The 288,358-nt window shown below is 34.2% G+C and overlaps 14 protein-coding genes across 41 annotated transcripts; 8 read left to right on the plus strand and 6 right to left on the minus strand.

Moving 5' to 3' along the window:
• Nucleotides 1-7,630: 7,630 nt before the first annotated feature.
• Nucleotides 7,631-13,331, minus strand: LOC127157112 (aminopeptidase N-like). The gene is made up of 20 exons (XM_051100357.1): nt 12,789-13,331; nt 12,560-12,702; nt 12,147-12,283; nt 11,909-12,035; nt 11,636-11,790; nt 11,396-11,509; nt 11,167-11,311; nt 11,003-11,067; nt 10,847-10,912; nt 10,585-10,757; nt 10,335-10,411; nt 9,765-9,898; nt 9,576-9,631; nt 9,344-9,491; nt 9,176-9,264; nt 8,974-9,084; nt 8,508-8,675; nt 8,285-8,425; nt 8,104-8,185; nt 7,631-8,002 (listed from the first exon to the last, which is right to left on the minus strand). Exons 1-20 carry the CDS (start codon nt 13,313-13,315, stop codon nt 7,847-7,849), a joined length of 2,814 nt encoding a protein of 937 aa, XP_050956314.1. The 5' UTR covers nt 13,316-13,331; the 3' UTR covers nt 7,631-7,846.
• A 4,657-nt stretch (nt 13,332-17,988) lies between these two features.
• ap3s2 (adaptor related protein complex 3 subunit sigma 2) lies at nt 17,989-25,567 on the minus strand. Its single transcript, XM_051099015.1, has 6 exons — nt 25,403-25,567; nt 24,649-24,740; nt 24,400-24,511; nt 24,051-24,122; nt 21,705-21,812; nt 17,989-18,469 (listed from the first exon to the last, which is right to left on the minus strand). Exons 1-6 carry the CDS (start codon nt 25,469-25,471, stop codon nt 18,344-18,346), a joined length of 579 nt encoding a protein of 192 aa, XP_050954972.1. The 5' UTR covers nt 25,472-25,567; the 3' UTR covers nt 17,989-18,343.
• Nucleotides 25,568-25,809: 242 nt separating this feature from the next.
• wu:fa25f02 (uncharacterized protein C11orf24) lies at nt 25,810-35,974 on the plus strand. 5 transcript variants are annotated; one of them, XM_051100113.1, is made up of 5 exons: nt 25,810-26,062; nt 26,581-26,771; nt 27,237-27,431; nt 32,998-33,132; nt 34,513-35,974. In XM_051100113.1, the coding sequence occupies exons 3-5, from the start codon at nt 27,290-27,292 to the stop codon at nt 35,313-35,315; spliced, it is 1,080 nt and encodes a 359-aa protein (XP_050956070.1). In that variant the 5' UTR covers nt 25,810-26,062; nt 26,581-26,771; nt 27,237-27,289; the 3' UTR covers nt 35,316-35,974. The 5 variants fall into 5 exon arrangements, with proteins under 5 accessions (XP_050956070.1, XP_050956071.1, XP_050956068.1 ...); XM_051100114.1 differs by having other exon boundaries at nt 26,581-26,648; XM_051100111.1 differs by having other exon boundaries at nt 26,625-26,771.
• A 7,214-nt stretch (nt 35,975-43,188) lies between these two features.
• On the plus strand, nt 43,189-122,765 carry lrp5 (low density lipoprotein receptor-related protein 5). Its single transcript, XM_051099595.1, has 24 exons — nt 43,189-43,404; nt 54,650-54,850; nt 56,911-57,130; nt 64,784-64,981; nt 68,831-69,027; nt 71,711-71,842; nt 74,521-74,917; nt 75,008-75,179; nt 97,079-97,295; nt 99,158-99,447; nt 102,001-102,227; nt 103,896-104,080; nt 104,202-104,525; nt 106,353-106,549; nt 107,933-108,135; nt 112,144-112,334; nt 114,731-114,940; nt 116,293-116,418; nt 116,552-116,788; nt 118,406-118,516; nt 118,599-118,832; nt 118,935-119,077; nt 119,274-119,371; nt 121,078-122,765. Exons 1-24 carry the CDS (start codon nt 43,323-43,325, stop codon nt 121,337-121,339), a joined length of 4,854 nt encoding a protein of 1,617 aa, XP_050955552.1. The 5' UTR covers nt 43,189-43,322; the 3' UTR covers nt 121,340-122,765.
• A 6,704-nt stretch (nt 122,766-129,469) lies between these two features.
• ppp6r3 (protein phosphatase 6, regulatory subunit 3) lies at nt 129,470-148,698 on the plus strand. 16 transcript variants are annotated; one of them, XM_051099680.1, is made up of 26 exons: nt 130,002-130,204; nt 133,932-134,110; nt 134,208-134,441; nt 134,527-134,713; nt 134,788-134,925; nt 135,148-135,213; nt 136,379-136,491; nt 136,627-136,740; nt 136,822-136,951; nt 137,248-137,400; nt 139,872-140,030; nt 140,116-140,180; nt 140,297-140,412; nt 140,485-140,570; nt 141,063-141,149; nt 141,375-141,472; nt 141,829-141,883; nt 141,986-142,116; nt 142,200-142,321; nt 142,422-142,602; nt 145,225-145,322; nt 145,402-145,585; nt 145,917-145,934; nt 147,061-147,171; nt 148,378-148,464; nt 148,557-148,692. In XM_051099680.1, exons 3-26 carry the CDS (start codon nt 134,215-134,217, stop codon nt 148,606-148,608), a joined length of 2,778 nt encoding a protein of 925 aa, XP_050955637.1. In that variant the 5' UTR covers nt 130,002-130,204; nt 133,932-134,110; nt 134,208-134,214; the 3' UTR covers nt 148,609-148,692. The 16 variants fall into 16 exon arrangements, with proteins under 16 accessions (XP_050955633.1, XP_050955635.1, XP_050955637.1 ...); XM_051099681.1 differs by having other exon boundaries at nt 142,203-142,321; XM_051099684.1 differs by having other exon boundaries at nt 141,393-141,472.
• A 15,788-nt stretch (nt 148,699-164,486) lies between these two features.
• On the plus strand, nt 164,487-166,790 carry si:ch211-107e6.5 (uncharacterized). Its single transcript, XM_051099866.1, has 3 exons — nt 164,487-164,672; nt 166,050-166,210; nt 166,402-166,790. The coding sequence occupies exons 1-3, from the start codon at nt 164,640-164,642 to the stop codon at nt 166,781-166,783; spliced, it is 576 nt and encodes a 191-aa protein (XP_050955823.1). The 5' UTR covers nt 164,487-164,639; the 3' UTR covers nt 166,784-166,790.
• An 861-nt stretch (nt 166,791-167,651) lies between these two features.
• On the plus strand, nt 167,652-173,962 carry gal (galanin/GMAP prepropeptide). 2 transcript variants are annotated; one of them, XM_051099867.1, is made up of 7 exons: nt 167,652-167,739; nt 167,827-167,907; nt 169,755-169,809; nt 170,097-170,168; nt 171,531-171,617; nt 171,833-171,904; nt 173,688-173,962. In XM_051099867.1, exons 2-7 carry the CDS (start codon nt 167,827-167,829, stop codon nt 173,747-173,749), a joined length of 429 nt encoding a protein of 142 aa, XP_050955824.1. In that variant the 5' UTR covers nt 167,652-167,739; the 3' UTR covers nt 173,750-173,962. The 2 variants fall into 2 exon arrangements, with proteins under 2 accessions (XP_050955824.1, XP_050955825.1); XM_051099868.1 differs by lacking the exon at nt 170,097-170,168 and having other exon boundaries at nt 167,657-167,739.
• Nucleotides 173,963-174,027: 65 nt separating this feature from the next.
• Nucleotides 174,028-177,155, minus strand: zgc:110339 (uncharacterized protein LOC550490 homolog). The gene is made up of 6 exons (XM_051099861.1): nt 176,833-177,155; nt 176,679-176,730; nt 174,868-175,055; nt 174,607-174,762; nt 174,418-174,528; nt 174,028-174,339 (listed from the first exon to the last, which is right to left on the minus strand). Exons 1-6 carry the CDS (start codon nt 176,977-176,979, stop codon nt 174,226-174,228), a joined length of 768 nt encoding a protein of 255 aa, XP_050955818.1. The 5' UTR covers nt 176,980-177,155; the 3' UTR covers nt 174,028-174,225.
• Nucleotides 176,916-187,370, plus strand: tesmin (testis expressed metallothionein like protein). 3 transcript variants are annotated; one of them, XM_051099856.1, is made up of 12 exons: nt 176,916-177,054; nt 178,779-179,148; nt 179,255-179,353; nt 179,441-179,515; nt 180,691-180,868; nt 181,286-181,395; nt 182,841-182,914; nt 182,998-183,057; nt 183,220-183,322; nt 183,415-183,552; nt 183,629-183,747; nt 186,432-187,370. In XM_051099856.1, the coding sequence occupies exons 2-12, from the start codon at nt 178,798-178,800 to the stop codon at nt 186,625-186,627; spliced, it is 1,503 nt and encodes a 500-aa protein (XP_050955813.1). In that variant the 5' UTR covers nt 176,916-177,054; nt 178,779-178,797; the 3' UTR covers nt 186,628-187,370. The 3 variants fall into 3 exon arrangements, with proteins under 3 accessions (XP_050955813.1, XP_050955814.1, XP_050955812.1); XM_051099857.1 differs by lacking the exon at nt 176,916-177,054 and adding an exon at nt 177,130-177,235; XM_051099855.1 differs by lacking the exon at nt 176,916-177,054 and adding an exon at nt 177,273-177,410.
• A 1,350-nt stretch (nt 187,371-188,720) lies between these two features.
• LOC127156797 (spexin prohormone 2-like) lies at nt 188,721-190,168 on the plus strand. Of its 2 annotated transcripts, none has more exons than XM_051099869.1 (5): nt 188,721-189,333; nt 189,415-189,489; nt 189,571-189,625; nt 189,766-189,843; nt 189,926-190,168. In XM_051099869.1, the coding sequence occupies exons 1-5, from the start codon at nt 189,331-189,333 to the stop codon at nt 190,000-190,002; spliced, it is 288 nt and encodes a 95-aa protein (XP_050955826.1). In that variant the 5' UTR covers nt 188,721-189,330; the 3' UTR covers nt 190,003-190,168. The 2 variants fall into 2 exon arrangements, with proteins under 2 accessions (XP_050955826.1, XP_050955827.1); XM_051099870.1 differs by having other exon boundaries at nt 189,766-189,826; nt 189,926-190,026.
• A 4,987-nt stretch (nt 190,169-195,155) lies between these two features.
• On the plus strand, nt 195,156-198,776 carry LOC127156798 (cytochrome c oxidase subunit 8B, mitochondrial). Its single transcript, XM_051099872.1, has 2 exons — nt 195,156-195,398; nt 198,532-198,776. The coding sequence occupies exons 1-2, from the start codon at nt 195,288-195,290 to the stop codon at nt 198,640-198,642; spliced, it is 222 nt and encodes a 73-aa protein (XP_050955829.1). The 5' UTR covers nt 195,156-195,287; the 3' UTR covers nt 198,643-198,776.
• Nucleotides 198,777-199,563: 787 nt separating this feature from the next.
• On the minus strand, nt 199,564-204,893 carry psmd13 (proteasome 26S subunit, non-ATPase 13). The gene is made up of 13 exons (XM_051099858.1): nt 204,704-204,893; nt 204,134-204,212; nt 204,017-204,051; nt 203,587-203,642; nt 203,438-203,481; nt 203,272-203,358; nt 202,894-203,065; nt 202,649-202,728; nt 202,386-202,511; nt 201,466-201,528; nt 201,223-201,303; nt 199,868-199,984; nt 199,564-199,781 (listed from the first exon to the last, which is right to left on the minus strand). Exons 1-13 carry the CDS (start codon nt 204,802-204,804, stop codon nt 199,686-199,688), a joined length of 1,137 nt encoding a protein of 378 aa, XP_050955815.1. The 5' UTR covers nt 204,805-204,893; the 3' UTR covers nt 199,564-199,685.
• Nucleotides 204,894-206,859: 1,966 nt separating this feature from the next.
• ric8a (RIC8 guanine nucleotide exchange factor A) lies at nt 206,860-222,131 on the minus strand. Of its 4 annotated transcripts, none has more exons than XM_051099849.1 (11): nt 221,904-222,131; nt 219,764-219,811; nt 219,498-219,515; nt 214,675-215,301; nt 212,654-212,748; nt 212,237-212,387; nt 209,756-209,851; nt 209,529-209,694; nt 208,025-208,169; nt 207,824-207,943; nt 206,860-207,725 (listed from the first exon to the last, which is right to left on the minus strand). In XM_051099849.1, exons 1-11 carry the CDS (start codon nt 221,991-221,993, stop codon nt 207,590-207,592), a joined length of 1,692 nt encoding a protein of 563 aa, XP_050955806.1. In that variant the 5' UTR covers nt 221,994-222,131; the 3' UTR covers nt 206,860-207,589. The 4 variants fall into 4 exon arrangements, with proteins under 4 accessions (XP_050955806.1, XP_050955808.1, XP_050955807.1 ...); XM_051099851.1 differs by having other exon boundaries at nt 209,529-209,673; nt 221,904-222,127; XM_051099850.1 differs by lacking the exon at nt 219,498-219,515 and having other exon boundaries at nt 221,904-222,129.
• A 9,700-nt stretch (nt 222,132-231,831) lies between these two features.
• ehf (ets homologous factor) lies at nt 231,832-241,203 on the minus strand. Of its 2 annotated transcripts, none has more exons than XM_051099860.1 (9): nt 241,016-241,203; nt 238,100-238,208; nt 236,063-236,311; nt 234,681-234,737; nt 234,438-234,494; nt 234,198-234,266; nt 232,865-232,894; nt 232,457-232,652; nt 231,832-232,371 (listed from the first exon to the last, which is right to left on the minus strand). In XM_051099860.1, exons 2-9 carry the CDS (start codon nt 238,197-238,199, stop codon nt 232,272-232,274), a joined length of 858 nt encoding a protein of 285 aa, XP_050955817.1. In that variant the 5' UTR covers nt 238,200-238,208; nt 241,016-241,203; the 3' UTR covers nt 231,832-232,271. The 2 variants fall into 2 exon arrangements, with proteins under 2 accessions (XP_050955817.1, XP_050955816.1); XM_051099859.1 differs by having other exon boundaries at nt 234,438-234,497.
• Between the last annotated feature and the right edge of the window lie 47,155 nt (nt 241,204-288,358).

Raw genomic sequence — 288,358 nt, forward strand, 5'->3', positions numbered from 1 at the left:
GACATTTGGGTGTGCGCCTCAAAAATAATAAGCGTTTATTGTGATGTAACTTGTTTTATTTGTGTCCGAAAAACCATTGTCAACTAAGTTACCCACTAGAAAACCCCACATCAAAAAGGAATGTTTTTTCCCATTCTCGCATAACTTGCACAATATGATGATATTTCCTCTAGAAGCACGTGGATGAAACACTAGAAGTTATGTTCTCTCTTTTTCCCTAATATTGGTTGAACTAGCAAACCTGTGTCAAAAGTGGATAAATTGAATGTTAACAGTGTTAAACAAGTATTATTGCTGCAAATTTTAACAAGACAATTTAATTAAAACTTATGTTTTGTTTATGAAAATATAATTCTAAACATATGTTCAAGGCTTCCATGTTGAGTTTAGGCCCAAAACACTAAAAATGTCTAAAAAAAAAACTAAGTTACCTGTCAGCTGTTACCCAATAAAAGTAACATGATGGACAGTAGCAAAGATAGATGGTATATATAGGATATATACCTTTATATATAGGACTTTATACAATATAGATTGTTTCAAAGCAGCTATGTAAGGTCATGTTTGGGTTTTTGGGAAAAAGGAAAACTTTTTTCAAATTCAAATTCTAAATGTGCCCCTAATTATAGAATGACCCATGAATAAACAAATGTATACATATTTTGTAGATTTAAACAAAATATTAGTCATCAGTGCAGACCACCTGTGGGATCTGTCGTGTTTCTTTTGATTTTGAATCAGATGCCCCACTCAGACTCCTCAGAATCACACACTATGGCAGGTCAAAGAACATGTAAATGAATTGTTGTAAAAACATTCAAGCTAAATTAAATTTGCTGACATAAACCTGCACTACAAAAAAGATAATGTCCTTACAAGCATCAGTCTGTGTAACTGCTGGTACAGACACTTAACTGCTGACATAACTGTTAAAAGATAACTAAATAACACTGCCATACAACTATACTCTTTAAGCAAAAAAAAAATAAAACAAATACAGTTTAACCTTGGTTTAGATAAATTACCCCATGTTTACCAGGAGCAAAGTACAAGATTATAGTAACAAATGAATTGTAAAAACAGCACTCTCTGTGGTCATCAGGTTGGACTTTAAAGTTGGCATTCCAAAAGCTGTAAAATAAATGATGGAAATAATACAAAGATTTGGCCTTTGGAATATGTTTGTTTTTTATGGTGGAAAATTGTCCCAGGGATGCTGTTTATTATCTAGATTTGTATCTAAAAATATAGCCAATAATACAAGATGAACCATTCATTTGAAAATGCATAATGATTATCAGTCTTTAAAGTATCCCACCCTATTCAAATAACCCGATTCAAAACCGGTTCAACAAACTCACCTTAGCAATCTCAAAGCTTTAATATTATCAAATTTCATTTGCCATGTCATAAACTATTTGTAACAGGCCAAAATATCATTTTGTAAAAATGCCAAAATATCATCATTTCCTGAATGCAGTGTCCCTCAGCAGTGATTTCCCCTTTCTATAAAAAAAAAAATACTGATTAACATTTAACATGAAATGTAGAGAAATAAATGACAAGATCATGTGCCACAATTTGTGTTTTTGAAATAAGATATTTTAAGGAATCAAGTTCATACTTAACTCCAAAATACAATGTAACCATAAGATATTTACCATCATTAAGAACACTTAATTCATGGTCCAGATCTGTTAAGTAATTAATAAAACCCATTAAAAAATAAGACATTGCTAATTTTTAATGACAGAGTAACATTTATTTTTAATTATTAATGTGTAACATTAGTAGTTGGTCTGCTGGCATAAAAGACACATGTTAGTACAGTATTGTGGAATCTTGTTATAGCACAGACACGAAATAACACTATAATTAAAATTGTAAACGCTTTATCTACAAACCAAAGTCTGAAGTTAAAAAGGTACATTGTAAATGAATGTACGCAGTAGTGTGCTTTAGACTTAATGTCCTGAATGTTTTTCAACAGAACATTTCTGTTGACTAAAGCATTTATTCGTAACCACAGCATTCTATTTTATAAGCTATCATACTGCATTTATTCAGCATTAAATTGACACACTCACCCCATTAACCAGATCCTTCAACCTATTCTAGTTGAGTGAAAATTTGTGTATACAAAACATGATACAATTAAACAAATATTTTTTTTAATTATTATTATAAGTAATATTCTATTTTATTTTTAAATTTTTTTTTTTTTTTTTGAAATTACAAACACAATCCTAAGTTATACAAGAAAAACTACCTGACCCAATCTGACCTCAAAAGAACTGTTAAACACTGCATTTCAGTGTCAAAGTACAGAGTACAGTAAAGTACCATTTCTATGGTCTTTAAATGTTGTGGATGGATGTAGCTTCAATTCTCTGATGTTTTGACTTTTCCTCATATTATTCCCTTCTGTGTTGTCAAACATTATTGATTGCCTCGACTCCAAATGTTAGCATTTTAGGATTTTCCTCTTTGATATATCCAAAAGATGTGTTCAGTGATAAAAAGTTAAAAATTAGCATGTATGTGTCACAGGAAGCTATTTAAAAATGTTCTGTTGGACATACAACAAAAGAGTGACTTACTTGCTCTGTTAATGTAAACCCACCTCCGATATTTCCATTATGTACTGCAGCTCCACTTGGGTGAGTAAGTTTTCAAAACCATCCCACCCATGACAACTTCCTGGAGAATGTAATGAGCCTGGAATAAACAACAAAAACTGCAAACCTTTATTTTTCAACTTAATACAATAATGACGTATAAATAAACAGCAAAGCCTGAGTAATAAAACATTTTCCAATTTGATACTTTAAATATTTTAACATTTTATCACTGGCCTCCTCTTAAATGAAAAGTATCAGTTCAGAAAATCATTTGGTCCTGCATCTGATCACCTTGGTTTTGCAGAACTGTATGTTTTAATGTATTAAAAGAACTGCTTCATATGAATCATTTGTTAATGAATCAAATGGAAATTGCAATTCATCGGAAAATCAGCACATTTACACAGCTCAGCTGACCGTATCAGAGCATTGAACTGAGACTGAACCGTAACTCTAAAAATACACACAAGCACAAGACTACTGATGCGCATTATCAAACATGCTACACATGGCATACTCAGAAACAAAGTTGTAAAGCCATACATAGTCATTTCCGAGTAATTTCTTCCACTCATAAAACATTATTATTTATTAGATAACTAACAAATACAGTGTAGTGCATATTTATATCATGAATGGATTTTACAGTGGTGCTATAATCAAACAAGCAATTACCAGAAAGAGAATACTGACTTACTGTACATATAACCTTTCCCTTATATGCTAGATTGAATTATGTTTCCCTTTATTTACTCATGTTATGACTGTCATACTGCTTAAAATCCCACTTAAACATTGATGTTGCCTAACTCACTTTTCCCTCAGTATTTCATGTTAGTTTGCTGCTGTTAGTTACCATCCCTGATTAGCTAACCTGTGTTAGTAGGCAGTGGAATATGTTTGTTGGTTTAAATAAAGTTTATGTTGGTTAATATAGGTAAACTTAAACTAGTTAATGTTTTCACCATTATGATGGCGATCCGGAAGACCATCAGAAAAAAAGTACCAGAACCCTTCTGATGTGAAAACCAACACTGCTGGTAACATTACAAGTGAAACACTGGAAATATGTTTGTTTTGCATAAAATAAAAATAATATACTAACTTTTTTGGTAAATTATTGGTACGTCATCTTGAGAGAAGCAAGCTCGCATCTTTAACGAGTCAAAACACGCCCAGATATGTTATAGACTGACTCGGGGTGAACATGGTATTTTGTACATTCACACACGGTCCTAGGGACTCCAGATGGTAAAGCAGTGTGTCCATATGACTGATAAGCACATATCTTGAATGGGCTAAAATCAGCCAGTCATTCAGATAATTTAGAATGTGCTTACCGCTCGCTCTGAGAGGGTAAAACGCTGCATCTATGCACTTTGAGAATGTGTGCGGGGCTAAAGCCAGCCCAAATGGGAGAACTAAATACTATTATGCAGTGCCTTCGAATGGGAATCTCTGGAAGCATCTGTGATGTATCACAATGTAAATATGGAAGTATGCATCCTTCAGATCTATGAATGCAAACCTTTCCCTGTGACGAATTTGTGCCAGGATTTGCTTCAGGATTTTCAATCTGAATACACACTTTTGAAGCGCTTGGTTGATGGGCCTCAGGTCAAATATTGGATGGAGTCCCCCATCTCTTGGGCACCACAAAATAGCAGCTGTAAAACCGGCTCTGGTGCTCACTCAGAGGGACCTGTTTTTATCACTCCTTTTGTTAGCAGATTAAGAACTTCCTGTTTCAGAACCGGGGCATTTTAAGGCAACATCAGGGACGGAACCACACCTTTGAAATGGGGTGAACTGCATCTGAACTGGAGAGAATACCTGTGTTGTATTATGTGCAACAGCCAATGTGAAATGCTTGCAATATCTCTCCACATGTCATAGCAGCTGTATGCATTGACTGGCACCTTGCCCCAGCAAGGTTGAACGCGCTGGTGGGAAAATGACGTGGAGGGAAAGTTTGCTGATGCTCACGCACCACTGGAGGCAGCGAGGGGCTGTTGGCCCAATGACACTGGGTTGCCATAACAGGCACAGATCGTGGCTCCACACTGCTCTGAGGCAGGGCAAACAATGCAGTATCTACAGTATGAGGAGGAAACAGCTCTTTTTAAGAGTATGTTTGTGTTTTTATTGCACAAACAAACAGAACATTGCCTCCCATGAGCTCTCTCCTCCTCTTGATAGGACACAGGTTGAAGACTTGGCAGCCAAAGGCAGCTTACTAGCCTCTTCAGTCCATGGTGTCTCTTCCCGGATCCCAGTCACTGCTTAAGGTGAACATCCGGGCAAGTTGTTTTAGATGCTCTCTGTGCAGAACATGGTGCAGACAAGGAGTGTGATCTAAGAGCCTGCTGGAACATGTGCTGTGGCAGTAGATAACAAATAGCTTTTGCTCATTTTTAAACCTGAGTCACCAAAGAGGCCGGAGAGAGAAATTGGTGCATTTAGGAGTGTTTTGCGGTCGAAGTCCTTCAGGTCAGCTAGGGTTAACCATAGGTGCCTGTGAAGCCCATGGATCGGCTGATGGCCTGGGCCGAGCACTTAGTCAAAGCCACTAATAGGCAAGCCTGCTACCATTAGCTGAAAAAGCATAATGGCTAAAGCTAACACTTCCGGTCTCGCAGTACATAGGAAAGGAGACCAGACGTCGTTTTTTTTTTTTTTTTATGGATGTCATTGTAGGAGAGGCTGTACTATACTGAATAAACTGTTTGAAACGGCTTATCATTTAATGAATCGACAGCCTATATGCTAATCTTCAACATGTTTTACACTAAACAATACTTTTGGATTGAACTGTTTTTAGAGTTTACCGTGAAAAAAAATGCTGTTTTATTAAAAGTCACTGACTTTTTGCGACAGGTAAGATTTAGCTTATGGCACTTCTCATTCATTCCTCGGGTATCTGTAAAGGGCAACTGAGTGTCACACAACTCTGACTGAAATCCAGTGACGTTAAGGCTGTAATGTGATTGGTTATTAAGGGAAACATGATCCAAGTTAGCGGTTACAATTTCTCCAATAGTAAGAAATAAAGACCCTCTCATCTCCTTATAAGATAATCTCAGCGCAAAGTCTGTCATTGTATGCAGGTCTTTCATGGCTTCCACTGAGATGCTGCCCCTGTCCATGGCTTGCAGGAGCTTAGACTGAAAGACCTGCACCACTGTTATCACATGTAGACCGGTAGGTCTGCGCAGTGCCAGCACTCACAGTCAGAAAAGGTCTTATGCCTATCTGGCGGCCTCTGAGAACCCAGTAGGCTTGTCTTAACTCAGCAAAAACTCTTTCAGGACCTGTGTGCATCAGACAGTTATCAAAATCTTAGATTAACAGTTTTGCTATGGAATGTTCTGGTGCCAGCACATTACGGTGAAATGCATCCTCTGGTTGTTACAGCATTACGTAATCTACCAACAACTGTAATCAGGCCCAGATCAGGGTCTAATGTTGGAGCAAGGGACTTTAATCAGCTGTTCCCTGGGAGCAGAAGTTATAGCCCCTATAAGGATCCTGGCTTACATGAGGTATTTCTTCAATGCCATCTGCTGGTGAAAGATGACTATGCCCCAGAGGTGGATAGTCAAGCACATTATCCTCCAAGCTTGTTCTCCCTCATAGTGATCTCTGGATGTAGCCATAGCTGATGTCCCGATCTGGCTCGAAGGACCAATTTGTGGGATATACCACAGAGCATGCATAAGTCATGCATATTGATAGCTGAGGAGGTGTTGTTGCATGTTGGTGTGTAACTCCTAGGCAGTATTACTCTTTGTAGGTTAGGAAGCTATTCTTCCTAAACCTGCCATCCTGAGCGGAGGTGAGCTGGTAGAGGTTCATCCCAGCTTTCAACCCTCTTCCGTAGTGTTTGAATCATGAATTTTGCTCATCTAGTAACTGGATAGTTACTAGATGGACAGTTCTCATCGAGGTTTCACCCTCTGTGTATGTAACCTAAAGTCTATTGTGAACATTGCCACATCAAGCCATGTGTTGACTCAGTTTGTGAATCAGTTTTACTTGCTGACAACCACAGTTCACAGCCCTCTGATTTCGCTTCGGTGGGTAGATGAGCAATTACATCAAGAACATTGCTAGCCCACTGCCTTATCACAAACACTCACCAGACAGACTCAACTACCTCTTCATTCCCCAACTACCGGACAGACTCAACTACGTCTTCATTACCTCAGATGTTGAGATGCAATCTCTTTTTATGTCTCTCCAGAGAAAGCAGACCAGTGGCTGGTCTTCAGGTAGCAGACTGATCTTGTGAACATGGCTCATATGATTGAATGTGGACCATTCTTAGTCCAGCAGTGGTGGACTAAGAATGGTCCACCAAGAATGGTCATTCAGGTTCAGCTGCTCGTGGCTGAAGTGCCCTTTCGGTCCTAACTAGGTGCCCCTGGGTGTTATTTATTGCATATTGTGTGCTGCTGTCTCTCCTTATAACGTGCCTGAACTGTCAGTTGATCAGCAAGATCACAGCTCATCACAGTTCTCACATCTGTGTTCTGTGTTCTCACACCCTTCCAAGTTCATTCTTTCAAGGTAGCCTGGCAAGACCAGTCCTTCACGAGAACATAAGTAAGTTCTTTGCATTCTCAGAACTGAGAAACAGCCAATAACTTAAATCACTATTGTGATCGCTATTGGCAACCATCTGGAAAACTGTTGGTTATGTCTGATATGAAGTTCCGAAATTCCAAAAAATTTAAAACTGTTACTTTTGATAGGTTTTGAGATAAGGCTATTTACTCACTGGTTGTTTAAATGACAACATTAAAGATGCATATTCACAATATAACAAATAATAAACTACAAAGAAATTATGATGAATAAAAATACTGGTTATTGTTTACCATCTGTAGGATACTGTAAAATAGTACCAAAGTTGAAAAATACAGATAAAAATAGTGGTTATTGTTTACCATCTGTAGGATACTGTAAAATAGTACCAAAGTTGAAAAATACAGAAAAATACAAATTAGTTCATGGATTGAGGTTTTTATTTTCATTGGACAAAATATTAAAGAAAGATATTTGTATGCCATACATCATCACAGGAAGAAAGCAGCTCTGGAAATATTGGGATTTACAATATCATCAATAATAAATAATAATTTTCTTTAATGCTCATCAAAGCAAAACAATGTTCCGGTGTTCCTCTCCTCCTCAGAGCGGACAAATTACAGCATGGGCATCTTTCAGCGTCGTGATGGATTATTGAACCATTCTAGGACTGCTTGTTTGTTCTTTTCGACCCATTTGATATTGGCCTGAGTCCTCTCGATGGATTGTTCAAGGGCTAGGGTTCCTGAACCGAAACCTATGTGAGCGTTGTCATTCTTGAACTGTAGCAGCTGCATTTTTAAAACAGGGAAGCAGATTAAGAAACATTCATATGCATATCTGGTGTACAAGATGTCAAATAAATAAAGCAGTCCTAGAGAAGACCACATACCTGTTCCAATTCAAACGGAGTTGAGAATCTCTTTGTGACGCCATTGATCAGATTGGAGAAAGAGAACGATCCACCTCCATACCTAAATGTAAAGTTACAGAAGTGAATATGTAGTTATAGAAAACTGTCTATCTGTATTTCTAAGCAAATAATAACACAGTCCACCGGTATTTTTTCTTACTGATTGAAAATGTACTCCCAGTTGGCTCTAACAAAATCCCAGGCCAGCGGTTGGCCGACCACATTGCTTGCAATGCTGGTGATGGTAGAGGTGGCATCTTGTTTCCGAATTTTGTTTGGATCCAAAGTGTATTCGAGATACCTACAACATAAATCAAAGCACATGTATTTAGCTATAAACAATGAGAGTTGTATGCATTTGTCAGCAGTAATCCGCAGCTCACCTGTTCAGTAACCAGGGCTCTGTGGCACATGCCATAGCAGCTCTCAGTTTATCTTTCTCTGAGGCAACAGTGGCCTTTTCAAACTCCTGCCAAGCAAAGTCCCACTCCTTCTCACCACCTGCAGCAATGGCACTGCAGTACACTGCCGACCTCAAGTTGGCCTTAATACTAAAGCAGTGAGAAAATTAATAATAAAAGTTAAATGGTAATCTATTAATTTGAGATAATAAGCCTACAATCTACAAAAGTACAAAATACCACAAGGACTCATGAAACAAGTTTATCTAATGCAGTATTATTCAGACATTTTAAGTGCAACTAAAATATCCAAATACTCTTTGGGGCAACTTTAAACATCAGTAACATGTATAATAATAACAATGATCTGATAAAACTAAACAATAAATAATCTGCATCAGGAAACATCCTCATATACTCTCTAAAATTTCTATTGAGTGAAACTCACGGGTTGACAGTTGGATTGTCCATCCACTTTTGGAACCATGTTGTGACTAGAGTTGTACATTCTTCAAGGCCAGTGCTGCAGGCAACTCTGAGTGCATTTACTTGGTTATATCTGCAGATACAAAGACATGAACACAATGATTAGATGCTTGAGAGCAAAATCTGAGCATTTATTGTTGCTACTGTATATTTACGTGACTTACTGGTCAGTATGTCCCGGAGGCACATCCTCCCAATTTGTAAGTGTTGTGAAGTGATCAAACAAATTTTTCACCTGATTTCCAACATAGGTCTGCAGGTATGAAATAATGTGATGTTAGTATTCAAGCCCAGGTGACTTGACATTATGAAATATTCAGAGACAAACTTGCCTGCATGGGGCCGTACACCTCTGTGCGATCAAACATGAGGTAAAAGTAGTCCAGGTTATTGAGAGCAGACTCCCATGGCATGAACTCAGTTTCAGAGGCTAGGAACAGTGTGGTTCTTAGAGCCAATGTTGTTTCAACAATTCCTGCTCTGTAAAGGGAAAAGATGCTTTTTAGCATTTTGACTAAATGGAAATTACAGTCGTAACTTTGAAGAATGAAGTTGAGGTCTTACTTGGCCAGGTTGAAAGCATCATCAATTATCTGTGCCCGGTTAATAACTGGAACGCTCTAAATGAAATTAAATTAAAAAGACTACTGTCAGTAATTTTGCAGAATGAAAAGAAATCCTAACAATCCAAATCTTGCTATTAGTATCTTTAACAATATTCCCTTCTATTTTAATAAATGTTATTCTTCTTACCTGTCTTGAAGTCTGGAGTACATTAAGTAGGCGTTGCCAGTTTTCATTATCATAGTTAACCCTGTAGTATCCTGTCACATTGATGTTGGCCAAAACCCACTCATCACCACTTGTTTTCATTTGATCCGAGAGTTCTAAATTAAAAATGTAGAGTGGAAATACATGGAATTGTTAAAACAAATACAGTAGTGTCCTTTGTTAGCATTCAGTGATTTTTGTTAATATAATTACAAGCACAGTTCACCAACACATAAAAAAATCTGTCATCATTTACTCATCATAATGGCATCATATGCTTTCAGAAGATTTGGAATATGGTATACAAATAGTATGGAGTAATTTGTTTTGCTTTTTTGGGCTTAAAAGCCCCAGGTGTCCATTTATTGTCATTTTATGGAGTGGAACAATTTGAGCATTCTGCCAGACTCCTTTGGAGTTCCACATTAGAAACAAAGTCATAAGGATTTGGAACAATTTGAAAATGTAATGACAGAATTGTCATTTTTAGAAGAGCACTTCCACCGTAAATATAACTGTGAATGTTATTGTCACTGTCATCTTTAAACTCACCAGTTTTCTGTAGCAGCCAATATTGGGGTTGTGCTGCATTTTTCTTTGTCCATGAAATTGGTACAAACCACTCATAACTGAAAAATGAAGAATATTGTGATTATAGTAATTCCACATTTTAACAGAACTGATGTAATTGGGAACAATTTACTGTGCATATATTTAGTCTGCCTCCATCCAATCAACCACCATCCAATCAATCACCAAGTATTAGGTGGTTTGTGAAAAATTGTACTACTTTTTGACATACTTAAATTCTGATGGCCTGTCTGGTTTAGTTTCAGGGTCCAGGAGGAAGTGCTCCTGTGTGATCTGGCCAGTTGTAGTGTTAATAGTGACCACAGGAAAGCCCATTTGTAGAATCCAGCGGTCCATAATGTCTTGGACAGGTTTAGGAAGACTGGTGCCGGTGTTGTCCACAGCCTAAAATATTTCAGATATGAGCACTTGTATTACATGCCAACAAATCAGATAATGGCATGGCTGAACAGCATTGTTTAAATGCAACATACCCTTTGAAGATGCTCCCAAAGGTCTGTGTACACAGTATTGTCGAATTTGAAATGATCCAGATAAGTCTGTTGAAACAAGTTGGTTGTGAATGAAAACATTCTCCATATTAAATTATAATTTTACAGTACAAGGAATAATGTACAAAAAGTTCTTACCTGGAGGCCTTGAGTAAACACTGCCTCAGTCAGGAAAGTCGATAACATCCTAAGTACTGATGCCCCCCTAGAGGAAAAGACTCAACATTACCAGACAAACCAAATGTAGTCTGTATGTTCTTCATTATTATACATAGTCAACATAGCAAACAGTTCCCACACTACCTTACTGTAGGCGATTGTATCAAACAGTTCACTAATTTGCTCTGGTGTTAGAACCTCCTCTTCTTTAGATGACAGAGGGTGAGACGTGGCCAGAGCGTCTATCGCGAAAACTTGGTGCACATCATTAAGAACGATGAGATCTTTCTGTAGGATTAAAATAGAAGAGTCAATTATGATTTCATCTCCTTTACCATTTATTTCTGTTTTTTTTTTGCTTCAAACACTCACAATGTTCCAATTTGGCTCAGCTTCATCAGCCCCAAGATATTCTACATAAGTTGCAAAACCTTCATTGAGCCACAGATCATTCCACCACCTGAGAGTCACAAGGTTTCCAAACCACTAAAAAAGAAAAAGATGAAGGTTATAAACGAGGTTGTAAACTGTACTGTTGTGAAGTTAAAAGTAACTTCTGTAAGGCATTTTCCATTGAGGGTTCAAATTATAAAGAAGGACTCCAGATTATACCTGATGGGCAAGTTCATGGGCGATAACAGTAACGACTCTCTCTTTGTTTCCATTTGAGGATATTTCTTTATCATACAGCAGAGACGTCTCTCTGTATGTGATTAAGCCCCAGTTTTCCATTGCACCAGCGCTGAAGTCTGGCAGAGCGATTTGATCTGTGCAATATTTTGAAGAATAAGTAAAACATCTAAGAAGGTATCAACCTAATCTTACTTAAATTGTCATTTTGATAAAAAAAAAAAAAAAAAAAACAGTTGAATCATAGGTTCTTACCTGATTTGGGCAGAGGATAGGGGACATTGTAATACTTCTCAAAGAATTTGAGAATTGGTCCAGTCACATTGAGCGCATACTGCCCTTGTCCTGCATTTATGGCTTCTTGACGGGCAAAAATTCGAACCTGTTTGTATAAATTATAGAATGGAGTGTTTTAGTAGATAACAACATGCTGTTTTCTAATCTTCACTAAATTAGGTAGGGTTTAAGACAGTAGGTTTCAAGTATAAGTTACCTGCAGATTGTCAATGTTTTGTTCAATGTAGCCAAAATCGCTGACAATAAATGCCAACAAATATGTTGACATTACTTCTGTTGGTGCAAATGTTGTTCTGGTTACAAGAACGCCATCCACTATGATGTCAACCTTGTCTGAAAGTCAAAAAGAGACATTGACTGATGAAACATTAAATGTGTAAAAGTGTAGCAAAGTCAGGTTCTAGTGAATCGATTCATCTTGAACCTTGTTTTCTCAATCATATTTATCCTTAAAAAGTTTGATTCACTCTGGTGAATCAGTTTGTAATGGTAATTTATTTAAATTAACTGGTTCACATAAATCATTCATGAACTCAAATCCCTTGACAAGCTACACTTGCAAAGCAGTTTCCCAACACTGCTCCTGTACAGAATAAAGTGTTAATTTACCTATCACAACACCATTGGAGAGGGCTACAGTTGCTGGATCATGGTAAAGAGTGATGTGGAATACTGCTTTCATTGCAGGTTCATCAAAGCAAGGGAATGCCTTCCTGGCATCTGTTGCCTGCATCTGGGTTGTGGCGACCACTCTAAAAAAGAACAAGGAGATTTAACTATATATGAAAGGCCTTTTGTAGAATACAAAGAGTTTTGTATAGTACAAAAAAACTCTTACTTCTTGACTCCATTCTCATAGTATTCACTTCTGTAGAAGCCTCCCAAGTCATCCGCAAGCTCGCCTATAAATTCTGTGTAGAGCTTGTAGTTTTCCCCAGCAATTAATTTCTCTTTCAGATGAATCGCCATATACTGCTTTTCAGGGTGCATCACAATTGATGCAATGGCAGGAGCTGGCTTGCTTCCAAGTGCTGTCAAGAGGGGTAGCTTTGTCATGTTCAGCTTATTGGAGTGAATGAGGATGAGGTCTGTCTCATTCACACATCTGAAGACCACGCTGGACATCCCTGTGAAGATGTAGAGTCCAGTTGAATCTGGCTGGAGTCTTGGCCATAGAGTGATATCATAGGTTTGTGGACTAAGAGTCTGAGGAAGGCGCCACTGGTCCCATGGTTCATTGGATGGTTCTGTTGTTGGAAGTGATGCTATTGGTGCCGGGAGAGCGGTGATTGTGGATAGCGCTACAGCCGCTAACACAATCCCTACTATCCCGACGGTTTTGCTGATGTAGAAACCCTTTCCCATGCTTCAGCGGTGCCAGAATGAGATGAGTGAAACTGACATCTGCACCACGTTTTATTTAAGGCATGGCAGGATTCTCCTCCCACATGAATTAATGGTTAATTCATTAACACAGCTCAGAGGGCATCTGGAGGGTACATCTAGAACCTCTGGGTTTCAGAGAGTCTTTGATATCTGTGTTATCAAACCGTATAAACTGTTTGTAATCACATAGTATCTCCAGGACAGCAAGTCTTGTGAGGTGTCCTGGTACACCCATGTGAAAATAAAGTGTACTTGAGTGCTCTAAAAAAAATGCTTAAATACAACATTTGTAGTACACTCTTAATAAATAAAATTGTAAAAATTCTACACTATAAATACACTAGTTAAAAAGTATACTTCTACTTAAGTAGTACTTTAGTGCAATTGCGAAAGTATACTAAATACCACTGATATTTAAATTGATTTTTAGTACATAGCAGTAAAGTGTACTACTGCAAAAGAGTTTTATTAGTGTATTTCTTAAAAATATGTTTTGAATACTTTAAAAAAAATAGTTCAAGTACACTTTTAGATAGTTATCCTAAGTTTAAATTGAATTAATTTTATTTAAAATATATTAGTAATGTAATGGTTAAAATTACATTTTCCCAAATGTGCTACTTAAGCACACTTAATATAAATACACTAATTAGCAGTAAGGCTTAAATTTTATTTAAGTGTACTAAGATAAATTTATCTTAAGTTTAAATTAAATTGATTTTATTTAAAAAATAATAGTATTCCCAAGATGCTTATTTGAAGTTTACTAAATATACTGAATTGTATTGTAATATATTTCTAAAAGGTATACTAGAAGTACTTTTGTATTACATATATGCTTAGTTATACTTCTAAGATATATGCTAAACACAAGCATACTTTTAATGTATTTATAAAAAGTATACTAGAAATACTTTTGTAATAAATATATGCTTACTTACAATTTTAAGGAATATACTAAACACAAGCGTACTTCTAAATATTTTCCTAAAAAGTATAGTAGAAATACTATGTTAATAAATATATTCTTAGTTACACTTTTAAGGAATATACTAAACACAAGCATAATTTTAGTGACCTTTTAGTGTATTTACATAAAACATACTGTTACTCTTACTTAAAGTATATTTTATGTGTACTTTGTGTAAGAAAATAAAATGATTGTATAATGTACGTTATAACATCATATAGTCATAAAGCAAATGCACACCTATAGAGGTGCCAGTTAGGAGAACAAACTTAGAGAAGAATTATAACTGCACACTCACTTAAGTATTTTATTTTATTATCATAATAAAAGAAAATACTTAAGTGAGTGTGCAGCCATAATTCCTCTTTAATGTATATTATAACCATGTGTAGGCCTACTGCAATACATTTTAAATATTTAGGTATTAATAATTTTAATATTTGGAAAAGAATGATATTTTGAAAAACATTTTTAACATTTACAATATACAAATGTTTGTCAACTATTATTAAGCACTGCAATAGGCTACTTAAAATATGTTGTAAAATATGTTGTTCAGTTTTACTTAAAAGGTTCTACTTTGGTTGATTAGTCTGTTGTCCATTACATTATACATTAATTTACTTGCGTTTACTTGTGTTTAAATTCAAACAACACGCTGACTAAACCTGATTGGTTCCAGAGCCATTGAACAGCTCTGATTGGTTCGTATGATAATGAGCTCGCACCAGATAGCTTCGTAGTTCGTATATCAAATATGATGTGCGTGCAAATGTCCCTTGAATGTGAATATAAGTATAAATTTAAACAGTATTATATAGAGCGATCGTGTCTTTTTAGGGCACTTGGAGGAAACCATGCAATTCATATGCTTTTGTATTTGAGGATGTTTGTAGTAATACAAATATACCATAAACATACTTGTATTTCAAATGCATTTTTTATACATTAAAAAATACATTTATACATTAAATTTTTTTTCACCATGTGTGGTGTGTGAAGGGATTGTTGTATGTCACAAAAAGTGTTTTTGAAGAAAGTGATGCTGTTTTGTTTGTTTGTGCATTACATACCATACCTGTGCTGCATTGTTGTATCTGTGGTAATAGGGTAATATCCTTTCAATTTATTGGTGTTTACATTTACATGAATTACATTTACTGTTATTTTAATTATGTCTAACTTTCAAGTAGTTTATTAATGATCGAAAGCAACAGCTTTATGAAGTGAGGTGTAATTTCAGAATCTGTTGTACCAATTTTAACAGTAAGAATACTTTTACCATAAAGTACTTAAAGTGTATTTATTATTGCTTTGTATATATTTATATATTATTTGTATATTTTATATAATTAATACGTGTATTTTAATGTATAATTTAAAGGTTTATGAAATATGTTTCAATTGTATTAAAAGTGGTAACAAAATACATTTTTAAAATATTGCTAAGAGTATGTTAAAAGCATATTTTAGTTCATCTTCATGGTGTCTCAAAATAGCACAGTTGAGTACACTTAGATGATCTTAAGTTTATTTTAAGTACTAAAGAGCAATTTTTGGTATATTAAGTACAAAATTAGTGCGTGAAAATAGAGCACTTTATGTACATTAGGGAAGTGCACTAAGTGTACTTAAATAAAATGTATTTTAGTGCACATTTTTTTCACATGGGACCTAACAAAAATTGTAACTGAGGTGTCCTGGTACGTACCAAAAGTGATGCAAGGAAAGACAACTAGTGAACCAGAATCATGGTCACTGGCACTCAAGGCTCACTAATTGATGTAAAAGAGTGTAAGCTAACCTGTTTGGCCTGATCACACAAAAACGCCTATTGTAGCTCTGCTGGCCGTGATAGAAAGGTGTCAGAACACAGGTGTCAGAATGCCCACGATGACACCAGTCCACTGGTTGAAAGTGCCTACAATGAACGTGTGAGCATCAGAACTGAGCAATGGAAAAAGGTTGCCTGACAAACAATGTTTTTTTTCTAGATCAGGTGGTTGGCCGGATGAGTGCATGTTGTTTACCTGGGGAAGCGATGGCACTTGGAAAAGGCCGGCCAGCAGTGTTGTGATCTGGGCAAAGTTCTGCTGGAAAACCTTGGGTCCTGGCATTAATGTGGATGTTATTTTGACAATTACCACCTACCTACAGATACCCCTTTTCCACCAAGGCAGATCGAGTGCTGGTTCGGAGCCAGAGCTTTGTTTCAAATCGGTTCTTTGTCTTTTGACACCCAAAGCACTAGCTCAGAAATGATATTCCGCAGTGCCTGAAAATAACTTCTATCAACTTAACCAACGTGACCACCTGCTTGCACAGGGCAACTATTTTCAGGTGCTAGTGTAATATCATTGCGCCTGCTGCACCCATGGTACAGCAGCAAAATTCCTTGATTATTATGCCGGAACGAGAGTATAGTTAATAGCCAAATTGGTCTAGAAAATCGCAACTTTTTATTTTCCATCAGTCTTAGTACCCAATTTGACTACAGAAGAGTCAAGTTTTAAATAGGAAAAATATTGAAACTCTTTGGTCATTTTTGAGCAAGATGGTAACGTTCCAATCTGATTCAATGATCTGTGCTAAGCTATGCTAAAAGTGCTACCGCCAGAGCCAGAGATCAGCTGAATGGATTCGAAAACGGTAAAACTCAACTGTTTAACTCTAGGGGAGTTGGAAAATGAGCCTATTTTCAAACAAGTGAAATGTTCCTTTCAGGACCTTTTCCGATCCTGCCCCACTCTCTCTCCCACTTTGTCTCCTCTACACTGTCCTATCCTAATAAAAGTAAAAAAAAAAATAAATACCACTCTTTGTGGTTATCAAGCTAGACGTTGAAATTGGACATTCCAAAAACTATAAAATAGAAGATCGAAGATTTACAAAGATTTGGCCTTTGGAATATGTTTGTTTTTATGGTGGAACATTGTACGAGGGTTGACATTTATTATTTAGATTTATATCTAAGAAATTATAGCCAATAACACAAGATGGATCATTCATTCTTTTGTAAATGCATAATGATTATCAGTCTTTATAGTATACCACCCTCATCATATTAACGCGTAACAGCTATAAACGAGGTGTTCAACAAAGTCACCAGGCTCCATAAAACTTAGCTTATCAATCTCAAAGATTTTATATTATCATTTTTTATTTGCCATGTCTTATTTTTAACAGGCCAAGATATAATTTTTTAATTCTTGAATACCATTTTGTATATCCTCATTAAATCAAAAGGCTTCCAGTACCTCAGCAGTGATATTCTGCATCTTCAGAAGGGAGTTCAGAGGTCATCTAAAGGTTCTGGACCTTTGAGAGACCTCTACCTTCAAAGATAACGAATAGTATCAGAGAGTTCTAGATACACTATCATTTTTTAGTTGCGCAACCATGATTTGTCAAAAAAATTGTTGACATACTGTCACATTAGACATTTAGAACTGGTGATGTTGCAGATTCTTTGCAATAAACTATCATTTTCTTGACAATAAAATTTTAAAGATTTTACAGGAGCAAATAAGATCAAATATCAGGTTTTTTGATTTGTAAATGTGGAGAAGTTAAGGAATCTAGCTCACACTTAACACAATGTAACCATAAAATATATACAACCATGATGAACCTGTTATTCCAGATCTGTTATGTAATTAATAAAACCCTTAAAAAGTAAAACTTGAATTTGGACAAAAACATTTTTAATGACAGATAAACATTTAATATAAATTATTAATGTGTAACATTAGTAGTTGGTCTGTTGGCATAAATGACACATGTTAGTACAGTAATTTTGCTACATCACAGACAAAATACAAAACAACACTATAATCAAAATGGGAAACGTCTGTATACAAACCAAAGTCTAAAATTAAAAAGGTACATTGTTAATGATTGGACGCAGTAGTGTGTTTCAGACTTTTAAAAGTCCTCGGGTGATGGTCAGTCGTAAGTCCAAAAATGGCAAAGATCTACAGTATCTATGGCAATGAATGTCAATAACAACAAAAAACACAACGATCAGACATGCAAACTCAAAATGGAGAGAGACTGGGCACTTTGATATTGATGTCCCCGATATTGATGTTACGGGGTATTTCAGGAAGGTTCATATTTTTCACAGCAGAAACAGCTCGTGCTGGTGCCGCAGACAGACCACCCTGTCAAAAACACACACACACACACATACAAATTATATTATCTCTATTAATATATTTCTTTTATAATAAAAACATTTTCATTTTATAAAGAAAGATCCAGGATTTACTATATAAATAAAGTTCATTTATTGTCCATCCTTTGCAATGTTCTCAATGTTTTTAAATCTAAAATATTTATTTATAACCATAAAATTCTATTTGATACCTGTCATACTGCATTTATTCAGCATTAAATTGACACAATCGGTTCATTAACCAGATCCTTTGACCTAATCTGATACATCCAGTGAAAACTTTAAGGATACAAATACAGTGGAGTTTATCCACTATCCCGTTTCTATGGTCTTTTAATCAAACATTGTGAATGGATATTACTTTGATTCTCTTGGATTTGTTTTATTGACTTATGTAACATTTCCCTATTTTATTTCCTGCCATGTTTACATAATCTAGTGTTGTCAAACATTACTGATCACCCCGACTCCAGATAAAATATCAGAACAGTGATTGTGAATCACTGATATCGACCCAAACAGCTTTCATTATTATATGAGATAAATTTATGCCTTTCATCTTTGATACTTCTAAAAGATTTGCATAAAAAAGACAGTGATACTAAACAAGACTAATGCAAAATTTCTTTTGAGATATCGTTCATGTTTTTCCCAAACATTCCCAAGGCTCTGTGTCAGCCATGTAGTTAAAAATGTGTACAATAACATTTAACCTGATTTAAAAAAAAAAAAAAAAGTTGTTTAAATTAGCACGTACAGTGCCTTGCAAAAGTATTTTACCCCTTCATTTGTTTTTTCACGTCTTGCTATTTTGCAGCATTGTTTAACTGCTTTAAATTACTTTTTTCTCACATCAATTTACACTTTACAGACAAAGCAAAAAAGAGCTTTGTGACAACTTTGCAAATTTGTACATTGCATAAGTATTCATACCCTTAACTCAGTATTTAGTTGAAGCAACTTTACAGCCTCAAGTCTTTTTGTGTACTCTGCGACAAGCTTTGCACATCAGCATTTGGCAATTATCTGCCATTCTTCGCCTTGCTTCTTCTCCTCTCAAGCTCTGTCAGCTTGGATGGGGGCTGGCAGATATTTTCAGGTGTCTCCAGAAATATTTGATTGCATTCCAGCCAATGCCGTGGCTGGGCCACTCAAAAACATTCACGGAGTTGTCTATAAGCCACTCTTGCTGTGTGCTTAGAGTCCTTGTCCTGTTGGAAGGTGAACCCTCTGCCCTCTCTTAGGTTCTGAATTCTCTGGACTGGGTTTTCATTAAGGCTATCTCAATATTTTGGTGCACTGAGCTTTCCTTCTACTCTGACGAGTCCCTCAGTGCCTGCTGCTGCATGAGGCTGCTGCCAGCACACTTTACTTTTGGGATGGTATTCTGTGGTGATGAGCAGTGATTTCCTTTCCTTGGTTTCCTTCAAACATGATGTTTGGAAATGAGATTCATCAGACCAAAGAATCTAGTTTCTCACAGTCTGAGGGTCCTTTAGGTTTTTTTTTTTTTTTTCAAAATTCCAGGTGGGTTTTCTTGTGTCTTCACTGAGGAGAGGATTGAGTTTAGCCAGTGATGTTTGTCTTTCTGTAAGTTTCTTCTGAATCTGCATATATGACCATCAGTTTCTTGGTCACCAGTATAACCAAGACCCTTCTCAATCAATTGCTTAGTTTGACCAGGAGGTGAAGAAGATTTTCATTGACCTTCATTCAATATAATATATAGAATTATACCTATTCATAAGAGAAAACTATTCTACTATTATCTACTAGTTATTATCTAATTGTGTGCAGTGAGCTGCTAATTAACCATTTTAAAGCTTGAAAAACACAGAGACATGGAAAGAACCTGATCAGGAGCTAGAAATACATGACAGCTATTGATCAACCTTCAGGAACTTATATATGGTAAAAAGCCTTGTACCAAAATACAGCAGTGCATATATGGTACGCTGTGCACAGCTGTAGGAGTATATATATGAGTGAAAAACATGTTCTGGAGTTACCTTTGCAAACGTAACTTGACTTTGTTGCCTGCTCAATAAAGTCTTACTGGCTTCAAAACCTCTTTAGAGCAATTTATTTTGAACAAGGAAAATTCTACAACAGAGGCCAGCTCTAGGAAGAGTCCTAGTTGTTTCAAGCATCTTCCATTATGTACACTGCCATCCAAAAGACTGGAAACGCCCTAAAAAAAAGTGGGGTTTTGGCCAATATTGGCATGAATGCTTTTTAATTTGTGATAATTTTGCACTGATAAGGGACACCACAAACTATGAAAACATACTTTATTACATAAACAGTTTATACATAGAAAAAACTTAAATTTTCAATTCATCAAAATATCCACCATTAGCAGCTATTACAGCGCTGCATAATCTAGGCCTAAATTCATTGTATTCTAAACTTAATTGGCAATCAATTGTTGAAGCTATTAAGGTGTGCTGACCCAAAAATATTTTAAAAACCTGGGCCAAGTTTAAACCAGTAACCAGGCATCACAGCTGGCAAAGGGTCATGTCTGACTTTGACATGTATATATTGCCATTATTATGTAATCAAAATGAATTATTATTGCTGGTTTTCAATGATAATGTCAAGTTACTTTAATGTATTTGCACCAAAAAATGATGAGGATTTTTGCTGATATCGTCCAAAACCACACTTTGCCAGGGGTGTTTCCAAACTTTTGGAGGGCAGTGTATAATGGAGGCTGCATGCTTCTGTGAACCTTCAATGCAGCAGAATTTTTTCTGAACTCTTCCCCAGATCTGTACCTTGACGTGAGCCTGTTTCTGAGCTCTACAGGCAGTTATTTTGACCTCAGGGCTTAGTTTTTGCTCCGATATGCATTTTCAGATGTTAGACCAACATCTTTCCAAATCATACCCATTCAAGTGAATTTGCCACAGTTTAACTCCACTCTAAGTGTAGCAACATCTACAAGCAATATGAGTGCTCCTGAGCTATATTTCAAGTGTCCCAGATAAGTGTATGAATACTTATGCAATGAAATCATTTCAGTTTTTCATTTCTAATAATTTTGACTGCAACATAACAAAACATGAAAAAATGAATACTTTTGCAAGGCACTGTATGTGTAACAGTGAACTATTTAAAAATGTCCCTTCCTGTTTGGGTTGAGGCACAGCAATGAATGTAAAAAATGTTTGAGTAAACTGGAGTGACTTCTGGTTACTCTGTTAATGTGAACTCACCTCCGATTTTTCCATTCTGTTTTGCAGCTCCACTTGGGCGACTATTTCATTCATGTTTGTTTCCAAAACCATCCCACCCATGACAACTTCCTGGAGAATGTAATGAACCTGAAATAAACAACAAAAACTTCAAACCTTCAACCTGTAATTTTATTTATAACTTAATACAAAAACAACTAGGCATTTGTGTTTCATTAGGGTATATTATAGTAAATATATAAAATATTTACACATTTTATCACTGGTGTCCTCTTAAATGAGAAGTACCAGTTCAGAAAATCATTTGGTCCTGAATCAGATCACACTGGTTTTGCAGAATGGTTTTCGATTCACTAAAATAACCTGTTAGTGAATCTAAGCTTTCTGGTTGCGATGTATATTTTGATTAACTAAAAGAACTAGTTCATAAGCGACGCTTGTTTGTAAATCAAACTACACTAAATACACTGTATGTTTTTGATTCATTAAAAAGAACTGGTTCATAGGAGTCACTTGTTCAGGAATCCAGTTATACATGTTTAACTGTATATTTTAATGTACTAAAAGAACTGCTTCAGAGGAAGCATTTGTTTGTGAATCAGTTGCAGTTCAGCAGAAAATCAATACGCAAACAGCTCAGCTGACCGAATCAGAGCACTAAACTGAGGCTGGACCATAACCCTAAAAATACACAAAAGCACAAGACTACTGATGTGCATTATCCAACATGTTACATATGACATACTTAGAACTAAATATGACGAGTTACCGTAAAGCCATACATAGTCATTTCAAAGTAATTCATTCAACTCATAAAACATTATTGATTAGATAACTAACAAAGGTAGTGTAGTGCACAGTCCTATCATGAACCGATTTTACAGTGGTGCCGTAATCAAATTATCAGAAAGAGAATAATGACCTACACAAAACCTTTCCTAACTTTTCTTTCATATTCATTATATTACATTATATTCCAAGTTAAAGTGGTTAAAGTTTTTCAGTAATTTTGTTGTGTGTGTTTGACTTTTTTCTTATGTCTGTATAGTTCTTATTCATTTTTAGTTATTTTAGTACCTAAAGTAGTTCTGTCAAATGATTAATCGCATCCAAAATAGAAGTCTTTGTTTACATAATATGTGTTTGTACCGTATATATTAATTATGTATGCAGTAATACACACAAATGCATGTATATATTTAAGAAAAATGATATGTTTATATATTAAATATACTATAGACTACCGCTTAAAGTTTGGGATCAGTAAGACTTGTAATGTTTTTTAAAGAAGTCTCTTATGCTCATTAAGACTGCATTTATTTAATCAAAAATGCATTAATACTGCAAAATTTTATTACAATATAAAATAATGGTTTTTATTTTAATATACTTTAAAATATAATTTATTCCTCTGATGCAAAGCTGAATTTTCAATCAGCTGTTACTCCAGTCTTAAGTGTCACATGATCCTTCAGAAATCATTCTAATATACTGATTTATTTTCAGTGCTGGAAGCAATTGTGTTGCTTAATATTTCTATATTTGTAACGTGTGATATTTTTTTAGGGTTCTTTGATGAACAGCATTTATTTAAAATAGAAATCCTTTCTAACAATATACGCTGCTGTTCAAAAGTTTGGGGTCAGTAAAAATTTATTCTGTCTTTTTTGAAAGAAATGAATACTTTTATTCACCAAGGATGTGTTAAATTAATAAAAAGTGACAGCATAGATTTGCATTGTTAGAAAAGATTTATATTTTGAATAAATGCTGTTATTTTTAACTTTTAACTTAAGAATGGTTTCTGAAGGATCATGTGACACTTAAGACTGGAGTAACAGCTGATGAAAATTAAGCTTTGCATCACAGGAATAAATTATATTTTAAAGTATATTAAAATAAAAACCATCATTTTATATTGTAATAACATTTTGCAGTATTATAGTTTTTTCTGTATTTTTGATCAAATAAATGCAGTCTTGATGAGCATAAGAGACTTCTTTAAAAAACATTACAAGTCTTACTGATCCCAAACTTTTGAGTGGTAGTGTATATAGAGTATAATATTAATTATATGAATATATATATATGTAAATAGTAAATATTGTCAAAATATATAGTTTATGTGTGTATTTATATGTACATAAAAAATATACACAGTACACACACACATAGTAATCGTTTGACAGCACTAACGTCAAGATTAATTACATTTTTCTAAATTAAATTTATTGCCTTCACAACTAGCTGAAAAAAAGTTACTTTTTAAATGTTTTAAGTTAACTTTTATTTCAAGTACAAAAAACATTTTTTTAATGGTTTTAGTTTTCATTTAAGTTAACATTAATAACTCTGCTGAAAACTGACCTTATCCATGTGAAAGATTAAGTCCAGTTCACACACATTCTCAAAGCATTTGTCCAGGGTTTCCACAAAGACCTGCATGACAAAATTATAGACAATTGTGAATAACATGTTCTTTCAGAGAGATTTTTAAAAGACTCAAGTAACGTTTCAGCTTACACACACACAAAAGAAGCAAATTAACTAATCATGCAAAAAAGTACTATAGCATTACAATGGTATCAAATGGCAGTACTATGGCACTCCAATACACACCATACTAAATGAACAGTACTTATAGGTATTAGAAACATTGTCTACCCCCTTGTGGCTGTAGGCCAGAACTACAGCATGTAAATTTCAAGATGTTCACCTGTATGAGATCTAGAATCCCCAGCTCGCTCTCTGATGAGTCCACACAAAACACAAAGTACAGGGTGGCATAGTGTCTATAGATCAGCTTGTAGTCAGAACCTCCAATCAAACTAAAATTAAAGAGCAAAACAGTCAACAGCTTCTGAGATTCCATCTTTGTACAGTCCTATATAGAGAGATATATGATTGATAATCATAACAGTAAGCCTTTATGTGTAACATAATCATGCAGGAGCACATCTGTCACCTTCCACCCTCCAGAAAATTGCAGACATTGTCATCTCTTTTGGACACCAGATGAAAGGTCTCCCTAATGATCTGTTGTTGCATGTCTTCTGCCTGTGAAAGAAACATAAGTTGAGGTAAATTAATTTGACCTTTTATTTACCCATTACATATCAAAATATAAAGAGGAGCGAATGAAACACTAGTGGTTTAACATTTAAAAACATATAAAAATGACTATTATGAAAACAATATACCCTGATAGCACACGTACATCAGAGACGTGTATTTGACATTTGCAAGATGTATTTTTTAGAGTGTTTGCTCATCTGCAGTATGTCTATAGGACGTTTCCTATCAGATGTCAAATAGACGTCTATTAGATGTCTTTAAGACGTTTATGATTTAGAATGTATGTAAAACTGACATCTTACAGACGCAGATGCTTTCCAGATCAAGAGATCTTTATTAGACATCTTGCAGATGTACGTCTGCTATCTGGGATAGTTATTACATTTATATGGATGAGTTAATAAACGTATAATAAGCAATAAACAAAATGAGGAAGCTGAGAAAACAATCAGACGAAAATAAAAATATATCCAAAAGATGATATTATCCTCAAATAATTTATCTGAAGGTAATGCTTTATGTTCAACTATGAAATACTGAATAAATCACAATTAATTAGATTAATCTGCTCTTAGTGTCTTCAATAGTAAGAATGGCAATTGCTGCCAAATGCAGTTTGAGTGTCTTTTATGCGCTTAACTTACAAAATATTGGTAGAATCTGATGAGCCTGGGTTTCCCATGGTTGTTGAAAATGAGAATAGCCTTGATCATCCTTGTCGTTTAGCTATTTTTATGTGGTTACTCGTTGTTGAGGTTTTTTAGCTAAGCTTCAGCTTGTCAATAAAAAAACGACTCTAGGTACTTCCGTGTTCTATTATAAAAGTCCTTACAAATAAAATTACCGATGTGAAAAACGACTAGACTGTGTGTACGGTATTTTTAAATACATAAAAAAAAAACATCTGACGTACAATCCCATTATGTATTTCCCCGTTTACAAACTGTGACTACCGTGATAATATTTGTAATGATTTTATATCATTAAACCTCCACTTTATGAGCTGAGGACTTTTATTTTGCCGTGTTTACGGACCGCTGCGTGACCCGGAAGTCCTGCATTTACTCTTGTCGCATCACTTGTGTGTCGTGTCTGTCAGCTAGCTGCTACTTACATAAACAACCCGAATTAAAATATGAAACATTTGACAGGAGAGTGACAATAAACACGTGTTGCACGAGGAATGAGACGGTGTTCATTTGCTTACGCTTGTAAACTGCAGTAAAGAAAAGTGTTTTGGAAACGCTGCTGTTTCGTTTTACACAAACTGAATTTTTTGCTAAAAGGACGCATTGTATTTGTTGGTAAGTGCATTCTTGTGAGCTTTTTTATGTTTGCTTTAAGAATTATGTTTTGCTTTAATAGTTAAGACCGTTTTTGTATTATAATTTTATTGTGGCCATTCAAGTGCATGTTTAATTAAGTCAGTTTGTAATTAGTGTAATTAATATTTATATTTTACGTCATTTATATAGTAGCGTGTGTCTCTAAGAAAATAGACCTAGATGTGAGTTAGAAAACACATGTTTAGTTGTAAACAACAAACAATAGTGGTGTTTGTAATCACACGCCTCTTAACTGACCTACATTACTGTAGTTATGAGTTAGTTAAGAAGTTAGTAACCATAATAAAAAGCTCAGATAAGAATTTGTGGTTGTGTTTGTGACAGCATTCATTTATTAATTCAAGTTAATATTAATAATGGCTATCATGTGTGTCTTAACCTATTTTAGATTAAGAAAATTAAATGCAATAATGCATTGCCATTCTTTGCTGATAGTGCTATGGGAGTGATTTAATCCTGATTTTTTTCTTCTACAGCTGCAAACTGTTTTTTTTTTTTTCTTTTCTGTGTTTAATTCTAGCTCAGGACGCTGCTTCATCTCTTAGTGAGTTTTCATTCCTTTGTTCAAACATCGATGGAAGTCATATGATCCCGTACATCCTGGAACGGGTTTAGTGAGCCCTTCAGTTCTGTTTGCAGTGACGGCTGTAACCAGGCGTTCGGAGGGGTGTGGCAGACATTTATGTGCTTCGCCCAAGATTATTTATTCACTTTACAAACTTCCTTATAGCCAACAAAGCCTGTGTAAATGGAGGTTCAACTCAAGTTCAAAGCACATTTCTTAGCATTACATAATTTTAAAATGGGAGCTTTTAATGTGAAAAAGAATATAAAATGTAACTTTATATAATGCTTACATGTTTTTAGCACTTATGGTCTAGTCTTTAGTTGAATTGGGATTGTGCTGTTTTGCAGGTAGACCAGATGAAATTTAGTGTAGTGTTTTGGAATTTGTACTAGATGGCGCAATTGAATCACATTTATGTTCATTCCCTTTTCCTTCTCTGAGACATTTGATCTAAGTTTGATCAATTGATCTATTTATCTGTCTATCGTATTTTAAAATCAGTATGTTTGAGTTGAGTTGCAAATGTATATTGTTTATAAATTGTTGCTTTTATATATCTTACAGATGTTGGGGATGTGACCCTTTCTCAAATTATTGTCTCAGCCACTCATGTGATCATGACTGTTCATCCTGTCCTGGTCCTGCTGCCCATTCTGGGGCTACTTGTGCTTCCGTGTGCACCTACGCATTTGTCGAACAATGAAAGGATAGTGGCTAATGTGACTGTGGAAAAACCGGAGAATTGTAGCCTGAAATATTGTAAGTCTATCTTTACTGCACCCCAAATATCCTTTTGATTAAAACTGATAATTTTTTTATCAGTTTAATATTTCTAAAAAATGTTGTTGGATTTCAGTAACATATTGAGATAAAGGTAACAACAAAGAATCGTTAGGTTTAAATCAGTGTGATTCTGATTCTGATCAGTATTGTTATTTATTAATTTAGGAAATTTCAGGAAATCAAAGGTTGCTATTCTGACAGAAGTTGTGTAAAAACACCATTTTCTTATATACACTACCTGCCAAAAGTTTTTGAACAGTAAGATTTTAATGGGTTTTTAAAGAAGTCTGCTCATCAAGCCTGCATTTATTTGATCCAAAGTACAGCAAAAAGTATATTTTTACTATTTAAAATAACTGTTTTCTATTTGAATGTATTTTAAAATGTAGTTTATTCCTGTGATTTCAAAGCTGAATTTTTAGCATCATTACTTCAGTCACATGATCCTTCAGAAATCATTCTAATTTTCTGATTTGCTGCTCAAAAAACATTTATTATTATTATTATTATGCTTAAAACATTTGAGTATAATTTTTCAGGTTTCTTTGAACAGAAAGCTTAGAAGAACAGCATTTATCTGAAATAGAAAACTTTTGTAACATTATAAATGTCTTTACCATCACTTTTGATCAATTTAAAGCATCCTTAATTAAAATAAAATAAAAGTCTTAATTTCTATCATTTCTTCCCCCATTTCTCCAAAAAAAAAAAAAAAAAAAAAAATTATACTGACTCCAAGCTTTTGAATGCTATAATGTATAATATTACAAAAGCTTTTATTTCAGATAAATGCTGTTCTTTGGATCTTTCTATTAATCAAAGAATCTTGATAAAAATGTGCTCGGCTGCTTTAAATATTCATAATAATAATAAAAAAAATGTTTCTTGACCAGAAAATCAGCAAATTATCATGATTTCTGAAAGATTATGTTGACACTGAAGACAGGAGTAATGATGCTAAGAATTTTTCTTTCATTACTGGAATAAATTACTTTTTAATATATATTTAAATAGAAACAGTTTTTTAAATTAGTAAAAATATTTTGAAATTTTACTGTTTTTGTTGTACTTTGGATCAAATAAATGCAGGCTTGGAGGAGAAGAGAATTCTTCAAAATATATTAAAAAACTTTTGACTGGAAGTGTGTGTATATTTATATTTACTAATAGGTTTTATTTAATTTTGTAATTTAATGTCACGCTTTTTAACACAAAGAAACTATTTAAAAAATATTTTTATATTCATATAATATATAATGCAATAAGTGTATAATAATAGATGGAAACAGTTTTTTTTTGGTTGCACAAAATGTTTTATATTCATATAATATATAATGCAATACATGTATAACATTAGATATTGGAAGATGACATATTTTTTTTTGTTTTTCAGACGAAACGTTATCTAAGATCTTGATAACTTTACCTTTGCGTTACATTTACATCAGCAGAATTAGTGATAACAATATTCAATTTGTTAGAGAAAACAATGTTTTAAAGGGCTAGTTCACCCAAAAATAAACATGTTGTCATAATTTACTCGTCCTCATGTCGTTCAGAACCTGGAAGACTTTTGACTTTAATTGTATGGACAAAAAAAAAAAAAAACACTAAGACATTGCTCAAAGTGTTTTGAAACCCATTTCAAAAAGAAATGAATCTGGATAAATGATGACAAAATGTTAATTTTTCAATAAACAGTCCCTTTAAGTTGGTAAAATGATGCATCTACATGATCAGCTAAGCTCTTGACAGTTCCATCAACTGGCCCGAAACTCTCAAATGGACCATCCTTATTGTTGATCCCTGCATATATAAGACGAAAAGGAAGATGAACACATTTGGTTGATTCTTTTCCACTAATTCTGAGAGTTAAACCAGCCTGTTTTCTTTTTCTTTATTTTTTTGAGGGCTTGAGAATGAAATGCAATCTGTGTGCTACCTTCAGAGATAAAACGTGGTACCTGTGCAATATCATATTTTTTAAAAAAGTAAAGCCATATGTTGTGTTTTGTTTTTTATACATCACGTTTTCCCCTTGAAGGACGTGCATTTTCAAAGAAGGCCATGTGTTTCGCATTTAAGATGAAAGGGAGGCCTGGGCTGGCTGTTCTGCTTATGCGCCAGGCGCTGCTTCAGCGGGCCATACCCTTCTACAGTCTTCGTCAAGACATGCTCTTTTTTTAATTAAATCACTTTCGTTTCCCCCCTCTCGCTTTGACCACACACGTTGTACTTGTACATCTCGCCACCTCTGTAAACACGCAGACAGCCGAAATGACCCCGAGGCGTGCTGGCTTTGTGTTCGGGGGTTAGAGCGGCTGGCCCTACCCCCGCCCCATAACACACACACGTACGTTGCCGGTATTGAGTTTCCATCACGGTAACCGTACAGTGATCGAAAGCAAGGTCAGAATCACCGCCGCCATCTGGAAGTCTGAAATGTTTGGAATGATGGCGAGCTATAAATACATAAGCATTCCACATTCCACTGCAGGGAACGGTGTGTTTTCGACACGTCAAAGACCAAACGTACTTCAGGCCAACCTGTGGTGATTTGAAAAATCAGGCCAGGTCCTCTACTATTTCACACCGCTCTTTTTGCGCCTTTGGTTTCATGCGTTTTCTGCTCTAAACAGCTGGAGAAGTGTTTAAAAGGGAAAAAATGCACGCGATGCAGCTGGCCTCTCGATTTAGTGTGTCAACGCTGACCAAGAGATGATTCAACCAGGGGTTTTCACCTCACGGAGGTTGATTATTGATTCACCTGGAGCTTTTAAACGCTGGATTGTCCAAATAGGGAAATGGGGGCATTTTGGACTATTCTGTAATGCCAGCGCAAGCAAATTCTTTATAGCCCCGTTGGTCCTGCCGTACTGCAGCCACCTGGTTAAGTAATCAGGGGAAGTGGGAATAAGGGAAAGAGTGGAGACGGATGTGGAGGTTGAGGTGTGCTGTACCTAACGCACACATGGCTGCTGGGAGGGGATCAAAGAGAGGTGCGGCGAGGCCTGTTTTTCCTCCCAGACGTGGCTCGTTCCCGAAGACTGCAGAGCTCAGGATATGCAGTTTGACATCCAGTAATGAGCATTCGGGGAACGTCTTTGTCCCAATGAAAACAACCCGAGGTTGATGAGTCACAGATTGCACTGTGCATTTTATTTCATATTTTAGAGCAAGCTGTAAAATATATTTCGCCTTGACACTCTAAAAACAATTTTAGAAACTTGGGTTTGGGTTATTTGTTCTCTTAAATTTGGGATGTGGTTGCACAAAGTGTCCATTTTTGCAATTTAATGTATTATGGATTGGAATTTTTGAATCTTTTTGTATTATATGTCCAGATTGATGTAATATTGGTGAAATATATGTTTTTACCTTGAATTTTTCATTTCTTGTGAATATACACTACCAGTCAAAAGTTTTTGAACAGTAAGATTTAGATTTTAGATGTCTGCCTGCATTTATTTTATCCAAAATACAGCAAAAGCAGTAATATTGTGAAATATTTTTATTATTTAAAATAACTGCTTTCTGTTTGAATGTATTTTAAAATGTAATTTATTGTCACATGATCCTTCAGAAATGGTTCTAATATGCTAGTTTGCTATTCAAGAAACATTTTATTATCATTATTATTATTATCAATATTTAAAGCAATTGAGTACTGCTTTTTTCCAGGATTTTTTGATGAATAGAAAGATCCAAAAATCAGCATTTATCTGAAATAAAATACTTTTATGTAGCAGGGATGCTTTAAATTGATCAAAAGTGATGATAAAGACATTTATAATATTACAAAAGATTTCTATTTCAGATAAATGCTGTTCTTCTGAACTTTCTGTTCATCAAAGAAACCTGAAAAAAAAAATTCAACATCATAATAAATGTTTTTTGAGCTGCAAATCAGAATATTAGAATGATTTCGGAAGGATCATGTGACTGGAGTAATGATGCTAAAAATTCAGCTTTGAAATCACAAGAAAAAATTGCATTTTAAAATGTATTCAAATAGAAAACAGCTGTTTCAAAAAAGTAAAAATATTTCCAAAATTTACTGTTTTTGCTGTACTTCAGATTAAATAAATGCAGGCTTCAGGAGCAGAAGAGACTTCTTAAAAAAAAAAAAAATTTAAAAATCTTTAAAAAAAACTTTTGACTGGTAGTCTATTTGAATTTGATTTGCTTTGTTGTGTAACTTTCCTGTTTTGTTTTATTAAATTATTATTTAATAAGCTGTTTTATTATTTTTTTAAATTAGTAATTCAGAACTTCAGAATTCATAAAAGTCATTCGTGAATCAGATTACACTGGTTGTCATTTTAGCTCACCACATTCAATTCGGTCTGCAACTCAAATTCACAATGCTTTTAAAGGATTAGTTCACTTCCAGAATAAAAATTTCCTGATAATTTACTTACCCATATGTCATCCGAGATGTTCATGTCTTTCTTTCTTTGGTCAAAAAGAAATTAAAGTTTTTGAGGAAAACATTCCAAGATTTTTCTCTGTATAGTGGACTTCTTTGGGGATTAATGGGTTGAAGGTCCAAATTGCAGTTTTAGTGCAGCTCTACACAAGGAATAAGAGTCTTGTCTAGCGAAACGATCAGTCATTTTCTTTTTTTTTTCATGCATTTTTGTAGATAGGACAGTTGGGAGATGACAGGAAAACAGTGGGAGGAGAGAGGGGAGCAGGGTCGGCAAAGGACCTCGAGACGGGTATCGAACTTGGGTCACCGTGAGCGCAGTAGCGCTGTATGTCGACGCACTAACCACAAGGCTATTGGCGCCGACCGATCAGTCATTTTCTAAACAAAATAAATATTTCTATACTTTTTAAGCACAAATACACGTCTTGCATTAGCTCGACTTTCACGCATTACCGACCCAGTGTTTACAAAGCAAACGTGCAAAGAAAATAAAATGCCCATCACAAAAAAGGTAAAACAACGATGATTTTGATGTTTGAGGCAAATATGTGAGTTTTTGGCCTACCCCACCTTTTTAAACCGGAATACACAGGCGAAAAACTAACCGCATGTGACCTTTCCCGTGAAGTTGCAGACTCGCATCATAGAGCTAGTGCAAGATGAGCATTTGTGGTTAAAAAGTATGGAATTTTTTTATTTATTTATTTATTTTACAAAATAACAAATCGTTTTGATAGATGAGACCCTTATTCCTCAGCTTGAAACATTTCCTTTGAAGCTGCTTTGAAACTGCATTTTAGACCTTCAACAGGTTTGCTCCCATTGAAGTCCACTATATAGAGAAAAGTCCATGTTTTCTCAAAACTTCATTTCTTTTCGACTAAAGAAAGAAAGACATGAACATCTTAGAAGACGTAGGGAGTAAGTAAATTATCAGGAAGTTTTTGTTTGCCGAGGCACTGATTCTGAACAAAAAAAAAACAAAAAACTGCCTACTCGGCAATTTATTTTGTTTTGAAGTCCATCAAAATTGACTGCAAACAAGGTTTATTTCAAGTAACAATCTTTAAAGAGAATGTTCTCTTGATTCTTTTGTTCTTCATTTTTCAGGTCCTCAAAATGAATCCTGTTCGAGGGCTTTTCTTAAAGAAAATGTGTGTTTTCTGATCAGCTGCTTAAATAAAACCCAGAACGCTTGTGAAAATGTAAACGACCTGTCAGCGGAACTAAGCGTGAAGACAAATGGTAATATATTTTCTTGGTTTGGTAATGTTTTCTTAACTTATATTAACGAATGAACCTTATTGTAAAGTGTTACCTGTACATTTAATTGTGTGACATTAGTACAATAACATGTTCCAGCAGGGCTCTATGTTTACTTTTCTTTTTAGGAGCACTTGTGCTCCCAACTTAAAAAATTTAGGAGCACAGTCAAAATTTTAATCAATAGTCAGAAAATCTGATTATTAAAATCTAGCATTCCCATTACGAGGTGATATTTGACTCCTTAAAGTGAATTAAAGGGGAATTTTGTTTTTACCTTTGTAATGGCATTTATAATGGCAAGTTTATTAAAAGTTTGTCATATTTTATGTCTTTTTTTTAAATTATATTTATAAGTTTTTTAAATGTCTAATTAAAACAACAGACTAAGAACAAGTAGAATAAGTTACCAATCAAATGAAATCAGTATTAACAAAATTAATTTGTACTACAGAGATGGCAGAGTAGAATACAAAAGTGGCTTGTAGGTGCATTTCATGTTTAATGAGGCTCAGAGGTGGCATGAGTGCAATCAAATTCATAAATTCATGTTGAGATTAATGTTTTAAATAAAATTTTGAATATAAAAATATTAAATGATTTAAATAACTTAAAAATACTTTAAAAATGAAACTAAAACTGCCAGTAGGTGGTGGGAAGTCACTGATTTAATTACTGAATCATTCATTCATTTGATTTGTTCGAACGCCTGATTCATTCAGGAATAAAGCAAATGACTGTCTTTATGAATGTGAAATTGAATCATTGACTTGCTAGATTTGTTTAAAAACGCACGTTCATTCATAAACGAAACTGCTGTGCTTGAATGGAGATGTGCAGCGGCTCAGTTGTGACTGTTTTAAGCTATTTTTGACAACGGAATAGAGCAAAATCAAGCAATAGTGTTATGGTCAGACGATTTAAGTCACTTCATATTAACTTGTTTATTTAACTATTGTATTAAATCAATATCTCATTTACAAATACATTTACAAATATTGTCACTCATCTTAGTTCATCGCAATCTCACAAAGTTCCATTATAATCAATGAAGCTCTCTACACTACAGAATCAATCTCTTATGGCTGCTAACACTGGCTTATGACACTCTCTCTACACTTTGTTTATGAAAGGATTCGTGAGATATGTCTGTGATACATTACTCGACATCTCAAAAACAGCGGAATCACAAATATGCTGATCGGGCCAGTCGCACTGGTGCTACAAAATGTTTTGGTTTTTTTCATATTCGCACGCAGTAGTTTTTAGTCACAAATGCAACTGAAATGGTTGCACTGTAGAGCCCTGTTCAGAAAACCAGCCAAATGTCACCATTTACCAACCCAAACTCTATTTTTGCAGACTCCATCCATGCGGGCAAAAATCAGACTGATAAATCGCCACTTCCTAATGAGTCTTCTGGCACCACCCCTTCAATTACTGTCACACAACCGTCACCAACTAAACCTAACGTCCGGACCACTAGGACTTCCAGTACCACAAAACCGACCACTTTACCAGACAGCTCTACGACTATAGCGGCCACTGACCTGCAGACAACTCCAACAGTGAAAGCCAACAAAACTGATGCAGTGCCAGAACTAGCGATCACCACAACACCAGCCATGACATCCACCACCACAACTACACCTAAACCAACCACAACCAGCCCTAAACCCTCTTCAACAACTACCAGCACAACAACCACCTCCACGACAGCTGCACAAACTACAATTCCAAAACAGCCTTCTTCACCTTCACCATCAGGGACCAATACATCCGCCAGCATCTCACCATCAGTGCCTACAACACCTTCTCCATCCACTCCTTCCGTAAAACCAATCCAAACATCTCCAGCATCATCAGAAGAGAAGCAGCAATCACCGACCACGCCAAAAACCTCATTGAGCCCCTCAGTAGTGGCATCTACACTGCCCAAGGACATTCCCAAAAGGGACCAAGCCATGATTGAGGTGGCCGGAGACCCTTTGACCAGCCACCTGTTGAACACAAGCTCCTTGTTAGCCGTTCTTCTGTTTGGCCTCCTCTTCTTCATGGTCACGGTGGCGCTGTTTCTCAAACAAGCGTACGAGAGCTATAAAAGGAAGGACTACACTCAGGTCGACTATCTCATCAATGGAATGTACTCCGATTCGGGGGTCTGACCTGGATTGCGTGGTTAACATTTCAGTATATTTCCGTTTTCAAAGGTTGGTAGCAGATTGACTTTGGTTTGAGACCCCTTGGTAGCACTCAAACGTTCAAAAGCCCCGTACGACTTCTAGAGGTGAGAATCCAGCTGGTGCTCGAGTGGGTTGGTATGATGTGTATCTTTTGTTTCTATGCAGATTTAGCTTCCACATAATTCTTGGCACATGGGGCTGAAGCCTTAGTATTAACTTAGCCCTCAACCTTCGTTCAACGAATGTCATTATATGGGATTCATAGTGCAATACTTGGAAATGTTCTGTCTAATCTGTCATGTCCAGTGTTTCATCTGCGGCTGATGAGTTGGCTGCAATAATTGCCTTTTTATGTTTGTCGGAACGGTTCAGGAACATTCAAAAAGTTGTTTATGAATTAATGCCTTTTTGTTTTTGTATGTGTGTGAGGAATAAATGCCAAACCAGGAATTGTGGCACAGAAGCACATTATTGTAAAGCCAAGGGAATAACTCAGCCATTGTGTATTTAGTGTCTGGAACAAAGAACAGATCAGAGGAAGGGATGAAGTATGACAGTTTGATATGTGCCAAATTGATTTTGTAAGTCTTAAAAGCTGCACTGTTAAAAAGATATATAATAAAGAAAAAACTTACTTTGCACTTTGTCTTATTTTATTGTGTGTGAAGTATCTGTCTCTACTAGATGTTTACTGAGCTTTGATCGATGCTAGGCTGACGCAGAATCTCTGCAACTGATTTCCACAAAAATTTGAACTTTCATCAGCATGGAGCTTCTATGTGTTTCACTTCTTCTAGATATAGTTCACCCTCCAAAATAAGATGGTCAGCATTTAACCATCAAGTTAAGAAATGTGGCATTGCTCTGAGAAAACTAAAATGAAACATTTAGGAGCAATGAGAAATGTACGACCTCATATGCTATACAACAGCCAATATATGTGACCTTGGACCACAAAACTAGTCAAAGTTTACATTTTTTGAAATTGAGAGATGCAACTATCTGAGGGTGCAAAAAAACCCCTGAGAAAATCGCTTTTAAATTTGTTCAAATGAAGTTTTTAGCAATGCATATCACTAATCAAAAATTAGGTTTTGATATATTTACGGTAGGAAATTTACAAAATATCTTAATGGAACATGATCTTTACTTAATATCCTAATAATTTTTGGCATAGAAGAAAAATCAATAATTTACAATACAAAAAATACTGGCTATTTGGCTATTGCTACAAATATACTCGTGCTACTTACAACTGGTTTTGTGGTCCAGGGTCACATATTTGTGAAATGTTTCAGTGTTTTTTTAATACCATTATTCATTGACTGCATTAAAACAATATTGTTTGTTAATATGTGTCGACATACAAAGTCTTGAACAACCAATCCAGTGAAGCAAAAGTATCCACCTTATGTTTAAAAGCAGAAGCAAGCCAGTTTTACAAATGGTAATCAATACGCCAAAAAAACATGATTACTACACTTTTACAATAATAAAACCATGGTTTATTTTGTGAGGGTTCGTAGAAAAATAGTGAGAAGAGTAACAACATGCAGTAAAGGGTAAAACTATGCACGACAAACCACTTTGTTCATAATTAACATAACACATTAAAATAATATGGTAAGACACAAGTTAGCAGTATCACGCCACAAAACAAGCTTCCACTTCACTGGTTTGAATCCTATCTCACGGGTAGGTCTTTCAGGGTGGCCAGGGGAGGGGAGGTATTCAAAGCACATCATCTGTTCACTGGGGTTCCTCAGGGATCAGTTCTTGGACCTCTCCTCTTCTCCATATACACTACATCCCTTGAACCCATCATACAGGCACATGGCTTCTCCTACCATTGCACACAGCTCTATCTTTCATTTCAACCAGATGATCCAGTGGTAGCTCCACGGATCTCAGGGCTGCCTGGTGGACATCTCGGCGTGGATGAAAGAACATCACCTACAGCTCAACCCGGCAAAGACTGAGCTCCTTGTCTTCCCTGCCACTCTGACTCTACAGCATGATTTCACCATCCTGTTAGGTTCATCAACAAATTACCCAATCAAGTTCAGCCAGAAATCTTGGTGTAATCTTTGATGACCAGCTAACTTTCGAAGACCATATAACTAAAACTGCTAGATCTTGCAGGTTTGCATTGCACAACATCAGAAAGATCAGGCCTTTTCTAACGGGGCATGCTGCAGAACTTCTTGTCCAGGCACTGGTCATTTCTAGGCTGGACTACTGCAATGCTCTTTTAGCCTGTCTTCCTTCACAGTCAAACTTCTACAAATGATTCAGAATGCAACAGCACAACTGGTCTTCAACGAGCCCAAAGCCCCCGCCTGCCTCCACTCACTGCTACGAATCTACACTCCCTCCAGAAGTCTGAGATCCACTAGTGAGCGACGCCTCGTTGTACCATCACAAAGAGGCACAAAATCACTTTCCAGAACATTCTCTTTCACCGTTCCTAGCTGGTGGAATGATCTTCCCAACCCCTCCGGAATGCCGACTCCCTGACATCTTTCAATCGACTGCTGAAAACTCGTCTCTTTCGATACTATTTGACTTAAAAAAAAGAAAAAAAGAAAAAAAGAGCACTTCCTATGTCGTTTTGCCTCTTTAGGATAAATCGCTTGATGTATTCCCCACTTATAAGTCGCTTTGAATAAAAGTGTCTGCTAAATGAATAAATGTAATGTAAATGTAAGTCCAGATACGCTTATAATAACTGGATCTGGCAACACGGAGGCTACAGGCCTAGTTATTATTATTAGGCCTAGGCTATTATTATTATCTTAACTAGAAAATCGATTTTTGTGAATCGATGTGAATCACTAAAAGACTAATTCGCGATTCAAATATAAAATGTTTTTTTCACCCACCCCTAATTCTTATCAGCCACTGAGCAATTTCTTTTAATATTTTGATGCTTTTAATATCTTAATGCTTTTAGCTGGTCCACTCAGCTCTTTTTAACACATTTTACCATGTTTACCATGGTAAAATGGTAAAATTTGTTACATTTTACCATGTTTACCATGGTAAAATGGTAAAATTTGTTACTCCAAATTAGCACAGAAAATTTTTAAAAACCAAGCTGAAAAGGATGCATAAGTTCAAGGGGTCCATCGCCTTGCTTTTGGAGCCAACGGCCCCCAGGTTTCCCATGGTTTCAAAGTGTTTTATGAGTAGTGCGTATCAATCAGCCTTTGGAGTAAACAAGATGCCACACATAAACAAGCCACATCTGTCAGCCAATAATTGCACCTTGGAAACGTGCGATGCACATTGTCTAATTTTAAAAGTCTGGAAGTTTAACGAGTTGAAGGGAAGGTGTGCCGACACCTTTACAACAAGCTCACCAGGGGACGGTTTTGTTTTGGCGGGAAACACAACAAGGGTTATGTGAAATGTGGATTTTATTAGAGAAGCACAGGAGTATGGAGTCTGTTGTTATCTTCTGCAAGCAGTTGTGCAAGTAGTTGCTGACCTGATCTGGCCTAAAAAAAAGAATTCCACAACCTATGATTACCACATTTCTTGTCGAGTGCTGCATTTCTGTAATTTCCAAAGGAATTGTCTCAAGCCTCGAAATTTCCCAATCTCTCACTTTCTTTTGGCATTTCATGTCCTAGATTTTTACTTCGTGCCAAAAGAGAAACAACGCAGACAAATTTCCAATAAAAACGTTAAGCTCGCTCTCCAAACAAAACAGTGGGCCTCTCATTTGTTTTGATGGTTTGGTATTAATACAAGCTATTAGCCAGTTATTTGCTACATCTTTCAGCAAATTATCTGTGTTCTCCTTGGTTGTGTAACTAAGTGGCAGACACATATTTCACCGTGACTATGAAATCCTGACTATGAATTTCCAGTGAGAGTAGGTAGCAAGCAACAGGGTTAGTGCAAAGCACATTGACATGATGCCTCTATAAACCCTTTGTTTTAAGAGGACTTGTTCCAGATGGCATCTGTTACACGCGAAATATGTCTTGCATTAAGTCTTGGATGCATTAATACAAAGTCTAATATTTAAAAGTAACAACGGGCAGTGGAGAAAGTGATTTTTTTTATTTGCGCGCGGTGCTTGGCGGATCAAAGAGAACGCCGAGAGCTATATTGCACAGGTGACTGTAAAGGCAGGTTTCATTACAGCATATTTCTCTAGGCCCGGGAATTACTGCCTGCTCCGCTCACACGCACTACCGCGCACATATGCTTTCACTTTGGACTTGGAGTTGGTTGCAGAACTTTACCATTCAGCCCAACGAGCGATTTCAGTCCGCCAGGGGTTCGGTTTGATCCTTGATGTTTACAGCACCTCAGGACTTATGAAAGAGGCCGAAATGAATTTGCATCATTGTATTTTACTTTTTTATAACGTGAGCTTTCATACGAGCGTGAAGAAACATAACAGGCTAGCAACTAACAGGAGAAACGGTGCCAAGCTTGGCATGTTTAAGCTGATGTTTTCTGAAGTACAAAGAATAACTGATCTGTCATTCACTTACAAAGCAGCTTTAATGCATTTTAAAGTTTTTATGTCTCCGTACAAAAAGCGAAATGAGATCTTATTAATATCTCAGCTGTTTCTCAGATTGTTCTCCTGAGAAAAATATTGCGGAAGAAACTAATGTGAATATGTATCATAAGGTTTCAGAACTCATGAGAATCTACAATCAGAGAACTCAAATGTGTCTCATCAAGTTCTTCCAAGACCAAATGAGATCTCTTTAAAATCCTAATAATTTCTCCTGCTTTTCAGATTGTTCTCCTGAGAAAATGACTCCAAAAGGCACTAATCTCAAATTTGTCTCCTAATGTTTCAGAACTCACATTTGAGAATCTGCAATCAGAGAACTTAAACATGTCTCATCAAGTTCTCCCAAGAACAAACAAGATCTCTTTAATATCTCAGTAATTTCTCCTGCTTTTCAGATGGTTCTCCTGGGAAAAATGACTCAAAAAGACACTAGTCTCACGTTTCTATAAAACGTTTCATATCTCTTATTTGAGAAAGTGCCATCTGAGAACTCAAATATGTCTCAGTGAGTTCTTTCAAGATCAAATGAGGTCTCTTTAATATCTCAATCATTTCTTCTGCTTTTTGGATTGTTCTCCTGAGAAAAAGACTCCAGAAAACACTATCAAACGTTTCATATCTCTTATTTGGGAAACTGCCATCAGAGAACTCAAATATGTCTCAATGAGTTCTTTCAAGACCTAATGAGATCTCTTTAATATGTAATGTCATCTACTTTTACTTAAAACATACTTGAGAAGACACTAGTCTCAAATTTGTCTCCTAATGTGTCAGAACTCCTGTTTGACTTGTGCACTCAAATGTCTCATCAAGTTCTCCCAAGACCAAAGGAGATCTCTTTAATATCTCAATCCTTTCTCCTGAGAAAAATTATTTCAAAAGACACTAATCTCAAGTTTGTCTCCTGATGTTTCAGAACTCGTATTTAAAAATCTGCCATCAGAGAACTCAAAAATGTCTCATTAAGTTATTCTGAGACCAAGTAAGATCTCTTTAATATCACAATCATTTCTCATGCTTTTCAAATTGTTCTCCTGAGAAAAAGACACCAGAAAACACTAATCCCACATATATTTCCTAATAAGTCAGAACTCATGTTTGACTGAGAAGACACTAGTCTCAAATTTGTCTCCCTGAGAAGACACTAGAGTTCATTTGACATTGTGCAATCAGAGAACTCAAATGTCTCAAGTTCTCCTAAGACCAAAGACTTCTTTAATATCTCAATAATTTCTCCTGCTTTTCAGATGGTTCTCCTGAAACAAAAATGACACCAAAAGACACTAATCTCAAATTTGTCTCCTATTGTTTCAGAACTCATATTTAAGAATCTGCCATCAGTGAACTCAAATTTATCAAGTCGTATCAAGTACTTTCAAGACCAAATGAGATATCTTTAATATTTCTCTTTAGAAAAAGATTCCAGAAAACACCAAATCTCACTTTTGTATCAAAATGTTTCAGGACTCATTTGAAAATCTGCAGTCTGAGAAATCAATTCGTTCTACTAAAAAAGGACACAAGTTTACTAATTTGATGTCTCCTAATATGTCCGAACTTATATATTGGGGAAATCAAATATGTCTCATCAAGTTCTCCCGAGATCAAATTAGATCGCATTAAAACCTCATAATTTCTTCTGCTTTTCAGATTGTTTTCCTGACAAAAAAAGACTCTAGAAAACACTAGTCTCACATTTGTATCATAATGTTTAAAAACTCATATTTGACAATCTGCCACCAGAGAACTTAACTTTTACAACTCTATATTCTTATTGCATTTAAAACAATTGAATCATGTTAGTATCTTTTTGCTTTTCTGTTGCTTCTACTGAAAATTCTCTAAAGTACCAGAATATAAAGCTTCAAAAAAGTATATAAGTGTGAAAACATGTCTTAGTGGAAGTCAGTGATCTCTTTATTTTCTCAATTGTTTCTCTTGCTTTTCAGATTGTTTTCCTGAGAAAAAGACCCTAGAAAACACTAATCACACATTTGTCTCCTAATGTTTCATATTTGACAATCTGCAATCAGAGAACTCAAATTTCTCTTATTAAGTTCTCTTAACACCAAATTTTCCAGCTCTTTACTCTTACTGCATATTAACAACTGAATCATGTTGATCTCTTTTTACTTTTCCGAAGGATTTTTATTATTATTATTAAACAATGGTTTCTTCTCCTGAAAATCCCCTGAAGTACCAAAATATAAAGCTGCATAAGCTCTAATATGAAAGTGGAAGTCTCAGTGCACGACTGTCTTAGTGTTAACCATAAATTACATATAGAACATAACATCACTTCCATTGACACAGCTTTGAATTTCCGCCTTTTATTTTTGAAAACAAAAAACAGAAATGACATTTTCAGAAAGATCATGTATTGTTCCTCACCCTTCACTAGGCCGCTATACCATAGTGAACCTATAGTGGGCTCCCTTTATCAGGTCCCAGTACAAAAGATCCTATTGTCCTCCCCTGTTGACAACCCAGGCTATAGTATATATAGACAGTCCTATGATTTTAAACATCACAATTAGTCATTGTGCACATATTAAAACGTAATAATAAAAAGTGAAATGCACAGATTAAGCACATTCTCAAAGATTTCAAATATGTCAGAATTCATTCTAACAATTCTGTCCTGCTCTGTTTACATTACCAGGCCAAGTTGTCACACTTTTTATTCCAGTGAACAGTTGGTTTATTTCTCTTTAGACACAAACCTAATGTCTTGGCTACACAAAAGCAATTAGACTTTTTGAACATTACTTGTCGACGTTGGTTGTCAATAAATCTTATAATGTTAATATTCCAGCCTGTTTGAGTGATTAAAATCTGTTTGTTACTGTAAAGTGTGCTGATAACAACATTGGCTGCCCACATGACTAAAGTTCATCAAGATTGGCCTTTCCAGCAACTGTAGCCAATAATAACATAAGGAGTACAGTGATACACACATAAACATAAAACACCATGGTGGTAACACACATAACACCTTCATAAAGCAGTAACATTACCTAAAAACAAAACACACACACACACACACACACACACACAAAAGATATATACAATTTTGTCAATATTTTCCTGTAAATGTATATGCATACTGCATTGTTTAAAAGAAATCAAATTTATTTTGCGATAATAACCGGCTGACTGTTCATCTATCCTCGCACTTATCTATTTTACAGTAGCATTTTACTTTTCAAATGTACTGATTGTGCGTCTCTACTACTGTTCCAATGGACTGGCGAGGCGAACGCGCCACAGCGCCGCACAATCCCACTTGATGACGTCGATCGGTTTCCGCTGTCAGTCATTCCCCTCCTCGTGCCTCCTCTACTATCGCTAGAAGAGTCGCTCGGGCGAAAAAAGTCCGACTGATCGACCTACGGACTACAAACTTTCTCCTAACACCAATACCTCGAAGAAATGGAGCTGGGATTATGGAATTAAAGCGAGGAGCGCTTGCGATGGAGATTTTATTGCTGGAACTGCTGCTTTGTTGTAGTCTGACGGTGGTTCGCGGTGAGTAAAATAGTTTTTGTGGAGTTTTTCCTACGGCTCTGAGGTGTTGAAGTCATTATATCACCGCGAACAATGTGATACAAAGTAAAACGTAGGCTACGAGCGCGAAACAAAGTCGCGCACGGTTTCGCGTAACTTTTGCTTGTTTGTTTTTGTTTCGCACGACAAATATTGACATATTTTTAAATGCAACTGTAGTTTTGAGAGGAAACTTTAGTGAGTTGAGTCTGCGTAAAGTTTGAACGAGTCTACGAGTCTACAGTGGGTTTGTTAACCGAGATGTGCACTTATAGAAGTTGAGTTGAGGCTTTAAAACTAAAATCAACTTTTTGCGATGCCTGCTGGAAGTATTTGACATGTTTGGTTGAGTTTTTAAGCTTACAGGACTTGTAAACTGCTCTGGTTGTGTGTTATGGAGGCCTCGGTGGTGTCGGATGTCAAACAGCGTGAAAAAGAGTGCGAAAATGATTAAATTGACTCTTAAAACTATCTTAAAAACGGCTGTTTCAAGCGAATTGTGTTACTGGTAATTTATCGGATAGACTAACGTTGCAATTTCAACGAAAACACTATTGAAGTTTATTAGGAGCAAAACATAAAGACTGGAAGCCAGCTCAAAGACTCAGTATAAAGAGAGTTAGATTTTCTTGGTAACTAACTTTCATAGTCAAAACAATCATTACTAGTCCTTAACAGGTAATTAGTTTGAAAGTTAGAAAGCTGTGATTAACAGTTAGTAAACGTCTATATGAGTAGTTTGTTATTTTTTAGATTAAAATTTAAATGAATGTTATGTATAAATGTTACGTCTGTCATTAACTAGTCACAATTTCTAGCTTTCCACTAAATTACCTAGTTCATATAAAATAAACCTGCAGAGTAATACATGAGTTCCTAACATTATAGTCTTACTGTATCACAAGGTAATAAACGCTAAATATGACCCTTGACCACAAAACCAGTCATAAGATTCAGTTTTTTGAAATTGAGATTTATACATCATCTGAAAGCTGATGTATGAAGAAGCTTTCCATTGATGTATGGTTTGTTATGACAGGACAATATTTAGCTGAAAAATCAAAATATTAAGAAAATCACCTTTAAAGTTGTCTAAATAAAATTCTTAGCAGTGCATATCACTAATCAAAAATTAAGTTTTGAGATATTTACGATAGGAAAATTACAAAATATCTTCATGGAACATGATCTTTACTTAACGTCCTAATGATTTTTTAACTCCATAGAAGAAAAATCAATAATTTTTACCCATACAATGTATTGTTGGCTATTGCTACAAATATATCCTTGCTGCTTAAGACTGTTTTTGTGGTCCAGGGACAAAATGCATAAAAAAAGCTAAATGCTTTTTCATTTGTTATGAAGCATTAAACTATATGTGTGTGTGTGTATATATATATATATATATATATATATATGTCACCTACATGTATGTAGAGCAAAAAAGTATAAATTTAAAAATCCATTTGATAACCTTGGAAACAAATGACTAATACCTTAGTGTTATAGAGAAGCATTGCTAAAAACTTTCCTGTGATAGTTGCTGGTGAGAAATTGGCGTTGAAACAAGCCTGTGCTTAAATATTTATAGTTTTAGCACCATGTACTCATTTTTGGTTTACTGGGATGTTTCTATTCACGCCTAGAGAGCGAGAGAGGGTTGAGCTCTGGTTTGGTGTTATTTCTGGGGCAAGGAAGTAGAACCGTGTGAATAGTTTAATTCAGATGGATTGAGTCGTATTATGTGCCTTACCTTATATTTGTTTAACTCATAGCTCATATCTATTCATAACTTTGCTCCTAACCAACCAAGTCCTTTTTGTATACCACCAAACTTTACTGCATAAATAATCCTTAAAATGATTAGTTTCTTTTAGACTAGTTTTCTAACCCATTTCAACTAACTTTGTGTATATATTGCTAAAGGTGATTCGTGTGTATTAGACTAGTCTTGTAATCCTTTCCAAGCTTTATTGCATAAAGACTATGTAAAGACAGTTAGAAATGCTTAATTTGAATGTACATGAACGTGTTCTATTAAGCATTTTGTTATTTAACTCATATTAAAAGTTGTTTGAACGATGTGAGTCCTGTAAAAAAATAAAGGTTCCAGTTAGATCCAAAAAGGTTTTACAGCTTGATTCTGTTGGAAATCCTTTAATAAGTTCCGCAACAAACAATTTAATTCTCTCATGCCGTAGTAAACCTTTTATAAATGGATGCTTTAGAGAACCTGTTATCCAAATTGAAAAGCTGTAATATGATGAACTTGCTGGTGGTGCAAAGAACAATTGAAGAACCTTAAGTTTTAACAGTGAGGGAACAAAACCTACTACTTCTTGCCTGAAATGTTCTGATTTTGGCATTATGAGGTGCTTCAATTATTGCAGGCCTGCATCATTTGTATGCAGCTGCTGTTGCGTTATTACAAGCTATTATATTGCAATTTTGAGAACAGACTGTCATGTTATTTTTCTTTGGCGCTTGGGCTCGGCGTTCTTAAATTTTTCTAGAGAAAAACCTTATTTATTCAGGTCACGTCAATAGTGAGTGGCTCATTTGTTGACATGTCGCTATGTAAGGTTGGAAGTGTCTGCCAGCAAGCATCGCTGCAAATGTCAGAGCTTCGTCTCTGGAGTTTTTCTAGTACAAATTTAATAAGTTGTAACCCAGTGTTTTTTTTTGTTTTTTGTTTTTTTCAAAAAACTTTTTTTCGTTTTTGTGTATTCGAAGACAAATGTGATGGAGTAAAATCTGTTTCATGTAATGCTAATTTAACATAAGTGAACAACAAAAGGCTTGTTGAATTTTAGCATAACAAAAACCACGAAACTTTTTGATGCTATTGTAAAGCTCCTACTGCCAATGTCAATCACTCCTTAAGCTAATTAAACAAGTTTGCATTTGAATGAAAGGATTTTTTTTTAATGAATGTAACAACCAGTCTCTATTTTTGTCCTACTAGAGGTCTTGCAGGACTTTAGTGTGTTTTAAATTATTTCAGATAGGTAGATAGATATTTAGGTGTGAATTATTTTATTGGGATCATAAGAAGATGTCAGAGAGTTCATGGTTAAAAAAAAAACGTTTGCATACTTGTGTGTTTTCTTTAACACAATCTCTGGCTTTACTGTATGGTCTCTTGCTGATAAGGGTTGGAGGAAGTGAGCGACCGGTTTTGATCGTAATCAGGCAGATCAGGTAGGTAAAAGGAGATTGAGGACAGAGGAAGAGAAAGAAAACAGAGATAGTGAATGAGCTGAGGAGCTTTTCATTTGAAGCTCTTTTACCCACTTTCCAGGACTCTTCACGTGCTCGTAGACCTCTAGCCTCCTTTGTGCTCCTCCCTTCTGAAGACGGTTAATTCTGGTGACAAGCTCAGACTCCTTCAGCTGTTTCTTTGTGCTGTTCCTCTACAAAGGAGGAGCCCGGTGGGCCCAGGTGCTCTGAACTCCCCCTCCTGGCACTACAAAAGTCGGAGAAGAGCGGAAGTTCCTAAGTCATATGGGTGCTCGGGTATAAACTGAAAATGAGTTCTCCTAGGGACGCGTGTTTAGGGAGATTAGCCATCTTCACGCTGTGGCTGAAATTTATTGCGGGACTTTGACTGATTTTGTTTCCTCTAGTAAGCCGCAGTGTTTAAATGTCCATTGAAACAAGGCTCGCTTTGCTTTTGTCCTCTGGATCTCTGGCACGTTGCCTCTAAAACCATTACAAAGTTGCTGGAGTTCATCTGTTTTCCCTTTTCTTTCTCGTAGTGAGATCAGATGTGCTCTGTAAGAAAGATTTGTGTCCAGAGAAGTTGTGAACTTGTAGAAACGTCTTTCAGGAGCCTTTGAGTGGCTTCTAATTTTGTTTCTATACAGTAAAACCTCTGAAATATGCAAAAAAGGGTGAACTATAAAAAGTAAAGTTTGCCAAAACAATTTTTGAGTTGTATCTATCTGTCTGTCTATCTGTCTGTCTATCTGTCTGTCTATCTGTCTGTCTATCTGTCTGTCTATCTGTCTGTCTATCTGTCTGTCTATCTGTCTATCTGTCTGTCTGTCTGTCTGTCTGTCTGTCTGAGGTAAAGAATAATGTTATATAGAATCTTTCTGTTTGTCTGTCTCTCTGTAATTTCCTATCTGTCTCTACCTATATATATCTATCTGTCTGAGGTAAAAATAAAGGTTATAAAGTTAAATCTAAAAGTAAAGTTTGCCAAAACAATTTTTGAGTTGTCTGTCTGTCTGTCTATCTGTCTATCTGTCTATTTGTCTGTTTGTCTATTTGTCTATTTGTCTATCTGTCTATCTGTCTATCTATCTATCTGTCTATCTGTCTGCCAGTCTGTCTGCCAGTCTGTCTGCCTGCCTGTCTGTCTGCCTGTCTGTCTGTCTGAGGTAAAGATTAATGTTATATAGGATCTTTCTGTTTGTCTGTCTCTCTGTAATTTCCTGTCTATCTCTACCTATATATATTTATCTATCTGTCTGAGGTAAAAATTAAGGTTATAAAGTTAAATCTCTGTGTCTGTCTGTTTGTCTGGCTGTGCATGTCTGAGGTAAAGTTTGTCTGAGGATATAAAGTTAAATGTCTGTCTGTCTGTCTGTGTGTCTGTCCTCTAAGTCTGTTTATCTTTCTGTCTTTCTCTTGGTCTGTCTATTATCTGTCTATCTGTCGGTGATAAAAATTGAGGTTAAAAAGTTAAATATCTATCTGTCTGTATGTTTTCCTGTCTGTCCTTCTGAGTCTATCTGTCTGTCTCTGTAATTTTCTGTCTATCTGTCTCTCTACCTATATTTATGTCTGTCTGTCTGATGTAAAATTAAGGTTATAAAGTTAAATCTCTGTGTCCATCTGTCTGTCTTTGTCTGTGTCTGTCTGAGGTAAAAATTGTCTGAGGTTGTAAAGTTAAATATCTGTCCGTCTGTCTATTTTCCTGTCTGTCCTTCTGAGTCTGTCTGTCTGTCTTTTTGTCTTTCTCTCGGTCTGTCTATTATCTATCTATCTGTCTGTCTGTGGTAAAAATTGAGGTTATAAAGTTTAAATATCTGTCTGTCTATTTTCCTGTCTGTCTGTCCTTCTGAGTCTATCTATCTGTCTGTCTGTCTGTCTGTCTGTCTGTCTTTCTGTCTCTGTAAGGTTATAAAGTTAAATCTGTGTGTGTGTGTGTCTGTCTGTCTGTCTTTCTGTCTGTGCCTAAGGTAAAAATTGTCTGTGGTTATAAAGTTAAATATCTGTCTGTCTGTGTGTCTGTCCTTCTGAGTCTGTCTCTCTATCTTTCTGTCTCTGTTTGTTTGTCTATCTATCTGTCTGAGGTAAAAATTGAGGTTATGAAGTTAAATATCCGTCTGTCTATTTTCCTGTCTGTCTGTCCTTCTGAGTCTGTCTGTCAGTCAGTCCTCTCTGTCTCTCTACTGGGGATGTCAATGATTAATCGACAATCAATTAACACTATCGATGGTCGATTAAGCAGTTTAATTTTGGGGTGGGTGCGGCTGATGTGCAAAACGTGTGTAAGCGGCTGTGAGTAACTGTGGCGGGGCTGGATCTTTTACAAAAATAATCCACTAATGTACAAATTACGCTTTTAATGGGATCCAAACTTTAAAAGTACATTAAAATAACATAAACATAAAAAAGTACATAGAAACAATCCATAGTCCTTTAACACTGGATGCAATGGAAATTTAGTAACACTTGTCATTATATTCACATAAAAATGTTTCATTATATGAGCAGCAGTATGTTTTGCCATAACACTGCTGGTGGCAGCAGTTCACTGACCATGTGGAACAGCGGCAGCCCGCCGTACTTAAGTTACGCTTAGGATCATTTTATTTTAAATGCTGATCATGTCAATTACAAACATTGCGATTGTGTTTTAAATACAACAACGAGCACCATAAAGCTATTTAAAAAGGTGCATTTATATATGAAACAGCCAACAAAGTAAAATGATCCCAAACGGAACTACTGCACGCTCTTTTAATTTTATCAAATGATCATAATCGCATCGATTCATTTTGCAATCCTGCTACTAGCCTTTTATTTTGACAAAAAAATGCCTTTCGTTCATGTGAGGGAGCTGGTGTTTTGAGTGGGATTTGCACATCTGTCATGCCGGTGCCACTGCAATAGATGCATTTTGCAGTATTAAGGTTAACGATTTATCATTTAATTTATTCATTTAAACAATGATCGATCATGGGAATTATTGAAAATTGACATCCCTACTCTCTACCTATCTATATATCTGTCTGTCAAATGTAAAAATTAAGGTTATAAAGTTAAATATCTGTCTGTTTGTCCGTTCTGAGTCTGACTGTATGAGGTTATAAAGTATCTGTCTGGCTGTCTTCCTGTCTGTCTGTGTGTCTGACTGTCTGAGGTAAATCTCAAAGCTGAATAAATAAGCTTTCCATTGATGTATGGTTTGTTAGGATAGGACAATATTTGGAAATTTACAAAATATCTTCATGGAACATGATCTTTACTTAATATTCAGAAAAGAAAAGTAGATAATTTTGACCCATACAAAGTATTTTTTCGGCTATTGCTACAATTATACCCGCGCTACTTAAGACAGGTTTTGTGGTCCAGGGTCACATATATTTATAGTAAGTAAGGTACACCCTTCTAAGATTCTAATTTTCTTAAAGTATAATCTAGCTATCCATCAGCTAATGTGTTTGTTTTCACTAACTGAAATGACCTGTAGTGAGTAATCTTGGCTGTTTGGGTAGGAGATCATGCTGGGGGGGCTGGTCGTGGTTCTTCAGCATCATGCTGGTGGTGGTGGTGTTTTTTTCTTGCACATTTGGGCCACAGAGGTCTGTGTGATCTCATAAAACAGTGCAGCTGTTGGGACGAGGTTATCTTTTTAATCCCCACTGCTCTGTGCTCGCCGGGGAAGGAGGTGTCACAGTCCTCCCAGGCTCTGCTGGACCATTCCAAAGGCTTTTCTGTGCAGATGGAAGCATATGCTGCAATTATGCCGTCTAAATGACGTACATTGCCAATAGTCCCACCAAACTGTGTAATATGTATATCCTTGAAGAAACTAGCTGATAAGAAGAAAGAATAGACCTGCATCTCCTTTTCACAGAGATTCAAGTACACCTCTGTCTTTGATGTAGTTGGAAAGCTGGAAGAAAGGAGTGAAAGAGGTGAACAAAATGATTGAAGAAACAATCTGTGGGCCGGGCAGAATGAGGACGGACAATTGTTATTTGATGTCTGGGGTCTGTTGTTGCTTACAGCATGTGTACTTCACGCCTCTGTCACTGTTTAGTAGACGGAGTGCTGTGTTTGTATGAAGTGTATACAACTGTAAATCATCATATAGTTGCGTTTACACTTGCCAAATAATTGCAAGACACTTCCTGTGGTCATAGCTGGGCATTTAGTTCGCAATATCTGTATGTTGTTTTGGACTTGTGGTCTGTAAGGATAGAAGTATATATAAATCTGGCTTCTCAGCATGTTGTGGGAATTACTAAATATGCATATGTGTGTGCTGTGCAGGAAGCCACTGATATTTAAATAACGTGACTAGCTAAAACTGAGCATCTGGTGTAAATCTCCTCTTCCTTTTTCCTTTTGTGAGCTCAAAGTTAGATTTTTCTAATCAAAAGTGTATAGTTCATTTTATTTGGGTTCAGCCTTTTAAACTATTTTAACTGGGGCTTTTAGTACATTTTTGTTAAAATAAATGTTAATGTATTTTAAATAAAGGAACACATTTGTGACCCTGAATCATAAAACCAATCGTAAGTAGCACCGGTATATTTGTAGCAATTGCCAAAAAGACATTGTATGGGGTCAAAATTATCGATTTTTTTCTTTTATGCCAAAAATCATTAGGATGTTAAGTAAAGATCATCTTCCATGAAGATATGTTGTAAATTTACTACTGTAAAAATATCAAAGCTTAATTTTTAATTAGTAGTATGCATTGCTAAAAAGTTAATTTGGATGGAATTATTTTTTTTGGGTTAGAGATTTTTTTTTTTTTTAGTTTGTTTTTATGAACTTTTTATAATTTTGTGATAATACAATTTTAATAATTTCAATAGCATGGCTATAAAACAAGCTGTATTGACTTCTGAATCAACTTTTTTTATCAGCCAAAATTATGTAAAGGCTTAAATTGTTTATCTGTTATGTTTGGTGTCACACTTTCAATCTATCAGTGGCGTATTTAGAAGGGCCTTGTTATGTTATCCCAGCTGGCAAGTGATTCATAAAGTTAAATGTGATGACTCTAAGATGTTGAAGATCTGTGGTGGTTCGCTAGCACCTTTTTTTTCAGCAGAGGAGCTTTACAGGACACTTACATGCTGGTTTTCCTTCCTGGTGGTTGCTGATAAAATAACCCCCTAAGCCAAAAATTGCTGCGGTGTTTGCTTTCAGATAACACCAAATCACATATCATGGACTGTTTAGTCTCGCAAGACTGCTTGCTTACCGGCCTGGGCAGAAAGCTGAGATCACGTGATGGAAAATGCCACTTTAGCACTGTTGAAATCTCAAAATAAGGCAATCATTGCTATTACTTTTGCTCATGCTTTAGATTGGCTTCTAAGCAAACCTCTAATCACGGTATTAAACTTTGGCGCGCAACTCATCCCACAAAGTTTGTACTACAGACATGAATGATATCTGAAATCATGTGGTTTGTTTAAAAGAGGTGTGCTGTTAGTTTTCTAAATGATCAGAGTGCTCAACTGCAATGTTGAGTAACTAAATACCGGAAGTGGTGCATTCCACAGATGAGAATCCATGAAACGCTATGACTGCATGATATATTAAACCTATTTAAAAATCATAATGAAGCATAACGATATTGTGAATTCACAAGCGCCACGATTCAGTCAAATATATGCAATGCGTGTTTAATATATGTGCTTTAATTATTTACACGTGTGTGGGCTACATGGCGTTCATGGGTCCGTTCACAGTAAATGCTGCTCCAGACAAACTTTTACATGTTTGGAGTGTCACAAACTTCATCTCTGCTTATTGTTGTGAGTTTGGATTTATTATAACATTCGTCTGGGAATGCAACATGCATCATTTCATCAGATTTGTATTTTGTAAGATAAATCGTTTATAATCATATGCACCAGAGAATTAATCAGTGTCTTTGTCAATATGCTAACTGTTAATGATTTCAAAGTAAAAGCTTAAACCTTCACTCTGAGTTATACGTTTTGATGTCCGCATATTCAAGAAAATACTGTGGCTGTAGAATTTCTGTCATAAATCTCCAAATATTACAAATTAAGTAGACATTTGAATTAAATGTTTAGTCGTTATTAAAAAAGGGTTAGATTGCGCAGTAAAGTGTAAAAACAATTGTCAGGCCGTTGGCAACCTCTGTAGTCATTTACTATAATGTGTAATGTACATTAGCTCTATTGTTTATAATACGTTATGTATTTTAACAGGTTTGTTTGATAAAACCATATGATTACTTGCTTTTAGGGCTGCCACTAACGATTACTTTGGTAACCGAATAAACTGTCGATTATTCTACCGATGAATCGAATAATCGGATAGTATAAAATATATATATATATATATATATATATATATATATATATATATATATATATATATATATATATATAATTGAGGGATCATTCCAGCCCTACTTGCTTTTGATATTTTTAACTAATTATTATTACCTCATGTATTTTAAGTAATTTTAAAGGCTATTGCTACAAAAAGTTATTAAAATGATATGATTACTCAATTAATTGTCAGAATAATCATCCGATTACTCGATTATCAAAATAATCATTAGTGATTGCCTTAATAATGATAATAATATAGTTAATCAAGTAGTTGCTTCAGTGCTTTTAACAATATAAAATACTCCATAATGCAAAAAAAAAGACAACCTGAAAATGGACAATTTTATACTGTTACTAAAAAGTTTGTGTAGCAGCATTTTCTGTGAATGAAATGCACTTACGTAACCTACACGCTTGTAAATTATTAAAATGCATTTATTAAACCTGCATCGCATATATTTATGTAATCGAATTGTAGTGTTTATGAATTCTTAATAGCGTTATGCTTTATTATGATTTTTAAATGTGCTTAATATGTGGAATGCGTCCTTTTTCAGTGTTTTGCTGATTACTCGGCACAGGCAAAATGCAATCGAGGATTTTTTAAAATCGAATACTCAAATAGAATTGAGGAATCGTTGCAGCCCTACTTGCTTTTGATACTTTTTAACTAATTATTATTATTACCTCATGTATTTTAAGTAAATTTAAAGGCTATTGCTACAAAAAAAATGTTATTAAAATGATATGATTACTCATCCGATTACTCGATTATCAATATAATAATAAGTGACTGCCTTAATAATAATAATAATAATAATAATAATAATGATAATGATAATCATCTAGCTGCTTAAATGCTACTAACAATATAAAATACTTTATAAAGGGAAAAAAAAGGCAACGTGAAGATGGACAGTTTTAGATTGATACTAAAAAATAAAAAAGTATAAACTATCAATCAGATGACAGAAGGCATGTAGTAGATTGTGTACAACAGGTTTTTCAGCAAAGTTATGATAATTTTGATAATTTAGAGGCCTTTGAAATTTGCTTACCAAATATGACACAGTAGGCTTTGTATGGTTAATATTTACCTATGAGGAGTTTACCATCTTATTAATAGCATCACTGCGAATAACAGAAGCCCGCAGTTGCTTATCGATGGTGACATGGTTTTTAGTAAAGTGGCATGCTGGTAAACCACAGCAGGATGTCCCAACCCTCAGCACTTTCGCCATAGTCATTGTGTCTGCATCTAATGACATCATATGTCCTTTTCCCCCTCCCTCACCCCCTGGAAGTTATTGACTGCGATGTGAGTGGCACTTGCTGGCACATGCGGATGGCCGCGAGGTGCCAACTGGCGGTCCCTGTGGAGATGTCTGGGTGCCAAAATGAAGGGCAGACATTTCCGTTGTTTCCTCTGCTATTCATTCCCTAGAGAGCGTCACATGTGCCTCTCATTTAGCATGATGAGTTCATGAAAAACACTGATTATTTAGAGACAAGGAGCCTGGGTTGCAGCAGACGGACGGAGTGGATTACAAAGCATGTTTTATAATGCCAGATTCCTTGGTAGCAGAAATGCAGAGTCATAATTTGTAAAATGAATGTGAAATCTTGTCCGTTTTTGGTCACATCTGAATTTGTGCCTCCAGGTTCTCCCTTGCTGCTCTTCGCCAACCGGAGGGATGTCCGGCTGGTGGACGCAGAGGCGGGCCGGACGGAGTCCGCCGTGGTTGTCAGTGATCTTGAGGATGCAGCCGCAGTGGACTTTCTCTTCTCGGAGGGCCTGATATTCTGGACGGACGTCAGTGAAGAGGCTATCAAACAGACCTACTACAATGTTTCTACTATCTGTAAGATCAGCATTTTGTGGTTTGGAATTACTGTCAAGGAAATTACAGTGGATGGCAAACTAGATTTTCTGTTTGTGGAATAGTTGATCTAAAAATGAAAATGATGTCATTATTTACTCACCTGTGTGATTTTATTGCTATAACCACAACTAGAAATGGCTGATATTATAATTCTATGCTATTTCTCTATAAATAAAACACGGAAGGATGCATTAATTTGATCAAAATACAGTAAAAAAAAAAAAAAAATTGATTCATCTGATAACAGCTGAATTTTCAGCAGTCAGTACTCCAGTTTTCACTGTCACATGATCTGTCATGATCTACAGTTGCGGTCAAAATTTAACATACAACTTGTAGTATCTACAAAATGTTAATTATTTTAGCAAGAGGGATCATACAAAATGCTTGTTGTTTTTACTGAACTGAATGAGATATTGCACATAAAATATGTTTACATATAGTCCACAAAAGAAAATAAAAGTTGAATTTATAAAAATGACCCCGTTCAAAAGTTTTCATACACTTGATTCTTAATACTGTGCTGTTACCTGAATGAACCACAGTTGTTGGTTGGATTCTTTGGTTTTCCAGCATATTTTGTGTATTTGAAACTTTTCCAACAATGACTGTATGATTTTGAGATCCATCTTTTCACACTGAGGACAACTGAAGGACTTGTATGCAACTATTACAGAAAGTACAAACGCTCACTGATGCTACAGGAGGAAACACAGTGCATTTAAAGATTAACGTAAATTTAACTTATTTTGTTTTCTGGGAAACATGTAAGTATCTTCTGTAGCTTCTGAAGGGCAGTACCAAATGAAAAAAAAAACATGATATTTAGGCAAAATAAGTAAAATGTACATGTTCATTCTGTTCAAAACTTTTCATCTCTGGCTCTTAATGTATCATTTTTCCTTCTGGAGCATCAGTTTGAAGTCCCTCAGTTGTCCTCATTGTGAAAAGATGAATCTCAAAATCATACAGACATTGTTGGAAAGGCTTCAAATATGCAAAAGATGTTGGAAAACCAAAGAATTTGTGGGACCTGGAGGATTTTTCTGATGAAGAGTGAGCATAGATGAACTGTTCAGGACAAACTCAGAAGGGACTCATGAACAACTATCGCATAACAAAAAAAAAAAAAAAAAAAACAGCTGTGGATCATTTAGGTAACAGCCCAGTATTTAATGAAGTGTATGTAAACTTTTGACCAGAGTCATTTTTATAAATTCAACTATTTTTTTCTTGTGGGAAAATAATGCACTATATGCAAACATCTTTTAAATATATCGTATTCAGGTCAGTACTAAATGAAAAATAACATGCATTTTGTATGATCCCTCTTATTTTGGTAAAATAATTAACATTTTGCAGATACTAGAAAAATTTTGGCCATAACTGTATATATTTGTGATTCTGTGGTCAGCATTTTTTGATGAATAGAAAAAAGAACAGGATTTGTTGAATTATATTTTGTAACATTATTATAAAAGTCAAAGCCACTGTTGATTTATGTAGTGCATCCTTGCTAAAAAAAAAAAAAAAAAAAAAAAAAAATCTGTAAAAAAAAAAAACAAAAGTTCACTGACTCCACACTCTTGAATAGAAATGTGTGTCTAAAAATAATTAAAAATAATAATAAGTGGTAGATATTTGCTATTGTTCAAAGTTAGCACTACAAGATGAGAAAAGTAATCTAAAAATGGAGAAAATGAAATCATGAAATATTTAGCTGCTGATTTTATATATTTTATTAATGTTGACAAATAGACTGATAAAAATGATTGTTAAGCAACTATTGGTGAATAACCGCAATAGTCTTGATATCAATTCATTATTCAAAATATGCATATAATTGGTTACGAGATGCCGTTTGGCATCATTTCTCAGTCGTGTAGGACTTTATTCTAATATTAATTCATTTTTGTGGGCAGCAACCCTGCTGTAGCACAACAAAAATGTATCATTATCAAGAGGCAGAATGAAACATTTGAGGAATGCTTAAACTGATAATACTGGTGTGGAACTGAAAGGAGACCTTGTTTTTCCAGCTATGAAGGAGGCCACACTGGGCAAAGGGCAGACGGTGGTGGTATCAGGTCTGGATTCTCCCGACGGCTTAGCCTGCGACTGGCTCGGACGCAAACTCTACTGGACCGACTCTGAGACAAACCGCATCGAAGTGGCCAACTTGGACGGCACCTCTCGCAAGGTGCTCTTCTGGCAAGATCTCGACCAGCCCAGGGCGATAGCGCTAAACCCTGCTCATAGGTGAGTCCCTTCCTCTCTGCTGTCATTTCCTCTTTCTCTCGTCCCCATCCTCCATTCAGTGGGTGGTCTTCACATGCGTCCTTCCTCCCTTAACCCCCAACGTTCATTAATGCGTGGCCTGGTTGTTTATTTATAGGCCATTCAAACTTCCCACCCCCCCAAAAGGGATGCAATGTAGCATTCAGGCTGTTTCCTGTTGTTGTGTGGTGTGTAGATCCTGCATGACAAACCCTCGCTCTTTTGGTGCTGTGTGTCCAGCTCGGACTAGATTCCACTTGTGTGTCCGCTCCGACTTTGCTGGCGAGTCGGCGTGTTTATATGCAACATGTAACTTGAGTTCTGAGAGATCGCTCTCACTCACAGTACTTAAGCCCTGGCATAGCTTGTACGCACGTACTTGGCTTGAGACATGTTAGGTAATGTGAGTCAATGTCTGTGTTGTGTCTTAGTTGCAGAATTGTAACCGTTTTAAGAATTATATCAGCAAATTTAGTTTAAAGTCTTTTTTTTTTTTTTTTTTTTTTTTTTTTTTTTAGCAGAACAGTTCACTTCTGTTATTGTAGTAATAATAATAATGTAACAATAGAATTTTAAATATTGAATTACAGTTTTTATATAAACGCTGTTATTTCTGTAAAGAAATACATATTTACATATATATCAAATTTAATAGATTACTTAATTTTTATTTAAATTAAATGCAATTAAATATGTAGTATTAAAATAATCAAAATTTGAATTTAAATATAAAAATATATGTAATATATTGTATATGTGTATTTAAATGTGTGTGTATGTGTGTATATGTGTATATGTATATATATATATATGTATAGATAGATAGATAGATAGATAGATAGATACAAGTATGTAATCACTAAATAAAAACTAAATATGTATTATTAAATTTAATATTAAATAATTTTAATTCAATGTTTTTAAAAATAATTTCTAAATAAATTACTTTATTTTTTTATATGTGCTTTATATATATGCTACCAGTCAAAAGTTTAAAATATTTTTACTATTTAAAATAGCTGTTTTTTAAATATATTTTAAAATGTAATTCATTTTTGTGATTTCAAGGCTGAATTTTTAAAATTCTGCTTCACTGCTCAAAAAAACATTTATTATACTATTTTGACAGCTGAGTCAAATGTTTAATTTTCAGTTTTCTTTGAACAGAAAGTCCAGAAGAACAGCATTTATAAATCTTTATAGAAATCTTTTGTGACATTATAAATGTCTTTCTAATCATCAAGGAATCCTGAAAAAATGTACTCAGCTGTTTTAAATATTGACAATAATAATAATGAATGTTTCTTGAAAAGTAAATCAGCATATTAGAACGATTTCTGGAGGATCATGTGACATTGAAGCCTGGAGTAATGATGCTGAAAATTAACAAACAGGTTAAACATAAATATAAATTAATTGTATAGTAAATATAGTTAAAATGATTAAATTACAAAATCAATCACTAAACAAAAACTAAATATATGTATTTTATACATATATATTTATGTGTTCAATGTCAATTCACATTTTATGTGAATAATATATAAAAAAGTCTATATTTAATTTGAATAAACTTTAAGATTTATAATGTTATTCAACCTTTCTTTATTGATTGCATTATACATAAAGTGATTGTAAATTCAGCATTCACTGTAAGACAAGTGAACAAAAACATCTAGGTTAAAAAAGCTAAATGCACTGCTGCTGAACTGTGGACATTTTTATCGTCCACTTTGTTGGGAGCACAAGGCTTGTAGCTCATTCTGTATTTATGACACCCAGGAGCTGGGACATTTTCCCCAGAATGCATTTCGCTTTGTGCGGTGTATGATGAAGACATTAAAAATGGAGCCAGACACTGTTCCTGGCCTGTAGCCTAAAGAAACACATCCATACCGCATGCTTTTTTTCAAAACATTAGCTGCCTGTTTTGTGAAGTTCATTGCGTTTGGACGAAATTGTCAGACCGAGAGATCCGTTCTCCAGCGCGCAGATCCTGTTACACTGCAATCCCAAAAAGTTAAACGTCTGGCATTTTTGAGCAGACATACTTAATATAAGCTTCATGCGCTTTTATTTTCTTATTGTCACCGCCTGAGAGCTTTGAGTTGAGATTTACCGTGGTGATCCAAGACCTCTGTCGGGCCCCTGCTTCAGATCACAGAAAGGGGGGGCTCTGCTTTTTACAACCCCCTCAGAGTGAGAGCAACCGCATGCAGGGGCCCCTGAATTATGTTTGTCTGTTCTCAAGACACGTTCATTGTTTTCACATTCTCCAAAAGAGGCTTGGGAGGAGTGAAAAGATGAATTACCATCAGATGAAAAGAATGGCTCTTTTTTATTTATTGCCGTCGTGTTAAGTTTGCTGACTCTTCTTGAATTTTAAAGTATGAGCAAAAGAAATACAGTTTTTATAGCCAGACAGGCATGGCACATCCAAATATCTGACAGAAGTGTTTTATTTGCAGTTATATAGCGAAGAGATACCTGGTATTTAACGTTTGGAGACGTTCTGCCGTCTTCTGTAGACATTCCACAATCTCCTTTCATTGGGTGGCTCCAGTTGATGTTCTCTGTTGCGTGGCCAAGCGTCAGGTTTATATCTGTGTATAACACAGACAAAATCACAACAAACTCGCTCGCACGCACTCCAGAGATGTCGACGCTGGCTGTTTGTCTCCACTGACGTCTTTGCATGAGTTTCTCTTTAATGTGATATCTAGTTTTGGTAGCAGCAAGAACACGAGGCAGGTTCATTGTTTTCTAGCATTGTTAAGCTACTTTTCCTTCTTAAAGAGCAGGTCATGTTTTGTTTGTGTTGTGTGCTAATATTGTGTTGGGGATTAAATGCATCTAAGATCAAAAAGCATTGTAATTTTCTTAGAATATACATTTAATATTAGAATCATTTCATTCAAAGCAGTTCTGAGCTTAAAGGAGAAGTCCACTTCCAGAACAAAAATTGACAGATAATGTACTCACCTCTTGTTATCCAAGATGTTCATGTCTTTCTTTCTTCAGCTGTAAAGAAATTGTTTTTTTGAGGGAAATATTTCAGGATTTTTCTCAATATATTGGGCTGATATGGTGCCCCGATTTTGAACTTCCAAAATGCAGTTTAAATGCGGCTTCAAACGATCCTAAATGCGGTTGTAAACGATCCTAGCTGAGGAAGAAGGGTCTTATCTAGCGAAACGATCGGTTATTTTCATTAAAAAATATAATTTAAATACTTTTTAATCTCAAACGCTCCTCTTGTCTTGCTCTGCCTGAACTCTGTGTATTCTGGTTCAAGACAGTTAGGGTATGTTGAAAAACCCCAATCGTATTTTCTCCGTCAACTTCAAAAATCGTTTTAAAATCATCCTACATCACTGCAGAAGTACCGACACAGTCTTTGCAAAGTGAACATGCAAAGAAGATCAAATTTTGCTGGTAAAAACGTTCTGTTGGTCAACATGATGAATTATTGTGACCAAATTTAACCTGTGGGGAAAGATGGGTTTCTATTTAACACAAAAAATGAACAAAAATGGTCAATTTTAGGCTTGAGCCACTTAATTTCTCCTATTTGATATGTGTAGATGTGGTGATTGAAAGGGATTGTTCATGCAAAAGATGAAAATTCTGTCATTAATTATTCTCTGTCATGTCATTCCAAACCTGTAAGACCTTCATCGTCAGAACACAAATAAAGATGTTTTTGGTGAAATCCAAAAACTTTCTGACCCTGCATAGACCGCAACACAAGTGACACGTTCAAGGCCCAGAAAGATAGTAAGGACATTGTTAGTCGTTAAACACAAAGTTGTTTTTGTTTTCTTTGCGCTTCTTGTAGCTTCAATAAATTGCGGTTGAACCACTGATGTCACATGGACTTTAATGATCTCCTTACTACCTTTCTGGCCCTTGAACGTGTCACTTGCGTTGCTGTCTATGCAGGCTCTTGGATTTCATCAAAAATATCTTAATTTGTGTTCTTAACAAAAACGAGACCTTACGGGTTTGGAACCCGGCAGAATTTTCACTTTTGGATAAACTGTGTCTTTAAAGGCTATACATTTAAACTTCCCAGAGAAGTTTCTTTGACGGTTGGTCAATTAGAGTATTCTGACTCATCCCTTGCTAATAAGCTGCTAAATTTGAAGTCAAAGTCCCAGTTATGAACCTCGCTACATAGTGACATTCGAAGAGTTATTGTCCTTGTTACGGCCTTCTGCAAAACCATTGTTGAACCGTCTCTTTGTTCTGTCAGCCATCAGATTTCAGCAGCGGTGCAATGCTAAAGTTCCTAATTGAGAAAAATACAGCACAACCGTTAGAGCTACAGGCAGGCTAATAGGATGCATCTCAGGGGAGGAAGGGCTGGTTGAGTTTTCATGCTTGGTCTCCCTGCTGGCATGAGATTTGATAAGTGTTTCCGTTGGCGACACGCTTGCTGTCGTAGCTTGTGCGCTACAAGTAATCACGGATTCTCTGGGCGAATGCTTTCCTTTGTGTTTTTTTTGCTGCTTGTCAGGTGGTTTTTTTTTTTCCTTTTTTTGTCTTCATTCCACTTGCTGTTTTTTGTGTTGATTAGACAGCTAGATGGCATTTTGACACATTGTGGATAAAGTTTAGCTGCATTGCTGTAATATAATTTTTCAGTTTCTTCATGTTCCCTCACAAATAGGCTAATAGGCTATACGTGACCTACAAAAACAGCTAGACTCATACACATGACGCTTTACAGCATGAACAGGGCATTGTTCTGGTTAAGGAAAGCATAAAACAACATGACCATGTCTGATAAAGGCAGTCCATACCATTTAGCAGTTCACTGATATGTCGTCAAAAAATTTTTGAACAGTTCCTAAACTGTGCTTCAGTCACAACATTTTAAGCATGCTCATTTGAGCTACCCTGTGTGCCTTTACCTGTGACAGTAGTGGTGTTTGTAAAGAAATAGTTTATCATTTACTCACACTTATCTCTTTTTTTAAAGAGGTGCACAAATATATTTAGCATAGTGTTATTGCTGCTGTATTTTATTTATTGAAAATAAATAGTAATGGAACTTTCAGGCTGCGACTATGAGGAGAAAAATAACATGACATGGAAGAAATTTAAGCTGCTATGCATTGAACATCGCTATGTTTTGTGACTTGGAAATTGAATGCTCATTCAGTCAGGTATGATGTCAAACCAAAGGTTCAGTGGCAAACACCATTGGTCATTGTTCATAAATATTGCTGTGCTTGGTTGTTTAGGTGCATAATAATAATAATAATAATAATAATAATAAGCATATTAAGTAGTATTATTATATTATTAATGTAATTATTGTGAAAAAAAATTAAAATATTTCTATTTTAATATTTCATGTGTGGAGCAGCATATAGGGCCCTATGAAATTTATGATTTTTTTCTAAACTCTGTTTTAATGGTTAAATGAAAAAATGAATCAAAAAGCATGTCTGATTAATTGAAACCATGGAACACAATTCAACATCAATTTATTAAAAGTTTAACAAGTTATATTTTTAAGGCCCTATAAAATGTTTTTTATTTTCTCAAATGTAGTTTTATTTAGAAAATTCTGTGTTTTCCATTCATTTTCTGTATTCCATTTTAATGATTTCATAAAATTTTCATAATCACAAACGTCTGTATTTAATTGATTTTATGTATAAAAAAATTAGGCTCTCAAACGATTAATCGCATTCAAAATAAAAGTTTGAGTATGCCTAATATATGTGTGTGTACTGTGTGGAATTATTAGGTATATATAAATACAAACACATTAATGTTTATATTTCAGAAATATTTACAAGTATTTGTATTTTGTATAATTTTTATATAATTTATACTAGCATTTATTCATTATATAAATACATTTTGTACATAAATAAAATATTTCTCATAAATATATACAGTAATTTGTGTGTATTTATATATATAAAATAATTACACACAGTACACACACATATATTAGGCAAACTCAAACTTTTAATTTGTATGTGATTTATCGTGATTAATCATTTGACAGCCCAAAAAAATATAATTAAGGAATATTTACCAGAATTAGTGCTGGGCAGTGATTAATCCTGATTAATTGCATCCCAAATAAAAGTTTGTGTACATTAATATATAAATACTATATATATATATATATATATATATATATATATATATATATATATATATATATATATATATATATATATATATATATATATATATATATATATATATATATATATATATATATATATATATATATATATATATATATATAAACATTTTTCTTAAATATAAACATGCATGTGTGTTTATATATACATAATAAATATACAAGGTACACACACATACATTATCTACACAAAACTTTTATTTTGTATGCGATTAATCGTAATTAATCTTTGCCCAACACTAGTTTTATTAATAATTTTATTTTTAGTTGTATTACTATCATTACATTAAGTAATATATTTCTGTCACAGTTTCTCCAAGTTAAACCGAACTTTTATTTTGACATGTTGATGTGAAGACCGTTTCTGTTTGTATATGATATGACAATAAATTTTCTTACAAGAAACAGTAAAATGCTCATGAATTGACTGTTCTAGAGATTATGTTCATGTGTTCATGTACTCATAAATTGAGGCGGCAGAGGCTGAAAACAAAGCTTAAGTATGTGGTTCATAAACGGATCTACCCTATTCATTCATGTAGAGATGCAGAACATGCAGGATTCATATTTAAATAGAATTTTTTTGGCTTAATGCTCACAGACACTAGTCTATATCACTTTTCGATTTAAGTGTACTGACCTACTTTTGACTTATTCATCCAAATTTAGCAAATTCCATGACATTCCGCGTTATACAGTAAATTCCTTTTTTTAATATCTGGATTCCGTGATTCAGTCCGTGTTTTCCACATCGCTGAAATCATAGGGCCATAAAACAACAAATCATGAGCTGTTTGTGTGTAAATAAACACAGTGCCATGATTCATTCTGAAACACGCAACACATATATTTAAGTATTTGTTTATTTGAGATCTGATAATCTGGCAAAGCCATATCACAATTTTGGGTTTTGTATAAATTAATCATGCATGCAGCTCTGTGAAATATTTGATATTTTTAGGATAGTATGGCTAATTTCCATGTTCCATGCTTTCCATGCTAATTGGAATTGACTGCTAGTATTTCCTGAACAAATCAAAAGGCTTTTTGCCAACAAAGAAGTTTGGAGTTGTTAAGCTTGTGTTTTGCTTTGGTTGCTGTGTTGTGTTTCTCTCATATGATGTGTTTCAAGCGAGACGGGCTCTGGCAAATATAACGCTGATATGGTTTGCTTTGAAAACAGGCTGCTCTTGAAACGTTTGTTTAGTCTAACTCCAAATCCATGTTGCCTAACCTTGAGCAACTTCCAGTCAATACGTAAACCCTCGCAATGTCCCACTGTACTTGAGTTTGTTTGTTCTTTGTTAGCGGTTGCATGCTATACTTCATGCAAACAGGGATGTGAAAACTATATATTTTCATCGTCTAGTGGGCTGTCTGAATGTCTGGTTGACTAGTCTTCACTTTGTTTTCTCTCGGATAATGGAAACCAGCTGACTGACGTCTGTTTTATTTCTTCTCAGGTACATGTATTGGACTGACTGGGGGGAGGAGCCTAGAATAGAAAGGGCGGGAATGGATGGCAGCAGTCGACAAATCATTGTCCAGAAGCAAATCTACTGGCCCAACGGATTGACCATCGACCTCGAGGAGCAGAAACTCTACTGGGCGGATGCCAAGCTCAGCTTCATCCACAGGGCCAACTTGGATGGAACGGCTCGGTCAGTTTCCTCAATCTTTCACACTTATTCTCAATTCATCTCCTTGTATTTCTTTCCCTTTACCATCCGGATTGAAGCCCAATGGTATGGAGTCTGCGGCCCAATCCAAACACTCCCTGCACGTAGGCCCGGTTTGAAACCCCCTCCCTACTTCCGCCCACTCTTAACTTGAGATGACCTCCGTGCCATATACCACTGTAACCTGATCCCGCCTGGCATTATGGGTATGATTCGGGCCCCCAAGCCAAAGGGTTACATTTCCTTTTGTGTATGTAGGATTTCGTAGCAACTTCAATAAAGAAAGGTATGTCGGACCCTCTGCTATGTTAAGATTTGCATTGCTAGTCGATCTGCAGGAGTCGTATGGTCTGACTAGGGCTGTAGTCTAGCAGACGTCACTGAAGGAGGAACCTGACCTATATCTAGAGACAAGAATATCATAGAGACGTATGTGATAATTGATTCCTTCATTGTTTTAAAGTAGCCTGCTCAGTCTTACATAATAAAAAATAAAGGGACCGTTCACCCAAAAATGAACATTTTGTCATCATTTACTCACCCTCATGTCATTCCAAACCTTTTTTTCTTCTGTTGAACTTTAAAGAATATATTTTGAAGAACGCTGTAATCATTTTTCACTCACTTCCTAAGTATATCTTTCCCTACTGTGGAAGTCAGTGGGGACCAACAACCGTCTTGGTTCTTAAAAATTCTTCCAAATATTATCTTTTTTGTTCAACATAGAGAAATGTGTACAGGATTGGAACAACATGAGGGTGAGCAAATGATGACAGTTTTCATTTTTGGGTGAACTGTTCCTTTTAAGAGTCATTCCTAGTAGTTTAAATTCCTATCAGTTTACAGTGATGTCATTTTTAATTTTGGTTAAGAAAATGTAATTTTTAAATTTTAATAATCACCACGTCCTACCATTCTTATAATTGCCAGTCTAAAAAAAATGAATTTTTAATTGGTTAAATTAATAGCTTCTTCATGGATTTGTCAAAAATCCAAATGAATGAAAATGTTAAATTTACAACTAAATTTATACATTTTTAATTTTAAAAAATTACAATTTCAATATAAATAATAGGTTAAAATGTGTATAATAATTTAAACGATTAAAAGATTTAAAAAAATATTTTTTCTAAATTGATGTTGTCAATCAGAAAAGTTTAAATTATTTAATTATTTATTTTAAATGATTTCATTTATAGTTGTTTCTTCATTTTCATGTCATATCCTCAATCTTCAATACAAAAAAATAGATTTTTGTTTTTTTCTGTTTATTGCTTGTTTTTCCACAAAGTTTTAATGTTCACTCTCGAGTAATAATTATATAAAATTGTATCATATTAATAAATAATAGATTAATTTTTCGTATTTGACGTTGCCATTTAAAAAAAGTTTTATTTAAGTTATTTTAAAATGATTTAATTGATAGCTTGTTCCTTCTTTTTCAAGTCGTCATCCTCAGTCATCAAAATATTTAGATTTAGGGTTTTTTCTGTTTACTCTCAAGTAATAATTTACTTTGTTTCGTTGTTCTTTGCTCACATTTGTTGTGCAACCTCAAAAATAACAGAGCATCTAGTGTAATTCTGTCAAAGGTCTTTTTGACTGAATCAGACGTGAGTAATAGCAGTTGTCGTACAGCTGTGGATCAGTGGTGCGTGCTTTATTCCAGCCTCCTAACGACACTTGTGGCGTTAAGCAATTAATTTCGGGCTCCACTGTCCCCACACAGAATTGGCTAAAGAATAGACGCTTTGTAGGGATTCTGCTCAATGTCACATCCTACTGTAAATTTGTTAGTGCTTCTCTTGAAACGTTTACACTCGGTTGTGTTTAAAATAATAAAGCCGTTTGGACACCTTTGTTTAATAGCCTTTTCAGTTTGCTGGCTTCAAACGGCTCCATCATTACCAAGAGTGTGTCAAAAGCTGTGAAAAATCTGTTTGTAATTACCTTTCCAGAGTGTTGACCCCCCCCCACACACCACCCTTCCCCCATTCCGCTGTTCGTCACACGCTATTAAAAATCGGGAGGGTGAACAACATGTCAAGTCTAACTCTTCCATGCACGCTCACGCACACCGACTCCCCCGACCTAACCAGGAAAAATTTATCCCCTCTCAACCCACTACGGCTCGGTGATTGATGAGCGACGCTTCTCCGAATGCTGCGGCACTATGGTTCTTGACACTTGCTGCTTTGATCCGCTCCTGTTTATTTATGTCCGGTGGTTCAGAAAGCCGCTGTTCGGCCGGACAAACGCGACACGCGGCGCTCCGATGGACTCCGAGGGAACTTCACTTAATAAGGGCAGCTGTGCCGTTAAAGAACGGGATGACTCCCTACTAACGACCAAAACAGATGCGGACTTACAGGTCGATGACAGCCTGATTTGTTTAATTCCCCCCTCTTCTTGGAAAAGAAGTCCTACGGGCCCCCCAAAGGGAGGGGGGTGGTTCGGTTTCGCATGAGCTCCAGATTTCCTGAAGGGTCTAAAAAAGACCTCAGTCCTCAGTTGATGTTGTTGGCTTGTTGTTGTGGTCTTAAATTCCCTTTCTATATGCCTTTTGGAAAGGGTAATACCTGTAGGCCTCTTATGTCTTTGAAATTAAGACATGTAGGACAACCAGAGTCCCTATCTTACATTTACTAAAATTATTTCCCATATAAAGAATTCCGAATGGATTCATAAAGCAAGCTGGCTTGGAATGTCTGTTCCCTGCTGAAAGTCTACAGACATTCCAAGCAGGTCCAGCCTGGTCTATATCCATCAGTGCTCGTCTAACTGGTGAATTTTTGGTTGACCAGCATAGTTATGAACACACAGTCCTCATAGTTTTTTTTTTTTTATTTTAATTAATCTAATGCAAATTCTAGTACTGGGCACTGATTAATTGTGATTAATCGCATTAAAAAAATGTTTTTGTGTACATAATGTGTGTGTACTCTGTGTACTTACGTATATATATATATATATATATGTGTATATATATATATATATGTATATATATATGTATACATATGTATATATATATATATATATATTTATACATATGTATGTATGTATATATTTATACATATGTATGTATGTATATATGTATGTATATATATATATATATATATATATATATACATATATATACATATGTATGTATGTATGTATGTATGTGTATATATATATATGTATATATATATATATATATATATATATATATATATATATAATATGTATATATATATATATAATATGTATATATATAATATGTATGTGTGTGTTTATGTGTGCGTGTATGTGTGTGTGTTTATGTGTGTGTGTGTGTGTGTGTGTATATATATATATATATATATATATATATATATATATATATATATATATATATATATATATATAATATGTGTATATGTATATATGTATGTGTATGTGTGTATATGTGTGTATATGTGTGTATATATGTATGTACATACTTTCTTGGTTATATCTAAGTATGTGAGTTGTTACTTATTTTTTAAAATTAATTTTCCCATTAACGCCATTATATCGTTCATTCAGACTGATTCATAAACACAAGAGGTGGGATTTATCGCATGAACCAGTCACATCTGATCATAACAAGTCATATCCAATCATATCGCGATGGAGGCATTGCCTTTCACGTGACTTTCCCCAATTCATTCTCAATTACCCCCCCCCCACCAAACTCTCTGTATGCTTTAGGGGGTCTGTTAAAAGTCAATGGGCTCAGGGGAGGCGAGAGAGAATTTTTCAGCTGTCATGCATCACTTGTGTTGGTCATTTAGGTGGGGTGTGTATTTACATATGTGTTGACGTTTACAGGGAGGCCGTTGTGGAGGGTTCCCTCACTCACCCATTCGCCCTCACACTTTATGAAGAGACGCTCTACTGGACAGACTGGCAGACCCGATCCATCCACGCCTGCAACAAACATACCGGAGAGAAGCGGAGAGAAATTCTCAATGGCATTTACTCGCCGATGGACATCCAGGTGCTGGGCCAAGAGCGGCAGCCCAACAGTGAGTCTCCACATCTCAGAAACTCACAATACTAGTTGATAGATGAGTTTTTGTCAAACCAGAACAAAATGCACATTTTTATCCCAGGACCCATGAGGTTTAAGTGCTGTTCTGAAGCTCTAATACACATCAAATTTTCACAATTCATGTTTGTGAAGGAGCAGTAATGTCCAATGTTGGACTCAGGTCAGGTTCCCTCAAGAGGTCCTTCACATTTCATGTTTAATTTTTTAGGTCGTTCTTTCAGCACTTACTGTACTGTCTTTTTGTAAAAGTGTCGGCCTTTTGGCCCATGCAGCAATCTGGGGAGAATAGTTCTCAGGGAATGAAATTTTTCAAGTGTCCTGCATTCCACTCTGAACAAATAAACACAGTTCCTCAGTGGAGACGGGGAACAGTCCCAGCACGATCCCACCCCCACCTTAGTCTGTGTGTGTGTGTGTGTATGTGTGTGTGTGGGTGTGGATTGCTCTGAAACATTTAACAGCCTGCAAAGACCCCACTAGGCAAGTGTTTGTTGTGTTGGAGGTAAGATAATAAAGAAAGGATGAAACCGCCATCATGCAAACAAACAATGAAGATCTAGACCAGTGATTTCAACCAGGGTGGTTCAAGCAGGTTCCAGTGGGCACTTGAAAAAAAAAACTGTTAAACCTAAATATATAATTATGGATAAAAGGACCTGTAAAATATACCTGCAAGCTGCAAGCAGCGATTACCAGGGTTCAAGCGCTTTAAGACATTTAAGCACATATGAAAAAGACGTAATTTAGCAAGCTTGTAACCACCTAAATCGATTATTTTAAAAAGCATTTTTGGCAAATCCAGGTAATTTAACATAGAAATATTATGTTTTTTAACAAAGATTTCTGGAATGAGAAGGTCTATCATATGATATGAATATCACGTGACGTACAATCGTTTACGCCCTTGAAAATTAGATATTGCCCCCTATTGGCTGATTTCTTTCAAATTTCTCTCAGACTTTTGGGGCAGTAAGTCGAACAGGCCCACTGAGTTTCGCTTCAGTCGGCCTCGGTTAACCTTGTCTAACAGGTGCACAAAACAGCCAATGGCAGCCATGTTTTTTGAGATACACTAATGTACTCATAGACACTTGTGGCACTTTGTACGGAGACTGTGCACACCAATTTTCGTGTTAAAAGGACAAATGGTTGCGCAGTTATAGCCATTTTTATATATTTTTTTTCCCCTCAAATAGCACTACAAAGCGATCAAGCTCCACAGTTTTTTAGGTTTTTTAAAAATGCGAAATACCCCAAAATTTGCCAGGCTCACGATCGAATCTGATGCATGCGTTTTGTCCAGCATGAGCCAAGGATTTCAATGACACAGACATGAGCCTGCGACTGACAGTTTTGGAGTTGTGAGCAATTTCATACTTTTGTTCACTGTAGCGCCCCATCTTTTACTACCATCACTCCAAGTTTCAAGTCTCTACGACTTACAGTTTGGTCTGCACAATCAGTTTTAAGTGGAGATCCCTGATCCGTGACCATTCTAACAATTGCAATAATGTTTCAGCGCTACATGCTTGAACCCCTAAATATTCATAAAACTGCTGATGGAATATGTGACAATTGTTCAGTTTGTTATTTAAATAAAATTATAATGTATAAAACTACTTTTTTTTTTAATTAATATTAATTTAATTGTGATTAGTTTGTGAGGATGACACGTAGCATTTTTTATCAGTAATAATAATTAGCATTATTGATATTTTAAATGTATATAGTTAATTATATATTTTTAAATATATGTATGTGTGTAAAGTTGCATTAGTCAAGCATTATACTTTGTCCTAAAAAATGTGCCTGTATTGGTATTTTGTGAATTTCCTTGTGTGTCCTTGGACTGTGGACCAGTCATCAGTCAGTGTGCTGGGCAGACATCACATCTGCGAGCAGCACGGACAAGAGGGGGGTAACAAGTGTCAGGTCAGGGCCGTCTATGTTTTCCTGATGGAGCAGATGCGTTTTCTGAGAGGCTGCGACGAGCAGTGCGTGACCTGGTGGAAATGGAAAAACCTGTTACAGGAAATAAAATGTTTTGCTGCCACCTGCTTTTGTTCAAGGGTTGCAGTTTTGTTTGGGAACTAAGCAATGTTGTTTTGTTACCTCATTTCTAATTTCAAAAGTTCATGGCCGTTTGGTGCCAAATAACGTATCATGTGAGTGAAATCTCAAGAGTTATGCAAAAATAACACTTTATTAATTCAAGTAAAAGTAAAGTAAAATCACACATTAGATTTCTTTATTATTTCAATATCTTCTAGACATAATTGTTAATAATAAAGGTCAAATTTAGACTTACTGTCAGATTTGCCTCGATTGATATCTAAATTAAGCACAACATTTCTAAGACACACCAAACCTAAATCTGTTAAGTCTCCTGAGCAATAAAAGAGCAACCTTTTAAGCCGGGTTAATGCATTCAAGCCTATTTATACACCAGACCTGTGTTTACAAATATTATTCAATGCTTTGACTCATTAATCACCCTACCTGATGAACTTTCTCAAATTAAGGTGAGAATATGGTGAAACATTCACACACACTGTATGTTCTGGTCATATTTTAACCAGGAGGTCACTGCTCTTTGCAGTAATGTCTAATAAACAACAGTTTTATAGCTTTCCTCTTTCCCTGTCATTGCTCCACAGTTCAAACTCCATGCAGTGAAAGAAACGGAGGCTGTTCCCACCTGTGTCTCCTCTCCCCCATGCCGCCCTTCTATAGCTGTGCCTGTCCAACAGGGGTTAAACTCAAAGAGGATGGAAAGACTTGTCGACCAGGTAAAAAAACATGTTGATTTAGATAAATGGATAGATGGATAGATATGGCTGCTTTTTTATGAAGAGGATGGAGTGGTTTTGTTGCATTTATAATTTTATTATGATGTCCCTGCTCTCGAGCGTAAAATTAGATTTTTATGAACTGTGGCCTTTCATGGTCTGGTTTTGGTATGAGGATTGGCGTACTGTGCATCTATAAAACATTTTCTTGCCGTCCCGCACAGAAGACCATGACAGAGACTAATGTTTGACAGATGGTGATTCATTTGGGTTTACAATTTAGTCAAAATCACTCTCCTCTGATTCAGCAATCATGAATCATAACCTTATTTCATAACAGCTGACACATTTCACTCCTTTTTCTCCATTGTCATAAGAGTTTTAGCCTAGATGAAGAGCCGGTAGACCTAGTTTGGGAGCTTTGGTGGTTCCATGTTAAGGTTGACTTTTAGGTCAGTCCAAGGTTTGTGCGTTTGGGTCCAGTTCGGGAAACCATTTGTTTGAATTACTCAAGGGTTTGTATACATTCCCTCATCTCCAGACTCCTTAAGGAATCTCCCTATGCTTGTTGTAGACTGTTGGTGAAGTCATAGCGAGATCCTTGGAAATACCAGGGAATTTTAAAATGACATTTCCAGGTCTGGAAAAGTCTTTGCATTAGATAAATTCTTGGAAGTCATGAAAATGATCTGTTTGGATCTTTTAAAGGCTTTTTTTCCTCATTGAAATGGCTAATAAATTTCTCTGAACAATTATTTGGCTGTTTGGTCAGAATTTGTAAAAACATTTTAGTAAAATGTAACTTTTTGTTAAAAAGTCTCTGAAATTCATTTTTATATTTCTTTTGAGTTTTTGTAAATAATGATATTATATTTTTGTTTTAGAATTTTAGAGTTAGCAGACTTATTTTTCCTGTAAATTGTATAAAACTGCTAAAAATGTTTTAAAAATGCATTCATTTAAGCATGCTGTAGCAGTGATTCATATATCAACCACAAAAATTAGATATTTTATTTTTAATTTAATACAGTTTTTGCTATTATTGGTTGCACCACATGACGAGTGGTTGCTCCAGATGGATTTTAGCATAACATTCCCAAAATGGTAGTTTCTTGATGGTCACACCATGATGTTTCATAAAATGGACCTCTTCGGACAAAGTTTGTATATTATGATGGAAATATAAATACAAATGTTTTGCAATTTTATACAGGATTTCAAAACACTTTGACAGTCATGCCAAATAGTGTAGAAAATGAATCTGAATACATTTAGTGTAATTTCAAAGATGTTTCCAAAACAGCAGTTATGTCTGGACGGTCGCAGCACATGATATTTTGGCACTGTAAATAACAGAAAAATGACCAAATAATGATTTTTTTTTTTTTTTTTTTTTTTTTTTTTGGAAAAGTTAAAGTGAGAACATATATGTGAGATATACTTCTTATATATGGCATCTTTTTTATGCAAAAAACTATTTTTAGCTGGAAAAAAAATGCAATTGTACAGTTATCCTTTTATTCCTAATGAGGACGTACATTAAGCATTAGGCACTACTCTAAAATCAGGCTTCACCCCCTGGCTTGCTCAAGGTTTTTTTCCCAGCCTCACCAGAACAGACTTGTCCATTGTATCTGTGCACCCAGCCTGTTAATGACAGACTGCTCTTTTATTAGAAAAAAAAATACATTCACCCCTTCCCAAGTCGCTCTGCCTTTCTACTTGAATTTATAACTCCTTCAAATTTGAGGCAGTGTATTCCCAGGCCAGGAAACAATGATAGGTATTCTTTAGGCCTCCATTCCAGTGGCGCAATTGAAACATGGAGCAGTTCAGTGTTGCATTAGCCGAGGACAGGGGAGGTTGTCTGGCCAAATGAAACATATTCCCACTGACCTCAGGATTAAGCAACTCTCCTGAAAAGTTGACAACTAATCAGAGCAAACAATAGCCTATTGTACTGGACTTTGATTAGCGACTAGGCAAGGGCACGGCTGGGTCCAGTAGGACAAAGGATTAGCATGAGCAAACGTCCACACCTCGTACTTGTTTAGCTTGGTTGGCTAAATTGAAGGCATTTGTTTTGGTTTTGTCAGACGTCCACTCGCTTTGATAACATGCAAGGCAGAACGAAGGACAAATTAAAACCAAAAAAAGCCAGAGAAACCCTAGAGGAGCTGTTTTTTCCTCTTCTTATTGGTGTCAGCACTGATGGATGTCACTACTTATTGGGTGCCGTGGACCGCAGCTGGTGTTGTGGGTACTGGAGCGTGCTTGGTTACAAAGAGAGATTAAATAAGGACAAGGTTGGACCTAATTGCTTCCACAGATTGGGTCTAGACAGATTCTACTGCTGGTATTTAAACCTGGCATGCGGTTTTTGTAATGGAGCAACGCGATCTCGCAGTGCACCGTCTGCAGGGACAACTCTCCAATTCATGCTACTAATTGCTACTGTCAGACTTGGTTTTCTTTGACGAGCTGAGTCTGTGCCTTAGGCACGGTAATAGTCTTAATACACACATTTGTATACTTTCTGCGAGAGTTACTGCAGTCCTAATTGAAGTAGACAGTACAGGTCAAAGGCCATGGCATCTCTAGTACTTGATGAATCTTTTGCAGGATAGACAAAAGAGCAGATGTTCAGCTGCTGAAGCAAATCTCAATCTTATTCCCAGGAGCGGAACAGGTGCTTCTACTGGCTCGCCGTACTGACCTTCGGCGGATATCCCTGGATTTACCTGACTTCACGGACATCGTCTTGCAAGTCAGTGACATCCGTCACGCAATCGCCATCGACTATGACCCGGTGGAAGGATACGTCTACTGGACGGATGATGAGGTGAGGGCCATCCGCCGTGCTCGAATCGATGGAAGCGATGCCCAGACTTTGGTCACAAACGAGGTAAACCATCCTGATGGAATTGCGGTGGACTGGGTTGCACGTAATCTCTACTGGACGGACACCGGCACCGATCGCATCGAGGTGACTAGACTCAACGGCACTTCTCGACGCATCCTCATATCTGAGAACTTGGACGAGCCACGAGCCATCGTGTTGGATCCCATAAATGGGTAAGGAAGTACTTGAATTTCTAAGATCTCCAAACTGAATCTTAATGAATTAGCTTTGTAATGTACCTTGCTCTTGTTTCTCTTATGCAGATACATCTACTGGACTGACTGGGGCGAGATGCCCAAAATCGAACGAGCGAACCTGGATGGCACGGATAGGGTTGTGCTGCTCAACACCTCCCTTGGTTGGCCCAATGGTTTGGCCATTGACTACGTCGCAGGAAAGCTTTACTGGGGCGATGCCAAAACGGACAAAATTGAAGTGAGTCAGCTAACATTTGACTTTAAAGTTGTCACCTTGTTTGCTCATTAGGTTTCCTTTTACCAGAAGCATATATGAGTAGCAGTGAAATTTTATGGTGTTCCATGCTCGACAATAGCTGAATTGAGACTTGAGCTTTGGTGCTGATTGAATGGTCTGAGTATGTGGAGTAATGAGAGGGGACCTGAGGACTGCTGGAGAGTCCAAGGGCAAATTCCTTGTCGAAAGTGAGCAGCGAGTCCTTCAAGTACTTTCCCTAAAGTGATCAGCATATGTACACTTTGCTAATGGGCTTTTGGAAGGGCATTTCTTGAAAGGATCCAATTGTTTTTTCAAAACAGACATTTGAATAGCGCCCCCTTCCTACAGTGAGCAGAATTGCAGTTTGAAGAGTGTATTGAGTGCACATTCTTCATTGGCATTGAAGTTCATCAAGCTGTTTTTTAATGTGAAGTGTTTCTGGAATCTGATGCTGATTGTGTAATCTAAAAAAAAGAAAATAATAATAGTGACTCTAGACATCCGGTCAGTTCCCGTACTTTTTGTTTTTGTTTGAAGACCCACGGTTATGAAACCTTAAGTGCATCTGAAAGAATTTCTTGTGTAAGGTTTCATATTTAGATGGATTATTTTCTGTTTTAGCCTTCTAACTCTTGCCTCAGCCCAAATGTCTTGATTTATTCTGTCGTAATTTCTCTCCGTCTGTTTTTGTTTCCTCAGTGTCTGTTCTTTTGTGGCACAGGCTTCGCGGTCTGGGCGTTTTCGTGGTTTTGCCATTGTGTAATTAGTCAGCTACCTGTAGGCACAGGTCCCTGGGTGTCATAATACAGAGGTTTTTCATTCAGTCAGTATGCCTGAAAGCCTGTCGTGTAAACACAAAAGAAGCTAAGGAAACATCCCCCTCTTATTTTCTCGCGCTCGTTTGCTTTTCTTCTCACGCTGACTCTCAACAACCTTTCCAAACATGGCTTTCTCAATATCTTTGTGTACTTTGACTAATAGTCTCTGATATGTAGACAGAAATTCTGCTACTCTGTGAAGAAAATATACGTGTATAGATATTTAGTAGTTTGTTAGTTAAGGTCATAGTGCATTGACTGATATAAACCAACTGGAAAAATGTTGTACGTTGTGGCTCAAACTAGAACTGCATAACAATACACTCAGTCACGTGTTGTCTAGGTTCATAAACCTGTTAACCTAGGTGTGTGGCATGTTTAGGTAAGCGCTTTCAAACTGTGCATTCAAAGGGTAGGCTTTATTTATTGATGCACTGAACTCCCGGCGAGTTTGCGGACAGTCTCAGCCAGCAAAATGCCATCACAACTAACCTGTTTGTAACCCAGGGCTTTTTTTAATCTGCCAGGTTCCCTGCTGTGGTGTTTAAAGAGAAGGGGCAGTAGGACAGGCGGGCCAAGGGTGAACAGCAGGGCAAGGGTGGCCTAAAAACCACTAGGACTCAGCGCGAGTCCCTGTTTGTGTGCACTGTGCTTTACTCTCTCTTTGAGATGCAGAGGTGTTTTTTGTGGCCGTCAAAGGGAGGAGCGAGGTGGTGTTTTCCTGTGTTAAAGCCGGGCTGAATGAGTTGAGGATTAGGGCACTCCTGCTGACAGATCGAGCTCGGTAAAAGGCCAGATGCTCATTGAAGTCCACGTGCAACACCTTCTAGAATAATCCTCCCCCAAACATCCCAATGGAGTGCTGCTACTCTCTTTTAAAGCTGTGTTACTTTGCAATTGTATTTTCGCTCATAACAAAACAAGTTTTAGCGGAAACATCGTATAATTGACTGACGTGTTCTCACATATTTCTCAACGTAGGTTTTGTAAACCATCTCCCTGAAACTTATTTCTCAGAGGTTTCTCTGAGGTTCATACCTGAGGAGTTTTAATGAAGAGCTAAGCTATATTTCATTGAGTTACAACCTTGTGTCTGATGTTTCTCCCTAAAATTTAGGCCTGCTCCCTAATAGTCGACTAACCGTTAGACGAGAAGAGGCTTGGTCGACCAAAATTTTATTAGTCACTCACTCGTAGAAAAAAAACTTCCACAGGAAATGGCGAAATCATTCAGTCTGTGACAGACATATCGATAACTGTGGTTAAACATGGTCTATGTAGTAATACAGTACATCGGGCAGGACATCTAAACATCCGCCTATCATTCATCAACCTCAAATATGACTTTTCATTGAAATATGTATATAGTATCAACCACTCAGTCTAATGTCTAGCTAGAACAATGTGTGCTATTCAAGTTTGTGTGGAGTGTGGAAGCTGAATAGTAGCTTGCTCACTGCATGACAGATGAAGGTGCTGGTGCGGTCACTTGCTCTTAAAATACTCCGTCATTTTTGGTCATACAGATAAAAGTAATGCATCTTTCAAATCTGTAAACTCTATGTACGCTCAGAATAACTGCGAAACGTTGTGCTTTTGTAAAATAATGAAAGCAAACAGGATGCGCTTTCTGCCATCTCGGTCTCTGTGAACTTGAGTGTGAATCTTTGAAACTCTGTGTATACATTACTTGCCTTACAGACATGTATTACATATATAGAAAAAGAGTGAAATGTCTACTTTTAAATGAACCCATTCATATGAAACATGTTTACAGGCGCATCACTACTGTGGAGATGACAAGTTAGTGTTGTCATTCATTTTATAAGCCAAAATGAAAGAAAGCACTAGTTTGTCAACAAATTATGAAAGCGTTAGTGCAGCGTCCTTTCTGTTTTGCCCTGATACATTCATAATTATTATATCTGCCGGCAAGCTTTTTCTGCGTGTGCTTGAACGCTTGTTAGGCCACACAGGCAATTAAATGCTCATTATTATGATTTATATGGTTTATTAATAAATGTTCGACTAATAGTCGACTAATGCTTAAAATGAACAACTACTAGTCGCCCAGAAAAATCTTCGAGGGCAGCCCTGCTGAAATTCCTTGGGAGGAATTCAAATAGACACTGATAAGATGAAGCTGTAAAATGAACCTAGATAGCATAGCTTAGATAATTTACGTTGCTCAGATGCACTGTTGCGAAGTTCAAGATGCGCAAAAAGTATTCCTGTAGCTTTGTAACATCACGGTTGAATCACTGATGTCACATGGACTATTTTATCAATGCCCTTGCTACCTTCTGGGCCTTGAACGTGTCAGTTGCATTGCAGTCTAGGCAGGGTCAGAAAGCTCTCGGATTTTATCAAAAATATCTTAAGTTGCATTGTGAAGATAAACAAAGTTCTTGCGTGTTTAAAACTACATGAGGGTGAGTAATAAATGACAGAATATTCATTTTGGGGGAAACTGTCCCTTTACATGTTTTTTTGTTAAGGTAACTCCAAAAAAATGAAAACTATAGAGACAGTTTGGCAGATCTGTTCAGCAGACTTCATTCATTTGCTCTCCATTTAATTGCATTTCCATGTAGGAGAAACAATTGAGATATTAAAGACCTCATTTGTGATTTTTCTGTTCCTTTGGAAGTGTTTTGAAGGGATATTCGGGACACTCTTTCTCCTGTCGCCCGTCTGAGGAGGGAAGCCCTGTGGTCATGTGTTCAGAGCTGACCCCCTGCCTACTCCAGAACAAAAGCTGCACAGAATAGAAGCGAAATCTCGCGGAGGTCCTCCTCTATCCACGCACACCACCCCACCCCTGCACCAGATGCACTTTTTGGGTGGCTGCGCCACATTCCCCAGCCTCCCAGCAGCTGACAAGTGTGTTCTGTTCTCTTTTCTCACAAGAGTTCTTCAGATTCACCTTAATGGAGGCGGAGGCCATTCTTTAGCTGGCCCACTTACCCTCTGAAAGGAAGAAAAGCCCTTGAAGTGCTAATCGGCGGAGTTGCAGCACGGCCCGACCATCAGTAATTTCTCATTAAAGATTTTCTTTTTTGCATACTGATGCTCGCTTACCTCATTTCAGCTGCCCTTTTTGTTTTGAAAAGGCCGATTCTGGACTGCCTCCGAACAGAGTCACATTTACATGTTACTGTTTGCCTTTTTTTCACCCGCTTGGTTCCTTTTGGTTGATGGTGGGTGTGAGGGAGGGCGGCTCTTTTTTAGGAGCTGAAAACAACATTAAGTTTTAAATGAGGAGTTTTGAAAAGTGCCTTCTGGCATTTGGAATGTGGCTGCTCACTGCCTGAATGGTTATAAATAGAGAAATGGAGGCTTTCGGGCCCTCCTCCCTCCCTCTTGCCTTCTTGCTTTTTTTCCCCCCTTTAACACGGCTGGTGATAGGCCTTGTCTGAAAGGGCTTTTTTTTTTTAACCTTTCTCCTTGAAAAGTTGAATTGCATTTGAGGCTGAGGACATTTCCATTGTTAATTTTTCATGTTTGTGAAAGGACCATGTAGCAGTTTCACCAGCCTGTTTTTGACACATGATTTTTAGATTTGACAAAGTTTTTACTTCTAGTATATGGCTGTCATATATTTTTATAGGGATAATTAATAAATTAATAATTCGCCCAAAATTGAATATTCTGTAATTTACCCTTATTTTGTTCTCTTTTGTCTTGTTTTTCCTTCGTTTATTTTATTTTTCTGAAATAATGGTAATATTACATTATTATAATATTATAATATTACATATTACATTAAGACATTATTAAAAAACTTTTTCTTTCTTCAGTCAAAAAGAAATTAAGGTTTCTGCGAAAAAACATTCCAGGATTTTTCTCCATATAGTGGACTTCAATGGGGATCAGTGGTTTGAAGGTCCAAATTGCAGTTTCAGTGCAGCTTCAAGAGATTCTACATGACCCCAGTTGAGGAAGTCGGCTAATATCTAATTTAGAGGTTAGTTACAGTGTAATGTGTTTATTAAGCATTTCTCTAAAATTTCCAAACTCATTACATTTGATATTAAGGTTTTATCATGGTAGACACCGATTTAACTGCGGTGACACACATGAAATAAAACCACTTCTCACCTCTCAAGAAACAAGTACATGGTCTTTTCAATGAAATACCAATGGTTATATAAGCTAAATATGCATTCTTTAGAACAATTTGTTTACCATATTCTTCATTCTTTCAAGCACACATATTTATTTCTTTAAATAATTTTAGATTGATCTTTATTAGGGCTACTACAGTGATTCAGTCAAGAGCAGTGAGTGATTTTCTGTCTGTCTTTTGTTGTTGACAAAAATTATTCGTCAACTAAAATTAACACTTGTTAGAGCGAAAAACTCCATCTAATTTTCTCCTCCAACTTCAAAATGGTCCGACATCATTTTACCATTTTTTTGTAAGGAGCATTTGACTTTCTTTGCACGTTCGCTTTGTAAACACTTGGTTGGTACTTCCGCCTACGTCACGCATGTCCTTTCCAATGTGACTACGTAATGTGTAAAGTTGTGGACGCAGAGCTAGTGCAAGACAAGGATTTATTGTTAAGTTTTTTTTGTTTTTTGTTTTAATTTATTTATTTATTTTTTTTAAATTGACCAATCATTTTGCTAGATAAGACCCTAATTTCTCAGCTGGGATTGTGTAGAGCCCTGTGAAGCTGCACTGAAACTGCAATTTGAACCTTCAACCTGTTGGTCCCCATTGAAGTCCACTATGTGGAAAAAAAATCCTGGAATGTTTTCAAAGCTTGTTTCAAAGGCTGCGCATTTGTCTCAATAATTTGTTAACAAATCAGAACGATTCAATTCTTGAGTTCACTTCACTCAGTGATCTAGTTGTCCAGATTATTGGTAAGTAATGATCTAAATATTGATCTGTTTCTCACACAAAGCTATTGTTTGACTTGATAGGACTTGGTCTGAAGCTTAAAAGTGTCCAGTTATGCATAAAAAAGCAACCCACATAGTCTACAGAATTTTTGGACGTCTTTTCACTGCATAGATGTTTCCATTTGTGGTCAACCACCTGACATGTCCTCACCTTCATGATACAGAGCTCCAACTGGTGTTTCAGGTTCGCAGCCTGTTCTCTTAAATGGCCAAAAGATCGTTTTGAATGCGTGCCAAGAACATCCCCTTTCATCTCAGGTCCCGTACATCTGAAAAGGAGGCTTGATTATTGGCACTTGCACTGGAAGTTTTTTTCCTTAAACAGTATGGGAATTGTGAGGCTTTCATTTCTGTCGCTCTCGCCGTGTGTTTTCGCCTCTCTTCCGAACAGTCAAACTCACCCCCTTCTTCACCCCGCCCCTTTGAACCCTTTAGAAGTCGCCGCAGACCCCCTCAATTCACCCCCTCGGTGTAGAGATGTTTAAGATAACTCATTTGACTGATGTGCCGTCTCTGGTGTAGAAAGTCCCCTGCTTTGTGGGGCAATTATGTAGATTCTGCTTTCACAGAGTCTTTTGTGACCCTGATTGCGAAGTGCCATGGGTGCCCTTTGGGTTCCCATAAAGACAAATATGTAGAACAGAGTGAAGCAGAACTTGCGCAAAACAGGAGGGCTTTTTTAGGGTCGTCTCAAGCAGAGATGCGAATATTGGTGAGGAAAACAGTTTGTACGCTGGTTTGAATAGGACATCATAGGGTAGTTTTTATATATAGCATGAAAATGCTAAATATATGATGTATACCAGTCAGCCCTTTGCATTTGATTTTACTTCTGTTCTGTATTGTGTCCATTTCACATTCCTTAATAGCTACATTCTTCACTTTTTCCCCTTCCCTAAAAGTCTTAATTTTCCCGTCAATAAAGCCATTTGACTACAATGAATCCTGAAGTGCATTTTGATGGCCCTTCAGTATGGCAACACCGTGACAATGAAAGCAATAGCTTGAAAGAGGGCTTTATTTGCGGCGGAACGATGTGAGGTGGCTGAGGGCTCATCTGCTGATGGATGCTGGCAAAAAAACATAAGTGTGAAGAAGATCAATAATGCTTCTCTAAAGTCCCCCCAAAGCGCTTGCACCAATGGCCCTGGCACATTGTGGCGACGGGAGCCGTGAAACTTGATTTGCGCAGGGTTTTTCCAGCGAGGGGCCTCTCGCTAAAACATTGGCCATGCTAATGATAGCTCCTTTGTCTGTGAGTTAGCGGCACATCCAAGGCCCATCAGAGCGAGGGCTGTTTTGATTTGGACGGTAGTGGTAGAATAAGCTGCTTTGAAGAGGCTGCGAGCTTCAAATGCAGCTCCGCTTACATGCGGTTCGTACAGGTGATGGATGTCCCACACAAGTCTGGCAGACATCCAGAGAACTTCCTTCCTAGGCAGGAAGGAGGCATAGGATGGTACATTTGAATAGTATACTACGTAAAATTCAGTTCTAGATCTTTGACTCTCTTTTTCAATTTAAGACCTGGAAAGCCCTTGAAAATAGCAATATTCCTGAAGGGGTACTTGGAAAAAAAAATATTTTCATGCAAAATTGACACAATTAAATTTATTTATTTATTAATTTATTTATTTTTTTGCCTGTTTCAGTTAATGTCATAAAACTATCGGGCTAAACCAGTGGTAGTACTGAAAGTGGCTGAAGACGCAAAAAGAGGAACGGATGAATCAGATCAGTTGAGTGAGTCATTTAAGCTGGAACTGCTCCGATTGATTCAAACTCCTGACTTGGAGTCTTGAGCGGTTCACTAGCAAAAAACAGACCAAATTGAATGAATTTCAGTATCGCTTGTTGTGATTTTTAAAAACCATTGCAACATGATTCATTTCAAAGTGCTCCAATTTGATCGCATATCGTGAATCATTTCAGAATCAGAAAGAGCTTTATTTTCAAGTGTGTTTGTCTTGGTGGTAGGAGCTTCCAGTACAGAAAGTACAAACATAGTGCAGACATGCATAACATTAAGGTAATAAAACACTAATATTAGAGAGAATTCATTTCATGCAGATTTCATTTAGATCAGGACTTCAGAGTGGGTTCGAGAATCATGTGACTTAAATCGGAACTTTGCGCATAGCGAATCAATTGTTTTAGGTCGGAACCTCAAGCCACGTATCGTGAATCATTTTTATATCGGAACTATGCGTATCGTGAATCATTTGATTCAAATCAGAACTTTGGAAGTCGTATCACAAATCATTTAAATTTAGATCGAAACTTCATAGCAGATTCTTGAATCATTCCGCGAGTTGAATGGTTCGTGATTTGCGAACCGTGCTCAGAGTCCTGATCTGAAATGATGTTTGCGAGTCATTATTCAAATTTGGACTTTGAAACGTGCATCGCGAATCATTTTATTTAGATTGGAATCATTTGAATCATTTGATTCAGATCAGGACTTCGAAGCTGGTTTGCAAATCTTTTTTTTTCTGATTTTTTTTTTTTTTGTTTGTTTTTTTGTTTTTTTTACTGTTCCTCAAACAGTAGAAAACATCAAACCATAAGTGAGATTTCGGATTTAAGTCTTTAAAAATCTAAAAAGTAGTGCTTGAAGTGTATAAACCACTAGTTTTTCTAAAGTGACATCGTTTAACAGCGACACCAGGAGGTAAAGTTACAGCGGGAATCCGTGCCTTTCTTGCCTACCCTGAGCCCATTGAGTTTTAACAGACCCCATAAAGTGAGCAGTGAGTTTGGTGGGGGGTAATTGAGAATGAATGGGAGAAAGTCATGTGAGAGTCAACGCCTCCATCGGAATATGAATGGATATGACTTATGTTCGGCTGTGATTGCTTCATGCAATAAATCCCACCTCCTGTGTTTGTGGATGTTCACGAATCAGTCTGAATGAGCAATATAATGGCATTAATGGCAAGACTAATTTATAAAAGTAAACATTACACACTTTTAGATGTAACCTCTTTGTTATGTCAATATGTATACACATACATAGTATGTGTTATTCTGGAATATTGGACAGAAAAACTGTAACATGTAGCCAGTGCCCATGACGTAGGTATGGTGACTGGTCTCTGCTCTAGTTTTCTCACTAGAATTCGCTCAAATGCAACAGAATTGCAAGTTTGCGCCTCTGTGCGGGCCAAATCCAGCCAGTGGTAGTCCAAGCCAAACAGCACTATAGTTAATTGCCTGGTAACAGTTTGTTGCTGTTGCTGGCTGTTTCACCATGAGGTCTTAAACTTTGATGTTCCAGGCTCCAAGGATACACGGTTTCACTTGAATTATAGGGGTATAAAAGACACCTGACTTTCGTAATATTTTCCATCTCCTGTGGCCAGCACTGTGTGCTCCATCCAGCAATTCTTTCACTCATGCAGTTTTTTGGTAATTTTGTTTGAGAAAACAAATACGCTCAAATGTACGAATTTTACAGGCCAGCAGGGCTTTGACGGACTGCAGAAATGCTCGAAATTGCTCTTATATGTGATGGATTAGAAGAATGAATAGATGGTTGCGTGTGCAACCAAAGTGTTTTATGTGTGCTTAAGTAATGGTTGCATTTTAAAAGGCCATCAAGTTGGTTTCCCTTGAAAAAGAACCATTAGCATTTGTTTAGTTTTATAATTTTGTGACATCCATACTTCTCACCATACATCACCTTGTAGACCTCCACAGTGGTTTCCACTCCTTGAAGAAAATAATAGGACACCAAATCCAAAATCTTTCTTTTCTGCTAGAAACAATATACCCTCCACTCTACAATATGCCTTTTCCAATATTATTTCAGAAAAAACACAATTAATTCAAATTCAATTCAAGTTTTTTGTTACTTTAGAATATTTAGTATTTAGTATTATATTTAGTATTTTTAGACACAGCAGAGCAAGTTAATGTGATTTTTTTTTTTTTGAAACACTGGGCAATAACAATAGGTAGTGGAAGCTATAGATTACAGTTTGTAAACTTTTAAATATAGACATTTTTCTTAAACACATCAGTTCACTTTAGAAGGCCTTTGTTATCCCCCCTAAGCTGTGTGGAGCACTTTTATGATGTATGAATGCACTTTATTGGACATCAAAATCTCAACACCTATTCACTACCATTATAAAGCTTGGAAGAGCCAGGATGTGTTTTAAAGGAGAAGTCTACTTCCAAAACAAAGATTCACATAATGCACTTACCCCCCTTGTCTTTCTTTCTTCAGTCGTAAAGATGAAGATATGTTTTTTGAGGAAAACATTTCAGGATTTTTCTCCATATAATGGACTGCTATGGTGCCCAGATTTTGAACTTCAAAAATGCAGTTTAAATGCGACTTCAAACCATCCCAAATGCTGTTGTAAACGAGCCCAGCCGAGGAAGAAGGGTCTTCAGAAACATTCAGTTATTTTCATTAAAAAAAAAATACAATTTAAATACTTTTTAATCTCAAATGCTTTTCTTGTTTTGCTCTCCCTGAACTCTGTGTATTCTGGCTCAAGACAGTTAGGGTGTGTCGAAAAACTCCAATTGTATTTTCTCCCTCAACTTCAAAAATCATTTCAAAATCATCCTACATCGCTGCAGAAGTACCGACACAGTCTTTGCAAACTAAACATGCAAAGAAGATCAAACACCCTTAACAAAAAAGGTAAAACAGCGATATAGGACAATTTTGAAGTTGAGGGAGAACATGAGATGGGAGTTTTTCGACATACCCTAACTGTCATGAACCGGAACAAAAACAGTCCAGGCAGAGTAAGACAAGATGACTTTAAAAAGTATATAAATCGTATTATTTTAATGAAAATAACCGATCGTTCCGCTAGATAAGACCTTTCTATCTCGGCTGGGATCGTTTACAACTGCATTTGGGGTCGTTTGAAGCTGCTTTTAAACTGCATTTTGGAAGTTCAAAATTGGGGCACCATAGCAGTCCATTATATGGAGAAAAATGCTGAAATGTTTTCCCCAAAAAACATAATTTCTTTACGACTGAAGAAAGAAAGACATGAACATCTTGGATGACAAGGGGGTGAGTACATTATATGTGGATCTTTGTTTTGGAAATGGACTTCTCCTTTAATGAAACTCTGATTGTCATCTGAATTTAATTAAATCTGTGTGGAATTTTTATTACCTCTTACTATTATCATATTTTTGTAACTGAATTGTATTTTTTAATTTAGTTTAACTGATCAGATTACTTGTAAACATTATAAAGCCTTTTTTCAAAGCTTTCATACAACACTGTATATCTATCAGTTGTCATATCAATTACAAAATGCTGTTTATTATCACTTATCGGGTGCTTCATGCTTTCACAAGCGGATTTTCTTTATCTCTTTCTCTCACATTACAAGTGAGACTTATGAAAGTGTAGCGTCTGGCACCCTCGGCCTGGTTTCACTCAGCAGTCCTAGTCGTTCCTGTCCTGTAGCTCAGTTATTGCCACCACAATCCATCTCATTTCCTGAGGGATGTTTGCCACTGTCCCACATCTGTCAGCGGGAGGGTGGTGAAGGGGAAAGACAACCAGCTCTCCGCTCCTGTTCTGGAGATGTTTGCAGATTATTAACGTAATACAGCAGCGGTTGTCCCAGTTTTTTTTGTAACAGTGTTGTGGTAAGCAGACTCTGCTGTCTGCTCGCAATGCATCCCATATGTACCCCACAGAAAACGCATTGTTTCTGAATTTACAGCCAATTGAGACACCATTTCAACTTGTAGCTTTCTGGTCAGGTTAGACAAACCTTTGGCTGTCCCAGGCGGAACAGCATACTACTGTAGACAGATCAGCATGGGAAGATTTAAAGTTTACGTGAGTCAAGGAACATTACGAGTCCATTGCTTTCAGTCAGGGTGGTGCATCACAGGAGTTTCTGAACATATTCCCGTAGATTCATAAGATTACGGTTGAACCGCTGATGTCACATGGACTTTTTTTTAACGATGTCCTTATTAACTTTCTGGGCCTTGAATGTGTCACTTGTGTTGCTGTCTATGCAGGGTCAGAAAGCTTATGGATTTCATCAAAAATATATGTGTTCCAAACATGAACGAAGGTCTTACGGGTTTGGAACGACATGAGGGTGAATAATGAATGACAGAATTTTCATTTTAAAGACTGGCTGATCTTCAAAACACAAATGTTATTTTATTTTATTTTTTAATATTTTTAATAAAACCTGAGAGATGTCTGTCCATCTATTAACAGTCTAGGTAATGTATCAAGCGGTCTAATCCAGCCTTGGGAAGAAATATGACAATCACTTTATATGATGAAACACTGTGTTTTTTTTAAGTTTATAAACTCAGGAATTGTATGATGGATTATGGATAAATTTTTTATTGTGTATGATTTTAATATGAGTAGTAAATTATTAGTATTGAATAGTAGAACTATTTTTAGAATAGTATTATACTTAGCAATAGTATATAAATGTTACAATTGTTCGTTAATAGACACTACCAGTCAAAAGTTTTTGAACAGTATATTTTTTTTTTTTTTTTTTTTTTTTTTGAAGAATTCTCTTCTGCTCACCAAGCCTGCATTTATTTTATTCAAAGTACAGAAAAAAAGTACTATTGTGAAATATTTGTACTATTTAAAATGTATTTTTATTTGAATATATTTTAAAATGCAATTTTAAATTACATGTGATCAAAGCAAAATTTTCAGCATCATTACTCCAGTCTTTAGTGTCACATGATCCTTCAGAAATCATTCTAATATGCTGATTTGCTGTTTAAGAAACATTTATTATTATTAATAATATTTAAAACTGTTGAGTCCATTTTTCAGGATTTTTTGATTAATAGAAAGATCCAAAGATCAGCATTTATCTTAAATAAAAAAAATATATATATATTTTTTTTTTTAGTACACTATACAACTCAAAAGCTTGGAGTCAGTATAATATTTTATTTATTTTTTCAGGGGGAAAGAAATTATAGAAATTAATACTTTAATTTATCAAGGATGCTTTATGATAAAGACATTTATAATGTTACAGAAAATTTCTGTTTCAGATAAATGCTGTTGTTCTGAACTTTCTTTTCATCAAAGAAACCTGAAAAGAGTTCTACTCCACTGTTTTCAACATAATAATAATAATACTAATAATAATAAATGTTTATTGGAGCAGCAAATCAGAATATTTGAATGATTTCTGAATGATCATGTGACCGGAATAACAATGCTGAAAATTTAGCTTTGAAATCACAGAAAAAAAAATTACATTTTAAAATATATTCAAATAGAAAACAGTTACTTTAAATAGTAAAAATATTAAAAAAATTTTAGATTTTGCTGCAGATCACATAAATGCAGGCTTGGTGAGCTTTAAAAAAAAAATCTTACTGTTTAAAAACTTTTGACTGGTTTCACAACTTTATTGTGTAAAGAGAACATTATTAATTTTTGTTTGTTTTTGGTGCTTCATTGCTGTCCTATTAATATAATCCTAAATGTAGCATGTATGGTGGTTTAGGTAAGATGAATACTTTCCTCTCAACTGTCTGACCTTCTCATCTTACTGCTCTTTGTCAAAACATAAGAGCTCCACTCCCCGAGTCTGGGTGTGTGAGGTTTTTTTTTTTTTTTTTTTTTTCTCCTCTCCCAAAAGAAGCGTTGGGCGTCTCAAAAAATGTCAGATATCCACCGGATGTTGATGTATTTACTTATGTTGGCCTGTTTATGAATCAAGTAAACAGGATGCAAGCATTTTTTGCGAAGCTGGTCTACGTGTCTCCTTAAATCCAAAGACGGTGCCAGCAATTCCAAGGCATTACGCCCAAATGGAAAGCGTCACAAACACAAAGAAATGTTAATTGACATAGTAACTTAATTTAAATTTCTGTTTACATTCTGTTTTTTGTTTTTGTCTTCAGACCTTTAGAACAGCTTATTTAGAACATAATTTTCTCTCAAAAAGGTCAAAAATGGTCTCAAATGTGGTTCTTATAATAAATATCAGAGGCAGAGTGTTTAACAAGCTGATTTCTGTTGTATGCTGTCAGTTCAGGCCATGGGAATGATAACTTCCCTCTCAGGGCTCCAGTAGCCCGTGGGAGCCGTCAGCGAGCGGATGACCTGCAGGAACACGAGTCAATATTTTTGCAATTTCACAACCGTCAAGTCGCATCTTTCATTCACTATTTGATCCGCCAGAGCTTCTCGTCGGGAACTTTCTCAGCGCTCGTCTCCTATCAAAGCTAGAGGAAGTGCAGACACAGCGCCTAGGAGAACGGCGAAGCATGAGGATTTGGACTCTTGGGTTAAAAAAAAAAAAAAAAAAAAAAAGAGAGAGGCAGATCATTCTGTTTGAATTAAGGCTGTGCTGTTCTTGGCCTACACAAGCAAACAACAGATAAAAAGATAATATCATCCACAGCTGAGTCGGCCTGTCAGAAGTGCCGGCCAAACCTCAGGTGAAATCGTATGATGTTTCAAAGCTCACGCAGAAAGGGGAGGCTATTTTGCAGGATTTTATTCTTGACTGGGTAATTGAAAAAATCTGGCAGGTGACTCCTTAGGGTTTGGCATCCAAGTGGAGATGTGTATATTCCGTGTTACAAGATTTCACATGCGCCGTCCAATCGTTCTGACAAGTGAACACACTTTTAATCCCATAGACAACAAAGACAGGCACATTTTCTCAATTGATATGTTTAATTGCGTAGTTTTAGATTAATTATCTCTATTAATAAGTATATACTTACAATTTTATGTGGTTTTTTTCTATTAATACAGTTTGCAAGCTCTCCTGCTAAATATTTTGGCATAGAGTGCAACTTTTTGTACTTGAGTGTCTTTGCATTACAAGAAGCGATCCTGATGCGCTAAGCAACCTTTATGAGTTTAGCATTTCTGTATTATACATCGAAATGTTTTTTTGATGAGCTCAGCCTTCATTTGGTTCTGTTGTGTCCTTCTCTTTTTCTCAATAGCTCTGTGTTTTCAGAGGCCATGCTGTCACCTCGTTTGCCTTCGTATTGAATTTGCTTGGCACCCTGGTGCCAGGACACTTTTTACAATCTGGCTTTGAAGAAAAAAAAAACAGTCTTGACTTTTTGTCGTTATTGATGAGACTTTTTGGGGGTGCTTTGTTGTGTACTTTTTATGTTTTCCTCATCTAAATTAGGGTTCGCACTCTGTATTCTCAGCGCATAATTCTCGTGAAAAAAGGCCAGTCAAAGAGGAAAAAAGACACACCCTTCTTTCAATTTCGATGGCCATGTCTAATTGTCTCTCTAAAAAATGAATAGCATTTTTGTAAGCGAGAAGAAAGACTCCTGCTGACAGGAGGACCTTCAAAGTGCACGTTTTTGCGGTATAATTTAATAGCCAGGCTTTGAATTTAGCTGTTTGAAAAAAGTCATTTGTTTTATTTTTAAGTTATTTTGTTAAATATTTTATAATTATTAATTATTCTAAATATTAAGTTTGGGATTGGTAGGATTTATTTATTTATTTATTTTTTCAGTCTCTGACTGCATTAATTTGATTTTAAAAAATAAATTTGTTTTAAAATAATCATTTTCTATTTGAATATAACTTAAAATAGAATTTATTCCCGTGATTGCAAAGCTGAATTTTCAGCATCATTACTCCAGTTTTCAGTGTCGTATGATCTTTCATTCATTGTAATGTGCTGATTTTGCTGCTGAAGAAACATTTCTGCTTAGCCATGTTAAAAAAAGCTGTGCTGGTTTTTTTAAATTTAAATTTTTCTCATATGTATGTATGTTTACACATACACTAGTCAAAAGTTTTTTAATTAAAATTTTTTGTTTTTTTTTTTTTGTTTTTTTTTAACATCAGGCTTGCATTTATTTATACAGCCAAAAGAGTAAACCGAAGTACAGAAAAAACAGTAAAATTTATAAATATTTTTACTATTTAAAATAACTGTTTTCTGTTTTAATATGTTTTAAAATTTAATTTATTCCTGTGATTTCAAAGCTGAATTTTTAGCATAATTACTCCAGTCACATGATCCTTCAGAAACCATTCTTATATTCTGATTTGGTTCTCAAAAAATGCTTTTTATTATTATTATGTTTAAAAACAGCAGAGTAGAATTTTTTTTCAGGTTTCTTTGATAAATAGAAAGTGATGAAGAAGAACACCATTTATCTGAAATAGAAATCTTTTGTTACATTATAAATGTCTTATCACTTTTGATCAATTTAAAGCATCCTTGCTAAATAAAAGTATTAATTTCTATCATTTATTTCCTAAAAAAATGACTTTTGAGTGGTATAGTGTGTAATGTTATAAAAGCTTTTTATTTCAGATAAATGCTGATCTTTGGATCTTTCTGTTCACCAAACCATCCTGAAAAAAAGTACTTAACTGTTTTAAATATTGATAATAATTAAAAAAAAATGTTTCTTGAACAGCAAATCAGCATATTGGAATGATTTCTGAAGGATCAGGTTAGATCACAGGAATAAATTAAATTTTAAAATATATTCAAATAGAAGTTAGTTATTTTAATAGTTATTTTAAATAGTAAAAGTATTTCAGAATTGTACTGTTTTTGCTGTACTTTAGATCAAATAAATGCAGGCTTGGTGAGCAGAAGTGACTTCTTGAAAAACATTAAAAATCTTACCGTTCAGAAACTTTTGACTGGTAGCGTATGTAATAATTTTCTGTAAAAATAGTAATAATTTGGTTAATTCAATATTTAGCATATTGATATAATAACTAATAATCTAAAGAACCGTTTTAATTTAGCTACTTCATTCCTGTTAGCTACACCGCAGGCACTATTAGCTTCTCTGTACGTCTTCTATATACTACTAGTTTTTAGCATTGTATCTAAACTCTCAGTCTTCAGTTCCCCCATCGTCTGCTTTTGTGTGTTTGGGTGACCTCCGGAGACCTTCCTGTGTTTGCTGGGGTCTAAAGGGGGGTTCGGCAGCTGGCCGCTCCTTAAACACACACAGCCTCTGTGTGTACTGGCAGCCATGCGTTTCTATGGGCCTCACCTTCCCCCCGTCAGTTTCCTCTCATTTCACTCTCCCATCCCCCTTTAAACACTCCAGAAATCCTCCAGAAACTTTGCTGGGGTTCTACATTGATCAGCTGCAAATTTGATCTCTTGAACAAACATATATGTTGGTTTTTCAAGAGATCAGCGAATTCGTTTTGTAGCACTCCACCCTTTCCCTTTCACTCAACTCCCGCTGAAACGAGCAAGCTAGTTTGATTCCGTAGAACGGGATTTGAGGAATGCTGCTGGGATGCAGTGGTGGAGTGGACAGGAGGGGTCAGTGCAGGAGAAACAATGTCCAACATTTGCAGAAAAGGGGAAACAGATGTCGGCAAGGTATGCCATCCAATAAAACTCCTGATTACACAAGTGGAAAGAATTCCTATTTCACTTAAAGGCGGGAAAATTGGGCCAAACCTAACTTTTTTTTTATTTTTTCGTTCTGAAGCTTGAGAAAACAATATGTTTAAAACCATGTAAAACATAAGATACAGAGTTAGTTTTTTTAAAAAATGTTAAAACAGTAGAATGAAGTCGGTAGAAGTAAATTTTGCTTAATTAAGCTGCATTTATTTGATCAAAAATGCAGGAAAAATGGTAAAAATGTAAAAAAAACATTCTAATTTAGAACAACTCTTTTCTGTTGTAATAGCTTTTAAAATATAGTTTATTCCTGGGATGGCAAGCTGAATTTTCAGCAGCCATTACTCCAGTCTTCAGTGTCACATGAGCTTTTATTCATTCTAATATGATGATTTGGTGTTGAAAACAGTTGTGCTGCTTAATATTTGTCTCACCCCAGACTAAATGATAGTATGTGTCTTAAAGTAATTTTTAAATTGGTTCATTTGTAGAGTACCACACAAGATGCATGACAGGCCTCCAGGAAGGTCCATGCATGTGTTTTGTGTCTCCACTCTGCATTGGTGCCATAGAAACACCATTTTGTCACGTCATGTGTCAACGGCTTTGTGAAGGAGGTGGGAAAAACCAAACACTTTTGTAGTCTGGGGCCCCTCCTCCGTTGAAAACCCTGTCGTGGCCTTTTCAGAAGACAGAAGGCAGCTTGAAATTCATGTTCATATCACCTCCTTAGAAAAAAAAGCATTGTGGTGATACTGTGGAATAGCGATGGTGTCCGATATTTGTTTTTTTTTTTTTTTTGTAAGTTCTGGCCTATCTCATCATGCTTTTGCATTGCTGTAGGCCTCTAACCTTTCTCCAGGGTTGAGAAAAGTCTGCATCCCGCTGGAAGGCGCCCGGTTGAAACCCTCGAGACGTCTATGTGTTAGGAGGAGTGTAAGAAAAATGCACCATTGTGGTTTCAGCCCACTGTCTGTGTCTGTTAGCATTCCTCCAGAGTGTCAGCGCCTCCGCTGTCTCAAACTGTGAGGAAAGAGGAGGCTTTCACAACAACTTTAACTTCCCTTCCCATCTCTTTCCTCTCTCCAAGTACTAAAACACCACAATCCATCCACAAGACCACCTTCACTGTTAAAGACATCGTCTAACTGTGTTTAAAATGCAATACTAGTGTAGTGGAAACTGCATGCGTAGTATATGTACCATTTTTGCAAAAAAAAAAAAAGTAGTACAAGTCTGGGTTAAAAAAAAAAAAAAAAAAAAAAAAAAATGACTTTTCATTTTTTAATTGATTCTCATTTTTCTGAATCAATTTTGATTCTTAAATCACAAGAATTAATTAGCCTAGTCTGTTTTCAGTTAGTGAACGGAACATTGTAGTGCAACTCCCATCCAATTAATCGCAATAAGCTTTGTGTTTTGTTACTTTTGATATGAAACAAAGTCTTGGATTTCAAATTCTGTTCATTTTATTTCAGTCCTTAAACAATAAGTGCCATTTTGGCAATGTTTAATGTGGAGTGACAGATCGCTGTGACGCCTCGGTTCAAGAGAAACTTATCGAAAAACGCATCCTGTCTCATGTAATCACTCAATCAGTGTTTCAACCGCACAAAGACGTCAGTATAAAAGCTTGTAAACAATGTGTAACATAACGTCACGTCTACCTCAGAAAAAACAGATTTGGTGAACATAAACTCATTGGTCAGCTAGAAAGATAAACTCTAGAGAGGAGCATTTTGCTAAATATATCCAGCATATAGGCCTTTGCAATATATTGAAATTATCGAAACATCGCAAATGTACATATGCTTGCAATATTTGGGGTTATGGACAAAATACAAAGAAAATCTCTCACTGCTTTTGCCTAAAAGCTTTTGTAGCTTAAATAAGAATCAGTGCATGTTGAATTCAGAGAGTGAAGACTAAGCACTGTTTTATTTTCCCTTTTTTTTTTTTTTTTTTTTTTTATTCAGCTCCTAGACTGTTGTTAAAATGATTACATATGTTGAAGTGACATTTTGCATCCATGTATCATCTTGAAAATTAATAACATTATTTTGTAGTTCATCAAGTCTAAAACAGTACATAATAATATAATTCTTATTTATTTTTATTTTGAATATAAATTTATATATATATATATATATATGTATATATGTATATGTATGTATATATGTATATATGTGTATATATATATATATATATATATATATATATATATGTGTATATGTGTATATATATATATGTGTGTGTGTAATGTTATTTTTTATTATTCACACATTTGATGTAAAATGTTATTTTTATTATTCACACATTTGATGTAGCAACGATTACTCGCTTCCAATTTTTTTTTTTTTTTTCTCACATAATGTGTGTAATATGTGGATATATTTAAGAAAAATTTTTGGTTTATATATTAAATATATTTATATAGAATATTTAATTATATAAATAAAAATATATACATGTAAATACATGTAAATATTTTCGAAATAGATACTGTATGTGTTTATTTATATATGCATTCATATACACAATACACACATGTAGTATGTAAATAAAAACTTTTATTTTGGACATGATTAATCATTGCACAACACTAATTTCATGTTTATTTAGGGAGTATATTCTGATATTTGTTATAGTGAATGAGATGGTATGCAATATGACATGAAAACTTGTGATTCTGCTTGACCTCAGTATTTATTTATTTCAGAAATATCTCACAAATACATGTAATTAACATTTTGAATCCAGTTTTGTTTAAAAATGTCTTGTTAAATGTTGAGAAGTCAAATATATATATATGTATATATGTATATGTGTATATATATATGTATATATGTATATGTGTGTATGTATATATATATATATATATATATATATGTATGTATGTATGTGTATGTGTGTGTGTATATATATATATATATATATATATATATATATATATATATATATATATATATATATATATATATATATATTTGCTTATTTATTTTATGCTTGACACTTTAATGGAAGCGTGTACTTAATGCATTTAGTTCTGCTCTGAATTGAATATTTTTTGGCAAAGTAGTAGGTTATCAGGGTTTGGCACAGTATACAAACTGAATTCTGCTAAAATACTGCAGAGTATGGTCGCCTACTTCCAACACAGCCTTTGCATTCTCAGAGGTGGCAAAAATACCATCTTCCCTCCCAACCCCCCACAAAATTCCACCATAGTGGCAAAATGACTGAGAAAGGAAGGTGCTAATTTAAAATAATGTGCACTTATTTCTTTTCCATCTCTCTTTTTGCTTTCTTTGCTGAGACTGAGAGTCGGCCACTCCGCAGGCCTTCATTACAGAAATAAATCAGGTGGACACCCCTCCCTGGCAGCCGCTGGCAGCCGCCCCAATCCCAACCCCATCCACCGGTCCTCACAGGAAGAACTCTGGGTTGGGAAAGACGGCGCACAGGAAGTCTTTGTTCGCAGAGCTACTTTACCCAGGAACAATATGCTGCATTAATACGCCCGTCACTCAATCTTGACCTGCTCGTTTGAGCGTTTATAATCTCATTCATCATTCAGGGAGAAGACACGATAGAGTAAACTGTCATGGGTTTCATTCGGCAAACAAAGACATCTGGCTGCAGGCGGTTTTAAAATAGTAAAAAAAAAAAGCCTTCTGCATTTCTTAGTGTCTGATTGCACAGGTATAGGATGTCAAAAACTCCCAACAGCTTTTGCAACATAAAAAGCATGGATGCTTTCCAGTAATGACTTCATGATGAGTGCATTACATGTATTAGAAAATATATATGCCATAAAATGCAACGCTTTTATCTCAGTAAATTGTTGTTTTCTAGTATTGGAAGCCTTTATAATAAGCCCAGATAGAGCTGGTAGCTTTCGAGGTTTTTCGTTGCAGTTTTTCCAGAATGTATTTGATTAGGTGGGTAGCGTTTACTGCAACTGACACCCGTTCGCTAAATGTGAAAAATGGAAAGCCGTCTATTTTGAGAAGTAGTAATGTCAGGACGGTTTCCAGAAACGGTAATTGCAACCTTTTCAGAAACAAACCCAATTCCCAGCAACCCACTTGGTTTCAACCTCCCATCTGTCACTTTCTCTTGCTTTCTCCTTCTCTTTTTTTTTTTAAGATTCAGGCATGTCCTGGCTCCACTCCCTATATCAGTTTGCGTTATTTTCTTCCCTGTAATGCAACCCTTGTGACTGGAATCTTATTTTGTCACGTTCACTGAAATAGGAATGATTGTGTAGGCTTTCTTTAGTGAAAAAACACTGAACGTAGAGATTCAAAGAGTCATGCTCAAGCTTGCGTACTCTGTAATGACTTAAAATAGCTACTCTTTTGGCAGTTACATATTTGGTCGGGGATTTTTTTTTCCACAATTGGGAAATCCTAGCTGGTTTGGATTAGGATACTGCAATTATGGCAGTTCAAATATCTGAGTATTTGGAGATCTGTCCAATGGTGCATGTGGTGTACAGCTGTTTGGCGAACGTAAACAGATCCAGGCTGATTTGTTTCGTTTGTTTCCTGTTTTCTGCTGTTAATTGAAATGGTTTGATCTGACCACCTACAACTGTCAGTTTTCTTAAAGAGATAGTTCAGTTCAAAACAAAAGTGTTGTTAACTGCTCATCCTGATATATTGTATGACTTTTCTTTTTTTCTGTGGAACGCAAAAGATGTTCACACTGCTCTTTTCCTTACAGTAAAAGTGAATGGACATAACTAATTTTTTTTTTTTGTTCACAGGTCATTAATGTGGATGGCACTAATAGGATGACTATTCTAGAGGACAAACTACCTCATATTTTTGGTTTTACACTGCTGGGGGAGTATATCTACTGGACGGATTGGCAGCGGAGGAGCATAGAAAGAGTTCACATCACTAACTCCACACGTGAGGTCATCGTCGAGCAGCTTCCTGACCTCATGGGTCTCAAAGCCACAAAAGTCTCAGAGACCTTTGGTAAAATCTTTTACTTTTAATTCTATTCTGACTTTAAAAGGTTTAATGGTCCTCCTGAAAGGTACATTGAAAAACTGAGCAATGATATATGCGGCACTGTGTAGTTATTTGGATTACATAATCAGATTCCTAAAATTAGGTAATCAGATTATATTACATTCTCATAACCAGATTTCTTTTTTAGTTACTGTTTTTATTAATTACACAATTGCATATGATATATAGCTGTGAAATGCAATGTCTTTATCATATCTAGTGACCTTCACTAATTGTTGATTTTCAATTTAGACCAGAAATGTCAAACCTGGAACACCTTTAAATTATTATTAAAAAATTACTTTAAGCACCCCTGAAGTCTTACTAATTTACATACTAAAATAATATATGATTATTATTATATTTTTACATATTTTATCAAAAAAATATTTATTTGATAGTATTTGATATTATTTCTAGTATTTTGAGATTGAGATTTGTAAATGTCTATATGTAAATAAAATTCATTTATATTTCAATAATTGAATGTTGATGCTATACTTGGAATGTTTAAAAATAAATATACTAAAACCGTTTAAAACAATATTCATTAATTGAAAAAGTTTAAATAAAATGAAATATAAATACTAGATAACTTTATTAGAAAAAAGGAGAAATGGACTTTGGAATGTTTTATTTGAATTACTAAAATAACTAAAACTGTAATTAAAATAAATTAAAGCCAGAAATATAAAATCTCAAAATAAAAGCGAATTAAGCGCATTAATACTGTAATAGTTTGAGTAATACTAAAATAATACTCATAAATAAGAAGCATAATAAATATAATGAATTTTAATTATTTACTAATGAAAATATTTTTATATTTATGTGTAATATTTAATTTATAAATAGATTAATTTATTGAAAAAATATTTTATCAAAAAGTATTTATTTGATGTTTTATACTTAATTTCTTTTTAGTTTATATCTAAATATAATCCATATATATTTCAATAAGTTATTCATACTTATGAAAAAAGTATTTTTTTAATTATAATAAAATTGACAATTATTGTAAAGCGCTACCGTTTATTTTTTAAATATTGATGTCATTTTTAGAACGTTTATAATAATTAATTAAAAAAGATAAATACATTTATTTCTTAATAAATTGCCGTTGTTAACTTTTACTAAAACTATCAAAAACAATATTCGTATAGAATGTTTATATTTTTTTTTCTTAATAAAAATATTTTTATATTTGTGTATATAAATATATAATTCATATATATCAAGTCATACTTAATAATAATACATTTGTTTATCTTTTTAAATATTTATTTTATACTTTATGTAGAATGTTTATAATAATCAACTAAAAGAAATTAAAAATAATTGTATTTATAAATACCAGTATTGTCATTAACTTATACTAAACAATTAAAAACTATTCATTAGTTGAAAAAAGTTTAAATAAATTGAAAAAAAAATATTAGATAACTTTATTAGAAAAAATAGAAATGGGCTTTGGAACATTTTATTTGAATGACTAAAATAACTAATTCGTTTTTAAATTAAAATAGTTTAAAGCTAGAAATATGAAAGCACAAAACAAAAGCCAACTCATTAATAAATACTATAATAATATATAATTAATACTAAAATAACATTGATAAAAAAAAATCATAAATAAAATGGATTTTGTATTATTTGCTAATAAAAATGTTTATTTATGTGTAGTATTTAATTTATAAGTATAGATTGATTTATTACAAAATGGTTTCTGCCTCAAAACTAACAGGAGGAATTCAAATAGCAATACTATATGTGAGATCAATGCACATCCATGAAGCTAATCAATAGATCTCCATTTGTGTGTTCAGGTACTAACGGCTGTGCGGAAAACAATGGCGGCTGCAGTCACCTGTGTTTCCATCGGCCTCAAGGTCTAAGCTGCGCCTGCCCCATGGGCTTGGAGTTACTGAGTGACCTGCGCACCTGTGTGGTTCCAGAAGCTTTCTTGCTCTTCACCAATCGTGCTGACATACGCAGCATCTCTCTGGGCACCAACAGCAACGACGTGCCCATCCCGCTCACGGGGGTAAAGGAGGTCTCCGCACTGGACTTTGACGTTTTGGAAAATAGGATCTACTGGACCGATGTCATCACCAAGGTACGGGTTACTTTTGTGTCCATCATGTTTGAACTTGGTAATTCAGTGTGTCTGAATAAAGAACAATGTGGCGGTGAGTAATTGTGACATTTTGACCAAAAGTAAACCAAAGATTATGAAAAGTTTAGCTGTCGATTTTTACCTCCGCACTGGAGGATGATAAAACGATGCCATCAGCTTCTAACCCAAAGCAGCTGTTGGGCTCAGATTTAAAACGTCAGTAGGAAAGAAGTCCAAGATGTTTCACCTCAGAAGATCTAAAGCAGCCTGTCTTTTTCAGTTCTGTGGCAGTTATGTTTGTATTGTAGTTTTAAGATAACATTATCTTGAACTGTAAAACTATAAGAGTGGTTATAAGAAGATATTTAGAAGAATTGTGATGGTGAACACAAATCCACAAGCTAAACCAGTACTAACTAGCATAAACCATCTAGGACTGTAAATTCTAAGTTGTTCTAAGAAGCTACTGAGACAAGAAAGCAATTGGAAAAAAATGTTATAAATCTTTGTTACAAAGCAGCATTAACAGCGTCGGGGTAACACATTACAAGTAACGTGCGTTATGTAATCAGATTACTTTTTTAATTTACAAGAAAATATCTGAGTTACTTTTCCAAATAAGTAACGCTAGTTACTTTGTTTTTCCATTTATTGACTGCCTCTGCTGTACAGACGTGAATTTGCTTTTCCTGTAGTCTGAGGGTATTCATTATTCATTTCACTTTTGGTGTTTTTACATGTGTTTTTTTTTTTGTTTTTTTTTTATATTAAAAACAAACAAGCAAGTCTAGCCTAGATGAGAAAGTGTAATGCAAAAGTAACAATGTATTACTTTCCATAAATCTATAAAAAGTAGCTAAGTTACATAATTAGTTTTTTAGAGAGTAATCAAAATGCAGCATTGAAATGGATTACTTTTAAAAGTAAATTTACCTAACACTGAGCTTGCTTATTATTTATTTATTTATTTATTTATTTATTTATTTATTTTATTATTATATTTTTTTTTACTAACATTGTGGATTTAAGGCATTTTCCTCAAGAGAATAATGCATTAAATAATGCAATTTTATATATATATATATATATATATATATATATATATATATATATATATATATATAATATTATATATATATATATATATATATATATATATATATATATATATATATATATATATATAGATAGATAGATAGATAGATAGATAGATAGATAGATAGATAGATATAATTATTATATTATATTATATTTTTTATTCAATTATATATATTTTTTCATAAATCTAAAATATTAATATTATTTTTAAATATAAGTAACGTAATAATCAAATAATTAGCAGTTTATTAATTGATAATCAAAACATTTATTAATCAGTGATTTAATAAATATTATGTATAATTATCCTGCTAAATGAATAAATATTCACTACCAGTCACTGTTTTTGAACAGTAAAATCTTCAATGTTTTCTTTTAAAGAAGTCTCTTCTGCTCACCAAGCCTGCATTTATTTGATCCAAAGTACAGCAAAAACAGTAACATTTTGAAATATTTTTACTATTTAAAATAACTGTTTTCTATTTGAGTATATTTAAAAATGTAATTTATTCCTGTGATTTCAAAGCTGATTTTTTTTTAGCATCATTACTCCAGTCACATGATCCTTTAGAAATCATTCTGATTTGCTGCTCAAAAAATATTATTATTATTATGTTAAAAACAGCTGACTAGAATTTTCAGGTTTCTTTGAGGAATTGAAAATTCAGAAGAGCAACATCTATATGAAATATAATGTTTTTTTTGTAACATTATAAACTTTTGGTCAAGTTAAAGCATCCTTGCTAAATAAAAGTATTAATTTCTATCATTTCTTTCCCCAAAAATTAATAAAACAAAACTAACTAAAGCTTTTTAAAGGTATAGTGTATAATGTTACAAAAGCTTTTTATTTTAGATAAATGCTGATCAATGGATATTTCAATTCTTCAAAGAATCCTGAAAAAAATGTACTCAACTGTTTTAAATATTGATAATAATAATAATAATAATGTTTCTTAAGCAGCAAATCAGAATATTAGAAAGATTTCTGAAGGATCAGATTCAAGATGCTGAAAATCCAGCTTTGAAATCACAGAAATGAATTTATTTTTAAAATATATTCAAATAGAAAGCAGTTATTTTAAATAGTACAAATATGTCAGAATTGTACAGTTTTTGCTGTACTTTGGATCAAATAAATGCAGGCTTGATGAGCAGAAGAGACTTCTTTCAAAAATATTTAAAATCTTACTGTTCAAAAGCTTTTAGTGTAAATGTCAATAATTATATATTATATAACATCATGTCATTTTATATATATATATATATATATATATATATTATATAACATATTAAAATGACTAATAAAATAATTTTAGCATTAACTTCGTTTAACTTCAGTCTTAAATAGCCTTATGGGCTTTTTTTGAACTTTGTGGCAGTTGCACAATTTTATGTGTGTGTTTATGCGTGTGTGTTTATGTACTCACTTCCTTAATTACTTTCCTTATTTAGACTATAAGCAGAGCCTTCATGAATGGCAGTTCAGTTGAACCAGTCATTGAGTTTGGCCTGGACTATCCTGAGGGAATGGCTGTGGACTGGATGGGTCGAAACCTCTACTGGGCTGATACCGGCACCAACCGCATTGAAGTGGCCCGTCTGGATGGCCAGTACCGACAAGTACTGGTCTGCAAAGACCTGGATAACCCTCGCTCTCTTGCCCTGGATCCTGCCAACGGGTAGGAACACTAGCTTAAAAGTCTATCGTCTGACTTTTAAATTCATTGCATTTCACTTTAACCGTGTTGCACGTGTCCATGTTCACGCATCCGCTTGTGTTTTGGTTAACTGTAGGCTTCCCACATTGTAGCCCTCTGGAAGTATGCTAATCGATTACCACTAGTGAAATATCTGATTTAACAGCCTCCTACTCAAACACAGACACGCTCGTCCGTATTACAGCGTTTCCTCGGGGCATCAAGTTGTATGTGTGGCAGAAGACAAGTGCCAACATGCCGCGGCCCCTGCATGTGGCTCAGAGGAGTGAAGTCATGTCCTCCAGCGCCCAGCAGGCATTCCTGTGGCTTCTGAGGCACGACTGCCTCTATTAGCCAATGCATTCTTCAGCATTGTCTCTTCTTACCTTAACACTGAGAGGTGTTGACTCAGTTGACTCTTAGCCCAGTGGTGTATTGAGTGGGCTGAGAAATTGGTTAGGTGTGCTTTTCACCGCTTGTTTACTCGATGGAGGAGGGGGAGTAACATTTGCTTTGTTTAACCCTGATAACTCAGCCTGGCTATTCCTTTAAGTTTGACCTGTCATACAAGCTTTTGCTTTTTGCTGTAGCTAGACTAAACATTTATTAGTTCCTAGTTTTTGTTCTATATTTATTTATAAATTAAATTTATATTACTGTTATTTTTATATATTATATATGAATAGATATTAATCAATTTAGTAAAAAAATTTTTTATTAATGATTATTAATTAAATGTTTATTCAATTAAATGCTTGTTTTAATAATTTAATATTTAATTATATAGGAAATAAAAATGATTTATTGAATTTGTTGTAACTCGACATTTATTTACTCACTGCATTTTATAAAGTACTTTATTTATAAATATAGATATTAATATTTGTATATTTGAATATTAATATTAAAATATTTACAATTAATGTATGTTAGATCATAAAATAATGACCAAATTATATAGCAAATAAAATGATTAATAAATCAATAGTACATTATTTATTGTATTATTTTCTTTATTGTATCTGAATTAAACATTCATGTCATTCATTCATTTTTTTGTATTTTTATACATTAACTTAAATAAATTTTAAATATTATATATAAATTAATATTAGTAATTTCAGTATCAAATAAAGACTATCAACTTTTTTTCTATTTATTAGTGATTATCAATTGAATGTTTTAATGTATGAATAATAAATAGAAATATATATGAATTATATAGCAAATAAAAATGACTTTAATAGCAGCTAGATTAAACATTAAATTATTTGTTCATTGTATTTTATAAAATAGTTCATTTTAAACAATCAATAATAAATATTGTTTTTAAATGTTGTTTAAATAAATATTGATAACTTAAGTATTTAATGACTTTTTGTAAATGTTATGCTTATTTATCAAATATTTATTCATGTAAATAATGATAAAACAAATTATTTATGATTTTTTTTTTTTTTTAGTAAGAATGTCTTTAATTTATAGAATGTGTTTCTTTGGTTTAATAAAGAAAGAGTTTTCGTGTTAATATCAACTTGCCCAGGCACAACAGATGAAAATAAGTAATTTAGCTCATATTGTCAGTGTAATGACAGGTGAAGTTCATTCTACTTTTGTTAGCTATGCCAAGTAAATTATTTTGGTTTTCAGGTACATGTACTGGACCGAATGGGGAGGTCGACCCAGGATAGCTCGAGCTCACATGGACGGCAGTAACATTGTGACTTTGGTGGACAAAGTGGGTCGAGCCAACGGACTCACAATTGACTTCATCGACCAGCGACTCTTTTGGACAGACCTGGACACCTGCATGATTGAGTCTACAAACATGCAAGGTGACAAATCATAGATTTTTAAAAACCCCACTGCCAGCATTAATGCCTCTTAAATCATAGAGACAATATTAGACCCTTCAACCTTCTTTAATAAACTAAAAGCATTGTTTATCATCCTCAGGTTTGCAGAGAGAGATAGTGGCTGACGATCTTCCTCATCCTTTTGGCTTGACCCAGTATCGCGATTACATCTACTGGACCGACTGGAACCTGCGCAGCATCGAGCGGGCGGACAAACGCAGTGGCTTGAACCGAACGGTGGTACAAGGACACCTGGAGTATGTTATGGACATCCTGGTTTTCCACTCCTCCAGACAAGATGGTGCCAACGAGTGTTCGCAGAACAACGGCAACTGCGCCCATCTCTGCCTGGCGTCACCCTCTGGAGCCCAGTGCCGCTGCGCTTCCCACTACACCCTGGAGGCAAACGGACGCAACTGCAGCTGTGAGTTTTGGCGTAGAGCAGTGTTGTCAAACTCAGTTCCTGGAGGGCCAGAGCCCTGCAGAGGTTACATGCAACCCCAAGTAAACACACCTGATCCAACTAATCAAGTCCTTCAGGCTTAATTGAAAACTGCATAGTATGTGTGTCGGAGTAGGGTTGAAACAAACACTGCGGGGCTGCGGCCCTCCAGGAGCTGAGTTTGGCACCCCTGGTGTAGAGGGTTTTAGAAAGGAAATGTAAGGTGTTCAGAGTTGCTACATTTTGGTACCTTTGTTTCTCCTATGGCTTACAATTATTTTAGGGTTCAACAGTTACAAAGAAAAAGTTTTAAAGTTTTTCTCCCGTTAGGAGCAGAGATAATTGAGATTTTATTTGGCCTGCCAATATTTGATTATTATTATTATTATTATTATTATTATTATTATTATTATTATTATTATTATTGTTGTTGTTGTTATTTACAAAACAATTATTTACAAAAAAATTGATTATAAATATTTCAATATAAAAATTCAAACAGGGAATTTTAATTCAGATTTTAACAATAAGGACAATATTAGTAAATAACTAATTAATAATAGTAATAATGAATCAATAATAATATTATTTATTATAATAATGTTGGTATTATTATAGTTATAAAATATTCAGAAGTGCAGATTTTTACAATTTTAATTATACATTTAATTGCATTATTATAATTCTAACTATAAATTTTAGTCAGGTTTATTAAGGACAATATTATTAAATAAATGTTATTATTATTATTATTATTATTATCTTTTCAGATATGTAGTGCTAATAATAATAAAAATTATATCAAATGTTTATATGTAGTATATGTATAATTGTTGTTGTTGTTGTTGTTGTTGTTATTATTAATTAATAATTAATTAATAATAATATCAATATTATTATTATTGTTGTTGTTGTTGTTGTTAATAATTTATTTACAATTATTGCAATAGTATAATCCTAACAGTGAATTTTAATCAGGGTTCAACAGTAAGGACTTAAATATTATTAACATTTAAACATTTTAAATAATAATAATAATAATAATAATAATAATAATGATGATAATAATAATAACAATAATAATAATTGTTATTATTATTATTATTATTATTGTGTGTGTGTGTTTTACATATATGTATTATTTACATTTATATATAAACAAATATCATAAATATTATTACTACTGTTGTATAAACATATATTGAATGTTTATACTTTATACAACTACTACTAATGATGATAATAATACTGATTATTATTACCATTATTCTGTATTATTATTCTTATTGCTAAAGCCTGATTAAAATGCACAGTTTGGAGATTTTAGCAGTCATCGGGGTAAAGTAATCTATGGTCTCCCAGCCATTAAGTTCATTGGGTTTTACCGACATTAAAGTGAGTCATGGGTTTTAAGATGCAGTTGGCAGATTGAAACGGCATTAGAAAACAATGGCTCCCGGCCATGCAAAACTCAGTCATATGCATTTAATTCCTTATAAGCTTAAAAATTACAGAACTTGGATTAAACAAGCACGCCAGGGAGCACGGTGAGAGCATTTGGCCAAGAGTGCAGAGGTCTTGGCAACGCTAATGTGTTTCGACTTGTGTTTTTACTCCCTCTTGTTTCTTCATTCTTTCATGGCCTGGAGGGAAAGGTTGATTGCGTTCAGCTCGTATGATTGCATTTAGCTGACCTTCACCTTCTGATCAGAGGAATGGAGCTGGTTTTGAAATGTCCATTGTTGACCTGTGCTCCTGTAGCTTAGTTTGGATCCCTCATTCTCGCAATCCTCTTGTTTTGCTCCACAGCGCCCTCTAGCTTCCTGCTCTTCAGCCAGAAGAGCTCCATCAGTCGAATGGTCCTGGGAGAACAGAGTCCAGACATGATTCTACCCATCCATGTTATGAAGAACTTGCGCGCCATCAGCTTCGACCCTCTGGAACGCCTCGTCTACTGGGTGGATGGTCGACAAAACATCCGCAGGGCCCGAGACGATGGCAGTCAGGTGAATGTTCCGTTAAACTATGTTGATGTTACTTGATCATAATAGTATACTCACTGTATCTATTATTAAATGTTCATACTGTATTTATTATTTAATTTAATATTATTTGAAGAAGTTATAATTTATTATTATTATTATTATTATTATTATTATTATTATTATTATTATTATTATTATTTATTATTATTATTATTATTATTGTCAGCTTGAAAATAACTATTATTAATATTAATAAACTTATAGTATTATATTACTTATATTAATGATAATAATAATATTTTTGTATTATCATTATCATCTTGATGATAAAATTATTATTAGTAATAATTATATAGTGTATATAATATATTACTTATTGTATTAATAATGCAAAAAAGTATTATTACTATCATCTTAATAACTATTATTTAATATTATTAATAGTATTATTGAGATTACCATCTTGATAATAACTTATTATTATTAATATTATTAATATTATAGTATTATGTAAAAAGTGTTATTATTTTTATCATCTTTAATAACTTATTAATAATATTATACCATTATATTACGTATTATATTAATAATTATTAATTAAAATTATTATTTTTAATAAATATTTCTTAATATCTGATCCACTTTTTCAGTATCATCTTGATAGTAACCATTATTATTATTATTAATACTATGAATAATATTATAGTGTATTATTATATTAATGCAAAAAAAATTGTTATTGTTACTATTAGTGTTGTTGTTGTTGTTGTCATTATCATCATCTTGAAAATAATAATAATTATTATTATTATTAATAATAATAATATAGTATTATTACTTATTACATTAATACCAAATTATTGTATTATTATTATTATTATTATTATTATAGTATTATTACTTATTACATTAATACCAAATTATTATTATTATTATTAATATTATGATTATTATTATTATTATTATCATCTTGATAATAACTATTGTTACTGTTAATATTATTAAAACTGTTATAGTATGGTATTACTTGTATTAATTGTTTAAACATTATTATTAATTAATTTATATATATATTTTTTAAATATTTAAATATTTCTTAATATCTGATTCACTGTCATTATCTTGATAATAGCTATTTTTATTATTAATATTATTAAGAATACTGTAGTATTATACTACTTATTATAATAATGCAGAATTAATTATTATTATTATTATTATTAATAATTTATTTGAATAAATATTTTTTAAATATTAGAAATATAAATATTTCTTAATATCTTATCCATTTTTTTTCCCAATGAATTAGTTTCACATTATTTCCAATAAATTATGTGATATGATAAATTAATTGTTATTAATTTGGTTAAATATTCTGAATTTTAATTGTTCTGAATTATCCAGGCGTCCACAGTGATGACCCCGACCAACCTCCACCCGAAGCAGCCTCATGACTTGAGTCTGGACCCCTACAGTCGCACCGTCTACTGGACCTGCGAGACCACCAACACCATCAACATCCATCGCATGGACGGCCACGTGATCGGGGAGGTCCTGAAGGATGACGTGGACAAGCCACGCGCTATCGTGGTGAACGCTGAGAAAGGGTACGATTATTAATTACCAAATAAAACATAGGGCATGCCATTATCATTACAACCTTTGTTAAATTTAACTGCTCATCATGTCCAAAACCCCAGGGCCAGATTTTATTATTCAGCTTCGGTTTGGCTCCGTTCCATAAACATAACAACACCTTATCAAATGTTTATTGATATATGGCCGGCAGAGTTGAAATTACAACATAGAACGGGATGACTAATGACGGGGCCCTTCGCCGTTTCTTTCGCATTGTAGGAAAACTCTTGATTCCATCCAGGCCTCTCCAATAGCCAAATGTGTGGAACAGATGGCCCTCTGTGGTCCCCGTGCCGCGGCGCTCGCTAGCGGGTCGACCATACGCAGGCGTTGGCTGCATGCACTGTAATTGTGTGTCCCATTGTTAGTGTGACCGTCATCAGTGGCTTTTCTATTTACGTCTCACCCTCACAGCCTCGTCTGGGTTGGGTGGAGGGGACTTCTCCCATAAAAGTGGCAGGACAGACACACTTTGGCACAAAAACCGGCATATCTTAAGATCAAGTTCATTGCATTCCCTAATCTGTCCATTATGATTATGCTGCTTTGGTTATGAGATGGGTAAATAGAATCAGCTTGATTTGCTATGCCTGTTACAGTCTTTAGTATTATTTATAGATTTTTATAGTATTTATTAATATTTTACATTAGCTTTTTTTTATTTTAGTTCCCGTTTGTTCCCATCATGTGCTTTGGTCGTGTTTTATTGGTTTTAGTATTTTAGAACTTATTTCAGTTAAATAATTTTATTTGCTAGTCCTTCTTAAATGTTTTATTTATTTTTATTTCAGAAATTTTTAGTTCTTTTAACTTATTGCAGTTAAAGACAACATTTCTATTTTATTCCACTTCTACATATTTTAAGATTAAAGTTTTCATCTAATGTTTTATTTAATTTTAACTTTTTCAGTCACTACAACGTATTTGAGGTTTTACTTTAACATAATTCACTTTGAGCTTTATTTTAGTTCTAATTTTAGTAATTGTTATTTGTTTTGGTCATTTTATTAGTTTTAGTATTTTAGTACTATGAATTATTTCATTTAAATTATTTTATTTTGTACTTTTTTTTTTTTTTTGCTTTTATTTATTTTTATTTCAGTTTTAGTAATCTTAGTACTGTAACTTATTGCCGTTAAATAAAAAAGGCAACATTTCTGTTTTATTAAATTTCTATATATTTTAGGTTTTAAGGTTTTCATCTAATATTTTATTTTATTTTAACTTTTTTAATCACTAAAAAGTATTTGAAGTTTTACTTTTACGTAATTCACTTTGAGCTTTATTTTAGTTCCCATTTTAGTAATTATGTGCTTTTGTCATTTTATTAGTTTTAATATTTTAGTATTTAAACTTATGTTGTTTAAATTATTTTATTTTCTAGTCATTTTTTATATTTAGCTTTTTATTTCAGTTTTAGTCATTTTAGTACTGTAACTTATTGCAGTTAAATAAAAAAGGCAACATTTGTTTTATTCCATTTCTACATATTTTACGTTTTAAGGTTTTCATCTAATATTTTATTTTAACTTTATCAATTTCTGAAAGATATTTTAAGTTTCACTTTTACGTAATTCACTTTGAGCTTTTAGCTCTCATTTTATCATTTGCTTTGTTCATATTTTATTAGTTTTAGTATTTTAGTACTTCAACTTATTTCAGTTAAATTATTTTATGTTCTAGTCATTTTTTTTTTATATTTCTGTTTAGCTTTTATTTATTTTTATTTCAGTTTTAGTAATTTTAGTACTGTAACTTACTGCAGTTAAAAAAAAAGGCAACATTTATATTTTATTCAATTTCTACATTAAGTTTGAGGCTTTCTTCTAATATTTTATTTTAACTTTCAATTTCCAAATATTATTTTAAGTTTTAATTTGACATAATTAACTTTGAGCTTTTTTAATTTTAGTTCCTGTTTTAGTAATTTTATGGTCTTTGATCATATCTTATTCATTTTAGTTTTTGTATTTTAGTACTTCAACTTATTTCAGTTAAATTATTTTATTTTCATCTTTTTTTGTATTTCTAGTTAGCTTTTATTTTTTAGCTCAATGTTGGTAATTTTAGTACTTTAACTTGTTGCAGTTAAATAAAGTCAACATTTCTATTTTATTCTATTTCTACATATTTTAAGTTTAAGGTTTTCACCAAATATTTTATTTATTTCAACTTTTTCAATTACCAAAAAATATTTTGTTTTACTTTTACATAATTACCTTTGAGCTTTTTTGTTTTAATTCCCATTTTAATAATTTCATGTGCTTTGGTCGTAATTGTTTTTTAGTTTTAGTTTTAGTATTTTAGTACTTCAACTTATTTCAGTTAAGTTCTTTTATTTTATAGTAATTTTTTAAATATTTCTATTTAGCTTTTATTTATTTTATTTCAGTTTTAGTAATATTAATACCTTAATTATTTCTGTTTACTTATATTCCATTTCTACATGTTTATGTTTACGTTTTTTTTTTTTTTTTTTTTCTAATTTTTAATTTTAACTTTTTCAGTTACCAAAAATTATTAAAATGGTTTTAGATAATTCAGAGAGTCTAAAAATTATGGATTTAAAGGGTTAGTTCACCCAAAAAATGAAAATTCTTTCATTATTTACTCACCCGCATGTCGTTCCAAACCCGGAACACATTTGTTCATCTTTGGAACACAAATTAAGATATTTTTGATGAAATCTGAGAGCTTTCTTAAAACAAAAAATGACTTTGTTTACAAAGACTGATACGGAAGAGAAGAAATTGTTGAATAAAGTCATTCTTTTTGTTTTCTTTGTGCACAAAAAATATTCTCATAGCTTTATAAAATTACGGTTGAACCACTGATGTCACATATAACTATTTTAACAATTTTCTTACCAGCTTTCTGGGTTTTGAATGTGGTAGTTGCATTACTGTTTATGCAGGGTCAGAAAACTCTCGGATTTCATCAAAAATATTTTATTTTGTGTTTTGAAGATGAATGAAGGTCTAACGGGGTTGGAACGATATGAGTAATGAATAACAGAGCTTTCTTTTTTTTTAACCTATTCCTTTAAAGAAATTTCAATGTGATTTTGTTTTTTATTCACACGGTATCAGCTTTTCATTCTGTGCGGCAGATTTGTTCCGGTCAAGATCTTGCGTTGACCCTCTCTAAAAGATAGCCTCAAAATGTCATAAAATTGAAGCATTGCATTACCTAGTTTTTCAGATCGTTCGGGATCAAACCATCTTCAAAGATGTTCGCATAAGGATCTGTTTAACATCGCAGGTGGGAAATTTAATACGCAATATGCTACATTCCCCACGCCAAAGTCAGACGCTGGCAGACGTTTAGCGAGTATATAACACTCCATAGTGCTCTGACTCAGAAAAGGCGTCTTCAGATCCATCAGCCAAACCAATTTTGGGGTTTCTTCTGTTCCCATCTTAGCACTGGAAATGCATCTCATATAATGTAGATCCCCCAAACGTTTCCCAAAGGATGTAACTGTTTTTAAGTGGTTTGCTTTGTTGTTGTGATAGCATATCTAATTTTTTAAAGACATTCAAGTACTGTATTGTACGATATCAATATCGGCGTTCTGTTTTTTTAAGCCCAGCTAAATTGCTAACAGATGCAAACTTGTGGGTTTCCCAGACAGCATCTGAAAACAAAGGAGCAGCGCACCTTTGAGAGTTATCACAGACTGGTCTAGACATAATATTAGGGCTAAAGGGCTTTTGGGATGTGTGAAGATATACACCAGTTCTCCCACACAGTCAAAATAACACGGACACATCAAAGCAGTTCCCTCTATTCAACAAATGAATGTTTATCCATTCCTACAGATCATGTGTTTGCTATGCAATGCAATAACATCAAATACTACAAACGCTTTTATTGAACGTAAAAAAAATGTTGAAAGATGTTTATTTAATCCAATTAAAGTCACTTTTCTTTATTAGGAAATGGTATGTAACTTCCAACCCATTTTTTTCCCACAGGTACATGTACTTCACTACTGTCCAGGATCGCTCGGCTAAAATTGAAGGTGCATCTTTGGATGGGACGGAGCGTGAATCCCTGTTCACGACCGGTTTGATCCGCCCTGTAGCATTGGCTTTGGACAACAAGCTGGGCAAACTGTTTTGGGTGGACGCGGACCTGAAACGGATTGAGAGCAGTGACCTATCTGGTAAATACTGCTGCAAATTTAATGTTATGGCCAATATTTATCTATCTATCTATCTATCTATCTATCTATCTATCTGTCTGTCTATCTGTCTATCTATCTATCTATCTATCTATCTATCTGTCTATCTATCTATCTGTCTATCTATCTATCTATCTGTCTAATCTATCTAATCTATCACAATACATTTATTAAGAAATTGCTTAAATCCACTAATAACTAATATTGTACAAATTAGTGTCGTTATTATTGTAACTAAAACCAAAACCTTTAAAATCATTTTCAATAAAATAAAATACCATAAAATAAAATGATAAAAAGTAAAATAAAATAAAATATTGTATTATATTGGACCAAACTTAAAAACGTAAATAAACATTAGAAATGTCGCTTTGGCAGCTAATCGAAATAAGTTGAAGTACTAACATTACTAAAACTAAAATTAAAAAAATATATAGATATAGATATAGCTATAGCGATAGATAGATATAGATATAGATATAGATATAGATATAGATATAGATATAGATATAGATATAGATAGACATAACAGCTAAAATCCACAGAAAAAATTGTACAAATCAGTGTTGTTATTGTAACTTAAACTAACAAAATAAAATAAAATAAAATAAAATACAATTAAAAAAAAAAAAATGCATAACAATTTGAAATATCACTTTGGCTAACCAAAATAATTTTAAGTTGAAGTATTAACATTACTAAAACTAAGATTAAAATAAAAAAAAGCTTTTAAAAACTAAAGCTTAAAAAAAGTTCATAAAATAAAACAAAAAATAGAATAAAATGAAATACAATAAAATAAAAGGATCAAACTCAAAAACATGCATGTGAATTAGAAATGTCACTTTGGCAGTTAACCAAAGTAAGTTTAAGTTGAAGTACTAACATTACTAAAATTGAGAGAGAAAAAAAATACAGCTAAAATCCACTGAAAACTAATATTGTACAAATCAGTGTTGTTATTGCAACTAAAACTAAAGCTTAAAAAAAAAAAAAAACATTTTCATGAAATAAAATAAAATATTGGACCAAACTTCAGAACATATTTCACAATTAGAAATGTCACTTTGGCAGCTAACTGAAATAAGTTGAAGTTGAAGTACTAACATTCCTAAAACAAAAATTGTAATAAAAGCTAAATATTTCCAAAAAAAAAAAAAAAAATAAGAAACCTTTATTAAATGGCAAAAGCACAATACAATTACTAAAATAAAAATTAAAATATATTTTATATATGGTAATTAATGTGATTTTCATGTTATGGCCAATATCGAAACATCTGTTTTGTCTAAGTAAAATAAAAACTAAAATCACTAGATTAAAATGTACAGTATGAAAAATGGATATAAATATAAATATTTTATAAGTCTAAACTAATATTGTACAAATTAGTGTTGTTATTGTTACTAAAAATACATTTTTAAAAAAACATTTTCATTAATATTTCAAAATAAAAAATGGCAATGGAAATGGTAACAGCATAACACAATTACTAAAACTTAAAAATTAAAATATAAAAATAAAAGATAATTCAAAATATTAATAAATACTGTAATGGTTTATAAATAATAGTAAAATAACAATATATAGTGCATAACCTAATTATCAGTCTAACAATTTGAGTGAAAATGAGTTGAAATGACTGAAAATGAAATGTTCCCATACATCTCAATGTTAGTCATTTATTTTGAAGACCAATTTTGATGTCAGAGCTTTGCCAGAAAGATTAAGTTTTTTCCCTTGTCACGTAGCCATGTCACTAAATCTCATGTTCAGAATGTTTTTGTTTCCTGTCTTGTATTGTATCACCCGTGGGCAAATTGATTGCAATCGGTTCTGCAGTATTCTGGAAAACCATGTAAAATGAGGACAACTTTCTGACCTCTTCAATGAGATTTGATCTTCTAAACATGTCAAATGGCAGAGCTATGGAAACCAAACAAATACAGGCAGAGAGCGCAGGCCAGCCACCGTCTATATATTATCAATACAGTCTAGTCTAAACTAATCAAAACAGCATGGTCTGTGATGTCTTAACCTGGTGTATACATTGACAAAGCTCTAATGAAGAATTTGATAGACTGTAACTTAACTCTTCAGAGGGTTATTCAAGTGCCTTCATCACAGAAAATCACTCTATCGCTTTATTATTGCCAATAAGCTGCCAAAAAGCAAAGTCTCTCCAGATGCTGGGCTCTAGTGTTTGATGTTAGCATAAGACAGATGATCACACCTTAAGCCATGGCTAATCTGCTTACGCAACTGAACCGTCCTCTGCAGCCAAATGACCAACACAAAGGCCGAAAAGATGCGATTTATAACGTGACAGTGGAAAAACCTGAATTATGACTCTGAGGATCTCTTTGTTTGCTTCCCAGGGGCCAATCGTATCGTTCTCCAGGACTCCAACATCCTTCAGCCCGTCGGTCTGACCGTGTTAGGCGATCACCTGTACTGGATCGACAAACAGCAGCAGATGATTGAATGCGTGGACAAGCTGACCGGAGAAAAGAGGACCCGCATTCAGGGGCGACTCCAGTACCTGACCGGCATCCATGCGGTGGAGTACATGGAACCAGAGGAGTTTGGTAATATATTTATATATGTCTTATATTTAAAAACAAAAAACACAATAGCTTCATTCCAAAAACCTTGTGAGCTACCTGTATAAATGTAATGTAATGTAATGTAATGTAATGTAATAGAATAGAATGTAATAGAATAGAATAGAATAGAATAGAATAGAATAGAATAGAATAGAATAGAATATATAGATTGTCATTTATATTGGAATTTATTACATTATTTACTTTTTTATTATATTATTTACTGTATGGATGGCAGAACAGAACTGTCTATATAATATAATATAACAATGTAACCTAATATTATATAATATAAATTGTTATAAAATAAATATAAATTATTGTAATTTATTTTAGAATTTATTATATTTTTTACTTTATGGATGGCAGAACAGAAGAGTCTTCTGTCACTTACTATATAATATAATATAATATAATTTATATTAGAAATATATTATTTACTTTATGGATTGCAGAACAGAAATGTCTTCTGTCACTTACTATATAATATAAATTATTATAAAATAAATGTAAATTATTATAATTTATATTATAATTTATTATATTTACTTTATGGATGGCAGAACAGAAAGTTATTTTGTCACTTTATAATAATAAAATAATCTAACATAATATGACAATATTATAGAAATTATTATAATATAAATACATTTTTAGCATTTATATGAGAATTTATTATATTAAATAACGTTTATTATTTACTTTATGGATGGCAGGATCAGTGTCGTCTGTCACTTACTATACTATATAATATAATGATCTACCATAGTACAATAATATAAGTATCTGATTAATATATTAATTAAATTACATTTGAAGTCAATTATTATAACCTTAATTAGAATTTATTATATTTATTTTATGGATGGCAGAACAGAAAAAGTCTTCTGTCTACTATACTATAATGATCTATTATATAAATGATTATATTAAAAACTATTAATGTTTTTTTTTAATTAATGCGATTATAAGGTTTAGTATTATATTTAAACTAAACTATTATTTGAACTAAATTATATTTAAGCATGTATTTAAGATACTAAAATTAAACGTTACATATAATCTTGCTTCCAAAAAATGTATGATTTGCTTCTCTTTTCTTAACACCTATAGAAAGCACCCAGTTTGTTCTTTAACTACCTATTTGAATTCTCAAACTAGTCAGCAACATCTGAACGAATTTCCATTGGTAGTTGAGTGTTTTAAACCAGCATTTAACCTTGTTTGAGTTACACAAATCATATGTTGTCAAAATCGTTTTATATAGTTAAAGAGCATGTGACCTCAGAGTCCTGTGATTAGAGAGTATAATTGTCCTTTAATCTTCCTAACAGCATCCCACCCTTGCTCCCGTGACAACGGAGGTTGCTCCCATATCTGCATCGCTAAAGGCGACGGGACGCCACGTTGCTCGTGTCCCATGCACCTGGTGCTGCTTCAAAATCTGCTCAGCTGTGGAGGTACATTTTTACATGTGTATATATATATATATATATATATATAGACGCACATATCCGTGGCATGAAATCAAAAATGCACTAATCAGATTTGATGCATCTGCGCTGATCACAAATTTACCCACAACCCCCTCAGAGCCTCCCACCTGCTCTAGCGAGCAGTTCACCTGCGCTACTGGCGAGATCGACTGCATCCCCATGGCGTGGCGCTGCGACGGCATCGCCGAGTGCGCAGACCACAGCGACGAGATGAACTGTCCCATCTGCTCCGAACTCCAGTTCCAGTGCGACAAAGGCCAATGCGTGGACTCTCAACTGCGCTGCAACGGCGAGCCCGACTGCGCGGACGGCTCTGATGAACAGGATTGCGACAGTACGTCCAACCATTACGCAGTTTGAACCTGCTGATTTACCAGAATTTCCACCTGTGACTGATTCTGTAAAAACACGATATTGAGAGGCACATTTTTGGCCTATTCATATTTGAACTGGGTTTTAATAAACATTTAACATGTCAGATTGCTGCTGCTTAGATGTCATGGCTAAAAGAGCATGACAAGCCAGACAAGCAGCTCTCTTTTTCAACAGGATGTGCAAATACTAGAAACTTAGGGGATTTGTCTCCAAGTGATGATTTGCTTACATGTAGCTGCCAACAGAAAGAGCAGCTCTTTATTTAAACTACTTTGACTTTCAAACAGCATTTTTAGTCTCTTGAAAATCCTTACGCCATTGTTTTGGCAGGCAACCGAAGTGTAGTTGACCATATTGTGTAATGTTCCTCGTGCCAAATGTGGTGAAATGCTGTCATCTCATCCTTTCTGTGAACCAATAATGCATTATTAGGGGCCGTTCACATGTCGCAGCTAAAAATGTGTGGAAAAACGTTTTTTTTCCAACATTTTCTCCTACTTTCCAAAGCGCTCTGTAGCTTGCACTCCCGTGGCGTCTGCCTTTGCTAAGCAACCATGACCTACGCTCTCAATAAAGACGCGGAGGTTTCAGCAAAGGACAGACAGATTTCCAGCACTAAAAATCACTTGCTGTAGCTCTGCTACTAAATTTATTTAAATATGGCTATCCCTGTACAGCTACGATTAGCTGTTTCTCCATCTTGGCTGAGCTTACAATGTTGTTATGGGAAAGGATGAAGCTAATTGGTTGGTTCTTGTCACATGACCCGCGGTGCGCTTGCGGCATTCTTAAAAGTTGAGATGTTTTTATCTCGATGCGGCACAGACGCGCTCATTACAAAATGGTCAACAATATATTTGTTGTTTGAATCAGTAAAAATGATTCTGAATCATTTACTGATTCAGTCTGACTCAGCTGATTTAAATCAGGGGTGTCAAACTCCTGGAGGGCTGCAGCCCTGTACACTGTAAAAAATAAAAAACACAATTTGTTGAGTCAGCTTAAAATAATTTGTCACCCTGCTGCCTTAAAATTTTAAGTTCAGTCAACTAAAATAAGTTTATTCAACTTGAAACGTTAAGTTGTACTAAGTAACAACTTAGATATTTGTGTTTGCTAAACTTTACAGATGTTTAAGTAACCCAGCTGCCTTAAAATTTTAAGTTGATTCAACTCAAATATCTAAGTTGTCACTTAGTATAATTTAACATTTCAAGTTGAATAAACTTTTTTTTGAGATGACTGAACTTAAAATTTTAAGGCAGCCAGGTTACAAATTATTTTAAGTTGACTCAACAAATTATTTTTACAGTGTAGAGTTTGTTCCAACCTTGCTCCAGCACACATACTAAGCAGTTTTCAATTAAGCCTGAATGACTTGATTAGTTGGATCAGGTGTGTTTAATTAGGGTTGCATCTAAACCAGGACCAGACCTTGACACCCCTGGTTTAAATGATTCACTTGAACCACATTTTATTTTGTCTGGGGTTTATATGAAAGTGTGTAGGTATACATACGTTTTGTAAACTGGTTGTTGTCAATCACTGATCTGTCCTCTCGCTTTTGTCCCATTAGCAATTTGCATGCCTAACCAGTTCCGTTGTGGCAACAACCAGTGTATTCTGAAGAAACAGCAGTGTGACTCCTTCGCAGATTGCGCTGACAAATCTGACGAGCTTTTCTGTGGTACGTTTACCATACCAATAAAAAAGCACAAGGTGTTTGACCATGCATTCCACATATTTATTCCTGATTGGCTCATTTACAGATTTCCCTTCGCCTCCAAATGACATTCCGCGTCACACCAGCACCATCGGCCCTGTTATTGGCATCATCCTCTCTGTCTTTGTGATGGGAGGCATGTGTTTTGTTTGTCAGAGAGTCGTGTGTCGGCATTACAAGGGCCCCAATGGAGGCTTTCCACACGAGTACATCAGCGGGACCCCTCACGTGCCCCTCAACTTCATCGCACCCACGAATTCACAGCACGGTACTTTTACAGGTAAAGGTCTGCTGTTTAATAACTGCTGCAGTCTCATAAGGTGAATAATGTGTCTGCCTGTGAGTCTTTTGTGTGTGATGAGTCTGACTCGCTGTGTCGCAGGTATTTCCTGTGGGAAGTCCATGATGAGCTCAGTGAGTCTCATGGGAAGCAGTAGCAGTGGGGCACCTCTTTACGACAGGAACCATGTGACGGGAGCATCATCCAGCAGCTCTTCCAGCACCAAAGGAGCTTTTTACCCTCAGGTACTGTACTGATTATCACTTTATTGTTATTGTTTATTGTTCCATTCTATGTAGGAAAAAACGTTTTTGTATTTTAGGTTAAATGCTCATTCATACATTTTATATTGTCTGGTGTGTTATGGTTTATGTCATATAACTGAAAATTGTTTTGTTTTTTTTGTTTTTTGTTTTTTGTTTTTTTTTACTTTGTGTATAGATGCTCAACCCTCCTCCATCACCAGCAACAGATCGTTCACTTTACAACGCAGAAGTGTTTTATTCGTCCAACAGCCCATCGACAACCAGGTCTTACAGGTGTGTATTAATCCAGAGATCCTGGATAATTGGACGAATGGATGAATGGATGAATGAAGGAATGAATGAATGAATGAAATATCTGCTATGGTAGGGTAGTTATGCTGATAGGTAGGTAGATAGGTACATATGAATGTATAAAAAAGCTTATATCTGGAATGGTAGGGTATATATGCTGGTAGGTAGATATCTCAAGTATCTGGTATGGTAGATATTTTGATATGCATTTGGGTAGACAACTCAAATATCTGGTTTGGTAGGGTTGATATGCTGCTAAATGGGAAGGTAGATACTCAAGTATCTACTATGGTGGTGTAGATGTTTTAAAAGCTAGGTAGATAGCTCAAATATCTGGTAAATATATGGTAGGGTAGATATGCTGATAGATGGATGGATAGATAAAATGTCTGGAATGATAAGGTATGCTGGTAGATAGGTAGATAGTCAGGTAGATAGCTCAAATTTCTGGTATGGTTGATATTCTGGTATTTAGGTAGGTAGGTAGCTCAAACATCTAGTATGGTAGGGTAGATAAGCTGAGAGCAGGGTAGCTAGATGGCTTAGATATCTAGTATGGTGGGGTAGATATGATATTAGATATGTAGATAGTCAGGTAAATAGCTTAAATATCTGGTATGGTAGCGATGATATAGCAGGTAGGTAGCTCAAATTTCTGGAATGATAGGGTAGATATGTTGGTAGGTAGATGATAAATGGCTCAAATATCTGGAATGGTAGGGTAGGTAGGCTGAGAGGTGGGTAGATAATTAGGTAGATAGCCAAAATGTCTGGAATGGTAAGGTAGATATGCTGATAGACAGGAAGGTAGGTGGATGGCTCAGATATCTAGTACGGTGGGGTAGATATGCTACTAGATAGGTAGATAGTCAGGAAGATAGCTCAACTATCTAGTATGGTAGGGTAGAGAGGCTGAGAGGTGGGTAGATAAATAGCTCAAATATCTGGTCTGGTCGGTTTAATACGCTATTCGTTTGGTAGGTAGGTAGGTAGGTAGGTTGCTCAAATATCTGGAATGAGAAGGTAGATATGCTAATAGGTAGATAGATATTTACATAGATACCTCAAATATCTGAAATAGTAGGGTAGATATGCTGGTTGGTAGGTAGGTAGTTGGGTAGATAGCCAAAAATATTAGAATGATAGGGTAGATATGCTGAGAGGTGGGCAGATAGTTAGGTACATAGCTCAAATATCTGGGATGGTAAGGTAGATATGCTGATAGGCAGGTAAGTAGATGGTTCAAATATATAGAAAGGAAGGGTAGGTATGCTGGTAGGTAGGTAGGTAGTTGGGTAGACAGCTCAAATATCTGGAATAGTAGGATTGGTTTGCCAGTAGGGAAATAGGCAGGTAAATATCTTTAAACATCTAAAGTGGTAGAGTAGACATGCGCATAAGCTCACTGGTAGGTAGTTGGGTAGATAGCTCAAATATCTGGAATGGTAGAGAAGGTATGCTGGTAGGTAAGAAGGCAGGCAGATAGCTTAAATATCTAGATTGGTAGACGTGCTGATAGGTAGAAAGGTAGGTAGTTGGGTAGATAGCTGAAATATCTGGTATGATAGGATATATATGCTGATTTATGGGTGGATGGTTGAATGCTTGCATAGATAATGGACGGGTGCATAGACAGGTCAAATATCTCAAGCTCAAGTTCCTGATGCCTGAATGTTTGCCCTCCACAGGCCGTATATGATGCGAGGGGTCGCGCCCCCCACCACCCCCTGCAGCACAGACGTGTGTGACAGCGACTACACCACCAGCCGCTGGAAAAGCAACAAGTACTACATGGACCTCAATTCAGACTCTGACCCCTACCCTCCACCCCCCACTCCGCGCAGCCAGTACATGTCAGCGGAGGAGAGCTGCCCGCCCTCGCCCTCCACCGAACGCAGCTACTTCCACCTGTGCCCCCCAACCCCCTCGCCCTGCACGGACTCCTCATGACACCCGGCAACCGGCCACGCTTTGTAAATAGTTTTAAATAGTTTTAAAAGAAGAAACAAAGATTTTATTTTATTTTCCACACGCTTTGTTCAAGAAACATTTCAGCTTCTCGGGGAGGAACGGGAAACGCTTTTCCAGATATTTTCATCCTGAAATAAATGTACAGAGGTCGTGCCAGGACAGTGCTTGCACGAGTGAATTGTATTATGATATTTTTTTAATAAGTGCACCCCCCTTTCGATATGTCAGAATATGAACATATTGTTTCAAGATGGTTATAATTTAATCATCTTTTTAAAAAGGAGTTTAATTGCAAACCAAATCATCAAAATAACACCAAAATCATCCGCTGCGGTTGTTGTACATATGTGTAATTAAGTAAATAATTAATTTTTTTCGTAATGGCCACGAGGTGTTGTTTTGATTATGTTCTATGTGAATATGATACGATTCCAAGCATATGTTTGGTTTGTCCTGTTTACCAAAAGTGTGTTTGCTGCTATTGTACATACATCTTTTACTGTAAATAATGACAAATGAAAACAGCCAGCTAAAATGTTGTTTATATAAAGAGAACTGACCATAGACCATTGTAAAATTGTTATTAATCTCTCATAGCAAAAGAGCTTCGGTTGTGTATAGTCATATCTGAATATACATGTGAAACGCCATTACTTTGAAGGAGATATTGTCTTGTTTAGACTTCCGTTTTAAAGGGGCAGTTTGACTAAAAATGAAAATCTTGTCACTTCAAAACCTGCGTGACTTGTTTTTTTATGTAAAACATTAAAGGAGATATTTATCAGAATGTCCAAGCTGCACTTTTCCATAGTGAAAGTGAATGGGGAACAGTTTAAAAACTAGTTAAAGACTGAAATTATGCTGGCTACCATTCACTTTCATTATACGACAAAGAGCAGCTTGGACATTCTGATAAGTATCTCATTTTGTGTCCTACAAAAGAAAGAAGGTCATATAGGTTTGGGATGACATGAGGGTGAGTAAATGATGACAAAATGTTCATATATTAGTGAACCGTCCCTTTAAAGAAGCAGAAAGTCACCTGCTTTGTAGTGAACTACATGGATTTTGTCATATCTCATGGACTGAACTCATTGTAGGTGTTTTGTAAAAACTAAAAATAGTAATTATAGTAATAATAATACAGTAAAACTAAGCTATGATTTGAACACAAGGATATGTGGTTAATTTTACCACGGTAGTGTGGTAACAAACTGTTTTTTTTAACGCAATTTAAGTCTGATTTATTTCCACACCCTTTTTTGGTAAATTTGAAGAATCAAACTGTTTTTCCCTGTTTGAAATGCTAAAAAGAGTAGATTTGTTTTTCAGGTTTTAACGTTTTTTGTAGCACACATTGAAATGCCATGTATGTCTGATCAAAACGATCTTGATTTTTTTTTTTCTTCTTGCCAAATTGAGCACTTATGGAAATTAGACGTGCGTAAAACCTAGAATCATAGATGTAGAAAAAGATACAAAATGAGTTCTCATTTTAACTCAGACTGATTACATTAGTTGTGTTTTTAAAGTTCTCAAAAAGACAGAACAATGTATTTAAAGGCAAATGAACTGAAAGACCACTTTAATAGATGATGCATATTATGTTTCAAGCTATTGATTTCATTACATTGCCCTCAAGGTAACATACTGTTTATTGTGAATGTGACTGAATGAGTTTATTTGGATTTTTATACCACTTTGGCAGGTCAGTGGTTTGACTGAATCTGTCGAGATCGTACCATCCACTCATACCGAAGAGTTTTTGCTCTTCTGTGCACCACCAGTGTCTTTGTTTTGTGTACAAAAATGCCTCATATAATGCACACTTGTGACAATTTTTGTATCAAAAGCATTTTTATATATAATAAAGGTTCTATTTTAAGAAATGTAATATCATTGTCTTCTTTTAACATTATGGCGCCTTTTTCCTGAACACGGAAGTCTCGCCTGACTGGAATGATGCTTTACATTTCCGGTCTGTAGTGTTTCTAGTCAAATTAACGTATTTTCCGTTAAACCTCTGAAAATTTCAGATAGGCATACGGACGGAAAGCAAGCGTGTTATTTCCGACAGGCCAAACAATCCCATATTTACAGTGAACGATGAGCACTGGGGCTTCAATGAAACAATCAGGGTTGCCAACTCCCTTTCAGGCTCTGTCTCACGCTGTCACTCTTCCCATGTAAATATCACACCAAACTGGCAACCCTGCTTGCGATTTTAAACAAAGTTTCAGCTTTCACATGTTGGTTAATTTTCGTAAGGGTTAATGTGGTTTTCTTGTATTTAACCCTCAGGTATTGCTTACTTATAATGTGACCGTACAGCTTAACTATTTTTCAGTTAAATAAATGTATTTTAGAAATCTATATTTTAGTTCAATAATTTGTAATATTTTAAGGAGATCAGTTAGTACTGAATACTATTTGTCCAATAATGACTTACAAAATTGTTATTTAAATAAATTTAAAAGGGAATATATATATAAAGTTTTGTAAATTTGTATATTATTTTCTAAAAAAAAAAAAAAAAAAAAAAAAAAAAAAAGAATAATATAGACAGATAGATGGATAGATACAAATAGACAGACAAAACTAATTTGCCCTATTTTATTTATTTTGATCCATTTATTTATTATTTTATAGAATTTTTGTAATTACAATATTTGTGTAGCAGTAATGACAAATGTAATGATAAATATAATAATATATATACAAATATAATAATATAATAATATATATAGATATATAGATATATATTATTCTTTATATTTTTATTATTTTATAGATTTAATTTAATTAAAATATCTGTGTAACAGCAATAGATTAATAATTAATTTTACTAAATATAATAATCTATATAATAATATAATAAATTTATTAATTTGACCTATTTTATTTATTTATTATTTTATAGATTTATTTAGAGTGAAAAATGACATTAGCATTAAATACATACATATATATATATATATATATATATAATTTTATGTTTCTATTACGTATATTACAATTAGTGTATTATTTAAGGTTAAATAGAGAAAAGGGTTTGTTTTAAATTCAAGTTTAAGACCAAGTATAAAATGGTGCTTAAAAAAAGCATTCAGTTGCATTTTTATCCCCTTATATGTACAGTATATACATATAAATAGATATGGAATCGAGATCGCCACCACCCGCCCCCCAATCCAACCCCCAACTCCAAAACAAATTAAAAAAAAAAAAAAAATCTCACTCCAAGCTGACCTTAAAAGTTGGCAACCCTGAAAATAATTGTTAATTGAATTGAGCAAGGTGCGTCTCAGTCCAGTGGTAACCCAACAAACAGAACCGGGAATGCAGAAACACTCTGGATCACTCTAAACACAGCGTTATGAAATGTTATTGTTGAATGTGACATTGCTTTGGTGGAACTGCATGTTACGGTAATAAAATAAATGTGTGTTTGATCATTGCCAGAACGTCCGGTCGGGATTTCAGGCGTTTTGTGTTCTGCTGCCCTCATGTGGAAAAAAATGAACTAAAAATGTATTATAAATGAGGTTAGTATGGCCCTCCTCAACACTCATATTAATACTTACTCCTGTATTCAGTGCTAATGTCATTTTTCACTCTAAATAAATCTATAAAATAATAAATAAATAAAACAGGTCAACTTAATAAATTTATTATATTTATTATATAGATTCTTATATTTAATAAAATTAATTATTAATCTATTGCTGTTGCACAGATATTTTAATTAAATTAAATCGATAAAATAATAAAGAAATACACTTAAATAAATAAAGTCAAATAAATATATTTATCAAATATTTTTATATTTATAAATCAAATAATGAGAAATAATTAGTATCAAAATGAGAAATAATAGTATATATATATACATTTGTATATAAAAATAAAATAGGATATATATTATTATATTTGTCATTAAATTTGTCAGTACTGCTACATAAATATTTTAATTATAAAAATTCTATAATAAATAAATGGACCGAAATAAATAAAATAGGGCAAATTAGTTTTGTCTGTCTGTCTATCTATCTATCTATCTATCTATCTATCTATCTATCTATCTATATTATGCTTTTTTTTTTACAAAATTAATATACAAGTTTACAAAACTTTATATATATATTCTATTTTAAATTTATTTAAATAACAATTTTGTAAATATATTTATTAAATATTTGTATATTTCTATATCAAATAATGAAAAATAATTAAAATAGGCTTTTTATATAATAAAATAATAAATAGAATGAAATAAATAATTAGGTCAAATGAATTTATAAATGTATTTATCAAATATTTTTATATATCAAATAATAATAATAATGAGAAATAATCAAAATAGGCTTCTTTTATATATATAAATAAATACTAATTTAAATGTAATTACTTTTACAGTTACACTTAATTATTTATTTGATTGATTTTATTTCTTTAGTATTTCTTGTAGCCATATTCATGTATTTAATGTTCAAGAGAGATGATAGATCATAGATGTTAGAAAATAAAGTAAATAGGTTTTATTAATTTAAACAAATAATTTTAACATTTCACAATTTCTCATTACTGTCACACAAAAATATTTTAATTCAGAACAAAAACAGTTCTGTTATTCATAAATACTAATGTAAATAATATATATTTTTTCACTTCACATTTATATTCTTTCATTTAATTTGGGGCTAAATATAATCTAGACATTTTGACAAATATTCACTCCGGTAATGCATTATAATTAATGCAGTTAATTACTTTTTAATGAGTTTTTGCCTGCATTTATTAAAAATCAAATTATACTGCAGAACACACCGTGTTTCGATTAAATCACATCAGTGAGTAGTACACTGAAAATAACTTCATAATGTATCCATCATTTTATCACTCTATTACAAGTGTCACTTCAGAGATGCCAGTGCTATAAAAATGGGGCCCAATGCTTGTATACAGCAGTTGGGAACTACATGTACATTCTCCTTTCTCATTTTTCATCTTAAAGTCCTGTCTTCAGTACTTGACATAAGTGAACACATGTTGTGAGGCTCCTGTCTGGGCTGAAGGGGGAGGGGAGATGATGTCGACACCCCTCCATGTACCCATCTGTCTGTCTTTGTTTATGATCCGTGTAGTAGAGGAGCTAAAAACATGTCTCGGAAAAAAAGGCACGTGAGAACATGCTTCTACATGTCATGAGAGAAAGACCAGCAGCGGCCTGGATCTTCTGATTATATGTTAAAAAAAAAAGTGTAAAAAAATTAAAATAAAATCTACAAATGTAAAAAGGTTAGGAGATTAACTTGCTATGAACAGATAAACTACTTTTTATTATTTAATTGTTTTTACGAGTGTTTATTCTATATTAAATTTAATAATAAATTAATTAAAATAATCTATATAATTTCTTTAATTTAGCCCTTAATAAATAAAACTAAAATAATATATTAAATTTAAATAGAAATATTTAAAGCTAATACTATTTAAATCTAATACTTAAAGCTAATACAAAATATAAAAAATACTATTAATATATAAATAATTAAAAAATGACACTGATTGAAGCCTAGTGTACACTAAAAAATGGCTTTTTATTTAATTAATTAAATATATAATTTCTTTAATTATTAATTTTTTTCATTTCTTTAAATGTCACTTTTGTAAATGTTACATTTACTAGCATTTTTTTTTTCAGTGTATAATTCTAAAACTAAAATAAATATATTAAATTTAAATAGAAATATGAAAAAATAACAAAAGCCCATTAAAATGAATAAAAACAAAATAACAAAAGATAATCAAAATATAGAAAATACTAGTAATACTATACAAATGATTTGGTGTATGCTAAAAAAAAAACCTCTATTATTATTATTATTATTATTATTTTACTGATTATGTTTATTCTATATTTATTTTAATATTAAATTAATTACATCTACATTATTTCTTATATTTTTTAATACATATTATTTTTACTGATCAGCGAATATGCACAGCAAACCACTTCCCTTAAAAAATGTATAAAAATAAATTTTATTAAGTTAAAATGTATTTATTTATTAAAAGAATAAATTAAGTTTAAATTGACATACAGTTTACTTTTTTTGGAAGTTGTAAATGAAAGAAAGATGATTTGAGTTTTACAAGAAAATACTATTTTAGTTTTTCTACTTAATTTAATGTTTTTTTTTTTTTGTCACTTTTGTAAATTTAAAATTTGTTTTTCAGTGTATAATTATAAAACTAAAATATATGTGTTAAATTTAAATGGAAATGTTTAAAAATAATAATGATAAAAATAACGAAAGTCCATTAAAATTAATAAAACAAACAAAAATATAAACAGGAAAATAATAAAAGGTGGTTCAAAATATAAAAAAATTAATACTATATAAATAACTCTAAAATGACACTGATTGAAGCCAAGTGTACACTACAAAAACTACTTATTATTTAAATATGTTCACTGATTATGTTTATTCTATATTTACTGTAATACTGAATTAATTACATCTATATAATTTCTTAAATTTTTTATACTTATTATTTATATTAATCAGCAAAGCAAGCCACTTCCCTTATATACAAATTGTTTAAGTTGTAAACGAAACATATATTATTAGTTTTACAACACATGTAAAATTTACTAGCAATTAATTTTAATTTTTATTTATTTATATTTTATTTTTTCAGTGTATAATTATAAAAGTAAAATAAATATATTAAATTTAAATAGAAATATTTAAAAAAATAATAATAAAATAACAAAAGCCTATTAAAATGAATAAAACTTAAAATAAAATAAAAAAAAAACTGATTAAAAAAAATACAAAATCTAATAATAAAAGCTAGTTCAAAACATAAAAAATACTAGTAATACTATATAAAGAACTCTAAAATGACATGGACTGAAGCCCAGTGAAAAAAATGGTGGTGGAAAATTTTTCACTCTAGTAAAAATTGCTAGTAAATTTCACAAATAATTACAAAGAAATGGGATGTAACACATTGAATTGTTGAACCTCAAATGTTGAAATATAAAAATCATTTTCACAGTGTATATAATCACCATGCAAAGCAGTCTATGATTAATGACCCCAATTATATAATTCCCTTGTATGAACATGCGATTCTTTGTGCAGAGCTTCATGTTTCATTCCTTCGAGTGTTGTTCATCTAAAAGAGCCTGACAGTACATGCAGCAAATATATGAAGAGAACAAAAATCTGGACCATAAGCGTGATAACTGATGAAAGATGACATGAGAAACATCTTTTGCACGGCCCCAGAAGCCCACAACACATCCTAACATTTAGTTTACACACTTATCATGACATGATCTTTGATTAGCAGAGGCAGGATTTTGTTAGACAATCATAAGCACATGTTTGATTTATTTATTTATTTTTTTTTACAGAGCAAAACCTCTTCGGTAAAATCATGGTTTTTGTCATCGAAACCCACATGGCACTCTGTAATCAGAAACACGGAGGAATCGTAGGGTTAATTTACCACACATGAAAAAAATTAAATCTGGCTGCTTTTACTCTGCACAATGAATCCATTGCAGATTTTGTTGTGCTTATAGAAAATGCAGCACAGAATAAATCTCGCATGTCTGTAATGCAGCCGTCATCAGCTGTAACAGATCAGTTCCACAGCCTGACGCTGTAGATTTATGCATCACATTTAACATAAGGGTCACACGTCAGATCCTATTTGGCATGCTACACTAAACCCGTAATTGCCTGTCTGCATTAACGACAGGCTATAGAGCACAGAGATTGGGGCCCTGGACCTCTTGACCCATATTTTATCAATGGGTGCAAGAAATTTAAACACTTAAACACAAAATAAAAAGCTCTAGGTTGTGTTTCTGTGTGTGTGTATATATATATACATCCACATATGCTTATTTTATACCATATGGCTTAATGTGAATTACCGTTTTACGTAATCAATTTTATGTTTTCAATGCTTTCTTGAGGCTAACTGGATGCTCCATTCAACAATATGTGGTTCATGCACTCGTCGCTGATTGGATCACCGGCTTGTCAATCACCGTGACGTCTTATTGTTGCTAGGGCGTTGCAAGCAACGAGCCGGTTAAGGCAATTCTGTAAGCGACACTGTGAACGGGCTGCTTTGTGCAACATTGTGAAGAAACTATCACCGCTTTATCTTTATATTTTGGATATGTTGAAATTTAAGAAATCCGTTCAAGAGATAAGCTCTCACGAAGAAGGTAAGATAAAGCAATATGTGCGTTTTGATATCTCCGTACTTTTAGTTTTGAAATCGGGAGTTGATTGACACTTTCGTGATCCAATCAGACGAGCGATTTTAAATCCAGCTAAATCCTATTGGCTGTAACTGCTGTGGGTGTGTCTACTGAATTCGCTTCACCTTAATATTGCTTCTAAAATGTGGAATTATGACATTTGCTTGATTTCAGTTAAAAACGTACGGTTGTAAAGACAATCTCCGTTTTCGTGGCATTTCTAAATCGAAGATTTACGTCGCACAGGCCGAGATTAGCAAACACGACCAGCTGTGATTGACACCTGCGGTAGCCAATCAGCGCTCAGCAGCGGATTTTGATCGACAGCTCCTCTACCTCAGGTGGGGGTTGGGGTTGTTGAAGTTGATAACGCCGCCATCTTGAAAAGTGAACTCTGATGGTCTCTCTTTTCGCGCCTGTCACAATCTGTTATAAACACCTCATTCTATCATACCTCGCCCCGTTTTTTCTTTTTTATTCCGGTGACCGTTTTATCCAAAGGTTCGCCAGTCTTCATGCCGGGCTTTGGCAGTATTCCGCTTTCGTAATCGGTACGTATTTGTGTTGTGTGTGTGTCTGTGTTAGCTTAGCTTTAGCTAGTTACCACTTCTCTGTTTTGCCGAGTCAGAACAGGGTATATTTTCAGCCTTTTCTATCTTTTAACTAAATAATTCTAACATTTAACGCGACTACGACACATTTAAACCAACTCAGACTGTATGAACGCATCAAATCTGTAATATTACGCCGGACGGAAGCTCAGTGTCGGCTAATGCCGGGGCCTGACGTGCCGAAAAACTTCAGAAAGTGAGACACAAAGGCTTTTTGTCAAAACTTAGTGAGCTGTTTATCTAGACAACGCTTTTTGATAAATGTAAGTGCATATGAAGGTTGTATTAGAATGTTCGAACGCGATTAGGGAGCTCCAAAATGCTGTCTAGGTAGGCAGTCTAGTGGGGATTGAGACACAGCCAAAACACTAACAGAAAGCACGTCTGGAAATGTTAAATGTGTTTTTAAGATCATGTTTTGAAATGAGTACTGCTTTTAAATATTTACATGAAAGTGGTATTAATTTGTTTCATAAGGATCATCAAAGGTTAGGTTAAAATGAGGTGTAAAATATGATGTTTCTATTAGAATATCTAATTTTACACAGTCCTAAATCTCTGTAGAGTTGTTTACTGATGTACTGATCTCAAATTTGTCTGTTTCCCTTATTTTGGCCCATCCGTAGAAACACCACTAAAATCTTATGGTTGTTTATTTCTAGACTTGTGTGATGTGATTGCATGTGAAAGCTCATAGAAAACTCACTCTTGTAAACAGTCTAGTTGGTTTGACATGGCGGCACATTTTTATGGTCCACTCAGGCAGATCATCTTTGCAGGCTTGATTTTTGAGTGCAACCGGAGCAACTTGTGGTGGTGGCGGTGTTGTTGTGGCCTCTGGGATGCTGGAGAGGTTTGGCAAGACTTTTTATAGCCCCTGAGAGGGAGTCACGAGGACTTGGGGCTCAGAGTTACTCAAGCGGAATGGTACAGGTGATCTAGTGTAGCACATTGTTCTTCGACCTTTTACATTAGATAAAGTCTGCCAAAGTGAACCTGGAAAGACTTGGACTGTCTTGAAAAGCTGTGTGAGGAAGGAAGAAACCGGTAAATCACGGTTTAGTAATAGTTGACATTCAAAGCAAGTGTCAAGATGTTCTTCACAACCAAGTTATGTTGACATTGAGTCACCGAGTCGTTTTCAGTGCAGATGTAATTTCCAGACGTTGATGGATGAAAAAGAATACGCATGCTTGCATGCATTCTTTATCCGGTCGGAGAGGATTATTGGCCAAAAGTATGTTGTATTTCTGTTATACATCAGTGTTATGCAGTTTTGATATAAATATAAGTCTCAGTCTCAGCTACAGAATAGAACCTGTGGTGTCCGTGTTGTTTGATGCATGCATATAATTATAGATGTCCTATTTGGCTCACTGCTACATGTTAATTTAAAACGCAATGTGCTATGCACGCGTCACCGATGACTAGTGAGTTCAGAAACGGAGGATGTGCTGCGGATAGTCATCCACTTTGATGGACTGTTTTCCTTGTTTTTTTTTTTTTTTTTTTTTTCCCAGAAAATTATGTACTCTACTACTGTTCAAAAGATTTGAGTTGGCAAGATTTGTTTTTTTTTTTATATATATATATATATATATATATATAAAATGTATTTGAAAGAAGCCTCTTATGCTCACCAAGGCAGAATTTTAATTTGATCAGTAATACAGTAAAAACTGTAATACTGTGAAATATTTTTCAGTTTAAAATATGTCTGACCCTTGATCCTCATTTTTGTATGTAGGTTATTAATATTTTGTATGCACTACATTTATGTCAGTTAAAAGTTTTTGAACAGTATAATTTTTTTTTTTTAAAGAAGTCTCTTCTGCTCACCAAGCCTGTTTATATAATTCAGAGTACAGCAAAAACAGTAAAATTTTGAAATATTTTTATTTCAATAACTTTTCTATTTGAATCTATTTTAAAATGTAATTTATTCCTGATCAAATCTAAATTTTCAGCATCTTAAGAAATAATTTGTTCTAATATGCTGATTTGTTGTTCAAGAAACTTTAACATTTTAAATTTAAAACAGTTGTCCCTTTTTTTTCCCCTCCAGGATTCTTTGAATGTATCCAAAGTCAGCATTTATCTGAAAGTCAGTAATTTTTTTTTGGAAAGAAATTATATAAATTAATACATTTATTTAGCAAGGATGCTTTAAATTGATAAATTATCATAATTCATGACATTTATGTTACAAAAGATTTCTATTTCAGTTAAATGCTGTTCTTCTTCATCAAAGAAACCTGAAAAAATCCACTCTGCTGTTTTCAACATAATAATGAAAGTGTTTTGAGCCGCAAATCAGGTTATTAGAATAATTTCTGAAGTATTGTGACTGCATTAATGATGCTAAAAAATCAGCTTAGAAATCACAGGAATAAATTACATTTTAAAATATATTCAAATAGAAAGCAATTATTTTAAATAGTAAAAATATATCAAATTTACTGTTTTTGCTTTACTTTAGATCAAATAAATGCAGGCTTGGTGAGCAGGAAAAAAAAATTCTTGCTGTTAAAACAAAACAAAAAAAAAAAAAAAAAACATTTTGACTAGTGTATACACCTGGACTTGCCTGTATCATTTTTTTAGGTCTATTACTGCTTATGTTTTTAATTCAGTGGAGCTTTAAATTTTTGAATTGAAATATCAACGTGCTTGCTATTTTAAATCTGACATTGAACTTGAACTCTTAGGAGGAATTTTGGGTTGTTTGTCATTGTTTTTAAAATTCTCTAAATTGACGGAAAGCATGTGTGCTCTAGAATGGAAGTAGGCCGATGTCAAAGCTCTTTCGGGTGAGCCTAGCCCAACCCCCTTGGTCTATTAATAAGCTTTCCTTCCTCTTAGCCATTCATGAAAGTCAAGATGGCTGCTTGCCAGCTTTGTAACCTTTCACCTCAGGGGTGTGTGTCCATCCACCTTGTAGACTGGAAAAATCGTCTCTTGGCTATCCTTAATAATGCATAGCTGTGTGTTGATGTCTCCAATTATAATAATTTGATGCCAGAGGTGTCAGATGGACATTTGGATTCAACCTGATATAATTGAGCCTCTTATGTTAGAAAATTATGTGTACTTTCCTTGTAAGGAAAATGAACAAAAGGAAACTGAAACCGCAATTGCGAAGTCAGAACCACAATCATGTGGGGATAGAGTTGATAGTGGTTACAGAGCGATCAGAGGAGTTGGTCTGGTGAGAGTGCAACTCTATTTATTGTGTTGCTAGGTAGTCAATGTCATAACAAGGAACTTGTTTGGTTTTCTTGGTTTTCCTTTAAACTTCATCTGTTTTTCCCACAAACAAAACTACCGTTTGATTTGTCACTGTAAACTAGTGCATTGTTTCTGTATTAAATCAGGCTCTATTCATAGAATAGATTCAACCTTTGTTTAAGTAATGTCTGCTTGAAAACCAGGCAAGCTGGAAAAGGGTCTCTTGTTATTGTTAGCATCGTGTTTTTTTTGTAATATGTATTCATTTTTAATGTCGTGACAGTTTAGAGATAGTAATCATCAGAAATGGGCATGTCCGTTTATGGATGTGATTAATCTTTGATTGCTTGGGTTAGAGGAGAGATAAAATTGTTTGTTCTTTAGCAATGCCTGATATGTTAACCATAACCCTCTTTTTCCTGTCTGCTATCTGTTGCAGGTGTGTGTTGAGTGTTTTTGCTGTGGCAGACGACATTTCTGCTGCATGTGTCCTTTATTTAAGGGTCTGTCCAGTTTCTACCGCCTGTGGTGCCTGTAATGGGCCAGAAGTCCCAAAGAGCACAAGCATTATTTTATTTTTAATCAGAGTTTTTACCCTCTGGTCTCTGCTACACTCAGGTGAGCCTTTTCATAATTAGTCACGTTTTAAATGTAGCATCTTCACGGACATAATGCAAAAAATAAGCAACCCCCTTCCTATTTATTGATTCCTCAGCAGCACCATGTTTTGGAAGTTTGATCTGCACACAACGTCCCACATTGACACGCTCCTGGAGAAGGATGACGTTACGCTGACAGAGGTGATGGACGAAGAGGACGTCCTACAGGAGTGCAAGGCTCAGAACCACAAGCTCGTGGACTTCCTGGTGAGGCCACAGTGCATGGAGGATCTCGTGGGCTACATCACTCAGGAGCCCAATGACGATGTGGAGGAGAAGATCAAATATAAGTAAGAATAACATGTTTGATGCTTGCTTGACAAAAACATATTGACTGTTAGCTTATGTTGGATGTCTGCTCTTTTTTGTTTAAAGGTATCCCAACATATCCTGTGAACTCCTGACCTCAGATGTTAGCCAGATCAATGACAGGCTGGGTGAAGATGAAAGTTTACTGATGAAACTCTACAGCTTCCTACAGAATGAGCCTCCCCTCAATCCGCTGCTGGCCAGTTTCTTCAGCAAGGTTTTGAGCATCCTCATTGGGAGGAAACCAGAGCAGGTACGTGATTAGACATACTGGTTTTTATTCATATGGATGTGCGAAGATGAACTAAATTTCCTGTTTGCATCTAGATTGTGGAGTTCCTCAGGAAGAGGGAAGACTTTGTGGATCTGATGATCAAACATATAGGGACCTCGGCTATAATGGACCTCCTGCTCAGGATGCTCACCTGCATTGAGCCACAGCAGCTTAGACAAGATGTATTAAATGTGAGTTTTGTCATACTTACAAGAACGGGTTTTCATGATGTTGAGCCTCTTCTGTTGGGGTAAAATGCGGTTTGGTTTTGTGCATGCACAGATTTTCATTTTGTAGATATGGATGTTTTTCACTTGAATACAGCAGGAAATTCATCACGGATTAGGCATTTAATCCACTCACTGTCATCGTAATACCACCTCACAGTTTCCTTTTGATCTCGTCTTTTGCAGTGGCTAAATGAAGAGAAGGTTATACAGCGGCTGGTTGACATGGTACAACCATCACAAGATGAGGATGTAAGTGTAACGTCCAATAAACCAATGTAATACAAAAATTATAATTTATATATATGGGGAAAACAAGCCATCATTTCATTTCCATATTTTATTTATTTATTTGCACTGAAATGAATTTTATTTCAAGAAAAATTATTATTATTATTTTTTTTAAAAAGTACATTTGTAGATGTATACTTTTTGTCCTTCATATTTAAAGTTTGGGCACTGCTAATCTAAATGATGATAATCTAATAATAATTTCTATCATTTTTCTTGTTTTTTTTTTTTTTTTTACATATTAAGTGATGAAGCTAGTGAAAATGATGGGATTAGTAGTACAAAAAAAAAGGAAAAATAGATTTGTTTTTCAGTTGGAGGGAAGAAATGGGCAAAACAAGCCATTGAATGATATATTTATTTCTAATTGATCTAATTTATTTTATTTATTTATTTTTGCATTGAAATGGGGGAAAAAATGAATTTTATTTAAAGAAAAATAAATAAATTATTTTATTTTATTTTTAAGTACATTTGTAAATGTTTGGGCACCGCTAATCTAAATGATGATAATCTAGTAATAATTTCTGTCATTTTAATTTTTATTTATTCTTTTTTTGTGATTGAACTGTGAGTTTTGTGATTGAAGCTAGAGAAAATGTTGGGATTGAAAGTAAAAAAAAAAATTGTAAATGTAATTGGTAATTAGTTTTTCAAAGTTGGAGGGGGAAAAAATGGGAAAACGAGCCATTGAATGATATAATTATTTCTAATTAACTTCTCATTTTCACTATTTATTTTTTTTTTTTGCATTGAAATGGAAAAAAAGTGAATTTTATTTAAAGAATTTTATTTTATTTAATTTTTAAATTTTTTTTTTAAAAATAAAATACAAAGTACATTTGTAAATGTTTACTTTTTGTCCTTCATATTAAAAGTTTGAGCACCGCTAATCTAAATGATGATGATCTAATCATTTCTATCATTTTAATTTTAATTAATGTTTTTTATTCATGTATTTATTTTTTAGTTTTGTGGTGAAGCTAGTGAAAATGTTTGGATTGAGTAAAAAAAAACAAAAAAAAAACAACTGAATTGCATGTCTGACCGGCGCTTATTGTTAAGTCCTGATGACCCATCTCTGCTTGCTAGCTACGTAACAGCAATGCTTGTTCCCTCCACATAGAGACACTCAAACGCGTCCCAGTCGCTCTGTGAGATCATTCGGCTGAGCAGAGATCAAATGTTCCAGGTACAGGGCTGCTCGGAGCCTGACCCCCTGCTGGCCACACTGGAGAAGTGAGTTAGTCCATGTCAATACAGTTCTTTCTAGTGACTTTAGAAAGTGGCATTTTTGGAGGGATTAAGGTTGAGCTCTAGTTTCAGGCACGCTAATGCTGTAATACTGAATGGACTGTTTGTCTTCCTATTCAGACAAGAGACAGTAGAGCAGTTGCTGTCAAACATCTTTGACAAAGAGAAGAATGAGTCTGCCATAGTCAGTGTGATCCAGATTCTTCTAACCCTCTTTGAGACACGGAGACCAGCGTCAGTGCATTTTATTATTATAGTTTTTTCAGCCGCCTTGGGTGCTCACGCATATCTGAATAACATCCTTTTTTCTTTCAGATTTGAAGGCCATCTGGAGATTTGCCCCCCTGGAATGAACCATCCTTCGTTCTCTGTCAATCAGAGTATTCTAGATGCCGTCAGACCCAGGCTGAAAGATTTTCACCAGCTTTTGCTCGAGCCCCCAAAGGTGAAAACATTGTGTTGGCTAAACTTTGGCATTTTATATCAGCTGACCTCACATAGGCTGTAATCTCCAAATTCCTAATTACATTAAGCTTTGGACAACAACAGCACTTTGTGCCTGTGCAAATATAACTTGGCAGAATCTTGTCCTTTTAAAGAGCAGCTTGTTTTGCACTCACAGCCATATGTGTTTGATTAATATTGTGTGTATAGTAGTTGTATGCTATGTAGAATTCAAATCAACACCCTGGCTCATTTTTGCTGGTTTATTTATCTATTTTTATTTTTTAATTTTATTAGAAAACTGTCTTGAATACCACATGGGGAGTGTTGGATCCACCGGTGGGAAATACTCGTCTAAATGTGGTGCGACTAGTGACCAGCCTTTTACAGACCAACACGCATATCATCAACCAGGAGCTCATTGCCCTCAACACATTGGGAGTCATACTAGTGAGTGATTGAGATGCAATTAAGAGTTCTGTGACGTGTATTTGCAGTTAGAAAAGCTAGTTGTTAGCAATATTCTTAAACACACTACTGTTCAGGAACGGGTAAATTATGTAAAAATTTGTAAAAAAATATATTGTGCTCACAGAGGCTGCATTTATTTGACGAATAAACGAGTAAAACAGTGTGAAATATTAATACAGTTTTAACTAGCTGTTTACCATTTTTATGTATTTTAAAGTGAGATTTATTTTTGTGATGGCAAAGCTGAATTTTCAGCAGTCATTACTGCGGTCTTCAGTCACATGATCCTTCAGAAACGACATTTTTTTTTTGTTTTTTTTTTTAATATTAGTGCTGTCAATCAATTTAAAAAAAAATGAACTAATCCTTGAATACAAATGACAATTTTTTTTTTTTTCTTTTTTTAGTCTGAAGTCGTGATTATTCCCCCCCAACATTAAAGTTTTTAAATATACTTTTATGTTGCAATCATTTCGCATTTTTGTATTCAAAGTACTTAAATTTGACTTTCAAATTTACGACCTGGAAAACCCTTGAAAATAGTAATATTCATTTAATTTAGATCAGGACTTTGGAGCGGGTTTGAAAATTATCTGACTTGGATCAGAACTTTGCATATCCCGAATCCTTTGATTTGTATCGTAACTTTGTGGATTGCAAATCATTTGATTTAGATTGGAACTTCAGAGTGAGTCTGTGAATCATCTGTGAATCCTTTTGCAAAATCATTTGATTCAGATCAAAACTGAGCTCTTCTCTTTTTGTTTTTAAGTTGTCGTGACTGCATACCCTACTTTGCATCGGCTTCACTTTATTTTTGCAGTTTTGTTTTATTGGCATATATTTATTAATCTATTTATCTTTAAGAATTTGAAAGACATTGATATGTTAGATCTCTGTTTGAAGTCCTTGAAAGTCAAAGAGTAGTGCCTAAAGTCCTGGATTTTTAAATTCTACAGTATCTGTACAAACCCTGTTTTAAAGTTTGTTTAATGGCTTTTTTTGTTTAGCAAATATCACTGATACAAATAGTAATGATGTCTCTAGGGAATTCTTTTTTTTCCTAATATTTAATTTAACTATTCAGCATTACAGTATAATTGACCCTTCGCAAATAGGCGATCTGACCAATCATAACACTAAATCTGCCATTCTGTCCGACAAACATATCAGACCGGAGAGTGGATTATCTTCGGTGGACTTAAATGTAAACACAGTGTGTGTATTGATATCTTTCCACAGTTGAAATGAAATGCTTTCTGATGTTCTTTCATGTTTTTTTTTGTGCTTTAAGTAAAGAAGAAAAAACAATTGGTTCACGTGTCATTGATCTAATAAGGCAATACACTGATCTGTCACGACACACTGAAGAGTCACAAAACGTTTTTTGTTTGAATATTTTAAAGACAACATTTTAAAGCCGAGACTTTGTTTCATACCAGAAATAACCTGCTCTGTCTTGTCTGTCGATGTGTTGTTAGTTTCCTCTTTGCTCCACTCTGTATTTTTCACTGCGTTAGAACATGAATGTGTAGTGTGGGAGCGACATTGTTTGTCAGGGATGGCAACAGTAACTAAGGACAGTGAGTTTTGGGTCAGTTAAGAGCTATCAATATTAACATTTATTAGATTTAAAAAAAAGTTCACTTCCAGAATTTTTTTTTTTTTACAGATAATGTACTCGCCCCCTTGTCATCCAAGATGTTCATGTCTTTCTTTCTTCAGTCATAAATGAATTGTTTTTTGAGGAAAGCATTTCAGGATTTTTCTCCATATAGTGGACATCTATGGTGCACTGAGTTTGAACTTCCAAAATTCAGTTTAAATGCAGCTTCAAACAATCCTAGCCGAGGAAGAAGGGTCTTACCTAGCGAAACGATTGATTATTTATTTATTTTAATTACTATATATATACTTTTTAACTTCAAACGCTCGTCTTGCTCTGCCTGACCTCAGTTTTTTTCTAGTTGTCCAATATGTTGAAAAACAACCATGTAATTTTCTCCCTCGACTTCAAAATCGTCCTACATGGCTGTTTCACCTTTTTTGTTAAGGGTGTTTGATCTTTGCATGTTTAAATTGCAAACACTGGGATGGTACTTCTGCAGCAATGTAAGATGATTTTTAAAATGACTTTTGAAGTTGAGGGAGAAAACAAGATCGTTTATAAGAAGTTTTTCGACATAGCATAACTGTCTTGAACTGGGAAAAAAACATTTATGCAGAACAAGACAAGACGAGCGTTCAAAGTTAAAAAGTAATAAGCTACCTTGCTTTATACTAACTACATAGATGTTTTTCTGATTAGTCACACTGAAACTTCAGAAGCTCATTATGTTTTGGAACGCAGCTATTGTCAAAAGATTTAAGACAGGAAGGATGCATGTATAAAATGATCTGTGCTCAAATGCCATAAATGTTCTAAAATAATTTGTCTCTTTTGTCTAAAGGACATGTACTTCAAATACTTATGGAATAATTTCCTACACACGCAAGTAGAAATCTGTACGGCGATGATCTTAGCGATGCCTTCAACCCAAAGTGAATCTCCTGAAATCAACAGAGAAAATGACCAAGAGCCCATAAGAGAAAACATCCTTATCAAACATGTGAGTCTATCATCCCATCCACTCACTCACACTTTGAAACACAAGCTGTTTGCCTCACACATCAACGTTTAATGTGTTCCCACAGCTCTTTCAGAAGTGCCAGTTAATACAAAGAATTCTTGATGCCTGGGGATCAAATGAAAAGGAGCAGTAAGTAACTCATAAATCTAATCGCTTGCTTGTGGACAAGAGGAACCGTCCTGTTTACACATCTGTGGTTTTGTCTGGAGAGGTCTTTACTGAATCCTCCATCTCTCTTTCTTTAGGACCGAGGGTGGGAGGCGGAGAGGTTACATGGGTCACCTGACCAGAATAGCAAACTCTATAGTCCACAACAGCGACAAGGGCCCCAATGGGGCGCAAATTCAGCAGCTCATCTCAGGTTCGTTTTAACACGCATACCTTTTTCAGACTTGTTTCAAAGCAGTTTTCACTTACATTTGCTCACTTGCAGAGCTTCCAGAGGAGGATAGGGAACGATGGGAAGCGTTTACTTCAGGACAGCTAGCAGATACAAACAAGAAAAACACTGTAGACTTAGTAAGTGTGCTCTGTTTTATTCACTCACTTCTTTTAAGATGCTTATAAAAGTATATGTGACCCTGGACCACAAACCCCGTAAGTAGCACAGTTGTATTTGTAGCAGAAGCCAACAACAACAATTTTTCTTTTATGCCAAAAATCATTAGGATGTTAAGTAAAGATCATGTTCCATGAAGATATTTTGTAAATTTTCTACTGTAAATATATCAAAACATAGTGTTTGATTAGTAATATGCATTGCTAAGAACTTCATTTAGACAACTTTAAAGGGTTTAGTTTGTTTTGTTTTGTTTTTTTTGCACTTTCAGATTTTCAAATAGTTGTGTATCGGCCAAATATTGTCCTATCCTAACAAACCATACATCAATGGAAAGCTTATTTATTTTATAAAATTGACCCTTATGACTGGTTTTATGGTCCAGGGTCACACATGACATCAAAACTAAGTTTTTTTTTTTTTTTTTTTTTTTTCCCCACCTCCATTCTCAGGTTAACACACACCATATACACTCATCCAGCGATGATGAGGTAGATTTCAAAGACAGCGGGTTTCATCAGGACTCCTCCCTACAGCAAGTAAGTCTGTGCCTAGATGTGCTCTCAAAAGCTGCTATTTAATTAATATTTGTATGCTAATGATAATGGTAATGCTAAATATACATATTTAATAAATATACTTTTATTTAAACTGCATTTGTAATGGTTTAGCGCTTTTTGATGCAAGACGCTTAAGCTGTTTTGAAATGAAGCTTCTTTGTAGTGTCAAGACTATATCATTATCGTTGGTCCTGGGTTTGCCAGGCCTTTTCTGATTATCAGATGCAACAAATGACGTCCAATTTTATTGAGCAGTTTGGCTTCAATGACGAAGAGTTTGCCGACCAGGATGATGTCGGGGAGTAAGTACCCATCGTGCATGACGCTTTTCAGATTTGCCGCCATTTTTGCTGGTTACAAATCAGTTGGGGAGGGTTTAGCATTATTAGTGGGGGCTTTGGTTGATTTTTAGGGTTGAGTTGCTTTTCAATTAACTCACAAAGCCTGTTTTGGGGGCTGTGTATGTGTTAAATCATGGATCAAACTGTGTAGATTACATCTGATCACTTAAATGTCTCCGTTCTGATTATTGATTGGTGTGGTGTACATGGTGACCTTAATACGTTTGAATGGGTGTCAGTAATGCTGTGGGTGATGGGTGCTGCTCATTGTCTTAAGGGTTTAACCATACTAAAATCTGTTTTTTTAAATCTTGCAGTATTCCTTTTGATAGAATATCAGACATCAATTTTTCCTTGAATACAAATGAAAGTGTAAGTATGTGAGAGATTTAATCAAATTAATGTGTATTATTAGTTGAATTTAGTGAAAAGCTTATGATGTGTTTTCATAGTTTGTTCCTGCTGTGCTCATAGGCAAACATGGCACTCTTTGAGGCCTGCTGTAAGGAGAAGATCCAGCAGTTCGAAGATGCCGGATCAGACGAGGAAGATATCTGGGATGAGAAGGATGTCACTTTTGCTCCGGAAGCTCAGAGACGCCCCAGGTATTGTAATCTTTGAAACACACCGAAAAGCGTTTTCTCATCACACCCGTGTGTTGAATCTCCATGGTTTTCTTCCTACGCAGAAGTTCAGGAAGTACAGATAGCGAGGAGAGTACTGACTCTGAGGAGGAGGATGGGAAGCGAGACCCGTTTGAGTCTACCAACGCCACTGCTGATGACAGAATGGAAGTGGACTCTGGGGATGGTGAGAAAAGAAATTATCAGCTGTCTTATCTATTGCCATTTAGTCTTTAGTTGAAGGTCAAGGTTCACACATTCTTTTTCTGTGTCTTGCTTCGGTTCAGGACCCGTATGGACGGCAAATTTTGATGATATACCTATGGACACGGGCAGCTCCACGGCTCCCAGCGCACCTGTGACAAACTCACCGGCTGCAGTGCCTGAACCTGCAGGCTGGAATTCTCCGAACGCAGCTGGAGATGGAGAGACGGGCTGGGCCGACTTCTCAAGTTTCACACCTGTCAGGTACATTCACATGACACATAAATGCATCTTTATCATGGCTTGATTTTATTTATATAAAAAAAATGTATTTAAATTCATGAAATAAATTGACGTGCGTGTGTAATATTTAAAGATTTTAACTATATATATTAATGTACTATATTTATATTTATAATTTGTTTATTAAGAAGTACGGTATAAACATAATTTATATGAATGTATGTATCATTTTTATTTAACAAAATATATAATTCAATATATAACTATACTATTTTATAAATATATATTTTTAATAACTTGTAACAAAATATGTAATTAACTACTATATTTTGTAAATGTTTATAATAAACTCTTTTATATAATTACAGTACAAATGTAAATGGCATAATATATATAAATTCATGTATAATTAACAAAATATATCCAAATAACTACTATATTTTGTAAATGTTTATAATAAACTATTTTTTATAATTGGAGTACAAATAGAAATAAATGGGATATGTGTGTATATGTATGTATATGTATAATATTTATAAATTTAATGCATTATATAATCAAATATGTTACTTCTATGTTATAAATAGATTTATAATATATTTTATATGTAATTACAGTACAAATATAAATTTTATATATGTAATTTTTTACATAGATAAAATGAAATATAATTAAATGAATAACTTCTGTGTGTGTATGTGTATATATTCATTCCTATTTGTACAGTACAAATTCAAATGCTATTTATACACGCTGACCACAATTATAATTGCAACACTTATGTTTTTGCCCCCATTTTTCATGAGCTGAACTCAAAGATGTAAGACTTTTTCTATGTACACAAAAGGCCTATTTCTCTCAAATATTGTTCACAAATCTGTCTAAATCTGTGTTAGTGAGCACTTCTCCTTTGCCAAGATAATCTATCCACCTCACAGGTGTGGCATGTCAAGATGCTGATTAGACAGCATGATTATTGCACAGGTGTGCCTTAGACTTGCCACAATAAAAGGCCACTCGAAAATGTGCAGTGCAACACATCTCCTTCGCATAGAGTTGATCAGGTTGTTGATTGTGGCCTAGAACTGGAACATGCTGTCGTATATATGCCAATCCAGAGCATCCCAAACATGCTCAATGGGTGACATGTCCGGTGAGTATGCTGGCCATGCAAGAACTGGGATGTTTTCAGCTTCCAGGAATTATGTACAGATCCTTGCAACATGGGGCCGTGCATTATCATGCTGCAACGTGAGGTGATGGTCGTGGATAAATTGCACAACGAGTCTCAGGATCTCGTCACGGTATCTTTGTGCATTCAGAATGCCATCAATAAAATGCACCTGTGTTCGTTGTCCGTAACATACGTCCGCCCATACCATAACCCCACAGCCACCATGGGCCACTTGATCCACAACGTTGACATCTCCAAAGTGCCAGATGCAATCGAATGTGAGCATTTGCCCACTCAGGTCGGTTATGACGACAAACTCCCCGATGAGGATGACGAGCATGCAGATGAGCTTCCCTGAGACTGTTTCTGATGGTTTGTGCAGAAATTCTTTGGTTATGCAAACCGATTGTTGCAGCAGCTGTCCGGGTGACGATCTTGGAGGTGAAGATGCTGGATGTGGAGGTCCTGGGCTGGTGTGGTTACACGTGGTCTGCGGTTGTGAGGCTGGTGGGATGTAGTGCCAAATTCTCTAAACCGCCTTTGGAGATGGCTTATGGCAGAGAAATGAACATTCAATTCACGGGCAACAGCTCTGGTGGACATTCCTGCAGTCAACGTGCCAATTGCACGCTCCTTCAAAAGTTGTGACATCTGTGGCATTGTGCTGTGTGATAAAACTGCACATTTTAGAGTGGCCTTTTATTGTGGCCAGCCTAAGGCACACCTGTGCAATAGTCATTGTCTAATCAGCATTTTGATATGCCACACCTGTGAGGTGGATAGATTATCTTGGCAAAGGAGAAGTGCTCACTAACACAGATTTAGACAGATTTTTTTATAAACTACTGTATTACAAATATTTATAATTAATAAAATATATTTTATAATTACAGTACAAATATGAATGTTATATTTATTTTTATCTATCTATCTATCTATCTATCTATATATATATATATATATATATATATATATATATATATATATATATATATATATATATATGTGTATATATATGTGTATATGTGTGTGTGTATATATAGACACACACACACACAATTAAATATTTTATGCATATAAAATACGTATACATATAAATTGTTTGTATGTGTATAAAATTACAGTACATATACAAATGTTATTTGTTATATTTTCTCATTTAAAAGAAAAACCTGTTTAATAAATGATTTAACTTCTGTATTGGTGATACCTGCCTTCATTCTTGGTATGTTTGAAGTATACAGTCTTTACATTTTTACATTTAATTTGGACATTCATTGTAAAAATGTTTGATTACAGATTTTAAGTGCAAGTAATTGCATAAAAAGTTTCAATAGTATGTAAATAAAATCTTAATGCACATTTCATTATAGAAATGGATTAGACCTGCACTACTGATGAACAAAGTGCAGCATTGAAAAAGTAAATGTGGAAAATTCATTAGATGTTCGTTTTTCTCCTTTATTTAGCCCCAAGGATCCTTTGAGGAGCAATTCCCCAGTAGCCATGGAGACCAGCATAGAAACAGTGGACCCTCTGGGAGTCAACGCGCCCATGCAGCAAGAAAGTAAGAATGGACCTTTTTACCATTCCTTTTGTCCATATGTGAACACACAGTGATTAGAATAAAGCTATCTTATTGTTAGACACAGATCAGTGGCTACCCAATGAGACCACCCCGACTTCCCCTAGAGGGAAGGTAGGGGACGGCTCAGACCCCGAGGAAGAGCCCGTCAGTGACCGCATCACAGAAACGGTCACCAACGGCTCGATGAAGGAGACGGTCAGCCTTACTGTAGACGCCAAAACTGAAACTGCTGTTTTCAAGAGGTGAGTCCTGCAGGTTTCTCACACACACACACACAGTTGCCTCGCATCACTTCCTCTTCTCCCCTTATGAGACACAAGCTTCACTTCACTCTGCATGTCGACCTGATCTTTCCTTGTCACGTATCCTCCTCCTCCTCCTGCTGCACCTAGAGCCAGCCAGGCCCTGGACCGCCCACCGTGTCTCTTTTAAACGGGGGCTGTTAAGATGCAGAGCTTTGTAACATCTGTTTTGTCTGTTTGAGAACGAAAAAAAAGAACAATCTGTCCTTCTTGAACTGCAACTCTTACAACATGAGCTTCCTCTCTCTCTTTGGCGTGCGTGTGGCTTCAGAGTGTTGAAATCGTATCGGTATGTACAGCCAATCAGGGGGCGTGTCTTGTTTTGTTTGGTTTTTCCCATGTCAGCCACTGCGTTTTGATTTGTAACCATGTTTTGTTTGTTCGTTGGTATGTTTGTTTTCTTTTGAACAGTAATGTATCCATCACCATTTGCATGTTAATATCAGATGTGCTGGTTGTTAACGGCATGAGTTGCCCTATGCATCCTTAGGTGTAGCTCATTCTGATCCCAAAATATTTAAAGAAGTCCACTTCCAAAACAAAGATTCACATATAATGTACTCACCCCCTTGTCATCCAAGATGTTCATGTCTTTTTTTCTTCAGTCATAAAGAAATTGTATTTTGAGGAAAACATTTCTGCATTTTTCTTCATATAATGGACTGATATGGTGCCCCTATTTTGAACTTCCAAAAGGCAGTTTAAATGCGGCTTCAAACGATATGAAGAAAAATGCTGAAATGTTTTCCTCCAAAAACATAATTTCTTTACGACTGAAGAAAGAAAGACATGAACATCTTGGATGACAAGGGGGTGAGTACATTATATGTAATTTTTTGTTCTGGAAGTGGAGTTCTCCTTTAAGCCCATATGTTTTCTTAGTCTTTTAACACTCAAGGTGAAGATTCTTATTAACTTCTGCAGTTTGGACCCAAGGCTAAATAAATGAGTAAAACCTGGGAACTTTGTGTAAATCAGTCTGATAAAGGAGGATGCATCTCTGTAGGCCTTCCCTAGTCTAGAAATCTGGCATGAGACTTTACAGGAGGTTGTAATTAATGAAATGACTGTGTTTGTGCTGATGCCACCCTAAAGGTAAAGTTGGCTGGCATGCGATCACTTTGAAACTGCACCATCATTTCACATTCACGTACTAAACAAGCTCGTCGTCTAAACCAGTTGTTGTGTGGTTCTGTCACTCCCGTCTCTGTACGTCGTTACGCTCACATCTTACTTGTCCACCAAACCCCATTTCAGAACTTTTTTTTTTTTTTTTTGGTTTTGTTTTGCCCCGTTGCTTTTAATGTGGTCCGTTTCATTCTGCATGTTTGTCCAGGGATTTAAAATGGGGTTTTATGCTTTAAGAGCTGCAATGAAAGCTCTTTAAAATGCTGTCCTGTCTGATCGTCCTGTAGTGAGGAAGAGAAACGATCTACCTCTGAAGACGCATCTGCAAAGTTGTTTGTTGCAGAGAGTGGGGAAGTGGAGAAAAGCAATTGTCCTCCTAGCAACTGTCAGAAACCAGGGTAAGAGAATTTATTTAGCATTTGAAGTTTTAATAAAATTAATCATTTTCTATTAGTAGAGTCTAGGGAACAGAGTTGTTGTTAAGTAAAACTGAATAAAAACATTTGTTAATGGAATTATATGTATATATGTGTGTTTATGTATATATGTATGCATTTTTTTTTTTTTTTATCCTGCTGAACATAGAAGCACAATTATTTCGTTATTAATCAAAAGCGTGCCGTTCTTTCGTGATAATATTCACCCGAATTATATAATAAATAAGGAATAATAAATAAATAAGTAAATTTTATTTTATATAAGATCATTTAATTAGAGATGCATTTGATTCTTAATTTAATGAAACCATTAAAATGGAATCCAGAAAAATAATGGAAAATGTAATTTGGTAAATCCATTTTTTTTTTTTTTTTTTTTTTTTTTTTTAAACCAGAAAAATTTCAATACACAACACTGTGTTTCTGAAAAAAGAAAAAAGATCCTTTACTTTTTAAAAACTATTTAAAATGTAAATGCACAACACAGTATTTTTGGGGAATTTTTTTTTTCTTTCTTATAAAATCAATTAGATAAAATCAATTGGAGATGCTTATGTTTATTAAAATTTAACGAAACCCTCAAAATGAAATCCAGAAAATAATGAAAAAAACAGAATTTGTTAAAAATAAAACTCGAGAAACTATTTACCAGAAAAATGTAAATACACAACACGGTATGTCTGAGAACTTTTCTTTTTTTTTTTTTTTTTTTTTTTTTTTTTTTTTTTAGAATCATTTAGAGATTCTTATGTTTATTAAAATTCAATGAAGCCATTAAAATGGAAAACAGAATTTGGTAAAAATAAAACTGAATTTGAGAACAAAAAAAAAAAAAACTTATTTCATATTTCAAAAATGTAATTTTTGTTAAACTTTGTTAAACTTGTAAAAAAATGCTGTTAAATTGTGTAGGTTTTGTCATTTAGATGATTAGATATGCTTTTTGATTATTATTATTATTATTATTTATTTTTTATGTGTCCATTTAAAAATTTAAATGGGGAAAAAAAATATTTTAAATGTTTTAAGTTTTTAAATCTTTCTATTTTTTTTCTCCCCCGATTTTTTTTTTTTTGTTTTTATTTTTATTTTTATTTTTATTTTTATTTTTTATTTAACTGTCATTTAACCAACAATTTTTTTTTATTTTATTTTTTTCCCCTTCAGTCTAAAGCACTTAGAAGAAAAAGCAAAAGCCACTTGCAAAGCTCTAAATGGTCCTCTTGAGGATTCGGCCGCTATGGACGAAGCCAAGTGAGTTCTGCGCCCTCCACCTTTTCCCATTTCCTCTAGTTTAGTGTTGCATCCACCCGTGACATCAATCCCCTCCCCTGTTCCCCAACCAGATCAGAGCAACGCACGGCCAACCCCGAGGCAGCAGTGAACGGTCCGGCATGATGAGAGTAGCGCTGTCAGTCAGCTCCTGCCACGCGCACACCCCTCCTCCAGGACCACCCGGAGAGGCCAGTGCCAGACTGGAGCGCCCCCAGAAACAACCACCACCGCTGCTGCTGTCTCTTACTCCAGCACTGCACTGACGCCACCAGATCAGGACCAGCAATATTCATATTAGACAGTTGTACAGAAAATTTGAACTGTTATGAAGAGAAACATACTCTAATGATTTTTTTTTTTTTTTTTTTTTTTTTTTTTTTTTTGCATTCGTTTATATACTATTGTTCTTATGAGGTGATCTGTCTGACATCTTGCCACTTAAAAGTGAATAGTAATGTTGCTATAGTTAAAAATGATTGTATGAATAAAAAAAAAATATTTTATAAAAGACAAATGTATACAGAAACAGAGGATTGATAAAACCGAAATTGGAACGTTAATGTGTGACCAAAACATAAGCTGTCTTTTTGATAGGATTTTCTTCTCTCTTGCACACAAATCTGCTATTTAATTTCCAAGTAAAAGCAACAGCTACCACACAAATCTTAAATTGGCAACTTATGTCGGTCTCTTTTATTTTTAAGCTTAGGGGAAGCTGATTTGAGATATTCAGAAATGATTTATTTTGCCACCGGTGTTATTTGTAAATGTTTCTTGTATCCTTTCAACATGAGCAAGATTTGGACAAAAGAAACACTTTTTGGTATAGTTTTTAACTTAATTTATTCTCAAAGAGATGGGATGTTATGTACACGCCCCCCTTTATGAAATTCAAATCTGGAGTGAATGGACAGATGGGTTTCCATTTGCATGTAGCTAGTAAGAGTGGTTCTTACCTACGGGCCTGCATTCAGAACAGCCCAACTTTTATAACTGTTATCCTCTCCAAACAAGTCAACCTTTCTACCTGAAGAGTGATGGGAATGCAACATATTCCTGGTAATGCTACAGTGATCATGCATCGACTTTTTTCTTTTTGTAATAAAACGCTATCTGTGCCAGCAAGAAGGAAAAGGTTCTGTCTGTGAATCACACGTATTTCTGAATGAGAATCGATCGTGTTGGTGATCTGGGCAAGGCCTGACCTACTTCAATCCAGGTCTGTTACATGCATCACTATGCTGGAAAATTATTTGCGTTGTTTTCTGGGTTAAGAAGAGACTAAACAGCTTGACTGTTTAGAAACTTCAGTTTTGCAGGTCAGTACACAGTGCATTTTGCTTTGAAGCCAACAGGTGGCAGTGAAGTCATGGCAAAATAGAACGAGAGTACTTGAAATAGACTTTTAATTCTTCTATTTCTTAACTTCCCTGCTGAAAAAAAAAACAAAACAATAGAAACCATCATAGAATTTGTAATAGGTTTTACTGGATTTAATGGAAATTAATGCTCCATGTGGGCCTCTACTGGTAATTTGTCCCCCATTAAATCGTAATTGAATGTGTCCCAAATCACTACAGGAAACCCTTTTTAATGGTTGATGGTTTGTAATGGAAACCATAAGAACGGCAGGGTTATTTCAGTTTTTAGGTTGTAAGTTATGTAACATCGAGAACAGTCATTAATATACCGATTGTTTTACATGTTCCAAACTTTTTGGGTAAAACGTCCTTCTAAGGATCCGCTATGAAAGACATTCACATCCCGTTTTGGCGCCACAAACCTTTTCTCTCAGGTTAGACGCCATTTTCATTTGCACTGCAGACGTCTGAGGTAATTTTCAATTTTAAAACTTAGTTTTGTCAGCTAAACAAGTATGTCTTTTTTGAAAATGATCCATGGTTTTACTACAAATTTGACAAGGTTTCTATAGTTAAACCATGGTAGTCACAAATTGAACATGGTTTTTGATACATCATGGTTTAACCATGGTATTGTAGTAAAACTGAGGGTAATCAATATGACAAAAACATGGTTACTACACTTTTACTGTAATAAAACCATTGTTTTCATAAGGGTTTTTTTATAAAAACATTACAGTAGTCGTAATTATAGCAAAATATGCGAGTTTCGTTTGGTTCGGTGGTATTGTTTACATATGCTACACAATATAGTTACATTTAGCTGATTATTGCTGTTGAAAAATTGTCAATTATTGTCATATTTTGGGCTGCACTAATGAGTCGGACCTGGAAAAACATTTGGAGTAGGCTATAGATTGCCAAATGTTATAACAAATCAAGAAGAAGAATCTTGACAACATTTGTGTTTGTTTTTATCATTTCCAGTCAGGTGGGTAAAATACTAGGCTAATAAATGTTTCTAACATAGAAGGTTTGCACTTACGTCACGATTTGGTCAGTTACCCGGATGTAAACAACAGCATGGATTGCACGGTTAATGTACTACTGAATACATTGTTCTGCAAATTTATGCTGTCTAAATTACGGAGAAAAGTGTGGAAGGTGCTCAATCATATAGAGAAGGACTTATTAATCAGCAAAGGGCGCAATATTTTGACAAACTAAAGTTAATAGGTGGTAAAGATACATATAAGCAGTGTTAATTAAGATATTAGCCTAATATTTCACCTACCTGACCAGAAATGATAAGAACAAACACATGTTCTTCAGACAGTTTTTTGCACTCTTCTCCTTGATTGAAGTTTTAGCGGTCTATATAGTACTCCGAATGTTTTTCCTGGTCAGATCGATTAGTACAGCCCACAACAATAATTGACCATTTTTAGCAGCAACAATTTCAAACCAGTTTTGTTCAGTTCAGTGGCATTGTTTACATCCAGCGCCGCCAATATGGCCGATTGATGATGCGTTGTGAAAACACTATAAATGCACTGTACTTAAATCCCTCTGAACCTCGTTTTCAAGGTTTCCTGTCAAACAACTAGATATGGCGGTATCAGTACTAAGCTTTAGAGGTTTAGAGGTAGTAACAAACTGTCAGTAGCTAGTACTACTGACTAAACAAGTCAGTTTTAGGTCGTGAATAATAAATCAGCGCATAAAATCATCTAACATTATTATCCATCGCTTGCAGTGTTGATTATAATAGGAGCGATTTAGTTGAATCACTGCATCTTAAATGAGTCAAATCAGGTTTGCTGGTCTCATCTGGTCTCACAGACCGGTTAGGCTGAGAATTTGTTATTAGTTTTCCAGTTTTGCTCTCGTTCTCACCGGCTCATTACTAGCGGCACCCACCATGACCTGAATAGAGTGAGTATAATTAGAGAAACACCTAAAATGTGCAGATCTAAAGAGCTGAAGAGCAAGACTAACATAAATCAATGAAATTGCTATTGCTAAAAAACATCAATAGCAAAGGAAACCAGACTGCTAATGTTGGATTTAGATCCACCAATTGTCAGAATGCAGGTTTTGATCCAAGCTTTTGATAAGTAGTTTGGATAGATGGATAGATAGATAGATAGACTGTCTAGTAAACATTCATCTGACCATCTTTAAACAGGTCATGGCCTGCTTTTTTATTGTAATGACTGCATTGCAAGCATTATGAAAATGCTGCTAAAATAAGATGGATCACAGGATTCACTTTTACAAGGCTTGTTAAAACATAATGTTCAATGAGCCTTGCAAAATGTTGCCATTTATGCTTTAAAGCAGATGCTTACTCATCAAAGAGACTTCTTAAACCAAAATATGTCTGACTTTTTGCTGTCAGCTTACTGAAGTGCGACTGAAATGTTCCACAACATGCATCAAACACCATCAGAAAGTTCGTTTTTTTTTGTAGCTATACTGACTTTCCTGCTCCTATAGAGCACAGATATGAAAGGGACTTACAGTGAGATGCAGCGCTGATATCGCTGAAGACACATTTATTTGCTTTCAGCAGTGAGCTTCTGTCTGTCATCAGCTCAGCGCTGAAGGAGGGTGAGAGGAGCTCTTTGATGTGTGTAAAAGAGAGAGAGGAAGTCACACCTTCACATTCCTGAATGACACCTATAATATGGATAATCTGGTGTGGATAAAACTAAAGATCTGAATTCACAAAATGGCCGAATCACAGTGGCTTGCAAAAATACTTTTTCCCCCACATCAGTCTACACTCCATACACCATAATGTCAAAGCAAACAATCAAACCAAAAATGGGTATGATTTGGAAAGACATGCATGCCTCAATAAAAGGTCTAGCAGCTAAAAATGCACATCAGAGCAAAGACCAAGCCCTGAGGTAGAAAAAAAAAATCTGCCTATAGAGCTCAGAAACAGGATTGTGTCAAGCCACACATCTGGGGAAGAGTTTAGAAAAAAAATGTTCTGCATTGAAGGTTCACAGAATCACGTTGTCTCCGTTACCCCTAATGGAAGAAGTTGGAAACAACTAGGACTCTTCCTAGAGCTGGGCCTCCGGCCCAAACTGAGCAATTGATGGAGAAGGGGCTTGGTTATACTGGTGACCAAGAAGCTGACGGTCACTTTAGTTGAGCACCATGATCGTACATGGAGATAGGAGAAACCTACAGAAGGACAAACATCACTGCAACACTCCACCAATCTGGGCTTTATGCTGGTGTGGTCAAACTCAATCCTCTCCTCAGTGAAGACACATGAAACACACTTGGAATTTGCAGAAAAGCACCTAAAGGTCCCTCAGACTGTGAGAAACAAGATTTTCTGGTCTGATGAACCTCAATTCCAAGCATCAAGTTTGAAGGAAACCAAGCACTGATCATCACCTGCACAGTGTCATCCCAACAGTAAAGTGTGGTGGTATCAGCCTCAAGCTGTGGGGCTGTTTTTTCAGGAGCAGTGACTGTGGGACTCGTCAGAGTAGAAAGAAAGCTCAACATAGCAAAATATTGAAATAGCCTTAATGAAAACCCAGTTCAGAGCATTCAGAACTTCAGACTTGGCGGAAGGTTCACCTTCTAACAGGACAGTGACCCTAAGCACACAACAAGAGTGGATTATAGACAACTCCTCTGAATGTCCTTGAGTGGCCCAGCCACAACCTGGGCTTAAATGCAATCAAACATTTCTGGAGGAACCAGAAAATGTGCATCTGCCCCCATCCAACCTGACAGAGCTTGAGAGGTGAAGAGGTGAGGAGAAGAATGGCAGATAATTGCCAAATACAGATGTGCAAAACTTGTCACATCATACCCAAAAAGACTTGAGGCTGTAAAGGTGCTTCAGCTAAATACTGAGTTAAGGGTATGAATACTTATGCAATGAATTTATTTCAGTTTTTTATTTTTAATAAATTGGCCAAATTGGGTCAAACCTGTGTTTGTCATTATGGTGTATGGAGTGGTGTATCTATCTATCTATCTATCTATCTGTCTATCTATCTATCTATCACGTGTTTATACTGATTTTTCCAAAAATTAAGTGCTGATGAAAAGCAAAGAAGGTGTCCGTTTTATTTCGAACAAAAAAAAAGTAATTTCCATCAGAAAATAAATAGTCATATCCTATAGAAATAGCTCCGGTAAGAATATGCTAGTCTCGTGAGAACCACGTTTTGTTTACAGCAAAGAAAAAACAGTTTCCACTTGGCTTATATTGAAATCCTTCAACATTTTTCTTTACAAATCCTCGTTTTGTACTTCGAATTTGTGGCCGGTGTTTTGTTTGGCTCTCCGTTCTGCACCTACATCCTACGTCATCCACTGGAACGCCGCTATCTCGTGAACATGCATACGACAGTTAGCGGAAGCTAGAGATTATGCTTTATAAAGTTTTAAATATAGATAATTTTCTTACACAAACTCATTGATTCACTTCAGAAGGCCTTTATTAACCCCCTGGAGCTGTGTGGAGTACTTTCATGATGGATGGATGCACTTTATTAGACTTTAAAATCTCAACATCCATTCACTGCCATAATAAAGCTTGAAAAAGTCAGGGCATTTGTTAATATAACTCGAATTCAATTCAACTGAAAGAAGAAAGTCATATACACCAAGTATGGTTCGAGGGTGAATAAATCATGCTGCGATTTTCACTATCTCCTTAATGTGTTATTGAAATTATTGCTTTTTTCCATTAGGACAAAACATTTATGTGTTAGACATTGTCAGCAGAGAAATTAAATAAACTAGTGATGGTGTGTTTTAGGTTAGTCCACAGAGGCAAAAGAAACAGCCACTTACTGTCTGTGAAAGGAAAAACCACGATTTTATCAGTGAGTGACATTAAAAAAACAAAGCTGTAAAATAAATGGGACATCGTGAAAGCGTTGTAGGAACAATACATGATATAAATCACCATGGCATTGCTGCCGCACAGAAGTGTATGAGACTCGCAGCGTTTTCTCAGCGTATGTTGGAATAGCACATCACAGGCTAAGATAAACGTGTTAGAGAGTGTGTCAGCTATTATGCCCTATCTTTCCAAATAACCCATAATTGCAGTGTGACACTATAATGTTTTGAAATTGCTAATGTTATGCTCTTTTATTACTAAGGTAGTAAATAACTGATGAATCAAGTGTAATTTGCACATGTCAATGGATTTTGCTAATATTCTTCATGTCTTCTATCAGGGTTCAGTGTGTGGAGTGGAGATAATTACCTTTGAGACTACCTTTAAACTCAATTCTTTGGCCAAAATTAGACACACTCATTATTTTGTAAGAAAAAGGAGTGTGTACAGTAGCTGGCTTGAGGTAGTTTCATAAAATATGTAAAAAAAAAAAAAATATATATATATATATATATATATATATATATATACATATATATATATATATTTTTTTTTTTTCTGTCTCACTGAGCTCATTTCTGTTAATTCGAAATGCAACATTGACCTTTACTCTTTGAAACTCAATTTAAAACAGCACTGAAGTTTCAGCTACATTGGTAAAGACTGTTATGTCGATGCTGACAGGAGACAGACACACTTTGGGTATTCGCTCAGAATTACTGTCTGACAAAACACAATAAAGCTTTCATTAAAGTCCAGAACAAGAGGTTTAAGACACAGGCTGTTTGTCATGCAAGTACATTGTCCTGATTCAATGACAATGCTTGAATCTTCATATAGGCTACTTCCTTTGGCCACATATGGTTTGTTTCTGACAAATAAGACCAATTTACACTCTAAATCTTCTAGTTGATTCTAAGCATTTGTGTTGTTATTTATTTTGCATGTTTCTGAATTTTCCATTTGTATAGAAAGTATTACAGTTCATAATGTACAAAATAGACTTTTAATAGTCATGATTGAACAGTCATACTACTGTAGTATTTTAAACTGTCAAATTGCAAGAAAAGCATCAAGCTTGATTTCACACGTTCTTTCGTTCTGAAATATGTCAGTCTGGTTCATTACCCAGCGTAAGTTGTGACGGACGTCATGGAAACTTGACGTTTATTATTTCAAAGAAATAAATACTATTATTTAGCAGAGACACAGTAAATCCAACAGAAACTTCTTTCAAAAACATTAAAACATTTTTCCAACTTATCGGTGGGAAGTCACTCATAAAATATATTTATATTTGGAAAATATTTAATATAATACATTAATTTTATAAAATGTTGTACAAGATATATATTCACAATATTTTGTGTCTGTGTCTGTGTGTGTGTGTGTGTGTATACATATACATATATAGAGTACTGTGCAAAAGTTTTAGGCCACTAGTATTTTCATCAGCTAAGAAATGGTTTAAAGTCAGTCTTTTGCTGTAGTGTGTCAGTAGGAAATATCAGTTTACATTTCTAAACATTGATTTTGCCATTAATTATAATAATCTGTGACAACAGGAGCACAGGCTGTTGTCAGACTCCTTGTGCAAACAGAGATGTGATCTCTCCATCATTCAGTCCAGTCTGTCTTAAGAAACAGAAAAAACGGAGACAGACTAAATCCAGACGAACTGTGGCAACATCTCCAAGATGCTTTAAGAGACCTACACCTACAAAGCTACAGTACTGTTAACATTTTTAGGCAGTTAGGCACATAAAATGAGGATGCTGTCAAAAACAATGTCATAAATAGATTTTCTTTATCAATGAACTTCTATTAACTAAAATAAATAAGCATTTGATGTGACCATCCTTTGCGTTTAAAGCAGCTTTTGCCCTATGTGCACTTGTGCAGCGTTTTTCAGGTAGCTTTGCAGGTAGGTTATTTGAAACATCTTGGAGATGTTGAAACAGTTCTTCTGGATTTAGTCTGTCTCAGTTTTTCTGTTTCTTCATGTCATTTCAGAGACAGACTGGATGATGGTGAGATCAGATCTCTGTGTGGAGCACTGGCTGTTGCCAGACTGCCTGTGCAAACAAAAATCTCACTACATTATTACAATTAATGGCAAACAGAATGTTTGGAAATGTAAACCGATATTTTTTCCTGACACACTACAGCAACAGATAGACATAACTTACTTTAAACCATTTTTTAGCTGGTGAAAATACTAGTGGCCTAAAACTTTTGCACAGTACTGTATATATGTATACATATACAAAACCATTTTTTTAAATTCAGCTTTATACATCATCTGAAAGCTGAATACAACTATTTGAATTTATAGAATCTGAGAGTGCTAAAAAATCTAAATATTGAAAAAATTACATTTAAAGTTGTCCAAATGAAGCTCTTATTAATGCATATTACTAATCAAAAATTAAGTTTTGATATATTTACAGTAGGAATTTTACAAAATATCTTCATGAAACATGATCTAATTTCCTAATGATTTTTGGCATAAAAGAAAAATCAATCATTTTGACCCATAAAATGTATTTTTGGCTATTGCTACAAATATACCCCAGCGACTGGTTTTGTGGTCCAGGGTCACATATATGAGTGTGTGTATGTATATGCATGTATGTATTGTTATATGTGTGTGTGTGTGTGTAATGCATATATTGTATATAAACATAGTTTGTCATTTACAAAATGTATTTTAATGTATTTATTTTGTATATGTATTATAATGTATACATTTGAATTAAAAAATGTATATATAGAAAATAATATATTATTATATAATATTTTGTATATATAAACATTTTATTATTTACAAATGTATTTTGAATATATGTAATATATGCTATAATGAATTATATTAAATATAATAAAATAAATAAAATACATATATATATTTTACCATTTAAAATACATTTTATATATACAATATTTTAAGAATGAAATACAATAAATACATTTAACAATATATTTGAAATATTTGAAATATTTAACAACAAAATATAATATATAACCATATGAAATAAAAAGAATATATATATATATATATTACCATTCACAATCATTTTAAAAATGTTTAATAGACACTATAAGTAATTATATAAAATATAATATAATTGTACATTTTAAAACTATATATAGCATACAACAGATTGTATATATAAACATTTTACATCCACTATAAATAATTATGTAAAATATATTATTTTTTAAAATATACACAGACACACATAGTATTGTATTATATAATATATGTTGTATGTATAAACATTCACATTTTTTTAAATATATTCTTAAAATATTTAATATAAGATAAAAGAAATAAAATAGATATAAAATAAATATATATATATATATATATATATATATATATCAACATAAAATATAATATATAATAGTAAACATATGAACATATGAACATATACAAAAAAATATTGAGAAAATCACCTTTAAATTTGTCCAAATGAAGTTCTTAGCAATGCATATCACTAATCAAAAATTACATTTTGATATATTTGTGGCAACAATGTATTGTTTGCAAACACTACAAATATACCCATGCTACTTCCGTCCAGGGTGCTACTTATGAGGTTCAGAATTTTACTTTTTTTTTTTTTTAAATAGTCTGGTTTTGTGACCCACTGACCTATGTGACCCAGTTGTATCCATTGGAAATGAAACGTTGACCTTGGAAACTAATTGCAAATGATCTGAATGGAGAGAAATTGACACCCTGATCTTTCCTGTGTCTTTTTATTATAATCAATTTAATCATAATCTGTAAAAGATTTATTTTCAGTTTGTCATGTAAATCTTCAAAACTTAGACTCTTTTTTAATAGTTCTACGCCGTCTCTTCGTGCTAAATTTGAAGCAAAAAATAAATAAATAAATATATATATATATATATATATATATATATATATACACATATATATATATATATATATATATATATATACATACATATATATATATATATATATAGTCTGAGTTCTCCTCAGCTATCCTTAAAGTCACATCAACCTGTTTCCTGAATCACACCAGAAATCGTAAGCATCCACTGAGGTGAAATCCAGTTTTTCAATACACATTTCAAATCCCTAATCCCACTCCATTATTCAAATAGCTTTCACACAAGGATTGTCACCAATCTACCATTGAAATGCTAATACGGTGTTATGTAGCATCCGCAAAAAGATGCACACTTCTGGGAAGCAGAGTGAAATGGAGCTTTGAGGTAATGTCTCCCACCGTGTTCTTAGAGACGTCACCTGTGTTCCTGTGCTGTTTTTCTCCTCTGACAATGGGAGGGTACATTCACCTAGCCCTCCTGATCTTAAGCCTCATCCTGCCTTATAACAGACCTAATCATTGATATTTTGTGATGTGGCCCATTTCCTTTGATGGCAGCGTCGGTGGAGATTGCTCTAAAAGCACTAAAAGTCAGCAGGCTTTAGCTTGTTATAGCAGGAGTGTGCAAGAGGAGCTCAGATTGTGTGCTAGTGTGACCTGACATGCTGGAAAGTTTCTGCTCGTCATGATGTCTCCTGGCTGAAGAAAGTATATGTCCAAAAAATGTCCCTTATTAACCGCATCAAAAGGTATCATCAAGCCGATTACAAGATTCAAAAGTTAAATTTGATGCCTGAAATGTCAATAGAAAAAATGTTGTATTAAACTTTTTTTATATATATAAAAAAAAACATATTCCCAGCATATGGCAAAAAAAGACATCATTATGCAAATTTTCTGGTATTAAAAATAAAGGAAATTTATAAAAATTAAAGAGACATTTCATTACATCATTACACCATTTGGTGACAAAATTAAAACAAAATGAACAAGAAATATCTTTTAAAAACAAAAAACATATTTAAATATTTATAAAATATATATAAAAATATTTACATTTAAAGCTAAAAAATATTTTTGTTATTCAAAAATATCTCATAATTTCATAATAGTTACATTTTGGTGACATTAAAATTAAATACAAATTAACAATAAATATCTTTTAACAACAAAAAAGAAATATTTAGAGATTTCTAATATATATAAAAATAATTATTCAAATTTAAAACTAAAAATATTTTTGTCCATCAGAAACATCTTTTATATTTTTATAATAATAATAATTTTAATTTTATAATAATACCATTTTGGTGACATTAAAATTAAACAAAAATTAACAATACATATATTTTAGCAACAGCAACAACAACAAAACAAATATTTGGATATTTTAAAAAATATAAAAATAAATATTTACATTTAAAACTAAAAAATATTTTTGTTCGTCAAAAATATCTCATAATTTTATAAAAATACAATTTTGGGGAAGTTAAAATTGAATTGAAAAAGAATTGTTTAGATATTTCTAAAATATCTAAAAATAAATATTTAAATTTAAAACAAAAAACTTTTTGTTCATCAAAAATATCTCATAATTGTATAAAAAATACCATTTTGGTGACATTAAAATTGAATAAAAATGAACAATAAATATCTTAATATATAGTAACAAGAAAAAAATGAATACAAAATTTGAATAAAAATAAAATGTAATTAATTTAATTTAATTAATTTTAAAAAAAAATGTAAATATTTTTAGAAATTAGGTTTTTGTTAATTTGGGATAAAAATAATTCATAATGTAAATTTATATTTAGATACTTGTTTACCATTTTTTAAATTAAAGCTAACATAATAAAACAATGTGTATCATGTAAGCAGCATGTAAATAAAGTATTTAAATATATACAAATATTTATCAATTATGAATTTACAATAATTGCAGAGAAGTTTTATATATTATTTATATATAATTTAAAAACATTTAAATATTTATTTAAATATTAATTCATTTTTATTTCATTTATTTTTATTATCAAAAAATTATTAATTTGACAAAAAAATGAATAAATAAATAAAGTGTTTGTTAATTTTGGTTTGAAAAAAATTGAGATATTTGTTTACAAATTTTCTGAAATTAAAGCTAACATCATAAAACAATGTGTACTATATAAGCAGCATGTAAATGAAACATTTAAATATATACAAATATTTATAAATTATGAATTTACAATAATTGCAGAGAAGTGTTATATATTATTTATATATAATTTAAAAAAAAAACATTTAAATGTTTATTTAAATATTAATTAATTTTGTGTACCATATAAGCAGCATGTAAATTAAATATTTAAATATGTACAAATATTTATCAATTATGAAATTACAATAAAAAAATCAACCATACTTTTAAACAGACTAGATGATCCGAGAGCGAAAAAGTCTAAACTGTCTATATTGCTTGTTATTCGTCCCATATTGCATAAATATGAGTATTCATGCTGCAGTTCTCTTGAGTAGTCCACCTGATCTGTACCATCTCAAAAAAAAAAAAAAAAGACAATATGTACAGACTATTTACACAGAGACTCTTTACTTAAACTGCCATATCTCACTGCTAACAAAATTGTACAGCTGATTATGTTACGTTTCATACAAGAGTCTTTTCTTGACCCTGTATACAGTATAACCTAATCAAAGCAACCTAATCAAATTGGAGTCAGACCAATTTGGCACAAATGAATGTCTAAATTATTTGTCTTCAAGGGCAAGAGCGGCATAACCACATAAAAGTGCTTTTTTTCTTTTTGTCTAAACAAAAGTTATTATTAATGCAGTTTTTCATGAACAGTTCACAGCTTTCACTTGATCTACAAGATGTTGATTGATGGACTGGAGTGGTGTGGATTGCTTCTGGATTATTATGATGTTTTTATCAATTGTTTGGACTCTCATTTTGACGGCACCCATTCACTGCAGAGGATCCGTTGTTGAGCAAGTGATGCAATGCTAAATTTCTCCACATCTGTTCAAATAAACAAACTCATCTGCATCTTGGACCAAAAACACACCTTGAGCTTATTTTTGGGTGAAATATTCCTACCTGACTGTTCCAAAATAGAATTTTGGAAAAAACCTTTCAGTAAACAGTTCCTAAAAGAACCATTTTTTTCTTAGTGCAAAGAGCATTTTAATAATCTAAAGAACCTTTTGTGGAATGGAAAGGTTCAGTGGATGGTAGAAGTTCTTCAAAGAGCCACAGATGCCAATAAAGAAGCTTGTAATTTCATCCAGTCCCTCCAGCTAAAAACAATGAGAGTGACACGCAGGCAGAGCGTATCTTCAGTTCCAGTGGAAATGCGGCATGCGTATATGTTCAGCAGAGGTGAGAAACGGACAGCTGTGTGAAACTACCATATCCATCAAAAGTGACAATAATGTTAAATGACGCAAAAGGAGGAAATGCTCTGCCAGTTAATAGACTCTAAAATAAACTTATTTTACTAAAATAAAAAGCGTTTATGGTACCCGCCAGGTTGGTCTCCCTAGAGACACATCTAAACACGCATAAAAGGAGCAAATATGTGGCAAGAATAGTGAGTTTGTTTGTTTTTGCTCGTTCGAAACTGCTAACCGTGAATGAAAGACTGATGTTCATTGTATTCTGAAATGATCCTGGACGTAAATCACTGTAGGTACAGGGAGTTTTCCTCAGAAAAGAAAAGAAAGTCCACCACAAATCGGATATGTAGGTGAGTCAGTTGTGATCTTCGAGACATCATGCGTCATAATGAGTCAAATCAGGGCTTTCTTTGATGTGATCTCATCGTAAACTCAAAGGACAAAGAGACACATGATTGTAATTAATGGCTGTAAAATGCTAGAACGCTTATTTAGGACACCCATTAAAAGTAAACACTTTGAATAAATGGGAAAAAATGTCTGAAATTGATATACTGATCACACTATGAGAAGCCTGAACAACTAACCACTCTAAAGAAACAGGTTAAGTTGCAAAAAACAAGTTTAGTTCCATGGACTTGAATGATGAATGAGCAATCCAGAGAACATTATAATAAATTACAGTATCTTCAACACGGAAGTAAGCTAATGGGCGAGACTTCTGGTTCATTAGTCACTATAAAGAAATAACGAAAAGAAATATAGCGCTTAAAGGCATTTAAGCACATATGAGAAAATACATTATGTAGCAAGCCTTTTTTTGCAAATACAGGTAATTTACCATAGAAATATTATGTTTTGTAATGTTCATGACTGTTATAGTGCCATCTGTGGCATCTGCAAATACAGGTAATTTACCATAGAAATATTATGTTTTGTAATGTTCATGACTGTTATAGTGCCAAACTTTTCATGCTTGTTTAAAATCACCTATCGCATGTGCTCAGGTTTTGTGAAGTTTTGAGTTTTCCTTTAGGCTTTATAGGATTTTGGGTCAATTCGGACAGGCTCCTTTCCTAAACGACCCCGTTATAGCTTCCCAAAGGTTAAATTTCAACATTTTTAGATAATTATTGACCTAGACAATCCAGATAATTGTACTGCAGTGTTTTTCTCTAGACTGAGCAAAAAACATAGGACTTCGCAAAAGTAGGTTTTTGACATCATCTCAATCTTGACATCGGTGGTTCTAGAGGCAAAGTTGTCCAGAATATGACTATCGTGTTATGTATGTGCTACGATGCGCAAATGTTTATGTCCTTAAAAACGATTTCTTTCAAATTTCTTAGACTTTGGGGGCCATGAGTCTAACACTGAGTTTCGTTCCGATTGGCCTCCGTTAACCATGTCTAATAGGTGCTCAAATTTCATTGGCCAATGCTGGACAATTTTTTTGAGATACGCAAATGTCCTTACAGACACTGGTGGCACTTCGGACCAAGACTGTGCACAGCAATTTTCATGTTGATAGGACAAGTGGTTTCGCAGGTATAGCCATTTTTATGTTTTTTCCTTCTTATAGCGCCACCGCAGTTTTTGTCCTGCGAGCTCAGATTGAGCTCTGACGTAAGTGTTCTGAGTTTGGAGTTCAGGAGTTATAGGCATTTTACAAAAAAGTGGCCCTGCCACCTTTGAACGTTTTGACGTCCATTTGCGACAGTGAGTCAAAAGTTTGATTTTTTTAATAATTATTGATATTCGCTCTCCAGAGAATCTTTCTGCACTGGTTTGGTTCCGATCAGGTGAAAAAACCTAAAGCTAGTTTGCAAAAGTAGGTTTCGCAAAAAATTGAAATACCTGAAAATCGATTGAATTTATCCGGCGTGGGCCAAGGATTCCAACAGCATAAGACACTTGAGCCTGTGACCGACGGTTGAGGAGTTGTGAGCGATTCCATACTTTCGATCACTGTAGCTCCCCCGTAAGGCCGATTAGGGCGAGCCTTGGTGACGTTGTCGGCGGTGTGAGTACTACCATCCCTCCATGTTTTAAGTCTCTACGAATTACGGTTTGGTCTGCACGATCAGTTTTACGTGGATGTCGCTGATCCATGCCCATTCTGACAATTACAATAGGGTTTCAGCACTATGCGCTTAAACGCCTAATAACAACCTGCACTAAAGGTGCAGTGCAGTGTCTTCATTATTAGATAACACATTAAAAATAATACAGTAAGACAATATCAAACAGCAAGGAGCTGTTTTGTACAACTTAAAATAGCTGGAGGCCGATGAGATCGGAAACCACACCCATAAAATGTACAAATGGCCACGCCCACTCTTACAGGAAAAATAAGGTGGATAGTTAAAAAATGTCTTTACATTTTAGGAAGGAGTTTCTGGTAAGGTAATAGTTATCAAACAATGTTTCAATAAGTCCAAAAACAGATTAAAAATTTGGGTTTGGGTTGAGTTCAGTTGACGCAAAGTGGACGCTTACGTGAGAACGTCGTGTTCCGCGAAGTGGTAACCATAGCAACAGCAGGCAGATGATTTTAAGTTTATATGTTCCGGGATCGTTTGTCAAACTGGCGATTTGTTTTTTTGTCTCTTAACAGATACACAGAACACACAAATGCAGCAGAGGACAGACTTGAAGGGACTTGAGGTAGTTACTGGGTTTTGGTTAATTCCACTAAGGCTTTATTTTAGTTCACTTCTTGACCGTCTTCGTTTGAATTTGAGGGGACCGTCTGAAGTAACGTTAGTTGAGGGTGCGAAGTATGTATGGGTTCAACAGCGTTCAAAAGATTCAGTAACGACGACGTTTTCCAAACGTTTGCTCGCATTTTCGTAGATGTTTTGGTAAACGGAAGTCGAGTAACCATAACAAATGTTACGTCTTATTTCAAACTGTAAGTCGATTAATCATGACAAACGTTATTGTAATTATGCACCATCTTAATATATTAACATACACTGCTGTTCAGAAGTTGGGATCAGTAGGGTTTTTAATATTTCTCAAAGAAATACTTTTAAATGCTGTTCTTTCAAACTTTTATTCATAAAAAAAAATAATAATAATAGTAAAAAAATAGCCTAAGCGTTTTTTAAAATTTATTTCCATGCTAATTCATTAATATTATCCACTTAATATAATATTTAATATTTAAAAACAACATTGCGTTTTTTTATTGTTTTTTTAAAGAAGTCTCTTATGCTCATCAAGGCTTATTTGATAAAAATGCAACATTGTGAGATAATATTGCAGTTTAAAATAGCTCTTTTTAATGTGTATATATGGTGTAAATTGTAATTTTCAGCATCATTACTCCAGTCTTCAGTGTCACATGATCCTTCAGAAATCATTCTAATATGCTGATTTATTATCAGTGTTGGAAACAATTGTGCTGCTTAATATTTTTTGGAACCTGTGATACTTTAAGGTTAAAATGTCGCTAGATGTAAACAACACTGGTCCAGAAGCGCTTCCTTTTTTTTTTTTTTTTTTTGTAATTTATTGATTTATTTTATATTACATATACAAATACATCTTAAAGGTGCTAATGTAACATTTTCATCCAGTCAAATGTTATGTTGGTTGCATTTTTTTGTGATGTTTGTGTAAAGTAAAAAAAAAAAAAAAGAAACAGGAAGTGCATCGGGACCAGTATGTTTACATCTGGCGAAAGTTTGGGGTCAGTATTATTATTATTATTATTTTATCTGTCAGCTTAGCATGACAGAAAGAAATTCTATTTTAAAAGTATATTAAAACAGAAAACAGTTATTTTAAGTTGTAATAATATTTCACAATATTACAGTTTTTTCTGTATTTTTGATCAAATAAATGCAGCCTTAGTGAGCATAAGAGACATTTAAAAACCATTAAAAATCTTGAAGAACCATTAAAAATGGTCTAAAATTTATAGCATTTAACCTTCTTTGAATGTAACCGTTGAATTCCCTAAAAGCCATTTTATCATTTGCACAGTGGCTGAAATTATATGACAAATGGAATGATATTAAAATGTTTGTCTCATAGGTCAATGAGACGACACCTGCCATGAACGTAAAGTTAGTAAAGCCAGAGAAATCCTGCTGTCCTGCTCACTGCCGTTCTCGAGCAGTTTTCAGATTACTCATTAATGTGCGTGAAACATCAAAACCGGATTTAAACCAGGAACATCTTGCAAATGACAACAGGTAGGCATCTTTTTCTTTTTCTTTCTTCTTTTTTCAATTAGTATTGATCTAATGCAGAATATATTACACAATCTCATTTTGTATCTGCAAAAGTGGTTTTCTAAATTAAAATATGACACCACAGCTGTATTAACTGATTCCTTAAAAAGAAAGATGATGAATTGTATGCCCCCTTGTTTCATTTCATCAAGGACTTCATTGCCAGCAGCCTCCGTCATCCATCCAATTGGTGAGGGACATCATCAGAAGACATGTCGTGGAGACACTCAAAAACGCAGCTCTCAAGACACTGAGAAGGAGATGGAGGACAACGTCATACAGACTCAACATATGGAAATAGACAATGAGGAATCTGAGAGTCCTTTCCATCAGAGGGAACAAAGCCTTTGGAGAAGAGCTATCAGAATTCTATTCATCTTGTTCATTATTTTGGGAATAATTGTTATTTTCATGATTGCCAGCCAGTATGATTATCTGGAGTGGGAAAGAATCATAAGGTCACTAGGTCTTAACAAATGCATGAACGGCTTTGTAAAACTGCGCTTTGCTGGAATGTACAATCCGCCCGTATGAACAATAATGCCTTCAGCACTCAATAAAGCATTTCAAAATGTCCTTGGTTTCTCTGTATTATTTCTATGTATTTGCATGTGTTAAAATGTCAGTAAAAATGGATCAATAACAAGGAAACTCTTGTAAAGGGCGACTTGAGCAGGTGCAAAGGTCATTGCAGTTATCAATACACATTAACCTCTGGAGCTCTTAACGGCAGAATTACTGAGAAGATGAAAAAAAGTGAGGACTTTTTTTAAAAAAAGGTACGGCTTGCTTATGTTACAAGGAGTAACCTGTGACACAAATATGTGCATTTGTGAATAAGTTCATAAAAAGCCTGAAATAAAATTATACAAATATTTTATTACAATATATATATATATATATATATATATATATATATATATATATATATATATATATATATACTACAAAAGATTCATCCTTTTTTATTTCTCACACATTCACAAAAAATTGCAAAATAACCTAATTGAAATGTATTAATTTTCTGATCAACAATAACATTATTTCTTGAATCCTTTAAAAGCATGCATGTGGTACATTTCAAGAACATTTGAAGTAAAATAATATTTCTGTTACTGTAAAATCTGTGAGCTTATGCTGAACTAGGAATGTCAAACTGGAAAATGTAAAATCCATAATATAATTTCCTCACATAGATCTGACAGGTGTTCGTTGGGACTTTTTTTTTTATGACTGCAATAATCAATAACACTATAATCAACTGATCTCATGGACGTAAACAGACTCAATCGTTGCTAATTTGCTCTGGCGTCATTGATGAAGAGCCTGACGATGTCACCTTTTGACGTAAGTACGTCAGAGGTGAGACATTCCCTTTCAATAAAAGGCGCCGGGTCCCTGGAGCATCAGAGGACCAGGAGCAAGAAGCAGCAGCAGGAATATTAGCCTACTCGTGTTTGTACTCTCCAAAGACCAAACTGATACTCAGGGTAAGTTCTCAGACTCCTTCTTTCTGTTTTCTTCTGATTATGCATGTTCTGTATATTTCATAATGCTTTACTGATGTTGTTTTTCAGATGCACAGGTGTGTCGGTGGTGTTTGTGTGTCTCTTATTGTGTGCGCGTTTCTTACGGAAACACTCGGAATGGTGATTGCGGTAAGTTACTTTGATTCAAAATTATTAATTTCATCATTTAATAATGTATGTTTTAATGGAGATTAAATCAGAAAAGTTGAAACAGTGATTTCGTAAAGATATAGAAACTGTTCTGTGTAACAACACTCCACTGAAACACCTTGTAATACATTATATATGGTTTTACTGCAAATAAAACCCAAACTTTAAACCATGGTAACCACAAATTAACTATGGTTTTGCTACACTAATCATAGTTTAACCATGGAATTTGTAGTATTTATAGAAATGGTAATAAATATGCCAAAAAACACTTTTAATATAACGAAATAATTTAGTTTTCGTAAGGCAGTGCAGACCGGGGCTACTTGTCACAATTTTTACCAAAATAAATTGTTTTCATAGTCGCATAATCTCTTTTTTTCAGTTTTAACACGTAACTTAAAGTCTTTGTTATTAATATTTATTATTTACACTGAACAAATGCACGTTGACTTCTGTGACAACATGCCCCGATAACTAGACATGCTGGCACAACTGGACATGCCATTAAATAGAATATTATAGGAAAAAAATAAAATGGCATAAATGTAAAATGTAACGTAAAGTAGTTGTGGAAAAACAAATATTGTAATTTAATGAACGTTATACATTTAAAACAGCTAAAACACGTGACAACTTGCCCCGAAGTTGTTGAAAATACACGTTTTGATAAACTTTGAACTATTAATTAAAATATGCATATATAGCTAAAATTGATTATATGAAGCTGTTGTTTATATTAAGCTCTATGATATTATGATTTTGAATCATTAGCTATACAAAACTTCTGCTAAAGAAAACATTTGTGTGTGTGTGTAATTTGAGTTCTTATTCAAAACCGTCTATTTTACTAAGATATGAGGTTTGTTACAACTAGACCTGGTTATCCTTACACTGTAAAAATGTTTGTAGTTTTTGCACTCTAAAAATGCTACAGTAAAAATGTGTTAGAACTGTTAATATTTTAACGTAACTTAAAGTCTTTGATATAAATATATAATATTTCCTCCGTTGTTGCTTAAGAAAAAGAAAAGAATGCACGTTGAATTTGTGACAACATGACCCAATAAATAGAAATGTTGTCGCGCTTTATGGAGTAAGTTGTCACAACTGGACTTGGCATTAAATAGAGTATTGTTGGGTTTTCGGAAAAAATATTAAATAGCATAAATGTAAAAGGTAACGTAAAATAGTTGTGGTAAAACAAATACTTAATTTGATAACCTGTATACATTTAAAACAACTAAAACATGTGACAACTTGCCCCGAGAAGTGTTATAAATACCAGTTTTAAGAACACACTTAGTTAAAAATCTGCATAAAGGCTAAAATATGAACATATTTGAAGTAAGCTCTATGATATTAGGATTTTCAAACATCATACAATGATATTGCTGGAGAAAGAGTTTTTTGTGTAATTTGAGTTCTGATTGGAAAGTTACTAAGAATATGAGGTTTGTGGCAACTAGCCCCGGTTATCCCTACACTGTAAAAATGTTTGTAGCTTTTGCAGAAAAAACTCTAAAAATGCTACAGTAAAAATGTGTCAGAACTGCAAATAGTTTAACATTGCACTATATGTAATTTTACAATAAAATATCATCAAATTGATGGTTTCTATAAGTAAAAACTAGTTCAACCAGACTGGTATATTAACATCATATCACCTAATGAAATATGCAGCTATCAGTTCTAAAATAAAGGGACCTGTATGTCATCCTGTAATATCTGAAGTTTTACAGTGAATATCTGGCAACCACCATAATTTACAAAGATTTTTTTACAGTAGCTTTCTATATTTATATACTACATATTCTATAAAACAGGCAAAAGAGAAGAGAGGATGGACCCTCAACAGTGCTGGGTATCTACTCGGTCCTCGTGAGTTCCACATTACATTTTTTTCGGTCTTCTCCAATATTACCACCCTCTATCTTTCCCCATAGCTGTTTATTAAAAACAGTTGCGTATAATTTATGTAACTGTTTTAACATATACATTCTTCATTTATTTGGCTTTACTCTTGCTTTGAGCTCACAGGTCTGCTTTTTAAACCTTGGACTCTTTAGTTTGTCTGTACCATCCGCTGTCTATGATGAAATGTGTTGGGGTGCACTGATGTTGAGCTCACCTGTGTAGGTCAGTTACATAAGCTCCCTGTGTTTCAGGTCGTATTGATCACCTTATACAGATTAAGGATACTCCCAGTGCAAGGGGGAGAGAAGATCTGCTTGGTCAATGTAAGATAGCACCTGCAGGTTATTGAAGTCAGAGGAGAAATTGCTCTGTGGCGTTTCGCTCTTTGTGTTGTTTTGCATAGCTGGTGAAACTTCCATTCGGCGTGAATTAAAGACAGATCTTTTCACCTATACTGGAAAGATCAGTCATTGCTATTATGCTGTTTGAGGGCATAATTTAGCTACATATTCTGTGTGCAAATGCATGAAGTATTCTTCATAAACTTTCAAAAAATCAAATCAATTTTTCTTACTAACCCATTTAGCAGCAGGTTTCTTTCTGAATATATAAGATGTTTTCCTTGCGTTACATAGTATATTAAAGGTGAGTTCACTCTTTTTACATCCTCTATCTTTCGCTTTACTCTTTTTCTCTGTTTGCCCACTTGCTGTGAGCTTTTGCTGTAAGTTTCGCTGTTCTTTAGGTGCCCTTGTGAAAAAGGAGTACACTTCAGAATACTTATAAAATGAGCACTTAAGTGCAAACTAAATTTAGTGTTTTCAAACACTTAATTGCAATTTGTTTGCAATTAAATGGAATTTATTAGTTTAAATTGATATTGAATGCAGTTAGATGAACTTAAAAGTGCTTTTTGACCCACTATAAGTACAGCTTTAGATGTAATTTTTTAAATTACTTCTATTTTCTGTTGAAATATGGTTAAAGTGTGGTGTAAAATGAAGTGACAAGCATTTATGGTAAATTAAAATATACTTTAATGTAATTCTATTGAAACGTTTGTCATGTATTAAGATATATTTGTAAGTAATTTAAAATAAATTAATTTTAAGTGTAGTATAAAAAGCACTAGTTAAAATTATAATTAAGTACTCTACATGTGCGTTAGTCAACACATGAAAATAAATGTACTTTTTAAAAACATTACAAAATATTATTAAAACATGATTTGAAATGTACTTTTAGGTGCAACTTTAAATTTGGCATTATTACATGCAATTTTTAAAAGTGTACTTAAGTGTGTTAAGAAACATAGTCATAAAAATGGACTTAAGTGGACTTAAATAATATCTGCAAATACAGATTTGAAGTACACTACAAATGTGCATTAAATACAATTTAGCGCGCTTCGTTTTCACAAGGGTGTATGAGTGTGTGCTTCGCATTGGAACAAAAACGCAATTTCCATGACTCAAATCCTGCAGGTTGCTCTACTGAATCTGTCCCGAAAAACAGAAACCAAACAAAAAAAGATATTCCTCGGATAATGACTTGTCGCATTAGGAACATATGTGTGCCACAGGCAGGTCTATGAATCTCAGCCGGGGCGTCAGGGTCTGGTCGTGGTGCGCAGCGGGCTGTTCAAATGATCAGTGTGATTATGTGTGCTTTTGCTTTGTGATCAGATGCCATAGACAGCCACAGGAGCCTTAGCGACAAGCACGGACTGGCAGGCAAGAGAGAAATGCCCATAGAGGAAGATTTTAAGACAGGTAAGAAACATGCACCGCCTGTAGGGACCCAAAACGGATTTGTTTTTAATTAAGATCGTTATTCTATATGGTGTATTAGGCTCTCGAAAGGCTGGGAAGTGGATTATGTTATGCATTAATCGTTAATGTACTTCTTTCACACATGTTGTAATAAGGCTTTGTAAGTAAAATAATAAATGATAATGAGCCCATACAATCTTGTTTCTGCTTTTTAGCAGCTCTGAGGATATCAGATGAGGATATTGTCCACACTATCATAGACTTTATTTCCTATCTCAAATTAAAAGGTAAGTGCAGTTGTTATAAATATATAAATATACAGTTGAAGTCAAAAGTTTAGATACACCTTGCATGTTCATTTTTTTAGTACTGTCCTGAAATATGTTTAACATAACAGATGTTTACTTATAGTCCACAAGAGGAAATAGTTGACTTTATAAAAATGATGCTGTTCGAAAGTTTACATACGCTTTATTCTTAATAATGTGTTGTTGCCTGAATGATCCACAGCTGTGTTTTTATTTAGTGATAGTTGTTCATGAGTCCCTTGTTTGTCCTGAACCATTCAACTGCCCGCTGTTCTTCAGAAAAATCCTTCAGGCCCCACAAATTCTTTGTTTTTTTTTTTTTTTAGCATTTTTGTGTGCTTGAACCCTTTCCAACAATGACTGTATTATTTTGATATCCATCTTTTCACACTGAGGACAACTGAGGGACTCATATGTAACTATTACAGTAGGTTCAAAAGCTTACTGATGCCTCAGAAGAAAAAAAACAATGCATTAAGAGATGGGGGGTGAAAACTTTTGGAATTTGAATATCAGGATAAATGTAACTTATTTTTTCTTCTGGGAAACATGTGGGTAAGTATCTACTGTAGCTTCTGAAAGGCCGTACTAAATGAAAAAATATGATATTTAGGCAAAATAAGAAAAATGTACACATCCTAATGTGGTTCAAAAGTGTTCACCCCCTGCCTTTAATGCATTGTGTTTCCTTCTGAAGCATCAGTGAGTGTTTGAACCTTCTGTAACAGTTGCATGTGAGTCCCTCAGTTGTCCTCAGTGTGAAAAGATGGATCTCAAAATCATAATGCCATTGTTGGAAAGGGTTCAAATACACAAAATGCTAAAATTGCTGGTATGATTCTTTAGGTTCTTCATGAAGTGTCCGCAATATACTTTGGTTAAAATTCCTCAATGGTCGTGTAAAACAACACGCTTTTTGCCTTATCAAGACCGATTTCAGTGCTTGTCTCTTTAAATGCTAATGAGCTTTGCTCTCCCTGCCCCTCACAGTGTATTCGGTAGCGCTTTACTATCAAAAACTAAACTAATTGACTGCGTCCTCAGTGGCTCTCATATTGGGAGAAAATGAAGACTCTTATGTCTTTACATCCAACTACAAAATGCCTGGTTTGCTTACGAGACATTGTTGTCGCTGCACCCGCTCAAGCATGGAGAAAATGGTGGACAAGCGTACAACTGGCAAAAATATGCGAATACAGGGCAGTCCATTCGCGGTTGTGGGCGGGACTTGATCAGTATGATGTCATACTGCTCAGAAAAGCAAAACGGCTTGATAATTGAGACAGTTTAGGTTTTGTGGGTATTAAAAAAAGCAGTGAATGGATTTTTATCATTGTTAAGATACATTTATATGCAAACACCATCTAAAAGTAAATTTAAAAAAGTAAAGATTTTACTGAAACACTCTTTACCTCCAAGTCTTCAAATCTCACTCAAACATGAAGAAGGGAACACCTAAAAAGAACACCTTATTTTGTTGTTGTGTTGGCCTATTGAAATTCATGATTCATTCATTCCTGTCAGTCCATCTTAAATTCTCCACCAGTTCATTTCAGACCAAATCAAAGGCAGTTTCATATATTTAGAATTCAACTCTACTTTCACTACTAGCTGACACCATCAAATTCGTCACATTATTAATAGACACATAAAGGACAAGAAATGTCTGAAGGTTTTACGCGAATAAGACCTTCTTGTTCACCCAATATAATTTGACTGCATGGAAGTGTTCTAATTTTCACATTTGTACTTCATTCTGCAGAAATTGGAGCTCTTGACAGTCTGCCTTCCTCTCTCACATCAGAGGAAATAAGTCAAGCTTAATTTTGACTGAATCCAGCACCGACACACCGTGACCTCCACCGCGCCCGACTGAACTCGCTCTCAGAGGCTGCATTTACGTTCAACGTCTTCTCCACCGCACTGTTCCCGACAAGCTAAACTGTCAATATTACCACGCAACTTTAATCTGTCACAATCACTTGACGGCTGATGTGGAGATGGATTCAAAAAATAAAACTCATAAATGGCATTCGACTCACCTTATTGTCTGTCTTATTATCTTTTATTTTATATTCATAGAAAAGGCAATACCCATGACAGACTATTACTTCTTTATTTCCAAAGTATAAACACACCCCAATTCAATTCTCCTAAGATCTAAGGTTATTTCACTATTTCACTTCATGGTCAGGACATACAGGTGGAAACATGAATAATTAATACGGCAGGCTGTTCTTCTGATCTCAGCTTCTCAGCGGTCATCTGGCACTTGGTCAGTGTGGCAGACAATGTGGACATCACCAGGGTAAGCTTTTCCCAGTGTAATCCACGAATCCTCCATGATGTTGCTCCGTTAATTCAGAAATGACGGATAATACTGATGATATGCTCTCCTCTGGGCTCAAAGGTGCCTTTAAAATGATAGAAAACGGGTTAAAGCGAAGTCATTTTTATCAAGAAAATTAATAAACTGGCTCATTCAGGCTCACCGTTGGTCCTCCCATATCAGTACGCACCCAACCTGGGTGAAGGGCGACGCATAAGATCTTCTCAGCTTCCAGATCGGTAGCCAAACACCTTGTAACCATATTCAAGGCACTCTTGAATATGTAAAAATCAAAGTTAAGTATGCAGAAGTTTAGGATATTGCTCACAAAGCAACTGAATGGGTGTTTTACCTTGGATGCTCTGTATGCGTAACTCTTGTAGCTCGCACCCTCGCCCCAGTTGAGCTGCACAGATCCCAGTACGGATGACACATTGATCACTGCAGCTTTCTGGATTCCCATGTTGCTGCCTTCAGCTGCCGCCCTTTTCAACAACGGCAGGAAAGCCTGAAAAACATCACAGGGTTTTGATTTAAACAAACAGATACTGAAAATTAAAATACTGTTTTGTAGAACAATGCTTACAGACGGTGATTAATCCAGTCGTATTACCTTGGTCACAAAAAGAGGAGCCACTGTGTTACTCTCATAGCTTTTCATCATGGCATCTCGAGTGACCGTGTCCAGTTCAGACGTCATGTTAATCGCCGCGTTATTAATTAAGCAGTTCAAGCCATTAGCGCCCACAATGGATTCCACTGAATGAGCTGCTGCATCCACACTGCTGTCACTGGTGACATCTGAAATGTTAAAGACGGAGTGATTTGTGAACTAGTTTGTATCCAATTCATTAAATAGAACCAACTCAAATCAAACATCTTTAATGGCTTATTTATCTACACACAAGAAATAAATAGCCAATGGAATAGTTCACAAAAGAGCATAACTATAAAAATGTTTATTCACTATACAACTGTCTATTATTTCTTGAGGACCAGAGTTAGGATTGTTAACTGAAACTATTAAAAATCGTTTTAAGCCATTGAAATAAAGCTTGGAATTAACCAAGAATATGGCAAGTAATTTAAAGAAGTACGTTCAGGTTTAAACTTGAGCTTAATAATAAAAAAACCTTGGGAAAAAACCCAGAAAACTAAAAATAAATTAAATAAATGTAAAAGTATTAAAAAAATAATAAAGTATAAAAAATAAAAGTATATGGCAAGTAACTTAAATAATACATTCAGGTTTAAACTTGAGATTAATAAAAAAACCCTTGGGGAAAAAAATAAATTAATAAATAAAATGAAAGTTAAAAAAAGGAGGGAAAAAAAACAAGTATATAGCAAGTAACTTAAATAAATATGTTCAGGTTTAAACTTCAGATTAATAATAAAAAAAAAAACCTGGGGTACAAAAAAAATATATGTAAAAAAAAAAAAAAAGTATATGGCAAGTAACTTAAGTAATATGTTCAGGTTTAAACTTGAGCTTAATAATAATTAAAAAAAAAAAAACACTTGTAAAAAACTAAAAAACTAAAAAAATAAAAAAAAAAAAAAAGAAGTAGAAGAAGAAGAAGTTTATGGCAAGTAAATAAAAAAATACATTCAGGTTTAAACTTGACAATAAAAAAGAACCCTTGGGAAAAAAACTAAGAAAAAAAAAACACAGTATATGACAAGTAACTTATAATAAATATGTTCAGATAAACTTGAGCTTAATAGTTAAAAAAACGAAACAAACCAAAACAAACAAAAAACCTAGAAATAGAAAAAAAACTAAACTGCACATAAAATTACTTAAACTGAAAACTGAACATATAAAAATGAAAATATATATTAAAAAAAAGCTCATTTAAAATATTAATATATACTATAACAGTATATAAATAATACAAAAATAACACTGTTCACTATTTGGAAACTATTTTTAAAAAACCTTGATATTCCTATAATTTCCAGAAATATTTGAATCCTATAGATAATAACTGTATAGATATAATGATTTACCAGGGAATATATAAAGCTTTTGTGGAAATGAAACGGTATATGTCAAAAAGAATCACATTTCTTTGTGTTTTATCTCCACCTACTGGACATATACAAGAATTGCTCTCCACTAGTAATATTTCAGTATGCTTTATTTATGAATTATAGTGGAGGTTAGGTGGTATTTAAAAAACATCGTTTTAATTATTAAATAATAATAATAATACATTTTTGTTTCTTTTTTTTGTTAAAAAATCATTGAAATATATATAAATGAAGTGAAATATTCAAACAAAGAAAGTAGTCGGTGAACTAAATACAAACATAATTCTAAGACACATATCGTCTTGATGCATACGTGGAATATTTAATAATTTACTTCGCTTAATAATTCACGTATTTTGTTAAGTGTCACGTGACAATCTAACTCACCTAGAGGCAAAACATGAACGTTTGGATGCGATTTGGCAAGTTCTTGCAGTTCCTGACAATGACAGCAAACCATAATCGTTAAGCCTCGTTAAGCAACTTGCTCAGTTATTTGCATTGTGCATAACTGCTGTCGTGCACTGTAACAATGGCCTACCTTTGCAGCGGCTGGATTCCGAGCGGTTGCAATGATCTTTTGGGGTCTGTTCGGCGTATCGAGCAGCTGTCGGACCATTTGCAGTCCGAGACCTCTGCTTGCCCCCGTGATGAGCACCGAGTGACACTTGGAAAACTTGATCTTCATCTTCAAGACCTAAGGGAGCACTCCAATCGCGCTCTTTTAAAGTGCTTTACAACTTCAAGTCCATCCGGAGGCGGGGTTAGTTGCATAAGCGTCCAACCTTCAAACATTAACCAGTTCATATGGATAATGCATTAGAAATGAGACGAGGTGGTACTAGCGCTGCTAAATTCTCTTGGTCTAATAATGTTGTGTAAACATGCAGCGTTAAATCACCTAAATATATTGTTTACAAAGCGGATATGTAAAATAAAACAACGTACGTACATACGTAAAAAAACGGATGCGCGCGACGTCTCGTGGTTTTTAAATCCTGTTAGTTTCGCGCGTTTTTACAGTATCTGTAACGTCGTAAAACATCCCAAACTCTTCTCAGATAACATAATCTTGTCATTTTAAACGGTCCAAAGATCAATTACGCACTTAGTTATCTGGTAAGTTTATTATAGTGTCCGCAGATTTGATATTAACGTTATATTAAAGTCTTGAGGTGGACGAATGATTAGCTAACTTAAATCGCTAGCATAACAAGCTCTCCTCAAAGTAGATAAACAAAACATCTTATTAAAATACTTTGTTATCTATGTATATTTTATTTTAGATTTTTTATATCCTTTTCACTACACAAAATGAATATATTAACAATGGAATAGTTTACTGAAGAGAATAACTAGAAAAATTTATATTCAGCATAACTTTACATTGATTAGTCAGGACCAGTGTTGATTACTAAAAATAATAAATATTACAAATAATTCGAATAAAAGTAATTGTAAATGAAACAAAATATAACAGTTTTTGGACAGTAAGACTATCATAGTTTTTTTTTTTTCTTCTAATCACCTAGCCTGCATTTATTTACTCCAAAGTACAGCAAAAACAGTATAATTCTAAAACATTTGTACTGTTTAAAATAACTGTTGTCTATTTGAATATATTTTAAAATGTATTTTATCCCTGTGATTTCAAAGCTTAATTTTTAGCATCATTACTCCAGTCACACGATCCCTCAGAAATCATTCTAATACTCTTATTTGCAGCTCAAAAATATTTATTATTATTATTATTATGTTGAAAACAGCTGAGTAGATTTTTTTCCTGGTTTCTTTGATGAATATAAAGTTCAGAAGAACAGCATTTATCTGAAATAGAAATCTTTTGTAACATTATACACATCTTTGTCATCACTTTTGATCAATTTGAAGCATTTTTGCTAAATAAAAGTTACATTTCTATAATTTCCCAAACAAAAAAACACAAAAATATATACTGACTCCAAGCTTTTGAATGGTATAGTGTATAATATTACAAAAGCGTTTTATTTCAGATAAATGCTGATCTTTGGATCTTTCTATTCATCAAAGAATCCCGAAAAAAGTGTACTCAACTGTTTTAAATATTGATAATAATAATAAATGTTTCTTGAACAACAAATCAGCATATTAGAATGATTCTGACAGATCATGTGACACTGAAGACTGAAGTAATGATGCTGAAATTTTAGCTTTGATCACAGGAATAAATTACATTTTAAAATATATTCAAATAGAAAGCAGTTATTTAAATAGTAAAAATATTTCACAATATTAGTTTCACAATATTTTTGATCAAATAAAGAGACTTCTTTAAAAATTATTAAAAACCCTACTGTTCAAAAACTTTTGACTGGTATTGTATAACATTTAATAAAAAATGACAAAAGAACAGAATGACTAAAATGTACATTAAAATGAAGACTGTTTTATGACATACATAATCTGTAGATTAACATTGTTTTCTCTTATATTCCTGTGTGTTTCCAGTGCCATCTAGAGTAGGAGAATGAATGAGTCGGAGGACCAAGAGTACAGCTACAGAAGAGACTCATCTGAAGGGTCTGTTGTTCCCTTGCACGACACCCATGGAAGTCCAAGAATGGCAAACCTCATCAGTCATGGGATGCATTCAGAACCTGGATACTCCAGGATGGAAGAACCCCTGCGGGAGGGCGACTACACCACATACAGGATTCTGCATCCGCTAACATGTGATCCTTTGCCTCCAGTAGCACACTTTAGCTCAGCATCCTATCCTGAATACTTACTAGCTCAGTCTAGCCATTATCAGCATGTAATAGGCCAACCGTACAGCGCCTGGCCATCCCAGGAGGCTTTTCATTATGGCATGTCATCAGTGAGTGTGCACAAATTGAAAGTATTTACTATGTGAAATCTGAAATCTCATTCATGTCTTCAACTCAATAAATAAGTACGACCTTGCTGATTTCTTTCTCCCGCAGGGAGATTTCTGTCGAGCTGCTACCAGTATGAGCTCTGAAGGTGCAGATGTTTACAGTCTGGAGGGTTATTCTACACATCAAGGATTCAGACATCATGATGTAATATGCAATCTGAAGATGTTGTGTTATGTATGTGAACCTTGGCTTTAAAGGGACTTAATGGATTCTTCATATATAATCTTTTAGGGAGATCTGCCTCATGCTCTTCTTGTCTCATCTCATGACCAGAAACTTCCAGCTGAGACAACAAGTATTTGTCAGGTATTATCTTTCTCAAATGCCCTGCATATATATATATATATATATATATATATATATATATGTATATACAGTTGAGGTCAAAAGTTTACATACACCATAAATAAAGAGGGATGATACAAAATGCATGTTATTTTTTTAGTACTGACCTGAATAAGATATTTTTCAAAAAGATACATATATTCCACAAAAGAAAATAATAGTTTATTTTATTGAATTTATAAAAATGTTCAAAAATTTACATACACTTAATTCCTAATACTGTGTTGTTACCTGAATGATCCACCCCCCTTTTTTTATTTATTTAGTCACAGTTGTTTATGAGTGCCTTGTTTGTACTGAACAGTTAAACTGCCTGCTGTTCTTCAGAAAAATCCTTCAGGTCCCACAAATTCTTTGGCCTGGGGCGGGGTGAAAACTTTTGAACAGAATAAAGATGTGTACATTTTTCTTATTTTGCCTAAATATCTTTTTTTTATTTAGTACTGCCCTTCAGAAACTACAGAAGATACTTAGGCCTACATGTTTCCCAGAAGAGAAAAGTTAAATTTACCCTGATTCCAAAAGTTTTCACCCCCACCTTTTTCCTTTTGGAGCACCAATGAGGGTTTGAACCTTCTGTAATAGTTGCATATGAGTCCCTCAGTTGTCCTCAGTGTGAAAAGATGGATCTCAAAATCATACAGTCATTGTTGGAAAGGGTTCAAATACACAAAAATGCTGGAAAAACAAAGAATGTGTGGGTTTTCTGAAGAACAACGAACAGTTTAACTGTTCAGGACAAACAAGGGACTCTTGAACAACTATCACTAAAAAAAAAAAAAAAACATAACTGTAGATCATTCAAGTAACAACACAGTATTAAGAATCAAGCATTTATAAATTTATAAACGGTCATTTTTAGAAATTCAACTATTATTTTATCTTGTGGACTATATGTAAACATCTTTAATGTGAAATATCTTATTCAGGTCAGTACTAAATAAAAAAATACTGTGCATTTTGTATTATCCCTCTTTTTTTGGTAAAATTATTGACATTTTGCAGATTCTGCAAGGTGTATGTAAACTTCTAACCTCAACTGTATAATTATCACACACTCAAACACAGTTGAATTCGTAATTAATGGACAATTAATAGCCACTCCATAAATGATGAAGCTGTCCATCTTCTTTAAGATGTTACAGCCAGTGCAGGTTGTGTGTGATGTGACCGGTGGAGGGCAGGTCATTGTGCTAAACCAAAGCAGTCCCGATCAGATTCCTCACTCTCTGATGACGGTTGTCAACACAGAGTCTCTGCCAAAGCAGTCTGACCAGAGCTGCTCTACTGAGGACCACTCACCCACTGGAGAAGGTGAAATGATTATGCTTAAATACACTTGACCGATTATAAAGTGTAGACCTTTTAATTGATTTGAAAGTCATGTCATGCATTTTTGATCATTTATTTTTCCCCTGAGGTCTTTGTGTAATGCTCAATAAGGTTTTTTTACTGCCAAAACCATGATAATTTAGTGTTTCATGGCCATTTTGTATGCTTTCCATGCTCATTAGGGTTGAACAGACCTTATTTGTTGCTGTGCCTTTTAGTCATCTATATAAATAGTAATTTTTCAAGCATAAAATAAACTCAAGCATTTTTGAAAGCTAAAGGCAATATTAATGTATTACTACATTAATAAACACACTTGCTAGATTTTTTTTTATTCTGATATAGACTGCTAGTTTAGTAGTTGAATGTACTGTTGAAGTATTTGAATGTCCTATCCAGCATCGGATGCCAGACATTCAGGGAAAATCGTGTCCACTGAGCTGCCTCAGATCCACAAGACATCTGCAGGTGTCACATTCAACCTCACCCCAGGACCTTATGCTTCACAGGTAGATTTATTTGGAAAACATGGAGTAAATGGTTAGCATGTATCGTATAGCAGATATAGGCCTATACTTACATAATGCGTTTGCTATACATTGCCTCTCCCAAAAAATTGCTTAAAGGGAACCCTGGGTATTAAGACTTGTATAGCTTAATATAAGGTAAATTATGTCTCTTACTGAAACGTGTAGTAGAAAACCCATGAAAGATTTACGTTATTTAAAAAATCCACATTGTTTTATACATATTTTGATTACATGAAATGGTTGCACTCTGTGAGCTACTGGCACTGTCTGTTGCTATTTTAGCACAACACAACTCGTAAAATAAAATACTGATACGATGACCTCAGCTGCTGAAAGAGCTTACAGATGGCGATAGATATAAGCATATGCTTAAACCAAATGTCATACCAATGATTTTTTCCCCACAAGGAGTCTAAACGCACCTGGACATCGATCGAAATCCACACTGAGAAACTCCTTAAGTGGCTGCTCCATCATGACAAGCGTTTGCATGTTTATATCCTGCCAGGATGGCATCTAGCGTTTCTTGTCTCTGCCGTTTGTAAGCCTTTTCAGTAGCTGTGGTCTACTAAAAGCCTCAAAGGCATCAAGGCTAAAGTGATTCATGGCGAAATAATGGTGCCCCCCATAGTCCAAAATATGTATAAAATAATGTGAATTTTTTAAATAAAGTAAATCTTTCATGGGTTTTCTACTACATATTTTAGTAAGAGGCATCATTTATGTTATATTAAGCTGCACAAGTCTTAATACCTGGGATTCCCTTAAAAATTTTAAACACAATTAAGATTTTTAGAATCGTGACATTTATTATACAGAATGAAATAAAATAATAGAAGATATTAAATATTTGTAATTTGATTAGCAGATAATTTAAAGGCAAAATTAGAGTTTATCCTTTCAGAGGTGTTTTCAATCAATGGGATGATAATCAGATGTCAGTAAGTGTTTTGTTTGTATTTAAATAACAGGGAACTATCAAAGTCTGAAATGGTTACAAAACCATCTCTAAACAGTTTGCACTCCTCAAATTCACAGTCAAGAAGAATGAAGGAAATTCAAGACCATTGTAATAGTCTGTGAGGTCACAAAGGAACCCAGAGTAACTTCTAGGCAACTAAAGCAACTACAGCATCTGGGCTTGCCATCATCGATGAAACAATAAATTCTGAATTATACCAGCAAATTCTAAAAATTCTGTCCTAGAACCAAATCTTAAGAGACAGTGGATCATGCAAGAAGACAGCGACCCCAAGTAGTTGTTCTGACAGTGAATGTTTAAACAAGAACAAAGTTAATGTTTTGGAATGGCCGAGTCTGGACCTTAATCCAAATTGAAATGTTGTGGAAGAACCTGATGTTAAAATCAATTTTAAATTAATAAATTAAATTTTTACCTCTTTTTTTTTTTTTTTTTTTTTTAGCTTCACCAGGAGCTTTGCCCTACTCAGGTTGTAAAACAGGATGAGGAGGAGGGACAGACCAAAGGACGTAGACGGTATAAGTGTCTTCATTCTTGACAATCGATGAGATTTTTGTAAAACAGTTTAAATGATGGCATAACTGTTGTTTGTTTATTAGTGTGAAGTGGGAGAAATCAAAGCGACCCTGCAACTGCACAAAATCTCAGTGTCTGAAACTGTAAGTCTTTCATTTGGTCAGATGTAACCTCTACTGAGTCATGGTTGCGTTACCCAACAACTTCATTTGCTTTGGTTATGATGACTGATGCTTCTATACAAAAATAGCTGCTATGTCCCAACCATTGTAAAATCAGCTATAACCAAACAATTTCTTTGGCAGTTATTGTGAATGTTTTGCGAACGGAGATGTCTGCAACAACTGCAAATGCTTAAACTGCTTCAATAATACTGAACATGACTTGGAGAGATCCGAGGCTATAAAGGTCAACCACATCACACAAAATAAACCAATTTATTAAACTGACTACATGCAGCTAACAACCTTACTATGTTCCACACATTTATTGCTCTTTAGACCTGTCTGGACAGGAATCCAGGGGCCTTTCGGCCTAAGATTGGCAGTAGGAAACAGGGGAATGTGAGGGGATGTCACACCAAAGGCTGCAACTGCAAGCGCTCAGGATGTCTGAAGAACTACTGCGAGTGTTATGAGGTAAGCTGACCTGATGTGTAGTATATTTTCAGTTGTGTATTTATTTGGAGCCACTCTATACTGCATTTTCACACAGGCCAAAATCATGTGCACTTCAACCTGTAAGTGTGTGGGCTGTCGAAACTATGAGGAAAGCCCTACGAAGAAGAGCTCTGAGCAGGACAGGCCTGACCCCAGCATCTACTACCCAACCAGGTACATAGTACACCATTGTATAACTGTAATCATGTAAAAATAGTAAAATAATAAATAAGTTTGTTTTCATTTTTGTTTAAATAAAATTAAAATCAAAACACTAGGAAATGTAGGCTTGTCTTGTCAAAAACAAGCAAATTACATAAGCAAGTGCGCATACATGACCAAAAAAAAATGTGCTGGGTAAATAAGTTCAGACCGCTCATTTGCGTGCCGACATGGCTGACAGCTATTAATGTTAGCTTGACTAACTGTAATGCTGTATAAGAAATCCATTCGAGCTGAACACATACATCTAGGCTACATGCTGCTGGTATCTGCATCAACAGTGCATATACTTGACAGCAACCCACCAAAATAAAAGCTGACTGATTTGAAGTTTTAAAATGTTAAAAGGGAAAAAAAAGGGAAAAGTAAATATTAGCAGTGTATTTTATAATTGCACTATAAAATAAGTGCATTTTTATTTAATGCTTATTTTAAAATATGTTAGTTATTATCAAACTTTACTTATTATTTTATTATTTTATTTAAAAAAGTCAAGTTCAAAGAATACATTTATTACTTATATAAAATATGAATGTGTATCTTAGTAGATTTTTAATGTTTTTTAAAGATAGATTTGATCAAAACTACAGAAAAAAAATTATATTGTGAAATATTATTACAATTTAAAATAACAGTTTTCTATATTAAAATACTGTAAAATGTAATTTAATGTGTTGCAAAGCTTAATTTTCATCATCCATTACTCCAATCTTTAATGTCACATGATCCTTCAGAAATCATTCTGATTTATTCACAATATGCTTATTTATTATCAATGTTGGAAAAAGCTTTTGCTGCTTAATATTTTTTTTGGAACCTGTGATAATTTTTTCAGGATTCATTACTGAATAAGAAGTAACAAAGAACAGCATTTATTCAAAATTGAAATATTTTCTAACAACATAAGCCTTTACCATCACTTTTTATTAATTTAACACATCCTTGCTAAAAAATGAATTAATTTAAAAAAAAAAAAAAAAAAAAAAAAAGTACCAACCCCAACACTTGATTTATTTTTTTTAAATAAACACTGTTTTTCTTTTTTATTTCTTTTCTTTTATTTTTTTATTTTTTATTAATCAAAGAATCCTGAAAAAAGTATCACAGGTTCCAAAAAAAAAAATTAAACGGCAAAAACTGTTTCCATTATTGATTATTAATCAGCATATTAGAATGATTTCTGGGATTTCAGAATAAATTGTGTTTTAAAGTATATTAAAATAGTACACGATTATTTTAAATTGCAGTAATATTTAATAATATTACAGTTTTTTTATGTATTTAATAATAATACTGTTTTTTGATCAAATAAATGCAACTTTGATGAGTAAGCAAGATTTGTTTTTAATAAGATAAAAATATAAATATAAAAAATGATATAAAAATGATAATAAAATGTATAAAAACGAGAGTTCTTTAAAAAAAACTATAAATCTTTCGGATCGGTAGTGTATATATGTGTATATGTGTGTGTGTGTGTATATATATATATATATATATATATATATGTGTGTGTGTGTGTGTACTGCGAAGCAAGCTGACTGCTGATTTGTTTTTTTTCATGATTCTTTGATGTATAGAAAGTTAACTGAACAGCATTTATTTGAATTTTTTTTGTAGCATTATAAATGTCTTTATCATTTTAACGCATCCTTGTTGAAAAAAAGTTTTTTTTTTTTCTTTCTTTCTTTCTTTCTTTCTTTCCTTTTTAAATCATACTTACCCCAAACCTATGAATGGTAGTGTATCATCTTTTAAAAAATATGTATCAAGCAACTGTTTTCTATAATAATAATAATAATATTTTTTATAGCATCTTTAAATGTTACTTCTCAAAGCACTTTACATAATCAGATAAAACATTAAAATACACCATATAAAAATTACAAATAAAAAAAAAGAACCATGCATTCAAAAAAGTTTAAAAATAAAATAATATAAAATAAATATAAAAGTAAAAGCTAAAAGAGATTAGTTTTCTTCATAGATAATTATAAGAAATGTTTCTTGAGCAGCAAATCAGCAAAATAAAATGATTTCTGAAGGATCATGTGACATTGAAGATTGAACTAATGATGCTGAAAATTCAGCTTTACCATCATCTAATTAAACTATTTAAAGTACATTAAAACAGAAAACAGTTATTTTAAATTGTGATAATATTTTGTAATATTCTTGTTACAGTATACATATATATACCTCACTTCCTCTACATTGTGTCACAATGTGGTCTTTTAGTAGGCATTTCCCTCCCACCTGCAGTTCCTCCGCACAGGCCGTGTGACACCGCAAGCACATATGCAATTAGAGTCACTCACAGGAATAAGGGGAACCGTCAGCGATGTCATATCGATTATGTTTTGAGCGTAAAAATAAGGGTCCAAGTCATTCAAGGTTGTTCCTGAGTAGATCATGTGAATCAAGAGGCCTTCAGTGTCACTTTGAAGACTGATTGGACATGGATTTCTATAAACTGATAGCCCACATTTATGGTCTCACTGTAAACGAGCCCAGCGAGATTGAGGTTACAGGCTACTGCTTGTGTCGTGCTTCGTTGGTTGTTTTTCAAATGGTAGTAAATGAGAGCAGTAGGGTTTTGTTATTCCTTTGGTCACCGAGGGTGTCTCTGTTGATAGGAGTCCTCTGGCGTGCATCACGCCCGATGTAGTGGAAGCCACATGCGGCTGTCTCCTCGCCCAGGCTGAAGAGGCCGAGAAGGAAGGGTACACTTCGGCTCACGCTGAGAGAATGATTTTGGAGGAGTTCGGCCAGTGCCTGACGCAGATCGTCCGATCGATGTTCAAATCCACCAGCGTGCAATTCAATGAGTAGCTGGGGAACAAATGCTCAGTGTTGTGATTGATCCAGATGTGCCTTAAATTGGTTACCAACAAGTGTTTTTGTTTTCATTTACTTCAAATGTGATGAAAAGAGATGCGCTAAAAATTCTAATCCTCACGACTTTAATAGCACATTTTATTTATAGTTTATATCGTTTTAGATATTTAGTTATTTAATTATAACTCAATTTTTTTTACTGTTATTTATTATATATATTTCCTTTAATTTCCACCTCTTCACTTCTTTGTGATTTTAACTGAGCGTTTTATTTAAATTTAGGTATATTATCCAAACACTATTTTTTCTTATTTCAATTATTCCAGCTATTTTTTTATTTATAGTTTGTTGACAATTTTATATCCTCTCTAGTTAAAAAAAGCTAAATCTTTGACAAAACCTTGATTTGAAACTATTTGAAGAGGAGCAGTGTTTACTTGTTTTTCCTACATTCCCTGTTGTTTGTTCTGGAATGTTTTGTTTTGTTCGGGAACTCGATCTCGGTTCTGTCATGTTCTCAGTGCAGTTATTTTCCTGCATTACAAGTCGATTACAGCTGCTTTTTTTCTGTTATGGAGCCGTCACTGTGTTTATGCTTCAGTGACCTTTTTTCTGTCAGTATTATATTTATTTATTTATTTATTTATTTAAATATAAAAATGGTATGTTATTTAAAAATGATTACAATTTAATTTTTATAATATATATTTTTACATTCATTTCTTTTATTTATTCATTCCCAGCACTTCATTTGAAAATGATTTCAATTGAAAATGTTATTTATATTAATATATTTTAAATATAAATGTTATTTAAATATTATTTAATTGTTTATTTTGATTCATTCTCACCCCTTCACATGCTCATGATTTATGCTCGTGTTTTATATTAGATATAAGATATTATTATACATAATTACATTTATAGTTATATAAATACTACATATATTAGTGATTTATTCCCACCCCTTCACATGCTCATGATTTATATTTAATATATTTTTATTTATATTTAAATGTCATATATATATATATATATATATATATATAGTGTTTTATACTAGATTTTAGAAACTATTATATATAATTATATTTTAATTATAATTATAATTATAAAAATATTATATATAATATTACATATATATATATATATATATATATATATATAGATAGATAGATAGATAGATAGATATAGACACTGTATAACACTATATATTTATTAGTGTTTTTTCTGTCAATGTCATATTTATTTAAAGACAAATGATCACGATTTATATTTAATATATTTATATTTATTTATATTTAAATATATCACATATATTAGTGTTTTACAGTAGATATTAGAAATTATTACATAAAATTACATTTATAGTTATATAGTGTTTTTTCTATGTCAGTGTCATGTTTATTTAAAGATAAATGGTTTGATATTTATTTATTTTTATTTTCTTGCATTTATTTTCATTTATTCCCAATGCTTCACATGCTCATGATTTATATTTAATATATTTATATTTATATGTAAATGTCATATATATTAGTATTTTATATTAGATATTATAAATTATTATAATTACATTAATATATATTTTTGTTTTTTCTGTTTTCTATGTCAGTCATATTTTTTTTTAAAGAAAAATGTTTGATATTTTTTATTCATTTATTTTTTTATTTATTTTCATTTATTCCCACCCCTTCACAAGCTCATGATTTATATTTAATATATGTTTATTTTTATTTATATTTAAATATATCATATATATTAGTTTTATATCATATGTTAGAAATTATTATATATAATTACATGTATATGCATATTAGTGTTTTTTCTATGTCAGTGTCCTATTTATTTAAAGATAAATGGTTTGATATTTTGTATTTATTTTTTTACATTTTCATTCATTGATGGTTCCACCACTCCACATTCGCATAAAACATTTTGTATATTTTTATTAATATAATTTATTTATTGTAGTTTGTCAAGAATATCTGATTTTTAAAAAGGCAAAAATCTTTGACAAAACTTTGCTTGTAAACTTTTTTTTTTTTTAACCTGTTGCTTGTTCAGGAATGTTTTTTGCTTTTCTGAAACTTGATCTTTTTTCTTGCGTCCGGATGTTTCTGTCAGGTTCTCAGTGTAGTCATTTCCGCAGATTATTTCATGTTTTTCTGTAATGGAGCTGTCATTGTGTTTATACATCAGTTACTTTTTTTTCTGTGCTAGTGTTATATGAATTGACTGACATCCTGCTTTTTTTTAATTTTTAAATTTCTTTAATTTTTTAACACCTACCACCTAATCGACGAAATCTGCCAGTCTTATACCCACTTTAATTAACAAAAAGGACAATATGACCACCTTTATGCAAGCAACTCATTCAAGCCGTTTCGGATTCACGGTTGAGACACGTTAAGAAAAACGCAAGTGTTTTTCCTGATGTGTAGAATTTGAGACACAGCTGTAGGGAAAACCTCAGTGTATTGATTTTACATTATGGCAGATGCTCTTGACGTCAGGCTTTTGTGCAGGTTAATATAGAGAGCGTTCCCATGATAGGACAAGTGATGTCTCACGCAGGGGGTTGTATCGAACCTCAGGTCCTGTTGTTAAAGAAGGACATAAATAGAGGAGTAGAGAACTGGACCGTTCAGATTTGTTTAGATCTTCCGATCAAAACCGATTCTTGATCCAACAAAAATGGTAAATATGCATATACGTATTTTTATGTGCATACATTAGCATAGAATAACAGCTCATTTGTCATCTATTTTCTCTTTGTAGATAACAAGAATGTGGATTTTATGGACCTGCACAGTGATATTTTTACTGGTGAGAGAGTGTCATTGCATTCAAAAGGTACGTTTTGTAGTATTTATTTATTATAATTATTTATGCTGTTTCTTTATACTTATTTACTGTTTATGTTTTTGAAAACAGACTACGTTATCTAAGAACTGGGGACCACAGTCAATGCTTTACCTGAAGGGAAAACGTGAGTGTTGTCTGGCTTCCCTAATACTGTTGAAGTAATCAAATCGATCGCCTGTTAATGTTGTTCCTGAGAAACTGTTGTGCAAATATTAGTACCCAGATTTTGATTTCTCACCATATTTGGATTGAATTTCCCCCCAGATGGAAGACGGTTTGTTCCGGACATTGATGACATTATTTCAAGTTCAGGGTTGAAAAGCTGGTACGCAGTTCTCAAAGGTGTGGATCAATAGTTCTGTAATGTGCAAAGTGATTGGAGATGCTACAGATAAATGAAGTAATCTTGTGTGTTTTCTTGAAGGGTTTCAGAAACTGAAGTCGCTGAATGCAAGAAAACAATCAGGGTGGTTCACAACGCAGAACTTTGTTATCCGTTAATGGAAGTGAAAGGTTAACCTGGCTAACAGGGTACGTTCTCAGAACTTGGCTAACGTTCTTGCAAGGTTCTCTCAAAGTTTTAACAAACACTCTTCCAGTAACATTTACATGTTCATAGCAAAATTGTTATTTGTACATTGTTAATGCGCAGTTTTCCTGAAACATTTTAGTTTTTTTTTAAACATTGCAAGCTCTTTCTTGTTTCAGATGGTTCAGAGAACCCATAATGTTTTCAAAATTATACATTCTAACATTCAACTTAACCAAGAGAACAGTCAGAAATATTTTTTTCATAACTTAATGGGAACGTTAGCAAAACTTGGAATGTATTTTTGTTAGCTGGGTCTGTACAGTGTGCCATATTTTGTAATGTTTGATTCAAAATAAATCTATTTATGTCAAATATGTGGGGAATTTTTTTGTCTGCTGTTTAAAGGGTTCATCAAAAATGGAAATTAATTACTCACCCTCATGTTGTTACAAACTCGTAAGGCCTTTGTTCATCTTCGGAACACAAATTAAGATATTTTTGATCAAATCCGAGAGCTTTCTGACCCTGCATAGACAACAAAGCAACTACCACATTTAAGGGCTAGAAAGGTAGTAAGGACATTGTTAAAATAGTCCATGTGACATCCATGTCCATGTGAAAACCGTTCTCTCCCGTAGAGGACTCAAAAAGCCCGCGCTCTTACTGTAACTCAGCAGCTGGGTTGTTTCGTCAGAGACAGGCTCAGCAACCCAGCGGTTGGGTAGAAAAAAAATAACCCAGCGTTAAAAATGACCCAGCAACTTAGTTACAAAAAAAAACTACCCAGCACCTGGGTAAAAATATATATATTTTTAAAAAACCCCAATAAAATTACCCAATAAGTTGAACCCAGCATTTGGGTTAAAAATAAGAAAAAAGAAATAACCCAGTACCTGGGTAAAAATATTAAATATAACCCAATAAAATGACCCAACAATCTGAACCAACATTTGGGTTAAAAAAATAATAACCCAGTACCTGGGTAAAAATATTAAAAATAACCCAATAAAATAACCCAACAATTTGAACCAGCATTTAAGTTAAAAAAAATAAAAAAAACTGAGCACCTGGGTAAAAATATAAAAAAATATCCCAATAAAATGATGCGACAATCTGAACCAACATTTGGGTTAAAAAAAATAATAACCCAGTACCTGGGTAAAAGTATTAAAAAATAACCCAACAATATGAGCCAGTATTTGGGTTAAAAAAACATATATAACCCAGCACCTGGGTAAAAATATTAAAAAATAACCCAATAAAATGACCCAACGGACTGAACCCAGCATTTGGGTTAAAAAATGAATTTATTAGAGTGTAGTTACATTGCTGTCTATACAGGGACAAAAAAAAAAAAATCCTCTCGGATTTCATCAAGAAAATCTTAATTTGTGTTCTGAAGATGAAAAAAGATCTTACGGGTTTGGGACGAAGAGACAGTTTTGAACTGTCTCTTTAAATTTTGAGATTAAAATATTTGGACAGTGCTTTAAAATCTTTGTAAAGGAATTAACAGTTGAGATGGTATGTGCTCTGATAGTGTTATTAGTCATGTTTTTTTTATAAATAAAACTTATAAATCAAACTTTGGTTTGATGTGTTAGCAGATAACATTCATACTGAAGCTGACTTGTATCATATGTGGTTATTTAATGCATCCACATTAGTTTCAGTTGCTTTACACTTACACTTTCCTTAATAAACAGAGGTCATTGTATGTACATCTATAGATATAAATTCATGCGTGGCAGCTGAGATACTTCAGATGACCTTACATACCGCCGAATCGCAGCCAAAGTCCAACAGCTGCAAAAGGAGAGATCAGATCATGTGAGCCAGACGTGTTGCCTGCTCAGAGAGCAATGGCTCCTTTCACTGCCTCACATGTGCTTCAGTGTGTACAATGAAAATACTATGGAAGATATTCTCTCACAGTATGTGTTCTGTTTAACACTGCTGATTAATTTATAAGCTATGCAAAGCAAGTAAGTTAATATTTCTCAGTCTCTGTCACCATGCTGTTAGCCAGTTTCACTTTCTCAGGGTCACATAACTTTGCAGCAAGCCATTCTGAATATGTTTGTGTTGTTGTATTTGTATGGAAGTACTGGTAAGATATATGCTCTGGTAAAGCTGAGGCACTTTAAAATGATCAATTATTGCTTGATTGTGTACACAGTGGCAGGAAAGTGAACTTACAGGATGCAAATAACCAGTTATGATTACAAACTAATGCATTAAAACATCACAAAATTCATTAAATCTATTACAAATATTTGCTTGCATTTTAGTTTGATGAACTGTGTGAGTATAATATTTATTCAGTATGTTAAAACACATTACTGTACAAATGTTTGGAGTCTGTAACATTTCTTTTATTTTTATTTTCAACCAAAGTATCTTATGCTCACAAAGGCTACATTTATTTGATCAAAAATGCAGTAAAAATAGTAATACTGTACATTTTAATGCTATTTCAAAGAACTATTTTAATATATTTTAAAATGTAATTTATTCCTGTGATGGTAAATCAGAATTTTTAGCTTCCACATTCTTTCAGAAATCATTCTATTATGCTAATTTGACGGTAATAAACATTCCCTATTATTATCAGTGTTGAAAACTATGGCGGGGTTTTAGTGGTCAAAATATATTTTTTTTAATAAAGTCAAAATATTTTGAGAATAAAGTCGAAATTGCAAAAATAATGTCAAAATTATAAAAATAAAGTCTAAATATTTCAATAATAAAGTCGAAATTACGAGAATGAAGTAAAATATTTTGAGAATGAAGTCAAAATTGTGTGAATTAAGTCATAGCAATTATGAGATTAAAGTTATAATATTTTGAGAGTATTGTCTATATTGCGCATTCCTACTCTCAAAATGCAAAAAAAAAAAACAAAAAAAACCTTGAATTGATACGATTTAATTCTTGCAATTTTGCTTTATTCATGAAATATTTGACTTTATTCTGGTCATTTTGACTTTATTCTCAAAATATGTTGACTTTATTTTCGTAATTTTGACATCATCTTCAAAAAATTTTGATTGTATTATCACAATGTAGACTATAATCTTGAAATATCCTAATTTATTCTGGTAATTTTGACTTTATTCTCAAAATATTTCAACTTCATTCTTGTAATCTTGACTTTTTTTCCTCAAAATATTTTGACTTTTATTTTTGTAATTTCGACTTTATTCTCGAAATATTCAAATTTATTCTCAAAATATTTGCCTTTATTCTCGTAATTTTGACTTTTTATTCTCGTAATTTCAATTTTATTCTCAAAATATTTTGACTTCATTCTTGAAATATTTTGATTTTGTTCTCAAAATATTTCAACTTTATTCTTAAAATATTTAGACTATATTCTGGTAATTTTGACTTTATTCTCAAAATATTTCAACTTCATTCTTGTAATATTTCAACTTTTTTCCTCAAAATATTTTGACTTTATTCTCTTGAAATATTTCAAACTTTATTCTCAAAATATTTCAACTTTATTATCGTAATTTTGGCTTTATTCTCAAAATATTTCAACTTTATTCTCAAAATATTTCAACTTTATTCTCAAAATATTTCAACTTTATTCTCAAAATATTTCAACTTTATTCTCAAAATATTTTGATTTTATTCTCGAAATATTTCAACTTTATTCTTAAAATATTTCAACTTTATTCATAAAATATTTAGACTTTATTCTCATATATTTTGACTTTATTCTCAAAATATTAAAATTTTATTCTTAAAATATATTTCGTAATTTCTTTATTCTCAAAATATTTCAACTTTATTCTTAAAATATTTAGACTATATTCTGGTAATTTTGACTTTATTCTCAAAATATTTCAACTTCATTCTTGTAATCTTGACTTTTTTTCCTCAAAATATTTTGACTTTATTCTTGAAATATTTTAACTTTATTCTCGTAATTTTAATTTTATTCTCAAAATATTTGGCTTTATTCTCGTAATTTTGACTTTATTCTCAAAATATTTTGACTTTATTCTCGTAATTTCAGTTTTATTCTCAAAATATTTTGACTTCATTCTTGAAATATTTTGATTTTGTTCTCGAAATATTTCAACTTTATTCTTAAAATATTTCAACTTTATTCATAAAATATTTAGACTATATTCTCATAATTTTGACTTTATTCTCGTAATTAAAATTTTATTCTCTAAATATTTCGACTTCATTCTCTAAATATTTCAACTTTATTCTCAAAATATTTAGACTATATTCTTGTAATTTTGACTTGTCAAAACACTTTGACTTTATTCTCATAATTTCGACTTTATTGTCTAAATATTTTGATTTTATTCTTAAAATATTTCAACTTTATTCTCAAAATATTTCAACATTATTCTCTTATGGCTATTAAATAAATATATATATATATATATATATATATATTACAATTTTAATCTCAAAATCTTTTTTACGTGCCACTAAAACGCTGTCGTAGAAAACAGTGGTAATATTTTTTTTCAGTATTTGATGAATATAAAGTTCCCCTACCTTGCTCAATAAAAAAAAACTTTTCTTTTAAAAAACGGTAAAATATGATGGGAATATTGCTTATATATCAATAGCTCCATCTTCTGGTACATTACTGGTGAGGCAGAAGAAACTAAACAAGTGGTTGTGGTTAACCAATGTGAACAGTTCCTTGCTGAACAAGTTCAAAAGTACACTTCCACTTTCAACAGTACATATGTTAAGTCTGCGTACATTTTGAAGTGCAGGCAGCCATTCGATGAGAGCAAGAAAATCGATTGCATTGATAATAGTACAATACAAATAAACACTGAAATGTAACATTAATGTAAACAAAATGAAAATAAAAAAGTTTGGGTACATGAAATAGAATGCATTTTGTGCCTTGTCATTTTTGTGGTTCAGTGCTTCCGTTATAGAGGTTTTTACAAAAGCCTATAAATTTTAAGACCTTGGGTGGTTGCAGCCATATGACTACAGGCACCAAAAAACGCTCTCTATCTTGGTGCGTCTTCACGCAAACAGGAGCGGACAGCCAATTAAACAGAGCGAGCTTATCACACGCGCAGCGGATTGGCAAACACGCATTGCTTTTTCTTTTTTCCCTCACCCTGACCTTAAATAGGACTTGGCAGGTGGACAAGAAATTGCAGCTCTCGCTTTCCCTGTGGGGCGCTTTCCAGACCATTAGAACCGGGCGCGACTGGAGCATTTATTTCAGCGTTTGGATATATCCAACAACAGGACGATGTCAGGCTTGAACCGCTCTTTCAACCTGCTGAGGGGTGTGATGAAACATCAAATCATACCTAAAGCTAATATTTCAGCCAAACCAGCCAAACATGTGCTGTCCGCTGCGGTGAGTATGAGTTGACTTTCACGCGACTACTTGCTGCGCACTTTGACCGGACTGACGGCGCGCACAAGTGTGTGACCGCCTGTGAAATTTAAAATGCATTTACATTTAATACCTAAAACTGTTGAAGTATGTTAACAACACCTGTATATAAATAATATCAGAACTAGTATAATTAAAAGTGACACGGGACAAATTCCGATAACGCCATTGATCGTTTATGCGCACTCACGTACAGTGTGGAAATGGCGCGTGGTTCTGTTTTCAGTCATGTCATTTTCGTAGCCATAAAAATAATAAAAAAGTATTTTAGAGTCTTTAATTAATGTGTTTAATATGCTTCGTGCTCTGTCTGGAAAACTGCCAATTTTATGACCTTGTCGGACAAATGAAGTCGCCCTGTGTTGGGAAATCCAGTTTAAGATGGTCGCTATGTTTCATTTGATGGTCATCGAACTAAAATGTTTTAAACACTTGTTTATTGCTGGTTCACAAGCCTGGACCAGATAAAAAAAAACTTTGACCAGCTATAATCAAGTTATTATGTCCCAAAACATTTACATTTACAAATAACGTTACCTTAGATGTACTTTATTTTCTATAAACCTGGACCAGCTAAAAACAACCGAGACCGGCTATAATCAAGCTGTCTCAAAACACGTATACCAAAATATAAATAAAGTGCGCACACACCCAAACCCAAAACAGGGCACAGGTGCAGGACAAAAAAAAAACATAAATTAACAAAGAACACAAACGTAATGTCCGCACACTGGTGCTGCTCCATAGAAAAATATTTATTTGCGACCAGTGGGTCTTCGTCAGGAACACAACAGATGACCTCAGATATATTTTATTTTCCGTAAACCTACACCAGCTGAAAAACAGCTTAACAAGCTATAAACCAGCCACTTTGTCCCAAAACACAAATACCTCAGACGTTTTTTATTTTCCATAAATCTGGACCAGGTAAAAACAGCTTAGACAAGCTATAAACCAGCTACTATGTCCCAAAACACAAATACCTCAGACGTTTTTTATTTTCCATAAATCTGGACCAGGTAAAAACAGCTTAACAAGCTATAAACCAGCCACTTTGTCCCAAAACACAAATACCTCAGACGTTTTTTATTTTCCATAAAACACAAAAACAGCTTAACAAGCTATAAACCAGCCACGTTTTTTATTTTCCATAAATCTGGACCAGGTAAAAACAGCTTAGACAAGCTATAAACCAGCTACTATGTCCCAAAACACAAATACCTCAGATATATTATCTTTTCAGTAAACCCAGACCAGCTAAAAACAACTTAGACTGGCTATAATCATGCTACTATGTCCCAAAACACATACCTGAGATATATTTTCTTTTCCATAACTGGACCAGCTAAAAACAGCTTAGACCAGCTATAAACCAGCTATGTGTCGCAAAACACAAATGCCTCAGACGCATTTTATTTTCCATGAACCTGGACCAGCAAAAAACAGCTTAGACCAGCTATAAACCAACTACTGTATCCTAAAATACAAAAACCCCAGACGTATTTTATTTTCCGTAAACCTGGACCAGCTAAAAACTGCTTAGACTGGCTATAAACCAGCTACTATGTCCCAAAACACAAATACCTAAGATATATGTAATTTTCCCCAAACCTGGACTAGCTAAAAACAGCTTAGACCAGCTATAAACCAGCTATGTGTCGCAAAACACAAATACCTCAGACATATTTTATTTTCCATGAACCTGGACCAGCAAAAAACTGTTTAGACCAGCTATAAACCAGCTACTATGTCCTAAAATACAAAAACCCCAGACGTATTTTATTTTCCGTAAACCTGGACCAGCTAAAAACTGCTTAGACAAGCTATAAACCAGCTACTATGTCCCAAAACACAAATACCTCAGATATATTATCTTTTCAGTAAACCCGGACCAGCTAAAAACAACTTAGACCGGCTATAATCAAGCTACTATGTCCCAAAACACATACCTGAGATATATTTTCTTTTCCATAAACTGGACCAGCTAAAAACAGCTTAGATCAGCTATAAACCAGCTACTATGTCCCATAACACAAATACCTCAGATATATGTAATTTTCCACAAACCTGGACTAGCTAAAAACAGCTTAGACCAGGTATAAACCAGCTACTGTGTCTCAAAACACAAATACCTCAGATGTATCTTATTTTCAATAAACCTGGACCAGCTAAAAAACAGCTTAGATCAGCTATAAACCAGCTGTGTCGAAAACACAAATACCTCAGACGTACTTTATTTTCCATGAACCTGGACCAGCAAAAAAACAGCTTAGACCAGCTATAAACCAGCTACTATGTTCTAAAATACAAAAACCCCAGACATATTTTATTTTCCGTAAACCTGGACCAGCTAAAAACTGCTTAGACTGGCTATAAACCAGCTACTATGTCCCATAACACAAATACCTCAGATATATGTAATTTTCCACAAACCTGGACTAGCTAAAAACAGCTTAGACCAGCTATAAACCAGCTACTGTGTCTCAAAACAACAAATACCTAAGATGTATCTTATTTTCAATAAACCTGGACTAGCTAAAAAACAGCTTAGACCAGCTATAAACACAAATACCTCAGATATATTTTTTCCACAAACTTAGACCAGCTAAAAAACTGCTTAGACCAACTATAAACCAACTACTACATCAGATTAATTTGATTTTCCTAAACCTGGACCAGCTAAAACAGCTTAAACCACCTATAAACCAGCTACTATGTCCCAAAGCACAGATACCTCAAATTAATTTGATTTTCCAGAAACCTGGACCAGCTAAAACAGCTTATACCAGCTATTATGTCCCAAAACTCAAATATCTCAGACTTATTTCCCATAAATCTGGACCAGCGAGAAACATCTTAGACTGGCTGTAAACCACCTACTATGTCCCAAAGCACAAATACCTCAAATGTCATTTATTTTCCATCTGGGATAGTTTACACTGCTACGTTTTGCCCAGATAAAAATCGCATCATAGTCTCTGAGGGAAAAGGCACCAAAAATATAGCCAGTTTGAGTTGAATGCCTGGGAAAATAAATAAAATCTAGACAAATATAGTTCCGCATCTGATGACTGTCTCTACGTTCTCAATGCAGGAGCAAACCTTTGTAATGGTGACCATGTTCGCGACCGTCCTCGGCCCCTCTGGATGGGTCCTGGCAAATTTGGAGAAGTACAAGAAACGTCCTGGTGGTGGAGCTGCATAAGAACCATCCGTCTCCGAGCATTCCTCCTTACGAAGACTATTTAACCTTGTTAAAAATGTTTTAATAAATGAATGTACTTGAATGCCTCAACTGGTGGCTCTGGTCTGTATCAAATAAAATACTTTCTATTTTAAGTTGCGTTCTATGTGCAACACGTGCGCTTTACAGTTGTTAAATGATGACTAGTTAATGTAACTGAAGCTAAAAAGAAGTTTACCCCACTATGATGGCTTTGTTTCTTTAAAGCCCAAAAATGTGAAAAGGGTCCATTATTTAAAAAATTATAAAGATGTCCTTGAATTTACTGTGGAGTGCAGATGAGTGATATGGATTCAATATTTGAAATGTTAAAACAAGATCAGATTTTGTATATAGAAAACCAAGGGTGAAGGAAAAACATCTTGTCTATTCTCTGTAGTGTATGATGATTTTTGCAGTTTTTTTTTTTTACAGCAGTGCTCTATTGTTTCAGTGCAGGATGTGGGCAGGGTAGGAGTGGGAGGAACTGCGTTTCAAATTAGATTTTGGAGTTCGCCAAGGTCACGTGCTCCTAAATGTTATGAAGCAAACTACTGCATATTTACGGTTTCACTTTAACAGTGCTGTTCTAAAGAGTCAAAACAGATCAATAATGAACAGACATCTTATATATATCAATATATTGATAAGAAATGCATGTGATTGTGGTTCAGATGAGTTGAGAAAAAACCTTTAAACAAACAGACTGAAACAGGGATAGTCCACCCAAAAAGTAAGCCCTGTCATCATATACTCACCGTTATGTTGTTCCAAAACTGTAATTATTATTTTTTCTGTGGAACACAAAAGATATCTTAAGGAACTTTTGTAGGTGTAGAATTTAAATTTTTGGGTCAACTGTTTCTTTTGTATTGCATATAAAAAAAAAAAATTGAAGAGTGATTGTGAAAACAAGTTGCTTTAATGACATAATGAAGATACTGACACGTATCACAAAGAACCGAGACTCTGGGAGAATGCATTGTAAGGGAACATTCGGATGGGACAGAAGCGTGAACGACTTTTTAAGTGAGGATGTCCTGAGCCTGGTGTTCCACCAACATGGCCATGTTCTTAACATCCCCACACCAGAAGTCCAGACGATCCTTCATGCCCTTAATCTGTGGAGATGGAAAAAAACACTTAGTGTTGGCCAAAGAGAAAACGTGTGTATATGTATATACTGTGTTCATTGGGTTGGACGTACCTGCTGCACGTCCAGTACTCTGGGCTGAACCCAGGTCATGTGAACTTTCTTTTCCACCTCGTCGATGCTTCCCTTGATCAGTCCCACAGACAGAGCTTTCATCACCAACAGCTCCACCTAAGGGAAAGAATAAGGATAAAACCATCTCCCAGACACAGATTAAGTCTAGTCCTGGATTAAATACACCTCTATGCTGACTGAAAACACTTCATTACGGTTTGAAGAGTAAACATCTTAGCTAGTAAGACACACCATAAACAACAAGAAATATAAAAGATTGCAAAATTTATGTTTATTATTTTAAATATATTTAATGCTCTCTTTTCATACACTACTGGTCAAAAGTTTTTTGAACAGTAATATTTATAAAGTCTCATTTGCTCACCAAGCCTGCATTTATTTGATCCAAAGTACAGTAAAAATGTTAATTATTTTTACTACTTAAAATAACTGATTTCTATTTAATGTATTTTGAAATGTAATTTTTTTCTGTGATTTCAATGCTGAATTTTTAGCATCATACTCCAGTCACATGTTCCTTCAGAAATCATTCTAATATTCTGATTTGCTGCTCAAAAAACATTTATTATTATTATTATTATTATTATATTATTATTATGTTGAAAACAGCCAAGTACAATTTTCTCAGGTTTCTTTGATGAATAGAAAGTTCAGAAGAACAGCAATTATCTAAAATAGAAATCGTTTGTAACTTTTGATCAAAGTATATATATATATATATATATAAAAAAAAAAAAGAATTTCTATATTTTCTCAAAAAAAATAATATAATGGTATAGTGTATAATGTTACAAAAGCTTTTTATTTCAGATAGATGCTGATCTTTGGGTCTTTCTGTTCACCAAAGAATCCTGAAAAAAACAAAATTTTAAATATAATAATAACAAATGTTTCTTGAACAGCAAATCATCATATTAGAATGATTTTGGAAGGATCATGTGACACTGAAGACTGGAGTAATGATGCTTAAAAATTTAGCTTTGGAATCACAGGAATAAATGACATTTTTAAAAATATTCAAATAGAAAGCAGTTATTTTAAATTGTAAAAGTATTTTACAATTTTAATCATTTTGCTGTATTTGGGATCAAATAAATGCAGGCTTGGTGAGCAGAAGAGACTTCTTTAAAACATTACAAATCTTACTGTTCAAAAACTGGTAGTGTATATTAATAAATCATTATTAAGTTATTTTTACAACTATAATATAAATATAATTTATTAGTATACTATTGAACACTCTTTGCTCGTATATTAATAAATTAATAATACATTTGTTTTATTTTTTATTTTTTTAAACCATTTTATTCTGTTTCAAGAATGAAAGGACAAACCTCATTCACTTGGATTTTTGCACTCTGTGCAATTTCCTGGAACGTCAGCTGCCTGTGATTGGCTGGCCGTGTGAAAGTCATCTATGAAGACAATCAATCATTAACTGTTTTAGTTTTGTGACAACAATGACTCTTCCTGTGCAACCTTAGTTAGCATATTATTATTTACTTAACAAAAAAAACAACATATAGATTTGGAGTCTATTACTAGCTTATTACATTTTTAATAAATAGCATTTATACCTCCATAACACAGAGTAACTGGATCTTCTGCATGAGTTTGGCCTCTTGAGCTGCAAGATCAGGCTTTGAGGAGAGAAAAACAAAAATTCATGCAGATTTGCATAGGAACAAATATTGAATTTGAAAAACACTTGGAGTTTCATTTCCCAGATATAAATTTCCTGATAATTTACTCACTCCCATGTCATGTTCTTTCTTACTTCAGTCGGTTTTTGAGGAAAACATTCCAGGATTTTTCTCCATTTAGTGGACTTTAATGAGGATCAGTGGATTGAAAGTCCAAACTGCAGTTTCAAAGCAGCTTCAAAGGACTCTACACAATCCCAGCCAAGGAATAAGGGTCTTATCAAGCAAAACAATGTCATTTTCTAAAAAATAAATAAATAAATAAAAAATAAATAAAAATTTAAATACTTTTTTACCACAAATGCTCGTCTTGCACTAACTCTGCATCCATGACTTCACACATTATGTAATCACGTTAGAAAGGTCATGCGTGATGTACACAAAGTAAAATTGAGTTTTTGAACTGAAGTACACAGACAAAGAACTAATCATGTGTGAACTTTCCAACGTGATTACATAATGCATGAAGTCGCAGATGCAAATCACAGAGCTAGTGCAAGATGAGCATTTGTGGTTAACAAGTATATCAATTTGTATATATTTTTTCAGAAAATGACCAATTGTTGTGCTAGATAAGACCCTTATTCCTCATATGGGATCATGTAGAGCCCTTTGAAGCTGCTTTGAAACTGCAATCTGGACATTCAACTCGTTGATCCCCATTTAAATCCACTATAAAAATCCATTCAAAAACCTTCATTTCAACAAAGAAAGACATAAACATCTTGGATGACATGGGGGTGTGTAATTTAAATTCAGAAATGAACTACTCCTTTAATAACTCATTTGCTCACCTGTTGACCCCACGCGGTCTTCAAAGCTTGGAATTTCTCAACATTGCCTGCATTAAACGCATAGAGTGTGTCAATCAGCCACTGTTTATCTGTGTTTCTCAGCGACTCCAGAACTGGGTGCATCAGCTGTAAACATCAAATAATGTTGTTAGCGCACACAAATCTATCAGGAGAAGCCAGTGAAGGAGACACATAGCAGAGAAATTAACTTCAAAATTAAACTATAACAATAAATAAATCACACAGGTACAACAAGCACTTACCAGTTCTCCAAAGTTGTACACTCCCTCTCCAAGTAGGCCGGCCAGGCCTAATGTGAAAGCTCTTTCTTGCTGCTCTGCTTCTGTTGTGGGATAAAGTGACACAACATCACAACATCAGCTTTTTTTCAAAATTTCACCTGAAATTATTCTTACACAACTGTTTTTGGTAGAGCCAACACTAGAGGGCGCTGTTTTCCCATGTATATTGTCTAATGTAAACATAATCTAGCAGTCAGAATATTTACCTGGCAAGTCTTTTGCCTCCACACAACCCAAGTACCGCAGGGCATCCTTGTAGTACAAAGCGTGGTTCCCAATGATACGGTAATATTTGCTCGACAGATCGTAAAACCGTCCGTGCACTGACGTCACACCGGGGAGATTGTTCAGCATCTCTTCCACTTCCTCTATTAATTTCTGCAAATTGATTACACAGGAATACATGAATTACAATCTCAAATATAAACAATATAATTTAGCAAAATTCAGGTGGCATTTCACATTTTGACAAATTCCAAATCATGTCATCCTATTGAAACGACTGGATTTCATTCATGAAAATTTGCTATGCAGTGATTAACGTGACTACAACCTAAGAACAGAATAGTATGCAAATAAATGACCTTTGTCGCTGGAAGGTCATTGATGTCGAGCTTGAGGCTGCCAATTGAGGTTTTGCAGAGGATGACGGCCTCTTCGCTGGCTTTGACCTGAATGAGTAAAATAACAAACAATTATTTCAACGTCAGGTGATGCTGTAAATTCAAACACAGGAGAACAACTTGCTACCTTCTCCCTTGTTTTCTCAAGAAAGGTGATGGCTGTATTTGGATCTGTTGAAAAACAAGAGGCGTTATTAACATTACAATATAAAGTTGGCTTTTTTCGTTCACTATAAGCTTTGTGAAAGAAAACAAAAAAAACCCACAAAGCTGTACCTGGCATTTGTCTCGCAACATGAAGGATGATTTCTACTAAGGACAATGGGTTGATTCTGTGAAGAAAAAAGATAAATTAATTTTCAAATTTAATTAATAGCTTTCCAGAAGTACAGGAGCATCACAATGTGCACTAGTCGGCATTTAAAAGCATATCAGAATTGTCTCTTTTCTGTATGCACGGCGTGAGAAAGTACAGGGTTGCCAGATCTTGCTAAAATAAAAACAAGGCCACTATAATTCAAATGCTTTATTTTGGAAATTAGACCTACCAAAACATTGCAACTCTTTAACAACTCTTTAAATTAGATTGCTTTATGAGCCAAGATCAAAGATGCTTAATAAGCACTGCTTATAAAAAACGGACATGGCAACACTTCAAAAGTGTGCTTCTTTTGCATGGGTAAATGTCATCCGAAATGCCTCTTACCTGTGTTCAAAATCACTGATGAAGTTTTCATAGAGCTGAGGAAAAGAAATAAAGACTTTTACAAGGTTTCACATCACATTTCTGAAATGCAAAATGAATTCTGATCTCATACTGTACCTGAATGAGACCGTCCCCTTTGGAGAAATAGGGGTCCTGTACAAAGACTGTCAACTTCAGAGTCAACTGATGCCACAATCTGTCAAAAGAGAAAAAAATATATAACTATAATGAATCTGTTCCATCTACGTATCTACTTTTCTATCTATCTATCTATGGGCTAATATTTTAAGTCAGTCAAATAGTTCAAAGACTAATCTGATAGTTTTAAAACGTTTAAATGAATAAAGCCTTACATTACATTAAGAAAAGGTTTACTACATTACTTTGTAAACCCTCAATACGTCTGATATAACATGTAACACCTAAAAACAACAACACTAGTACAGACATCTCACTTCAGCAATGACTTGCTACCCGCATAAACACGCTACAGCTCATTTTACAATAACTGCAACAACAAATATAAAACCAATACACAAATAAAGTACGAGCACAGTCTTTAAACACACTCCAAGTTGACCAAGTATAATATATGAAATTGTATAATAAAAATAAGTCGCCTTTAGCTTAGCATGCTAAATGACTCAGCTAGCCCACATTCACACACTGAACACACATCATGCATACTTTCTGTTGTACAGATCCTCCAGTGAGTGCCACTCCGAGGCCATCTCAGGCGTCGGACTCTTGCTTTGCTGTTGTTTGAGGTATCCGATGACATCTTTCATCTTGAATGTAGATGTTTGAGTGTCTGAGGGAGAAGAATGAAGCTCTCGCTGCTGTCACGAATTAATCTACACCAATAAACTGAATGGATGCTGAGGAGAACAGCACGCTACCGCCACATAGTGGAGTGGAGACAGGGCTGCCTAAGAACAAAATACTACCAATGAAAAATTCTGTCATCACCCTTAGTCAGTCGTTCCTAACCCCTAAGACTTTCGTTTATCTTTGGAAGATATTTTTGATAAAAAACGAGTGCTTTCTGACCCTCCATAGACAGCAAGGAAACTACGTTTTGAACTACGTTTACGTATGGACATCGTTAAAAATAGTCCATGTGACTAGTGGTTCAACCTTAATTTTACGAAGGCACGATAAATTATGTTTTGTACACAAAGAATAGAAAAATAACTTTTTTCAACGATTTCTTCTTAAACAGCAGCTATGGAGTGTTTTCACAACGCATCATAAGTCGGTCATATTGGCGGCACTGAATGTAAACAATGCCACTGAGCTAAACAAAACTCACGTTTTGCTAATTATTGCTGCTGAAAATGATGAATTATTGTCAAGTTTTGGGCTGTACTAATCAGTCAGACCAGGAAAAACTTTGGGACTGCCAAAAGTTCTAACAAATTAGGGAGAAGAGTGTAAAAAACTGTCTGAGGAACAAAAGGCGTTTGTGGTTGCCCAAACTGAAACAGGATTTCCAGGGCAAGAATCTTGACAACATTCGTGTTTGTTCTTATCATGTCCAGTCAAGTAGGTGAAATATTAGGCTAATATCTTACGTACGCACCTAAAGATATCATACGTATCTTTACCACTTGTTAACTTTAGTTTGTCAAACTATTGCGTCCTTTCCTGCTTTCTAAGTCATTCTCTATATGATTTAGCAGCTTCCACACATTTTTTCCATGGTTTAGACAGCATAAACTAGCAGAACAATGTATTCAGTAGTACATTAACCATGCAATCCATGCTGTTATTTACATCCAAGTATCGCCAGTATGGCCGCGCATCCAAATAATTGACCAATTTGTGATGTAAGTGCAAAGTCTCTCCTTTACTAGCTTTTAAGTGGTTCTATTCATTCCAAGGATAAATGCATGTTAGTAAAAGTATCAGTTTTCACTTTCTTTGTCTTTTCGGTGGTCATAGTATATTAAATCTATACAGAAAATATAGACTTATCAGACCAGGCGACTTTTGTATTGACCGATTTTAGTAAACGTGTGAACTGTACACTGTAAAAAATAAAAAAAACACAATTTGTTGAGTCAGCTTAAAATAATTTGCTATCCTGCTGCCTTAAAATTTTAAGTTCAGTCAACTAAAATAAGTTTAGTCAGCTTGAAATGTTAAGTTGTACTAAGTAACAACTTAGATATTTGTGTTTGCTAAACTTAACAGATGGGTAAGTAACCCAGCTGCCTTAAAATTTTAAGTTGATTCAGCTGGAATATCTAAGTTGTCACTTAGTATAATTTAACATTTCAAGTTGAAAAAACTGAAATTGTTGACTGAAATTAAAATTTTAAGGCAGCCAGGTTATAAATTATTTTAAGTTGACTCAACAAATTGTTTTTTACAGTGTAACCTCTCATTTTGCTCTTAGCTGACAGGAGTGGTGTTCTTCTGTTGTAGCTCATCTACTTATAGGTTTGATGTGTTGTGCATTCAGAGATACACGTACAGCATATTGGTTTATATAAGTGGTTATTTGAGTTAGTTGTTGTTCTATTAGCTCAAATCAGTCTGGCCATTCTCCTCTGACCTCTGGAATCAACAAGGCATTTTCGCCCACAGAACTGCCGCTCACTGAATATTTTCTCTTTCTCAGACCATTGTTTGTAAACCCTAGAGATGTTTGTGCTTGAAAATCCCAGGAGATCAGCAGTTTCTCAAGTACTCAGACCAGAAATGCGTTTTCCAAAAGCAACTATGGTCACAAGTTCCACTGTTACCAATAGAGTTAAATGGAACTTGTGACTAACTTGTGAACATAAAGTTGTATTAACAAAAGGTAGGTGTATAAACATCTCAAATGAGAGACAATGACAAATTCGGGTCTTTTATTATCATCTCACAATAAATTTCTTTAAACACAATGTGATACAAATTATACAACATTCCCTTTAGTCTTTCACACATAACTACACGGGCCACCAATAACAATATACTGTACAGCAATTCATCCTTTACCACACAGAACAGAGGAAAAGTTGATCACAGGAGGCTTTATATGCTCCTGGGTAAAACCAAAAAATGCTAAACTCTTGTCGTTCCGCATAAAATATCACATCTCATAAACTATATATTTATTTTAACTTAAACTTTTCCGCTCAGCTCAACTCAGCTCATCCTAAAATCGAATTAATAAATAAATAAATACCAAGACTTTGTCCCTGTCATCACTCAGTGTCAAATTTGTTTTGTTCTCAGACCACATTCTAAATATAAATTAAAATCTGTTATGTATAATAACTTGGAGTTCCATTAAACAAATCCTGCTATATTAATAAACTAGTGCTGTGCAACCAAACCGTGTTTTCATTGTCTCTGTACAGAAAATATTACCTAACAACAGGCCAACACAATAAACCTCAAATGAAACGAAATAACATTCAGCAGGTGTCTTCCTTTGGAGTAAAAACAAAGCATTTGAATCTTAATGTGTCAAACAATTCAATTCTTTTATATGATTTACCATAAACGTTTGTTTTTTAATCAAATTAAATAAGCAACCCTATCCGTCCTGTTAAAAGACTCAAAACTCAGTCAGGAGGATTAGTTTGTGTCACTGTCGCTGTCAGAATTATTGGATTCTCCGAACTGTTGGCTGGCTAAATATTGAAGCTCATGTGGCTCCAATGAAGTCATTTTACCATCAGCTCCGATCTTCATTGGCTGGATCACCTGCTCCCTGAAAGTAAACCATGTTTGCTGTTAATTAGTTGACGTCATACTATTTTGAATCAACAGTAACAGAACATTTTGGGCTTCCTGTAGTTGATTTATTACCTGGAGAGTTTATCGAACATGTTGACCAGTTTCATAGCTTCATATTCTTTTTGTTCTTCAGTCATTCCCTCCATAGGGTTGGGCTGCTCCTCTTCCACACGGCCAGTCACTGGATTGATGCTGTACAATACAAAAAAATCAAATATTTAATTTTTTTTTCTAACTTACAGATGGCTTTTGCGGTTTCTGATAATGACGTACTGAGGTTTTGCCTCTCTGTACTCCTCGGTATCGCTGTCCTCGTCTTCTGAGTAATGTCCAGGGTCTCGGCCGCCTCTCATCAGTCCCCGAGCGGCCAGCAGCCCTGCTGCATTACCATAACCTGTATACTTGATAAACCTGGAAACTAATAGACGGAAAATAATCGATTATTATAAAAGATTATTTTGTCTAAATTTATATATATATTACTGTTCAAAAGTGAGCTCAATATAATGTAAATAATGTCTTGTACTGAAATATGTAATAGAAAACCTATGAAAGGTTTACGTTATTTAAAAAAAATCCACATTGTACATATTTTGGACTATGGAGGGAGTGCCATTATTTTGATTACGTCAATGGTTGAGCTGTTGGTTGAGCTACTGCAAGACAACTCGGAATACACAACTCAAGAAGCGGTGTAACTCTTCACTGCTTTTCCTAGTGATAAGAAGTGGAGAAATGAATTGGAAGATGCCTGTGGACAAATAAAACTTCCTAAAAACCAGCGTCTTTGTTCTCTTCACTTTAGCCCTGATGCTTTTAAGGCTTTTAGCAGACCACAGCTACTGAAAGAGCTTACAAACAGCAGAGACAAGAAACGCTAGATGCCATCCTGGCAGGATGTAAACATGCAGACGCTTGTCATGATGCTGTAATTTCTCTTACCCATGGGTGTATAGACTCCTTGTGGGGAAAATTTGATGGTATGGCATTTGGTTTAAGTTTACACTTATATCCATCGCCACCTGTAAGTTCTCTCAGTAGTTGTGGTAATTGTGTTAGTATTTTATTTTACAAGTTGTTTTGGGGTGAAAACAGCAACAGGTAGCGCCAGTAGCTCACAGAGTGCAACCATTTCACATCATTGAAATAATGGTACCCCCCCACTGTCCAAAATATGTATAAAACATATATAAACGTAATATAGCATAAATCTTTCATGGGGTTTCCACTACATATTTCAGGGTTGCCCAAATGCTACTCAAAGCCCTAGCCCAAAACTAGCCCAATTGCATTTTGGAGGGGCTCACCCAGTAAAAATTGCATTCCAGGGGTTAAATATATGTTTTTTTGTGGAGTTCCCCTTTTAAAATTTGCATTTCAGAAGCTAAATATCACGTTATTTGGGTTGCTTAATAATTCAGTGTTCCCTTTAATTCATAGTTTGTATTTTCCAAGATTTAGTAAAGAAATCTATCAAAGAAATTAGGGATGCACGATATTATCGGACCAATATCGAAATTGGCCGATAATGGCTGTAAATGTAAATATCAGCATCGGCCCGATATGAAAAATTATGACAATAATAAAATGAAATGACAATAAAATGTCTTGCCGATAAGAGGAATAACTCATATGTGCTCAGGGTGTGCTAGCGATTAGATCACGTCAGCAGTGTGGCTTATTCTTGAAGCAAAGTTGTGCCTGAATGATGATTAGATTCACTGTTTTTGCTGCATTTAATCTGATTTTTTTACAATGATTTTGGAATGTCACGTACCACTCTCCTTGCACAGAACAAACAGGAACTCAGCCGCACAGTGCTTGACATCCGTGTCTATGTGTGTCATTAGACGCACTAGTTTGTTTCGTAAAGCGTTCCCAACCTCAGGTCTGTTTTTGACGTCTCGTAATGGTGGAAGCACCTGCGTAGACACAAACGTACACTTTCATTACCAAAAAGATAACGACCCTCAACTTCACAATCAAGTTTATATCCAATCTCACCTTCATTCGTAAAAACTTCCTGGTCTCTCTGTGAATGCGAGCGCTCTCCGTTAGCAGATTTAACGAGGGCAGCAGGGTTTCCTTCAGCTTGTTTCCCTGGAAATACAACATCAACAGGTGGAGACGGTGAGCAGTTAAATTGTTGTACTTTGGAGCTCCAGCTGTGTCCCAGTGTAGAAATCCCTCAAAGCGTTCCCATCACACCCAGCACAAAAACAATAACAACACAGCCAGCACAAACAGGTCCAGAGCAGCTCCCAGAAAAGAAAGAACAAAAATAACTTAATTGCAGGTGTTTCACCTCAACCTAACCAGGTACAACACTGCAAAATTCAAGTCCAATTTTATTTGTATAGTGCTTTTTACAATACACATTGTTTCAAAGAAGATTTACAGAAAAACATAGTCAACGTTTATAATAAAAACAAATTAAGAGGGATCATACAAAATGTATGTTATTGTTTATTTATTACTGACCTGAATAAGATATGTCACATAAAAGATGTTTACATATAGTGCACAAGAGAAAAAAATAGTTGAATGTATAAAAATGACCTGGTTCAAAAGTTTACATCCTCTTGATGCTTAATATTGTGTTGTTACCTGAATTATCCAAAGCTGTGTTTTTTTTTGTTTAGTGATAGTTTTTTATGAATCCCTTGTTTGTCCTGAACAGTAAAACTTCCTGCTGTTCTTCAGAAAGATCCATCAGGTCCCACAAATTCTTTGGTTTTCCAGCATTGTTGTGATTGTTGTGTATTTGAACCCTTTCCAACAATGACTGTATGATTTTGAGATCCATCTTTTCACACTGAGGACAACTGAGGGACTCATATGCAACTATTACAGAAGGTTCAAACACTCACTGATGCTTCAGAAGGAAACACATGCATTAAGAGTGAGGGTGAAAACTTGGAATTTGGAATTTGACGATCAGGGTAAATTGAACCTTATTTTGTCTTCTGGAAAACATGTAAATATCTTCTGTAGTCTCTGAAGGGCAGTACTAAATTAAAAAAATATAATATTTGTGTAAATATTTCAAAAATATAATAACAAGTGTTTGTAAACTTTTGAACAAAGTCATTTTTATAAATTCATCTACTATTTTCTCTTGTGGACTACATGTAAACATCTTTTATGTGAAATATCTTATTCAGGTCAGTACTAAATAACAATAACATGCATTTTGTATTATCCCTCCTATTTTGGTTAAATAATTAACATTTTTAAAGATTCTGAAAGGAGGATGCAAACTTTTGACCTCAACTGTAGCAGATTAGAGCAATGATATAAACAAGACATGATGAAAGCAGTTTAGATTATATATAGTTTAGATATAGTACAACTTGCTTTACATAAGTGTACTATATGTGGATAAAGTTTGACTTAATTATATAATTGTTTATAGAGAGCTATTTGTAAAGATAATTAGAAAAAAAGAATCTCATTGGTTCAAAATTACACTTATTTTATATAAATGAGTGTGATTTTGGACCAATGAGATTTCAATGTGAGTGGGGCTGCCCACAACTGGAAGAATTTTGAATGTTCTCATTACTGGCGTATTATTATCATGTCTGGTGACGAATATCAAACTGCTTTTAATGTCTTTTAACCTTTTTAAAGGGGATATCAGATGCAAAATTCACTTTAACATGGTGTTTACACACAAATGTCTTATCAGTGTGGTTGCACAACCACCCTACAATGATAAATATCCATTTACTGCTTTTTTTAATTCCCAAAAAACTAAACAGTCTCAATTTTTAAGCCGTTGTGGCCACTGACGGACTGTCCCACATTAGCATATTTCCTCCCTTAGCCAGTTGTACGCTATCCGGCATTTTCTCCGCACTACAACGTCTCGTAAGTAATGCAGGTGTTTTGTAGTTCTATGTAAAAGTGAACATAGGAGTCTTTATTTTCTCTCGACATGAGAGCCACTGAGAATGCCAGGACTGCCAGTTTTTCATAACAAAACCTGCCCAACTGCTTCTCAAAACTAGCCCCAAATTAGCCCAATTGTGTTTCGAGGGGAGCCCCCATTAAAAAAAAAGTGTTCCGGGGGATAAAAACACACGTTTTTTGTCTGGGCTCCCCTAGTAAATTCGCATTTCAGGGGCTAAATATGATGTTATTGGGGTCGCTTCAACCCGCGGACATGGCAACACTCGAGAACGCGTTGGATTTGTTTTGTTTTTGATGGCTGTGCATCACCAAATACACAAAAAATATAAGAGAGGGATGGAGTGAGCAGTAGCTCATTATCACTTAAAGAGCCATGCACCGAAACAGCTTGCTGTGAACAGGTCTCTTTTTGACAAGGTAAAAAGGGTGTTGTTTTACATGACCACTGAAGAATTTTAACCAAATTATATTGCAGACATTTCACAAAGACCCTAAACAATCATACCAACTTGTGGAAATGGGCATCTGATGTCCCCTTTAAAGGATGTAAAGAAGTATTCGGTTGCTCACCCGGTCAAGTCTTTTCTCCATAAACTCTAGCAGCACCTTGACGGCATCCATGTTGACGCCCATGTACTCGATAGAGCCCTGGTGGACTTTAGGCATCAGTAAGACGTCGAGACACGGAAGTGGCAGGTTCCCCAGAAGGTTGACCGTGTGGCTGTAAAACAAATTCACATCAAATTCGCTTTCCTTTTACAAATCAACTAATTAATTAGGACTGAGCTCCCTGTGGAGCTGCTCTAATTTGTTACCAAACTCTATAAATCAGATCAAGACACACGGTGAGAATCTGTGCCAGTGTGTCAGTCTCAAACAACTTTACATGATTCAGTTGTGCGATATAATGCATTACTGAGAAACTGTATCCTTTCTTCCATAAGCCTCTCTGCATCTGCATCTTTGCCCTGCTGTGTGTGTGCACACCTGTGCATCTCCTCTGTGCGCTCCTCTCCCTCTGAGGTGCTCATGATGCAGTGTCTCAGAATGGCACCCAGGTGTCTGTAAGTGGCTGCTTCCTCCTACAACACACACACACACACACACACACACACACACCAGACAACGCAAGTCCCATGAAACCACATTAGATCTGCATCACTAATTAAACACTGTTATTTACACTGAGAGAACAGATCTAATTGCTGCGGGTGTGTAATGCTTATACAGCAAGATGTGAGAATGAAATTGACACGCCTTTGTGGAATTAGGAGAAAATAAGAAAATTAAAAATAGCTTGTTTTCTTATCACAATATTAAGAGGCAGACAACATAAAATAACACATTTATCCTGCAGCAAGGAAGGCACAATCACCAAATATCAATATTGGCTATCTATCTATCTATCAATCTATCCATGTATCGTTCTATCTACCGTTCTATCATTCCATCATTTTATCCATCATTCTATCTATTGTTATATCTATCTACCCATCTATCTAACTATCTATCTTTCTATCTATCTATCACTCTATCTATCCATCGTTCTATCTATCTATCTATCTATTCTTCGTTCTATCCATCATTCTATCTATTGTTATCTATATCGTTCTATCATTCTATCCATCTATCTATCATTCTATTAATCTGTCGTTCTATCTATCCATTGTTCTATCTGTCTCTGTACACATCTACCCATCATTCCGTCTATCTATCCATCGTTCTAACGCTCTGTCTATCGTTCTATCACTCTATCATTCCATCGTTCTATCGCTCTATCATTCCATCTATCCATCCATCGTTCTAAAGCTCTATCTATCATCTATCTATCTATCAAATCAATCATTCAATCAATCAATCAATCTATCGTTCAATCAATCAATCAATCAATCAATCAATCAATCAATCAATCATCTATCTATCTATCTATCTATCTATCTATCTATCTATCTATCCATCTATCTATCTATCTATCTATCGATCAAATCAATCAATCATCTATCTATCTATCTATCTATCTATCTATCTATCTATCAAATCATTCAATCATTCTATCTATCAATCGTTCAATCGTTCAATCAATCAATCAATCATCTATCTATCTATCTATCTATCTATTTATCTATCTATCTATCTATCTATCTATCTATCTATCAAATCATTCAATCAATCTATCTATCGTTCAATCAATCAATCAATCAATCATCTTTCTATCTATCTATCTGGGGATATAATATGGCAGAAAATGTTCTTTACAGTTTTCATGAGGTTCACCAATTGAACTTAGCCAAAAATTGTATTCCTGCATATAATCAGGGGACTAAAATTCAGGAAACAGCAGCGCTGTCGCTGTTTGACTATAAAATATTGCATGACACAATTAAAGGATTAGTTTATTTCCAGAATAAAAATTTGCTGATAATTTACTCACTCCCATGTCATCCAAGATGTTCATGTCTTTCTTTCTTCAGTCGAAATGATATGAACGTTTCTGAGGACACTCCAGGATTTTTCTCCATATAGTGGACTTCAATGGGAGACAACGAGTTGAAAAAAAGTAGGGTAGAGCGAAAAAATCCATCTTATTTTCTGCAACTTCAAAATCATCTGACAGCACTGTTTTACCTTTTTTGGTAAAGGGAGTTTGACTTTCTTTGCATGTTTGCTTTGTAAACACTGGGTCGGTACTTCTGCTACTGCAAGATGAGCATTTGTGATTAAAAAGTATATACTTTTTTTTTTTTCGCTAGATAAAACCCTTTTTCATTGGCTGGAATCATGTACAGCCCTTTGAAGCTGCATTGAAACTGCAATTTGGACGTTCAACCTGTTGGCTCCCAGTGAAGTCCACTATATGGAGAAAAATCCTGAAATGTTTTCTTCAAAAACCTTAATTAATTTTCGAATGAGGGAAGAAAGACATGAACATCTTGGATGACATGGGGGTGATCAGGAAATTTTTATTCTGGAAGTGAACTAATCCTTTAAATGTGGTGGCACAGTCTTACCTCATCTACCCCACGGCGGCTAGAATCAAAGGTGACATTAAAGAGGATCTTCAGGATCTCCATGGCTCGCTCTGTCTCCTGCCTCCCCAGCGGGGGCAGTTCCGAGCAGCCGTCAAAGCCTGCACGTGCCACCTCATATGTGTCGGGCCAGCAGAGGCCGAGGGTGGCATCCAGAGCTTCCGACAGCAGACTAACACCCCGGAGCTCACGTGCCAACTGGGCTCTTACATCCACGCGTAGGGCAGTGATCAGAAATGTTAGACGCAGGTCAAAGAATCGCACGTCGTGGTTCCACTGTGGCTCACGGCACTGTTTCAGCCTTTCAGCCAATCCCACAATCAGCTGGAGTTCTGCCCCCGCCTCCTGAGCTGCCTCGCTGTTGAACACGATGTTGCACAAGCACTTCAGGGCCTCCACAATCACTTCCAGGTCCGGGATTTCAGGCGTGATGCCCTCACCCTGACCAAGGCCAGCATGCCGGATCAGGATCTGCATGGCGTGGCGGGTGGCAAAGGGAGCCAGGCTCTTCTTGTCACGGGACAGGATGCGGATGGTTTCCAAGCAGGCCAGCTGACAGGACGGCTGGAGGTCTCTCTCCAGGAAGCCCAACACTAACTCGCCCAGACGCTGAGAGATGAGAGACAAATACAGTGAACAGCAGCATACATCTACAACATCACCTTACGGGCCAGCGGTTCTCAACTGGTTTTGCTTTAAAATCTAGATTTTACAGTGGACACTATCAATTTTTTCTTTTTTTTTTTTTTTACTACTTAAATACCCTTTAAACAAAAAAATAAAAATGCATAAAAATTATATTAAAAAATTATAATATAAAAAATAAAAATTATAAATACATACCATTGACTACCATTTGAAGGTCAGTTCATATATTTCAGATCAAAAATACAAATATAAAATACATAGAGATATAAAAAGACAATTAAAAAATACAAATATAGAACATATAAATATATTTTAAAACTGCCTTACATAAATGCGTAAATTACAAAAATACATGTTAAAATTTACAATACAAATAAAAAATTACGTCTCTGTATGAACCTATCAAAACAGACCTATTGAGAAACCCACCATTTGAGAAACACTGTTACAGGCGAGGTGAGAGAACCTCATGGTTGTTACTGATTCATGTGATTCAATGTGGTTAAAAACGTTCAGCTTTCAATTCATGTTTTGAAACATACTTGAAACCTGTTTATGCTAGAGTAGAAGCATAAGAAGAAGCACAACATTATGTCCATTTTTTCCCAAGGCAATTTAATGAATCACTTTGGGTGTTGTAGAAATAGACACCTGGAGTTCCTGAAAGGGTTCATTTATTATTGTTAGAGTGGATAGCTCGCTATATACACAGGTGGATGACTGACAACTCCTCAAATTCTCCCTGACCCTGTTTCACTGCCAAGTCCTCCAACTGTCTCACTGTAGAATTTACAGTTACTAAATTGGAGTCCAACTGTGACACGTCCTTACATAACCGAGTCAAGCAATGAACAAAACGAGATCTCTCTGAAACCCATCTGTGACATCACACAGTGATAACCAAATACAGCAGCATTGTGGTGTTACAGTCTACCAGGGGTTTTCAAAGTGGAGCCCGCAGTTTTATAGCAACATGTAGGGCTGGGTAAAACAATATAGATATCTCGATTTTAATCAATTCTCATTTTTACGAAACAATATTGATTCTTAAATCCCAAGGATTTCAGTTAATGAATGGTACATTGAAACACGCCTCCCATCCAATAAATAAGCTTTGTGCTTTGTTACTTTTGATATGAAACAAAGTCTCAGATTTCAAATCCTGTGCATTTTATTACAGTATTCAAACAATAAATGCTGTTTTGATGCTGTTTAATGTGGAGTGACAGATCGCTGTAGCGCCTCAGTTCAAGAGAAGTGGCACATGAACTAATCGTCTCCTCCGCTTTAACTAGTTTCATTGTGAAATAAACATGAATATACATCCAAATGTATGTTAAAACTTACAGAAATTCGTATCCTGTCTCATGTAATCACCTATTCAGTGTTTCAACTGGAAAAAGACGTCAGGATAAACGCCAAGTGATATTTGAGGTGGGCCCGGGGTGGGGTGGGAGTGGGTGTAGTGGTAAATACATACATTATTTTAATGCAACGTCATTTGGACTGCTTTTGGTGCTGCTTTTCACATTTTTGCAATAAATAAATTACTGTGATTGCACTTATCTGTCTGTCATGTGTTTCTTTATAACTACACAGATAGAGTTATGGTTAGGTTTAGAGGTAGGATTGGGATTAGCGACTATAAAAATATTTTTATGCTATATTGTTACTAAAATAGTCATTTCCCTGCATATTTTGGTCAGTTATGTTTTATATCCTTTTATAATAGCTATAAAATGGGTGGGTTTAGGTTTGGGGGTAGGCTAAGAGGGCTAAAAATTTAAATCGCTCATTGATAAAATGATAAAAAACAAGGGTAAGGAGAGATGTCAGACCATGCTGGAGGATTTGCTGCTCAGTCTTGTGCTCAATGACAAACATCCTTTACACAGAGTGCACGTTAATCATGAAAGCGAAAGTGAAAGTAAATAGCACAAAAGCGGTTTCAGTACCCTGTGTATTGATAGCGCAAAAACTATATAATATAATAAAATGTATCGGGGTGTGGGCGGTAAAAAAAACAAAACAAACAAACAAAAAAAGAACGCCAAATTAAAATCTATCTTAACTGAATATCGCTCCAATTTTGTGATTGGCTGTTAGGCTATGTAATGTGGGGCCAGGGTGGGTCCAGCTTCTGATTGGGTGTGCCAGGCCTGATGTAACATCACATTTACCTCAGAAAAATATTCGGTGAGCATAAACTTGTTACTCAGCTAGAAAAATGAACTCTAGAAAAAAGTTTAAAAGTTTCTCTCATTAAAAGTTTTTACTATTCTTCAATGTTTAATTTATGTTTAAATACACAGGCACAATTTAAAGTTTAAAAAAATGAATTGAAGTAGAAATATAATTACGGAATTTTATAATTTATTATTATAAAAACTTAATTGAGTGTAATTTAAGTATTTGTATACAAATTAGTTAATTTCAAGCTTTAATATTATAGTACTGTATGTGCAAATTTGTGTATGTTTTAATATAGATAATTAATATATGTTTTAATTAATATATGTTTTTTATTAGACACACATTAGTTGGTTTTGAATTTAGTGTACATCTTGAAAATATGTACAGTTGTATGTGCATGTTTGTTTTGAATTTTAGATTTTTACACATTCTTGTAAATTTATTTTGTAAACATTTAAAGTATGATTTTACTGTACTCACTAAAACTGTTTTACATTTCAAAATATGCATTATTTGCATATTTAAATAAACAAAATATGTATTTGAAAACAAAGTAGTTTTATCATTGTAGTTTTATTAAGGAATTTTGTAAAAATACTGATGTGAATTAATAACTCAACTGTTGGGTAACTTTTAACCCAACTATATTTAATCCAATTCATTACATTAAAATAACCCACAGATTTTTAGTGAGCAGTACCAATGAATCTATAGAATATAATAAAAATGCTATAATAAAATGCTATAGACATACATTTTAGAAATAATTATTTATTAATAATTATTTAGTATACAAATATTTCACAGATAATATTTTAATCATTTATTTTGCCATTAGTACAAATGAAATGACAATTACTAAATTAAAACAGCAACAAAAATTGTCTTTATATTTCACCAAAAATAGCAGCATTATAGTTTAAATTCATACAAATGTTTTCCAGATAAAAATGAAATGATATCTTATCTTTAAATAAAAAGCTTATTATTTCGTTTTTAAATAGCAACAAAAATGTCTTTATAATATCACACTTACTATTTTTCTCACACAGTATAAAGAGAAAGAGGGTCCCTTGCAAGGTGGTCATCATGTTTGGGGGTCCTTGGCATCAAAAGGTTTGAAAACCATTGGTCTAAATGCTTTTTGTAAACTGCTTTATTGCTGTAGAAGGGATTGTTGTAAAACAGTGATTAAAATGACAGGGGTCAGCCTTTATATAAGAGACTAGAGTCCAACACAGCAGTGAAGGCTACTGCATGTCATTTCATATTACAAAAGCAAAAACATGGTCAGCAAAAGTGCAGTTTGGCAACAGGATGACCAGAATGACCATAGAACTGAACACTAAAATTAACACTAAGAATGATAGTGAAAAGTGAAATAGTCAAATCTGCAACAAACAATCCCTCATTCTCTACTCCTTTTTAAAAGCTATCCTATTTTTGCATTGATTTATGACTAACATTTTATAGTTTGCATTCAGCATTGATTTTTTCTGCCTTCCTCAACCCACCAGAACAGACCTGTGAGCCATTGTTGGGTCGTGACCCATCAGTTAAAAACCACTGGTCTAGATATTAACATTGGCCATTTGAAGACTCATATTGATCGACTAGTTGCAACATCACCAATGTGCTCAAATGGCAAAACATCACTGGTGTAAACAATGCAAATGCAAAGAGACAGCATAAAGATAAAGATATCATTTTAGCTTCTTTCTGAACCACATTGATTCCCATGAAACATTCTCCAACCGTCTCAACACAGCGTCATCTTACAAAACCCCAAAGTGTATTTCTTCATATTTCTGAAATGATCCCATCATGTGATATTATAAAACCTTCTTTTTTACACAATGAAAGGCAAAAATACCAGATTCATAGCATTAATCAGAAATGAGAAATAAGCTTTGGGTTCTATGCTAATGCTACGCTACATCTAAAACATCAAGCTGCCCGTATACCTCTCGAAAATGTCCATCCTATCAAAAAAGGCAAGCCAAAAAAAGTGCAAGAGACACATTACAATAGCAGTGCTATAAAATATGATTCATTTAATATCAACCGATACAAGCTCACAAGCTTCTTATATTTATTGGAAATCAATATTAATGAATATTTATGAATACTGAAAGTAATGTATCCAAAATGGCTAGACAAAGCATTAAAAAGCTTGCTGTTCAGGGTTGATTCGCTGACTGCTTGTATTACGATGTCGAGTAAGGCTTACCTCTCTGTCTTCCTCCTCCCCAGGGGTAAATGAAAAACACTGTGATTTCTAAAAGAGAAAAAACAACATAATGTGAAATACAAACGCAAACATTTATGCACAAATGCAATAGATACAAAGGATCAGTCCATCCAAAAAGTTTTATTTGTTTACAAAACGTATTCACCCTCAGGTCATCCAAGATGTTTCTTAATAGGAACAGATTTGGAGAAATGTAGCATTATATCACTTGCTCACCAATGGGTCTTTTGTAGTAAATGGGTACCATCAGAATGAGAGTCCAAACAGCTGATAAAAACATCATAATAATCCACAAATAATCCACACCACTGCAGTCCATCAATTAACATCTTGTGAAGCAAAAAGCTGCATGTTTGTAATAAAAAAAACAGCATTCAGGCAATTAAACCATCACTTCTGGTCAAAGTCTATAATCCATAATAACGCTTCCTCCAGAGAATATGTCCATCCCCCGTGGTTCTTTTCACAGCGAAGTATTTGTTAAGAACTGTTTTGGACTCTTTTTGCTTGTAAACGGTGCATATTTCTCTCCTGAGTCAGACGAGATGACTTTTTCATTGGAGAAAGCAATATTATAGATAGAGAACTCAATAGTTTTAAGTTAAAAATGTCATAATGATGGATTTGTTTATTATAAACATGCAGCTTTTCACTTCTCGAGATGTTATTCGATGGACTGGAGTCGTGTGGATTTTATTTGTGAATTATTGTTGTTTTATTAGCTGTTTGTACTGTATTTCTGACGGCACCCATTCACTCCAGAGGATGCTTTGGTGAGCAAATGATGTAATGCTAATTTCTCCAAATCTGTTCTGATGAAGAAACAAACTCACCTACATCTTGGATGACCTGAGGGTGAATATATTTTCATTTTTAGGTTTTGGGTTGTAATAACCCAAGTGGCATTTATTTTAAACATTATTAAAATGACTGGTTTGATCATTTAATGCAATTGCACATTTGTAAATCTGACTTAATACCCAAATACTTTTTTGGGGGGGTCACTGTATATTCAAACATACAGCATATGTGTAATGCGGTGGAAGAAAACTGACAAAATCTAATTGCATAAGCAATAACAAAAATGTTAAATTCTTGGCTGTAATATTAATTTATAATCTCTTGATATGTATCAGCAACACATCGGTCTGTCCTAAAGCATGATTAGAGCGCTTAGCCACATGAACCTCTGCGATACCGGTTTACGTAGCATCAGGATCAGCCTAAGAAATCTATTTATGTTGCTTGAGCCCTAATCTAACCCACGTCACACAAAGTTCTTTAACTTGCATGACTTTCTTTTTGGATAAGATGGTTTCTGGCCAGATTGAAATTTACCCACTAACCTATTTCCCATGTGGATCATTTGTTAAGAACTCAAAGGCCTGTCTGGTTTTGTTTTTCAAACCTTTTGAGAGGTTTTTAGGTATACAATCTAAAAAGGAAAACCTCAAAAGCAATACATGAAGTGCCAAACAGCAGTTATGACAATATAATGCTAATAAGGCATGTTTTAAGAAAAGTCAAGTAAGTGTCCGCATTACTGTTGACATCAGAACACGTCACATTCATTTCAAGCTGTTTTGCTGTTGTAAAGAATTATGTAATGGCTTTCTGAATGCCTGTCAGGATAACAACATGATGATTGACAATCTGATCAAACCTATTATTCTGTTCTATTCTATTCTATTCTATTCTATTCTATATTTGAATATATTTCTCTCTTTTAATTCAATATTCTATTCTAGTTTGTAGAATATAATGTAAAACATAACCTTCCTGATAAACATCCACAACTATAATAGTAAATAACGTTAATTTTATATCCTTTACAATTGAAATTAATATACATTTGCATGATTTGAAACATAAGAATTGTTCTGATCACGGAAGCTCATCGTCGATTTTTTTTTTTTTTTTTTTTAGGTTTCATTTAATATTTACAAAACAGAGGGCTATTTGTAACCAAAAATCACAGTGCAGTAAACTCCAAAATATGCAATATTTATAGAAATATTTATTAAACAAGAAACACTTGCCATATGCACAAACAGACACTTCCTCCCATAATATTCATATGCATCACCTTATAACAGTCCTGATTTACACGTATATGTACCTCTTTATTAAATGTCTGTAGAGCTGTCAGTGCGGCGTCTTGGTCGCCCGTTTCCATCTTCTCTATGATGGCATTTAAGTCCATTTTCATCGCTGTTCCGCCCTTCTGCTTTCAGGAAAAGCCAAAAATCATGTAAACACAATCAGCTTCAATCCTCCAGCTTTACCCGAGCGATCCAGAAGCTCCTGGATGATGCGATTAAAGGAGGATTGGAATCATGGGATTTGTAGTGAAAGACTAGCATAAAGTCGCGTTGTAGGCCTGCGCATTGTTTGTTGTGAATGGCGCAGCTGTGTGAACGACGTCTGAATAGTCCAATCACAGAATGCGCGTAAGAAAATAACCAGCCAATCGTGTTAAAGGAGGCGGGACTTGTCGGTTTATATGCTGCGGAGGATGATGAGATATGTAGTCCATAAAGGCTAATTATTTCGCTTAACTCTTATTAGAGTTGATGTTAAAACATCAGTATAGCAATAAGGTTAAAAATAATGTTTTCTGTTTTGTTTATTTTCCTGCAGAACGTTTTTGGTTCTACTTTATTTGGTAATATCTACTAGAAAAATAGTATAGGTTCTGTATCAATAACAAAAGGAAAATAAACAAGTGTGAATTTTGTGTGAAGAATAAATAAAATAGCCTGCAAGTATATATATACACACAGACATACACACATATACACTACCAGTCAAAATTTTTTTAACAGTACGATTTTTATATATTTTTAAAGAAGTCTCTTTTAAAAATAGTCTGCTATTTAAACATTTAAATAAACAACACACAAATATTCAAAATAATTACAAACATTTAAAAGGACCACAATATTGTGAAAATAAATAAATAAATGAAGTATTAAATTGTTAAAGTTTTATGAGTTCAGTTGATTAAATATGATTTTGAACATTAAAATTTAATTAAACCATTAAAATTGATTTTAGAAAAAAATAAAGGAAAACTGAATTTGGGGAAAAAAATTAAACAGATTTCGAAAGGGCCCTAAAAATTTAATTTCTGTTAAACTGTCAATAAATTGTCATCAAAAGTTTCATGATTACAATTAATTAGACAAGCCTTTTGATTACCAAAATTAAATGTAATCATTAAAATGGAAACCACAAAAATGTAACCTGAAAAAAAAAACCCTGAATCCAGAAAAAATATGGAAAAAAATAAATTAAAATAAACACCACCAGTTAGAAGTTTTTGAATAGTTTGAACAATTGAACAGTCAAGATTTTAAATGTTTTTTAAAGAAGTCTCTTCTGCTCACCAAGCCTGTATTTATTTGTTCCAAAGTACAGCAAAAACAGTAAAATTATGAAATATGTATTTTATTTTAAAATAACTGTTTTCTATTTAAATATTTTTTTATGTAATTTATTCCTGTGACTTCAAAGCTGAATTTTTAGTATCATTACTCCAGTCACATTATCCTTCAGAAATCATTTTAATATTTTTATTTTTGCTGCTCAAAAACATTTCATATTATTATTATTATGTTGAAAACAGCTAGAGTAGATTTTTTGTCAGGTTTCTTTGATGAATAAAAAGTTAAGAAGACCATCATTTATCTGAAATAGATTTTTTTTTTTCTTTTGAAAAAAAAAAAAGTACTCAGCTGTTTTAAATACTGATAATATTCATAATAATAAAAATGTTTTTATTATTGAACAGCAAATCATCATATTAGAATGTTTTCTGAAGGATCATGTGACACTGAATACTGGAGTAATGATGTTGAAAATTTAGCTTTGATCACAAGAATAAATGACATTTTAAAATCTATTCAAATAGAAAACAGTTATTTTAAACAGTAAAAAATTCAGGCTTGGTGAGCAGAAGAGACTTCTTTAAAAACATTCAAAATCTTACTGTTCAAAAACGTTTTACTGGTAAGTATATATATAATTCTAATAAGATAAATAAACCATTAATAAAATGAATAGGATACAATGAGACTTAAAGGCAACAGCTGCTAAACAAAGGTTACATTAAATACACAATAAAACGTGTTTTGGTAATCTGAAAAATGCAGTTCATGAGGAACATGTCAATGGAAAAAATATTAAAAAAAAAAAAAAAAAAACAACAACAACCAAACAATGCGTTACATTCACTAAAACAAAATATATTACAACAGTTTCCTGTTTCATTGTAATTCCAGCAGCATATTTAAGGCAGTTACATAAAAACTTTATATTTAAAGGAAATGTTCTATTTTTTTAAACAATGGTGAATAAATCAGGTCAACTCATCTATTGTCTTTGTTCTCTTTAAGGCTTGAAAAGCTTGAATAGATGATCTATTGAAAGTTCTGAGGATAAATCTTGCCATCTTCAAAAGCATCTTAACCTGCAAAGCCTGCTGGGACTTATCAACATATTCAACACAGAAGAAAACTACACAGAATTGTGGAACAGGGTTACAATTACCATAAATTGAAATCCCCTGTGAATGGAGGTTCTTATGCAAATAAATGGAAACAACGTAGTAAACAAATACCAACAGATGTACTTTTCCATCACAAAGAAAAACAGTTTCAAGTTTGTTTTTGAATTTACATAAACTAAAAACAAGTTAAGATTGTATCAGTCTGTGATTCTTTAACAGTTTTCTAATTGATGATTAATTCTACACTGACCTCTAGTGGTTGAAAAGAGAACATCAGTGTAGCTCTCTTGACCTGCTGTCACTGATAAGATTTCTGAATTAGTTTATGGCACTAAATAGGTTTTTATATAACATTGCCAGTAAGTTAAGGAAACGAATAGATGGGAATCAAGGCAATATTTCCCATCGACATACCCCAATTAATCTAGTTTATCTATAGCAAACCACTTCCCCATTCCACATGAAAGAGTTGTTTACACCAAGATAGCTGAACAACTTAAGTTCTCTCTATTGTATTGTCAGTGTGATGTAACATCAATAGCATTAACTGTACTTTGAAAAGGAATCAGAATATAATTTATAAGTTAGAGAGGCAACGAAAACCATGTTGCTGATGAGTTTGTTTTTTTCTTAAACACCAGATTGTGGGAAAGACATCTGTGTGCTTTCAGCAAAAGTGGCAAAAGTTGTACAAAAATGCATATTTAACATGACTTCATCGTGAAACAGTTGGACATTTTTTGATTTTTGTTTTTATAAAACATAACATCTTAGAAAAGCCAGACTGCAGTTTTTGACATTTGTTGGTGTTTGTGTGAACACATTTGAGTCATTTTGAATAAATTGTCCTTTAGTAGTTATATAAATAAACAGTTACATAAAGTTAAATAGCACATCTTGTCCTTCCAAATCTGTCGTTTTCTATGACAGAAACGGTGAATAAACTTTCACACTTCATCTTCACAGCCAATGTCTCTCTTATTCACTCATTTTTTTATTCCTTTTAAACATAAAATCTCCAAAAGACTGAAAATTCACACCATTTACTGATGACTCAGTGAAACTGATGGACTGAGTTTGTCTGTTTCATTGTACAGGTTTAGCAACGTGTGAATTTCAACCTTTGTGTGATTGTCTTTTATGTGACTCACACTTAATAAAGGTTTTTAAAGTGTATTATGGTTACCGTCAAACACTGTTTGGGTGTCTAGCTCAGGGATAACAATACAAAAGGGAAACATTTAGTCATTTCAATCCAAGGCGTAGTTTCAGCAAAATTATTGTTTGTTAAACATTTACATTACCCTTTTATCAGCGTTGAATATTGTGGGAACACATGGCTGTAATCAATTCAATAGTGTCATTTTTATTTTCACTTATGTATAATGAACTTTTTAAAAATTTTCCCAAAGATTCTGGACCAGGAAATAAGTATGCCTGGTGCTGCTGTTAATATTTGCATGGTGGGTTAGTGCCACTAAGACTAGTATGCAGGGGAAACCCCTCTCAGTGGTATGAGACTTTTACAGGAAACTAAAGTCTCTTTGCACAGGTTTCACCTGTTTAGTGTGCAATCATTTGTCATGAGGAATTAAATTACAAAAAAACATGAGTTTCTACATGAATGGGATGTTTTGTTCGCCTACGTAAAGAGTCAACACAAATGTAGGGCATGTAAATAAAACAGCTTACATGATGTTTTGTATTGTTTTATAATAAATTAAAGAGCTTTAACAAAAATACAATAAAAATTATTAATTAAACAAGCGTGATAGTTGAGCAGGAAGTATGCCTATAGTAAGCATGCTCTGTACATTAGATAGGTGAAAAGCATATTGACATATGAGGCAAATATAACATGAATGAATTCACTGAACAAACACTAAAGTTTACCACTTTTTCTGTAGGGCTGCGTTACGTAGACAGGTCATGTACGTTTTTGTGGTTTTTCTGTTTCTGTCAACAAGACAAACAAGATATTTGCAACCCAGCGAAACATTTTCTAAACTGAAAGTGAAATGGCAAAAAAAGTGAAAACGTATAGTTGTCGTTTTTTAATGCTGCGTTCACTCAAAATGTAAATTCGTCGTTTACTCACCCGAATGTTATAAACCTGATATAACTTTTTTTCTGAAAACACTAAAAGGGAAAACTATGAAGAAAAACGGCCTATGTGGTGGCTTTCATGCAGTTAAAACGAATGGAAAAACCAAACAAATCCATATGATTCACGCGCCATGGTGAAAAAACCAGCATATGCTGGTAGGTATGTTCTGATGCTGGTTTAAGCTGGTCCTTTGCTGGTTTATGCTGGTCCTTAGCTGGTTTAAGCTGGTCCTTTGCTGGTTTTTGCTGGTCATGTTGCTGGTCAAGGACCAGCATGAACCAGCAAAGGACCAGCTTATACCAGCATCAAAACCTACCTAACCAGCATTCCAGCATCAAAACATACCTACCAGCATATGCTGGATTTTTCACTAGGGCGGTTGTTCATGATATATGAAGTATGTTAAGTCATAGTTACATGGTACGATAGTTTTATAGTTTTATAATGAGGCGAAGTAAACTCTAGAATCGCATCAGCCCGACACATAAATGAATCAGAGCAGTTTTATGAATCAAAGTTTTGCGATCAACCAAATCACTGAAAAGATCCGACTCAAAAGATTCGATCGTGATTCCATCATCACTACGTCTTATCATCGCAAATGACAATATTTTCAATCAATACTCACTGAGTTTTCTTTAAACAAATCACATTTTATATTTCATGGACAGAAGGGTGAGTAAATAAAAACAGAGGTTTGATTTTTATGAACTGTCCACCTTTTTCTTCAACGTGGAAGTATGGGTGAGACTTCCGGTTCATTAGCCGCTATAGGGAAATCATGACAACGTGCAGTAAACAGTAAAACTGTTTGCACTACAAAACCAGTGTGTTCATGATTTAGACAGTATATTAAAATAATATGTTAAGACACCGATTTGCAATATCAAGCCGCAAAATGAGTTGTTTTGTACAGCTAAAAATAGCTAAAAATACTTTTACATGAAAAAAGGTGGATATAGGCTTACCTCAATTTGGGTTGATTCAGTCCTAGTGAATAATATTTTGTCTGTTCACATCAAAAACATAAAGTTTTAATAATCATTTTAATTATATATATGGAAGGCTGCTGATTGTTACTGCAAATGTAACAAAACATTTTTTATTGTACAACATGGCTGAAACACAAATGATGTCTCTTAGGATTAGGCCCTGCCATCAGCCGAACTAATGCATCTCATTTGAAACCTCAAAGGAGTTTTTGAATGCGAAGCAAGAAGATAAGATGGATCCAGACTACACAGAACAAGCACAAAGCCTCCTCTGATCCAAGATCAGCTGATAGACTCCCGTCTGTTGCCGCTGTCTTTATACCTGTTGTTATCTGCCATCACTTCCCTGTTCTGGATGCTGCATCTGATGATCAAGGTGCTTTAAACAATGAAACGTGTGAGTACAACTCACATGGCACATTCAAATAGGTCCATAATCAGTGTAGTGTTTTGAGATATTGTGTCATTTAAGCATGTAAAACAGAAGGCTAATACCATCTCATGTTATGGTTAAAGGCCTTGTTTAAGGTGAAATTTGATGAGGCGTCCAAGTTGCAGGTGGATGAGCTGCAAAAATAATTTTAAATAAGAATTTTGTCTTTCTTTCCTTAAAAGAAATCTTTAATGCAAGATTTAAATTATGTTAATTATGTAACAATAAATCTTTAAACTTTTAAAGTATTGATAAGTAGGTCTATTAATGCATTGTATGCATTAGATTGGATTTAAAGTAAGTCTTTATTTGTGTTTAAATCATCAGTTTTGCATGTAGTCATTTATGAAACTTCTTTTTTGGCTACAAATATGAATCTGTCGGGAATGTGGTGCGACCCTCGGCCCAGCTCTGAATTTATTAGCATGTCGTTCCGTGATTTGGCCGAACAGCGTGTTGCAACATGCAACGAACAGCTGGCTGTCTTTCATTTTTACATTTTTCCTGCTCAGTCCAACAGCAGACAGTGTGAAAGATGAGACACTATCAGACATACTCATTTTCTCCACCTCAACCTCTCTTCTCTTCATGCCACGGCCTTTGAACGCACTATCCATGGATTTCATGCAAAAAAGTTATGTTTGATATACAGTACTTCCATTAAATCATGGGTTCTCAAATGTTTTTTAAATCAAAGGCCCCTTTCATAAGCCTAAAGTGTTTACCAACAGCACTATGAGAAAATATATAGGGGAATAAAAATTATACAGGTATAATAAAATAAGCAGAGTTTTCTTGGTAAGTTTTTATAATAAATTACAATAGCTTTCCATAAGGCTATAGATATTAATAAACAATACTTTTATGGCATCTGTTAGTCTGTTGACCTTATGCGTGAATACTACGGAACGGTGTAACATAATTTATATGGGTGTAAGAATATATCGATACAGGTGTGTATCGCGATATTTTGTTTGGCGATACTGTATCGATTCTCAAAAATGGAATATTGATATTTTAAAAAAAAGCCAAGATTCATGACAGTTACTTCGTTTTGAGCGTATATCCTGACCGCTAGATTGCAGTCTTCTTATCTCTGAACTTAAACAGTGACAGGAAATACTAGCATATGGGCACGTCACTAATGCTAGCGTTAATGGAGGATGAAAGAATAGTTCCTGCTCCCGCCTCGGTGTAAAGTGTGGCGTCATTTCGGCTTTTGAGGTAACGTTTGCTCCAGGATGCGGAAACTTGCGAAATTCTCAGAAAAAAAGAGGTTCTCAGAATGTCCAATATCTGTATTTATTTTATTGTTTTACAGCTCTTTTGTTTTCTTTAGGAATCGTGCAAGCACTTTATTTGTTGTTGATATTAAGCAGATGTAATACTTAAGTTCAGATAAAAAATTTCTGTAAAGCTAAATATTGTTAAGCAGGGTCAAAAAATATATGGTCTATTTATAAAAGCTTACATTTTATACATTTAATAACTAAAGAATCTTGCAAGCACTTTATTTTCCCCCTTTGCTCGTACTGCACAAAAAGTGATTCAATAACATTGAGTGGTTTGCATATGGTGGTGGGTTCTTAATTACAGCTTTCCTAAAATTATGTCCTATTCATAAAATAAGAAATATCCCAATATATCGCCTTGTTCACAGTATCGCAACATATCGTATCGCAATGTATCATGATACGTATCGTATTGCCAGATTTTTGCCAATACACAGCCCTAATAATTTAATTACAGTTACCGATAAGAAATGTGTAATTGGATTACACACGAAAACGTACGTGGAAACTTTTTTGCAAGACTGTTTTGCATATGGAGCTGTAATCATAGCTGTGTACGAAAATGATTTCAAGCTCGCTGTTTTACTGCCTCTAGTGTTCATTTCTGTTGGAAACTGCAGCGATATGTACTTATTGGTACGTACTTCGCGTCTTGCAAAAAAGTTCCCACAGATATGTTTTTGTCATGAGATCAGGTAGGTCTTTGGATTGAAAACACTGGTACTAGACTAGCAGTCAAAAGTTTGGGATTCACAGGTACAGGAACTATATTGTCTTTAGTGGATTATCTATACATAATAAACTTGTTGACATGCACTGCTCACTCCAGCAGCAGCGCTTCAGTTATTGCTATATTTGCAGCTGCTGTGTTTTGTTTTACAGGTCCCCTTCCGTGATAGGAGCCCGTTTTCTTTAGTCACAGATAGGGAATGGAGAGATAAAACAGCCATGCAGTGGCAAATTTTGTGGGTGCGGATAAAGATAAGGATTAAAAAAAATCTAAATAAATCCCTGTGAAATCACGTTTATGAAAAGAACCATAATACTCCAGAAAGTGATGGCAAAGAGTTGGAAGGTGAGAGAAGGATTTGCCTATGAAAAATCAGACAGGAAAACAAAGAGAGAGGCCAGAGAGTGTCAGCGGCTCTTATCTCACAGAGCAGCAGGGAGCCGTTTATCTATTGTCCGGAGGTGGCAGCACTGTGGCCGTGACACGCACAGTGGAACAATTAACTCGCTGGCATTTCGTCTTATCTAACATAACTCAGCACTGACAACATCTTTGGCCACAGCTGCTGCAAATCATTAGCTATCATTGCCATCCGAGCAACAAAAAGGAAAATAAAAGACTAGCTTGACATCCAGCATTGTCCCCGTGTGTGAAGGGATGAAGCGTTCCCTTACGTTATTGGTAACCGGTTCAGTCAGGTTGAAAATCATCTTTTCTGCGAGTCAAAGACGGGTCTTTTTTTTTTTTTTAGAAAATGCCCTTTACTCGGCTTGTTCTTTATGTTGAACTGAATATAACTTTTGAATGTTTCCCAATATTGAATGATTACCCAACTCGAATAAATACAACATGAAAGCTGAAATACTAAAATCAAATTTAAGTGAATTTGCTAAATAAATAAATAAAAATAAATAAATAAATAAATAAATATCATGAATAAATACTATTTAAATAAATAAATTATATATTATTATTATTATTATTATTATTGATATATTTAATTAATATATACAAAATATTAATATAACTTTTAAATGTGATTTTATTTGAAATTTCTGAAATTTCCCAACTTGAATAATTACGACATGAAATCAAACACTCATATATTAAAATTAAATGTAAAAAAATTCACAACAAATTTAACGGAAGTGAATTTCCAAAAATAAAAACATATTATTTTATATTATTATTATTACTACTACTACATATATATATATATATATATATATATATATATATATATATATATATTAAAATATGTATTGTATATATGATGTAAGAAATGTTAACAACAAATTTCAAGAAAGTGAATTTGCAAAAAAATTATTAAAAAAAAAAAATAAATAAATAAAAAAAAAAAAATATATATATATATATATAATGAAGAAATATAAATAAATAAAATATTATATTTATGTAATATATATTAGATTATACTTTCATTATATTTATAACTCCTTACAATCTAAACTATATATATACACATATATATAAAATATTATATTTATGTAATATATTAGATTATAATAATATAATATATATTAAAAAATTAAATACTTTCATTATATTTATAAATCAAAGTAGAAACTGTATATATATATAAATAAATAAATACATAAGTAATATTATATTTATTTTATATATATGTTTTATATCTATATATGGATGTATTTAATTATAAATGTAACATAAATATATATGTAAGATTCATAATAGATTCATAGAAAATTCTTAGAAAATGTTTAACTTATGTCTGCAGGCTAATTTTTTTTTCCCACTTTGTCTAAACCTGGCACAATTTCAATTCAGTCAATCACAAATAAAGAAAATAAATACAAATAGCTCAATTACAGGTTGTGTGTTTGCCACAAGAAATAAAAAACATGAATTTAGTGTTTAAAACTCTTTTATTAATTTTTAAAACTTTAATTATAAAATGCACAACCTATAAACAAGCATTAATAAAAACTTTACATTGTGGCCTTTTGTGGTTCATGATGTACATTGACAGCCACATCATTAAAGACCATAACCTAGTGCTTTTTTTCTCTACATCTTAGTCCTTCATTTCAACTTCACCTTCAGTTGTTTTACCAGGGCAAGCCTACTCTTAACTGAGTTCATTCTGCTTTATGAACAGGACCCTGCATTCAAGTCAAATCAAGCCATTAAAAACCAAACCGCAGTTGGTTTCTCATTTCCAAAAGCCAGTTAACCAGCTTTTCACAGTAGATACAAAAACATTTACGCTTTTAGACTCAAATGCATATAAAATAGTAGTACATTTGCAATGTAAACAATGTGTAGAGCATCTAAAAATATAACCAAATAAAAAGTTGACAGACAAGTACTTCAAAAAACAAAACTCAAATGGCATATAAATAGAAGTTTCACTTGGAAGCAACATGTAAAGACAAAGTCCTTCACTTCTCAGACTCTCTCCAGCCTCGAGCGTTTCGGCCGAACTTATAGACAAGTCTACGTCCATCCACCCGTTCCAGGATCTCTCGTTTATAATAATACCTTTGGAGAGAAAGAAAAACGTTAGAAGCTCAGAATACTAATCAGAATCCTTTAAAAAGTTGCAAAACTCCTGGGAAGATGTTACCTCATTGCTCGACTGAGTTTCTCGTAGGTCATACTGCTGTTATTTTTCTTCTTGCCCCAAAGCTGAGCCACAGCTTCTGACTTAAGGAAGCGGAAAACCCCCTCGGAGCGATCCTCCCATTTGATCAGGCCGGGGTTACGCTCGGGGTTCAGGAGAATGTCTCGGATGAACTCCCACAGGTGCGTCCCGCGAGGGTCTGTGGAAATATGAGACTGTGTGAACGTAGTTAGAGGAGAAACAGAAGGAATCTAAAGCAGTTAAGAAGACTAGAAAAAGCACATCCACGTGCCAGAGATTTCGGTATGTGCGGCTGTCAGGTTCTCTAAAGACACCCGGCGGGTGAAGTTCAGGACACATTAAGAAAAAGAAAACCTTTAGGGAAGTAAGATGTGAAAAATTTCAACTCACTGTGTCTTTTGACTTGTGACCGCTTGGGATCTGCCATGAGAAAATTAAAAAGAAACCACATTTATTAAAGTGACAGCTTATTGGATCACGGTAAAACTTGTGAATAACTTCAACTTTGGCTTTTAAACATTTATTTTGAAACTGAGGCATGTAGACTACTTCAAGAGTATTTTGTTGTCATTTCTGTAGAATGGAAAAGATCAGCTTGGACTTTTCCACGGAAGAAAAGAATAATCAGTTTCGCAATCAATCCATTCATACGAACTGAGGAAAACCTATTTGCACTAATCAATGCATATTGTATGTATTTTTAGTTACATCTGTGGGTGGACTTTAAAGATTTCACTTTATATCAGTAGCTTTGCAACAGCACTGCATGACTATCTAATTGGCCTGATCTCAGTCCTTTTTGCCTGCAGCGAACAAATATTTTCAGTTATGTAACACAGATTATAAGGAAGAACATAGGAAAGAGACCTGGGGCAAATAACGCTGTATTAAAACTATAAACCTTTCACTATGAAAATATTTATTTGCAGGTGTTAAAACAGATATATTTTGATAGATGCTTTTATTTAAAACAACATCCAATGCATTCAAGAAACATGTTTTTATTAAAAACATGTTAAATTCTGTCATTAGTCCATGTGACATCTGTGGTTCAACTCTTATATTATGAAGCTACAAGAACACTTTTTGTGTGCAAAGACAACAAAAATGACTTTGCTTAACAATTTCTTGAATGCACATCAAAGACTGACACGGAAGAGAAGAAATTGTTGAATAAAGTTGTTATTTTTTTGTTCTTTGTGCACAAAAAGTGTTCTAGTAGCTTTACAGTTGAACCACTAATGTCACATGAACTATTTTAACAATGTCCCTACTACCTTTCTTGGCCTTGAATGTGTCAATTGTGTTGCTGTCTATGCAGGGTCAGAAAGCTCTTGGATTTCATCAAAAAATTCTTAATTTGTGTTCAGAAGATAAACAAAGGTCTTACAGGTTTGAAACGACATGAGGGTGAATAATTAATGACAGCATTTTCATTTTTTGAGTGAACTGTCCCTTTAAAGCATTTCCTGGGAATTGATTTTTGTCCTTGCGATAAAAAAACAGATTTTATATGCATCAGGATAACTAAACCTTAAACATAACCAAAGTTTTTGGACATTTACTATGGTAACATAAAGGTACTACCCTGGAGTACCATTGTATTACTCTTAGACACAATCATTGTACCATGGTACAGGCATAGTAGTTTTTTGAAATTGAAGGAAACAAGAATTCTGCTTTTAGGATTAGATTTAGGACAATTCAAATTAAGATTATTCACCTGGGCTTGAAGGAGTAGGTGAGGATAATATGGTGTTGGGCTGGAATGAGCTTTTGATATCAAACAGTTCTGAGGAAAGAGAACGTATGACATGATGTTATCAAACCATTAGGTTAAATAAATATCTACACACACCATCTTGTTTTAGCTGGAAATACATTTACAACTAACAAAAACTCAAAAAAAAAAAAAAACTCAAAAAAAAAAAAAAAAAAAAAAATCAAGTAATTTCACAGGTACCTGAAGTGTTGTAAAAGCTGGATTCTTCCTTGAAGGGGAGGATTGAACAAGGGAAGTCTGCTGAGGAAATTAAAGTATGTGGTTACATTAAAATCTATAATTATTTAAACAGAATCTGTAAATGACTGTTTTCAGCAGCAGATGTGGGTCAATGTTATGTCACGGATATTGTGTGAACTTTATGCTAAAGTTACTGAAATGAAACTGAAAGTTTTTAGTTTTGCTTTGTGTGTGGTTACTTACTATCTATTTCTGTTTTAATGTCCCCTGGTGTAAACATTTCTGTTTGAACATACTGACCTGTAAGACATTAAATAAGTAAAGACATTAAAAAGGAGAATTAGTCTTGAACAGAAATATGTCTTGAACAGAAAGCATGTTTTGCAATGACTGCCATCAAATTTCCAAGTCACTCCCGCATCTTGTTGCCTTAAACCAGTTTAACTCGTTGGTACTGTTATCACATGTCACCTGTATTTGTTTTACTGGATTTATTAGGTTTAGTAATACACTGTAATGAAAAGTGTGTTCAACTTATAGCACTTATAGTTTATGAAACTCTGGGTCTCGTTAGCAGCGCCCTCCTGGATTCATTATAGCATAATACATGGAAAAGTACAATGCATAAAAACATTTCTATATCTATGTGGGAATTTTTCCATGAAAATTACTTTTTTAGAAAGAAAAGTACAAGAAATGGACTGCACAGTTCCCATACACATCCTTAATAAATACAAGAGGGACATTTGCTCAAAGGCTGGACTTTCCGAACTCATGCTTGCATGAATTCCTTTTAACCAATAATACTTTTCCACAAAATAATGCTTCTAGAGGGTTCCTGTCATCACACCCTGTGTAAAAAGTATGAAACACACTGTAACAGGTAAAATGTTTAATTGTTTGACCACAAGTATTTAGCTCAACAATGATACTATGTTTGTAGAAGCGGCAAGATGGACAAAACCAGTAGTTTAGTAGTTAGTTTTACCAACTATGACATGTTCTAGTATTAACTTCCAAAAAAAACCCATATGTTTTGGGCATTCTGCCTTTAGTTTGTTAGTGCAGTTGAAGAGAGACAGGAAATGACTGGATAGGAGAAAGAAGAATGGGATTGCAAAAAAGCAACAAGCTGGGACTCAGACTTTGGTTATCCAAAAGCTATGGCTCCAACCTTAATTATTATCATTTATTGATCACGAAACAACATTCCTAGCAAATAATCAAAAGTCAAGCCTTATATCTGCTCAATACCCTAACCCAGGGGTATCCAAACTCAGTCATCGAGAGCCACTGTCCTGCAGATTTTATCTGCAACTTAACTCAACGCACCTGCCTGGAAGTCTTTAGTATGCCTAGTTAGACCATGATTAGCTGGTTCTGGTGTGTATAGTTACAGGACAACGGCTCTCCAGGAGACTGAACCCAATAAGAAGAAATCAAAAGGAAAACTAAAGACTTCCCAACCCCCTAACTTCCCAACCCAACCATGACAATCTGAAATCTAGTCGATAACAATGTTGATCCAGGGCGAACAACGTTGTTGATCCAGGAACATGGCAAAATCACATTAACCATCTTGTTCAGGGTTGGAAGTGTAAACAGAGTTGAGATGCAGATCTTACCGTTCCACTTGAGGTCAGTCAGGCTCTGGAACAGAATAGAACCTACGGATCCGGCTGCCCGGGTGAAATCTTGGAAGCTCATGTTGCACAGTTGCCTCCCATCAAGGTCAAAGTTCTGGAAGGGAATGCTGGTGGCATCAATTTGGTGCATGTCCAGCGTCTGTTGGAGCCATTCCCACACCTGGTACTTGGTCCAGTTTTGTGGGTGAAGATCCTGAGACCACAGCCGGCTCATGTAACCGGATGTCACTGTGAATGCAAAGAGAATGGTTTCAGAAGGGTTTATTAAATGTTACTACTGAAACCTGGACCCAGTACTGGTTGGTGTTGATTAAGTTTGGCAGTCTTAGTGAAGCTGGCTGAACAAGAGTAAGTATTGCTGGGCACCAGACAAAAATACTAACTGGACCAGAATGAGGTTAAACCAGGGGTGTCCAATCCTGCTCCTGGAGGGCCACTGTCCTGCAGAGCAGGGGTGCTCAACCCTGTTCCTGGAGATCTACCTTCCTGCAGAGTTCAGCTCCAACCCTGATCAAACCCACCTGAACCAACTATTTAGGATCTGAAGGAGCACTTGATAATTACAGACAGGTGTGTTTAATCAGGGTTGGAACTAAACTCTGCATGAAGGTAGATCTCCAGGAACAGGGTTGGACACCCCTGCTGTAGAGTGTAGCTCCAACCCCAATTAAACACATGAACCAGCTAATCAAGGTCTTACTAGGCATACTAGAAAGTTAAATTGTTACAAGCTGGTTGGGCGCCGTTCAAGCTGATGGACCAACACAATCATAGTGTTCCCAGCAAAGCTTGCTGGTGAAGTTGGTTGACTAGAATGTCCTTTGTTGAAGCAAGGTTGATTAAGGAGTTCTTGCTTGATTGTTTAGCTAGAGCAGGGGTGCCCAAACTCAATCCTGGAGGACTGGTGTCTTGAAGAGTTAATGCTGCGTTCACGCCATATCGTAATTACAGTAATTTCGAGATGGCAACATGTGACGTTCTACTCGGAGCTGTTCTCGTCCTCAGACTCGGAATTATGCTTTTCTATGGCAACAGTATCAACTGATTTAAACTCTGCAGGACACCGGCCCTCCAAGAAAGAGTTTGGGCACCCAAGTACTTAAAAATTCCCAGCAAGTTTGTTGAGTCTGGGCACTGCTGAACTTCAACACTGCTCCTGGAGAGCCACTGTGCTGTAGAGTTTAGCTCCAACCCCAATTAAACACACCTGAACCAACTAATCAAGATCTTACTAGGCATACTAGAAACTTTCAGGCAGGTGTGTTGAGGCAAGTTGGGGCTAAATTCTGCAGGACAGTGGCCTTCCAGGACAATGCTGGGTTGCACTGTTACTGGCTGGATAGGAGCTCTTCATGCTGGTGGACCAGCACAATCATAGTGTTCCCAACAAAGCTTGCCGGTGAAGTTGGTTGACTAGAATGTCCTTTGTTGAAGCTGGTTAATTAAGGAAGTCTTGCTTACTTGTTTAGCTAAAGCAAAGGTCTTTAACTCTGCAAAGTTTATTTCCAACCTAAATTAAGAAACCTACTTATGATTTTTAAGCTGTCCTGAAAACCTTGATTAACTGGCTCAGATTAAGGCTGGAACTAAACTCTGCAGGATACTGGGTCTCCGAGCAGGGTTGAAGAACTCTAATCTAGAGGACTCTAGCACAGTAGCATCACATGTGGGACCAACATCCAAAACAACATGTGTTGTTGAACAGCTAAACTATTCTTAGCATTTAGTTACTCACTGTAAAAAGTGTAAATAAAGGTACTGTGCATGATTTCTCAATAGGTGTGAATCACTTTTTACTATCTGTACATGGTCCCCTGTGCATGCAACTGATAACCTACTAACTCCAGCAGTGACTGCTAGAGTAAATAATTAACCTGCCTGACGAGTTGCCGCTGATTAGCGAAAAACAAAACCTACAACCTAAAATCTGCACTGGAATTGTACTGGATGCTGTGATAATCACAAATGCACCTTCTTAGACTCTGTTCAAGGAGTTTTAGATGAAAAGAACATTACCATCAGCACAGTTGTAGTGCGTTGTCCAGGAAACAGGTAGCTGGTTGTCAACACTCACAGTAGCTGGGATACTCATGACACTGCTGGCCTGAAGGACCATGATCCAATGCTGTTTAAAAAAAAAAAAGAAAAGGAAAGGAAACTTTATTTCTTGCCACACAACCAGAAACTGTTCTGCAACTTTCATACAGTGCACTAGAAAAGTCCAGCTTAGCCTCGGGCATAAAGTTGATGCCTTAAAACTTGTTCCTTGTGGGATTTGACCCAACAACCCACTGATTTTTAGCCCAAAGCCTTACACTGCACCATCCAACTCCCTCCCTACTATCGCAATGTTTATAAAACTTGCTAAACGGGAGAGTAACAGCACACTTGACTACATTCTTGTAATAGTAACCATACAAACTGCACCAAAAATGGACATATAATGAAAGTGTAGACGTTATACCAGTTTACAGTTATGATCAGAGAGGGAAAACAAAGGTCTTCTATGTTCAAAAGAGTAAAGGGAGGGGGTGAAGGTTGCGTGGGTTTTCTTTCGTGCTACGCTCTACCACACATGCAGACACATTTGCACAGGAATGTATCAGTGTGTCTAACTGCTTTGCATACATAAAAGGTCCACCTGTCCTTCAGTTTAACAGTTAGATCAATGGTGCAGTCATACCTTGTATCATATGATCAGAATACACAAAGTAGTTTTTAAAACTAATGTTATGAAAGCATCTGTGTTATAAGTTAAAGGTTAGCTGAAAGCTACTGCATGAGCACCATTTTATTTGATTGACATTTCTGTACATGGGAGCTCAATGAAAAACATGAGTATAATTGAATCCCGAATAAGTATCCTGAAATGTCTTTTGACCCTTTATAAAATAATGTTCTTATCATCATTTAAAAATCTAGTTTAGTTGGTGCCAGTAACGTTGTGGTTAGTCTGTCAACTAGCGCTGATCCCAGGTTCGATTCCCATCTCGAGGTCCTTTGCCAATCCCGCTTTCCTCTCTCCACTCCAATGTTTTCCTGTCATTTCTCTATTATCCTGTCCCAATAAAGACATAAACCCCATGCCCCCCCCATATATATATATATATATATATATATATGGACACATACACATTTCTATCATGATAGCTCTCTGAAAACTTTCATCAGGATATGCTGCTCATTTGCATAAAGCTAGACTTTTTTAAACTTTGTTGAATTGTTGGACATGTGCAAATCATATTATCGTCGCAAACTTTTGCTCAGGTTGTTTTGATGTTGCTTCAAGTGTGAATGTAGAAGGCAGAAAGTCCTTACAGATATTTAAACTGAGATAACGATCATTTTATACAAAGAAAACAACAACACAAAAACACTTGCATGATAAAAGTGTGATTGAGCAGAGTGATAGTAGCAATGCCATTATTTACAAGAACTTAGTTTTTATTTGACATTCCCTGGAACAACTGTAAACCTGTTTAATTTGATTTCTTAGTTGACTGTGGAAAGATCTCCTATGAATGGTCCCACATGTGTATAATGCTGTATGGGAACAACCTTACCTGTGTTACATGCTCTACTAACCAACTTCCTACTTGAAATCTGACCTATATTTGTCTTTTTATTGAACCTAAGATGACCTGACAGATCATTTTATGGAATGTGTGTAAAACTGGGGGGAGCTATGCTAACAATAGATAATGTTCACACCAAGAGCAAATAAAGGAAACTTAGAAACTTAGCATTTGTGTTGTCCTAAGAAAAACATTAAACAAAAACCTTTAGCCTAAATTACTGTATTATTATGTTGGGTTTTGATAACCTACATTCATATAACAAACAACAGAGCTTTTATACATTTCCAATTATGAATAGACATCATAATCAGTGGATTGTGTAGCAAAGTGATATTAATCTACTCTTTTTTTTTTTTCAGCGGTAAGACCATTCATAAATCAAATTGCTAATGAATTGCTCTTTGTTTCTTTTAACTGGAAAAGCAGGTTGCCAGATTCTTTCCACCATTATGAAACCCATCTGATGTATTTCATCCCAGACTGGTGTGTTACTATGGTGATGTCTACTGTAATGTATGAGGAAAGAAAACAATAAACACATATTTTGGTGTTTATGACATTCCATACAGTAACTGACCCAACAAGCTGGGCTATAGACCGCCGACTTCCTTTCCCTATCAGTTACAGAGCAATAGGGGACATTTACACTCAATTTGTATGTGTTATACATAGTATGCAAAGTGTTTTCACGTTTCAAAGGCCCCAGATAGTATTTGGACACTTAAAAGGTGTGCATATCATTGCTATAAATAAAAATAATCAAACCAAGTGGCATCTGCAAACAAATGATGCTTTAGTAACTTTTTTAAGCAATTCTAGCGACTGTTCTTCAACTAGTCCCAATTTAGAGAATGTACAATTCAAGTCAACTCATTTATGATGACTACACATTCATTTTAATTAATTGTAAACAGTACATCTATTTATTTTTTTTAGATTTTAAAACCCCATAACATATTTTTGTGAAATAATTTCTTGAGTTTAACATTTTGAGTTTATTCTAATCCAAATATTCTTATCAAATAGTTCTTGATTTCAAACTTGTTTAACATGCATTTATGTGCCAAAAAAAGAGAAAAAAAGCAATAAAAAAGTTAATCATTAATATGTTTTACTTTCAAGCACACTTCATGTGAAATAAAATGATAAACAAAAAGTTTAAACAAATGCTGGACAAAATGTGGCACAAAATTCACATTATTTTTAAATAAGATCACATATATTATAACTATAATATGTCACTTGTTAGATTAAAATAGTTTTGCGTCATCTGGGATCATCATTAAAGTGCATCAGTGAATGAAACCTTTCCTGCAGAGAATTAAAGCGAATTAAATCGTCTCATATTGCTCACCAGCGATGTTGAATGTGATCCAGGCGGACTGCTACTGCTTCAAAGTTAGATGTCTCTTTCTTCTCTTTCTTTAGTTGTCAGCGTCTGTATGGGAGAGAAGATTTGAGTTGAATGGAGAGCTTGTGTTGTGTACCTGTAACACTGCTTAGGCCTGCCAAACTTCTGCGACAAGAGTGCGACCTCATTCACCAATGAGGATTTTTATTTCGTCTGCTTCCTGCTGCTTTGATTGGCTTGTTTTCATGCCAGGTAGGTTACTAGGAATTTGCATACGGTAAAAAAAAGGTACTGTTGTAGCAAGTCACTTTCACTATGAACACACTTATCAGTCTCTCTCTCGCTCGCCCACACACTCACCCACATGCTTCAGCAATCTTACCAGTAATTAATCTATTGATGTTTAACAAGAACTCAACTATCCAGTTGCTGTTTTTGTTTTTACATTATTTTCCTGTTTTATCTCTCAGTGTGAAATTATTATTTATAATATTTCTTATTAATCATTTGCGGGTCATATAAAACCAAAATTACATTTTAAGTTTTTTTTATTTTTTTCAAACAACAAATTAATTTCTTGCAAATCTGTGATTTTTTAAAAACTATTTTATTAACTGCAACTTCATTTACAATTTTTTAGCTAAATATGATCCAGACATTCAGACAGCTCTACTGAGATTCAAACACACACACACATTATATATTATATATATATATATATATATATATATACAAACAGTTTTTAGTACTGAAACTGAAAATATAATAATTAATGTTTTATATATTATATTTTACAAACACAACAAAGCACACATACACACAACAAACTGTCTTAGTAGTGTAAATATGATATTTTATATGAGATTTAATGTGAAATTTAATATGATATTTAATATTATACGTGTTTTGGGGATACATAATATACTTTTATTAGTATATTTTTTTAGTAATGCAGATATGATATTTTGTATGGTATTTAATATAATATTTAAAATTATATTTAATAAGATATATATTTTATGATAATGTATATACTAGGCCTATTATACTTGTATTGTATTTAAATATAAATTGATATTTTTATATCACTTTTATTTTTAGAATTAAAAAAATGATAGCAACTATTTAGTCAAATGCATATGAATTAAAAATGAATGAAAACAGCAATTCAGGAAAATAATAATAATAGTAATAATAATAATAATAATAATAAAATGAATGAACAAATTAATAAACGAATGCATGAAAAATTCAAACCAATCCAAAAACTGAGAATCCCCTGTAATACGACCCATCATTAACCGCTTACACCCAGACAACTTGTTAGCATAAGACAACACAACCTCCTCACACTGCAAACCCCACTGTCTAACAAAAGATGATCAAAACACAAGCCACATGTCTCCCGTTCTCAGATGAATGTGCTGCTTCCTTGATCAGAGGTCTGAATGCTCTCTGACATACACAGAAACAGCAGGCTGCGAGCGCTCAGGTAAGCGGGAAGCTTTACGCCGCTGATTAAACAGGCTCTGAAGCTCTAAGACACATAATGGGTAAATCACAGAGGAACTCTGCTTCACTCTGACTCAACATATGTGCTGGATATTATCTACATCTGTGGCCTCACACACTTTGCCCAATGCAACATCTGCACAGCAACTCTGCCAAAGCAAAAGCACGAAAAGATTTGTGTCAAAATTTCAGACATTAGTTAATAGAAAACAGTTTGCATTTTGTGAAGTGTTGAGGTGTTTTTGTAAACGGAAAAGCGTTGAATAAAATAAAACAAAATGAATGAACAGTGTTATTTTATTATTATTTATATACTATTTAATAATATTTTTAAGACATTAGTTAACAAGAAACAAAGTTTGTATTGTGTGCAGTGTTGTTTTTGTAAACTGAAAAGCTTTGAATAAAATAAAATGAATATGAATATGTTATACTCTTTAATTATATTTTCAAGACGCTGATTTGCACCAAAGTTCCACTGAAGTTCTTTGAAACAAGCAGTGTTATTCTATGTGTTGACATAATTTCAACTGAAACAGGAAAACAGGCAGGACATATCAAGCAGCCCCGCCCCTCTTTTTAAAACAGCCAATAGCGCCTTGTTTTTATCACAGCTTAGGCCGGACCTGTTGAGCTTGGTAAAGCCGCATTTGACGGCGACGTTCTAATAATCCAATTCTGTTTGCCAACAGTGATGACCTTTTTTGTGGGCGGAGCCTAGCGGGTGGCAGAAAATGGCAGTTTTCAAGTAGCGGTCTGTGGAAGCCATGGAATAAAATAAGGTGAATTTGAGTTTAGATCCCAAAATTCTGACCTTATTCTTGCAATTCTGAAATTATATTTCACAATTCTGACAAGAAACATCAACTTGTCATTTTGTCTTTTCCCCTCAGTTCAAAATTATGAGTTTATATTCCACACTTCTGTTTTTTTCCCCTCAGTATTGACAAACTTGCTATTGTTGAGGTAAATCGAGTTATAAAGTCTGAAATACGAAATATAAACTTTAGACAGTGAGAACTGTGAGATAAAACAGGTAAATATGATGTCAAATTTTGTAGGTTTAAATAGTATCCTATGCTGTAACTATAGGGCTAATACAATATGTCCTCTATGAACTGCATATGTGAATATTATTGTATACATCAAATATATGCTTTAAAAGTAAAGTAATCATAGCAGGTTTAGTCTGTCCATGTTAAGCTTCAAATTCGTCTTTGACGACAGTATTCTACAAAAATGATTTGCATTCCGATTCTGACATTCAAAGACAAAACAATATTTTTTTTCTCTCATTCCATGGATTTTACCCATTTCCCTCCACTTGTTACCAGTGTTTTTCTTCAATGTGGAAGTAAACCTATAAGCGGGACTTCCAGTTCATTAGCTGCTATAGGGAAATAATGAGAAGAATTACAATGTGCAATAAACGATAAAACTGTTTGCACTACAAACCAGTGCGTTAATACATAAAAGTAATATGGTAAGACACACCAATTTTCAATATCAAGCAGCAAAATTAGGCTGTTTTGTACAGCTAAAAATAGCTGGACGCGGATGAGATGACAAATGGCTGCACCCACTCTTACAGGAAGAAAAGGTGGATACACTCTTAAAAATAAAGGTGCTTAAAAGGTTCTTCACATAGTGATGCCATAGAAGAACCATTTTTGGCTCCACACAGAACCATTCAGTCGAAGGTTCTTCAAGGAACCATCTCTTTCTTACCTTTTTACAATCTGAAGAACTTTCTTTCACCACAAAGAACCTTTTGTGAAACAGAAAGGTTCTTTAGATGTTAAAGGTTCTTTATGGAACCATTTAGACCAAAAAGGTTCTTCTATGGCATTGTGAGGCACCTTTATTTTTAAGAGTGTAGAAAGCATGAATCGTTCCCTATCCTCTATATAGTGCGCTACTTGCCATTCACTGCACAGAAAATACTACCTCTATGAACATGTGATGATTTTAGCTGTAACTTCAGTATTTACTTATAGTGTAGGGGGCGGGATGCTTTGGAATCTAGAGAACATCTGGTTGGACAAAGTTTGGTAAGAAGCTGAAGTGCAGGGTGAAGTTATAGACTATGTTTTGAATGCTTTTATCTTCTAAATGCGAATTTTGTCATTGTTTTGGAGCTAACCAGCTTATAGATAACTTTAAGGCTAACATATTCATACTAAAATCCTTCAATTTTATATTTTATATACGGGTCAGTGACGTAAAGCCTAAATTTTCTGTCCAATTACATTATTTTTATTTTTTCAGTTAAAAATTTGTTTAAATGCATTAAATATATATGTTCTGGAAATGTCTTTGAAATTACCCTAATTTTATTCTGATTAATTTCATGCACTATTTGGCATGATTTTCAAAGTGTTTCGTAATCCTGTATAAAATTTCCATTTTATGAAATATCATGTGGTGCAACCATCAAGAAACTACTATTTTGGGACTTTTATGTTGAAATCCATTCAGACTTTGCATTGTATAGCAATTTGCCAATGACCCATGGAAGCATCAAGCAGGTTTGTAACTCTCTTTCGAATTTGGAAAAAAATAACCTTTTTAACAGCTGGTATGTAGTTACCACATTTGGATATCATGTGGTATGACCTCAAAAAACTATGAATAGTAGTTATTTTTAAAAGTAGTTATTTTAATTATAAATTTTATAGTGACCTTTTGTGGGAAGCTAGCTTGTTTTGTTTGGGTGGCCAATTCTGTGCTTGTAAATTTTGAATGAATTCAAAATATCATGTGGTGCAACCACTGCAGAGTGTTTTCCACTTTCCACTTTAATTACCGAGAACATCTAAATAAATTATAAGCATGTTAAGGAAATGAATTAATACAAATTGTGGTCGCACCACATGACATTTCTTTAAGGCTACAGCCAATTCATTTGATGAAAAAACACTAAAATCAAATAATTTTATATTTTAATATGAATTCATGTGTATACAACATTCTTTAATGTTTGAACAGTTACAACAGGTATTATTATTTTTTGTATTGTATTGTATTTGTGTACTTTCTTTCTTTTGTCTTTTTGTACATGTTTTACTGCATTAGTTGTTTGATGTTTTCTACTTTTTAAGAAAAAAAAAAACGATTTGCGAAATTGCAGCGAAGTCCTGATCTGAATCAAATGATTCATGATATGCGCTCTGAAGTCCCGATCTGAATTTGATGTCAATCAGATGATTCGCTATACGCAAAGTTCAAATCTAAATCAAATGATTCGCAATTTTAAGTCCCTATATGAAACAAATGAATCGCAATATGCGATCCAATTGGAATGCTTCAAAATAGTGAATCATTTTGCGACAATAATTTCACTGATTCAGAGTTTCGAAAAGCTCAGTTTCACCCATCACTACGTGCTTTTTAAAATTGTTACAAGCGATGTTGAAATTCGAAATTCGAATGCTTTTATTTTAATCTGTTTTTTTGCTAGTGAATCGCTTTAAATGAATGATCTAAGTCAATCAGAGCGGTTCCAGCATAAATGACTCAATTGATTTGGTTCATTTGTTGCTTTTTTCACACCTTCAGTCATGTTTACACAACACTGTCAGTACTACTATACTACTATTTGCTTAGATTGATTGTTTTAACTGAAACAAGTGAAAAAGGTGTTTTTTTTTTTAATTGTGTGAATTTTGCGTGGAAATATACCTGCTTAATGACAAAATTAAACACTTTTGTTGGTGCCGATAGCCTAGTGGTTAGTGCACCGCTATACAGCGCAACTGTGCTCACGGTGACCCAAGTTCAATTCCTGTCTTGAGATCCTTTGCTGATCCCGCCCTTTTCTTTTCACCCAGCGATTTCCTGTGAGTTTCCACTATCCTGTCTCATTAAAGGCATAAAAAGCCCCTTAAAAAAAATATATATATATATATATATATATATATATATATAAATCCAAGCTCTTTTCAAAAACATCTTCAGGAATATTGCTGTTTTCAAGGGTTTTCCCTGCCTTAAATTTTAGATTCAAATTCAAGTACCACTTAAAGCACCTTACAAGATCCCTGAGATTGCACGCTGTCAAATGCGGCCTTACCGAGCTCAGCGGCTCTGGCCCGTTCTGTGATATAAAGAAACGCTATTGGCTATTTTTTTTTTTTAAAAGGGGATGGTGCTGCTTGATATGTCCCACCCTGTTTCAGTTGAAATTACATCAGCACATAGATTAACACTGCGGTTCCAAAGAACTTCGGTGGAGCTTTAAATGTTGCAAGAAGGCCCGTTTTGATTTATTGTCTTGTCTACATTACACCTCATGTGCATTTGAAAGCCTCCGAGCTGAAAGTCTCCTCAAAGCTTCGTGAATTGTTTTCGTTTTATTTCATTGTACCCTTTCAAACACTGTCAAGATTAAATTAAGATCTAATCTAGCGAGGGTTAGATTTAAGACCAGTATTTAGGCTGAGTCATGAGGAACGGCTGCCAGAAAACTCGGTCTGAAAGCGAAACGTTCCCTCGGTCTGTGAGAAAGGGCTACGGCTCACGCGCTCATTACAGACGAGAAATCCTTCTTTCCTTCCTTCCCTTCATTTTGCCCGATCCCTTCATTAGGCTCTCATCAGCACGTTCAAAGCTGTCATCTTTAATATTTCACACGAGGTGGAGAAAGAGACAGAGAAAAGAAAGAGAGTGGATGATTTTATTAGGGTCAATTACAGCTACAAATGACAATTTCTCGGGCTAAATTGCAATTTTACGTCCTTTTTGTGAGAGAACAATGACTATGTAATTAGAGTAATGAGCAGTGCATCAGCCGAATGATTTGTGCCGAACGAGGAGTTTCTTGTGCGTGTGAGTGTGTGCATACATACACACACACACATAGTTGTGTGTTACACACTCATCTATTTGTTGAACATTGCACGTGATGCTCAAGTAATTACACGTAATGTCTAATTGCATCATTTGAACTATAAGAGTCCTATGTTGCGGTGTGTTATGACCGTATATGTCTAACTTCCCTTCTTCTCCTCCTGCACAGCTGCATTCTGGGAGGAGCAGGCCAATACGCCTGCAGGTAATCTCCAGGCCACTTGATGGCACTGTGAGCTCACTAAAGTCACGCCGCATGGCTGGAACAGCTCAAGTGCTTGTTTAAAATATGAAAGCCGACACGTAAACCACTACTTGGCATGTAGTTTTTCTTTCTAGATATATATTTTTAATTTCACTTGTTTTCGCTTTGCAAGTTTTAAAAGTACAAACACTTAACAGTGTGTGAACTGACCCGTGAGAATCGGAAACGGTGGAGAAGGACTTTCTCATGTAGGAGAAAGACAGTACAAGTGCACATATTTTGAGAAACAAAACTGAGAAAGGAACAAAGGAACAGCCATAAAAGGCAGAAATAGTTTGTTATTATGAGCCTAGATCACAAAAGCACGTCAAGTTTCTACACTATTCTGTTCTCTAAATATGATTGTAAATTTATGGCCTTTTAAAAGGATGCATATAGCACATTTTGCCATGATTCAATAATTGACAGTACGTTAAATCATACTGAACTTGTAAATAGTACAAAATTCCTTAAAAATAATTAAGTAATTCATATATTATTTTATAGTAATAAAATAAAAAATAAAAAATAAAGATATCAAAAAATATAATATAAAAACAAACATAAATTATAAATATAAAATAAAACCTTAAAAATATAAATGGTACCACATTATTACATAATAATATTTTATATTTATTAAAATAAATATAAAAATATAAATCAAAAGATTGTAAATCTGTTGCATTTTAAGGGATGCATATAGCTCATTATGCGATGATTCAATAATTGACAGTACATTAAATCATATTAAATTTGTAAATGGTACAAAATTATTTAAACAAAATAAAATACATATAAAAAATTAAAGTATATACTATATATATATATATATATATATATATATATATATATAAACAGATATTATTTATAAATATAAAATAAAATACATATTAAAAAATGTAAATGGTAATACATTTTTTAAACGAAATATTTATTTATATCAAATAAATATAAAAATATAAATCTGTTTTACAATCTGCCATTATTTAAGGGATGCATATAGCTCATTATGCAATAATTCAATAATTGACAGTACATTAAATCATATTAAATTCGTAAATAGTACAAAATTATTTAAGTAATTATTACTGTTATTTAATAAAAATATACATGTTAAACATTAAATAAAATAAATATAAAATACATTTAAAAACATAATTTTATATAAATTATATTTAATTATAGAACCAAAACCAAAAATATTCATTTTAAACATAATAAAATAAATATAAAAATACGTTTAATATAAATTGTGATATTACATTGGTAAATACTACAAATTTATTTCAAATAATTAAGTAATTATTATATTTTAGTTATAATAATTAGGTAATTTAAATAATTAAGTAATTATTATTATACATATAAATATGTTTAAAATAAATTGTAAAAAGTACATAATTAAAAACAATATAAAAATAATATTAATATAAAATGAAATACATAAAAACGTAAACGGTACAACATTATTTAAAATATTTTTGTTTATTTATATTAAATAAAAAAAAATATGAAATAAATAAATATAAAAGTATAAATCAATTTTCTTATATATATACATATATATAATAATGTATTTATATTTATTTAAAATGTGTAAATAGTAATATATTATATAAATGCATGTTATAAATATATAAATTATATTTAATTATATAATAAAAAATAATATATTTTAAACATGAACAAATAAATGTTTAATAAACTGTAAAAAGTAAATAAAATATTAAATCAACATATGAATGAATATGAATAATGAATATAAAATTGAAGTATAAATATAAAATAAAATGTAAATGGTATATATCCAATAAATAAATAATAATTAGTAGGATTTTATTATTATTATTTGCAATAGTAACAGTCATAATCATTCCTAACCACTATTATATTCACAGTAGCATAGAATTTTACTATCCACCACAACATAAAAAAAATATTATCTACTTATGGGAATCAGATGACTTTTAATATCATCCACATCATGTGGTGCATCCCGTTTAACCATCTATAAGGTAAAAATCTCAAGTCTGATCACTTAGAAACAGCATACCACTTCTCAACAATCTGCAGGAATTGAAGTTTGTAGCGTGCTAGTTATGTATTACATTTTAATACATAAGGTACAGTTCACAGATCACAAAAGCATGAACGCTAATTATAGAAAAACTTCGCCTTTAATACCTCATGATCTGTGTTCTATACGAACGGCCTTTACTGCAGCCCACCTGCAAGTGTGTGTTGTTAAATTAGCAATGCTCTCTATAGAACCATAAGCCCCTGTTATCTGTTACATGCCTGGCAGCCTGCGGGCTACGGCCCAAGCAAACCTCCAGTGACCGGGCGTCTGCCGGCCAGCGCTGCCCTCGAAAATCACAACCGCCACGGATTTCTCTGGCTCTGCTTGGGCAGAAGGGCTCGGGGAAAGCTGGCTCCTGATTGGCTGGACGTCGGTAGAGAGGCTTAAATTGGACAACAGAGGCCGGAGCTCTTCTGGAATGATAGTCGCTCTGAAAGCCACAGGGTGTGCTAAGGTTGTAAATACACAGACCGAATCACAGATGGGTAAATCACACACACACATTCAACATTTTCGAATCATTTTGGTGCGCTGCCCACATTCCGTATGGAACGTCACGAGTTCTTTCGGAACGCCGACGAGATTTTGCAACATTTATGGCGCTCCTTTTTGTCTGCGGAGGGGTTTTAGGAAACAAATTAATTCTGAAAGATTCATTCAGACAGAACAGAACGCCGCTCCGAAGCTCAGCGGAGAGGAAGCGAGCTGTTGGCGCCGGCATCCACTGGCAAACCGTGGGAATAATGATAAAAAAAAAACACAAACGCGCAAACAAACAAGCCAAATCGTCCGATTACACCAACAAAGCGCACTTTTAGGTCGAGTGTATCTCTCTCGTGGAACATGACGGAGATTATGATTCACTAGTTCTCACAGGTTCCTCCTTCTGTTTTCTCAAAATAAGGTTTAGTCACCGCCAGGTTCACGATGCTCCTTTAATTTTCCGCTTTGCTATTTTAGCATTCGTTTACAGCACCGGTGAGTCATTGCTGTGAGGTGACATGGTTAAATTGAGCAGTAAGTCTATTCCAGGTGTGGGAGCAGATGCAACCCTCTTCATATGCTTTGTAGTAGGTCTGATCTGAGTTCTATTAACATCCTTCAGTTCTAATCTTGAGATGAGAGAGCTTGTTGGGTGCTCCACCAGTAGCTACGTCCTTATGCGTTCTCGTAGGAGTGTGCCTGTGTTTATGTTCTGTGATGAGTGATCATTTAGGTTGGTGCTTTTATTTGAAGAGATTCACAACAATTACAGTGACAAGCCCCCTGGAGCAACCTGAGGTTAAAGAAATAGTTCACAGAGAGATTTGTAGATAGTGTTTATGGAAAACCAGAGGTTTTCTTTCTTCGGGGAAATACAAAAGTAGATATTTTGGAGAATGTTCATATTGTACTTTTACAGTATGAAACACAACAGTGACTGGAGGCTGTCCAGTGCCAATAAAGAAAAACAAAAAAACAAAAAAAAACTGTAACACTGTAAAAATTGTTATTATGGTGAATAAGTTAAACTTCAGTCTGTTCTTTACATAAAATGTATGGCTTAAGAAAAAAATCTAATCTAATAAAAATGAAATAAAAAAGCTAATTAAAATAAATAATAACATTACATAAAAAGAATGTAAAAAAAACTAAAAAAAAATACATCAAAAAATATATAATTTTTAATATAAATTATATTTAATTTTAGAATAAAAAAATAAAAATATACATTTTAAACATTAAATAAAATATGTATAAAAGTATGTTTAATATAAATTGTCTTATTCAGTTTGTAAATACTGCAAATGTATTTAAAAATAAGTAATTATTATTTAATTATTTATTACTAAATTATGTAATATAAATATAACTTTCAATATAAATTATATTTAATTATATAATAATAAAAATATTAATTTTAAACATGAAATTATATATATATATATATATATATATATATTTAAACGATATATTTTTAAATTAATAAATGTAATAAAAAGAATAAAAAATAAAAAGAATAGCATAAAAATACAAATTTAAATCAAATAGAACAAAACAAAAAGAATAACATTACATGAATAGAATGTAATAAAAACAATAAAAACATTAAAATACGTTAAATACATAAAAATAAAAAAAATAACAAATAGAAATGAATAAAAATAAACAAAATAAAAAGAATTTCATAACATAAGACAAAAATAACAAAATTAAAATAAAAACAAAATAAAGATAATGTAAACAAAATAGTTATAATACATAAAACTAAATAGAATAAGCAGAACTGAAAATAGTTAACAATAAAATAAAAACACATAAATAGAACAACATAACAAATAAAAGCATTAAAATAGAATAACAACAATGAAATAAAATTATAATGTAAATAATAAAAATCAAAATATAAATTATATTAGCACTATTTTGTATTAGACATCACAGTACAATTTCTAGGTTAGCGCATGTAGGATGGAGGCTAAATCATAGCTAGAATAAAATAATTAAAAAATAAAAAGAATAGCGTATATAGAATAAAATAAAAATAAAAATAATATTATAACAACAATAAAACAATAGCATAAAAACAAAAAAATGTTTGAGGTTTGCGATCGTCACGATTTTATATCCGACATCAAAGTGTGATTTCTAGGTTAAGTACACTTTTGATGGAGGCTATAAAAGTGTGAGGAAAATCAGGAAAGAAAGGATAGAGTGGAGAGGACAGAAAAGAGAGATGGAGTGACAATGACACAGAGAGAGGGAGCAAGATCGGGGGACAATTAGCATTCCTGTGGCCGTTTGTTTGACTAATTACGTGTGAGTGATGTGACATGTGGCTGCTGGGGTTATTAATGGGATTCCTGCTGTTTAATGAACATGTCACACTCCTTTTGTACAAGCAGAAGGAAAGAGACTCCGCTGATGACCAGCAGCTAACAGGGGTGTGTGTGTCTGATCACAGACTACTGCATTACACTGCGTTCATCTGGAAACAGACTGCACTGACATACAGTACAAAAAAAAAAAAAAAAGATAATAACTACCAAGCTTTTCGGGTTTAGATGTTTTCACTTACTAGATCAAATATTGCACTAACAAATATGAAAGATTTTTCAGATGCAAACACATTTAATAAAGTAGGAAAGCAGTCACATGCTTCAAAAGAGAGATGCAGTGTTTGGACAGTTTTGCTATTTCTGGCCTGTGATGAAAGATAATTTTGTGTAGAATTTCTTAGAAATGAATTAAAACTATATATACATTTTTACAAAACTAAAAATGACAAAAACACACAACAAATTTATTTTAAAAAACAGAATAAAAACAATAAAATTTACTTCAGCTATTTCTGTTATTTAATTTAGTTAAACTTCATGTATTAAAACATCTGAAGCTAAAACTAATAAAAATGACAAAAACACAAGAAAATTATTAAAAAAATTAATTAAAATAAAAAAATTATTACAACTATTTCTGTTATTTCATTTCTAGTTTTAATTTAGACGAGCTTAATGTATTTAAAAAACTAAAGCTAAAACCAAAATAGAAATAAATTAAAACTATATATATATTTTTACAAAACTAATAAAATTTACAAAACACAATAAAATTACTTAAAAAATAGAATAAAAATAATAAAAAATACTTTAACTATTTCTGTTATTTAATTTAGTTGAACTTCATATATTAAAACTAAAGCTAAAACTAATACAAATTACAAAAACACAAGAATTTTTTTACAATAAACATTTTGTACAACTATTTGTGTTATTTAATTTCTCGTTTTCATTTAGCTGAAGTTAATGTATTAAAAAAACTAAAGCTAAAACCAAAATAGAAATAAATTAAAACTATATATACATTTTTACAAAACTAATAAAAATGACAAAAACACACAACAAAATTATTTAAAAAAACAGAATAAAAATAATAAAATTTACTCAATTTTTCATTTAGTTGAACTTCATGTATTAAAACAACTGAAGCTAAAACTAATAAAAATTACAAAAACATAATAAAATCATTAAAAAAGTAATTAAAATTATTACAACTATTTCTGTTATTTAATTTCTAGTTTTCATTTAGTTGAAGTTATTAATGTATTAAAAAAAAAAAAGCTAAAACCAAAATAGAAATATATTAAAACTATATATACATTTTTACAAAACTAATAAAATGACAAAAACACAACAAAACTATTAAAAAAGTAAATTATATAAAAAAATTTCACCTATTTCTGTTCATTTCTATTTTTCATTTAGTTGAACTTTGTGTATTAAAACAACTAAAGCTAAAACGTACATAGAAATTAATTGAAACTATATATACATTTTTTACAAAACTGATACAAAATGACAAAACACACAACAAAATTACTTAAAAAATAAAATTAAAATAATAAATTTTTTTTATCTACTTCTGTTATTTAATTTTTATGTTTCATTTAGTTCAACTTAATGTATTAAAACAAGTAAATATAACATCTAAATAGAAATTAATTAAAACTATATATACATATTTACAAAACTAATAAAAATGTCAAAAACAACAAAATTACTTTAAAAATAAAATGAACAAATATTTCAACTATTTCTGTTACTTAAATTTCTAGTTTTAATTTAGTTGAACAATGTATTAAAACAACTAAAGCTAATACTAATAACAATGACAAAAACACAACAAAATTACTTAAAAATAAATTAAAATAATAAGGAAATTCTTCAACTATACTGTTATTTAATTTCTAGTTTTCATTTAGTTGAACTTCATATATTAAAACAACTAAAGCTTAAACCTAAATAGAAATTAATTAAAGCTATTTATACATATTTACAAAACTAATAAAAATGACAAAACACTTAAAAATTAGAAATTACTTAAAAATTAAAATAATAAATAAAATCAAGTAATTATTTAATTTAATTATTTAAAAATTAAATATTTAACTATAACTATATATACATATTTACAAAACTAATATAAATGACAAAAACACACATAAAAATCATAAAAAAACTAAAATTAAAATAATAAAAAAATATTTTAACTATTTTTTTTTAACTTGATGTATTAAATTAACTAAAGCTAACACTGAAGTAAAATTACTTAAGAAAAAAAAAAAAATAAAAATAAAAAAAATACTTTTAATACACACTAGGTTTTGCAAAAGAACTAATTTCAGCCTGAATTTGCCATTCAGAACTGTCAAAATGAAACAATAATAATCAGTGGGTGTTCTTATTTTATTTTTGCAGTTAAAAGTCAAGCTTTTCACACACATTTGTTTTTTCCACACACATATACTCGCCACACAATGGATTTGCGGCCTGCTGTTAAACACAAACAATAGATTCTCCCCATTGGCTTTTATATGGCATATAATTGAAGCCACTAGAGTTTGATTTTGCCCTCTGAGAGTCATTGTATATTTTCAAGCGAGATGGTCCATATTGATGCATTCATAAATCTAAACGGTCGCACACGCAGAAAACAATGTAGATCATCACGACGCACAACGAGAGCTCTAATGGCTTTCCATGAACGTGTCCCATCATGTGTCCTTGTAGATGATCTGCATCTGTAGGCTATTCCTATGGAATAATGATGTTGTCATACAGCACTGCGATGATGATAACGCCAATCGCGATAACGATTATGATCAAAATTGGCACGAATGGTGGTTGTCTAAATAAAAATTATACTGCAATCAGGAAATTTTGTTTGCTGTTGGTTTTACTTTAAAGCCTACGGTTACAGGGCTTAGAGTCTGATTTATCGATCTCAGCGGTATGTTGATTAGGTTTAGCTTCAGTTCATACATGTAAATCCCCCATGGATTGACTTTTATGAACCCTAACAGCATCCCCACACACTCCTACCCAGAATTCCTTGCAGCAGCAGGAGGATTTTCCAGCAGTTATGGGGTGATGTACTTTTTTGACAAAGGTACTCACAGTTTGGCATTTCTTTTTCAGGTTCAGGAACACAGGAGAAGCCAGACTTGAGCTCTGAGAGGTGGACAAAAGAGAGATGTTACCACAAAAATAGACTTCAAACTGCTCAGGTTTTATCAAGAAAAATCACAAATGCTTTATGACAAGAGGACACCATAAATATACCACAGTGAATATTAAATATAAATGTGAACTGTGTCATTTTTGCAGCACTGCCAGGCAATAATATCCAACGTTTTCTCAAATATTTTCCTGTCTTGTTATACCTGAGTGATTCATTTGACTCATTCATTCAATTGATTCATTCAAAAACAGACTGAGGAACAATTAATTCAGAATTGATCATTGATTTGTTAAAAAACACTACCAAACAAAAACAAATGTTTTTCTTTAGTGAGTCAGTGAATCATCCTACCAACTGATTCATTAACAAAACAAACTAATTCAAGCAATGGAACAAGCAGGTTAAATAGAAACAACAGTAGGTGGCAACAAGAAAGTGATTTGTTCAAAAAGACAAATTCTTTTAGAAAATGTTTATATGTTCTAATGTTCAACAATGACTGTATGATTTTGAGATCCATCTTTTCACACTAAGGACAACTGAGGGATTTATATGCAACTATTACAAAAGGTTCAAATGCTCACTGATGTTCCAGAAGGAAAAAAAAAAACATGCATTAAGAGCTGGGGGGTAAAAACTTTTGAATTTGAACTTATTTGTCTTCTGGGAAACATGTATGTATCTTCTGTAGCTTCTGAAAAGGCAGTTCTAAATGAAAAAAATATGATATTTAGGCAAAATAACAAAAAGGTACACATCTCCATTCTCTTCAAATGTTTTCACACAGTCATTGTTGGAAAGGGTTCAAATTCACAAAACTGTTGAAAAACCGAAGAATCTATGGGACCTAAAGAATTTTTCTGAAGAACAGCAAGTGGTTTAACTGTTCTGGACAAACAAGGTATTCATGAACAATTATCACAAAAAAAAAAAAAAAAAGAAAACACAGCTGTGGATTATTCAGGTTAGAGCGCAGTATTAATGGGTCATCTTAATAAATTCAACTATGGTTTTTTCTTGTTGAACTATACGTAAACATCTAACATCTTTTATGTGAAATATCTTATTTAAGTCAGTACTAAATAAAAAACAACATGCATTTTGTACTATCCCTCTTATTTTGGTAAAATAATTAACATTTTGCCGATTCTGAAAGGGGGATGTAAACTTTTGATCCTAACTGTACCTAGATATATGTATATGTACAAATCACTGCAGTTTCCAGTTGAAACACTAGAGGCAGTAAAACGCCAACAACTTTTATTCCTTTTCACACTAAATATGATTTACAGGTACAGAATTTTGATTAAAAAATCCTAATTTTCACACAATTACTTGCAGTATATTATGCTACGGCTCAAAAACAATTTTAACATCCTGTGAGATTTGAAAACTGAAAATAACAGTTGAAAATGTGGAAATCCAGAAAATTCTGTGTTTGGCAGGGAAGCGTCTCAAAAATAACGGAAAGAGTAACTGTTCGTAAGGGCGTCGCTATTGTTGATTGGTGACTAAATGGCTAATTTTGCATTTTAGTTGGCAGAGCAAAAAACAGACTAAGTAACTGGCAACATTATGTTTAAATTGAATACTTAACTACACTAGAACATTTAATCAATATCAAACTTGCAAATATGTCAAAGTGAATATTAGCCAAAACACAGATATGCTGATATTTAGACCAACCATGGTTAAGTACAGCTACATGTACTCTGATGCTGCATTTAATTTCCACAGAGCCTTAAACCTTAGCTTACCTAAAATTGTCACACTGTTCTTATGCAAGCACCTGTATTTCCTTCAGGAAATACAAATCTAGTTTAGACTCATCCCTCAGTTTGTAAAAAGGAACAAGAAGTCTATTTACAGTAATCCACTTACAATGTAAGCCAAGCAGGCAAACCGGGGCAATAAACCTATAAAATATGCAACTATCACACTATTGTGGCACACAGACATTAGGCCGAACCCTTTTAATGAGTGTTGTGTCTGTTCCAGGAAGTGCTTATGGGGATTTTTCATGCCTTAAGGAAGTGTCAAAAAACACTTTGCCTTGTCATCCTCAATTAGGACTCAAAAAGGTTGTGGCAGACCAGAGTGCTCTTGAACGTGAGTGTGTTTCTCCCAGCTGGTGGTCAAAGATTCCTTAAACAGACTGCCGAAGGGAAGGGATGGGAAGGACGACTCGGCAAATCAAGCTGCCGTGTCTCTTTTTCCTCTCTTCCTTCGACCCCCCACTCCAAACACACACATATCTATTTTTCTCTTCATTAGGGGTGAAGAGTAAACTGCATTTCTGCAGCTAATCAAGGAGAGATGAGGAGAGGCGCTGAGGTGAGACAGCAGATATTACCGCCGCTGGTTTCCCAGCACTCCCCTCTCGCTCACTCCACAGGGCTGATTTACATTCACAACACATCACCTAGCAGAAGAAGCACTAGTCATGTTATGAGTAAAGCCCACCTCTCATTCTCTCTCACACATGGACAGAATATGATGGAAATTGGCAATAAAGTGCATGAGTGTGTACACACTTATGTTGAGTGGAGAAACCTTTTCATATCGAGAACTACTGTAGATTTCGCAGTATGGCTTCTTGGTTATGAGGTTATTTTCAAAATTATAAGAACAACGTTCTTGATGTTTATACGTGTCACCGCAGTTCCGACTTGAAATGTCCATTGAGTGGTGCTATAAATCTAATGCTCTGTGACGTTTTAAAATAACGTAACATCTAAACCTACTCGATAGTATGAACAAAAGTGAATGTGATGGAAAACGCAATTGCAAGCATGCCATTTTAATTATTTTTGCGATCTCGCATCTTTCAGTCATGTTTTTCACAAGATTTGTACCCAAGGATTCTGCATCCTAAGTCCAATTCCGTGCCAGCTGGGATACCGAGCAAGCTTGTTATGTTCGGAAAGTGAAATATATGGAGCTGTAATCATAACTGTGTATGAAAACGATTACAAGTACTCGCTGTTTTACTGCCTCTAGTGTTCATTTCTGTTGGAAACTGCAGTGATATGTACCTATTGGTACGTTCCCACAGGTACGTTTTCATCATGAGATCAGGTAGCTGTTAACAAATAAAAAGTAAAGCCCTCTCATATGTATTCGGTGTTTTACAGCAGTGGTTCCCAACCATGTTCCTGGAGGCCCCCCCCAACACAGCACATTTTTTTTTATCTTTCCTTTCAGGTCTTGGAGTCTCTGCTAATGAGCTAATGATCTGAATCAGGTGTGTTTGATTAAGGTGACATGGAAAACATGCAGTGTTGAGGGGCCTCCAGAAACGTGGTTGGGAACCAGTGTTCTACAGAACTTCTTAAGGTTATTAAAGATTCTACACCACTGTAGGAACTTCAAAAGGTTCTTATATGACATCTCAAGAACATAAAACATTCTAATTCTAATGAAGTCATATAAAGGTTCTTCTAAGGCAGGGGTGCCCAACCCTGTTCCTGGAGATCGACTTTCCTGCAGAGTTTAGTTCCAGCCCTAATCAAACACACCTGTCTGTAATTATCAAGTGCTCCTTGAGATCCTAATTAGCTGTTTCAGGTGTGTTTGGTCAGGGTTGGAGCTGAACTCTGCAGGAAAGTCGATCTCCAGGACCAGGGTTTAGCACCCCTGTTCTAAGGCATCATGGACACTTGATGAAGGTTATTCTGTGACATCAGAGGAGCTTAAAACTAGGGCTGTCCCCTAATAGTCGACTGTTAGTTGATGAGAAGTGGCTTGGTCAACCAAAATTTTATTAGTCGCTTAGTCGCAGAAAAAAAAATCCATGGAAAATGGCAAAGTCACACAGTCCGTGACAAACAGATCGTTAAGATAAGTAAGATAGTACATTGGGCAGGACATCTAAATGCTCACCCATCAACCTCAAATATGACTTTTCATCTGAAAAATGAAAAAATGTAGCAGCAACTTTACATGGCCGCTCAGTCTAATGTTAACCTAGAAAAATGTGCGCTGTTGAATTGTTTGTGCGGAGTGTGGAAGCTGAACAGTAGCGTGCTTACCGCATGACAGATGGAGGCGCCGATGTGGTCACTTGCTCTTAAAATACTATAATTTTTGGTCATACAGATAAAAGTAATATATCTTTCGAATCTGTAAAGACTTTCAGTTTATTTGTGTGCACTCAGAATAACAACAAAACGTGCTTTTGTAAAATAATAAAAGCCGTCTCGGTCTCTGTGAACTTGAGCACAAACTTTCGAAACTCTGTGTATACTTGCCTTACAGACTTTCAAATAAACGAAATCAAGTAGAAAACACATATTCTCAGATTATGTAATCCATATAAAACATGCATACAGGTGCATCACAACTGCGGAGATGACGAGTCAGTGGTGACATTATCTCTTAGGCCAAAAACAAAAAAAGTGCTAGTTAATCAATAATTATTTAAACATTATTGCAGTCTCCTTGCTTTTTCCCAGACACATTCATAATTATTATATCTTCCGGTGCAGCTGTAGCAAGCTTTCTTTCGCGTGCGCTCGAGCACTTATTAGGCTATGTAGGCAATTAAAGGCTCATTATTATAATGTATATGGTTTATTCATGAAGATGCGACTAATAGTCAACTAATGCTTAAAACAAATGACTACTAGTCAACCAGAAAAGTCTTTAGTTGAGGGCAGCCTTACTTAAAACTTTTATAAATTCCCATAGAAGAGTCATTACATGGCATAATAGCAACTTACAAACGTGCTATGGGTGCATTAAAGCTTATGAAGTTTTTTGGCTTTACTGGATCTTAGAACCATGCAAGTTCTAATGCATTCATAAAAGAACCTTTTTTAGGTTCCTGTGGTGCCATAGAATCATTACATAGTCCCATAATCCCATAGAAGAACCATTTTAAGTTCCAGTAAAGCCACAGAGGAAACTTTTTAAGATCCGGTGGTACTATACAACATTATATATTTCCCACAATGCCACAGAAGAATGATCCTATAACATCACAGAAACTTATTACGTTAGTTCTATGGCATCGGACTGTAGAATCTTAAGGTTCTATGTCTTCATTGGTGCTATTACAAGTTTCTGTGAAGCCATAGAAAAACCTTTTTTAAAGGGACAGTTTACCCAAAAATGTAAATTCTGTCATTAATTACTCACCCTCACGTCGTTCTTAACACACAAGACTTTCGTTCATCTTCAGAACACAGACTGAGATATTAAGACTGACAGGGAAGAAAGAAATTGTTGAATAAAGTCATTATTTTTGTTTTCTTTGTGCACAAAAAGTATTCTCTTAGCTTTTTAAAATTAAGGTTGAAACACGGATGTCACATGGTCGATTTTAATGATGTTCTTACTACCTTTCTGGGCCTTGAACGTGTCAGTTACATTGCTGTCTATACAGGGTCAGAAAGCTCTCAGTTTTCATCAAAATTATCTTAATTTGTGATCCAAAGATGAACGAAGGTCTTACGGGAAATTAATGACAGAATTTTTATTTTTGGGTACACTATGCCTTTAAGTTCCAGTGGTGCCATAGAACCTTTATATGATGCTAAAATGCCATAGAATGCCATAATCATTATATTACAAATTTTGGAACTTATGAACATTTTATGGCTTTAATGTCATAGATGTACCTCCATAAGTTCCTTTGATGTCACATAATAATTGTTCTATGGCATTTTGAGAACATACTGAGATTTTATAACCATATAGGAGCTTAAAAAATTTCTTCTGTAGCTTCATTGGAACTTAAAATGTTTCTTCGGTGCCATTATGGAAACTTATGAATGTTTTAAGCAGCAAATTAAGCCATAAAAAGTTCATAAGTTTTAGAAATGTTATATAATGATTCTTTTATGCCATTATGGTGCCATAAGTGCCATAAGTTCTCCTATGGCTCACTGGAACTCATTAACGTAATTTTATGGGTCTGGCTTCTGGTCTCATCTGTGTCCAGCTATTTTTAGCTGTACAAAACAGCTTGTTTTGCCACTTGATATTGTAAATTGGTGTGTCTTACCATATTATTTTAATGTCTTATTTTAATTATAAGCACACTGGTTTGTAGTGCAAACAGTTTTACTGTTTACAGCACATAATAAAGCGGATAACGAACCGGAAGTCTCACTCAAGGTGGGTAGTGCTGTAGGAAATTTGAAAGGTTCTATGGCACTTTTTGAAGGCTCTTTTGCAGCATCTAGCTAAAAAACTCGTTTTGGATCCTTTATTTTTTTTGTGTTTGGTAAGTTTCTGAGCGCTGCAAAGTTTTGAATAAACACAAAACTCCCATCTTTCCTTTCAAATGCACCAAATAAATTACCATGATGTTTTCAAATAGTTCATTTTCAGATGTAAGAACACTGAGTGGCTTTTCATCATCAAAAACGCGGAGCTTGAGGGAGGCGAACAGGGCTCTCGAGCTTTGTTTATGCTGCAGTATACTTTGATCACGCAGCTTTGTTTGGGTTGATTGCGCTGGTGAGGGCAGATCCCACAGAGATGTATCTGCTCCATGGGGCTAAAGGAGAAAAGACATGAAGCTGGACTGACCGGATAACAGAAACACATTAATTGTCTGGGTTCTGCTGGCTGTGGGGGTTTTGTGGATCTGAGCTGAAGAGAAAAGGTAATTTCAGTATAGAGGTGAGCCATGTGGTGCTGTAAACATGTTCCTACCCTGTGTCTTGCCGTTGTTGTGTGTTATTCTGCCTTTGTTCCCGCTTTCTTGCCATCGCTATCCATCATACATCCACTGCTGCCTTACTCTCACCCTTTTTCCCTCATGCCTCTTTGCCCTGGCAGCAATTCTTATGATGCAACAAAGAAAACAGATTGTCACAGCAAAACATCAGATAATAATCTGACAACTTTGAATGTGAGAAACAGAGAGATGTGGACTTATTAGCAAGACAAAATTAGAGACTTTAGAAGCTATATTAGTGAAGACCTCTTGTAGATGCAAATTTTTTCAAGCCAAAATAACATTATTTACACTACTATACCCCAGCTAACAATTTTTTGTTCATGGAACATTCTAGGATCAGTAGTTTTTTTACCCCCCCTTTTAAAAAGAAACAGAGTATTCTTTTTTAGGTTCGGAGAATATTTTCCACTAATGTTCATGTAACTATATTAAATAAATACTGCAATATATTTAATTTAGATATTTTGGTAACACTTTACAATGAAGTTCCATTTGTTATCATTAGTTAATTATATTATTGGACATAAACTAACACCCAAACATACTTCTGAAGCATTTATTAATTTTAGTTTATGATAATTTTACTAATGTTAATTTTACATTTACTAATACAATCAAAAGATGAATCTGTGTATATTATTTAATGGAACAATGAACAATTTATTATTTTATTATTATTATTATTATTATTATTATTATTATTATTAAATACAATTAACAGTGTTACTTTCATATTTTTTTTTAAATGTAATACTTTTTAAACATTTACTATAGAATCTATATTTTATATTTTATATAAATTTTATTTAGTACAATATTATTTTATTATGTTATTTACTTTAACATCAATTATACCAGTAACATTTTCCATTTGTTAACATAACTTAACTACATTAGTTAACATGAACTCAAAATAAAAAGCACTCCTAAAGCGTTAATTTATATAGTTAATATATTTTCAACATTTACTTTATTCAATAATTATTCAAATTAAAAGTTGCACCTGTTAATATATTATTTAATGGTTCTGTATTAACAAACTATAAATGAACAGTTGTATATTTATTAACTAATGTTAACAAAGATTAATAAATATTGTTACAAATGTATTGCTGATTGTTAGTTAATGCATTAACTAACGTTAACTAATGGGACGTTACAGTAAAGTGTTTCTATCATATGTTGTATGTCATATAATGGTAAGGTAAGGTAACTTTATTTTGATGTAATACTTTTTTAAATATTTACTGTAGAATCTATAATATTTGATACTTTTCAATACTGTAACAAATGTATTGCTAATTGTTAGTTATTATTAATTAAAGCACTAACTAATGGGACCTTACAGTAAAGTGTTTCTTTCACATTTTATATAATGGATAATACTTTATAGTCCATAATATTTTATACTTTTTATATTTTATATAAATTACATGTAGTTAAGTATTACGTAGTTACATTATTTATTTTAACATGAATTATACCTCTAACACCTTCCTTTTGTTAACTTTATTCAACTGCAGTAGTTAAAATTAACTAATAATGAACTCCTAAAGCATTTATTAATCCTAGTTAATGTTATTTTCAACATTTAATTAAATAATTGCTAAATTAAACGTTGTATCTGTTAATATTATTTAATGGTTCAGAGTTAACAAACTCAAAATTAACATTTTTTTTTTATTAACTAATGTTATCAAATATTGACAAATACTGTAACAAATGTATTGTTAGTTAATATTAGTTAATGCATTAACTAACGTTAACTAATGGGACCTTACAGTAAAGTGTTTCTTTCATATTTATATAATGCTTTTTTTAATATTTACTTATTATCTGTAATATTTTATACTTTTATAATTTATATAAATTACATGTTAACTTTACTTAAAGGAGAACTCCACTTCCAAAATAAGGATTCACATATAATGTACTCACCCCCTTGTCATCCAAGATGTTCATGTCTTTCTTTTTTCAGTCATAAAGAAATTATGCTTTTTGAGGAAACCATTTCAGACCCTTCTTCCTCACCTGGGATCGTTTACAACCACATTTGGGATCATTTGAGGCCACATTTAAACTGCTTTTTGGAAGTCTAAAATCGGGGCACCATATCAGCCCATTATATGGAGAAAAATGCAGAAATGTTTTCCTCAAAAAACACAATTTCTTTACGACTGAAGAAAGAAAGACATGAACATCTTGGATGACAAGGGTGTGAGTACATTATACGTGAATCTTTGTTTTGGAAGTGGACTTCTCCTTTAACTACATTAGTTCAAATGAACTAACAATGAAAATGATTCCTAAAGCATTTATTAATTCAAGTTAATAAAATAAAATTAAAAGTTGTAAGCTGTTAATATTATTAAATGGTCCAGAGTTCAAATGAACTATAAATGTTGTACAGCTGTATTTTTATTAAATACTGTTAATAAAGATTAATAAATAATTAGTGAAAGAAGTAAAGACAAATAATAGTTCACGCATTAGCTAATGTTTACTAATAGGACCTTATTGTAAAGAGTTACTTTTACTTTTAAATTTAATACATTTAAATGTCATAAAATTGTATTTTATAAAACATATTATATATATTAAATATGAGGTGTGCAAATAATGAAAATCTCTCAAAAATTCATTTTCGAAACGTTTTACTATATTTGTAAGAAAATTTTCACACACATACCGTGACACACAAGCATTACCACCTCCTTCACAGCTTGCAGCTGCAGGCCTTGAGGCTGATCAACTGTTCTGACCCAACAATGACAGCCTCCTCCCTCCCTCTTTCACCAGATCGCTTCTCGCCTTGTCTCTCCGTATCAAATCTCCCTGTGTGGCCACAGGCTGAAAGAGGTTCAGATGGTTTAAATGCTTCATTATCTTTTATTTTAACAGAGATTAGAGCGAGCCCGCGGTGGAAAGCGCTGCCTGTCGGGTCTGGTCTGCGCAGCTTCATTAAACGTCAGCCTCTCTCCCCTATAAATATACAACATGCCTGCAGAGGACCAACCAGCAGAGACCGGACCCCTCCTGAGTCGCAATAAAGTTGTAATGGTGGATGACTGACAGTGCAATCTCTGTATGGAAATACTTTAAGTTAAATGTGGATTTAAATTTTGGGATTTTGAAATTTACTTACTCTCATGTACAGATCTGGAGAAATTTAGCATCACTTGCTCACCAATGGATCCTCTGCAGCGAATGGGTGCCGTCAGAGAGTCCGAACAGCTGATAAAAACATCACAATAATCTACAAGTAATCCACACTACTCCAGTCCATCAGTTATTGTTTTATGAAGCGAAAAGCTGTTTGCAAGTAACAAATCCACCATGAAGGTGCTTTAAGCCCATAATCCATAATAATGCTTTCTCTTATAAACATGTCAAGAAGAATTTAATTTATTCATTTTTTTACGGTGAGTTATTGCTTTAAGTACATGTATGCGCTCATGCATTAAAACAACTTTTTTATATGCATGTAAGCACACTTGTACAGCTCACCTGCAAATCTCCGATCTTGTGCTCATTTCCGCTGAAAAGGAGCTCTTAGGCTTGAGTCTTGAAAAATCCAAGGAAAGGCGGCAAATCCTTTGGGAGAAAATGAAAAAGGAGGTGATAAACTGGAGAGATATGGAGAGGGAGGCAGGAAAGAGCAAGCATTTTTCATAATCAATCAGAAGGAGACATCATCACAACATTCAGCACTTAAAATCACCCTAAACAACAAGTGGCGTCTGATTGGACCGTGTTAATGCTCCAGTTCTCCTGGGATTTCACCGTAGCACTTCCCCACCTGTTTACCTGAAATAATGAGTCTTCAAATCAGTGGGAAACCAACTGTGAGATGTTGTACACCTGTGGAACAAATGCACATCCTACTGCTTGCACTGTGTGGCACACGTACAGTATCTCGGTTGAATTTATAAAACAAAGCAATCGTTTAACAAACATACATTCTACTGTCGGTTGCAATCCCTGAAAGCAGATATACAACAGTAAGGTATCTATTTGATGTGCCGTGTTTCATATGCGAGTCAGTTTTCAGAGCATTTGCTCACTGGTGATACATTGCCAGAACATTCACTGTTTGATGTTACAATTCAGAATATTATAATGATGTTAGACCAATATTTGGAAATATTTGGAATGAATGAATGAAAAGAGTGCTCTTTAGATTTTCTGAATGCTTCACCACTATGCTTATTTTAATGTGCTAAAAGACCAGGAAATGTGTGTGCGTGTGCAGACAAGGTGAAACAAGAGTTATTTTAGACTCTACATCTTAGCTTCTAAGAAGATGATCCGCATTAAATACTTAGAAACGCATCTAGGGGACATAATTGGATACCTTAAATGGACACGTATGTTGAAAATGTATCATGATTGGTCGAAACATAAGCATCCTGGTTTATGATATAAATACTGAGTAAGTTATTCTGGGTCACACTCTGCACTCTGTAATGACTGTATGTTAACTTTTCTTGCAAGAAAATGAATCTTCATAAGACTTTTGTCTCATAACCTTATTGAAACAGAAAATTGGCACAGCAATACATATGTATATATGTGTAGTAATTAGGTTGCAAAATTATTGTTGGTACCTATAAAATATAGATACTATCAAATTAAATATTTGACTTCAACTATCTATCTATCTATCTATCTATCTATCTATCTATCTATCTATCTATCTATCATTTTGTCTACAATTCTTCATATCTATCTTTTCAACATTGTCTATCTATCATCTATCTATTATTCTATCACTTTTATCTATCTATCTATCTATCTATCTATCTATCTATCTATCTATCTATCTATCTATCATCATTTTGTCTACAATTCTTCATATCTATATTTTCAACATTGTCTATCTATCATCTATCTATTATTCTATCACTTTTTCTAACATTTTATCTATCTATCTATCTATCTATCTATCTATCTATCTATCTATCTATCATTTTGTCTATCATTCTACATATCTCTTTTCAACATTGTCTATCTATCGATAATCTATCTATTATTTTATCGGCCTTTCTACCATTTTGTCTATCTATCTATCTATCTATCTATCTATCTATCTATCTATCTATCTATCTATCTATCTATCATCATTTTGTCTATCATTCTACATATCTATCCTTTCAACATTGTCTATCTATCTATCTATCGATCATCTATTATTCTATTGCTCTTTCTACCATTTTATCTATCTATCTATCTATCTATCTATCTATCTATCTATCTATCTATCTATCTATCTATCTATATCTATTATTTTATCACTCTTTCTACCATTTTGTCTATCTATCTATCTATCTATCTATCTATCTATCTATCTATCTATCTATTATTTTATCACTCTTTCTACCATTTTGTCTATCTATCTATCTATCTATCTATCTATCTATCTATCTATCATTTTGTCTATCATTCTACATATCTATCTTTTCAACATTGTCTATCGATAATCTATTATTTTATCTATCTATCTATCTATCTATCTATCTATCTATCTATCATTTTGTCTGTCTATCTATCAATCAATCAATCAATCAATCAATCAATCAATCAATCAATCTATCTATCTATCTATCTATCATTTTGTCTGTCTGTCTATCTATCTATCTATCATTTTGTCTATCTATCTATCTATCTATCTATCATTTTGTCTATCATTCTACATATCTATCTTTGCAACACTGTCTATCTATCGATCATCTATCTATTATTCTATCGCTCTTTCTACCATTTTGTCCAATAGTCTATTCTCTTCATTTCACAGGTGTATGTTTATGTTAGAGCTTTTATCCAATCATATTTCAGCAATCGTGTTGCCAGGGTCAAAGAAATCTGCCTGAGGCCTTCAGAATCAACAGGCCAGATGTCTGTAGCTTAAGACCAATGGCAATGAAACCATTGCTTTAACCAATCAGATTTCGAGTTAGCAGCATCTGGGCCATCTAGCAGGCGTACAATAACATCAGAATTTTCTCGTCCTTTGATTGGATGGTCAAAGCATACTAGTAGTCAGAGCTAGCATTCAGCATCACTGTAAATCATTTTTGTTTTCACATATTATTATTGTTTCTCAGGTTTCTTAATGTATACACTGTGTACAGTATGTTATTGCAGATATTCAGTGCATTCTGGTAAAATATTGGCCAACTGTGAATCTAAAAACATTAGTGCTGACGTTAAACGAACGTGAAAAGCAACCACACACAGCGGCTCTGTGACAGACTCATCTTGAAGATGAAAAACCACTACAGTATGGTACGTTCATTTTCATGTTTGACTTTCTTAACGGCTTTATGCATTGTATTGTGATGTTATTTGCAAAATATAAAGCCACGTTTATCTATCTATCATTCTATCGTTATATAATAGCAACAGTGTTGTTTGTAGAAAGTGTCTAAAATATTAATCAAATACAATTAAGTTATGACAAGCTAAGAATTCCACCTGTGGCGTCTTTCTATATAAACAAATGAACAAACAAATTTGAAAAACAGTCTCACAACCCTGCCAATAATCTATACCAAAATTATGCTTAATACAGAATGTACAGATATAGTTTTCATAGACGTCTTCTAATAGTTCAGTCTAAAAACAAATGAAAAGTTTCAAGCATTCAAAGAAAAATGTAATATGCAGTAGTTACAGTAATATACTGATGTTTATGCAATATCAAACAAATTATGCTTATTAGAAGCCATTATTATAAGCCATATGGATTAAAGAACAGGCCCTGTGTTTTGGAATTAGGGTGCAAGCTGTATCAGCTGGAATTTGTTGGAGGGAGGCTGAGAAAAATGAAATTTTCTCCCAGCGTGCATGCTGGGATATCCAGCTGTCTGTCAATGCCACATCCTCCCTGTGATTAATGTCCGCGTGCTGTGGGGAAAACCGGAGCGGAAGGCAGAAAGGAACGGCACTATGTCTTTGTCTCCAAACCCGCACGACTGCACATCACCGGGGCTGTTTGTACACTCTGTATCCTGCACAGATTTCTAGACAAAGAACATTGAATGATGACTTTTGAAGATGCTTTCTGAACTAGATCCTTTCATGGGAAGAAATTATTCTTTGTGGGAGACAAGGCTGGGATCATGGCATTATTATGACCTTCTGAGAAACTCGTAATTCATTAAAACCTAAAAACTAGAAACACCTGGAACGAGATGAGTAATCTTGTCACATCTCATAAGCAGAAGATTCAAAGCTTGTCATTTATTGCTGTTTATTTTTGTGTCACCACACACACATACACAAACAAATACGAATGTACGAGCGGTGCATTTTTTTAGCCTCACACTCGCTTGCTAATCTTTTTCCTAGAAAGGCAGATACGAGCCTATTCAGCAGTGTGGATAAAAGCCGTGCTTTTGTGTAGCACGATAACGTGGAGACTGAGCTGACGCGCTATCAGCCTCCTCTGTGGCTACAGCCATCGTTCCCGGGTTCTTACACTTAAGCTGTAGATTATTTAGGTGCCGTTCAATGTGTTCATTCACATCTCTTCTCTCCGACCATCATCTTCAAGGCAGAGCGGGAAAATAAAGCTCAGTGTTAAAAATGAAAGCCCCTTAAAAAAGGTCTCACCAGCCATTTCATTCTGTCTCGACACAATTGTGAGTGCAGAATGGCGCAAATGAAAACAGACATGAAGTGGGGCACTAGAGTCTTTGCCTAACTACACTTCTTAAAATAGGTTTTAGTGCAATTAAACAGTGCTGAAAAAATATACGGTTTTAATGGATCAGTCACATTTACCCTCCTTCCAGAATGCACTGGAACATTAATTTATATGAATTCAATGTTTTTTTTTTTTCCTCCATGATGTTTAGCCATTTATTGTCTTTCCTGGTCAGAAAACTGTCTAAATCACTGTCTAAGATGTCTCCCAGTCTGGCCAAACAAGTATTTAACTGGTTTAGCTTGGGTGTCCAGCTGGTTTTTCAGCCTGACCAACTGAAAAGTGCCCTAAAACTCTCTAAAACCAGCTGATGGACCAAATAATACTACAAAAACCAGCATAAGCTGGTTTGTTGGTCTATGATTGTCTCCCAGAATGACTGAAGGGGTGTTTGGCTGGTTTAGCTTGGGCGTCCACCAGCTGGTTTCCCAGCCAATATAGCTGAAAATTGCTCTAAACCTCTCTAAAACCAACCAATGGACCACCCAATACTACAAAAAGCAGCCTAAGCTGGTTTGTTGGTCTATGATGGTCTCCCAGAATGACTAAAGTGTTGTTTGGCTGGTTTAGCTTGGTTGTCCAGCTGGTTTCCTTGCTTGTCCAGCTGAAAAGTGCTCTAAACCCCTCTAAAACCAGCCAATGGATCACTAAATACTAGAAAACTAGTGTAGGGTGGTAGCTGGTCTACAGTGGTCGGTCTCCCAGCCTGACTAAACCTGTAAAACCCCAGTAAAGCCAGCCAACTAACCACATAAGACTAGAAAACCAACCTAAGCTGGTTTACTGATCTCTCAGCCTGGCTAAACCCATGTTTAGCTGGTTTAGCTTTGGTGGCCAGCTCATTTTCCCAGCCTAACCAGCTGAAAAATGTCTCAAACCCCTCTAAAACCAGCCAACGGACCACCTAAGGCTAGAAAACCAACCTAATCTGGTTTAACCCTGGTAAAAAAAACAGCATATGCTAGTAGGTATGTTCTGATGCTGGGATGCTGGTTAGGTATGTTTTGATGCTGGTTTAAGCTGGTCCTTAGCTGGTTTAAGCTGGTCCTTAGCTGCTTTATGCTGGTCCTTTGCTGGTTTATGCTGGTCATGTTGAGCAGCAAAGGACGAGCATAAACCAGCAAAGGACCAGCATAAACCAGCATCAAAACATACTTAACCAGCATCCCAGCATCAAAACATACCTACCAGCATATGCTGTTTTTTTCAACAGAGAACTGGTCTCCCAGCCTGTCCAGCTAAAAAGTACTCTAAACCCCTCTAAATACAGTCCAGACCACCAAATACTAGAAAAACTGAGTAGGCCGGTTTGCTCATCTATGATGGTCAGTCTCCCAGCCTGACTAAACTGGTAAAACCCTGGTAAAGCCAGCCAACTGACCACCTAAGACTAGAAAACCAACCTAAGCTAGTTTACTGGTCTCTCAGCCTGGCTGAACCTATGTTTAGCTGGTTTAGCTTGGGTGACACCAGCTGGTTTTTACAGCCTGCCCAAAACCAGCCAAAGGACTACCTAGTGCTAGAAAACCAACCTAAGCTGGTTTACTGGTCTCCCAGCCTAGCTAAACCAAGTTTAGCTGGTTTAGCTTAGACAGCCAGCTGGTTTTCCAGCCTGACCAGCTTAAAAAAGTACTCTAAACCCCTCTAAAACCAGCCATTATGGACCACCACATACTAGAAAACCAGTGTAGGCTGGTTTGCTGATCTATGATGGTCTGTCTCCCAGCCTGACTAAACTGGTAAAGCCCAGATAAAGCCAGTTAACTAAACTTTTAAGACTAGAAAACCAACCTAAGCTGGTTTACTGGCAGTGGCGTAGCGCAAACTGCGTTGGCCCACCCGCAAGAGTGGAGGCGGGGCCCCTCACCGCATAATTAGATGGGGGATTCACCTTTTCATTCAAAATCGTGAATTAGTACTGTGGAATTTAATAGTATGTAATTATTTCGTATTTATTTATTAAGAACTTTTCACAAAAAAAAAAATAATAAAAGAAACACCAACAATAAAACAGCAATTACATTAACTTGGATACCGTGTACTTCTTGCTGTCGCCTCCTCTGTAATATTTTCAGTGCTGTGACAGTCATCGTCTGGACCGTGAGATCCGCTTTTAGCATCTGAGTCCATGTCTGGCGTATCATTCACCACAGCCGCGCCCACGTTAAAAGCAGTAATGTCCGTGATGACACTGCTAGCAAACTCCTGAGTAACGTTACCCGTGCTCGCTCTCGCAGCTCCTTCCCGCTGATTTGGAAGAAATATGGATGAAATTTTCGGTAGTTTTGCATTGAATTGCTCTTTTCGGTGTTGGTTAGTCCGTTTTTGAGCTCCGCTGACATATTTTCTTTTACTCATTTTGCGCTCATAAGCTTCACTCTCTAAACAGTTGCGGAAATTCTTAATCGTGATTGGATAACAAGGACAACGGATATGGTCATAATCGCCAAACACGGTAGGCTGCAATTACTACCAAAATAAAACGTTATAAAAACGCTTTAATTATTTATTCGAATCAATTTTTTGGGGGCCCCCCACAACGCGGGGCCCCCCCGCAGTGCGTGCCCTGCGGGCCCGTCCGCTACGCCACTGTTTACTGGTCTCCTGGCTGTTTAGCTGGGTTAGTTTTGGTGGACAGCTGATTTTCCCAGGCTAACCAGCTGAAGAGTGCCTAAAACCAGCCAATGGACCACCTAATGCTAGAAATCCAACCTAAGCTAGTTTCCTGGTCTCCCAGTCTGGTTAAATCAGTATTTAGTTTGGGTGTCCAGCTGGTTTCCCAGCCTGTCCTGCTGAAAAGTGCTCTAAACCCCTCTAAAACCAGCCAATGGACCACCGATTACTAGAAAACTATTGTAAGCTGGTTTGCTGGACTACAATAGTGGGTCCACCTAAAACTAGAAATCCAACCCAAGCTGGTTTAATGCTCTTCCAGGCTGGCTAAACCTATGTTTAGCTGGTTTAGCTTGGGTGACCTGCTGGTTTTCCAGCCTGACCAGCTGAAAAGTGCCCAAAAGCCCTGTAAAACCAGCCAACTGATTACCTAAGACTTGAAAAGCAACCTAAGCTAGTTAATTGTTCTCCCAGCCTAGCTAAACCATGTTTAGCTGGTTTAGCTTAGACGGCCAGCTGGTTTTCCAGCCTGACCGGCTTAAAAAAGTACTCTAAACCCCTCTAAAACCAGCCATTATGGACCATCACATACTAGAAAACCAGTGTAGGTTGGTTTTTGCAACCAGCATTGCAAAAACCATGTTTAGCTGCTTTAACTTGAGCAACCAGCTAGTTTTCACAGCCTGACCAGCTGAAAAGTGCCCAAAACATTGCTAAAACCAGCCAATAGACTAGAAAATCAGGCCTATATAGGACAGGCCATCCCTGTATTTGTATTTACACGAATCTGTCTGGAAAGAAGCATTTCTCACACTCTTGTTCTTCGAGCCAGCTCATATAAAGGAGTCCTGAAACTCTGGCTCTCCCTGTGGCCTCTCACTAGGCCCAAAAGGAAGAAATGTAATATTATTAGTGGGCATCTGGAAAGGTTACCTCGTTAGAGAGACGGAGAGAAATTTAATTCAGGAAAGCTGTGTTATTAGCGCAAAAGCCAGCCACTAAAGGGCATAGCAGAGTCCCTTCGGGGCCAATAGAATCTACCTTATGACTTTTATAGGGTTCGGATGATCAGAATGTTCCAGAAGCGCATATACAGCTCTGTGTTTAGCAAGCGCATCTGGTTAGCATAATACATCCGGACAGAACCTTGCTAGCTTCCGTTTTTGAGGTTATTTCTGGTAGTTAGCATCTAATATTAGCAATTAGGGTAGCAAAATAACAGCAAACTTAAAAATTATCTCATTTTATTGATGCTACAATCTAAAATTATGCTACAACAGCTGCTCCAGCAGACCAGAGCAAGCTGTCACAGTAAATATTTTTCAAGACATGTTTGTTTTTAAATATTACAGTGTAGATATTATTCCTTAAAATTTACAAAAAAGCTACTGGATCAAAGTTTAAATAAAAACTTGCTATGAACGGAGTCCTTTCATGTTATATCAAGAAACCGAGCGATTGTAGATGTCCTAATGTTCCTGCAAATTGACCCAGGATCATGACGGGAATAAAAGCCTCCTTTTCCCCCGTCTCTCTGTGGCGGAAAGCATTTGCATATGCAAACAGCTCCGATATCAGCTGTGTAATCTAACAGCACACACCGAGCCAGAATTCAGCGTTTGATGACATGTTCTAGTGTTATGCCTTACCACAGACGATTTAATGGTACCTACAGCCTTTTTTTTTTTACTGACACCTACCAGCCACCCCGATACTTGATCGGGTTGCCGTGGAGATGGTTCTATCATCCTAGAGATGATGTTATCACCGTGGCAATGGTGCTATCTGCAGCGCCCATCTCTCTCGGTGGCCCCTGGTAATCAAATGAAAAATATGTGCTCGCTGGAGCTTTGTGAGATTAAGCTTTAAATGAAAGAAGAGTTTTAGAGGAGGATGGAGAGAGAGCCAGGAGGATAGAGTATAGATTACGAAACCTCTGATCAGGTATAAACACTCGAAGAGGTACAAGGAGATGTGCGTTCATGTAAACACATACAGTGGGGTCAAAAAAAGTCCACATTAAAAATCTAGGATTCAAAGATTTCACTTTAAAAATATAGGATTCAAAACTAGTTTTAGGATTTTAAACATTTTAAAACAGTTTTAGAATATTTAGGTCACTAATCAAACAAATAAACAAATAAATAAATAATGTTTATATAGTCCCTTTACCAAAGTTGTTGCACTGAGGCATAATATTATTAATATTAAATACTAACAATTTTTTTATAGTCATTTTTTAAATCTTCTGAACAAAAATACCCTTTAAATAAAGTCATCATTTCATCACACCATATTATTTTTAGGCACTTATGCCATCTACTCTAATTAGTCAACAAAAATGTACATTTTGTTAATTAGAAATAAATATTTTATTGTTTAATTTAAACAGTCTCAATATTATTAACATTATGGACTATGAGTGGACTCTTTGAAAGTGGATTATTCTTTTTATCCAAAAAACCAAAACACTATTAATGTATTGCTAATATATTGCAGTGTTAATGCTTTAAATTACTTAAACAATTATAAATTGAATAATTAAAATAATCATAATCTCATAACACATTTTGCGTTTTGTCTTTGTTTAAGAATTTTTTTTTTTCTAGATTTCCAGACCTGGAAAAGTAATGGAAATTAAGCAAAATCATGGAAGTTTGTTTAATATAATATAAATTAAATCAATTGGTTGTTTATAATTGTTAACATTTTTAGGATTTTGAACATTTTAAAACAAAACAAAACAAAAATCTATAATTTTAGTCATGTTTACTCTGACTAAAATGGCATCTACTGTAATTAGTCAACAAAAATGTAAGTTTTGTCAGCAAGAATTAAATTAAACTAAATGTTTTACTATTTAATTTAAACAGTCTCAACAGTCTATTATTGACATTAAATACTCATTGCATGTTTTGCATTTTGTCTTTGTTGAAGAAATATTTTTTCTATATTTCCAGACCTGGAAAAGTCATGAAAATTAAGCAAATCTTCACAAAATCATATATATATATATATATATATATATTTTTTTTTTTCCTAGTTAAATCAAACTTGGTTCTGTTGGGTTAAAACAGCTGATAAATTGTGTGGTTTTTTTACAAGTAATAATTCAATGATTTAATTTAAAATAATTAAAAATGTTAATTATAATTTCATAATTAAAAAAATAAAAAAATAAATAATTAAATAATTTAAAGAGCCTTTTACCATAATTGTAAACTACTGGAATTATTTTTCATTATTAATTATTTTAAGTATAGTTATTTATTATTATTTTAATTGGTTGTTTAACAGTTGTAAACATTTTAAAACAAAAGTTTTCAGGATATGTAGGTCACTTTAAAAATATTTAGGTTACTAAACAAACAAACAAACAAATAAATAAATAATGATTTATTTACACGTTGCCTTTTTTCAAAGTTGCTGTACTGAGGCAATATTATAAAAATTAAATCATCATTTTTAATAGTCCTTTTTAACATTTTCTGACAAAATATCTATATTTTAGTCACTTTTACTCTGACTAAAATAGCACCTAATTAGTCAACAAAAATTCTAAATTTTATGATTTAATTATTATTAACATTATTAGCGATGAGATCATTTGTTTTTCTAAATTTCTAGACCTGGGAAAGTCATGTAAGTTAAGCAAATCTTAAATTATTATTATTATAGAATTTTTATCTAGTTAAATAAAACTAAAATGTTCTATTGGGTAGAAACTGCTGTTTTTTAAGTATAATAATTTAATCATTTAAAAAGCCTTACGTCATAATAGATGTAATTATTAATTATTTAAAGTATAGTTATTTATTATTATTTTAATTGGTTGTTTATAATTCGTTTTTTTTTTTTTTTTTTTTTTTTTTAAGAATCACTGCTTTTTAAATGTGAACTACATGTGGAAGTGATTGTACTGTTCAAAAGTTTGGGGTCAGCAATGCTATAAAAAATATTTAAACAGTAATTTCAGTAATTATTTGTTTATGAGATTAAAACCATTACAGACAGTCAGGCTTTCTTCCATAATTCGTAATTATGTTTTAAATTAGAACAAAGTAGTCTTATACATCAGGACCCCATATTCATGTATAAACACTCATCGTATCCAACTCTGCAATCTCACAACCACACACACACAAACACAAACACAGATCATTCAATTACTGCCGAACTGGAATCTCAGTCTATACAGCCTGAACACAACAGCAAACACTCTCTCTCCTTCTCTCACAGACTCCTGCATGGGCAAGCCATCAATAAAATTAGCACGGAGGGCTGCAACATTGTTTACGACCTTCAAAATGACATTGCAGGCCTCGTCTGACAGCATTCCTCACGCACGCCACTGTAAATCTATGCTGCCTTTATTATAAACCAAGCCTAGTTACCGTCATGATGAACGTAAAGCGTGGAGCTCCGCTATATACCTGCACTTCAGATTCATTTCAATTACATTAGTGGCTCGCCTTTCATTTAAAAAACCCTCCCCCCCCACACACTTCCTTATCACCCCTATAACAAACACAGATGGACGGCTAAATAAATGATCATTGTACGAGCACAAAAGGATGAGCATGACTGTAAACATTATGATTGATGCCGGCTGGGTGTTATGTATCTAATATACGAGAGTCTGTAATTAGGAATCAGGGCATGTTTGGTATTATGTCAGCGTGTGTTTTATCTTCCTGTATCTATTCTTGCTTTGTTAAACTCTACTGGGACTTATTGACATTACTGTGTAACATCCATTAATCAAATACTGCCTATTTGTCCCGCATTTGTATTTCTGGCAGGAAAAACAAGCACAAAACAACCATTATCTTTAAGTGGCTGTCAGTGGCTGTTCTGGCCACTTACAGATGCACACGAGTGTAAGATGCGTTCGCCTGGTGGTAGTTTTTTTTAACATGCAAGGGCACTGGTTCAAAACCCAATCTGTACTGTATATAAATTATATTGAACCAAGCTACTAAATATAATAACTGCACTAAAGATTTTCACTGACACCACATTTTTGGGGTCGAGGTGAGGCGCTAGAAAGTTCCTCTTCAAAGACATTGGATCCATCAAACTTATTTTAGAAATTATTAAAATAAGAGCATAGTTCATCTAAAATTGAGAATTACCCCATGATTTACTTCCCTCAAGCCATCCTAGGTGTATATACCTTTCTATTTTCAGACAAATGCAGTTGGAGTTATATTTAAAAATGTTTTGGTTCTTCCAAGCTTTATAATGGCAGTGAATGGCTGTGGAAATTTTGAAGTCCAATAAAGTGAATCCATCCATCATAAATGGCTATTTTTCTTACACAAATACATTAATTTGCTTCAGAAGGGCTGTATTAACCCTGTGTGGAGTACTTTTTATGATGGGTGGATGCACTTTATTGGACTTCAAAATCTCAACAGCTATTCACTGCCATTTTAAAGCTTGAAGGAGCCAGGACATTTTTTAATATGATTCCGATTGTATTCGTATGAAAGAGGAAAGTCAGATACAGTGGCATTTGAAAGTTTGGGAACCCCTTGCAGAATCGGTGAAAATGTGAATCATTTTAACAAAATGCATTATACAAAATTGATTTTTTTTTATTTAGTACTGTCCTAAGTAAGAGGATGTTTACATACAGTGCACAAGACAAAAAAAAAAAAAAAAAAAAAAAAAAAATGCTGAAATTATTCAAATAACCCCCTGCAAAAGTTTGGGAACTGTTGTTTCTTAAATCTGTGTGTGGTAACCTGGATGATCTGTGGCTGTTTTTGTGTTTTGTGATGGTTGTTCATGAGTCCCTTGTTTGTCCTGAACAGTTAAACTGCTCACTGTTCTTCAGAAAAATCTTAATTTTTCCAGAAAAATTCTTTAGTTTTCCAGCATCTTTTGCATATTTGAACCCTTTCCAGCAGTGACTGTATGATTTTGAGATCCATCTTTTCACGCCGAAGACAACTGAGGGACTCAAATTCAAATATTTAAAAAGGTTCAAACTGTTCCTCCAGAAGGAAACACGATGCATTAGGAGCCGGGGGGTGAAAACTTTTGAACAGGTGTCAATTTTCCTTATTTTGTTGAAATATATATATATTTTTTCATTTAGTATTGCCCTTTGGAAGCAACATAAGATACTTGCATGTTTCCCAGAAGACAAATTAAATACAATTTACCTTGATCTTCAAATTCAAAACGTTTTCATCCCCTGGCTCTTAATGCATCGTGTTTCCTTCTGGAGCATCATTGAATGTTCAAAATCATACAGTCACTGCTGGAAAGGGTTCAGATATGCAACAAATGTTGGAAACTGAAGAATCTGCAGGACCTGGAGGAGTTTTCTGAAGAACATTGTTCAGTTTAATTGTTCAGAACAAACAAAAGACTCATGAACAACCATAACGAAACAAAAGAAATCCAGGTACCCACACACAGTATTAAAAACCAAGGGTTCCCAAACTTTTGAAGGGGGTTATTTTAATAATTTCAGCTTTTTTTTTTTTTTTTTTTTTTTTTTTTTTTGTCGTGTGGACTATATGTAAACATCTTTTATGTAAAATATCTTATTTAGAACAGTATGAATGATCTCTCTTATTTTGTTAAAATTATTCACATTTTCACAGATTCTGCAAGGGGTTCCCAAACTTTTAGATGCCACTGTACACCTAGGATGGCTTGAGGTTAAGTAAATCATGGGGTATTTTTCATTTTTGGGTGAACTATCCCTTTAAAATAAGCTAAAATAGCTGCAAAGTAGCTGCAAAGTAACATCATATTTTAATTTTAGCTAGTTCCCTCATTGTTTGTGAATTTTGTGATTTCTAGACTTGAAAAAGTAATGGAAATGAAGAAAATCTTTAAGATTAATGGAAATTGCCTGTATTCATGAACAGCTGGAAATATCATTATTATTTTTCTTTATGTTTTACTGTATGTTTGATCAAATAAATGCAGCTTTGGGTGCAGCATAAGAGGCTTTCAAAAAGAATAAAAATCTTACAGTATGTGACCCGGGACCACAAAACCAGTCATAAGAGCAATTTTTTAAAATGTATATGTCATCTGAAAGCTGAACAAATATGCTTTCCATAGATGTATGATTTGTTAGGATAGGACACTATTTGGCAGAGATACAAAAAAAGTGTGCAAAAAAATCAAAATATTGAGAAAATTGCCTTTAAAGTTGTCCAAATTAAGTTCTTAGAAATGCATATTACCTACCAAACATTAAGTTTTAATATATTTACGGTAAGACATTTACAAAATATCTTCATGGTACAAGATCTTTATTTAACATCTTAATGATATTTGCCATAAAAGACTCGTTTTGTTGTCCAGGGTCACAAATAGGTATTAGGAACCCCTTATGGTGTGTTGTTTAAGTAACAAACCATTTTTAATTTGAATTCCCTGTCCTTGGGAGAAACCTTCCAATGTGTTGTTTACTTGAATCAAACACACATTCACACACTCAATGTGTTCACCTCTCACCCAGAGCCTCCCCTGTGGTTGACATTATATCCTCGAGTGGTTACTTCCTCTTGTTATTTAAAGAAAACTCACAGCACACACTGAGCCACTGACAGCAGCACGGAAAGGCCATTTGATCTCAGTACCTTGGAGACAACACATACACGATCATGTACACACATGCTCACCATAACAAGAAGGCGACTTCATTTGTATCTGAGAGTGCGGACATGGGGAAACGTCTCAGGACGGGTCTGTCTTGTTGGTCGAGGAGTGTGGCATCTCTCGTCCGCTCTCACCGGAGGTCAGTAGAAGGTTCTAATTAGGTCTGCGGTGGCAGTGACTGTACGCTTCTGCTGCTGTGGTCACCTTCAACTCGCAACTGTCATCAAGTAGTCCCACGACAACCTATTAGAAGACATAAACAGAAGTGGCTGAAAGCATCTGTCACCTGTCTGTCGTCATCTCTGTCCCTCTTCTATCAATTGGATGCATTAACGCCAACATTAGTTAAAAGTAAACTGAGTCTGATTACCAAAATACTAGTAATTCATTGGTGCATGGTTTTCCAAACATAAAAATAAGCATAAATCTAATACATGTTTAGATTTAAGGAACATTAAAGGATCATTAATTACTCACCCTCATGTAATTTCAAACCTGTAAGACCTTCATTCATCTTCAGAACACAAATTAAGATATTATTAATAAAATCCAAGAGCTTTTTGACCCTGCATAGACAGCAAAGCAACTAACATGTTCAAGGCCCAGAAAGGTAGTAAAGACATCGATTAAATAGTCCATGTGACATCAGTGGTTCAACCGTTCGTGTGCAAAAACAACAAAGGCAACAACATTAAGCTCTCGGATTTAATCAAAATTGTCTTAATTTGTGTTCTGAAGATGAACAACATGAGGGTGAGTATTTAATGACATAATTTTTCATTTTTGGGTAAAACTCTCCCTTTAAAAAAAGAAATATGAATATACTGGAAATTTCACAACGTAAGACAATCTCTGAAAACAAGTTATAAAAATTACATTAATAATACAATAATCAACTTCCTAAAGTAAATTTGGATATTGTCTCTATAAAACAAAATAAAAATAAATTCTAAAAATACTTTATCATCCTTTCACAAGGAAAATTGACAATAAGCTTAGAAAAAAACTAAATATAATCTTGAGTTAACATATAACAAATATACATAGCATTAACATTATATTGAGCAATTCTCTTAAGTTAAATTAGTTAAGATTTCGTCAAAACAAATTAAAAAATACATACAAGTCTAAAAATAAATACGAGCAATTATCCTTTAAAAAATGACAATTGAGCTTAGAAAAATATGAATATCTTGAAAATTGAACAATGTACAAGATATAATTATATTTTCACTATAAAATGACATAATAGCAATATAAAAATAATGTCTTAGGCCTACTGTGTTTAATTAAAAAAAGCTGTTCAAGATTATTTCGAAATGAAGAGTTTAAAGCCCACGCCGAGAATCAAAAGCCATGTCTGATTCATAAACATTTTTTTCTTTTGAGCTAATTAAAATGACTCAACTGGTTTCTTTGAAATATGCTGAAAATGGGTCTGTCAAACGATTAATCGCGTACAAAATAAAAGCTTGAGTGTGCCTAATATATGTGTGTGTACTGTGTAATTATTATGTATATATAAACACACACACACAAATTGATGTATATATTTAAGAGAAATTTTATTTATGTACAAAATACTTGTAAATATTTCTTAAATGAATGTATTTGTATTTATATATATTTAATAACTACACACAGTACACACACATATATTAGGCAAACTCAAACTTTTATTTTGTATGCGACTAATCACGTTTAATCGTTTGACAGCTCTAAACTTCACAAATTGCACTAAATGATTAATTCGCTAATTGTATAGGACTCATCCGACCACAGCTGTTCTCGAATCAACAACTCGACAATTCAATGATCCGATCGGAGTGATTCTCCAGCTGAACTGAATTGTTTATGTCTGAACGAGCTATGAACTGAAAAACAACTCACGTGTACGTGTTAAAAGAAGTTACTGTAGACTGTTTATTGTAAATGAATCTCCTATTTGGGTTATGGTCGCTGTACGTAAATTTTTACTCTTTTCTGACAGCTATTGTCAGAATAAACTTTCATATACAAATATTTTACATTTTGCAAGTCTGAGCACTGTGTGAGACTGTGTAAAATTACAGTGTTTTTCTCTATTTAAGCTGATTACTGTCAAGAATATCCATCTCATTTTCTTTTCGAAATTCACACACACATACACACTGCATCTGACCCTGCAACAATGACGCAGCTGGGAATCAAACAGGATAGGAGCAATTTCCCTAAACGGCCAAAAAGCTAAAATACGGGTCATTATTGCTTAGTGTGATGTGTCATTTTAAACTGGGCCGTAAAATCGTCAGAGATAAAGAGCGGAAATCGGGTGGAAAGATTATAAGGAAAGAAAGAGAGGTTACTCGAGCCAACCTATCACACAACCTCACTATATTATTAATATGTGACAAATGACACCCATTTTGAAACTTGCATTCCCTTCTGCGACCATTAAATATACACAGATAAGACCCATCTCAACCTCTGTCACTCAAAATGGTGTAAAATGAGAAGGTGAAGTGTGACGATCATGGCAATCACTTTAAATCACTACAAAGTGGTGGGGATAGTGCTGCGACGTGATATAAAATTATCATAATATCATACAATTAGGTCGTTGTTTTATCACTGCACTTTGAAGAGCGACTTACATACGTCTGTCAGTCCTACCTGAGAGGAAAGCACAGAAAAAAGTGTGCGAGACAGTCTGAATCAGATCAAAGGCAAACACCTTCATTGGTGGTCTCCATAATTCAGCAGCTATTGCCGGGGTCAGATCGCTCCCTTTGAGTCTCGAGCGTGGAGATGCATCTTTAATATGGCCCCTTTCACAGAATAATGATGGAGCCATGAGGAACGTGCATTTGTGTGTGTAAGAGAGAGATCGAGCAGAGGATATATTGAGAAAGGGAGACACAAACGCTGGTGGGAGTTTCACAGGGAGACTTTTGTGATTCGAGCAGGCCAAAATCTATGAGAGAACAAGCTCTATCGCCCAGCGGAGAGCCCCTTCACACTACTCAAACATTTACAAGTAGGATTTAATGAGGAATGAGGGGTTGATAGATTGAAAGACATGGAACTGTGGTACTAGACATTGCTTTCAGAAATAAAATTTCAATGTCCCACTGCTCGTTCTCTTCATATATTATGTAATGGACCAACTCTATTATTCTCTAGATTCTGAATATGAATGTTGAACCCAAGAATTGAGGGATGGTTGACCCAAAAAAGAATATTCTGTCATCATTTAGCCTACTCACCGTCATGTCCATCCAAACCTGCTACTTCCTTCTTTCTGTGGAACACAAATGAAGAAATATTACAAAAAGTCTATCATGCTATGTTCTATAATGGGAATCAAGAGCTGTAAAAAAGCCTTGTAAAAGTGGTCCTTATATGCTTCATTCAAAGCTATATGATAGGCATTTTAAACGGTAATTGAAAAGGAGAAGTTCACTTACAGAACAAAAATTTACAGATAATTTACTCACCCCTATGTCATCCAAGATGTTCATGTCTTTCTTTCTTCAGCCAATAAGAAATTAGGTTTCTTGAGGAAAACATTTCAGAAATTATGTCCATATAGTGGACTTCAATGGTGCCCCCAAGATTGAACTTCCAAAACGCAGTTTAAATGTAGCTTCAAATGGCTCTTGTTTCGAAAATGACCGATCATTTTGCTGGATAAGACCCTTCTTCCTCGGCTAGGATCATGAAGAGCAATTAGAAGCTGCATTTAAGCTGCATTTAAATTGCGTTTTGGAGGTTCAAACTTGGGGGCACCGTTGAAGTCCACTATATGGAGAAATTTTGTCCTCAAGAAACATCATTTCTTATTGACTGAAGAAAGAAAGACACAAGTAAATTATCTGTAAATGTTTGTTCTGGAAGTGAACTTCTCCTTTAAGAATACTGTCTTTCCACTTGGACTATAATGGCTTTAGCAGTAGATAGTGTTAATGACAAGAAAAATGTGCAAGCGTTTTCACACTGAACAAATTAAAATGTCCTAGCAGTAGCTAAATACATTAGCTACAGTACATACTTACAATATGTGCATTGAAAATATTCTGGAGAGCGAATCTCCACTTAACAACTCACTAAATTAATTGGAGCGAGTCTCCAGTTAACAGATCACTAAACTTGAAGATTTATTCAACTAATTCAGTCAACAACTCACTAAATTAATCAGAGTGAGTCTCCAGTTAACAACTCACTAATCAGAGTGAGTCTCCAGTCGACAACTTACTGAACTAATCAGATCAAGTCTCCAGTTAACAACTCACTAAACTAATTAGCTAGTCGCCAGTCAACAACTCACTACATTAATCAGAATGAGTCTCCAGTTAACAACTCACTAAATTAATCAGAGCAAATCTCCAGTTAACAACTTACTAAATTAATCAGATCGAGTCTACAGTTCACAATTCACTAAATGTTAAGATTTATTCAACTCATCCAGTCAACAACTCATTAAATTAATCAGAGTGAGTCTCCAGTTAACAACTCACTAAACTAATCAGACTGAGTCTCCAGTTAACTCACTTAACTAATCGGATAGAGTCTCCAGTTAACAACTCATTAAATTAATCAGAGTGAGCTTCCAGTTAACAACTCACTAAACAAATTAGATTGAGTCTCCAGTTAACAATTCAGTAAATTAATAAGAGCGAGTCTTCAGTTAAGTCACTAAACTATTCAGAGTGAGTCTCCAGTTAACAACTCACTAAATTAATCAGATCGAGTCTCCAGTCAACAACTCACTAAACTATTCAGAGCGAGTCTCCAGTGAACAACTCATAAAACTAATCAGATTGAGTTTCCAGTTAACTTACTTAACTAATCAGATCGAGTCTCCAGTTAACAACTCACTAAACTAATCATATCGAGTCTCCAGTTAACAACTCACTAAATTAATCAGATCGGGTCTCCAGTCAACAACTCACTAAACTAATCATATCGAGTCTCCAGTTAACAACTCACTAAATTAATCAGATCGAGTCTCCAGTCAACAACTCACTAAACTATTCAGAGTGAGTCTCCAGTGAACAACTCATAAAACTAATCAGATTGAGTTTCCAGTTAACTTACTTAACTAATCAGATCGAGTCTCCAGTTAACAACTCACTAAACTAATCATATCGAGTCTCCAGTTAACAACTCACTAAATTAATCAGATCGAGTCTCCAGTCAACAACTCACTAAACTATTCAGAGCGAGTCTCCAGTGAACAACTCATAAAACTAATCAGATTGAGTCTTCAGTTAACAACTCTGTAAATGAATCAGAGTGAGTCTCCAGTTAACAACTCACTAAACTAATTAGAGTCTCCAGTTGATATTTTAAATATTTCGATTATTGAACATAATGAACGTTTGTTGCACTAATTTCACATACTTTCTAGTGCAATTAGACTTATTCAAGTCATACAGTGTCTAATAAACAAGGAATAATTGACAACGGGCCACTGAATTATTAGAAAATAATGCACACCTGAGGTTCAGCCCTGTAGTATAATACAATATAAATTTACGACATTCTATGCTTCTAAGTCCACTATAAGCTTTTTTCGAGTTGGTCCTAAATTTAGAATATATTAAAATGCAAACATGTTTTCTCTGTAATAATGTTCACACATAGTTTGTGAATAGCACTCTGTCTTTTCCATTCAATTAAGAAACATAATGTTGCCAATGTCATTTTGCTTAACCAATAAAGAAAACAAAACAGTCTATTATCAATTCTGACAAACTCTCGGGGCCAGTTTTGATAATGCAATTCAGTTCCTGCATCAAAGTCGCCTGTTAAAATGCCTGCCCTGAGAATACTGAGGTTGCCTTTTCCCAGGTGTGTGTTGCTACTCAGGCTAACATTAACTGTTCACTGATGGCAGAAAATTGAGCGTATACCGAGCTCAGTTCCACGCCTCTAGGGCCCCAGATCACTAATCATTTGATGCTGAAAGCAGCCGCTCCCTCTGCCGCAGGAACGAAGGGTCAAACGCATGTTAGAAGCGAGCTGCTTCTTACGCAGGACACGTCTCTCCCCACGTGCCTCCGAAGCAGCAGGGGACCCCATCAAGAGCGGGAAGAGAGCAGTAGAGGAGAGGAATGAAATAATTTCATCTCCTGCACCGTAATGCTCCCCCTTAAATCAGCCTGTGAGGAGTGTGCCAAGGCTCAGGGAACGGGAGGGAGGCAAGAAAAGCTGGAAAAAAAGACAACGATAATATCGGCCCTGCTTTGATGAAAGATCTCAGGCAGTGGACACACAGAAACAGATCCATAAACAAGTGGATGATGGAAATAGAGGGAAATGTATGGAGGAAAACCTAGAAGAAGAGATTAAGAATGGGACGGGAGAGATATTTCGTACTCAATGGGACATTTTGTCAGTCGCATTTGTTTTTTTCCTCATTTCCACCAGATCTCATTTACATGTATTCATTTAACAGATGTTTTTATTCAGGCGATTACAAATGAGGGACATCACAAGTAATTTGCCATAGGATATCAAATTAAGTAATTGTGTTTGATAACATTCTTTGGTGAAGATGACACTTTAAATGTTTTGGGAGTAAAATGGTTGGCTGCTTTGTCTTGTTATGTCTTGTATGCACAATGTTTTCACACTCTTTGCATAATTTGACCATTACAGCTTGATTGGAAAGGCGCAAATACAAATATTTTGCTCAGTGATATTTACCTTGATTTGTCATGTTGTCTTCACACATCTCGTCTCGACAGCTGTAATTAAAAAAAGCATGCACAATATATTATTAAAGGGATAGTTCACACAAAAATGAAAATTACCCTATGATTTACTCACCCTCAAGCCATCCTAGGTGTATAGGAATACAGTCAGAGTTATATTAAAAAATGTCCTGGCTCCTCCAAGCTTTATAATAGCAGTGAATGGGTGTTGAGATTTTGAAATCCAATAAAGTGCATCCATCTATCATTAAAAATACTCCACATGGCTCCAGAGGGTTAATTAAGGCCTTTTGAAATGAAGCTTGTGTAAGAGAAATATCCATATTTAAAACTTTATAAAGCATAATCTCTAGCTTCCGCTAACTGTCGCGTTCATGAGAGAGTGGTGTTCCAGAGGATGACGTAGGACGTAGCACAAGCAAGCATTAATTAGTTCCTGGGATACAAAAGTGCCCAAATTTGGAGAAACACCCTGTTAGCACAAGTTGCACAAAACCCCAAACAAGTTCACCCTGAATGGACTATAGTATTTCTTCAGGGAAGTCTCTCTAAAAGCCTGTTTCAGCTGAATCTGAATTTTTGCACAATGCATCACTGCGTACTCATTCACACTAAAATCCACAATATTATATTGCATTAACATAACATTTCACAAACGATTCTTTCAGGGATCAGAAATTTTCCATCTGGCATCAGACTCTATGTGAATTTGTTGTGTGTTTCGATTTGGAAAAGAGTGAATATTTTATTACTTCCTGTTGTTTAGTCACATCAAACTGTGACCAAAACCTTTCTCTGGGCCAATGAGATTACATATGTGAACTAGAGATAGCCCACACATCTTGATGCAACTTGGCGCAAGTATGTGACTTTAAAAAACAGACATGGTCAGATGCATCTGCCCTTCTTTCGAGGGTCTGATTCCATTGGGCTGCCTGAGCTGAAAGTGGGTCACAGAGAGCTGGGAGAAGGTGCTGGCATGCTGCTCACTTGGACCCAAATGAGCTGTAAAATGGCAGTAAATGGGCTTGAGAGAAACTGGAGCCTGTCTACATACACCAACCTACAAACAAGACAGAAAAACAGACCGTGTGTGAGAGAGAGAGATGGAAAGCTCAACCAGCAACCCAGCAGGGTCTCTGCAGCCATTCCTAATCTGGCTCTTTTATCCGGTCCCTGTGGTCAATGCCATCTGTGTGGAGTCCCACGGCAACTTCCTCCAGACCAACACACACATTCTGAAGAGTGAACAACCCCCCCCGCCCGCAGATCTCTGGTTTCTTGGAGAGCTTTTGGAACTAGTTTCTCAGTTAAAAG

This window comes from Labeo rohita, chromosome 25, assembly GCF_022985175.1.
Source record: "Labeo rohita strain BAU-BD-2019 chromosome 25, IGBB_LRoh.1.0, whole genome shotgun sequence".
NCBI lineage: Eukaryota > Metazoa > Chordata > Actinopteri > Cypriniformes > Cyprinidae > Labeo > Labeo rohita.

Excerpts from the sequence above, each read along its gene's own strand:
- LOC127157112 (XM_051100357.1), bottom strand. The coding sequence starts at position 13,315 with ATGGGAAAGGGTTTCTACATCAGCAAAACCGTCGGGATAGTAGGGATT. Across the intron at positions 10,412-10,584 it reads GACAGGCCATCAGAATTTAA|TTATGAGTGGTTTGTACCAA; the intron begins GTATGTCAAAAA and ends TTCATTTTTCAG. Across the intron at positions 8,426-8,507 it reads GAGCCCTGGTTACTGAACAG|GTATCTCGAATACACTTTGG; the intron begins GTGAGCTGCGGA and ends TTTATGTTGTAG.
- ap3s2 (XM_051099015.1), bottom strand. The coding sequence starts at position 25,471 with ATGATCAAGGCTATTCTCATTTTCAACAACCATGGGAAACCCAGGCTC. Across the intron at positions 21,813-24,050 it reads TAATCTTTCACATGGATAAG|GTTCATTACATTCTCCAGGA; the intron begins GTCAGTTTTCAG and ends TGTTTATTTCAG. Across the intron at positions 18,470-21,704 it reads ACAGAATGGAAAAATCGGAG|GGTGGTCTGTCTGCGGCACC; the intron begins GTGAGTTCACAT and ends TGTTTTTGACAG.
- wu:fa25f02 (XM_051100113.1), top strand. The coding sequence starts at position 27,290 with ATGACTGTTCATCCTGTCCTGGTCCTGCTGCCCATTCTGGGGCTACTT. Across the intron at positions 27,432-32,997 it reads GAATTGTAGCCTGAAATATT|GTCCTCAAAATGAATCCTGT; the intron begins GTAAGTCTATCT and ends TTCATTTTTCAG. Across the intron at positions 33,133-34,512 it reads ACTAAGCGTGAAGACAAATG|ACTCCATCCATGCGGGCAAA; the intron begins GTAATATATTTT and ends CTATTTTTGCAG.
- lrp5 (XM_051099595.1), top strand. The coding sequence starts at position 43,323 with ATGGAATTAAAGCGAGGAGCGCTTGCGATGGAGATTTTATTGCTGGAA. Across the intron at positions 106,550-107,932 it reads CCCGAGACGATGGCAGTCAG|GCGTCCACAGTGATGACCCC; the intron begins GTGAATGTTCCG and ends TGAATTATCCAG. Across the intron at positions 116,419-116,551 it reads AAATCTGCTCAGCTGTGGAG|AGCCTCCCACCTGCTCTAGC; the intron begins GTACATTTTTAC and ends CAACCCCCTCAG.
- ppp6r3 (XM_051099676.1), top strand. The coding sequence starts at position 134,215 with ATGTTTTGGAAGTTTGATCTGCACACAACGTCCCACATTGACACGCTC. Across the intron at positions 141,150-141,374 it reads AGGACTCCTCCCTACAGCAA|GCCTTTTCTGATTATCAGAT; the intron begins GTAAGTCTGTGC and ends TGGGTTTGCCAG. Across the intron at positions 141,884-141,985 it reads CCTTGAATACAAATGAAAGT|GCAAACATGGCACTCTTTGA; the intron begins GTAAGTATGTGA and ends CTGTGCTCATAG.
- si:ch211-107e6.5 (XM_051099866.1), top strand. The coding sequence starts at position 164,640 with ATGCAGCAGAGGACAGACTTGAAGGGACTTGAG. Across the intron at positions 164,673-166,049 it reads CAGACTTGAAGGGACTTGAG|GTCAATGAGACGACACCTGC; the intron begins GTAGTTACTGGG and ends TTTGTCTCATAG. Across the intron at positions 166,211-166,401 it reads CATCTTGCAAATGACAACAG|GACTTCATTGCCAGCAGCCT; the intron begins GTAGGCATCTTT and ends CATTTCATCAAG.
- gal (XM_051099867.1), top strand. The coding sequence starts at position 167,827 with ATGCACAGGTGTGTCGGTGGTGTTTGTGTGTCTCTTATTGTGTGCGCG. Across the intron at positions 169,810-170,096 it reads TGGGTATCTACTCGGTCCTC|GTCGTATTGATCACCTTATA; the intron begins GTGAGTTCCACA and ends CCTGTGTTTCAG. Across the intron at positions 171,618-171,832 it reads AGAGGAAGATTTTAAGACAG|CAGCTCTGAGGATATCAGAT; the intron begins GTAAGAAACATG and ends TCTGCTTTTTAG.
- zgc:110339 (XM_051099861.1), bottom strand. The coding sequence starts at position 176,979 with ATGAAGATCAAGTTTTCCAAGTGTCACTCGGTGCTCATCACGGGGGCA. Across the intron at positions 176,731-176,832 it reads GGAATCCAGCCGCTGCAAAG|GAACTGCAAGAACTTGCCAA; the intron begins GTAGGCCATTGT and ends TGTCATTGTCAG. Across the intron at positions 174,529-174,606 it reads ACGCATACAGAGCATCCAAG|AGTGCCTTGAATATGGTTAC; the intron begins GTAAAACACCCA and ends TACATATTCAAG.
- tesmin (XM_051099856.1), top strand. The coding sequence starts at position 178,798 with ATGAATGAGTCGGAGGACCAAGAGTACAGCTACAGAAGAGACTCATCT. Across the intron at positions 179,354-179,440 it reads AAGGATTCAGACATCATGAT|GGAGATCTGCCTCATGCTCT; the intron begins GTAATATGCAAT and ends ATAATCTTTTAG. Across the intron at positions 179,516-180,690 it reads AGACAACAAGTATTTGTCAG|ATGTTACAGCCAGTGCAGGT; the intron begins GTATTATCTTTC and ends ATCTTCTTTAAG.
- LOC127156797 (XM_051099869.1), top strand. Across the intron at positions 189,490-189,570 it reads AGTGTCATTGCATTCAAAAG|ACTACGTTATCTAAGAACTG; the intron begins GTACGTTTTGTA and ends TTTTGAAAACAG. Across the intron at positions 189,626-189,765 it reads GCTTTACCTGAAGGGAAAAC|ATGGAAGACGGTTTGTTCCG; the intron begins GTGAGTGTTGTC and ends ATTTCCCCCCAG.
- LOC127156798 (XM_051099872.1), top strand. The coding sequence starts at position 195,288 with ATGTCAGGCTTGAACCGCTCTTTCAACCTGCTGAGGGGTGTGATGAAA. Across the intron at positions 195,399-198,531 it reads AACATGTGCTGTCCGCTGCG|GAGCAAACCTTTGTAATGGT; the intron begins GTGAGTATGAGT and ends TTCTCAATGCAG.
- psmd13 (XM_051099858.1), bottom strand. The coding sequence starts at position 204,804 with ATGAAAGATGTCATCGGATACCTCAAACAACAGCAAAGCAAGAGTCCG. Across the intron at positions 203,482-203,586 it reads TGTTGCGAGACAAATGCCAG|ATCCAAATACAGCCATCACC; the intron begins GTACAGCTTTGT and ends GTTTTTCAACAG. Across the intron at positions 202,512-202,648 it reads TGTACAACTTTGGAGAACTG|CTGATGCACCCAGTTCTGGA; the intron begins GTAAGTGCTTGT and ends TGATGTTTACAG.
- ric8a (XM_051099849.1), bottom strand. The coding sequence starts at position 221,993 with ATGAAAATGGACTTAAATGCCATCATAGAGAAGATGGAAACGGGCGAC. Across the intron at positions 212,388-212,653 it reads CGCACAGAGGAGATGCACAG|CCACACGGTCAACCTTCTGG; the intron begins GTGTGCACACAC and ends TTTGTTTTACAG. Across the intron at positions 209,695-209,755 it reads GGAAGTTTTTACGAATGAAG|TGTACGTTTGTGTCTACGCA; the intron begins GTGAGATTGGAT and ends TGGTAATGAAAG.
- ehf (XM_051099859.1), bottom strand. The coding sequence starts at position 238,199 with ATGGTCCTTCAGGCCAGCAGTGTCATGAGTATCCCAGCTACTGTGAGT. Across the intron at positions 234,267-234,437 it reads CAGCTTTTACAACACTTCAG|AACTGTTTGATATCAAAAGC; the intron begins GTACCTGTGAAA and ends CTCTTTCCTCAG. Across the intron at positions 232,372-232,456 it reads AAACTCAGTCGAGCAATGAG|GTATTATTATAAACGAGAGA; the intron begins GTAACATCTTCC and ends TTCTCTCCAAAG.